The 288,358-nt window shown below is 40.9% G+C and overlaps 3 protein-coding genes across 12 annotated transcripts; 2 read left to right on the top strand and 1 right to left on the bottom strand.

The window, feature by feature from the left end:
• The first annotated feature begins 10,921 nt into the window (after positions 1 to 10,921).
• On the top strand, positions 10,922 to 44,176 carry lrig1 (leucine-rich repeats and immunoglobulin-like domains 1). Its single transcript, XM_041979670.1, has 18 exons — positions 10,922 to 12,038; positions 21,283 to 21,354; positions 22,058 to 22,132; positions 26,723 to 26,860; positions 26,977 to 27,120; positions 28,023 to 28,166; positions 28,605 to 28,748; positions 30,301 to 30,444; positions 32,396 to 32,476; positions 35,372 to 35,443; positions 35,917 to 35,988; positions 36,195 to 36,358; positions 36,452 to 36,805; positions 38,250 to 38,531; positions 39,832 to 40,257; positions 40,370 to 40,504; positions 41,583 to 41,864; positions 42,341 to 44,176. The coding sequence occupies exons 1-18, from the start codon at positions 11,836 to 11,838 to the stop codon at positions 42,541 to 42,543; spliced, it is 3,135 nt and encodes a 1,044-aa protein (XP_041835604.1). The 5' UTR covers positions 10,922 to 11,835; the 3' UTR covers positions 42,544 to 44,176.
• Positions 44,177 to 45,813: 1,637 nt separating this feature from the next.
• Positions 45,814 to 109,011, bottom strand: slc25a26 (solute carrier family 25 member 26). Of its 3 annotated transcripts, XM_041979672.1 has the most exons (10): positions 108,877 to 109,011; positions 107,657 to 107,813; positions 105,677 to 105,795; positions 99,668 to 99,772; positions 96,530 to 96,577; positions 68,408 to 68,452; positions 61,750 to 61,819; positions 57,567 to 57,631; positions 54,418 to 54,491; positions 45,814 to 46,187 (listed from the first exon to the last, which is right to left on the bottom strand). In XM_041979672.1, the coding sequence occupies exons 1-10, from the start codon at positions 108,907 to 108,909 to the stop codon at positions 46,091 to 46,093; spliced, it is 813 nt and encodes a 270-aa protein (XP_041835606.1). In that variant the 5' UTR covers positions 108,910 to 109,011; the 3' UTR covers positions 45,814 to 46,090. The 3 variants fall into 3 exon arrangements, with proteins under 3 accessions (XP_041835606.1, XP_041835605.1, XP_041835607.1); XM_041979671.1 differs by lacking the exon at positions 61,750 to 61,819; XM_041979673.1 differs by lacking the exon at positions 61,750 to 61,819 and having other exon boundaries at positions 108,974 to 109,002.
• Positions 109,012 to 154,313: 45,302 nt separating this feature from the next.
• Positions 154,314 to 287,704, top strand: magi1b (membrane associated guanylate kinase, WW and PDZ domain containing 1b). 8 transcript variants are annotated; one of them, XM_041979704.1, is made up of 25 exons: positions 154,314 to 155,097; positions 214,621 to 214,737; positions 240,293 to 240,412; positions 243,081 to 243,323; positions 246,527 to 246,752; positions 248,202 to 248,284; positions 249,641 to 249,676; positions 252,569 to 252,626; positions 253,543 to 253,667; positions 254,679 to 254,795; positions 256,676 to 256,861; positions 256,941 to 257,597; positions 267,751 to 267,782; positions 268,255 to 268,299; positions 269,976 to 270,222; positions 273,715 to 273,806; positions 274,314 to 274,506; positions 275,434 to 275,817; positions 277,293 to 277,496; positions 279,821 to 279,914; positions 280,027 to 280,114; positions 280,798 to 280,941; positions 282,817 to 282,955; positions 284,603 to 284,682; positions 285,674 to 285,881. In XM_041979704.1, the coding sequence occupies exons 1-25, from the start codon at positions 154,800 to 154,802 to the stop codon at positions 285,737 to 285,739; spliced, it is 4,074 nt and encodes a 1,357-aa protein (XP_041835638.1). In that variant the 5' UTR covers positions 154,314 to 154,799; the 3' UTR covers positions 285,740 to 285,881. The 8 variants fall into 8 exon arrangements, with proteins under 8 accessions (XP_041835638.1, XP_041835633.1, XP_041835632.1 ...); XM_041979699.1 differs by lacking the exon at positions 284,603 to 284,682 and having other exon boundaries at positions 253,543 to 253,649; positions 285,674 to 287,704; XM_041979698.1 differs by lacking the exon at positions 284,603 to 284,682 and having other exon boundaries at positions 269,976 to 270,216; positions 285,674 to 287,704.
• The last annotated feature ends 654 nt before the right edge of the window (positions 287,705 to 288,358 follow it).

Here is a 288,358-nt window from a genome sequence, read left to right as displayed (position 1 = left end):
TTAACCCTCTGGTGCATGAATTATTACAAAACAGTACCACATTTTTGTAAATAAAATATTTTACTTCTACAGACATGCACATTGATGCTTTTCTGTATTTTAATCTTATTTTAACTTTTACTCAGTGTGTTGATTTTTCTATTTGATCTTTGAAAATATTGATAAAATAATACTTACTCTCAAATGTAAGTTGCTTTGGATAAAAGCGTCTGCTAAATGACTGTAGAATAGAATAGAATAATATCTTGTAATATTAATATAATATAAATTTTCTATAAAAACACCTGGATCATTTTCTTGTCCTGTTTATCACTGAGGCAAACTTGGTAATTACAATGTATGTATATATACTATATCAAATGTAGTTATTCTTTATACGTGGCAGAGTGTTGGTGACTCACTAATGTCCAATGAAGTTGCTGATGTACGATCCACACCCATGCACACATTTAAAAACAGCCTTTAAATATGTGTCTTCTGTAGTGGACACCATGCATTAAAGGGTAATTTCATTATATTTAACCTTATTTGTGTGTTAAAGTTTTATCTAAGTTTTATTTGACTTTATTCTATTTCATTATCTGTTTTATTTCTTTTTTCCATGTATTTATTTATTTCAGATAATTATAAATAAATGTAAGCATTAAGGTGTCACATAAATGACTCTGCACTGCTCAGCCTTACCAGAGCGGCTGTCAGCTGTTTGGCTTGTTGGTGAATAGAAACTTTGATACTTGGCTTGAAGCAGTCAGCTAATGGGTTTTATGAGGAGTCCTGAATAATAGAAAAAAAAGTGGGGAGGGGCCTCTTTGCTTTCTTACATCTTGACAAGTTTCTTTTGCAGCTGGCAGAAGCTTCACTAATCTTTTCAATCGAAGGTATTTCCTGTCAGATCTAAAAAAGAAAGGAAAGAGGAAGATGAAAAACAGGTGACTGAGAGAACTCTCGCCAGAAAACTGGTGGCATTTTTACAGTGGACTGTACATGTGTTCAAGCACGCACACTCATGCTCACACCTGTAAACGGGTCAGTAGACCGCAGACAAAATGTTCATCCGCATGCCTGCATGTACACATTCAGGCATGTTGACATATACACATACATAACAGGCAGAGCGTGTGGAGAAATACAATGTGACAAGCGTGCACGTCCATAGAAACCTGTGTGACAGAAACAAGCAAACATACTGAGTGGTGGCTTCGCAACAGAAATATGCTGACAAATAAAAGTCAGTTTTAATCAAGCAATTTGTACTAGTCTATATTATGTAGAGGAGGCCGTAATCTAAACAGGTTCAAGCTAAAATCTGGTATGAGCTCCTCAAGGGACTAAATATATTAATACACTAGTCTGACTCTTTTTAAAGGTTCATGAGCTGCTCTACTGTAAATTATTCTGTTAATTTAGTGTTTTTTTCTCCATGTATTGATATGCTGTTTTATTTGTTAACCATACCTAAGCCCGTAGGAATAGTCCAAGCCAAACAAAGACAGCGGGATATGAAGGAAGTAACATAAAGGAAAGGTAAAAGTCTGGTCGGTGTTAGACGGCTTGTCACGCTTCTGCTCTCAAACAGTTTGAGGTACCCATCCTAAATAAGCACATCAAATTCAGCACAGGAGGATGTAAACGCAGGTGTGTGTGTGTGTGTGTGTGTGTGTGTGTGTGTGTGTGTGTGTGTGTGTGTGTGTGTGTGTGTGTGTGTGTGTGTGTGTGTGTGTGTGTGTGAACAGAAATGGGGAACATCCGGCAAATTTGACATGTATAATTCACCCATAAACCGAATCCTTTCTTCATGTCTGGAGCACAAAGGGGTCAGATTGAGCAGCAGGAGTGAAGGTTGTGATGGAAATGATGAAAGAAAACACTAATGAGCAAATGAGTAATAAATGCAACGTGTCTCATGCCCACAGCGGCAGGATAAAATGTTAAAAACATAGGTCACAGATGTTCGTATCTCATTATTAAACTGTATTTGATGCCTCTGCTGAGTCTACATATTGATATTCCATTATGAATAACCCCCCAAAAAATGTACAGACCATTTAAAACCACCAGAAAAGTTTCATCTTTTTAAACGTGCCAAATGCTACCAGATCATGGAGATGATGTAAAGAGCTTGTGTGCCAGGTGCTATCTGCTTAATAAGTTTCAGGATTCACACCTGATGAATCTCACATGACCTGCAAAGTGCAGACAATTTGCAGCAATTTGGTGTGTGTGTGTGTGTGTGTGTGTGTGTGTGTGTGTGTGTGTGTGTGTGTGTGTGTGTGTGTGTGTGTGTGTGGGTGTGTGTGTGTGTGTGTGTGTCTGTCTATGCATTTTGGGTTAAGATAGTGTGCTCATTCGCTCACATGAGTTCTGTACGCCACAGTTGATTCCTGAACTGCAGCGTTCTTCCAGTGTCTTGGCACAGAGGAAAAACAAGAGAACTTGAAGATGTATTTAGTGATATTGTTTGTCCCATAACAACTTTTGCATAAAGATGTAAACCTGAGTCTCCTCTAACTCTGTTAAAGTACTGAATGGACATCAGAGGCAGCAAACATCTGTTAGGCAGGTTAAACAGCACCTTCAAGATCTGTCTTAAATCTATGAAAGCTAAATAAAAAAAGTCTTTTGTTGCTGTTTGGACAGTTAACAGATGCAGATAAATGGTACATTTTGTCAATGCCTTATCAATCATTTTCTGTCCTCGCTTTATCAGCTAGAACCAATAAGAATCCATTTTCAACATTTTGGGTAAAATTGAAATAAAAATTTCCTGCAATCTCTCCAGAGTCATTTTTACATACTTCTAAACACATGCTGCATTCCCCACTGCCTGGCAGTGCGCACGCACACACACACACACACACACATTTTTACACAATGCACACAGCCTTCAGCGCTGCTCTGTGGGTTTTAAGTGTGCATAACATGGCAACCATTATCCTATTAGCAGCAGCAGCGGCCTGGGGGCAGGCAGGGGTGGGGTGAAGCAAAGAAACTGGAGGTACAGCTAACGAAAGCAGCAGCCTATAGGTAACAGGAAGAAGCAGATGCTGATGAGAGAGTGAAAGTGTGTAGGTGAGTTTAGCAACATCATTAGAGATATGGATACCTGATTAACTAACATGAATTCATAGAGAGAGGGGGGAAGGGGGCTCTGTTATGAAAAAATAAATACCCTCAAAAATCTGAGAATAAGAGCTTGGATTTCAGCATGGGGAAGCCTGCTGGGAGAAGAACATCCCTGTACCATGCATGCATTTGAAAGCCCCCTTAAAGTACTTAAATTCTTTCAGAGCTTTGGGAGGCCTTGCCATGCTTGATTTGGCATCTGCATATCCTAGCTCCTTGCCCAATCTTCCCTTTGAACTTCCCAAATAACGGACTTCTCCAACCGCTTCATCATGATTGATTAATCTGAGGTGTTCTTCCTTTCTGTCACAGACCAACCCCAGGAGCTCCTCGCACAGTGGGGGCATGATGATGGGCTTACACAATCTCTGTGCTCTCTCTGCTCCCAATTACTCCCCCACCCCCCACTTACCTTCTTCTTTTTTCTTCCTTCCTTCCCTCCCTAACTTCCATTCCTCACTTTCTCTCACAGCTATGCCGTTCCAAGCTCCTTTCATAAAGTCTTCTATTGAAGTCAGGGAAAAAGGCTCAGCAGCAGCAGCTGGTCACTCTTTTCTCCAGGGCAGGTATAGAGGGGCTGGGAGCTCTCTGCATGAGTGAGCCCCACTCCTCCAGCTCCATTCAGCTCTGCCTTTGCCTCTGCTATTCACCAAGGCTCTACTTTGTCAGGAGCAAGGGAGTGCAGGAAAAAAAGGGAGGGATCAGGCTTTTCTCTTTGTTCTTCACATGGCTATACAGGCATTCCTAAAGCCTCGGCTAATGAGTTGGCCACAGCGTTGAGAGTGGAGAGAGAAGCAGGTTAGTAAAAGGAAAAAAGGTTTGATTTATATGGCTTCATTCTCTTTGCTGATGGAATGCCAGTCTTGTGTTCATTAACCAACTGGGTGGTTCTGCTTTGTAAGGGTATTTGCATTGTGTGTACCTGCTTCAGAATATTTAATGGAAGAGCACAGCAATTAAAGTTGTGGTTTTACTCACCAGTGTATTTGGTTTAGAGAGGAAAAACAATGTTCTTCTCAACATTTCCTTCTTTCCCAGTGGCTAGTAAACACACATTTTTTGTGGCATCAGTTAAAGCGCTGCCTAATTGCCATTTCTCCACAGCTAATCATACACTTAAGCTAATGTAATGACGCTGAATGAATTGCTCGTAAACATATACAACACACACCAAGGGGGAGGCCATATGGTTCACCAGTAAATGGGTATCCAGTTACCACAAATAAATTCAATTTTCCACCTCTGGCCCGTAGTTCCATTTGAAGCCCTAATTGAATTTAGACTGGCGGACCATTCTGATTTAGCCACTCAGTGGACGTCCCAGCTCTGAGCCCATGTGTAACCAACCATGAAATGTGACAGGTCAAACAAAGGCCTACTGACTTTACATTTCATGGGGTTAAATAAAGTCATTTTGAGAGTTTTGAGGTAGAAAGCATTTTTGATTTGGAACAAGGTGCATGCTGGGTTCGCTGAGTTCAATATGCTTCTAAAAGTGATGAATTTATTCTGTACAAAGACGAAAGCTGGGTTTGAACCACTTCAGCGAATCAATTTGAAACCAAGACAAAAGAAAGAATGAGATTGGGGTTTTTTTTTAACTGCAAATGGGGCCATGCTTAAAAATAAAAAAAGACTGGAAAAAAAAGTGAAGGCAGACAAAAAGCTGTTTGGCCGCTTCAGCCTTGCAACACAGAAATCACCTTTCACAGTTAAACAAGCACATTCCTCTTCTTGGACATGACAAAAACTGTTCCAGGCCATCGCTTCTATTATGAGATATTCTATTGACAAGGTCTATTTAAAACAACCACAGCCGAATACACAACAGAGTCACCTTTCCCCAACTCGCCTGTCAAAGAAGCAGTAAAGCAACAAGCCACGACTTCAACTTTGTCTCAGCAGGGTGAGGATGTCAGCAGCGTAGACACAAGTAAACACCCGTTGAAAAGATGTGGAAACTAACTGCCATTTTGGTCCTGCATTCAACAATGCATACCTTCACAGCAGCTGACACTGGGGCTTGAAGGATAAGCACAACAGACAGGGCGAGCTTCTGTAACCCCACCTACGTCGTGATGGAACAGGTTAGGGAAGCACCGAGGGTTATCTCTCAGTGCTCTGCCGTTGGGTTGACAAGCCGCATGTCTTACTTGCCTACTGACAGGAATTTGGCAAGGTGAAGCCTGACTCACTCCACTTGACAAACATTGATGAGAACTGTAAATGTTAGCACTCTTTCAATATAGACAGAAATAAAAACAGAAGAATAGACGGAGCAGCGGTGTTTGGACACCTGCAGCTCATGTGATTACATTGAACACAAACAGCTGCAATACAGTTGAGCCTTTTACTTTACCTCCATCATGTCAGTATCATTCATGATTGAATTTAAGGAACTTTTTAGAATTAATGAATGATCGATGCATCTAAAAAGAATGCTACCGAATCCATGTGTAACAGGTACCATATTTCCTTATTAGTGCCTGCGTAAAATTATTCAGTTCAATTCAGTTAATTTAACTAAAGAAAACCTTATTTGTCCCCGAGGGGCAATTGGTAGTCATCAAGAAAAAACAAGGATCAGGACAGAAGAAACTAGTAGCTGTGCAAAAATGACATAGTAGAATAAATAAATAAAGCAGTAATAAAACGAATAAGTATAATACACTAAACACAATAGTATAACAAAATAATATAATATAATATAATATAATATATGTGCAATATGCCATAAGGCATAAGTTATAGCATCACAGCAGGACTCCATTTATGTTTCATGGGCAAATATGTTGCACTAAAAAAGAATAGCGTACGTTCCAGAAGCAAGCATGTGTCATGTCTGACAGACAGACAGTCTAACTGGTTTATTGTGAATAACTGGCATCAACTAAAGTCATTCTGTTGAAAAAAACCTTCTAAAGGTTCAACACAAGTCCCAAAAAGCACGGTTATAACACCTTTACTAGTTCAGGACTTATTTCTTCCATTTTTACTTCTGCTAGAACAGTTTTATACCAACAGAAAGGTATAAAGTCACCACATATGATGGACCTGAGAGATCAGCGGCAACTTAGAGACTTTCAAAAGTCTTTGTTGTATAAAAAAGACAAATATAAAAATTGTGTTTCTTATACGTTAGAATACTTGTCAGTGAAACAAGCTATTTTTTCTCTTTTAGAGTCTCATCTTTTGCTTCAAATGTTTCCATCTGAATTTCACTTTTCACTGCTTGAAGCATTTTGGGTTATATTTGTGTTTCAAAAGCCAAGTTTTCCAAATGAGTCCAGGTCAGTACGGGATAGTTTGGTGAAGCCGGATCTCGTTCGTACCTTTGCCCGGTAGGCGGCATATCAAGAGTCGTTTCCATGCAGAAACATTAATTATTAATAACTTATATTAGTACAATCTGCTGAACCATGAATGAAGTTCAGGTTCAGATGCATTGCCGCCTGTTTCAGTCTCAGACGTTGGTGTTTGCTTGGTGTTTGGTGTAAGTTCCTACACCTGTCATGAATTTAAAAACTACCCAAGCAGATTCTACAAACTTCCGGCTGCAACTACAACATCATACTCATCATTTATAAGTTAATTAAACTTTTATTGCTCTAATATTTTGATTCTGAAATCAAATAAATTATCTGTTCATCTGTGTGGATTTATTAATATGTATATTCTGGCTGTCATAAAAGGAAAAGACATGTCTAAATATGCTAGATTAATAAATTTAAAACATGTTTAAGCAAAAAAAAAGCAGTAAAACTATGAGGAAGTATATTTATTTATTACAAGTACAATAAAATATACAAAGAACTTTACTGTTTGGCCCAAATTTGGCCTTGAGTTGCAGCGTGAGTGTGGCTGTCAAAACGCAGCCACATCACTACCACATGTGGCCCAAAGGAAATTGCCATAAGGAAGGATTTCTGAATTAGGGCCACTTCTGGCCCACAAAATACTTACAGTAATCAATGTTCAGGCCAAAATCTGACATCTGGACCACATGTGGCCCACAGGAGACATGCTATAACAAAAGCCAGGCTGGTAACTGACATCTGGTCCACTTCTGGCCCATACAACACTCGCCATAACTGAGCCACAAGTGCCAAAAGTAACCTGGATCGGCCTAAACATGTCTGCTATCTGGGGTCTTGGCTATGTTTGACATTGCCATGTAAACAAAGGAATTAATGGTCAAATTGTGACACAAAGCACACCAATGGTATTACACTAATTGATGCAGGAAGCCAAAATTGTGGTTATCATAAACAGCACAGTCAAATGTCTTAACCTTGGAAGCTGTTTTCCCTAAAAGTTTATTTTCAGGACCCCACAAAACTAATTTTGCATGTAAATAAGGGTGCAAAAGCATGGAAAAATCTGTATTTGTCAAAACATCTGTGTACATATAGACAGGGACTGAATCTGGATAAAATGAATATTACCACCTGTTTGTGTATTTGCAGCCACTGTCTCCAATTTACAATATCAAATGAGCAGAGTTTATTATGAAATAAACTTGTAGTAAACAATAATACTAACATGTGGTTCAGGTTTTTCAGGGCTGGGAATAGGAGAAAATTGATGTAATATTAGCATTTAGCAACCCATTATTAGCTGTATGATGAAGCAGCTAAAAGCAGGGCTAACTGGCATATTTAAACATTCCAGTAAACTGAATCAGATCATACCATTTTAAGCATGAGTGTACTGGGAAAGTGAGGAGGGGTGTAATATAGCTCTTTATTTAAAATAAAGACAATCATGCTGCATGATTTGGTCTTGCTTCACTTCCCATCATCACTCATGTCCTCCACCTCGTACACCACGTTTCACGCATCGTAGCAGGCAGCCTGGTATCGATGGAAATGCCCAAACCGTTTCTGCTTCTCATTAGCAAGGCATTTCCAAAGTCCTGCAACACCCGTTAGCCATTCAGTCCCTGTATGATGAGCTGGCCGGGCTTCACGCCTCTCCATTTTATAGTTGATGAATAGCTGCAACAGATGGTTTGTTATCTTTGAAGATTCCGGTAAGAAGAGCGTGATGAATCGCTCCAGGCGTTAAACACCCCCCCTCCCCCCGAACAACCATGATATTACCCTTTCAGACATGAAAAAAAGGTAAATTTGAACAATATGTAGTTGGCTTATCATGGACGCCTAAAAGAAGCTACTGCTTCCACTTTTCCTGAGGCAGGTCTGGAATCCTTAAACAGTCCTGCACCGACACATAAACACCAACATAGATGGTGTTAAAAACATGCAGAAAGAAAGAAACACATGAGCTCGGGGTCATCTGGTGAAACCATTATCCTCTTTACTCTCATGACAGACTCACATCCACTCTTCTCATAAGTCACATCTTTAACTCTGCAGCATGTGAAGGAAAATTCAGATTGTAGTATGAGATGTTAACACTTTCATTAAAATGTTCTTTCTTTTCATGGTGTAAAAATGAGGAAAGTGGTACACTGGTAAAAAAAAATGTATAGATGGAGTTAGCTCATTGCATTATTCTGGTGAGAGGTGATGCTTTCAGCAATGTTTCTCTGAGTATTTGTCTTCTCCTTCCTCCACCAGACTGTGCAAAAACTTCCAGTGTGAATTTCCTCCAGCTTGGTGAAAACTTGGACCATAGCTAAGCGACACATTGTGATGCTGCTCTAGATTGTTTTCTTTAATAATTCTAACCTTGGGTATTGGCCTTGGAAGAGAACTGTCCTCTCCAAGTGCCCTTCTAGTTAAAGTTATTTGTATGTCAAGTCATCCAGAGCAGGTCATCCATCAAATAAATCACATTAAAAGACATGTCAACAATCCTCTCAAAATAGACCCCCAAAGTACCTATGTCCACATTCCCAGTCTTTTAAAGGAAGACCAAAATGTAGGGTTGAGCATAGTTTGGATAGCTGTGAGATAGACCTCCTCCTGTATAGAACACAGATGGCCTAAAATAACAAATCAGAAATGATGAAGTAAAAATGAAATGGAAAGTCAGTCTGGAGAACTAAACATAATCTAAAACTAATTTATTAGTGATTTCAGAACATGTTCTTTTCAAATATGAGGTTCAGAATAACAGAAATATCCTCCATTCCTGAGTTTTCTGTCATCATGTTTTAACAAGGTCTCATTTCTCAGATATTTTCCTTGCCTCCATGAGCTGGAGGCATCACCTGTAGGCTTCTTACTCACACATGATGCAATGTGAAACCTTTGCCTATTTACTGGAAGGGGAACGTGGAACGGGGCCACTAAACTGCCTGCAGAGCTACAGGTGTGAATATCTGTGTCCTCGCTCTGATAGTGATTAATGGCAATGAAATCTGGGCGTTCGCCCAACACGAAGCGATCACAATAGGTCTGACAAAAATCAATCAAAACAATCTGTCAGTGCCAAGAAAAAAAAGTGATGAGAAAAAGTGTTCATGGGGCCAGGAGGCTGACAGCACCCCTGATTTATCACAGATGTGCATTTCTGAGACGGCAGGCAAACATCATTTCAGCATTTGGTAAGAATTTTGTGCTATCATGTGGCCATTACAGGATGCTGACATGGTGGCGAGACCAGCCTGGATGGATGCAACACACACACACATACATGCATGTGCTCAGGTACACTCACACTGAATATTTCCAGGCTTTCTAAAATGCATAGTCAGTGACGAAAGAGCTACTTTAATTCAATAAAAAGTGATGGTAAGGATATTAAAACCCTCAATTACTATTTAAATTTACAGCATTATGTAACAAAGTTTTAAAGTGGTTGTTTTCTTGCAGCTCATTATGGGATACAGTTTGCTTTTGTTGAGGTATGCAATGATATATGCAGTAAGTAAATTTACAACCATTGTGTTTAAGTACAATTTTGCTGAATTTTTAAAGTTTATGCAGTTTTACACTAAGCAGCAAAAGTAGATATAAATGTGTTTAACTGAAAAACTCTAGTTGCTGGGTCCAGATTTAATTCTAAAACATACTCACTTGACATAATAAGGTTGTATGAATGTGCAATACATTTGTACACATTTAAGATAATAAGTTATGGTTCATTTGTGGTTGATTAAACTGATTCCAGCTGCAGCATTAGTTATTACCGTATATGTATTTGCATGTCAAAATGTATAATCTAGTTCTTATCATATATCTGCGTTATCAGAATAACTTTTACATAAATCAGAGTGATTCTATCTACAGTGAAAGGTACTTTTGATACGTTTTAATACTATTTCTTTTATGTATTTGCTTTAGTGGAGGACTTACTATGACAAGAAATTTACACCACAGATTTTTTAAACCGTTTAAACTTAAGTAAAAAATGCAGAACTTGGTAAGTTAAATTAATTCCATAGGTATACATTCATCAAATGATTTAGCACAGGTTTATGTGTTTGTAGAGTTTTTTAAGTGATGATAATAATGAGTGGTGGACCTGTTAAGTCTTTCGGAAACATCCTGATTGAAGAGTTGAGCAAGAGCTTAATGTTTATTATTTCCTCTCCGGCTCTTTTTTTTTTTTTTTACATGTAAATCTTGATGACAGAACGGAATTGTTAGGGCATTCAAACCAATTATGTTATTATGGATTATTATAATACGATTACAGAGCTTGATCTGGGTGATTGTCCCTTTAAGAAGTAGTGAGAGTGAGGGGAGGTGGTGCGGTTTCACACCCCGGGGTGGGAAACATGGGCGGGACCAGCGACCGCTGAGTGACAGCCACTCACAGGCTCTTCAACTACGCGGTGCGGGGACAGCCCATAACAACCAATCACGTCATGCCCTCAAATCCCTTCAGCCAATCAGAATGAGTTACGGGAGGACCCTTGAATAGCTGTTGTGTTTCCAACGTGGGACTACGGAGCGATCACCCAGGAAAAAAAAAGGAAAAGTAACTCGGGAAAGGAGAAAACTCATGGTGGTAATTCACGGTCGGAAGGAGGAGGGGGACCCTACTTTGCTATTAATCGGATGGTCGAGATTTTGTGAGCACAGACTGCACCTGATAAGCTGTTTGTTGGGTTTGTTTGGATGGGACGGAGTGCGCGTTTCAAAGTTGGATGTATGCTTGTAAAGTGCTCCGCAGATTGGGACGATATGCATCGCTCGCCTTGAGAGATCAACGCTGGAGATTTCATCACTCTACCTGCGGCTCCTAACTTATTTGCTGCAGATTTCACTTTATGGTGGACAACTTTCGGCACGGTCAGAAGTTCCTGTGTCCTTCTTTTCTCTGAGTTTAAAACACTTGTGCTGCTGTTGAGCACATCAGTTCCTAACACTGGGAGCCACTCGGGCGCAGCGTCCTTTAACGTTTATTTTGGGGATTGTTGTGTGTGCGGTTTTTGTTGTTTTTTTTAACGTGTAGCCCCAAAAGCAGCGGCCTTGTTGACAGAGGAGTTTTTCGCCCTTTTATGGACACGCTCTTGAAACTTAACTTTAAGTCCAGGGCGACGCACTAGGCGAGTTATGCTGTGAATTACCTTTGATTTTTAAGCCCGCGTCGGACTCCCGAGGAGAAAGTTGGAGCTCAGAAATGAATGCTGGGGTGGATTTGTGTTAACAAAGTTGTTTATGTTAACCTCTGTAGTACAAGAAGACATTTAATGTGGTACAGAAAGCTTCCACCTTTCCAGAAGCTTCATTAATATTCCACTCTTGTGGGGCACAAGGAGAGCTCGGCGGCCGCGCTATTAAAGCTGGATACAAAATGGCGGCGTCCCTGGGACGATTTGGATATGTGTCTCGTTGCTTTTTTTATTTAATGTTGTCGCTCGGACTGTTGAGCAGCTATGGATTGGGCTGGGACACGCCATGTGCCCTGAACTGTACCTGCAGCGGAGATTCAGTGGACTGCAGCAACCAGGAGCTGACGGCGACGCCTCTGGACCTTCCAGTCCGGACCGTTTCCTTGTAAGTAAAACGCTTTAGGTGCCCCTGACTATTTATTGACCAGCCCATAACGGGTAACACTGTCAATAGAGAAAGAAAAGTCAGAAACAACATGGAGTTTAAAACTTTATTTTTTAAGTAAAGTTGAGCGGTTTGTTTCCTGGGATCCAGTCTTGAGGATTTTTGTGACCCTGCATTTAGTTGTTTATTTATGTCCGCTATCTAAAAAAAGAAAAAAGGAGTGAAGGCAGCTTTCAGAACAGCAAAAGCAGCTTATTTGAATAAGTTAATTTTACAAGAACTCCCTGTTAACCTATGAATGTGTATATATAAGCCCCCTGGAGGTCCCTTCACCCACTCTGGAGACTAATTTAATCAGTAACAACCATCATTTCTTTCCCAAGTATTCCTCAGACTTCATGTTGAAGTTTGATTAGGATTGTTCATGGATTAAATTTAGCAGTGATTCACCACATGGAAATGAAAACACTTTTGAGTTGAATTCTTGGCCCAGTGCAGTATTAAAAGGTGTTTGTTTATTTTTTTTATTATTATTTGTTCTCGCATATTTAGTTAGGCTCAAGATCTGAGTTTGAAATCTATCCACATTTAGGTTTTAATCATCAGTAATAAATAGATCTGTTTCTGTTCATGTCATTTCTTGCAGGATACCTTGTGAATTACTGTCCGGCAAAACCCATTTACTTTCAGAAGGTTGTGGGTTGTCATCGCCCCCCTTCAAGTCAATTTTTAGATCCTTTACAGCTTCTGATTTATGTATAGCAGCGTTTGAATGCAGCTTACAGAAGATGTTTTCATGTTTCTAGAGATAGAAAGAGCAAACTGTTTCCTTGGAGTGAGTAAACAAACATGCCATAACAAATAAACCTCTGCATTATTCAGTCAGACTAATGACAGGTATTATCCACATTCTCCTTTCTGTGTTGTAAGCCATAGTTCACAAATTTAATTTCTCCTAATGAATCGGTTTCCCAGCCTGACAACAGTTGGTTGCCTGTCTGCCAGCAGGTTTAGGAAATGAGACAATTTGAGACATTTTTTATTTAACCTCCTCCGGTGTTTAGGGAACTTCAGCACTTGTCAAGCTGAATGACAAACTCCGCTAACAGACAACACCGCTTTCTATCCTCCCAATCAGCGTTGTGGCTCTCGCTGCAGCATAATGCATCTGTTATGTCCAGTGGCAATCCTCAATGAACAAATAGTCACCTTGTAACAGATTTTTCACCATCTGTGTGTGTGTGTTGCTGGGAACCTGTGAGGTTAAAAGACCAAAGGCCCAAATACAGCTCTGGCTCCCAGGTTCCTGTGAGAAGCAGTTTATCTTTCTCTGTGAAGTCAGGAATGCAACTTTTAAGAAGGCTTCTAGAAACATGAATAACGGCACTTGTGGCCGGGTTGCCTCGTTCCCCCTGAAGCGCCACTTAGCCAAGATCAAGTGCACATGCAGTTTATCATGCATGCACACAGACTGGCGGGCTGCGCCTCCCGTCCTCCCGGGCAGTGAGCGCCAATCGTGGGACAAATGTCCTGTTTGAAGCAGCTGCTCTAAAACCTTTTTGGTTTGTGTGAAGATAGCCCAAACCTGCCTCTGTTATCTCGTCCAAACCTTATCGGTCAAGATTTAAGCGCCCGCAATCTTGTTGTTTTCAAAGGGAATGGCTTTATGGCTTTGAGTTATCTTTTAAAACACCTAAGGTTGCATATTTCCACACAACTTGAGATAGCCACATAAAGTTGGCAGGTAACTCAAAGGGAAGCAGAGGTTTTCCTCTGGGGTCTGTAAATAAGCCAGATTGCTTCGGGATTACTCTAAATCCAAACGTACAAGACCAGTGGGGGTCCCATTATAAAGTTCTTTGGGCTCAGTTTGTCCTCGTTTTATTGTTTTTCTGTGCTTTAACTTTTCGTTGGTGTCAGTGTTTGGACTTGTTTTGCTCTTCGGTTTGCAGGTTGCAATATTTTTGCAAGTTCTAAGTTTCTTGAACAGTCTGTTATGGTGACAGTTTAAGGCTGTCAGTAGTGTGGGCTGTGTGTGTTACTGTAGCTCCCAGTTTTAAACAAACCGTGTTTGTCCATCTCCACCTTCAGGCATCTGAGCCAAGTAAAATCAGTGTGGAATCAATTGTCTCTGTTATGTTTACCCCAGGGAGGGAGCAGCAGCACAGTAGTTGCTTTAGGAAGGACAGTATTGTTGGAGACATGTAGTCCAGCTTTCCTCTCTGGATGTTTGGCTTGAGGGGATAATCTTACAAACACCTGTTAGATCTGCATGTTAAATAAGTGACTGCAGCATGAGTTAATAAGCCAGAAAGTCCTGAATTGATCATACACTTTCCACGGTCTACTTCCATGTCTGTATAGCTGAGATTGTCCAAGTAGAGAGCATAAATCCAGCAGTAAATAGATGGAGATTTCCCACCCTTATGTGTGGGTGAAGAGTGATTGCACTGTCATGTACAGTAGATGTTGCAATTATCTCTGCGCAGGCTCTTAAATTGGGATTACAGTAATGAACCTCAGGACTTGCAATTATACAGCCGCCTCACCACAACGTAGGAGGGTTGCAGAGCTTCTGCATTTTTTCTTTCTTAAGCAGGTGGAAATATAAAATGTCAGACTTTATTTATTTATATACCCTCAAGCTGTTTGTTGCAGTGCTGTAAATGGGGTTGTTCCCCTGAAAATAAGGTCTGGGATTATTTTTAAGCTTCTACAACTGTGGTACAACTGTGAAGCTATTTATTTATTTTTTTATACCACGTTTTAATCAATTAGATGTTAGAAAATAGTCTTGTGTCATTTGGTCATTTCTGCTTTCACAGCTTGCACTGGAACTTGCTTGCATACTTTCAGATATACTGTTGCTGTTGTTGCCTAATGAGGGGCTGCAGTTCACCTGACCATTTAAAGCAGAAGAACATTTGTCACAAATTTAAAAAAGGGGCTTCTTGTGACTTATTTATCCAGGGAAGATAGGTGGCCAAAGGGCAGGTTTTGGCCTGCGGATCATCCATCAGTGGCAGTCCGAAGCACAAACAAGACCACAGCTCTTGGCGGAGAAAAAAAAAGTCTAATGCTTTCCAGTTGTCAAAATAATCGTCCTTCAGGACCCTGATTTTAATAGTCCTCTGTGAGACAGAGGCCGTGATGAGGAAACAAAGATGTTAACACATCCACTGCAAGCGACAAAGATGTTGAGCTTACCTTTAAAAAAAGGAAAATACTGTTTCGTTTTGTGTGTTTGCTGCTGTTTTAAGCTAACATATTTGTCCCACCTCTTTTTTCAACCACAGGGATCAATTAAGATCATGGACCCTCCTGTTTCTCCATCAGTGCTGCTAACAGTTAACAAGGCATTAGTCTCGTGTTTGCTTCTTCTTTATGATTGATGAATAGCCTAACAACATGTAGAGCAAGTTTGCTCTCACACTGTCATATATTCCATCTTAGGAGTGGTGTTTTATCTTATTTGCAGCCGCAGTAATGTGTATAAAAAGCATTTCTAGCCACAGTGCCACTGGCGTAATGGGATTTTGCAAGTAAATAAAAGCAGGAGCATTACTAATTTTGTCTGATTACTGTGTTGGACAGAGATGAAGCAGATACTGGCTGTCTGTTAGCTGGTGTGTCTCTGTCTTTTCGTATATGAAATTGTAATGTAATATCTTTTTTTTGCTCAGTAGAAGACTACAAATTGTAATGGGTTTTGTATTTTCACCTGCTTTTTGCTAAATATATAATATTCAGTGATTAATCCAGCTTTGTAATCCAGCCTTTCCAGTGAGGGTTGCCAAAGTTTTTTATACGTTCCAGCCATGCTGCTCGGTGCTCGGCTACGACTTGACCTCGAGCCATACTCTGAAACCACACAGTTAAAGCCTTATTGGTAAACACCACCCCTAGGAGTTGATTTTGGCTTCTGCCCTCAGGAAATGGGTTTGTGTTGGTGGTTTCCCAGCAGGCACAGGGAGCTCAGCCGGTTCGTTGTGGACAAGCAGGAAGTGTGGCTTCACGTCACCTGGCCAGGAGGAGGATATGGAAGTGTTTTGTTAATGTTACGGTCTGCTGCTGCCTTCACGATCGAGCCAGTAGTTTGTAAAAGTTCTGTCAGTGGTCAGAAACCTCAACCACTGTCACACATGTTGTAACACACAAGGAGCCCAGAGGAAATGAAACGTTACAGGCCAGTCTGGTGTCATGCTGGCAGATGCAGCTCCTTTCATTTTGAGGTTGTGTTTTACTTAATTTAAACCTATTAACAGGTATGCAAATAAATTTAAAAGTATTGGAACCTTGTGTTCCTGCTAGTGGTGAACATGACAGATGGACTCATTCATGTTTGCATGCTAAGCTGCAGAAATGTGTGATCTCTTGAAACACAGAGATGCAGCAGCACCACTTGGCAAGGCTGAGCCCCTTGTGGTTTGTAGGGCATTTCTCTCTCCACAGCCTTGTAATTTTGTGGTTTAGGGAGTGATTATACCAAGTTTGTTTATTGTCATAGTTTCGCTAGCCTCATGACTCGCATGCCCTCTGGCAGATATTTTAAAGTCCCGAGTTGAGGGTTTGGACGGGTTTATAATCACCGGGACTGATTATCGGCCACGCTTCTCTTTTTCTTTCCTTATCTGGCTAGGGTTAGCTAAAAGCTACGATTGGCTAAAACCACCTGGACTTGAAAGTCAAACTTTTATTAGTATTAGAAATGATCTTTTAATAAGAAGAGATCATTCATGAAGACAAACAAATGAGGTAGAAAGAACCCAAGCGGAGCCTCTTCTCTAATAACAGCAGATAAGTCTGACAAGATGAAGATATGGAATGAGCTCTGGCTTTAGCGACAAACAGCTGCTGCTGCAAGTCATTCTACAGGAATTCTGTCAGCAGAATAGATGGCACTTTTGTGAAGACATTTGAGGGCGCCAAGTACCCCCCTCCCTCCCTCTTTCTCGCCTGAAGTCAGTGTCTACAGAGTGAGTTTGATCAATGAATCATCTATGAACTCTACATCTGGTAAGTGTTTGGAAATCTGGGGAAGATTTAAAAAAAGCATGACTTGGACAGAGCGAGAGCTGCTGCACAAGTGAAGCAGCTTCTGCCCAGAAAACACAAAGACCTTAGAGGCATAAGGGGAGACTTGGATCAAACACCACTCCATCGCCTCCCCCGAGCTTCTGCACCTTTCTGATAGTCTATGGAGGAGCATTAGAGCTTCAGCGTCTAGACCAGTTCACATTAAATTAATATCATGGGTAATTAATGCTCTGTAAGTAAAATAAACATCAGTACAGTAAACATTCACTTTGAAGTGCAGAGCATAAGGTCAGCTGTGTCATGGTCGTATAGCAATAGTCCCACTAAAGAGGCATGCCTTGTGTATGTTATCAGATTAATTGGGGACACTTGTTTCCCTCTGCTCATAATGTCTAGTTCAAACTGGAACAAATTACATTGTCATCACAGCAGAAAACAGTGTTTAAGCCAGGAGCATGATCGCATGTGCATATGGGCCAAGTTTGCATAAACATGCATGCAGTGTGGACAGCACAAGTGTGGTTGTGGTCCTCCGGTGTCCAGGCTGATGTTGTTGAGGCCTGGCCATCGGGTTCTTGCAGCGCCTCAGGCATAGTGTGCACTTTTCCCAGCGCTGAACCAGTTTGTTTGGAAAGTCTTGCTCCTTCTCCAAATCAGAAGCGTCGAGAACGACTCTGCACGTGGCCCCAAGATGTGGGGGCGCCTTCAGAAACTTCTCTAGCTTCACTGATTTCAAAGGCTGGAGCTCTTCTTTGTTGAATATGTGGGGGGTTGGAGAAAATCTGTTCCACAAATGGTAAAATATGCCGACCCCATCAGCAGTGCACCTCTCTTATCTTGGTTCTCCTCGCGCCTCCAGGTTCTTACACACACTTTTTTTCTACTCAGAATTTAGCGAATCAGATTTATCATAATTATAGCGAATCTGGTTGGCTGGCTTATGCTTTTAACCTTGTCAGAGCTGACAAGATATCAGCCAGTTTTCTCCTTCCCTGTATGACTTGTGTGTAAATTGGTGGCCTGGAGCTAGTGTCAGCTTTGTGTACACTCTCACTGCAGTTGCTGGGCTATAAACTGGCCTTTAATGACAGGAAGAGCAGTGTGTGTGTGTGTGTGTGTGTGTGTCTGGCTCTCAGACGTGCGGGTTATTCTTTGACAAGGTTTATGATGCTCTGAAATGGACCACATTAAAGAGCTTTTGTCTTGCAGCTGGACTGTAGAAGGCTCATCGCTGACACCACTTCACACTTTGAACGAGCAAAGTTCACACTCCCTTTATCTGGTGTAGAAATGGGAAAGATAATGATGATGTATCTCTGAATGTGCAAGTCTCTGCTCCCCACTTTCCCCCCACTCCCACACAGACTATGCACTGACTTACAAGCATAGTGTCATATGCTATGACATCACTCGGGTACTCCCAGCTTTCTTGTACTCCCACAGCACCCGTAATGCAGCTATTTTTTAAAGCCTTTTAATGAGTTTTATATGTCACATCAGCTACGTGGACCCAGCTGTGATGGTCTGTTGAAGGCTGAGCCTTACATTTTATTTTAAGTAATCAATTCATTTTCTGTAATAACTTAACTGAACATTCTCATCTTTGACAGAATCAATTAATTTGTGTTATAGAGAAGACATTTCCTCCTAATATGTCCCAGTTTATGTGCTTTTGTGATTGAGCTAAAGCAGCTGAGGTTGGAAGAAGATTGTAAAACTGCCTCCATATCCCAGATAACCCCTTTACTCCAGCTGCCCTCTTGTTTCATGTCTGTGGAGTTCTGCTGACAGAAAGCAGGTTACGCTGACCTTCGTACTCACTGATGGACATGTTTTGTTTCTTTTATTTAATTGCAGACTATACAAAATGATGTGCACCAGTCGGAGCAGCTTGAAGTTTGCAACTTGAACATTTTAACTATCCCAGATGTTTTTTTTTTTAAGTGGTTGGGATTGCTTTTGATTTTGATCCCTGCTAACTGTCAAACAATCCTGCTTATTATAAACATTTTGTACAACACGCGGTAGAATGTGGCATTAGAAAAAAGACTTGAGAGTGTAATTGCTGCAATGTGTTTGCCACATCATCTCAGCCATGCATATTACCCAACTTCTGCAGCCAGTTGAATTATATCACCTAACTTATGGAAGCTGATTGAAATCTTAAACTCGCTTCAGCATCTAACAGGATATTTTGGTCGGTGTTTTTCTTCCAAAGTGTGTTTGTTTCTGTTGGCGTTAACGCCTCCATCCCTCCACCTGCAAAGCTGGCGAAGGGCTCCTCTGATTCCATCACAGCAAATTCTTCCAGACCTTACACTTTCCAGAAAGTGTAAGATCACTTTCAGGAAAGCATTATCTGCATGCCCCCCTCCTTCCTCTACGAGGAAAGTGGGGGAGGGAGTTAAAGCTGGAGGAAAAGCAGCCTTATCACCATCTCTTCCAACAGTAAGTGTTAAAACACTGTGAAACTTATCTGATCTGATATGCAAGAGAATAAATCTGTCTGAATGAAGTGGAGAGAAAAAGACTTAGTTGTGTAAACAACATATGAGGTTGAGGCGTGCGCACGCTTGTGTACACACACAGAAGGCAGTTTTGTTTGTTGCTGTGGTCTTTCGCACTTGTTTAATGTGACTTTCTTTCTTACTCTTGATTTTCTTCAAGTTGTGCCCTCTTCATTTAAGGTTTAAGCTTCGTACACATGCATATGTGTGTAGTTGGTTTCCTCCAGTGTTTTTGATGGGACGTTCCTGGATGAAGATTTATTTTCTTGTAATACTACACTGACTAATAAATTTTTTTGCATCGATTTTGTGCCAGAAGCAGGTTAATAAAAGCTGCTGATTGCTGTTCCAGATGACTAGCTCACTTTCCCAACTTTATCCCAGCTTTGCTGTTTGTGTGTTGGCTGTTTGCGCGTGCCTCCAGGCTGAGGCGGCCAGTGCGAACGCTGCCTTGTGCACTTCGCCATTACCTGGTAATTGCCTCCTGTTGCAGGGGACAATAATTTAGCAATCCAGATCACAATAGGAGGTGCCCCAGTACACGATCAACATGACATAGATGTTTATGCACACCTCCTTGTCAGGCCTGTGCCTGGAGGGCTGACACATGCTCTGCTATTATCTCGTCACACACACACGTTTGAGGAAGGAGACTGTCATTATCTGCAATTGAGCACAGAGAAGACAAGAAAGGGAAATCTGTCAAGTCAGACAGCAATTGATATGGATTGTTTTTTTTTTTTTGTTGTTTTTTAAAGCACTGTGTGTGTTATTTGTAACAGAAATACTCTCCTCAAATGTAACTTTATTTAAAATATAAATGTCACCATTTCCTCTGCATTCGGCCGTCTTTTAAAGGCCACAGTGTGACACAAGAGAAAGAGGAATGTGTTGCACCAGGTAAAAGTGTCTCCCCCCCCAAGTCTCTGGGAACAAGCAGCCATCCCTCTGCAGGCCTGTGAAACATTCTTCTGCCGTCTCTCACGTCTGGACCGAGGGACAGAGGGAAGGAGGGAGGCAGCTCAGAGCTGTGGGCTCTCTTTGTCTCGCCCAGCCGAAACCCCACCACACAAACACAAACACTGCTCTCTGTGCAGCCTCCTCTCTGCCAACATGCAGGCTGCATGCCAGCTAGGCAGGAGGCGGGTGTGTGTGTGTGTGTGAGAGATAGAGGTGGCACTTGTTTATGTGTGAAAGAAATGGGAATCTCAAACTGAAATGCAGATGTATGTCAAGTGCGCCCACCAGGCCTCCACCTTTTCTGACAGTGGTGTTAGTAAATCACCGGACGAATCGCTTTCTTAGAAGCTGCTGTACAAGTCAAGTGTCGGCTATTAACTACAGTTAGCCTAAAGTGCAAATTGACTGCTGCAGATGAACGGCCTGTGGGTTTTGTTTGGAGAGAGAAGCACTCTGCATCGATAGTATTGATCTGAACCCTCCATGAAGGCTGACTGGATTTATGTACTGCAGTGATTTCAGACTCATTCATACCTGGATGAATGACTCTGTTTGTTACTGGGGAAATGTTGTGTAATTGGTGCTATTGATCAGGGTCCTTGTTTAAATTGCTGTTGAAAAGCAAAAGACGAATAGAAAATTAATTATCAAGATGATTACACAGCTGGTATTTGTTATTGTTTTTCCCAGTTGGTGGATTTAATATGCTTTTATTTATGCTTTTTGTTTTATTTTTCCAGAAATCTGGGCCACAACAAGCTGACATCCATCAACGTTGAAGCATTTGCCAACCTTCCCAACTTGAGAGAACTGTAAGTAGCTGCTAAAATGTTGAATCCAGTTGCATCTGTAGTGAAACATTGAATCAGCAACGTTTGCCGCTCCACTTTCTAGCAGCATCCTCAGATGTTGTGCCTTGAACTAAGGCCAATTGAGAATTAAGTGGTGGTTTTCTATATTAAGGCTTCCTCCTCCACCACCCGATACTGTGGCCAGCACCGGCCTTGTAAATTTTTTATATGGTGAGGAGAGGGCTTGGCTTTGTGTCACTCACCGCCAACGCACAAGCCACGTACACACACATGCACGAGCTAACCGTAAAAACGCACACTGGTGACATCTCTGGCAGGCCGGCCCACCAGTCATACGCTGCTGGACATCTGTTTTACTGCCATGTTATTTTTGGGTTTTTTTAAAGGATGGCTTGCCACTTGCTCTACAGCCAACGTGACAACTTGTATTAGACATCTCCTGATTTATGCAGGGATTGAATTTATCTTTGTTTGGTTAAGAAAAGTGAACTATCTGACATGTAGAAGAGGCTTTGAAAGTGCCCTTTAAATCAAGATATTCACTAAGGCTTTTTTTAACTTGTATTATTTTCTTTATTTTTAAACTTTTGTACTTAATTTTTTTTTTCAACCGTAAAACTTGAGGAAGGAGTAAAATACACCAAAAAGCATCCTTGTATTTTTCTCTACTCTTTCCTTTTAACTTGCATTTTGTCTCTTTCAGGCGTTTGGATCATAACGAGCTCACCTCCATACCAGATTTAGGACAGGCTGCTTCCAGGATTGCATCCCTGTACCTGTGAGTACCGCATCATATGCTGCTTAACATGCTGGCGCCTCTTTTACTGCATTCTTCACATGCTCTATTAAAAGCTGTTGCAGATGCTTCTGCATCTTTGGAGAAATATTGATTCAAAGTGAAGTTCGAGATGAATTTGACTCAGCAGCAGGAGAGTAGATTAAAAAACATCTTCTCTGCTTTTGAGCTCTGTTGACATCATTATGGAGTTCTGTCTTAAGTGAATAGTAACTGTTGAGTAACCAACTAGCCTTATAAGCTGGCTATGTGGTCCTGTCTACAGTGAGTGGTACAGGCTGTTTGTATGTAGTTCCAACTCTGCTGCTCCCCGTTGTGAAACGGGGCCTGTGGGGACGGCTCGCACCGGCATCTCGCTGGAGATTTACTGCCGTATTTAGGAAGGGCGTGTGTGCACTAGTGTATGTCACAAATGTAAGCTCAGCAGCCTGTAGTCCTAATGGGAGTGGAGGCTGGAGGGAGGGTCAGATTTTTACAAAGCCACACAGCTGAAGCAAAGGCCTGCTGAAGCACTTGCAGCTGCAGCTGTCAGTCACATGGCTTACAGTAAAATGGGTAACATTGAGCATGGGAGGAAGGATGGGAAAATAGGGAGGGAGTGGGAGAAAAGGGCTGTGAGTAGTGTCATATCGAGGTGATGTCACCATTTGTTGAAAGAGGCATGATTAAGAAGAAGTGGAGGAGGCAGGACGAGGGGTACAGGGAGAAAGAAGGAGGAAGTGAAAAGAGACTCTTAGTTATTCCTGAAAGTAAATCCAGTTTGCTCTGTTGTCTCTGCCAGCCACTGAGGTGTGTGGAGTCAGTATTTCAGTGTGCAGCGGTGCGTCCGTGCCATTGGTTGGAGATTGTCTGGAATGTTGTCTGACAGCAAGTTTGTGTGAGACAGCGGCTAACACGCAGACAAGCAAACGGGCAGAGAATCTGTCTTCAGGCACTCATCAAACAGCGAACTCTCCAAAAGTCTGTTTTTATGCGGGTGCTAACGTCTGACGGCCTCGAAGTCTTGTGTATCAGTCAGTGCATTTCTACAAGTACTTACTGATTCTCTGCCAAATGCACAGCGAAGCCGAGCTGCAGCTGCAACACAACTAGGCCACATAATTGGACTGTCTCAAAAATGTCTGACTCTGCTACTGTAGGTGGTGATATGCCTCCTTTCAGTTTAGAGCTGGGGGATTTCTGGTTTGGCCGATTTTGTCACAGACCACAAGAACTGGCTAATTGATTCCCTACTGTGTTACTTATTAAATTTAATTGGGCTAACATGTTTAAAATTGGTTTTAAAAGTCTGGTTTTAGGTCCTTTTTCATTGTCAGAATTTCATTAGATGTTTGTTACGTGTGGGGGGTGCGATAGGAGGTTGGAGTTGTGTGTATGTTGGCAGAAATAATCAGCAGACGGTAAATTAAATGACATGTAGCTTTCCAGTAGGGCTGGGCGACTTGGCCAACATTAAAATCTCTTTTTCGAACCAAATCCAATTTCCGATTTTAAAACATTTTTTTCCTTTTCTTTTCTAAAAACATATTAAACTTAAAGCTTTTGCATGCCAAATGTTTTATTTTTTTATTTATTAATCGATCAGCCCTACTTTCCTGTCGGCTTACATTTTTATGCCTTCATTGTCCTGAAGAACAAAATAGTTGCAGAACAAATACCCCCCCCCCCCCCCCCCCCCTCCTAAAAAAAAACCTGTAATGGTCGTAAAGTAGCATCAATTCATTAGTTGTTTATTTTTATTTATTTATTATATTTTATTTTATACAGCTTACAAGATAATTTTAAATTAATCATAAGATAAAGAAGCATAAACACATTCAATGCTTTTTAATTCAGGATCTTTGAGAGCAAATTCCTGCAGGTTTTATATCCGAAGCTTTATTTATGTAAACTAAACAAGTAATGGTGGGTGTTGATTTCTAGAAGATCTTGTTGTTCATTAAAGCACCTTGTAGTTTCAATAAGGCAAAGATTGACAGTTTTTTTTGTTTTTTTTTCTTGCTGCAGGGTAGAATTTTGTCCATTTAAATTTCACCAGTTAAAAGGGCATCTCAGGAAGGAAATCATTTCACAGCCGCAGAAATCTTCTGAGAAACTTATGATGGCACATTCAAAGCCCATATGCCAGGCTCCCACAGTCCCACAATGCATTTGGCAAGCCCACCGAGGTCCTGTAGACACCAGAATGCCACAGCAGGATGGCACAGAAAAAAGGAAAGAAAAAAGCGAAGCAACGAAAAGTTTTAAAAACAAAGTGTCAAAGTGACAGCAGAGCAGCACAAACTTTCCCATTGTACTCCTCGGTTGCCCAGTCGACATCAAAGGGGCTTTTTAAAACAGCTTGGGGATAAAAATCATATGGCCCACTGGATGATCTGATTTTGAAATAATTCTCCTTTTGTCCCGACCGCTGGCTTCAAACGGAAAGGGAACAGGCCAAACAACCGACCTCAAAGGATGACACTGGAAACAGGAGAATGGGCTCGCTAGTGTAAACCCCCCGATGCACTTTTCCATACATCAAAAGACGTGTCAAAATGAGCTGGGCTCATGATAATCAGACGGTCAATGGGGCAGGGTAATGAGATTTGGAATTAAGTGGAATCAAGGCGAATAAGACCCCCGGACATCAAAGAGAACAAGAGGGAACCAAGCTCCTCTTTATCAGAAATGTCGCTGGTCCTATGACAATCAGTTTTTATAAACGCTGCTATTGTATGTGTGGACTTCAAACACTGAGCGTGAAGCTTCATCTGCCTCTAACATGCAGCTGGGATCTGGCTATGGGAGGTGGGGGTGGAGGGGCGGAGTGTGGTTAATGCGGAGGAAGACTTGGAGAGGGCAACCTCTCCCACCAGTTTGAGACTGAGCTGTTTTTCCCAGCAAAAGGTCACCAGCTGTTGACCCCACCTCACCCCTTCACCCCCTTTTCCTCCTCCTCCTTCTCCGCCTCTCTTTTTTGCTCACTGTAGCCACTGTCTGTTGCTCTGTCCCATATGCGCTTTGTTATTTATATTGTGTGTGTGTGTGTGTGTGTGTGTGTGTGTGTGTGTGTGTGTGTGTGTGTGTGTGTGTGTGTGTGTGTGTGTGTGTTTGCGCATGTGTGCTCATCCTTAACCATTTCTGCAGTGTTTATTCAGGTGGGCCACTGTGGTGTGACCCCCCTCCTCCCCTCAGACACCAGTAAATATGTGTGTGTGTTTCATCTGCTGGCTTGAAGCTAGAAAGGAAGTAGGGGCTGACCTTGTTTTCACGAGTCCGACTGGTTGAACACCTGCTCTTTCTATCAAACACACACACAGTCCTGAAAAGTTGATAAGTCTTGGCTTACGATAACCTTTTTAAACTTTTTATGATTAGTTGAAATGTACGTCTGCTATCTGGGTTCGTCCATCTGTCCACAACGCAGGACGAGAACTGATTTCTTTACCTCAGAGAAGACAGTGACCTCATTTTGGTGAATTGACTTTGCGTGATCATTTTGCTGATGGTTTTAAGTGGGTCAAAATACTTTATTTGTGAAGTTTCTTACATATTTCAAGCCTTACTTTTAGAAGATGGCCGCAGGATGACTCATTGGATATATCTTAAGTTTCTAAGAGTAAATTTCTAAGAGCAAATAATTCCTTTAGTGCTTTCAAAAAATGGTTAAGCACTAAAATAAATGTACTTCTTCAGCTCTGTCGTTATTTTTGTTTTCTAATTTATTTTTGGACCTCGTCTTGCAGATGAAAGCGATACTAAATGAAATTCCCACCTCTAGTTAGCACCAAGTCATGTGTCAGATGTGTCACCCAGCAAAAGCTTTCATGTATACTCGGGTAACACATGCTCTCTGCCTCCTAACACACTCAGATACGTGCACTAACAGGCCGCTGGGGTAGTGAGAGAGATGGCTGTCAAGCACAGTTACCCACAATCCCCTTCATGTCCTCATATTGGATGGTAATGACTGCGACAGTATTCCTCTACTATATTAGTACAGTTCTATTTTTTTTCTCATTCGGTGAATAACCAGCCAGTGATGTTGAGGATAAGGTGGGGTTGGATATGACTCCCCTTTCTTCCCAAGACCCTTGAGTAGGGTTAAAATTCTCTCAATCTTCTTGGCCAGCACAGCCTGACAAATTATAGCCGAGACAGAATTTTTCCTTGTGTGGAAACTCCCTGAAGGTGAATGGTTGTGTTTTTCAGCTCAGCTTGGAAAACTTCTGCTAGCTTCTCTGTGCTCAGGCACATCAGGGCATTTTTTCTTGGTAGCTGCATCTTTTCTGTAGCATTTTGCCACCAGTCCATTCCATGACACATTGAAGCACTTGAAACTTGTGACGGTCTCTTTGCCCTTGGAATAGTTTATAGAAGGCGAGCTCCAGTTTGGAGGCTCTTGAAGGACATGTTTTGTTGTGGATGGAGGCCACCTTGTTCTGTGTACTCTGCTCTCTGTGCCTGAGTGGTCTCAGAGGACCGAGGGGGGTGTGAGTGTCCTCCTGCTCTGGATGATTGGTACACACTTTTTTAGCGAGGTCATTGGCTGGCCATGTCTAATGTCTTTTATGTTTGCTCTTTATTCAGACATCATAATAAGATCCGCAGTATCGATGGCCGGTGGATCAGAGAGCTGGTGTCTGCAGAAACCCTGGACCTCAGCAATAATGACATCACTGAGCTACGAGGGCCCTGCTTCCCTGCCGGCCTTCAAATCCGATACCTGTATGTACCAAAAGAAGACCGACTTCAGCCCAGAAGGGGACGCAAAATCAAGAGAATTTGTAAACATGCTTCAGGTTTTGTGTTAAATCCTTTATGTTGCAACTAAATTTGTTCAGGTACCTGGGTAACAACAAGATCAATGTGTTGGAACCCGGAGCGCTGGACCGCCTGGGCTCAACCCTGCAGGTTCTAAGACTGAGCCGAAACCGCATCAGCCAGATCCCAGTTCGAGCCTTCCAGCTTCCAAGGCTCACCCAGCTGTGAGTATCGCTCTGTTACGATCAGTCGGAATAGTTTACCTCCAAATAAAACTTATCTTTGACGTTTGTGTTTAAATTGAAAATGAATGAGTTTCCTGGTTGAAATAGTTGCATCGAGGAGAATTCAGAGTTTGGATAAGGAGGACTTCCCAGCGTCTGCTGATCAAGCTCTGTGTGTTTAACATTTAGAACGCCGTTAGTGTGAGCTATACCTCTTGGGGAGGATATGGTCTGACAAGGTAAACACCAGGGCCGCATTATTGGTGATTTATTGCCTTCCTCCATATCCCCAAAGTGGTTAGTTCTATCCTCTGCTCCATTATCTTTGTCAAACTTCCCTCCAGCATATTGCTGAGGCCGACCCATTTGTAGCTCAACACCTCCGTTTCGGAGAGCAAAGGTACTCATGTAATGGGAGTCCTCCCCCCATTGTGGCTCCAGCAGGTTCCCCAGGTGCCTTTTGTTGAACAGGTGGCCCGGTGACACTGTATCTACAGCTAGCGGTGATGCACGTTGGACACAAAAGAACTTGTATGGATGTTTATCTTTGCCAGCCTGGGGGCTTTTACAGCCTTCACACACAGACTCAGCAGCTGTACAGAGTCATTGTTGCATGCAAACATAGACCAAGTGTAGTTTTTCAGAGTCTCCAACCACATTTTCTCTCATTTTCTGCTATTTTAAAAAGAGATAGCTTTATCCTTAAGCTTATGTCTGCATGAGTATACATCGTTGACCCCTTGTCAGTGCAGGAACACACACCACAGAGGAATGAGACAAGGTTCATGAGTTTAGACTTGTTTATAATTGGAGAACAAGAAGTTTCCTGTTGCTTTGTCTTAAAATGCTCCTGCATGTCCAGTACCTGACAAAATGTCGTATTTTTCCCATCTACCCTGCAGAGAACTGAACAGGAACCGCATCCGTCAGATTGAGGGTCTTACCTTCCAGGGTTTGTCCAGCCTGGAGGTGCTGAAACTTCAGAGGAACAGCATCAGCAAACTGACAGATGGAGCTTTCTGGGATCTGGCCAAAATGAAAGTCCTGTACGTTTTAAAAAGGAAATCTGATGCATTATCAGGACCTTTTATCCCACATAAATGTTCTTCTGTGCAGCATTATACCATAAAAACCATCGTTTATCATAGCAGAGGGCTTGGAGTAATAACTGCCTGATAGGTTGATCCTATTTGCACCTTGTAATCACCTTACTGGAATATACAACATTTTTTTTGTACCCTTACTGGAATTGCTCACAATTACATAAAAAAACCTTTAATTCGCTCCTAATGTGCAGTTATTACACAATTACTACATCATTTTCCATTTAATTTAACTAATAGTCACAAATTGTGTTGCAGTTTTTCAGACATGTTGTAGTTTTAATGCAACCTGGGTCCGATAATGCCGCTGACTTGCTGTTACCAGAAACTGTTGGACCAGTTCTCACTGCAGAACTCTTTTCTAAAACTTGTCTCACGCAGCCACCTGGACTACAACAACTTAACGGAGGTGAACAGTGGCTCCCTGTACGGCCTGACTTCCCTTACGCAACTATTTCTTAGCAACAACTCAATAGCCAGGATCAACCCTGATGGATGGAAGTTCTGCCAGAGGCTGAGGGAGCTGTAAGTACCAGCATTTAAATGAGCCTGAACACCCAGCCTTTTGTGCAAAAAAGTGGTTTAAGTTCCGAAAACCAGGGTGATAACTGCATTGAATGAAAGCTGACGTTTTTAATTTGATGCACGTAAATATTTTTTGTAGCAGTAATTTGTCTTAAAGCCTGAGAACCCAACTGTTTCCAACTACTACCCCTGTCATCCGTTTACCTTCCCCAGGGTTAAATGACATATTGCTTTAACACCCAATATGCTGTCCCATTCTCAGGATAAGCCTGTTTATCCCATAATTAGAGCTTGGCTCAACAGCACACAAGCCCTTCGACAAGAGTTTTTGTACTCTATTCTGAAGCGCAGGGTTTTGGCAAACTGGCGTGTAATCCTGTTGTTTGTGCAGTGGTAATTACACTCAAGGATCACCTTCACCTCCTTTGTCTACCAAGTTATTATCCGACAGTCTCTCCTGTACTGTTGACATGAGTGTCATAATGCTCCTTTAAAGTGCTTCGCTCATCTGAGGCGTTGCTAACTAGGAGGTAGCCCGGGCTATCTGTGGCGCCTGTGCTTGTTTATGCGTAACAGTCTAAAGGGATAAAGCAGTAGACTGTGATCATGTTAGTTTGCTCTGTGTATCTCAGCGTCCTTTTCCTGTGTGCACATCTTATGAATGACAGATTGCTCCCAGCGTTGTTCTCAAATCAGCCCCACGACACCGCAGCAGTCGCCAGTTATATGATTTTTATTATCCAGAGTTATGATGACCCAAACGGCCGATAGAAGTGAGTGAGTCGTCTTTATGAGGAGCCTGTTATTGCATTCCCAATGCGCCGGCTCAGCTACTCATCAGGGAGAATCTCTGCACACATGACTGGTCAAGCTAACCTGAGGCCTGGTTGCAGAGATGCACAGAGGGAGAGGGGCTCAGAGAGGGCAATCAAATGCACAATACTGCCTTTGAACACTGTTTAAAGATGAGTTTATAGGATTTATCTGAAATCAGGATTTATCAATAAGTATAAAATAGAAAAAGATAAGCAGTGGTAACAGGTTTTGAGCCTTGGTTTTCTCTGGTCAAGTACACGTTTGGACACACTTTCATATTAAATCTAATGGGAAAGTGTGTCCAAATGTTTGACTGATCCTGCATGTCAACTATCAGCAACTACAACTGGAAATATTCGTGTCTTATTTGATTATTCTCCAAAAAATACAGATTAATCTTAACATTTTTAGTGCTTCTGTACATGAGTGACTGTGTGTTCCTGTGGGTTTTACCACATGCTCAAGTAGATTTATAGACATGTTCAAGTTCCAACGTTGTCTTCCATGTCAGATGATTAGGATACGAGTGCTGCTTAGATGGCTGCTAAACTCATTCTCTGTCAGCACAATGGAAAAAGACATCACAGGGTCGCAGATGTAATGGCGTTGCAAGCTGATTCAGCATTCTGCCAACCTGTCATCTCCTTCCAGACCTCACACACAACACTTTACTGTCTTCCATTCTTTTTCTTCACTTTCTCTCCACCCCTGTGTCTTTTTTCTCCCCTCCCTCCAGGAATCTGTCGTACAACAACTTGACCCGTCTGGATGAAGGAAGTCTCGCTGTGCTGGGGGATCTCCACACCCTCCGGCTGGGCCACAACTACATTAGCCACATCAACGAGGGGGCCTTCAGGGGCCTCAAGGCCGTACGCATCCTGTAAGTACCAAGCCCCAAACGACCCCCCAACATCCCACTCATTAAGGCCTGCTGGCGATGAGGCGATGAGGCTCAGATGTGTCACTTGGGAGCAGTGAAAGCTGAGCTGTTTAATATTGGTTTGCCTCTGTGATATTTGATAATTAGGATTATGTAGCTCCTTTCAAGTGACTTTACAAAGCGAGGGTTGTTTACTTTTTAACGTCTTATTTTCATTCATGTATATTCATGCCTTCCACAAGGTGTCTGTTGTCATTGGTTACTTTTCCTACCTTTTCCCCCCACTTTGCTCCTTTTGTCTGCTTTTGTGTTCAGACAAACTTGGATCTGAAAGTGTTCCATGTCACTCGGCTCCATTGATATCCTTCTCCACTTTTAGAAGCCATGAATAAAGACCAAGCTTTCTTTTCCTTCTCATCCACATTTTGAACAAAAAGCCCCAAAGAAAGAGAAAGAGGGAAGCAAAGAAAGTATATCTGTGGACAGCAGAGAGACTTTGGGGTCTTGGTTCTTAACCAAGGTTCTCTTGGCTCTGCTACTTCCCAGTAATAAGAGTTTTGCCAGAGCTCGCTAGACGAGCTCTCTCTGAGTGGGGTGATGAGCCAAAGGGCACATAGGGTCCCTCTCTTTGTGCTGGCATGCTGTGTGTTAGTCACCTAGTTAGAGGATGGAACAGAGGATTCTTTCTGAATTGCTCATTTTGTTGAATTTAACTTGCAATGACATCTTCTTCATCTTCCTTCTAAACATATTGTATGTTTGTTTCTTATCCTAAAAGACTTTTGATCTACGTCTATGATTTTTTTTGCTAAATTTCTTGTGTCACCCTGCTCTCTGTCTTTGAGGCAGGCCTAATCTAATCAGTGGAGGGGAGGAGAGGCATAGGCAGGGCCCTGAAAAGGAGCTGGGGGAGCTTTAATTGGGCCTGCGCTGCTGGTTGTGCTGGCATGGGGCTGGAGCCTGCATCAGGGTGTGAAAGCTCCAAACAAGCCAGCCTGCCCCTCTAATTCGGCCACGGGGGTCGTTGGCTCATCAGGCTCCCCTCCCCTTCACCGTGCCCGGTCTCTCAGCTCCACAGCCCCCACCCATGGCCTTGCTTTAACAAGGCAATGGCCATTCACATCCAGCCAGCCAGAAAGAGTAGGAAATTGGCAGCCCCAGTCGAGTCCAACTAAAGACAGCAGCCAGCGGACACTGAAAAAAAGCACAGGGGGGATAAAAGATGCTTGGAAAGCAGAGGGAGGGGGGATTGGAGGCGATGGAGGGTGTAGCTGACCATCAACCTCAAAGGCCTTTCTCAAGTTTGGAAGAAAGTCTTTTAATGGTTCAGAGGAACTCTCCAATCCTTGTTTTTCTTTTTGATCCGCATGCAGAAGGGTGGAGTGGTGGCTTCTCTGTAGCTATAACTTCACCTAGGAGGTAGTTCTTTTCACCTCACAGGAGGATGCAGATGCATTCAGCAAGGGTTTAAAAACCCCCAATGTGCTGTAAAAGAAGCCCCTTTTTTCTTTTCTTTTTATTCATTGATTCTAGTCTCTCTTTGCCTGGCCATGGCTAAGCTTGGCCCCTAACCCCATTAAGACTATTGGATGTACTATACCTGCCACCATCACTCCAAACTGTCTGGCCTCTCACAAGGCATTGTGCACTCGCCGTCATGAATTATACATGTTTCCTTGTGCTGGGGTTTGCTTCTACACACATACTCGCCTGCAAAAGAAAAGAATGCGCTTGGTTGGCAGAGCAGAGCAGCAAAAGGGCTCTTAGGGCCAGGTGCAAAAGGTTGGGAGGGGTTCATGGTGGGAGGAAGCATGGGCGAAGAGCTACCCTGCAATTTCCAGATCGACCTCTGCCAGGGCCTTGAAGCGCTTTATGATGGCAACTCTGTCCCTGCTCGTCTCCTCCCACACTTCATCTTTCTTATCCCTCTCTTTTCTCTCCTTCTCTGCAGGGAACTGGACCATAACGACATCTCAGGCACAATAGAGGACACCAATGGGGCCTTCTCTGGATTGGACAAGCTCAACAAGCTGTGAGTGTCTCCCCTTTCTTTTATTCTGTTACTTCCACCTCCTTTTTCCCTCTATCAATCCCTCTTTTACATCCCTCTGTCATGGTCCACTACTGATTCTGGGAGTATCTCAGCTATTCAGAAACAGAAGCAGAAGTATGCATAGAAAAGTTTTGATGTCCAGATTTACATCTTGATACCAGCTTCAGAGGCTTAGATACCTGCCTCCTTAGGATCTGACCCCTCATTTAAACATTCTAAAGAAACATATCGTTTGGGAAGCCAGGCCCTTTTCTCTCCATTTGAGTCATTTTCATTGTTTCCTTTATGAACAAGATGGGTTCCCTTCATTGATAGTGGTTCAAAGAAAGACAGTGAGTCATGTTTGTCATGATAACTCATCAGTCAAGCAAGTTCCAGCGAGTTGAAAAATCGCAGCGAGTGTGACGTCTCTGGCAATGAGCGGCAATCATCAACCTGCAGGATGAAAAGATGATGTCCAGCCAAGATGGTTCCCAGTGTGAGCAGCCCTGAAAGAAAGAGGGAGAGAAAGGGCTTTTCTTCAAGCTGGCAGGGGTTCGCTCCCCAATAGGCTTATTTCTATTTCTCCTCCATACCTCTCACTCCTCTTGTCCCCCGCATTCCCACTCTCTGTTGTTTGGAGCTGAGAGAGGGTGAAATTGAGGGTCGTATTCAGTCATCAAACATCAAACGCCCCACATGCCCCACCCTCTGACCCTGCCCCTTTTGCCATGGTGTTGGCGGAAGCAGCCAGCTCCATCCCAGAGCCAGCCATGGGAAAGAAAGACATGCAGAAAAGAGAAAGAAGGGGGAATTCTAAGTGTCCACATCACATACAGGGTTCCCAAAAGCTCATCAGTGCAGCCATGTTGGATGGAAGTGCAAACTAGATTCTGTTAGCTTCTCTGAATCTCTTAAAAAAAAAAGCTGCCTGCTCATCATCCCTGTGTTAGGACAATTTGTTTGTGTGTACATGTGGATGGGTTTGAACACTGGGGTCCTCATTGTGAGGCATCCAGCCATATCTCCTCTTTCTGTGAAGTGAAGAATACAACAGGGGAGGCTGCAGTGAAGAGAGAGGGGTGGGGGCAGGGATTAGAACTTCAAGTTGGAGGCAAGAAACAACTCACTTCTTGATCTGACAGACAAAATTATGCCCCTCCCCATGACTATTTTTCCTATTTTGTTGCCTTACAAGCTGGCATTACATTTATAGTGAGCGTGTATCTTTACTCATACGTAACATTTTAACAACTTCGGAGATTCAAAATAAGTTTTATTGTGTTGAATAAAAGAGAAACCAACAGAAAACTAGAGCATGCAAAATTAATGCTGCAGTTGAAGCTGGAAGACTCAAAAATCCATCAAGAATTTCCCTGTTAGCATTATTCATTATCTCATTGCCCAGTCGCTGCTGATGGGAAAAACAACTCCACATCATGATGCTGCCACCACCATGCTTCCCTGTGATGGTTGATTAGAGGCGTTGGATTTGTGCCAGAAATAATGTTTTCTTTGACCAAAACTGTACTTAAAGTAATTTATTTATTGTCCCTGATGGGAAATTTGGTTTACAGCCATGTCTTCATGAACTTGAAACGATAAAATCTCCTCTTGTATACACCAAATATGACTTTCCAATAAAGTCACCAAATAAAAAACACAAAAATTAAATTAAAAACCACTAGAATTAAATAAAAAGTCCAGTACTCCAAATATTATCCTTCAATAAGGAATGCCCAAAATAAAAACAGAAAAATGAAATAATTGCACAGGAAAATAAGAGTTTTTTTAATCTGTCACTTTTCACTCATGGTTCTGTATCTCCGGCCTGAGCCATGTTGGATGGAGTCTTGGTGGTTCCGGTTTCCCAGCATGGCTCTGGCTTTCCTCGCTACATCACTCTGTGGACTGTACAGCTCAGTGCCGCTCACCGCCCCAGCATGCTCAGGATGAATCCAAGTCAGGGTTTGATGCAATCCGTTGGTTTTTCTGAGCTAGGCTCTTATATTTTATGAATTAGTTTGTATGGACGCTGTTTTAAATTGGACTAATGTGTATTTGATTTTAATTGGATCATAATGAATTGGCTTGACTTAATAATGTCTGTAAAGCAACTTGAGATGACTTTAATTGTGAGTTGGCTCTATGCAAATAAAGTTAAATTGAATTTAATTATGGACAGATGAATAAGTCTTTGCTGCAGAACTTTCCAGCTCCTTCAGGGCCACCTTTGTTGCCTCTCTGAGTGGTCTGACTTTGCTAGGCAGGTTTGTTGTGATGCTGGATTTGGAAAAGATATTTTGTCCCTGACTTGTTTGGGAAGCTCCTTAGTCCTCACGATGCCTCTTGATTAGTGGTGTTACGGGCTCTATTTAGCCGGTACTTTATTTCTTTTCCATGCTTTTCCGTAATATGATTTTTGGTTTTATTAGTTCAATCATTCCACTTATTACCTGTAATTGCAGTTACAGGTTCTAATGCTAATAATAAATAAATAAAACACAGAGATGGAAAAAGCTTTTGCGAGCCACGCAACACAGATGTCTTGCAATCTCTGCAGGAAAAACACACACATGTAAATATACACACACAGCCACGCCTGCTCATTGCTGGTAAATTCTAATACAGATAAAAGTGATCTTTGAAGAGCAGCACAGAACCCAGGTGCCCCCCGCCCCTGAGCCACCCACCGCAGCCCCCATTCAATTTCCCCCACCCTTCCTCCTGGCTAATCTCCACACAGTTCAGATTTCCAATACCCCAATCCCCTCACTCTTATCAGATTCAGCCTGGCTAATTGTGCTTCTCTCCCCGTCTTGCTCTCTCTTCTCACCCCCTCTTCCTCTCCCTTTCTCCTCATCAATCGACGCCCTTCATGTTCTGGAACGGCAGGACTCTGTTTGGAAACAAGATCAAATCCGTGGCCAAGAAAGCCTTCTCTGGCCTGGAGACCCTGGAACACCTGTGAGTATCCCACTAGAGAGAAATGTGGAGAGAGCCTGAGTCTAAAGTGGGGGAGGAAGAGAGGGAGGGAGAGGGTAAGATAGTCAAAAGGAGCTGGCAGAGTGTATGTTGCAAGCAATTTAATAGCATCTTTGTAAGAGGAGACGACAGGGGCTTTTGCAAACACCCCAGCTGCTTCTCTCTTGTTAGCCTAACACAATCTCAGCCTTGGACTGTTTTTTTTTTCTTCCTGCCTCAGTCAGGAACTAAGTTATTGAGCATATGGTGAGCTCACAAAAAAGAAATGGAATTCCTCTAAGATTTTTCACAGACTTTTCTATCAAGTGAGGGCAGGAAAAAGACAGTAAAGTTGGCACCTATCCGTGCACACACAGACCTGGATATTTCCATCATGGTCGATAGTCTAGAGAGATTCTTGATGGATTCTTTGTACAAGTTTGGTTGTAATGAAACAAAGTTTAAAATGCCAACAGGAACTTGGGGGAGAATGCTATTCGTTCCATCCAGCCCGACGCTTTCAGTAAGATGAGGAACCTCAAAAGTCTGTGAGTTATACTGATGCATTAGCACAAAACCAAACACAATTTATGTTTAAAAACCAGCAGCAGATACACACCCACACACATGCCTCAACTCGACCAACAGTAAAACACAGCCCTTCTTAGGTTTTGGCATCTGCACACACTCTCAGAAATGTGCTTTCAGTAACAGATGCAGCTGAAGTGATCCAGTATCCTCCTCTCTTCTGTAGTCTGATTCAGAGCAACAGCTTCCTGTGTGACTGCCAGCTCCAGTGGCTGCCCGGCTGGTTGGTTGCACACGGTTTGCAGGCCGGTGTCAATGCCAGCTGCGCCCACCCGGTGAGCCTGCAGGGCACCAGCATCTTCCAAGCTCCATCCAGTAGTTTTGTGTGCGGTGAGTCATGCGTGCATCTTCTATCACACATGTGATTTACCACCCCCTCTCTTATTCACACGTGACTTATTTTCCCCTTCTCCATTCCTTTAGATGGCCTCCCCAAACCCCAGATCACCGTTCAGCCAGAGACCACGGTGACGGTTCTCGGCAGTGACGTGCGCCTCACCTGCACGGCTGCAAGCAGCAGCTCCTCCCCCATGACCTTTGCCTGGTGGAAGGACCAGGAGCTGCTTCGCCACGCCGAGATGGAGAACTACGCACACGTGCGTGCTCACCACCAAGGTGCGACACCTGATGCGCCGGGTGCAGCAGGCGGTGTGATGGAGTACACCACCATCCTGCACCTGCGACGTGTCACTTTTGCTCACGAGGGACTCTACCAGTGCATCATCACCAACCACTTTGGCTCCACCTACTCCAGCAAGGCTCCCGTCATCGTCAACGGTATGTTGTTATTTGGGAGGAATGTTATTGATTTTTGTGGAAATATCAGTGGAGAATTTGGTCGTTATGGTTTCAGCTAGCATGACTATTAACACAGAGGGAAAACAGGACATTGAGGATCCAGCCAGAACTGAACAGCCGTTTTGAAATGTATTTCTGTGATGTTTCGGCTCTAATGAGGACATCTTTCTCATTGGCTGGTTTCCGATGGGAATTTGTACTCTCATCCTGCAGTTCCCACTTCTAAATACCAGCAGCAGCTGGGAAAATGTGTTTGGAAGAAGTGTGGGACCACTTGTAATCCTTAACCTCTTAATACCCAACATCCCTATTAAAAGCAGGTAAACAAAGTCTGCAAAAAGTTGTAAATGCAAATCCTGGCTGCACCTGTTCACCCCATGGCATGTGCACGGACAAACTATGCCTCCAATAATAGCACAAATCTTACAGAATGTGCAAACTAAGTTTAATCTTGTTCCATCCAAGATTCCCAAGCAAAACGAGGCTAAAATTAGAGTTCATATTTTGAAAAACATCATCAGAAATTCTGTCCTACTTTTGCTGTCTTTCCTCCGAAACTTCTGTCCAGTGCAATAAAATCACATTAACTTAAAAACTCCTTTTCCCAGTATCCTCTGGGAGAAGTTTCTGCTCCAAAATCATTATTTCCTGCCTCCTTGCATAGATTTGATTAGACAAAGACAAGTGTCAGTCATTCTGTGTCACAAATATTTACCTTCTTACTGTTAATTAGTGAGATGGATGTAAACAGTGTAATTCTTTTGGATCCCGTTATTAAAAGTGAGAGGTTAATTATGCAAATCGAAGAGTTACAAGGGGTACCAGAATTACAGAAAGTATATATTTATCCACCATTTGCAGTGTTTTTGGCCAATTTTTAGCCACTTTTAGATAAAATGGTATCAAAAGAAACACCACAGAAGAAATGCTGGAGATGATTTCAAAGACAGGAGGATAGCGTTGTGTGTCCCACATTTCAGATGACGAAGACCTCACTGAAAACCGCCTCGCTATCTCTTAACTAAAACCTCTGGAACTTTATTTCACTTCACCTCCATGAATCTTTCCACAGATAATGCTCACCTTGTGTTTTTGTTTACTTAGGGAATTTTCAAAGGGGTTATGTACCATAAAATGCAAAAATAGTCATTTTTCCAATGTTCCATCCTCATCTACTTTAATACTTGCATCTGTGATGATGCTACCTCCTCTCACAAGTGTTTACAGAGTTTGTATTTGCAGAGAAATATTGAATTCTTTTTGGGTTTGACATTTTTGAGCTGACAGACTTAATGATTGCTGTTAAGCTTCAACTAAATATCCATAAATGACGCATAAATGTGTTGGACTACTTTCGTTATCTAAATTTAATTGTTGCTTTGGTTGACTACATCTATGGACTTCATGTGCTCTTCGTCCACAGTGCTCCCATCCTTCGTGAAGACTCCCCGGGACAGCACCATCCCAATGGGTCGCACTGCCCGGCTGGAGTGTGCCGCTGAGGGTCACCCTGCACCTCAGATCGCCTGGCAAAAAGACGGCGGCACAGACTTCCCTGCTGCCCGCGAGCGCCGAATGCATGTCATGCCCGACGACGACGTCTTCTTCATCATGGAGGTGAAGCCGGAGGACATGGGCGTGTACAGCTGCACCGCCAGGAACACGGCGGGCACCGTCTCCGCCAACGCCACCCTCACCGTGCTGGGTAAGGGCTGTGAATTTCTGGTATTGCTCTGCACGGCGCGCCGTTGATCATATTCCCACATTTTTAAAAAAATGAGTGCTTGTAAATAGCTGCACTCAGTTGGGACTTGGTCAGCCCGGGGGCTGCAGAATGAGAAGCTTTATATTTTTCTTTTCTCGGCAGCTGCGGCCGTGCTGCAGGTCAGGGGCCAGGGGTCACACTTTGGGGTCAAAGAGAAGGGGGCGGGGTACTCACAGAGGGGTGTTTGTTAGACATTCCCACCCCTTTCTCTTCTCTCGGTGGGAGGGACAGTCATGGCTGCTTCACTGCAGGCCTCAGTGCTCCCAGTTTATTGGCTGTTTTACACTCTTAAACAAAACAGAGCTTCTCTCCTCTAACCAGCACATAGCTTATCTTTGTCTTTTGTCTTTCAACTGAGCAAAGAAACATCTTGTTGGACAGTTACAAAACAAAAAAAGCCTTAACACCTCTTAAAAAGCCCAGAAGCAACAGTTTCTATATTTAACTTGACCACACTGATGAATTTGGGTTAGTGACACATTTTCATGCTGTGTGACTTCTCTGCAGGTCAAACCGAGTGTTAATCCACTCAGCAATGTAAAATATTGGAGCAACCAACCTGCCTGTGTGCTGGATTTGTCATGTTTGGGTTTGAGAGACAGAAAGAGAGAGAGGGTGGGTTGGAGAGAGGATGAGGAGGGGGATGGCAGCAGTCAAGGGGCCCTTGTCTGGTAAAGAGAGGTAGGGGAGAAAAATGGGGAGCCAAAGAAGAACAGGAATGGTGGAGTGTGTGAGTGGTGTATGGGATTTAGAGAAAAGAAAAAGATGAAGGGGGAGGGATTGATAGAGAGGAAGAAAGTATTGATAGAGAAAAGAAGGGCAGCTGAAGTGGGTTAAGTGAGATCTCTTAATCTGTGTATGTCCCACTGAGAGGGGAAGTGCTCAGTCTGAGAGGCCGGCCTACGCACACACACACACACAGACTGGTTCAGTTCAATGTGCTCCTTTCTCCAGTATGTGAAGTTACTAAGAGAAACACTGAAAACATTGTTCCACGGTGGATTGTGCCCCAGAGAAATCTTGTATGTGTGTTGCGATAAAAAGTTAACCGATGTCAGAATTTATCAGCCTCAGATTTGACCTCAGATGTGTAGATATCACAGCTGAATGAGACCGTCATCAAGAGATAAGCTTTTAGTGGTGGTAAAACATCAGTTTTACATCAGTTACAGTTTTCAGTTTAGTTTTGGGGAAACCTGACAGCTGAAACTTAAATCTCTGATGTCATAACGTACCACAGAATCGCCTCACCTGGTCCAGGGTCTGGGGGACCGCAGCGTAACTATCGGGGACACCGTAGCGCTGCAGTGTAAAGCCCTCGGCAGCCCGCCTCCCCGCATCACCTGGCTACACAACGACCAGCCGCTGCTCCCCTCAGACAGGCACCACTTCACCTCCGGGAACCAGCTGCTGGTCATCAGCTCCGCCTTGCTGGAGGACGCCGGCCGCTACACCTGCCTCATGTCCAACACGCTGGGTACGGAGCGTGCCCACAGCCAGCTGGAAGTGACCGAACATGCCAGGAGGATGTGCATCTTCAGCACAGTCACCATAGGCATCATCATCATCGCTGTGGTCACGAGTATTGTTGTGACCTCGCTGGTGTGGGTGTGCATCATCTACCAGACCAGGAAGAAGAGTGAGGAGTGCAGCGTGACCAACACAGGTGAGTTTGTATCTGCTGTGCTGATGGTGTCAGTGGAAATCCATACCTGTACTGATTTACTCAGTTCCCTGTTTAAGCTCCGGTGTCAGTTGTATCTCTTTTGCATCCCTAGATGAGACGATTGTTCCTCCAGACGTACCCAGCTACCTCTCCTCCCAGGGCACTCTGTCCGAGCGACAGGACGCATGTATCCGTGTGGAGGCCGGTGGAGGACCTCAGCCCAACGGGCATGTTGTGGACCCCACAGGTACCTGAGAGTTTCACATATGCAGACCTGCTCTGTGCAGCTCAGTGTTTAAATGCAGATGTGCCTTTAATAATTTCTTCATTTTTCATCAACTTTATTTTGTTTTTAAACTTGGTGATCATTTGGCTGCTTTGTAGCAGGGCTGGAAGTTTTGCAATAACTAGACACTTTTTTCCTAAAGCCAGTTTCTTGTCTTTTATACTGTGTTGATTCATTTTTACCCACTGTCAAAAATACCAGTATTTCCTGCATCTGCCTACAGTCGGAAACCAGTTGAATCGGGTGAAATCCAGCAAAATGTTTAATATCACTTCTGTCCTTCCAAATGAAATGCTAGCATTAAAGAAGGAATAGCTTAAACTGTGATGACAGTGAGATAAAAATGTGTAGTTTTAGTGGAAGTCAGTGGGACATTTTTGGCCATTAAGGTCACCAAAGGAAGTATCTGATAAACATAAAAAAAAACTAATGACATCAAATCAATTTAGTTGCTAATCTTTGACTTAACTAATAATCTAATCACCACCAAAGCCCAATGCAAGTAATATTGATTTTATAGAAAATATTTAATGTTTTATATGTTTTTAAATAATTATATGCCATCTTTATTAATTAAAGAGTTAAAAGTCTTAAAATAATTAAATGTTTTATAGTTTTGAGCAGGTTTAAAGGTGTTCAAGTGTTTTATGAAACAATTTTATTTTATAGCAGTTTTTTGCGCATATACATTTTTGACACAGGAGTTTCTGATAATACATCAAAAATACAAATGGAATCGAATCAATTTTGTTTCTAATCTTTGACACGTGCAGGTATCTAATCACCAAAAAAGACCCATCTCTCTAATATTTATTATATGGAAAATAATTCAGTTTTTGTTTTTCTTTGTATAAGTAATAAGTAATGTATAAGTAATGTATAAGCCGGTAATTCAAATATTCAAACTACCATTTAAAGGGTTAAAATTCTAAAAATGTCTGATATGTGGTGGCGGTATTTTTGGCCACAAAGGTCACCAAGGGGTAGTAAATTTGAAGAGGGCACATAGGTTAAATGTTATTTCTTTTTAAATTCGTAGGTTTCGATGGAGCAGTACTCTGCACAGATTGCATGGAGACCGGCAACAGCTACTCCAAAGATCCCGACTACCTGGCTCATGGGTTCGGTCCTGCTCGCGGCGTGGAGTACCAGCAGCAGTTTGTCCCCCCTCCTTACTCCCACTGTCACCCAGCAGAGCAGCAAGACTTGCGGTCACATGCAGCTACTCCGCTCTGCAACGGGACTACCTACGGGCTCCGAAAAGACATTCAAGAACCCACGTTCCCACAAAACCACAATACGTTACAAGACGATAGAAAAGGTAAGACGATTTAGGTCCAGAAGAAATTCCAACAACCTTAACCCAAATATTCAGGACACTTCCTAAAGCTTTGCACTCTCCCTCAAGAGTATCAGTTGTACAGTATCAAGTGAAACCATGAGAAACGTGATTGCTGATTGATTGTCTTCTACCTGCATCTCATTGCTGCCTGCCCAGAGCAGACCAGTTCAGCAGAAACACACACACTGAACGCCAGCACAGAGCTCTTGCTGCTGCCAAACCCCTCCAAATGCACGCCCGGGCCTGCTCTGGGATTTAGCTCCTGTAGCAAGAAGCTATATCAGCAGAATCAGCCCCTAAATACATTTCTCACTTCCACACCTCAACACAGCTCTGTACACACGTTCCACTGCCTCATTCTCCTAAAGCTGGATGCATATTTGTCCATTTGCATGTCAATTCATCGACTTGGCCCGTTTAACTATCCAGCACCCTCTCTTCTTTTTGTTCATCAGTGAGCAGAGGGGGACAGATGCTGGCGAGCGCCCTGCTGCAGGACGACTCTTTCCACAAGCCGGTGAAGCTGGTCGGCGTGACAACCCACGGGTGCCTGGACACTGACTGTGAGCCAGAGTTCAGGCAGACTCTGCTGGCAAACGGACACACCCTCAGAGCCTCTCAGAGTGAGAGCGCCCCTCTGAGGAGAGCTAGCGACTAACAGACGCTGACTTCACCCCAAAATGTGGACTTGTTTCATTTTTGTTTTTCTCTCTTTGCACTGGGAAATAAACTGCTACCTCATATCGAGGGGGAACAGTCCCAAGCCTCCTGGATGCAGACTGTCAAAGGAGCGCTGGGAGTGGGGAAAAGGTAGGGGTGAGGGGAGGGGGGCATCCGGAGTTTGAAGGTGGAGCTTGTGTGGGTGGCGTCCCATCTGAGCGTATCAGCTGTACATAGTTTAAAAATCTTCCTTTGGGAGATGACTAATTAAAAAGAAAACAACTAAACAAACAAACAAAAAAAATTTTCAGCTCCAAAAATGTGACTTGCATTTGAAGCATGTAAACGTAGGGAATCTTGTACAGTGTAATTATGTGCAGCGGGGAGAAAAAGAGAACTTTAACTTGGGACTTTTGACTGTACATAAGAGTTTTCTTATATATTATATAACTTTTACAAAAGAGTGTTTGAATATATGTGCATGACAAAGAAAGGAGTGATATTTTTATTTTTGTTAGAGGGAAAAAAACAGCTTTTACCAACATTCAGCTGCAGTGCCTTATTGCTTGATCAAAGAAAACTACCTGTAAAAGCGTATATAGACATTTTTTTCTGAAATGCAGGTACACTTTTTTTATAGCAAACAAAACACTTGATTGCACTTGAATGTTTTTCTTTTTGTTTTCTTTGAGACAAACTGTGCCAGCTACGGCCCCATGGTAACATACATCACACATGCATTGTTGTTGAATGAAGGTTGAGCTTTGATGTCAATTATTTCGGTACGTCAGAGGGTGCGAAGTGGTCGGTTTAAGCACTTTTTATACTCTCTTCATGAACAAGCAGATTGTGCACATCATCTGCCAGCAGGGATGCAGGAACCTTCTCCTTCTCCATGCAAGGAGACATTCCACATATTTTGACACAGTCGACGTCACCAGCTCATGCTGTACTGCTGAAGGCTCTTCCACCTGTTTTCCAACACATCACTGCAAAGCTGCTCCGATCTACTTGGAATAAATGCTTCTCTTATATAACATTCTTGGTCACATTCACCATTAAAGCTACAAACGCGTGCTTTTGAGCACAAATATGTGGGTTTAATTGGATTTATGAACTGCTGTAAAATGCAACAACATCCATTGTTTGCATTCAGGAGCAACTGGCCAGTATCCCCCCTCAGTTACGTCATCACTACCGTTTTGTTTCATGTTTTAAGGGATTGCGAGCAGTCGGGAGGCTTGTAATGTATTCTAACCAAACTAGGATTAATGCAGTCAGGCTCTCCCCGGGCTGTCACACTGGGTCAGGTTCGGTTACAATGTTTAAGGCATGCATGTGTTTCCTCAATCTGAGCTGTACTCTGCAACCAGTCGCCTCAATGAGGTAAAGCGAAGGACACGCTCCTCTTGTTACACGCGATCGCACCTATCAGACGATTTTTACCTGCATGAAAACGGACCCCGGTGTAGCAGGTTAAAGTGACAAGAGGGAGTGAGGTGCAGTTCATGTTCTAAGACTAATTTATTGAAGCAAACTGTTTGAAGCCGTTGTACCAATGTCAAAGCTAAAACAGTGAAGTGTCTAACATGGCGTTGAAGTGTCTAATAAAAAGTCACATTTTGCTATTAGTACCAGTGTTGTGCTTGTTTTTTTTTAACCAGTGAAAACACAAAGAAGGGATGTTTTTGTTGCAGACACCAGCTGAGTTAGCATTTAGCGTTGCGATCTTTTCATGGTGGTTATGGAGAAGTCATCAATTCAAATGGAGCTCGCACTACGACATGAAATCCAGAGACCTTGATCTTCAAAGCAGTCAACTAGCTTGTGCCTGGACCACATACACACTCGGCAAATACACACAAAGCTAATCTTCCAACCAGGAATGTCTCCTGGCTCCTTGACGCTCCAAAGACAGCAGGCTTTTTTTCCTTACCCTTCTGCAGTCTGTTTAAAATATTTGCTATTGACTGGAGGCTGACTCGGGGCCAGAATGTGCATTCCAGATGGATGTCACCGGATGATTGACATGCCCCTGGCCATGGCCTCCACCAATCACACACCAGCCATTGTTGTTCAACAGGCTAGTGACACGCAGGATGACATACAGTCCCACCTGTGAGGCCATGTATCTTCAGCTTTACCTCTGTACTGACTCCTGAAGGACAACAGAGCCATGTCGCTGAATCCACGGGAGGGGGGGCAAAGATACTCTGACTGTTGTTCCACATGTTACCTACACTTTGTCACTAAGATGTATAAGAGCAGTTTGTTAGTCCTGAAGTCAGTTCAGTTTTCTAAATAAGTGAAACATGGCTGAGGAGTGGAAAACTTGTGTTTTCCAGGAGCCGTACGATAATCTAAAACATGTCAATGATTGAATGAAATCTTAAGAAATCCCCTCATTAAAGTTAATTCCAAACATTCTTTGCGTCTTGTCCTTATTGCCACATCACAAACATTCTGCGGATGGTGAGTCGGGAACACCAAACTGCTGTAAGACGAGACAAAGACGTGTTTGTCTCAACCTTCTGGGCCCCGAGCAGCTGATGTCTCACAATCAAAAACATCTGCTTGGCCAAACACAAGTGGTAGGAAAAGTTTTTCTTTTGTGATTTCTTATGTGCATATTTACCCTTTAATGACTATGCTCATGTTACACTATAAAATCTAATAATTAAAACTGAATGCAAGTGAGTTTGCTATTATACGGCTTATATATTTAAAAAAAAATTTTTTAAAGTTACAATTAAAAAAAATGACCTCAGTGCTTAAACTGTTTGTATCAAATCATCAGTTATTTACACAAAACAAAGAAGGCAGAGAGATAAAAACACCACAACCAGAAGTGCGTAACTGGATAACCTTGTTCAGTCATGTAAAAAAGAAAAGAAAGAAAGAACAAAACAAAGTCATGACAGGTATACCCTGAGCTGTAATGAAGAAGCTTGTGCAGAACACCTGAGCCTCTACATAAACCTACAGCCTCGTTAATTTAACAAAGTGCTCTATTGTTAGAGGAATCTTAAGTAAAGAAGAAGAAAAAAGAAGGCTCTTGCAGGTGGATGAGGTCAGTTTTGCTCTTGCAGGAATGTAACAATGGTGACATATTGCTGCGTCTCCCTGGTGGGTCTTATATGCAGGTGGCTTGGTTTAATAGAAAGGAGAAAAAAATGGACTATGCACTCCAAACTACACTAAACCAGGGAGGAGTGGAACCTTGAGGGTTCTACAGGAAGCCAGAGAAACCACCAAACTTTACTTAATGTATATAAAAACACAATTTTTAATTTCAGAACTTGCTCACATGCACATAAATAAAACAGTAAGCACATAGCAACCAGTGATGCTGCAGTAGAATCCAGTGCTAATGAGCAGGGATGCAGCACTATGGGGGATGCACTGGCTCCAAGGTGCTTCTCAGGGCCTGGCTGCACAAAAGGGCAGGGGCCCCCAGCAGGGGACGGGGTTGCTACTTCCAGAGATGGTGAAACTGGAGTCCCTCCACCATGTTAGGGCTCAGGACTGCCAGTGGGGACTTCCTGCTATAGTAAAGTACGGCGCACCTTCTCGTAGGCTCCCAGGAAGATGAAACCGCCCACGCTGATGAATGCCATCCTTGGAATGCTGCCCGCAAACAGGCTATGGAGAAAGAGGAAAATGAGTTGGAATTTAAACAAAGCAAGCCTTACAAGGACACGCCTTTTAGGATAAACTTTGTCATTTTGGACAACAAAGGTCAACAGCGTTTTAAAGAAACACTACCTTTAAAAGAAATTTCAAGTCAGTTTCACCTCTGGGACCTTAAACTGAATGTTTATCATTATTAAATATTTTACAAGCAATTTTACCAACATTTTTTTTTCATTTCCTTTTTTAGGTATTTTTTCCTTTACTTTTTTCCCCACTTTTATTTAAAAATAGGTGGGTATAAATACAACCCCAACTACAAAAAAAGTAAAATGTAAATCGAAAACAGAATACATTGATTTGTAAATCTCATCGACTCTGATAGCAGCAACACATCTATTAACTGTTGAATGAATGAATGAATGAAAATGAAAAATACTTTATTAATCCCAAAGGGAAATTCAAAATTCAAAATTCAAGAGGGGCAACAAAGAATAGAAACGTAATTGGCAAAAATTAAAAACTGAAATGGCATTTGACTGCTGATTAGGTTAACTGGCAACAGGTCAGGAACATGACTGGGTATAATAGGAGCATTTCAGAGAGGCAGAGCCTCTCAGATGTAACGATAGAGTCTCAGTAGTCTGAGACAATCTGCATCTAAAACTTGTGAAACAGATTGTTTAAAAATGTTGCTCAGTGTAAAATTGTGAAGACTTTGAAGACTATGTACAGTGTATAACATTATCAAAAGAGGCAGACTTAGGAGGAACCTCTGTGTGCATGGGTTAGTCCGGAGGTAGGCGAGTATGGGGTCCTTGGGCAGCACTGCATCAAAAACAGACACACTTCTCTACTGGAGACCACTGCATTGGCTCAGGAGGACTTCCAGAAATCACGGTCTGTGAACACAGTTCACCCTGAAATCCACCAAAACCAGGTTAAAACTCCACCATGCAAAGACACCATATGTGTTCACCATTAAGAAACCATCATCTTCTCTGGACCAAACCTCATTTAAAATGGTCTGAGGCAACGTGGAAAACTGGACAAAAATGTGACTTGTGTCTGGAAAGCATGGACAACGTGTCCTGCAGACTAAAGAGGAGAGGGAGCATCCAGCTTGTTATCAGTGGACAGGTGAAAAGCTGCATCTCTGATGGGATGGGGCTGCATCAGTGCCTATGGCGTGGGCAGCTTCCACATCTGTGAAGCTCCATCAATGCTGAAAAGTACATGGAGGTTTTAGAGCAACATCTGCTCCCATCCAGACAACGTCTCTTTCAGGGAAGGCCTTGCAGACAGGCCACATCCTGCATCCATCACAGCAGCATGGCTTCACAGGAGAAGAGTCTGGCTGCTGAACTGGCCTGCCTGCAGTCCAGACCTTTCACCAGTACACAACATTTAATTAAAACTTCAGTAATTAAGGATTCTTGAGCAGCTAGAATCCTGCATCAGACCAGAATAGGTCAACATTCCTCTCCTAAAACTCCAGCAACTGGTCTCCTCACTTTCCGGATGTTTACAGATAGTTGTTGAAAGTACAGGGGATGCTACACCATGCTGAACATCACCCTGGAACTACTTTTTACACCGTGCCGAACATCACCCTGGAACTACTTTTTACACCGTGCCGAACATCACCCTGGAACTACTTTTTACACCGTGCCGAACATCACCCTGGAACTACTTTTTACACCGTGCCGAACATCACCCTGGAACTACTTTTTGCACCGTGCCGAACATCACCCTGGAACTACTTTTTACACCATGCTGAACATCACCCTGGAACTACTTTTTACACCATGCTGAACATCACCCTGGAACTACTTTTTACACCATGCTGAACATCACCCTGGAACTACTTTTTACAGATGTGTTGCTGTCATCAGATTCAAACTCAGTGAATATTTTTTATCAAATGGTAAAATGTCTCAGTTTAACCATCTAATATGTTGTTTAAGTTCTACTGGAAATAAAATATGTTTAACTTCTTTGGGAATTGAGGCTACACATTAAAACACAAAGCTTCAGTGTGAACGACAATGACATCTAGTGGTGAAGTTGCAGATTGCAACCAGCTGGATATCTCCTGTGTTTGGTTTACCCAATGTAAATTACTAATAGATGCCTTGCATGTATGCAAGAATCCACTTGGTCCATATGACATTAATACTGTTATCCAAGGCTATATTCAAGCCTTTGGATGGATACACTCAATCTGATGTGACCTGATTAATAGCAGCAACAAACCAACAGGTGCTTAGGAATTCTTAGAGATAAATATATGTGTAATGACTTGAAAGTAAGTAGTAAACGGATGATGCAGGTCTTTAGATACTCAGAAATACAAGCTCCCTTCTCTGAAGGTTGTCTACTGTTGCAGCTTGTACTTCCATGGAGCACATCACATCATGGAGCAAATCACGTTTTCCTCCGCCGATCGACAGTCGGAGATTTACAGCATGGCCTTGTGTTCTAGACCCATGGGTCTGAGTTAAACTCAAGTCCTCATTTTAGTGGAACCCCAACACAAACAGGGGTTTCTTGAAGAAGAAGTTGACATTGCGGGGTCAGAGGATGTTACGGGCCATGAGACGGCCATTATCCCAAGAACTAAGCCACCCACCCTCCTGCTACATATAGCTGTTTTTGGGATTAGGCTGTAAACCCCCAGCCTTGGTCCTCTGTGAAGCTCTCACCCCACCTTTTTTCTCTCTCTGTGTTTGACTGATAGCCAGATGACATCCACACATGTCTGTCTGCAGTCCATCTATCTGACAGCCCCCCCACCCCAGCTGGCTCGCTTGTTTGGGGATTTCTTTTCCGTCTTCTTTTTCTTGCTGCGTCATCCATTTCTCAGACACATGCTTACTTTGTCCCATCTCTTCATCTGCTTGTTCATCTCTCTCTCCTTTTATTTCCTCCACTTCTTTCCATCTTTCCCTTGCAGTGTATTTGCCTGCCGACACCTTCAGCCTGCCAATACGCCCCCACACTCACATGGTCTGGTCCCATCCAGATGTGGATGAAGAATAAAGTGTGTGCGTCTTTTAGGAGAAAGCACAAAAAATTGTCTACGCATGCAGAATGTACGCATTCATCCTCTGCGTGGGTGTGTAGGTACTTCTGTTTCTGTCCAATTTAACTGACATAAAAAACTCCTGAAAGATTACAATAACGTGGTTTGTTTTCAGCAACTCTAAAAAACATTCAGAAGTTCTTAAGACCCGATAACTTGGAGGTCAGCTGGGACGGTCCGTTCTGTGCTCGGCATCTGTCTTTTTTTTTGTTTTACATTTTCACAAATATTTCAGTGTTAAACCAACCAGCGTGGTTTAACATAACAGAGTGATGTCATAGTAGCGTGACACCTTTAATTATAGGAAAGAACATGACAGAAACAAAGGAGAATGATGGACATCCAGCTGTTTTTGTTCTTTCTTCTTGGTTTTAAAGACATATTATGTAACTTTCTGACCTTTTACTCTGCGTCCCTGACTCGCTGGATGGCACAGTGACATCTATTATGCACATTTCTGTAACTGTTGGTGGAAACTTTAACATTTTGCACAGAGAAATACTCACGGTTCTGGTTTGTTTCATCCTTTTGTTTTTCTTTTACAACCCATCCACCCATCTCAAGACTCAAGAAAGAGCTCCAGTCCTCAAAAGTATAACAAAATCTATCAAAATGCTCTCAAATCAGTCTAATTTCTTCCTTAAAACTTTCAGAGTAGTTCAAACAAACATTATATGTCATAAATATAACAGAACTTTTATTTTATTTATTTTATTTATCATATACTTGTTTACTATACCTTTCACCAAAGAGCATCCACATTGGTCCATGTAAATGCATGTTGGGTGGCTGCACACGTAGCCTGCAGCTAACCAACTGTGACTCAAAATTTCACCTGTTTAGTCCCAAAATATCCAACATGATGTGGTGTAAATTAATGAAAAGCCTGGAAAGGCACAAATATGTGCAGTTTCTTTTTAACCTTGCAAAAAGAATGTCCAGCAGTGAGCTTTTCAAAAATCTCAAGTTCTGATGGACTCAGTTGACCAGCAGGACAGGTTGCTCTATGATCACCATCTAAAATTAATAAAGTACTTTCAAGGCTAATTTCACATTAATGTTCATCTTTAATAATAATATAAGCTATAAGAGAGGTTACAAGTTGCAGCCTGTCCGGGTTATAATTGTGGATAAGCAATTAACTTAAATGATAAACTGAGATTATGCAGATGTACAAAACTGGACTTCAGTGGGTGTGCACCTTGTCAGAAATGATGCAGGTCATGTTTTTTTATTTGGTTAAAGAGAAGGGGTGTTGCATAGATATCCTCTGCTGACTGGATTACCCAGGAAACACATATATGCCAGGTATAAGAATTTAAAAACTCCCAGAAGCCCAAGAAAAAAAAGTTCAGGAGAGAATATGATAAACAAACAAACCTGTATGCTTAATATACAAATCATGATCAGAAAGAGGCTTTCATACTCAGGAAAAATAATGAAATTTGTTTAAATGAGTTTGTCAAGGAGCCGAGCATGTCAGGGATCATCAAACCAATCACATAAACTCCAACGAGGTTGTTCTCAAGAGATGTGCTGGCTCTAGTTGACTTTGAGAGGCGTGTGAAAGATGAAAGCGGCTGTCTGCTGGTGTGATTAGCAAGGCATGAATTTTGTAAATGCTCTAAATAAACATAGAGACTCTAGTCAGAGGTTGTTGCCCTGCCCTTTGAAGAGCTCTTTCCATTTCATCACAGCTATCTATTACCATCTGCCGAGGCCACGGGACTGATGTGGGGAAGTACTGAACATTACACAATATCAAACACAGCCCGATGAGAGTCAAAGCCCAGTGACAGAGTAAAAAAAAACTAAAATTAATAATAAAAAAAAAATATATATAAATTAAAGAAAACAGCACAAGTCTCAACAGATTCCACTCAGTCTTCATGTGATAGCCTTCACGTGTGAGGAAAGAACTAATTTTAAACTCAAGACTGTTGTTGTGTCTCAGCTCCACACTGGCGTTACATTTCCTGTCTGGAATCAGGCCCACCTGTGGACTCTTGAGATGTAAGAGCAGAGCTAGAGCTAAAATATTCCCTTTTGCTTCCCCCGGGTGCCCTGACTCATTCTGACATCACAGCCTGGCCAGCCACTGAACCTGTCATCCCTCTGTTGTCGGCCAATCGCCTCTCCTGAGGAATCATGCTAAAGATAGTTTCAAGAATAGTACAGAAGAACAGTGGTGAGCTCAGAGAACATGCCTTGGCAGCAATTTTATATAAAGTCTTTTCACTACATAAAGAAACCTGCTTTACATTTTGTGGGTTCGTTTGTAATGCTATAAATTTTCACTGCCAGGGGTGGTTCTAATTACATTTACAGGAAAAAAGGGAGATAAAAAACTGTTAAAGCCCTTCAAGTACAAAATCAATATTTAGAGGCTGCCGTTTGGATCAGGGCACTACCCGTGTAGGCCAGCAATAAACTTTTATATGTGTTGATTTTACATTAAAACCTGGAACCAAAATAGAGTTTTGAAAGTTTCTAACATTTAATCAACACAACATGCTTGACACAACCTGAAGTCAATAAGTCCATATTTCTGTAGCCTCATCTTTTCGTAGAAATTACAGCTTCAGTTAAATGCAGGCCTGCCAGTAAGGAGATGCGGTAGTCAATGCGTGAAATGACCAGAGCCTGGACCAGGAGCTGTGCCGTGTGTTCAGTCAGGTAGGGTCTGATCCTCCTGATGTTGTAGAGCAGGGGTAGCCAACGTTGGTCCTCGAGGGTCCCAGCCCGGCAGGTTTTCCAGATTTCCGTGCTCCAACACACCTAACTTAAACTAACGAGTCATTGTGGAGATCCTTATAGGCTGTTGGATCCATTTAATTTGAGTCAGGTGTGCTGGAGCAGGGAAATCTGGAAAACGTGGGCTACCCCTGTTGTAGAGAGTAAATCGGCAAGACCGAGCAACCGAGGCACAATGCTCCTTAAAGGTCAGCTGGTTGTCTACCATGACACCAAGATTCCTGGTAGAAGATGTAGCGTGATAGCTGAGTTGCACGCTTATCTGTGGCGGTAAGGAAGGATTGGCTGGAAAGACAATAAACTCTGTCTGACAGATTTAGGTGAAGGTGGCGATCCTTCATCTGTGCGGCGATATCAGTAAGGCATGCTGATATTTGCATTGAGACGGTTGTGTCGTCAAATGGGAAGGAAAGGAAAAGCTGAGTGTCATCTGCATAGCAGTGGTAGGAGAAGCCATGAGAGCTAATGATTGCACTGAGTGAGGAGGTGTATAGTGAAAAGACAAGAGGGCCAAGCACCGATCCCGAAGGCACCTCTGTTGTCAGCCCATGTGATCTGGACACGCCCCCTCGCCAAGATACTCTGAAGGTTCTTCCATAAACCACAAGAGGATAGATCCTGAGATGCCAAGCTCTGAGAGTGTGGCAAGGAGGATCTGATGGTTAACTGTGTCTAAGGTAGCAGACAGGTCCAGGACATACATACTGGCAATATCAAGAGATGAGTGAAATAAGATACAGGCAAGCATTTAAGAGTATTTCAACAAATTAGCTGTTGACATTTACCTGCATATTTCACTGATGTGCACTTCCTATGATTTTCTAGGTTTGATACCAGAAGGTCTGCAAAAAGTCGGCTTCATCTGATCCAGAAACTTGTGTTCTCACACACGCCCTCCCTGGAAGCGTCTACAGAATTTGAGCCTGCATGTGTGTGTGCAGCTTAAAATGTGTAAATACCTCACCTAAAGGACAATCACAGTGCAATTAAGTCTCACCACATGCTTCCAGAAGCTTTCTTTGTTGTGTGGAGCGGGTTCAAATATATTTGCATTCCATATCGCCGTGCAATGGGCAGCAAATCAGAAAGCTTTGAGGATGTGCTGCCTGTTAACTCCTGGTGCAGTTTAGTTATTCTGCAGGTTACCGGGGGCTAGGGGGGGTGGTGTGAGCTGTGCTTTTCTCTACTAACCCAGGGTCTCTGGGGCATGGCACACATATGGAAGCACTTTAGAGCTTCACTACATTGCAATTGGGCCTATTACCATAATTACAGCTTTAAAGCCCCAGCAATTTGTATCAGGCATGCACCAGTGCAACAACCAGGCCTTTGGCCCCTACAGAACAACACCCCCCCCCCTTCCCCCCCTTTAGTTTTTCTTACTTTATACACACCCTGCTTTGTCTATACATTTATTCTGATGTGCCCTTCTCTGGTTACATGAATATCAGAGAGGAGGAGGCGTTTGCCTTGTCCTGGAGCTTATGATGGCGTACGTTCTGATGCAACAGGGAGCCTGGAGTGATGGTTGGATGAGATAAAAAAAAGGAGAGAAAAAGAGTAGAAGTGCATCAAATGTTTCCATGTGGTAGCATTACCACTCAGACTTACTGAGACTTAAAGTCTGAGGTTTTTCCAACTCGCGGCTCATTAGGACCGTTCTGTAGTTTCAATCACAGTCTTTATTAAAAGTGACTTCCAGGCCATTACTGATGCTTAAAGGGAGTTTTTGGCTCATATTAAACACAACGCTGAAATGTAATTTCTCTTTGATTAGATTCCAGGACTATCCGAACAAACAAAACAAAACCAAACAAAAATAAAAGGCAAGTATGTTTGTGTTTGCGAGACAAAGAGGGAGAGGGTGATGTTCTGCTGGTGTCTGGCTCGGTCCCAAACCAAATCTGCTATGAGCATTAAGCCCTTATGCATCCCAACTAAATGATGGTGGCTTGTACACAAGCAGGCCTATTACTCACCGCAACTGAGGGTTTGTTTTAGCGTTGGCAGCCCTCGGCGGCCCCATTAGACCTGGCCTTTTGTCCAGTGCGCATCATAAACACATCAAACCACTCAAATAAACCCTTCCACTTGGCCCTCATAACACCTTAATCAATAGGACGCTACAGCGAGTCGGCAGGAAAAGCTTTTATGCATCTCATTTTTCAGCTGCGGCTGTAAATTCTCGTTCCCCAGAGTGGCTGCTTTGTCATCAAACTTGATTACGTGAGGGATCAGGTCGAGTTAAATCAAATCATGTAGAAGAAGAGAGATTTTTTTTTTACTTTAAATGATCTGGGATAAAACGGTTTATGTAAAATAATAATAATAAAAAAATAAAAGGTGTTTTTTTTTTTTTTTTTAAACAATCTTAACGGCTTTTGAGCATTTGGAAACACTCACCCTGGAAGGCCTCTAGTCCTCCACACATCGTAGAGCACCAGTGGGATGTTGCCCCTCGCTGTGGCTGAGCCTGCCTGGAGAAACAGAGAGCAAATAGAGGTGTGATGATGGATAAATCGTCTCCCTCGCTTCCTGCTCCTCCGACAGACACCCTGTTTAGTCTTCCTCAGCTGAGCTTCATTCAGCTCTTTTTTAGCTCATGGACAGCTGTGTCAGCGCAGGTGTCACCTCCAGCACCCACCCAGGAACACACCCAATCATTTGCCCACCCAGGAACACACTTGACAACTTCTTCTTGACCCCCCTCCCTCCCCTCCACAGCCATCAGTCCAGCTCTTTTATTTACACAACACCAATCAGCTGGCCAGAAAGTTTTTGGAGTGGAAGAGGGATATGAGAGCTGCAGGATGGGGATACTAGGATGGTGGCAACCTAGAAACAGAGAAAGAAAGAGAGGTGGGGAGTTTGTGGAATCAAGAGGAGGATTCACATGTGAAGGAAAAAACTTAAACTCCCAGATAACGTCTGTTTCTGTTGGAGACAGGTGGCTGAGAAATGACTCTCTCCTCGGCTGACAAGTTTTCTTTTCCTTTACCGCTCAGGAATGGAGGACAGAGGGAAAGGAGGAACAGGGTTTCCAAAACATACACAAGACACACAGTCCCTGTCTAACTGCTGACATATAAAAATAACTTTGTAGCTCGGTCTAGGAGTTTTCACTGACATACGTTGGCTGCTTTGGGATCTGATTTTTAGATTTTAAAGTGTGTTCAATGTTGAGGCTTTTCTGTATTTCCTAGCATCTGAAATGTGGCGCACAATGAAGAAAAAAGAGAAGTCCAAGTGCGGGACTCGCTGTTGAACAGTAAGAGGCACGTTGCAGCACCGTGGTGTGCCAGACAGGCTGCCAGTGCTGCAGCAGGCCTGTCCTGGAGGAGCACCAGACTGCCTGCTGCACAACACCAGCCTTTCATTCAGCTCCCTGAGGGAAGGAAGCTGATGAGATGAGTTCCAACACCCATATTTCCTCCCCATTTATTAGATCCAAATGGTCCATACCCATCAACACCAGCACTGCCCTGTCTGTCCGTCCGTCCGTCTTTAACTTTGGACTGGACTAGGCATCCTTCACTCCTGTGGAAGTTTATGTAACTACAAAGAGATGTTACCTTTAACTTGTGTTAAACCCTTTAGGTAAGTTTTCCAGGCATATATATCTCGTCCAGGAGGTTTACAATCCAGCTACAAAATGTAGCGTTTACTCAGAAACTGTATGGTAAATCCACAATGATCCATGATAACAACAATTTCTACTTTATTAATCCTGATTGGAAAATTAAGGTCTGCTTTTTACTAGAGAGCAGTGGGCTGCCATGTTTCAGAACCCAGGGAGGTTGAGGGCTTTGCTCAGGAGCCCACAGGAGCTTCTGTTGGGACACCGGGGTCTTGTACCTGGGTCCTCTAGACCCAAGACCCATGATAACACCATTGCTCATCACATTTTCATAATAAAAGAAATCACTATCACTACTATGTTGCTAGGAGACTTCTATTTAAACCCACTTCCTGTCAGACTTTCAACCAATCAGAGAGCTTAACTTGACAGTAATGTTCAATCAGGAGCAGCCAAAGATCAACAAGTGAGTAGAAAGTTCTATGTGTGTCTGAAAAGAAGAAAAATAATGCTCCTCTACAGCAGGAATAAAACCAAGAAGATATTTTTGATGCACGGTGGCACCAAAAAGCAGCTGAGTTGGAGAAACTGTAAATATGGAAATAGTTTCTGTTGTGTGTTTATTTCAATGCCACTATTTTTTCTCCTGAAAGCCAATACTTGAGAGAATGTTGTGCAGATTAGAATACTTTTACCCATCTCTAGATTCACTGGAGAGCAGAGGGCTGCCATGTTCCGGTGCCCAGGGAGCAGTTTAGGGTTAAGGGCCTTAGCCCCTTACCCAAATAGAAAAAAAATGCTTGGCAAAAACATGTCCCAAATGTGGTCCACTCCTGGCCCACACAACACTTTCCAGTGCCGTAACTGAGCCATGAGTACCTAACGTAGCCCAGATTTGACCCAAACATGTCTGCTATCTAGGTCTCAATTCGCAGCCAGTCCATGATATAATAATAATAATAATAATAATAACAATAATAATAATAATAATAATAACAATAATAATAATAACAATAATAATAATAATAATAATAATAATAATAACTGCTTACTCAGTGGTGTGATGTTAGTTTCCCTCTTTCTGCATGAAATTAAACCTCCTGAGCTCACCTGTGTTGCCTGAGGTGAATCGAAACTTGGCCTTATAAAGTTATAACCAAAGCTCAGCACAGGCTGAACTCGCCGCTGGTGGTTAGATTACAGCAGCTGCCTTTCAGATAATGTTTACTGGAAGCTTTTGTACCGTGCAGTTCCACCTACAGCCAACAGCTTCTCGCTAGAGATCAAAACTGTCCGAGTGTTTTGTTAATTCCAGTATCTCATTAGTTTGGACAGGGGTGGAAACGGAACGCTGTGTCTTCTCCAAGGACGGTGTGTGTGTGTGTGTGTGTGTGTGTGTGTGTGTATGTGTGTGTATGTGTGTGTGTGTGCGTGTGTGTGTGGTGGCTGATTGGGATAACTCTGAACTCACTCCCCTTTGCACAGACACACACAAACACAGTGAAGGAAGCCAGACATACAGTCAGAGTGAGCCAGAAGAGGAGGAAAAAAAAGTGAAGAGGAGGAGGAAGAGAAGGAACACCATTAAAGAGAGGAGGAGGAGGAGGAGGTGGTGGGTGGACAGAGCAAGAGAGCTAACAGGAGGGACACTGGCCTTTTTCTTCATCTCACACTGACACAGTCTTGAGATGGAAACTCCTGAGAAGCAGCAACAAGTCCTCCATCTAACACTAACCATGCGCACAAACATGTCTTCCCAGCACAGTCCGTATCCCAGACCAGGTGATGGATGTCTCTCGCTCTCTTGCTGTCCTGGTGCTACCTTGGCCTGCTCTGTTCTGCAGGCTGACACTTGAAATTTGCTCAGGCTGCGGGCCCGTTCAGCTTTCTGCCTGCGAGGCATCACCTGACAGCGGTGTTTAAAAACGGCTGCCAGAGGAGGTGGTGTGCTGTGTGGTTGTTTTACTGCGAGTACCTTTGCGAGCATGATCCTGGTCTTTGCCACGTCAAGAGGAGTGGTAACAAACGCCGCCACTGCACCTACAAAAGACACACAATCAGTTACAGATACAGAAAACTTACTTAACTGCAGTTTTAATTCGTAAATAAGAGGTAAAACTGATAAAAATGATAATGCTCCTCATCCAAGGTTTGCTTTCTTGTTATAAAACCACCCCCACACACCTTCCCCAGGTACGGGCGTGCACTCACACCTGTTTATATGCACACAGATAAAAACTACACATCTGGATCCTATGAGCCTTTTTTACTTGTCTGCAAGTTAGAAGCTGGATGGGCAGTACAGTCCAGAAGTGTCCCCAGACCCCAGACTGGACAGTCCCCCAGTGTGAAGAGACGGTGTGTGTGTGTATGCCATTCTGCCATAAACATAGCAACATGTTCTCAGAAAACATGTCTATATGTGTCACAGAGGAGCAATGTGACTGTAAGTGAGCTGAGGATACAGGAAAACATCAAGATCTGCATGATCTGATGTATCATCATGTTTTTGAGTCTTTTTTTCTCAAGACTAGAAAGATAAAGCTCATTTAATCTAAAAAGTTATGTAACGCTAATGGAAAGCAGGAGAAAGAGGTGTTAACTGACTATTGTGCACATGCAGCGCTCAACGTAAGGATCTACATTTGGCTGGAGGATGAGAGTTGCTGATGTAATCTCAGTTTTCACAAGGTGATTGATAAGAGGTCAGGTCTGCCGTAAGTCAGAGCAGGGTACAAGCGGAGAGATCTGGGGTGATTAAACGCGCCTCTGTGAGCATTTCCAGTGTCAAGCAGATTATGGATGAGCCAAAGAGAGAGTGTGAAGTTAACATAACGGGAAGTGAGTGAAACTTGAGGATCCCTCTTGGACAGCAGCTTGGTCACGGAGGGATGTGAACATGAATCCTGTCCTGGACCCACTTGTCCCACTGTATCACCACCCCATCCACACCCCCACCAACCCTCCTCGCTTTGGGTGCCTTGAAAAGAGCTATATCAAATCCAATCCATTATTATTATTATTATTATTCATAGCTATGCTGCTGTCTTTAGCCAACATGAATTACATAATTACTCAGTTCAACTTTAACAATTTCTACAACTAGTAAATGAGTTTGACAGATCAAAAGCCTTCCCCGCTTATATTTCCTTTTCCCCCCTTTTGTTATCTCGGTTTCAGCTCCAACTTCTTTCCCCCAGGTCTTCCCGCTGCAGACCGAGCCCAGGCGGGGTGGCGCAGGGCCACGTCTCAGCTCCTCGGGGTGCTGTGTCCTCACCACTTTTTTCTCTCCCTCACCTTCATTTTCAACATCGCCTCCAGAGCAGCAAACCTTCATCTTCCAGTCCTGTCTGGCACGTCACAGCAGCGGAAGAGTTATGAACTGAAAGCTAGAAACGTCCGACAAGCGCTCGGACCACTGAAGCCGCTCCTTTTATGAAGCGTCCACCACAATAAAAAGTGAAGACCGCAGGGAATGACAGATGATGCAACACTTTTCTTTTTCACTTGGAGCTGGAACTGGAGGCGCTGGGATGTTACGTTGTGGATCAGTTCCAGGAATGATTGTGTTAAGTGCAAAGTAAACATTCATCAATGCACTGCACAAATGAAACCTGTTTGACACACATTAACATCAACCTGCAAACCCAACAGGTGATTTCACTCACTGAGCCGACTGGACCACAGGCTGAAACTGGAAGGAGAAACTGCTGGAGATGAAGAGAATCACTCACTGGTGAAGACTTGTGAATGTAGGGGGTAACTTCATGATCTGAAGGTGGAAGCAGCTTTTGGGGCAGAAAGCAAACCTTAACCCTATGATGGTAACCCGATTGGTTTAGATGTTGAACCAACTAAACGTGGCACCACCCACACAGTGGCAGGGGTTAACTAGAAGACAGAGACCTGCTCTGCCCACGCTTGTCTTACTGAGCAAGGAAATACTTAATCTTCAATAACATTGGTGTCTCCATCTGCACACACCTACTCAGCACAGAGAAGAAGTCTAATCGGGTGTATTAAGTGAAAACACCTCTGTTCATACAGGAATATAAAGGTAGCAATGGCTGTAATGTTGCTCCAAAGGCTTAAAAAACTCAGCACATAAGCAAATTTGTCTTTGGTTGATTATTTCTCAACTTTTATCACAGAAACTGTTATACATGGTTGGAAAACCTGATTTGTCACCTGTACAAAGAGGTATAACTTGTAAGGAATGTGCTTGGATGACTTGATGACTAAACTCTCCCACAGTAACAAAGAAAAAACTAAAGAAATTTTAAAACTTCATTAATTTTACACCTCAGTAGTTTGTGGAAGATCCACATGAAGCTACAGCAGCTTGGCACCCCCTCATGCTGGTCACATTTAGCTGTGGGATGGCATCCCATTCCTCAAGCAGGAGTTGTTGAAGGTCAACCAGTGTGGCTAGTCACTGTAGCACATACAGCATGCCCAAGCTGATCCCACAGGGTTGACGTCTGGCTTCCCGGCAGGTCATTTCATGCTCTCCACTGGCTCTGTCGGGGTAAGTGTTGTCATCCTGGAGGATGGAGATTCTAGAAATCTGCCTATCAAAGCTCAAAATAAGAGTGACTTGTCATGACCTCCTTGCTTCCTGTTTTATTTTAAAGAGTTGTTTCCCCTGGTGTATTCTGTCCGCTTTACTTGCTGTTCTCTACTTCCAGTCACTAATAGTCACACCTGCTTCTCGTCTTGTAATCAGCCCCTCTGTATATGCACCAGGTTTTCCTTTCTTCTTTGGCAGTTCATCGTGTTAGTCATCAGTTAGTCCAGTCATCTTTGTTCTTCCAGGCTTAGTGTTCCAGTTTTCATAGTTAACATATTAACTCGTTTCCTGATTCAATCCATGACATTAACAGCAACAGGAGAATGTTGTAGGAAATTTTTGGGGATGCTATCTACACTTTTAGCTGCGTTGCTCATTCCACAGAAGCATGATCCTTACTAGTTGTACCTCATTGTAAAGGTGAATAATCAGGCTTTCTAATGATTTATAGCACCACACCAACCGGTGTTATTAAAGGAGACATAACAGACCAAACCTCATAACAGACCATTTCCTCACTTTTTGTGGCTTAGTTCTGATATGGAAATCACTATATATATGACTGAATTTTAACAAACCCAAAGGTCTCTCACCTCTTTAGTAGCTCTTAAACTTCCCATAATCTTCCACATTATTTCTGAAAGATTCGGCCTTTCTGGTATTTTCTGAGATGTTTACTAGATGTTCTTTCTGTTATAGCCATTTGTATAAAAAAAAAACATTTACCTAAATTTTTGCCAATTTTCAGGTTTATATTTGCTTTTACATCATCACAACTTTTCTGAAATCAGGGACGTAAGCATTGCAGTGACTGGGGAGGGACCAGCTTTAACTTATTTTTTTCTATTAGAACAAAGACAGATGACTCCAGATTCAACAAAAACTTTATCAGGATGGAGCTTCTTATTTTTAAGTATAAAATCAACATGACTGAAAACTGACCATAGGCTTTATCTGCTGTATGTCTGTAGCACTTCCCTGCTTTGGTTTCTCTAGCTCTTCTTTCTTGTTTTTAGCCCTTCGCCTCTTTCACTGCCTTCCTGCACATTTTCTCCCTCCCTCCCTCAAACCACTTCAGGCTCCAGTGCTCAGGAGGTCGCACAGCTGCAGGGGCCGAATACCCAGAAACTGGCCCCCTCTCATTCCTCCTCTCTTTTCCCCTGGTTGTCTGCGTTTCCCCTGATACTCATCCAGGCGGAGACAGATCCATGAAGTCTGCTTCGGTGTGATGTTCACTGGCTGAAGTGCTTGAGAACCGCAATAATGAGGATTCGTTGTGAGAAAACAGTGGTGGATCTCTGTCACTTTAGCCTCTCTTTTTCTCATTTTAAACTACATAAAAGAAAAAGATGGAACCGGTCTTCTTGTCTTCAACAGATCTGATGCACAGGTCAGTGTGTGTGATTCCACTTTGGTGGAATCTTACAAGAATGTGGCTTAGAGGAAACTTGTTCTGCCCTTCAGGTCATTTATTTACCCATCCTCCATCTATCTATCCATCCAGCCATCTATTCCTCTTTCCTGCTTCCACCCTAACCCCCACCTCCCCTTTTGCTTCTTTCCCAAAGCAGCATATAATCCCTTGCACCTGCAAAAGCTCCGCAGACTGCTGACTGCCAAGAGTAGAGCGTGTGACCTTGCCTCCACGACCACAGAGTCTGGGAGAAAGACAGAAGAGTCGAGAGGGAAAGAGAGGGTTGTCGATAGTCAGCGTTGATCAAAGAGTGAGAAAAATGGAGAAAAAGAAGGAAAGAGAAAAGACTTTAGTTAGTGGACATATCAGACGCATTGGAAACACATTGTGAACCTTGGTCTGGTCTGAAGTCCCGAGTAAGCTGCTGGGAAATGGGCCATCCAGCTATTTTTGTGTTGCTTTTTCTCCCCAGTGATGCCACGCTACTCAGTTCTCAAGAAATGGGATGGGGAGGAGGAGGAGGAGGGGTTACTACTCAATCACTCTCAACCTTTACACGTTTTGTCAAGAAGTTGCATTAGAATAAACAAATTAAATTTAAAGTTATATTCATAAATACTTCACATCTGTGTCTGCACCTCAGGCATACTCCAGACCAGAAAACCAAACCAAATGTAGTGGAGCTTTGTTAAAAAATAATATGACAGAATTCAACACAATTTGAAAAAGTTTGCATTTAAATGAGCGTTTGTTTGAACTGTTTACACACAAATGTCACGTATACAGCCAGGCGCTGACGTTCGCTGCTGTTAATAGCTCAGCAGTTACAAGATGGCCTGATTTTCTGAAGGCCTAAAGTTTAAGTTGACCTATTCCTTGAGTGTTTTATGAACATACCATCCTGAATTGGCTTGTTTGGGGGATTTTCTCCTTTTTTCTCTTGCAAAAGGTCTCTAAATCTGCAGAACTTTGAATTCCTTCATGCACTGAAGTTTTGAGGTCTGTCCACAGATTTGTGATGATTAAGTTGGAAGATGCAGATGCATTTTTATCTGTTTTTATTTTATCCATGACTCCATAACTGGCAACATTTTTGCTTTATGATTCTCCAGAAAGTGAAAAACTGAGCCCAACCTACACCAATCTCTAATAAAAATATTCTTATATTGATCATTTTCCACACACACTTTATCTTGTTGAGGTCTTTAGGGAAACTGGAGCTTATCCCAGCCACCAGGTGAGGGACGCGGTACTCCTTGGATGGGTTGCCAGTCCATCACAGAAAAATCAAGGCAAACAAGCATGCATGCATCTCCAGCTGAGATTTAAACCAGGAAGCTTCTAGCTAATACTATATTAATATGTCATCAGATATCTTAAAGAAAAACAAGACAACAGATTTAACTAAACAGGTTATAGTCTGATTAATACGTTTCAGTGGCAACAAGTTATTTAAAGCAATGTAGCTTCTTTATGGAAAAGATGTGTCTCTGTTTTAGCAGGGTTAATCATTTATCTGCAGCAAGCAAACAAAATAATGTAAATGTAAAAAAAAAAAAAAGCAAACAAAATAACCACAGAGACTGCTGCAATAACAAAAACTGTGTCAAAAACTCCCCGATGCATGATTACGACCTGGAAGGATGGTGATGAGCAGTCATCTTTGAGGAAGAATTGTGATTGAAGGAAATTTTAAATATTCATGATGAAAGTAGCAACATTTCCACAAACACAATGTAAAAAGAAATCAAAGCATCAGGACTTAACAGCTCTTTAGTCTTTGATCTTGATCATGTACTTGTCTGTATTTAGACTAAAACAAAAGAAAAAATTATTAATAGTTATTATATTATTTCACTGGTCTGGCCCACTGGAGACCAGACTGTGCTGAATGTGGCTCCCAAACTAAAATGAATTTGACATCCCTGGTTTTGTGGGTACTGGACTGAAACATTCTTCTACAGGGGGGTCAATGTGGAAAAAAGTTGGAGAAACACTGCTTTAGACTGATGGTTTCATCAGGGTAAAGGCCCATTTATGCTGGATGCAGAAGACGGATACACAGACGGACAGTTTCGTCCATCTTCTGTGTCGGTTATGTCCGTTTTCAGTGAGCTTAGCTACCCGTCGCTTGAAGACGGAGCAATACCACCGGTAATCACCAGGCGAGTCAACAGCAGATGTGTTACCGGGAAAAGAAACAAACCAGAGAAGAAGAGGGCCATGAGGGAAACTAAAAATAAAAATGAAGACGAGCACAACAAATGTAGAAATTAAACAAGCCTTTGAAGAAAGACGATATGCGAGTTAAGGGCGTGTTGGGTGGTAGGAAACGACTTTATAGTGACACATTACCGCTGCTAAACGGTGTCTAAAACTTGGCTTGCAGGAGTGAACTCTGAACTCAGCACTGCCCACTAGTGGAGGACTTGACTTAACAACCATGGCAACGCAAAACATGCATGGAAGCATGAGGACGGCTATGCATGACAACATTTGACACGGACGTTGATATTTGCGTATGTAAGGGAGCATAAATGGGCCTTCAGAAGAGCAGTGAATGAAATGCTGCATCCATCATGCCTAACACCTCTGGTACAAACCTGTGGGGGCACCATTATCATGTCGGGTTGCTTCAGTTCAGGGGAGTCTAAAGTCGGTCCCCTGCAGGCTTTCAATGTGTCCCTGCTTTAACACACCTGAATCAAATTAATTGCATCCACCAACCTATGATTTCTGCACAATAATCCATTCATTAAAGTCAGGCATGTTGGAGCAGGAAAGCATTGAAAATCTGCTGGACTGAGGCCCTTGAGGACCAGAGTTGGACACCCCTGCTTAAATTGGTCACGTTGAGGTTCAACATTTTGAGTCCAAAAAATAAGATCAGATCTAAACTGAACACTCAGCGACCAGTTTTAATCTAACTCTGGATGGAAATGAATGTTATGAAATTACATAAGCCTAACAAAAACAATGCCAAGGTGGCTGCTTGCTGTAGTCAAAGCTAAAGGTGCTCCAAGAAAATATTATTGCATAAATTCATTCATCTATGTATAAGACAGGTAGTGTGGTGTGTTAGAATTGAACAATAAATGGTACAAAGGAGTATTTATGGGGTGAATGTTTATTAACCTCCGAGCGATGTCCTTTAGACTCCACACCACTGTCTGCTCAGTTAGGTGAACTCTGCTGCAGACGCTTCAGACAATACTGAGATCAGTGAAGTCACTCTGCTTTACTGGCAAATGTGTTGACACCATTCCTCATAAAAAGGAACCAGTCTGAGACCGAGACGCTGAGGACAGCAGGAGAAAATATTCACGACATTCTGCTGCTCATTGTACATGTAAATTTAGGTAAATTTTCTACAAGGATGTTGTGTTTAGGTTTCTTGAATTGTTGTCTTTTGACAGATGCTGATCTTTTTAGAGCAAAGCAGCAGAATGGGCAGATTTTTTACTGACATGTTAGCTGCCTGATGAAAGAAGGAGAAAATCAGTAAACGAAAACAGCTTTATTGAGAATTCAGCTGTATTAATAGAACAAATAAAAATAAATAACACAAAATGAATAAACTTTGGTGCGCGTGAGGAGTCTGGAGGCCCACCTCAGTTAAGTGGACAAATTCAGTCCCCCAACTGTGTTTGTCAAGCTTTGAAAACTCCAAATTTGTACAATTTTGATTAGACTAAAACATTTACAGGCTTTTAAAAGCCCATTGCTGGTCTGACCTGAATAATCATTTGTTTTTTTGTGGTTTCATATGAATGTGCCAAATGATTCCACATGAATAATTTCTGTTTACACAGTTTATGTGAGGATGTGTGAAAATGCTAACGTGCCTACAGTTTTCTTTGGTGTTTATTATACTTATTACAATTCTTTTTTTTTTTTTACAGGTTTTGGAGTCAAAATAAGATAAAATAAAATCAATTAAAAATTAAATTAAATAAAAATAAACATATTTAAGCCATATTTGCACACACACACACACACAAAGTATATTTACAGGCCCAAAGACTTATCAATAGTATTTAGACATTTTTCAAGTCAAGCTAAAACACAGCTATTAGCCCATCATTTTATTTATACATGGGAGTATATAGTTTATACTTTACAGCCAATCAGGACTAAAGTATTTTCAGAGTACTTGCTGTATGTAAAAAACTCCCACTTTGCAGGGCTCCCTCCCAACATTCAACTGGCTACTGAGTGAAACCACCTGATGTTTTTGTTTTGAGATTGAAGTCAGGATGAGAAGGAGGCTTTCTCTCCGACTCCCCCCACCAGTTTGAGCAGAGGGATGAGGAGAGCGACTGTGCGAGGTTATAGTCCGGATAAAATGCGTGTGGACAGCTGAGCTGCCCCGAGCTCTGCAAGGTATGATTACTTCTCAGGGAGAGCAAATGGGCAACAGCATGGAGCGATTACTAATATTTTCTTAACCCACCCCCCCTTCCCAACACAAACAAGCAAACACACAAAAAGAAAAAGATGGAGGAAGACGACGGCATGGTTGAGTTCAGGATGTGTCATGTGTAATCCATTAGACGCAGATTAAAAAGGAGATTTTGTTTTACACATCAAAAGGCTTCACGCTGGGGGGATTCCTCCGTTTCTCTCCCTTTCTGGGCCCCTCCCTCTTGTATCCTCTGCTTCGTGAATAGATAATAAGGGTAAATCTGGGAAAACAAACTTTTTGACCTGTGAACCCTCGGGTCAGGGTTGCACTTTGCACCTGGATGACTTCCCACCGGAGAGAGACGGCGGGTCCGTGTGCATGTCAATGCATGTGCATATAAAAAACAATGTGGCAAACTTGTGTTTATGCATAAAGAAGCTGCATCTGTTAATATGTTTCAACAGCTCAACTTGAGTTCCCATCATGCCTTTGACTTAAAACAAAAAAAATTCCCGGGATTTTTTGTGGCCCTCTGCTGCCGTTCAATCATAAACTAGAAGCGTTCCACCCGCCGGCTTTGCTGGTGTTGTTTTTGAGGTCAGAGCAGATGGAGTAAATGTGAGCTACAGTCACTATTGGGAAAACAACTAAAAGAAAACCACAATATTGTGAAATCAATGTGTGAACTAACTGAGAGAATTATTCACATGGAGTCTGGTGTGAAAAGGTTTTAAATCTCTGCAGTGATCGTCGTAAAAGTGGCTCATAATTTAAGTGACCAGCTAAATGAAAGTGCTCAGCATAAGGATTCAGCAGCTGACTATTCTGCAGCTATTAGCTGTTCTTTACCCTGCTGCCTCTGTCTGCTTCTCTCTGTGACAGCTGTGCTGGCTTGGTGTGAAATTAAAAGAAAAAAAGGCCACAGCAGCGTATTTCCCTGCCATAAAACAGATGGGAGATCATGCCACACACAAGCGCTCACACAGATTTCTACACTCAGACTGAAACTCATTATTTTCATCTGAGAAAGTCTCGGACCGTCTTCCAGCTCATTCTACAAGAAAAGCAGGAAAACAAAAAAACGTTTGCTTGCAAGCAAGTTTGGTCTCTCCTCGACGAGAATCCCATCTTATTGGAAAAGAGGCCTAAATGGCTGGAAAGGAAAGGAAAAGAGGGAAAGGAAAGGAAATGAAAGGACAGGAAAGGAAAGGAAAGGAAAGGAAAGGAAAGGAAAGGAAAGGAAAGGAAAGGATAGGAAGGAAAGGAAAAGAAAGGAAAGGAAAGGAAATGATAGGAAATGAAGGAAAGGAAAGGAAAGGAAAGGAAAGGAAAGGAAAGGATAGGAAGGAAAGGAAAGGAAAGGAAGGAAAGGACAGGAAAGGAAAGGATAGGAAGGAAAGGAAATGAAGGAAAGAAAGGAAAGGAAAGGAAGGAAGGAAAGGAAAGGACAGTAAAGGAAAGGAAAGCAAAGGAAATGAAAGGAAAGGAAAGGAAGGAAAGGATAGGAAGGAAAGGAAATGAAGGAAAGAAAGGAAAGGAAAGGAAGGAAGGAAAGGACAGGAAAGGAAAGGAAAGGAAAGGAAAGAAAGGAAAGGAAAGGAAAGGAAAGGAAAGGAAAGGAAAGGAAGGAAAGGACAGGAAAGGAAAGGAAATGAAGGAAAGGAAAGGAAAGGAAAGGAAAGAAAAGGAAAGGAAGGAAGGAAAGGACAGGATAGGAAAGGAAAGGAAAGGAAAGGAAAGGAAAGGAAAGGAAGGAAAGGAAAGGAAAGGAAAGGAAAGGAAAGGAAAGGAAAGGAAGGAAAGCAAATAAAGGAATGGAAAGGATTCCAGCAGTTCAGCTCTGCCAACGGACACATCCAGATGGCCCAGAGTGAGAGAGAGACGGCCTTTGAGTCGGGGACAAAGACATACTTGTGAACAACAAAATCTATCTCTTGCGAACACACATGCATACAGACACACACAGCTGCTCGGCGTATTGTTCATCTTCGCTCTTAACGTTGATGGAATGCCGGACTGTCCGCCTCTCGCAGCCCTGAGACATGATGTCACTCCGACAAAACGCCGTCTTTTCAAAGAGAAACGGCTTTTTATGTGCCCAGGGCCACGCTGTGGAACGAGGAGACGAGCGACATGGCCCAGAAAAAGACATTAAGATGGTGAGGAAGAAAAAATGTTGAGCGCTCATGATAAACTGAAGGCTGGTCTGATGGCAGTAGTGACAGGCCATTAAACCGGGGCGTAAAGTCCCATTTTCGCCTGCCATAATGATACAGGGGAATGCAGAGAGAGAGGGGGTTGCTGTAAATGTGTCAGTACGAGCACAGCACTATAACTTTACAATGAATTTATCCCTGAGATTAACAATAAAGACAGAACGAACAAAGGTTCATTTATCTATTTATCTATATGTAAAGCCATACATACCTTTAAATATTCCCAAAGTGGAAACTGCACCAGGGAGAAGGGAATCTGAAAAACACAATCAGAGTTTTAATCAATAGACGGGATGAAGGCTCATTTTAGCTTCTTGAGCTCCTCATGCTGCAACTTTTTTTCTCCATTTCCTCACTGGTTTGACTGAGAGGAGATGTGGTCTGAGGGATGGAAGGATGCTGCAAAGAGGGAGGCTATAACCTGACGGTAGAAGAGCAACACTGACTCAGGCAGGAAGTTATATCCATGGCGGTGCCAAGGCAAGAGCTGAATGACACACACATACACACATGTCCTGTCATCTGCAGGAAGAGCAGAGAAAGGCAGGAAGGAGGACAGAAAAAAAAAACGGAAACAAAGAGAAATAAATAAAGTGACACTGAGCTGTGTCATCTGCCTTTGATCAGAGCAACCAGAGGAATATTCCTCCATCTGCGCCGCCTGCACCTCCATGTTCCATCAGACTGAGTTAGCCTGCTGGTAAATACCGGAGGGATCCAACTATGAGTCAGCCGGAGCACAAAGACAATGCCTGAGCTGTGCTTATGCCACCTAATAAGCTAATTAAGCACTTAGTCCAACTGATCTCATATAAACACTCAATCCAAAGTACATTAACTGAAGGATATCTGCTCTTTTAGAGCTGAGTAATAACTTCCACTTTTTTAAGGCCACTTAAAAAAAAAGGGAAACATAAAGATGTCAAACGTCAGAGCAAGTTCTACAACTTCAGTTTGTAAGTCGGTTAGATCTGGCAAGTTACATTTATGTAATGAATGTAGGGTTAGTGTGCCGGCTCTCAGCTTTAATCCATGCCCATCCAAACTGGAGGAAGGAAAAAGGAATAACAGCTCTTCCGCCTTCTTTATCAGGATCACAGCTGGACTAAGTCACGTAGCAATGAAGTGCTTTTCCAGAGATATTTCAAGCAATTTCTGTCACATGGAATTTTTTTTCCAGGGTAAAAGAATTTATTTTTATCTGCATGGTTTGCATTTCCATCACAAAGTTCCAGAAAATGTATTCTGAGTCAGGCTGATATCATCTGTTGGTACGACGGTCAGACCCACTGCAGCTGTTGTGGTCCTTTAACTTTCGTTTCTTTAACTTTTCTCGGCTTCTCGGCTCTTCTTCCACAAACTCTGAATGTCGTCCTTGTAAATACACTGGACCTCGCTTCTCATAGCTCCATCTTTTTTAAAACACAAACTTAATTTTGTAGAAGTAAAATAAACACTTTTGAACTGCTTCTACGGAACAATGCTTCAGCATTCGGCCCTCAAAAATCCAAAAAAAAGGTGCTTTTGGCAGGAAAAGTTTGAGGGTAACGGGAAGGGTTTACGCTTGTAATGTCAGAGAAAATGTGCTGAGTTTTTTTTTTTAATCTGTAGTAAATGAAAACAGTTCCTGCAGTGGGAAAGAGGATTATTTTCTGAAATACTTTGAACACAATGACAAGCTAGTGTTGCCTGTCCTTTTGTCTTCAGGAGGTAAAATGAAGTGTGATCACTGCTTTTAGAATATGCAGCTTAGTTGTTCTCCAATTCAATTCAATTTTTCAATTCAAAAAAAAGATTTGGTGCATTTGGCAGAAGCTGAGCAAACTCAGAATTTAGTTTTTTTTGTCAAATAATCAATAAATAACAGCGACCCCTGCAAGCCATTGCCATTATACACCCCCCCCCCCCCCCCCCCCCCCCCCCCCCCCGCACACACACACACACACACACACACACACACACACTGGAGCACAAAGCTAATTTTACACCTAAGATTTGGCTGTTATTAGATTAAGCTACACGGCACATAAAAAGAGAGAGAGAGAGACAGAGAGAGAGAGAGAGGGAGGGAGGGAGAGAGAGAGAGAGAGATAGAGAAGTTCTTCCATCTTTTCTTTCCAGGCAGACAGAAGCAAATTCTCAGAGTCCTCTGAGATTATGTAAAAAGTTTATTTGACGTACTCTACGTCTGGTATCCAGCCCCCTGAAAGTGGAGCGTTATAAAAGTGCACCTGTGTTTTATTAGCACACTGATGAGTTCTGCTTTTCCAGGCCAGGAAAAGAAAAAGAGAAACAGAGGGAGGGAAAAAGAAGAAGGGGCTAGGAAGGCTATATGCAAGCAGAACAAATCAGTTTACAACTGTATCAAAGTCTTGTTGATTTAAATGGACTTGAGATGTTGCTGACACAGCAGATGAGGCTAAAAACAAGGTGAAGCACTTCAATTATGAAAATAAAAAAAAAAGAATCAGTCGATTCGTTGTTGAGAAAAACAGGCGAGAAGATCTGCAGTGAGAGCAAAGAAAGAGAAAGACAGATGTGTTGAGCGGAGGATCTGGAAAGAATGATCCGCAGGTGATTTATGACCTGGTTTGACACCCCTGGCACACCATGTGTGTGTGTGTGTGTGGGTGTGTGTGACGAACACTGTTTTTGTGAGCGGGTGCTGCCCAGCAGAGATGAAACTTCTGAAAACCACATGTTGATAAGCAACTCATAGTCCAGCTGAGGTCAAACACACACACATATACAGGAAACATGTTCGAACCCGACTCACTGAGACACGCAGCCGAATCCAGCTGTGTGTGTTTGTTTATATGAGTTATGAAAACCAAATACACAGGAAGGACAGAATGTGAACCTACCACTATTGTTTTTTTTTTTTTTTTGTCTTCCCTGCACTGAAATACTTCCTTCTCATCTTTCTTCAACAACCTACCAGTTCTTTACAGAAAAAATATAGTAAAAAAAATCTCCTTTACTATGAGAGGAAATATTTATGTGTCTCAGAAATGATTATATTTAGCAATTCTGTAAATAGGTTTGCAAACAGCCGATCTGGAAGGAAACTCACATCTCACAACTCCTTTAACTTTAATTTCAGACTACAGTTATCCAGCCTCCTCGGTTTGTCTCTTAGCTTTAACTTTAGATGATGCTGCGTTCAATGTACCTCCAGTGAAGAAAGTCAAAATACTATTGCCCTCGCTTTTTGCTTTGCTATAAACAACTACTTCTCCTCAGCAGCTCTATAGTTTCATTATCTTAAAATAAATATGAGATAGTAATGCAATACTATACCATAGTATTTAGTTAAATCCAGAGATTTTTTGCCAGCTGGAAGCTAAAAATTCAAAATTCCTATTTGTTATAAATGCTGCATCAAGAAGCTGCCAGTACATGACTGAGGATGTACAACATGAGTGTTGACGGAAGGTGTTTAACCAACCTGGGGCCAATTCAAAGCTCAATGATATGGTGTCTGGCCGAAGGATTAGAGTTAACTGTGTGTGATCCAACTACAAATAAGCAAACTGTAAATATTTCAGACTAAGGGCTCATTTATTCTTCCTTTTTGTATGTAAATAGGTATGTCCATGTCAAATGTTGCTGCCCATGTGCATTCATTATTTTATTTTATTTTATTATTATTATTTTTATTTTGCATTACTGTCATATATTTAATTTATTTGTAAATCACTTTGCACAGCATCTGCTGTTGGAAATGCACTATATAAATAAATTTGAACTTGGCGCCCATGTGTGCGTTGCATCGGCATGTTGGTTAGACAATACATCCACTAGAAGGCAGTGTAGAGTTCAGAATTCACTTCTGAGTCTGGGGCCAGTTTCGACAACAATATAGCAAACAGGGCAACAATGGAGGGGACATAAAAAGAGGTCGCGCAGTAGACAGAGGTGATCTGTGCTGCCATTAAACACGTTTCAGCTTCTATTTTTGATACTTTCTTCCTTTCGTCACATATGAGCTTTACTGCTCAACACAGCCTCTACAGTTTCCGGTAGTACTGCTTCATTTCCTACGTCTAGGTACGCATTGGTTAACTCTCTGAAAACGGACTGACATACACTTGAAATGAATGCAGAGGATGGACAGGAGGCTCCATCCTTCTGTCCATCCTCTATTTAACATAAACAAGCTCTTAAACTGCTCATTGAGCATTTTTAATTAGTTTGGTGTGTGCTAGTGTGAGTTCTCAGGGGCGGCCGGTTCGATCCCGGCCTGGAGAGCTCATGTCGAGGTGACCCTGAGCAAGACACCGAACCCCTACTTGCTCCTGATGGGTCGTGGTTAGCGCCTTGCATGGCAGCTTCCGCCATCAGTGTGTGAATGTGTGTGTGAATGTGACGTATGTAAAGCACTTTGGATAAAAGTGCAATACAAATACAGACCATTTACCATTAAGTGCTGTATGCTCTGCCATGCAAGGATTATGAAATATTATTTCTGGCCAAATGAACCTTTGAATGTTAGCTTCAAGCAGAAAAGGATCTTAAATCGGGCTCAGCCAGCAGAGGAGGGGGTGGAGTGGAGCTGATTGTGTAACTGCACACTCTAAAACCAGGTGCTAAGAAAAGAGCTGTAAAAAAAAAGGGCTGAAAATGGACCTGCTGTTTTTTGCCTGTACAGTCTGTGTAGAAAGAAGTATCTGTAGAGGCATGAAAGTCCTAAAAACTGAAGAGAAAAGATACAAGTGTATCCTCCTTCCCTTCATTACTACACAATATGAACATCCCAAAAGTAACAGGAAGTCTCCATGTCATCTTGATTATAAAATAGTTAGAAGCAGTTTTATTCCCAGTGTTTGATCTGCTGAAGTTATCAGTTTTTAGACAATCAAACACAAACTGGTACATTTTCACAAAATGTATTAAATCTTCAATAACTTAAAAGACAAGGAAGAAACAAACCCCGCACAACACACACCATTTCACAAGCTACACTAAACTTAGATAACACACAAATACAGTAAAAATCACAGGAAGATGTTCAGTGTTAAATAAAATATAAATATGCCACAAACTGACGGTGTGAAATACTACGTAAACGTCACTTTTTTATTACACTTCATTTACAGTAAAGTCAGATTAATCAATCATCAAAATATCAGATCGTTGAAGGCATAAATTAAGGGGATTATGGGCTCGTTTTGGACCACCTGAGCAGTAAATGGTTGCAGGTGTAGAACCTGAAGTCAAGAGGAGAAACTTCATGGAACTACTGGGCAGTTTGAAAGCTGCATGGTTTTAATATTCTTGGGTTACAAAAGGTTTTGCAGCATGTTTGGAGGGCACATTCAGACGTCAGCTAAGTCATGCTAAGCAAACACACACCGTCATACAGGGTCACTCTACGCTGGGCTAACAAACTCCTCACCTCTTCATGCTGCTCAGTACTTACTCTGCCTCATATAAAGCTCAGCCACCATGGCCTGTGCAGCTCCATTCAACCAAGCTGAACTCGTTATGCCTGTATGAGTCAGTTCAGGGTTGTTATGTTAACAATTATATGAAAACAGAAAGGAATTTAATTATTCTTCTCAATGATTAAAAAAAAGGTTGGTGTCATTATATCATCAATCTGTCCAGTTCAAAAGCCAAAAGAGAAGTGGCTTCATATTATTGATGTGTGGCTGTTATTTTCCTGATCATCTAGCAGGAGAAAACGCCTCTCTGAGCACAAAGCAGCAGCCATGTTTATGGGTTTTCTTCCGCCTGCCAAATCTTTGGAGACCTGCTTTTACTCCAGCTTGAGCCAATCAGAGCACATGTATGGCTCCATGAGCAACAAATGAATCACAACCATAAGCAGAGAGATGATCATGCCCAGAGCATTTAACACGCTGTTGAGGTCTGTTAACATGACCCATCACTTAACATAAGAATCTCGACACAGAACGCACTGATAAAACAGAAGAAAGGATTTCTAATGTGACTAAACAAGCAGGACTTCAGCAACAAAACTTAACACAGGATTCTTTTTTTTCTAGCCACAGGAATGGCGTTAAAGAAAGAGTCCTTGTTCCCCACAAGATAAATCCAACATGATATAAGTCGATCATCTGAAAGATCTCATATTTTATTTAATAGCTTTGCTCCAAGACTGCAAGCTTTATTGTTCCTTAAGCTTCCAAAGTAGAATGGGAGGCAGAGTCTTCAACTGTCAGATCACTCTTTTCTGAAACCAGCTCCCAGTTTGGCGTCAGCTGCTGGTCACACTCTTTACCTCCTAGATTAGATTTAAAGTGAAAATGAAAATATTTTAAACAATAGATTATTTTAATGACCAACATCAAATACAAAATAATAAAAATCTTAATCAAAATAAACAAAAATACATTGATATTGATTCTTCAGGTGATTTTTGACCCACTCATGGAAGAGTGTAGGATCCAGCCTCTCATGCATCTAACGGTTAAATAAACATTAAAAATTACGATTAGCCACATCTGCTGTTAGCTGTATATTTACCATCACACACACACTTCTGAACCTCGAGTCTCAGCAGCAGCATCTGCTCCACACATCTGTGTCATCCAGCCATCCTCAAGGGACACGATTCCACTGCTGGGAAACACACAGTGTGTTTATGTGTGCATATTTTAGCATGATTAATAAAGTTTTAGCCGATGTGTGTGCATGAGTGTGTGGAGAGTTGCCTTATACGTTTACAGGCTGATGTATTTTCTTGATGATCGAAGGTGACAGAGCCACTTGCTGTGACTGTCAGGTATGATATTATACCAATATGGAGATGGTGTCTGCTGTGTCATTCTGCTGACAGAGTTCCTCGTTTTTTGGCCTGTGTGTGTGTGTGTGTGTGTATGTGTATGTGTGCATCCTTGCCAACTGTAGCTGTGCTAACTTTATTAGTATTCAGACAGGTTCCAGGCTGTCACAGGTCCTTAGGCACTCAACAGAGGGCAGGAAAAACACATGTCAAAATATATTCACATTGAGCCTGATTGCAGGCAGGCCAGTTGGCTGCAATTTGACAAATGACTTTTAATAGGTCATACTGCAGCCTCTGCATACTGATGAGCATTTAGGAAAAGAGCAATAGTAATGGGGATGGATATTAAGAGACAAGCAGACAAATGCATTGATGTCCCAACCAACTGATGGGAGACATTATTTATCTGCGGCAGTATCCTTTCCAAGAAAGTACCTCATCTCTCACTACTTTTAAAACAATGTGCTGCACTGCTGTGAAGGGCGCAAGAAAACCAACTTTACTAGAAACCAGAATTCATCTGAAACTCTACTTATATTTTTTCCACCTATTATAGAGAGCATCAAGCCTTTTCTCGGATGGGAAATAACATATTTTTGTGCTGACATTTAATATACTAAGCTTATTAGGTGGTGATTATAGGTAAAGGGAAAAAAGTGTCAGAATTAAAATTGAAAGTAAATATGTTATATAACATTTTGAAAAAGTCAACTTTAGCATTCTGTAACATGTTTGGATGATGCTCTCCCTGAGATGTGAGAACCCGAGATTGCAAAGTTTTTACAATTAATACAAAATTTGTTGAGACGTTTCACTTAACGCGACAAAAAATGAGACAAAGACAGAGGGAAAAAACTTTCAGGTGGTTCTAAAAGTGGATGTATCATTTGGGCACAATGCTTATGTTACTGTTATATCAAATGACTGGCTCGTTACCAGGCCACTGCAGCGCTGAATAACATGCAGATGACTGTTGGTTCAGGTGTGTTTGAGAAGGGCTGCATCTAAAAGTTGCAGGATGGTAGATCTCGAGGACAGAACTTGGGCACCCCTGTGTTATATCATGCACTCTAAGAAAAATGTAGGAATGATACCACATCATAGAAAATATTTATTACGTTAAAAGATTTGCTTGAATTGGTAACAAATTATACCAATAATAACTTATCCAAGACCAATAATACCTGGTCTTGTATCATTTCTGCTCCCAGTGAAACATCTAGATCAGAGGTAGTGGTGGTGCTGCGTGTCACTTCCTTTACTGTCCACTACACTCATGGTGCCAACTTTAACATTCAAACAGAACTGAACATCCCAACAAAAACAAGCCCGTTTACATGAACATCAAAATCAGGTATCTGGTAATCAGATACTTGTTATAATCTGATCAGGTTGTAATAATCTGATCAGATTACATGCACGTCTATAACATTATATTCAAGAAATCTGTGTCTACATTTACCAGTCCAGGGAAAAATAGTCTTCTATTACATTTGCATCTCTGAAGACATTATTTTCTACAGAGATGCAGAAACTCCCAGCTTGCTTTTCTACAGTCATGGTTAAAAAAAAGGGCAGTATAGACCTGATGATATGATTACTGTCCCTGCAATGACAGCAAAGGATACCCCCCTCACAGATCACACTGTTCTAATTTTAAATCCCACACACAAATAGCCATTACTCAATATCTAACTCAGTCAAAACACTATGGGGCAATCCAGAGCCCCACAAAATTCTTCAGTATTCTTGCCACCAGATGTGGAGCAAATGAGCAAAACAGCGAGTGATTCATGAGCCAGAGACGTCTGCTGGATCCTACTTGATACTGTATGACCATCCAAATCCGTTCGGCAAAAGCTGCTAAACCTGCAGATTTGGAATTTACCAAATGTACTATTTCAAACCAGATTAGGTGTATTTTCTCTAAGTCAATTTCTCCTTTGTAATGTTTAAAAAGTCATTTTAAGAAACTGAGTTACTGAGGAGAGGAGAGGAGAGGAGAGGAGAGGAGAGGAGAGGAGAGGAGAGGAGAGCTTTTTTTTTTTTTTTTTTTTTAAACTCTTTATTTGTGTGTTTTTCAATTACAATTAAAGCAGGAACATACAAAAACAAAAAAAAAAAAAAAAAAAAAAAAAAAAAAAAAAAAAAAAAAAAAAAAAAAAAAAAAAAAAAAAAAATTTTAAATAAATAAATAAATATATAAATAAAGAAGTGTCAACTTGTGGGGTACTGCTGACAAATTAAATTCAAATCATCCTAAAGATTTTGAGTTGAGTGAGTGATGAAGTGTGTCCATTTCTTCCAACGTTGTTTGAATTTATCTGTTTCCAGTCTCAAGGTGTAAGTCATTTTTTCCATCACATAGATTTCTTCCATAATGTCCCTCCATTGATCCGGTTTCAAAGAGTCACTGCAAAGCCAGTTCCTTGTTATGACTTTTTTGCACGCCATTATCATTATCTTGAACAGATAGACATCCTCCACTCTAATCACATTTTTAGGTAACAAGCCTAGATATAGAATCTGGGAATGGTTGGGAATCTTATATTTAAAAATCTGTTCGAGTGTCTCAACAATAGCATCCCAAAAAGGGCGTACCTTTACACACTTCCAGAAAACATGAGAGTGATTGGCATTGATTTGACCGCAGAGTCTCCAGCATTGTTGTGGGGTTTTTAATTGCTTACTTTTAATGTGGGGGGTGATAAAGAATCTTGTCAAATTTTTCCAGCCAAATTCTCTCCAGCGTCTGGAGCTAGTGGAGGTATGCTGTAACAAACACATCGAATGCCATTCATCCTCTGACAACACAAGATGTAATTCTGATTCCCACCGTTGTTTGATATACAGTGAGTTATTGCCATTACACTTTTGTAAGTATTTGTACATTTTAGATACAATTTTTGAAGGTGATTTCTTATATGCATCAATCAACATTTCGATTAGCTCGTTCCCCTCCTGTGAGATGTCTTTTCTGATCTCTGTCTCATAAAAATGCCTTAATTGCAAGTATCTAAATAAATCAGAATTATCCAATTCAAATTCTTTTTTGAGCTTTTCAAAGGTTTTGAACACTCCCCCCTCAGTAAGTGTGCATACAGCTGTAATTCCTCTGTCTCTCCATTTTATAAATGTACTATCTAATTGTCCTGCTCTAAATTTTATAGACTGTGATGGCCATATTAACATTTTGCAATCTCCTTCGATTTTGTATTTGTGTATAATGTCCCACCAAATCTTAATTGTAGAATCCACTACGTTATTTTGTGAAGAATTGTGGGATTGAGTTTTATCACCTAGTCTTGTCTGTGGTTTACACATGCTATAATTGAGCTCTATATGTTTCCATTTTGCATAATATTCTGAAGAACACCAATAAACTATGTATCTCAGTTGGGCTGCTAGAAAATATCCTCTAAGATTTGGGAGGGCGAGCCCTCCTCTCTCCTTCTCTAGCTGAAGGGTTTTGAATTTTATTCTTGGTTTAGTCCCATTCCAAATGAATCTGGACATTTGTCTGTCCCACTTTACAAATTGAGTTTCTGGGATGCCAACTGGCAATGAGAGAAATAAATAGAGTAGTCTAGGTAGTAGGTTCATCTTTATTACTTCTATTCTTGAACTTAAGTCCATTATTAACGCTGACCATCTTGTTAAATCTTTCTGTATTGCATTATTAATCCTACTGTAATTAATTTCATACAAATTACTTGGTTCTCTTGTCAGAAAGACACCCAGATATTTCAGATTATCAGCACCCCATTTAAGTTTATATTTCTGTTTTATTGGTTCATTGGGTTCATAGTTCACACAGAGAATTTGGGTCTTTGTAATATTTAGTTTATATCCTGATTTATCTCCAAAATCTTGTAAAATTGTTAGGAGTTTGGGAAATGTTAAATTTGGGTTTTGAAGGTATACTATGATATCATCTGCAAAGAGGCCAATTCGCTGTTCTTCTTGCGCTACCGTTACTCCCTCCAATTCATCACTCTGCCTTATATACTGGGCCAAAGGCTCAATAAAAATTGCGAACAGGGAGGGGCTAAGGCAGCAGCCCTGACGCGTTCCGCGGAAAAGCTCAAAACCATCTGTTAAATCGCCATTTAACTTACTTCTGGCCACTGGTTTGTGATATAAAGCTTGTATACACCTAATGAATTGTTCGTTGAAACCCATCTTTTTAAGGACAGCAAAAAGGAAGGACCAACTGACTCGGTCAAAAGCCTTCTCTGCATCAAGGCTTACAAAGGCTGTAGGGATATTTTGTTTTTTAACTTCATTTATTATGTGTATTGTACGTCGTATATTATCTTGTGTTTGACGACCTTTTATAAATCCCGTCTGATCTTCGTCTATCAGATCGGGGAGAAAGTGTTCTAATCTCCTAGTAATTATAGATGTAAACAGTTTATAGTCGACATTTAAGATTGAGATTGGCCTGTATGATTCGCAATGCTCTTTGTTTTTACCTTCTTTCGGTAGAACCGAAATGACAGCTTCTTTCCATGAGGGAGGACTTTTAGCTTTCTTGAGTGTCGAGTTAAATGACTGTAATAACACAGGACCAAGTTCTTCTTTAAAGACTTTGTACCACTCGTTGGGGAAGCCATCACTCCCTGGACTTTTATTTGTTTTCAATCTACTTATAGCCTTGTCAAGTTCTTTTTTAGTAATTGGTAAGGTTAAATTCTCATTTTGACTAGTACCTAAAGAGGGAAGGTCTAATTTTGCTAAATATTGTTCAATGACCATTCCATCTACCAAATCGGGTTGGGAATATAGAGTTTTATAATATTCTAGAAAAATCTTTTGTATTTTCTCAGGTTTATGGTGAATATCCTTTTTATTTGGGTCTCTAATTTTGTGAATTGAGTTCCTCATTCTCTGTGACCTCAGACGCTTTGCTAAAATTTTAGTTGCTTTGGGGCCTGATTCATAAAAGGTTTGTTTTGTAAATCTTAATTTCCTTTCTATCTCTGCAGTGGCTAAATCGGATAACTGTTCTTTCACTTTTTTAATATTGTCTGCCAAATCATTGCCTTTATCTGTATGTTGCTTTTTCTCTAAATTTCTCAACTGTTGTTCCAAATTTGTCTGTGTTAGTTTTCTCTTTTTGTTAAGGTAAGCTGTCTTGGAAATTAAATTCCCACGCATCACTGCTTTAACTGTGTCCCATATGATTGTCGGTTCAATTTGGTCAGTCCTATTATTATCTATACAGTCACTTATTTCTTTCTTTATTTCTTTTACTACTGTTTCATTATTTAGTATTCCAATATTCATTTTCCACAGTGTCCTTCTGTTTCGATTATCTAAATTTATAGTTAAATTTATGGTATTATGGTCTGATATGTCTGCCGTTCCAATAGTGCAATCCTTTACCCTATATCGGTCTGTGTTATTCAATAAAAAAAAGTCTATCCTGGAATGTATTTTATGTGCTGCTGAATAATGAGTGTAATCTCTTTCAAATGGGTGGAAATCCCTCCATATATCGCACAAGGATGCTTCCTTAACCAGAATATTAAGATCCCTAGATTTGTTGTTTTTATATTTTTTAGTGCTTGTTGTGTCTGTTGCATGATTTAAAATAGTGTTCCAATCGCCCCCGCAGATCAATATTCCCTCACTCGAAGTGGTAATCTTTTCAAATAGTAATTTAAAGAATTTCTGGTTACATTCTGGTGGTGCATAGACATTGACTAACGTCACAAGATTACTGTCAATCCTCCCTTTAACTATTACAAATCTACCCTCTTTATCTCTATCCTCCTCAATCAGTTCAAAATTAACAAAGTTTGAGATTAAAGTGATCACACCTCTCCTCCTGCTATTTTTGTAAGAGCTGAAAAAAGAATTTAAGTATCCAAACTTTTTAAATTTTTCATGTTCACTTTTGGACATATGAGTTTCTTGCACAAATATAACCTGTGCTCTATCTCTTTTGAGTTTTGTCAAAACCCTGCTTCTTTTTACCGGGTTGCCAAGGCCATTGACATTTACTGAAATTATTTTTAAATTATTTGACCCACTCATTTCTTGTATATAAAAAATAAAAACAAGCAGACCCCGCTAATAAACATACTCTATGAACAGTAACAACACAAACTGCAAATCTAATACAACTAAAATAGCAAAAGTGCCAACAGCACTTGGAACCCCCACCTAATGGGAAAAATGTCACTCCCACCTGGACCCCGTTGGTAGGTCGAGGGTAATATCTCTCAAGATGAGAGGGCCCCATGTAGGTTTTGGTAAGCGCTAAAGCTGCCTCCATCCTAATTGTCCAACGTTACGTCTCCTTCTTCTGGTGACGCTCCCCTTTCCTGCGAATCGCTGTGGCCGTCGAGTTGCGTATGCCCAGCTTGAAACTCCCTCAGTTTTTCCTGTGCTCTCTGCGCGGTTGAAGATCTGCGTGCGCGCTGTGGTTGGGGATTCCGCTGCCATCCCAAAATCTCCTGTAGGCGAGTCTCCGCGGCGTCCTCTTCCCTCCTCGCAGTCGGCGTCTCCACGTTCAGCCCCCGTCTGCGTAGCTCGAGTCTGGCTTCATGTGCGGAGCTATAAGTGCGGACCCCGTCCTCCCAATGGATGCGCATATTCGTGTAGGGTGTTTGAAAACGTATACCACTGTCTTTTAAGCATTTTTTAACTGTTTGGTACTCCCTGCGCTTTTTGACGATCTCAGTTGCAAAGTCGTGGTCAAAATAAATGTTTTGGTTGTTTACCTGAATCTTCCCCCTCTTCCAAGCTTCTTTCAGTACCAGTTCTTTAGTTGCAAATTCCTGGAAGTTGACCACTATTGGTCTTGGTGGAGCGTCAGGTGGAGGTTTAGACGCAGGGGCTCGGTGGGCTCGCTGGATTTTCAGATCTAGTTCAGCTGGTAATGGTAGCTCCCGTTTGAGAAGGGCCGTGATGAATTGAGCCACTGATTTCCCCTCCTCTCCCTCGCCCACTCCAAAAAGTCGGATATTATTCCTTCTGGAACGGGATTCAAGATCAGTCAGTTTGTTTTGTATGGTCCTTTGTCGCTCGATACTCATGATTAGCGCTTCGGTTAAATTCACTGTCACGTCCTCGACATGTCCCACGCGTGACTCAGCTTCATCCATTCTCTCCGTCAAGCCTTGCATGTCTTTTGTAATATTGTCGAGTTTGTTGCCCATTTCCACACGTAGCGAGTTTATGTCTTTCCTTAGGGACTCATTATCTCCCTTTAGTTCAGTCTTGAGATCTCCAATGGCATTTAGCAGGTCGCTTGTAGTCACGCTAGCGCCTGGGCTAGCGCTAGCTTGTGCTGCTGCGTTGTTAGCTTTAGTCTGCGGGTTGTTCTTTTCTTGTGCTCTGGGCATTTTTGCGACGTTTTGGCCTCGACTATATTGCTTGACCCGCTCGGCCTGTTTGTAATATCAAATATCCTTGGTTATTGCGAATTTAAAGCAGGTCAATTGCAAAAGTATTGGGGAGCAGTCACCAGCACGTCTGTCTTACTTCGCCATCACACCGGAAGTCCGAGAGGAGAGCTTTTAAAGGGAAGCAGATGGGAGTCGGATGGTGAAGCAATCACCAGCAGACTGATTCAAAGTGAAGAATTATTCAGGGCCACATGAAGACCAAGAAACACATAGACAAAAACACACAGAAAAAAAAGGAAAAAGAAAACCCTAAACATGCAGACTAGGCAGCAGGAGACAAGCCCAGAGTCTAAGTCCACTTTTATTACCTGTTAATGCAACAGGGCTGCAAGCTGGATTCACTTTCCAGAGTCATACAAGCATCCACATTCACACACATACTTCTCACAAAAACGTCCAGACACACCCACATTCCATCTGCTCTGTGTCAGCAAAGTATGACGAGGAACTGACTGCGGTGACACGCCGATAACAAACAAGCAGAGATCAGATTTTAATATGTTGAAAGTTGATAAAGTCATTAATCATGGCAGAGAGGCAGGTGGCTTGGACACCTCCGAACGATGCCGTGCCAAAGCCAATGAGTGGGAAGAAGGCAGTCCTGTCGGACGACCTGGAATAAGATCTGAAGACTAACATCCGTGCAATACTCTGCACAAAAAAAAACAAACAAAAAAAAATAAAAAAATAAAACCATAAATGACACAAGTAAATACATGCCAGTGAGTCCAGGCTCATCGAAAACAGAAACACTCAGGCATTTTGCTTGTTGGTGCAGTTCTAATGAAGTATGACTGATATGTGATATGGATGCATGTTGCATGGCTCCGAGCCATGGGTAAACAGTCAATGGGGGGTAGCAATTACCTTCCTAAAATATCTCTGGCAGGACTGCTTTTGAAAACCAGCTGAAGCCAGACCATTAGATAAATATATATTTCATCCTTTCCATACTAGTGATATGTATCAGTCTTGGCAAGTGAGTGAAAAAATATACTATACTCAATAAATAAAACTAAACACTCTTGTACAAATTCTTCTTTTTTAAACATAAAATGAGAATTAAAGAATAAGTTACATTAATAACATTAAGTCATAATTAAATGCCACTCTGCAAAAACTGGCTACCTAACCAAGTTTGACCATCCTTTATATTCAGTAGGGGGGAGTTTTGAAGTGTGGTTTCTCTGCCTCGGGAGGGCAATGATGGCTCCAGGAATGAATGTCATCAAATGCCATCAAAATGAATCAGAAGCACGGAGCTTTAAGATTGGAAACTTATTTAATTTAATCTTTAAATCTGGGTCAAAAAGGACTGGAACATTTCTAAAGCCTGCCTCAAGTGGCCAGAAGAGGAACTGCAGTTTCTGATAATCACATTGACCTGTTTTTTTTCTTTCTTCAGCAAAGGAAGTTACTGTTATGATCAGTCATGTGAGCGCAATGTTTACCAAACCAGAACGTAGTACCAAAACTATTTCCACCAACAGTCTTGCTCGTGAAATGATTTTTTTTTCTTTATTTCTATTAACCTTTTCTAATGCAACTATTCAAAATACACAGAAAAAAAACAACTATTAATTGATTACAAGAAGCACTTCTGTTAAAACTCGAAAAAATCGATCACAGACTGGACGTGCAGGTCATGCTATTAACACAGGAACCAAATCTTATAAAAATCTGAATTAATATGATCTCTCACACACGGCAGTGATGCTGTGAAACCCTTAAACAAACAGGAATGTGTTTATAGTTCAGTATGAGACAGTTTGTGGGTGTCTGTGTGTGTGTGTGTGTGTGTGCACGAGGGGATGGGCTAAGTACACCTCAGGGACAGAGGATTTCAAGCCCTTTTAAATAAATAAACAAACACATAAAAAAGCCAATCGATAGAAGGAGCCTGATCCGGTGCTCTGGGCCGGTGTTTGGCCTCTCACTTCATCAGCAGGACCTGGGGCGGTGGGGAGGGGGAGGGAGGGAATCTGAACTGAGAGTGCCGGGGGAGGACAGAGAGAGAAGGTTGGATTACATCTCTCTTGGTGGTTATGCAGTGTTGGTTCGTGGAAGCTAAGATCTGCTTTCCCAATTACAGAAAACAGACCCCCATATGCTATCTGAGTTAAAACACACACACATATATATGCAAAATCGCACCTGTCTTTATACTGCCTGAAGGCAGACTTCTCACACATTATACGCCTATCCAACCTAAACCCACAACATGCATAAAGCACAACACTGCTTGTGTTCAGCTCAGTTCCACAAAACCTACATTTGTCACAGATTAGTGAGCATCGGAGGCCGTGCAGCTGCGTGCATCTTGCAGCAGTAGACGACGAATGTGAGTGTGACTGCACTTGCTGAAGAATTCCACCTGACAGTTTTCTATGCCAAGGGCAGTGTGGAGTATGTGTGTGTGTTTAAACAAACCAAACTAGGAGAGATTTGAGTGCCAGCACGTCTCCCCTTGAGCCAATCGCATCGCAGCTGGCTCCCAGTTCTCATGAGCCGCCACAGCTCGCCAAATCTCAGCGCAGGGCAGTAATATTCTTGACAAATTAAGACTTGTTCAAAGTTGGAGAAGTAAGGTGGAGGGGTACAGTGTGCTGGCAACGATTCAAGAGAGCAATTCCACTGACATGAGATATGCTTCCCAGAAACTCGGAATAATATTTATGCTGTGCAGAAGATTTCTTTCCTCCTCCCACCTGTACGCAACTTTTGTGCAGTTTTTTGCTTCAAATTAAAAGTGTGATGCAAAACAAGCAAAAAGACAAAGTGAAAACACACAAAAGATCTAATCAAAAGCCTGATGTTACTTTTTCTCTTTAACATTTAAGGACAGGATGTAATGTCTGTTGTGATGTTAATACAGCTCTGGAATAAAACAGGGATCATTCACATGCAATTTAAATGTAAAGACAGGATTTTTGGGAGCTACAATAATGGCCGGGCCACAGACGGGCAAACGTCTGAAATCAGATAAAGCACTCAGGAAATATACCTTTACCATTTTATAGGTGTTCATATTGTAAATCCACCTGTGATGGATTAACTAGGCAACCATGCAGTAATGAAATAACACTTTTTAAGCTCAAGTCAAGCAGGTAGTCTAGATTCTGGTCTAATTTAAGTAAGAACGTTGCCTAATCTTGATCAAACAGCTGGAAACTGTGAAGATTGAATGAAACCAAAAGAAAAGAAAAGATGTAAAAAGAAAAAACAAGGAAGTGAAGAAACAGTTTGTTTACTGTCACTGCCAAACCTGGGGCAAACATGGTTTTAATATAAAACTTTCTATTCATATTTAATAATAAGGACCAGCGGTGTGGATACAATAGCACCACACACACTCACCGGCCACTTTATTAGGCACACCTGTTTGATCTCTTATTACACAGATATCTAATCAGCCAATCACATGTCAGCATCTCAACACATCTACTCATGTAGACATGACGGTGAAGACGACTTGCTGAAGTTCAAACTGAGCATCAGAATGTGGAAGAAAGAGGATTTGAGACTTTGAACGTGGCATGGTTGTTGGTCTGAGTATTTTACTGGGATTTTCACACACAACATCTCTAGTGTTTACAGAGAATGGGCTGAAGAAGAGAAAATATCCAGCAAGCAGCAGTTGTCTGGACCAGGATGTCGTGTTGATGTGAGATTTCAGAGGAGAATGGGCAGACTGGTTGGAGATGATAGAAAGGCAACAGGAAGTCAAATAAGCACTGGTTCCAACCAAGGTCTGCAGAACAGCATCTCTGAACACACAACACGCCCAGCCTTGAAGCAGATGGGCTACAGCAGCAGAAGACCACACCGGGTGCCTCCTGTCAGCTAAGAACAGCAAACTGAGGCTACAATTCAAACACTGGACAATAGGAGATGGAGAAACGTTGCTGGCCTGATGAGTTTCTATTTCAGCTCCACTTTCAGATGCTAGGCTCAGAATTTGGCGCAAACAACCATTTCTCAACTTCTTGGACAACTTGGGTGTTTCAATTGGTCTCTTAGCCTTCGCAGACTTTCTGTGGGAGACACGAGTCCTGCAGCCGCAGGCGACGTCACACCGTCAGGCATCCGGCGACGCTTTGACTCGCGTCCTGCTTTTCTTCTTCATTTGGCTCAGACACCATGAAAAATTCTTAGTTTAGTAGGGAAAACAGAAAATTCAGCCTCATATGAGCAAATTCCACAATATTCCAAGTTTAACAACTGATTAAATTTTTGGGGAAATTCAGCAATTCCAAAGCTTTGATCAAGACAGTGGAAAACTTTTAAGTAATTTCTCTGCATATATCAGATGCAGTTTTGCTAGCATTGCTTACATTTCATCTCCTATAGTACATGCAAAGCAGATGGTGCATAATAAAATCCAAAGCAATGAAAGCTTCAGTTGTCAGACGTTAAAACAAACAAATAAAAAAAAAAGAGCAGCAGCCAATGAGAAAACTTGTGATGTACCTTCATCACTCACTTAGCAACATTTGTGTTTAAGGGGCCGCCGTGGCTACAGGCATGTAAACAAGCCTAATGAATGCTATGGCAGACAAATGGCACGTCATTGCCATCCTCGCTGCTGTAACATGAAGACAGGGAAAATATGTTCTGTAAAATACAGGAATGATCTGGTACACGTAGCTTCGTTTTCTAAACGGGTTAAAACAGGACAGTTTGATTGGTCTCAGTCATTGATAGATTATGTTAATGGCAGAGTGCATATTAGCTTGTGAATGGTGATGTGCTGTGATACAGGATGCCCTGAGGGTCAACCAATTAGCTGCTGACAGAAAGAGAGATGTATGGCTGCCTGATCTGTCTGAAGCTGGGAGTGAGACATGGGAGAATGGACAGAGAAAACATGCTGGTGCTAAGGGCTGGAGCACAATACAGAGAGGTGGATGAGGGTACTGAGAAGGACACTCTGTAATTTCTTACCAGAAAGAAGCTGCTCTGTTAGTTTAAACGTATTTACTTTATAATACTTTGAGCTATAGTTGAACATCCTCAAATATACTGGTTTTCTATTTAGCAACACCCCAGTCTAAGACAAGAAATAACGTTTTCTCTAATCAATACCTTGCTTTGATAGTGCTGGGCAAAAGTCTTGAGCTGACCCTCACAAGTTTTATTTGCTACCAGGAGGCTGCCTTTCATTCTGTTCTCCTTTAAGATGATCCCACGCTGCTTCAATAATGTTGAGATCAAAGCCCTGGGGAGGATTCATCAATCCTTCTGACCTGTTGCCACTCATTTTCAGTCCAGTTATTGTGTCCTTTAGCATATCTCAGCCATTTGTCCCCGTTTCCCAAATATCGCTATGACAGCCGCCCTTCCATGGAGACTCAACTGAAGGTTCAGATTCATCTCTAAGGTCTCGTGTCAGGTTTAATTCTCTTAAAATTCTCTGCAATTTTTCATATTTCTAATAGCCCTCCAGGAATCAGCTTGTTGCTACAAAAATACTTTGTTTTAGCTGTTAAACTGTGATGTTTTTTGGCATTTTCTATATATGCAATTAAAGAAATGGGAACAAATTGGTTTTCTTGGTCTTTCCTTAAACTGGTGTGGGAGAAAGATCTTAATGTGCATTTCACAGAATCAGAGTGGGCCAGAATTCTAAAAATTGTAAAAAAAATGGAACAAGACTTATCCAATTCAAAATTCTAAATAGACTGTATTGGACACCTTATAAATTATACAGGGTAAAACTTGCTCAGTCCGCTGCTTGCTGGAGATGTGGAAGGGATGAGGGCATGCTCACTCACATGCTTTGGACTTGCCCCAAAGTTCAGAACTTCTGGATGGAAATCCATCAGTATGTCCCACCGACATATGGGTGACCCATGCTCTCTTGACAATCTTCCTTCAAACGATGCCGAATGGGTCCAGACAGCTCTAAAGCTGGGTCGTAAACTTATTGTTTCTCAGTGGAAGTCCCAGTTAGCTCCCCCTGTGTCCTCATGGTACAATCATCTTGGTAAATTAGCTGCACTGGAACGCCTTTCATACAAGCTGTTAGATAAAATGGATGATTTCCATCTGAAGTGGGATGCATATCTCTCCAGCTTAAATGAGATTACTTAGTATTTTATGATTCTTTCCCTATACATTTCTTGTGGTGGTAAGACTGTATTAGTATTTTTTTTTAGTGTGCTTAATTCATGTTTTATTTTATTAATTGTTTTTCTGTTTGTTTGTTTTTTATTTTTTGTATTTCTTTGTGTTTTTCTCTTACCTTACATATATTATGCATCTTTGGCTGTGCTGCTTTGTATTACATAGAAAAAATCAATAAAATTCTAATCGTAAAAAAAATTGGTTTTCTTTGCAACTGGTTGTTAGTATCAAAGCAGCTTAAGATACAATTAAAATAGATCTTTACCAGATTGTAGCATGGTGAAGCACAGAAGAAACAATCCTCTCTCTGAAAATTGCCAGATACTGGACTGAATATGAGGGGAAAAACAACCAATGTTGAAAGAAAAAACTTTAAAAGACATTTGGAAAGCCTGGGCCAAGGCTTGTCACGACCACTCTTAAGTTTTAAACAATATAAATCTTCAAAATTGTGAACTTTTAGAAATCAGTTAATAGTAGAGTTACAGTAAAGACAAGCGAACACCTCATTCTGAAGAAAACATAGTAATATAACAGGCTAGAATCACTTCAGCTCACCAATCACAGCCTGCAGGCCCATTAAATTGTTTCTTTCCTTGCTTCTCACAACACACAAGCTAAAAACATATCTCATCAGATGGAAACCCATAAACACAGCAGTAGCACAGGCGGAAACAAGAAAATCTCCACAGTGAAAATAAAAGTTTATACTGGCAGCGATGAGACAGGTTTTAAAAGACACCCACAGAAATGGAGGACAGTCAAACAAAACCATGTATGTGCCTGATCAGTCTGTTAAATCTCTTAATGTGCATAATCCTGAGCTACTTTACCACTAGTTAAAAATAATTCTAACTTTTAAACCATTTGACACTGTTATTCATCTTCTTATTGAGAGTAATTCATTTTCATTGTAAAGTAAACATCAAGGTTTCATGTCTAACCTCCTTAAAACAACTAATAGAAGTGTGTATTACTAAGCTGACAAAAAAGTCAGATTAAAGGTTCAGTGTGCATGGTAAAGATGGGCGTAAAAATTATTCAAATGACAAGCATAGCTGCGATTGGATGGTGGTCATCAGTGGCCAAAATTCTTCCTGACATAAGCTTGTTTTCATCGGTGTGTGGATCCAGTGGCCTCAGGTGCAGCGATGGCTGCACTTCAGGTAACTACTTCAACACTGTGTACATGCGTACTGTCTTCTTCTGCGTTCAGATATGTAGAGTTGTTTGTCCATTCAGAGACACCGTAGTAGAAATGGTGGCACAAATTTGGCAGCTGCCATGTATGTGGACCCACGGCAAACAGATTTAAATGACTATTTAAAGGGTCCCTTTAGACCAGGGTTTCCTACATTTCCACTGAGGGCTAAATTACTGTGACAATTAAACAAAAGTGTGAAGGAAGTTGCAATAAATGACACATCATGGAAAGTCCATAGTTATGCTTGTGATACCATTTCACCCTATTTAACCTAAAGCACTAGTGTAAAGTTAGCCAAATGAAAATATATACACAGCCAGCTGGTATACTGGTTCATACAGAAAAGCAGTTTTAAAAAACACGGGTCTAAATAGCCTAAACAACATTCAGAACATAGCGTGGAAGGAAAATTTTTTACAGCTGCACTGCAAAACATACATGCAGCAGAGCATCCGTGTTAGATGTTGATATTGAACGATGAAAATCAGCGAAAGAGAAAGTTCCGGAAGTGAAGCTGTAGCAGATGATGAAGTTGAACATTTTTAAGTTAAGTAAAGTTATCGCCAGAAGCAGCAAGACAAGCAATTTGCAGCATCATCACTTCAATAAGCTTTGAAGTCCCAAAGATCGACACCTTCCACATTCTCAGGTAAAACTGAAAGCGCTGGAGGGAACGCAAATCAGATGTCACTTGTGGATGTGTTTGCTGGAGGTAGCACCTACAATAAAAACAAACAAACAAACAAACAAACAAAAAAAAACACAAGACATGATTCTGCTATATCTGTAGAGAATGGTTCATCCTGTGGAGAACGAGACAACTTCAAACTGCACAGCTGTCAGTCAGATTTTGTGCATCCATGTGGAAGCAGGTTTCATACTAGGATACATCTTCTGTAAAAGAAAAGGTTCCAGCTTTCACTCTTGACAAATGTAAACATGTAAAACCTTAAAAGTGCTGCCTGTGTATTCGTTACAGCCAGCATGGTTCATCCTCTGCAGATCAGTATTATTTTAAATCAAAGAAGAACCTGAAAGCGTGCGTGGGGGGTGGTGCTGTAAAAGAGTGTGAAGTTAACCTTTAATTATCGGGTGCTTCAATATGCAGTGATTTATCCTCCTTCAACTCCCTCTCCTTTCACTCCAGCATAAAGGAAAATAATATGTTTTTGTCATTTATTAGATTTGACTGATGTTTTAACTCATGTCAAGTTTTGTTCTCTAATACGGTGGCTTCATAGTACTGAATGAGATGGGTATTAAGCTAATTTGGCAATTATGTAGTGTGGTAATATGTCACTTTTATACCTGCTAAGCTCCAGTGGAACTGGCTCTGTGGAGAAAAATGCATCACTTTCGATCTTACAAAGTGACCAATACATACAGTGGCATACTTTTGACACTTTTTAAAACCCATGCTGTATCAAATATCTAGCTTGTCATTCTTCATCCATTTCAGACTCTCATCCTATCAACACACAAGCACATACACCCTGGGTCCGTTGCCTGGCTGGCGGGTTGTGTGTTATTAGAAACACATGTGGGGCACCACAGTTTTTCTGCTTGAATTGAGACAAACATGCATAAAGTTTTGGGAAGCAAACATAGCCCCAAGACTCAGACACACAGACTAATAAGGCTGCTGGAGTCCTGTCAGCAGTGTTTAAAAGAATAAAACCAGAATGCAGTGAAGAAAAGAGGCATAAAAGCAACTAATATTATCATAAAGAACTGTTTTTTTTTTCCTTGAAAATAAATAAATAAATATAAATCCCTGAATTACATCCACAGTGATGGATTTCTGAGTCCACTCAAGTGTTCAACAGGGACAAACATACTCAACTTAAGTGTGTGATCCATGGGTCTCAGTGGCATGGCTTCCAATGGATCAAACCAAACAGGAAAGCACAGAAAACTCTCAAGTGACCCCCTCGGCCAACTCCGCCAACAGCTAACTCCTCCAGCGCCTGCAACTGCAGAACGCATCAATACAACCACATGTTGGTCTAAGGAAGGTTACTAAGGTTTAGTCTGATTTGCAGCTGATGTCCAGTTGCCAGATAGAGAGGCTGGATGTTTGAGAGGGCAGCGATATTCCAGATCCATGCAAACATGGATGCAGGATTAAACTAAATGGATAACAAAGTGATTGCAGTAGCACTTCGCTCCACTGATGAGAATGACAGGCACAGATAGTCACTGCATGAAGAATCCCATTCACGCATCATCCTCCGAGGCAGAGGGAGTATAACTATTAATCCCCAGAGTGACGTCTTGGATAAAGTGATCCAGTGGTGAAGAGGTAGCTTAAGAGGGTCATCACTCTTCTAACAAGGGTCGACTCGACCTGCATACAACTCAAACGGTGGCAGCATTTGAAAGAGGATAACCTATAACTCAAGCAGGTAGTCTGCTAACGTTGATTCACACATCCATCCTTCTACTACTGTGTTTTGCAGCTTTAGATCTCCCATCACAGACACACGCTGTTGTTTCATTTAACTTTTGAGCATTGCAACCAAAATTATTCAAACTGATTCTTTTCTTTTTTATAATAAGAAAACAAGAGTGAAAACACAACTTGACAGGATCCTCTTGGGAAAACCACTAAGGCAGGGGTGGCCAACGTCGGTCCCAGAGAGCCACAATCCTGCAGGTTTTCCAAATTTCCCTGCTCCAGCACACCTGACTCAAATTAAATGGATCCAACAGCCTATAAGGATCTCCACAATGACTTGTTTGTTTAAGTCAGGTGTGTTGGAGCGGGGAAATTTGAAAAACCTCCAGGGTTGTGGCTCTCGAGGACCGACGTTGGCCACCCCTGCACTAAGGCTAATTTATGGTAGAGTTAAAACAACTATTTCCCATCTTTTCTAAGTTTTTAGTATTTTTTTTCTCTAACACGACACCTAACCTTTAGACACATATAAAGAAAGGTTGACTGACATTCAGAAAACACAAGTCTTTATCAGACAGCATTTAGCCTTCAGACACCAAGCACAAGACATGTTTCTACAAGATACGGAAAGGGCCCCAGTTAACACGTGATATTTACCTTTCAACTGAGACTGGACAGTAAATCAAGAGATATAAATCACTGAAGTCCTCATAAAGTCCCAGTTTTCTCCCAACAATGCCATTCACCAAAACAGTTTTCTATTAGTGTGCAGTGAATGTGTAAAACATTGTGATGATGGATAGAAGCAGCTGAAAAAAAAAACAGTAAAACTTTCTCCATGCTGAAGGTTGTTGAACCTGAATATATATATATATATATATATATATATATATATATATATATATATATATATATATATATATATATATATATATATATATATATATATACACACACCCTCTACAGGTCATGTCAAGGATCAAACGTATAAAGAGGTCAACAGCTTTCCTCTTAAGACTCCTGACTGATTGGGGAGTGAACTGATAAGGAAGCACCAGTAGCTAACATTCATTTCCCATCGGCTGTTGATCTACTGCACTTTTATCATAAGACTGAGTACAAATAAAGACCATGAAACAAGGCAAAGCATAAAAACAATAAATGTAGCAGGGTCATCTTCCTGCAGTGCATCATTTTTCATTTTCAACCAACAGCTCAACATTTTTTTGGGTTAATTTTTTCTTCTTTCCAGTGCAACCTTGTGACACTTTTCATGTCATCTAATCCAGTTACGTTGTGCCTTTTAATGTGTTACGTTGATTATTTAGAGGAGATAATAAACTGTTATTTATTCTGGCTGTCTTGGAGGTAACCAGCAGCTGCTCTGAAGGGGCTCAACACCAAAAAACACTAAACAGGAGGAAGTCTTGACTTCTTTACCCATGTCACACAAATCCTCCCTTTACATATGTGCAGGAAAATAAACAACCTTTGCTTCCCCCTGCCCCGTTACTTTTCCCTCGCTCTGCTGTCTGCGTCATATGAGGGCGTATAAACATGAGCCTCTGTGGATCAGTGCGCACAGAAACAGGATATTGGAGTGATTCCCCTCACCTCTCTCTTTTAAACCTGCACCGCAGACGGTGAAAAATGGATGCTTTCCCACAAAAGGAAGAAAAAAAGGAGGTCATGCAGAGGTCACCTCCGCTCTATTCTATGCCTGTTGAGGTGGTTTCAACCTCAGCATCCAAGCGGAGGAAGCAGAAACCCCTCATTGTGATCTATGGAATCATAACTCTGCACACCACAACAACTCAACTGTCAGCTCAGAGCTGTGGCTGTAGATAATAACAGACTCTTTCACCTTTTATAGCATGTGAACAACACAATGTGGTAAGTGGCTGCAGAAACTGACAGTCTAAACGTGGTGTAAGTCAACCAAAACCAATCAAAGGCCTAAACTGAGCTCTAAAACAAGGTTAGATGGATGATGCTTTTCGGTCAGTGCTCGGTGCTGTAATGCAGGGAGCAGAGAGGGGATTAACTAGGAACAAAGGTGTATGAACCAGATCCTGTACCTTTGGTTGCCAGGCCCACATTTTGTGGTGGAGAAGATCCACTTTAAAGGTAGAGCAAGCACAACCATCTTTTAGGAAAGCTTGCTTTTCTTTCATTGTTTGTGTGCTTCTCAACTAAAATATTTAGCTAAAAAAACATACACAAGCATACGAGTCAGAACAAGTATCAAAGATTCTGCGTATTTAATTTCGGCTGTATGATGCAGCCAGTTATGCGTCACTCCAGGTGCCCCCGCCGACCCTGTCAGCCGCACTTACACCCATCATTCCACAGCTCTCACACCACCACATTACTAAATGACTGCCTAATAACCCATCCCAGACTCATTACTCCAACTCAAATTGTAGCCGTTCAGATCAAATTTGAGATCATCTCGCAGTACTTGTTCAGAAAAAAAGGCTTTGCCAGTAAAAAGTGCACGAACTGCTGTGCATGAATGTCATAGAGCTGGATTGTTAGGTGTGATGATGATGGAGCACAGAGAGAGGAGGAAGAAAAGAGGGGCGTAAAGTCAGGAGAGGCGAGAGCTCATCAGCGCTAATCTTAGCATGCCATCTAGTGGTGGAAGGTGGTACCACTCAGAAGCAGAAGCCTGGGGAATCCTGACATAATGACAAACAACACACGAGGATGAATATAATTAGAGTCTTGATTAGACTTGGAATACTACTCTGTGTATTTAAACACAATGAAAACAGACTTACACCCAGATGACATGAGCATCTTATATGTGGGACCTGGAGAAAGTTCTTTCAGAAAGTCCTGAACAAAAGCCTTACTAATGTTAATTTATTAGGTCTTTGTTTTGTTTTTTTGTTTTTTTTTTTCCAGAGGAGAATAAAGTCATTTTCCACAGTACAAAATGTATTCACCCCAATCTAAATCTCATTGATTTCATGCTCTATTCAGCTGGAACAAAAAAAAAAAAAAAGATGCCGACTCAGCAGAGAACTTGACAGTTTCTTTTAAGAAAAGGCTGCACCACAATGAAGATTAATGTGGTTCAAAAGTAAAAGGAACTGAATGCCTATTAGTCAATAGCCTGGATATATGTTTTAAATAAAACTTAGGGCCTTGATGGGGTGTGCTGTGTATAATTAGCCACAGAGAGCCAGGTGCAATGATATGGATGTAGGACATTGCTGCAATGATACTTGGATCACAAAAGCACCTTTACTCTGCATTGCAAGCAGACCTAAGTGGATTCCTACACATCCTCTACTAACGTGACATCATGCCCATCAGAAATGCCTTCTGAAAGCTGCTTAATGACTATATAGCACAGAAAAGACCCCAATTAGAGGGCCAACAAGGAGGGGAGGCACCATGCCCGACCACATAAACAAACTTATCTTGACAGGGTCTCCTGGCCAAAAGGAGGTAGATGGGCGGATAGCGGAGGAGGCCAAGAGAAAATGAATTACCTTCCTGACACACGTCAAAGCCAATCACCACGAAGCATCCTTTGCTGTTCCCGCGCCCCCAAATCCCCGCCGCCACCGTTGCGTTTCATCTACCAGTGTTAGTATGCACACAGGCCCTGCACCAGCCTTCAAATGTATTCATTTATTCAGAGCCCCTCGGAGAAATCACAGTGTCTTGTTGTCCTTTTTTTCCTCGGCTGTCCAGATGGAATTTGCGTGAATAACATCAGTTTAGTGAGGCAGAAAATAAGTACAGGCTAGCACAGCAGAGGGGGACTAGATTACACCCTCATCCACCCCCCTCCTCATCTCCTTAAAAAAAAAGACAAGTGTCACCTTCATATACTTCTGTCTCCCTGTCTGTCTTCCTTTCTCATTTTCTACTAGTCCTATTGAAAGTTGGAGGCAGAAGGACAAAATCTCTGATACGTGGACAACAATCATTTTGTATTATCATGCGCTGCAGGTGCAATTAAACTAAGGATCGTGAATCAAAGAACCAGAGCCGCGTTTTCATTAAAAAAAGGTGAGCGACCATCAAGGGAGTGCAGCCCCGTGCTCATTTATCCTTGTTTTGTTTAGCATTTATAACACAACTAATTGCATAAATTTTTCAGATGCATCTCTAGAAGAAGCATCTTCAATGACTAACTCACTGAGATGATCTCCCTCAGTATGTCGGACTTCGATAAAGCCCCAGCAAAATGAAAATGACTTCAGTTATATGTGTGGAAAACCTCAACATCCATACAAACCAAAATATTTTAATACATTTTCAGAATTAAAAGGGCTGAGGAGTTTTCTTTAGTATGAAACTGATTTTAACAGGATATGTATGATGAACTTTGTATTTACCTGAAGCTAGATTTCAAACACAAACAGTGGTGTGTGATGTGGACAGAAAGAAAGATGCATCTGAATTAATCCTACCTCTCTGATCACTGTACTGCAGTAGCCTCGGTACAGGCCTCGAACACCCTGCACAGAGACAACAAACACACACTCAGTTTGATGTGATCTGAATACAAACAGTCAAAGAAGATAATCTAATTCTATGAAAACAATTCCCTCATATTTCTTTCAATCCATTGCATTAAAATCACTGAGCAAATATAGTGTAGGATCTCCTCATGCAGGAAAAGTGGCTCTGACCCGTCTCAGCATGGAAACATCCCCTCGGCAAAGCTTTTGGTGCCTCTGTGGCTCGGGCATGTTCTTCAGATGCGACATCAGATTGGACTCTGAAAGCTAAGACAACACCTTGCACTCTGCTGTGTTCTTGGAGCCAATTTTGAGGAGTTTTTGCAGCGTATTGGAACAAATCTGTGTGATATGGGACCGCAGCAACGTTTCATTGGGTGGTTTGGATGTAGGGATGTCACAATTAATGGCAGTATTAAACGCCCCAATTCATTTATCATGCAGATTCCTTTAAATATTCAGTTTCCCTAAAAGTGGAACTATCTGAACTTTAATGGCAAATTAGTGCATCTTCTGCATGGAGAATCCATCCATGTGTTGCCGCTGGTGTTGCTTTGCTGTCGTTTCGAGTGAGCAGCAAAAGAGGCGTGTTGGAGTGGGAAAGTACGGAAACGGAAAAACGGAAAAAAGTAAAGGTAAATGTTGAGTAAAGGGGTTAAATGATGTTCATGTTTACTGTTTGGATGAAATTAAACGTACGTGTCTGGGTTTACAGAACAACACGACGCTTTCAGCAGCATCACTGAACGTTATACAGATGAGAAAAAAAAAATTATCTTTTTTTGACGGATAGTTTCACTGTTCAGACACAACTGAGTGGTTGTGAGGTTGAAGCCTTTTAGTCGTCAGGGTGCAACGAGATGTAGAAGAAATCAGGTTTTAACATATCTGGTCTTGTTTCTTTATTTCCACTGTTCCAGCTTTACTTTTTATCATAGTCAGTTGCATTTTTTCTGCTAAGGGACAGCTGGAAGCCAAAGCTAGCCAGATGTTTTTCCTGTGTCCGTAATTCTCTGCTCAGGCTGAAAAGAAATGTTCATGTGTGGTAATCCCACTCATCGCTGCACTTTACACTCTACAGCGAAATGGCCGCTCCTCTATGTACGCAGGCTTTCACATTAGCTGATTTTCTTATATAAAACTATTCTTGGTCTAGTTTCTTTATATCGCTCTACCTACGCCACCAGTCAAAAGTCTGGACACACTTTCCCATAAGATTTAATGGATTAACTGTAGAAATCACAATCTGCATGGCCTTCGCTCTCATTCTGGTCTGAAGATGGTAATGGTGAGAACAGAACTTTGCTTTTATAATGCTGCTTCTTCCACTTGGAATAACTTAGAAACTGATTTGAAATGAGCTTAACTGGTCTCTCTAAGGGGGTTTAAGTTGATTCTAAGGGCTTGAGAAGACATTCCCTTGGTCAATGTGACTGTTTTAAACTTCTCTGCAGTATTTAACCCATGTTTTATTTCATTTACCTAATGTTGGCTGGTACCTTTGTTTTACTTGTGTTTTGATGGGTGATCTCTGTTTGTTATGTGGTAGATTAAAGTTCACTGGCAGACATCTCGGAGCAAGAGAGACAAAAGAAGCGCCAGCCCCATGTAAGACCAACACCAGCCATTCAGTTCGTTAGTGAGGGGAAAAAATCAGCATCCTCCAAGACAACCGGGAAAGGACTCCTGCAGACAGAACCATTGTGGGAAATGAGGCAGACCTGAGAGGAGACTCCACTTCCTGACCTGGTCTTGTGATTGAACTGACAACCCCATGGGAAGACACATGTGAGGAGGCCTCAGAGAGGAAAACCACATGAACCAGGGCTTGGTCCAACAATATAGGAACATAGGATGGCAGGCCTTGCTGTTCCCAGTAGAGGTCGGGTGCAGGGTCTGTGTGGAACACGCTCACAGAACTAGGAGCAAAAGGGAAAGAGAGGGAATCTGCAGACCATAGGCTGAGGGAGGCAGCACAGAGAGCCTCTTGTTGGCTTTGGAGTAGGAGGAAGGAGGCAAGCTGGGGGTCAAGAACAAATCGGCAGTGACTGGCCATCACCATCAACCCGCTAACTGGAGGACGTTGTGGTTCAGGGTGGAAATGCCACATGAAGGTTAGTCACCACCTGACATCTTTTCCTAGCTCACAGCCAGTAATACCCCAAAAGACTGAAGTATAGAGCACCCAGGTGTATCAATAGCTAGGCGAACTTGTGGTTGTGCTGCTTTGGTTAAATAAAGGAGAAATTAAATCTGTTTTCTCAAAGAGAAATCCAGAGTTTATATATAGTATTTATTTATTCTTTACAGATCAGAGGGGATTTAGCTGGAATCAGACTTCTTGGATATTTTCCTTTGTTCTAAATTATTTTTTATTTTGGCATCAAAAGATAAAAATAAATAAAACTTTTAGGCTTCTAAGTACACAAATATGATTTTACATATTTATACAGCGATAATAATCGTGATAATCGTAAAATCTGAATTATTCATTGACAATAATCGTACTAAGAAAATAATAATCGTCTTTAATTGAGTCAAATCAAAATTAAATCAAAATGAACAAGTTCTAATGAGAACACTGGTTTCACACACTTTACCTGTCAGTTGCTTTAATGTTGTGGTTGATCAGTGCATATTTCATCACTAACACTGATCAGATGCAAAGACAGTTTCTCATTTTCACTGTCCTCTCCATTAGCTACAGAACTGAATTTACCCAACTAAAGTAGTTGTCTACACCATTAAACCCTTTTAACTCTAAAAACCTTGGAAAATACAAACCAGTTTAATGTGGTGACTGATCAGACAGAGTGCAGAGCGTGAGTTGTCTCTTGTAAATGAGACTGCATGTCTCAGTGGGACTACCCATATAAATAAAGAGTATTTCTTGCACATTTTTTAACAATTATTTAAACCAAAGACATGTGCAAGTGCATGAACTAGTTATCATTTAAATCTGGGTTCAGAACAACTTTAACTAAAATATTTCTTGCTCCTCTTTCAGTTGAGGCAAGAAACAAAATCACATGGACAAAATAAAAAAAAGCAGCAAAGTTAATTAATTATGATCTCTTCATGAGATACCTCTTCTCTAAGCGTAGCCAGTAGCATGGTGTAGGTGCTGCATGAGGGAGAGGCTTGAGTTCTCTGTTTTACCACTTCTGTGGGCACCCGGATCAAACAGGCCACCTGTAAGATGAGAAATAAAATGAGAAAAAAAAAGGCACTTCCTAAACCTGTAGTTGTTGAATTTATTTCTAAAGAGCTTCTAATATCAATTTGTATTCAAAGGAAAGTCACGATGTGACTTTAAGCTTTTACATCGTGGCAGGTGGCCATGATGGTGAGGCATGAGCAGAGCAATTACATGGAGCTGGAAGGGGAACGACTACTTCACTTAGTGTGCAACTTGAACAATTAACAAATGTTTACACGCAGCCAAAATGATACCGCTGCAACAGTTGTCACGTCTGCAAAAAGGTCATGAGGCAGACTGTGTATCTGTGTCCAAAGAACATGCTTCTGTCAAACCCACTGATAGATTCAGACACACATGCACACCTCAGTAACCACACTCCCCGCTCAAGTTCCAACCAATCCACCATATGTCAACAAAAATATGGACTGCCAACAGCAAGTGAAGATAGACATGAATATTTATGCCTCTTAAAAGCAGACAGGCAGGCACAGCTGCCCACCTGGTGACTTGATTTCCCATTTATCCTGCATTGGAGTGGAAATGCCGGCTAACGGCAAGCAATCTTTCAGAGCGGTTGGTGAGCCGCCCTCCCCCCTGCGACTCCCCCAAGTCGCGCAGATGCCCGTCTGTCAGTGCCACCCTCGCCACGGCAACGTCAAGTGGGGAGGGACGGAAGGAGAGAAAGAGTGATGAGATGAAGTGCATCCATTTTTTTCCTCTGCTACTCCTCCTTTGGGCTATCCATACTGATTTAGCACCAGGGCCCCAGCATAAGGCTCTATGGCCATGAGGGAGAGAAGGATACCCCAACAGCTGCTGCAGGAATCATTTCAGATGGGCACTTGTCCTCTCTGTCATTTCCTCAGTCTGACACCAGGGAAAGCTTCTAGGCAAGGAGAGTGTGCAGGAAGAACATAGAGCACAAACGGAGAAAAGACCATCAGGAATGATGGAAGCAAATTCTCAGTTCACAAGTGGACGTGAGCTGAAGGAATTGAAAATGTGACAAGGCAAGTATTTTGGTTTGGATGTTTAAAAACCCCAGACTGCTGATTCAAATTTGTGTTGACCTTAACTGCATTATTATTTTTTCTGCAGGGCAGAGCACTTTCTTCCACCTTTCAATACAAAGTGAGCAGATAAACCTCCAGCTCTCCACATAAAAGCACCAACAAATGAACCAGATGGGCCTCTGTGAATGATGAGTATTACAGTAGTCCATGCGCAGCCTAAATGTGGTGCAACACTGCCATCAAGTGGCAAACCATGCATGTGGGCGGCTCTCCCAGACAGTGACAGGCTGCATCCGAGTCTGGGAACTCATTAACCATGTTCTTTGGTAAAGTCACCACTTGAATGTGATGTGCGTCATATTTACCCTAAATCACTTCTCCAAGAGATCACATCAAATCCAACAGAGATTATGTTTATTTTGGAGTATTGTCAGCAGCTAACAGTGGGCAGAATTATGCTGATGAAAAATCAAGTGTGCAGCTTTGCAGGTTATATCAGAAATGTGCTAACAGAAGAAAATAAGGGTCTGAAACAATGAGGTGAGGCTGAGGATCAAGAAAACCTTAAAAACAGTCAAAAAACTAGAAAGAATGAGAGACCAACACTGCTTCCTCTGCTTTTCCTCTAGCTTGGAAACTTATAAATCTATTAGCAATCTGTTCCTCCAACCATTCATCTTTATTTACAAGCTCTTGGACTCATTAAGCAGACTTCATTAAGAAGCTGCCTGCTTAAGACTGACGCCTTTCAGTTTCCTGTTGTTGTTAATCCAAATGACAGAGCGTGATTTCAGTTTCTAAACCCTTGTGCTTGGTAAGAGGCTGCCAGTCAGTGCCTGGAAAACTGCAGTCAAGAATGGGGAATTGGCAAAAAACTTACAGCACATTTTTGGCATAGCCAGTGCATTGATCTATGTACTGAATCATAAATCCCTCAATACTTCATTTGCTCCATCTCTTTAGTGCTTGTTGCAATCAATGCAATAAGTCAGGACCAAGACTGCCATATGGAACAAAAAAAGGTTAGAGAATCATACTGGCTGCATTAACATATTTATTTGTCAATAAAATGTACTGTAATCACCACCAAGACACAGGACTACACTGTTGCAGTCACATGTGTGAAAACTGCAGGACCAGTCACACAGGATTTACTTAGGACGATTTAAAAAGAAATAAATCCACTTTAGCTTAACCTTTTCCTGATGAACTGTGCTGAGCATCAGTTTAAACTTCCCATCTTTGAAACTCACTGCAGCAACAAGAAGACTAAAACGGCAAAAGGAAGGAGGCAGGGAGAGAGGCAGAAAAAAGGTCATGAAGAAAAAAAGGGATGGGATGAGGACACTGCGAATCTCCAACTCTGAAACAACAGCCAATAAATCACAGAGCGTGGAGCTGCTCAAAGGCGATCCATGGATTATTTCTCAATGCCAAGTTAAGTGCTTGCCAGTTTTCCCCCTCCCCAAAAGAAAACTCCTCCTTTGTGCCCCCCCCCCCCACCTCTCACTGTCCCCTATCTTGTCATGTCACACTGTATTTTGCCGAGCATCCTCCTGCAGACATGCAGTGGTGAAGGAGGAAGAGGAGGGGGGGGTATAGGTGCGAGAAAACCCTGCTGCCTGGCCTTGACAAATGAGCTTTCAGGGCAGACGTCGAGCGAATGGGAATGAAGATAAATCTGATCTAATGGCTAGATAACAGCCTGCTAGAGCCTGACAGACGCCATCAGCTTACACATTCTTTATAGGAGCGTCGCACAACATCTGCAGTCGCACAAGCACCAGGACACTTCTGGGCAGGGGATGGGGGGGGGTCTATCATTTTCTTGACCGTCTGTAGTTCTTTCTCTCTCGAACTTCTGACTGTCCTCTTTGCCGTGCTCTGTTTGTCCTGCTTTTTACACGGCTATTCTTGACATTGGTAAAGTTAAGGTCATTTTCAAGAAGAAGAAAGCTCTAGAAAGATGCTCTTTGACCACCTTTGATTAAGAATTACAAGTTCTTCATATTGAACTTCGAATGTGTTCCAGTGAGCAATTCCCATTACAAATATGGCAAGAACTGTGGTACGTCTGCCTTTATGAAGCCAAGATGGCTCTGACCTGTCAGGATATGGGTTAAGATACCTCCTACATCACTCTCCACTAAATTATCTCTGGCATCTTGAATTGACCCTTTTCTGAATTCGTGAAACCTTGGGGGTGTCCTGCAGACCAGCCCATATGTGCTCCAGTTTTGAGCTGAGCAACTGTATGCACTGTGGTGTATGTGCTGCACATAAAACTGCATTTTTCCAACTTTTGGGTTGTCTGTGCTAATTTCAGTTCAATTCAAACAGTTCAAAAATCTCCTGAGTTCTGAGTTTGGGCTTCATAGATTTGGATCAGAGAGTCTGTGCACCAGGTTCTTAATCACGTTCCTTCAGTTGTTACTGTGTTTCTGCAGCATGAAGGAGTTTGATTAACATGATGTATGACAGTCTTTAAGCAAAGCATGCTGGATGGAAATTTTGGTCAACATTTATTGGCGCTGCATAAAGTCATTAAGTCGCATGATACTAAAACCTTGTGGCTGCAGCCAAAAGCATCAGGTGCTGCAGTTGCTCTCGTCATGCTGTCCCAGCTGGGAACCATCTGTCTAATGACACAGCCTTGTCCCGACTGGCTTAAGGCTTCAATGGCCTGCTTTTTTTTTTTTTTTTATTCCAAGAACATAGAATCAGTATTTTTCCAAAAAGGAAATGTTATAAGCGCACTCAGAGTTTAAAATCTGTCACATCTGACTGTTATCTTTATATTCTATATAAAAAACATACTGAAAGTTCATGCTGAACATCAAGTCTACCACATGTAAAAACTAAAAGTTTACTTTCTGAGTTTTCATGTCAGATTTGCTGCAGAATAAACTCTGAGCTCCAACCTCCATTTGATATGAAGACGCTAGACTTTTATATAACTATACCAAGTAAGTTAAGCATATCATCACCAGAGGCAGGCTTTGTAATTCAATTATGAACAAACAAAATGCCATTAAGCCACTTTTGATGTCATGGAGAGGAAACTATAGCTAGACTACATGGGTTGATGAAGATGTAAAAGGAGCTTGATTACCCAGATCGGCAGGACAACATCTATTAAGGTCAATGATGATGGTTACAAACTTTTTCCATTATAAAATGATGAAGGCTGCAGAAATGTCCTTGTTTAGATCAATGCCTTGAGACATTCCTGTGTTGGAGATCTATGGACAAATCTCTTGACCCTCAGGCCATGTTTTATTCTGCATAAGCATAAACCTTATATAACCTTATAAAGACAGTTGTGTGTCTTGTTAACTATGTACAATTATGTGGACTAAAAAATAATAGAAAAGCACATTGCTAGAGGGAATGAATGAGAACAAAGATATGTTGTATTCATACACTTATATGTACAAAAACATCAGTAATACAAGCGACATACAGAAAATTTAAGCAGCAAAGTGCTGCATAATGAGCTGTAACCAGCAAACATTCGTCGGCATCTTCAACAACTAATGAGTTATTAAAAGAACCCAATTCATTTTCAGCAGACTTATAACTGTTAAAGCACTAGAAATAAGTCCTCTGTTGTACATGTAGCTGCCGCCTCCCCTGTTAGGCTTACAGACACATAACTTTCGTAATTAAAAATCATTAATAAGGACTGAGGAGAGGCCGAATCATAACTGGCAGCTATTGCATCATGCTGCAGGTGTTAGGGCCTTTTATAAAAGTCATGGCAATGACAGGGTAAGCCTTTCGTGCCTAAGCCTGAAGATTAGACTCTTTGAACAAGAACGAATTCAGTTGCTGGGATGCAGTGGGATACCGCCCCTGCTCTGCTCAGCCCGAATCCTCGGATTTATGCCTTTGATGTGCTCAAATCCAGCATGGGGTTAAAGGCAGCCGTGACCTTCGCCTCACCTTTCACATTCAGCTCACCTATGCTGCAGACAGAAGCTGAGAGAAGTCATCAGCTGTTAATTATTACATTCCTGCAATGATTGATCATCACAGCTATAACACCAATCACAAGTAAAATTAGTGCATGCTAATTTGAGAGCAACATGTGAACACAAATGAGCTCAAAGACGGAGATATGCTCAAACACAGCGAACATCCTCCCAGGAGGAATAATTCCATTTCATGAACATGCAAAAACCCACCAAAATTACATTCATCCAAAAGCCATGAATACTGAAGACCTAGCATTTTGCAGACGGCCTGGGTTACAGCCCGGATCTCCATAACCCCCTTCACGACTATGTGAATACCAGTGGCCCCCATATGGCTCAAACGCCGTGGTTCACTTCAAGTGACTGGGAGAGGATGGGCTGAGGAAATTGCACTGCTCCTCATCGGTTTCAAGCATGAATTCTCCCGGACTAAATTGGCAGAGTCTGGGGGTCTGCGCTGGGAAAGTAGATGAGTCAATAGGCAGTAATGAGATCTTATTTACCCAGCTGGTGGGGAAAATACTGGAAAAGTCCTGAGGAAGCTCCCTTAACTGACCCAGCTGGACCCCAGAGGCCTACAGTCAACCCTCTCCCTCCTCCACCCCGCCCCCCTGCTGCCCCCTTGAATAGCTGTCTGTGAAATTTAAAAAGCAATAGCATTAACACACATGCCAGTGATGTTCGTTTGAGATGTAGAGTGGTGGGAAAAAAACACCAAGGAGCAGGAAGACAGAGGAGCAAAAACAAGTGTGCACGACAGCTGGATGTCTAAAGATGGGAGTACTGGGAATAAGGAAGGCCTACACAAACAAGAACAAGTTAAAAGTACACAAGCAGAATATAACAGGGTTATAAGTCCACAGGACAGGGGACAAAAGTTGGAGAGTGTTGGATAAGAACTTACTACTTCTCCCAGGGAGGCGGCCAGCATGTGAGTGACAGGTGCCACTTGCGGTGCTGCGAGCACTCCACCAGCGCCGAGAAGGGACTTTGTGCACTCATAGGTGACAAAGAAAGCAGCAGCTGAAACCAAGCAGAACCACAGCCATTCAGGCCCATTAGTCAACCAGCATAGAGCAATTAATATCACTCACTACCACTGACAGGGGAGAAACTCAGGTGAGCGTGCGTATACACGTGCTTCTGCTTGTACAATAGATTTAGAATCTCAGAAAATTAAGTGTGAAAAGACTCTAATTCTTCCTTTTAGCTGAATAAATCCATCCTCACATCTAAGCAATAAAGCTGCCTGGATACAAGGTGAATGAATGAATGAATGAATGAATGAATGAATGTTCTCTATGCCAGAAAAGTAAAAAAAATCACAAGCCAATGTATAAAAATGCAATATAAAAAGTCAATTTAAACGAAACTTTAAAGCAAAATCCAATTTTGTTTAAGTGGCTGCTCTTAAATTCATTTAACCTTTTCATTTTTTATTCTCTTAAAATGAAGGCAATTGCTGTAAAATTTGGGCTGTTCACAAGTTATTGTCACATTAACACAATAATTAATGCCAACAACTGCTTCATTGAAAGTTAACCGAATTTTTTTCCAAGTCCGTTGCTCACTGAGTGAATACACACACAAATCACAGCTCACAGCAGGGAGGTGGGCGGAGCTTGGGAGGACCGTCATCATGCATTAGCATGTCCGTGGTCATTTCTGCCTTGAGCTCCACCAAATTGCAGTTAAGTGCATCAACATGTCTGCGCTCATTTCACAGAGTTTTTATGGATAGTGTAAAGCTAAAAACTCTCATCTTTCAGAAAAAGTAATTAAATAACAGTTTTTCCCTCAAAATCTAGAAGTGCTGAGATTGTCATCCTGCTTTTTGTTGGTTCCAACAGGGAAACACACCTGATGTCTGGAAGTTCTCCATTAAATATCATTCCCTCTGTTTAGGAGGACAGAAGACTCATGCAGCTGACATGTTACCATTTCACAAATAAACCCTAAAATTTTCATCCTTCTGTGTCATCTATGCTTGATTTTATGACATTTTAATTTAATTTGAGATTTACAGGAGATATTTTAACTGCAGCCATGTTAAGTATATACTGCTGTTAAAAAGTAGTTTATTTGTTTAAAGTGTTTGAAAACCAAAGACTTACCACACTTTTATTCATATAGCAGTAAATTACTTTATTTAAATTTCATTTGACAAGGATAACACATTAAAACAATGTTACAAAAGTAGTTTCTATGTATGTAGAACTTGTAGCAATGGCTGATCAGTCCTTGTCCCTGGTTAGGTTTACACACATATACAGGAAAGGACAAGAACACATACAGTGTAGGGCAAATGGAAATGGAAAAAAATATTTAAAAAGGGAAATACAAACACAATGTATTTAATATAAAAGTGGATAGTACACTACTTTTGAAATCATTGAATTTTGTGTGCAACAACATGGTTAATCACAATTAACTGCAGAAACGTATGCAAATAATCGCATTTAAAAGTTTTAAACCATTGCCCAGCACCATGCATACCTGGGAAAAAACTGTTATGAAGATGAAGACAGGCTCTTTTTATTGCTATTTTGGTGTGATGAAAAGTCTCAACCCCCACAAGATATTATCTTCAAACATTCTGATATGATGGACTGTTTTCTCAGCTAAGCAAATCATAATACTCCCCCCACTGTGCTTCACAGTTGGTTTGACTTGTGCTTTTCCCCCCTAAGGAAGTTTTGGTTAGCAACAATGTGTCTACTGACATGTCAGCTCAATTAAATTGTTTAGTTTTCTTTTTATTTCTGATATGTCTTTCTGAATGCCGAAGCATGCTTTCTGTGACCAACAGCAAGTATTACCTGCAAATCATCATAAACAACATACAAAAGTGAACTCAGAGTAGCGATCACTCTGACTGTCTTACCGTTGGGGAAGGAGCCGACAGCAGCTGATGGGACCCCAGCGTAGATCCCCCTGAAGCCCCCAGCCTTGTAGAAGCCCTGCTGGCTCTGCAGTCTGGTCTTAATGGTGTCCAGGGGGAACAGGGTCAGATCCACACACATCCCTGCACAGCCTCCTGCCTGCAGAGAGAGTCACATCGTGAGACATGGCGTCAAAAATGAAACACCCCAAAACGCCTGTTATGAGTGAAGCAGAGCTGAGAAAATTAATGATGTTCTTTGTAGACTGAAAAAAACAAAAAAAAAACAAACAAACTAGTAAGTCATTTAGAAAGTATGTGAGAATGGCTATGGTGCAGCCTTGACAGGTGACCAGTCCTATATGCACATGCAGTGCTTCGTGCTGACAGCAGAATTTTGTTTCATTTACACTTCAACTATGTAAATTTAAAACCTTAAAAATATGTGTTTCTGACTCATTTTGATGGTACACTGACATTTATTATATACATCCCAGAGTCACTGGTGCTCAGCAGCATCCCGGGCTGAGAACACTTCACAACTATATAAAAGATATTTTTAAAAATCCCCACAGTTTGTTGACACGGCTGTTTTGGTTTTTTGTTTGTTTTCCTCTTAGACTTTACCCCTCTTCAATTGAAGAGTTTTTGGGATGCTGTTTGGCAATTGATTATTTTTAACTCTGTGTATATATATATATATACACAGAGTTAAAAATAATATATATATATATATATATATATATATATATATATATATATATATATATATATGTGTGTGTGTGTGTGTGTGTGTGTGTGTGTGTAATTTGAACAATTTTCGAATTGACCAGGTCTTAAAATGGATAATATCAGTTTGTTGAGCAGTGGATTTTTAATGAGTGCTGAATAATTAGATTTTATTTTATCTCTCTCTGTCTTTAACCTAACCTAACGTCATATATGTAATTACAAGGTATTTCTTTACTAATAGTCTTAACAAAATGTTTAACACAATTAGGGCTAATCCTTCACATATCAAGTTTGTTTACAAGAAGTCAAAGTTAAGGACTCATATTTACCGTTGCCTGAAGTGTAAATATTCGTCGTCTAATTTATTTTGCATGAAAATGTGCTATTTAAACATTTGAACAGTGAAAAGTTGAGTTTTGATGCATGTACACTGAATGCTGGTTATATTTTTTATTTCGGGTATAACTCGCCGTACAAAAAGAAAATCCTACCACCAGCGACGCGACTAACTCTCGTCTTTCCATGTGCCCCTCACAAGATATCCTTGTCAGTCGTGTAGCCCGAGAATTTGCACTTGGGCATATTTACCAGCTTAGTCAAACCAAAACATGCCTGTCAAGGACGCAGCCATCTTGGCTGAATTACTTCCGCGTAACGTCATGACGTCATAATGTCGTGCCGTACGGCGTTATTTTGTGGCGCTTTCAAAACGAAATGGGCAGCAGGACTTGGCAAACAACAGAAGGCACAGAAGCATATAACTGTCACCCAAATAAAAAAGGGACATTGTCACGGTATGACATAATAATTTATTGTAAAAACCTGAAACGTAACACGTTAAAACTTGATTAGGTTCCTTTTTTTAATTGAGTGAGCTTTACACTTCTATTGCAGTGATTAAAAGAAGAACAGATCAGTAGAATACGTGTCATTATGTTTACAAAATGTAACAATACTCAATACTCAAATTTATCATATAACAGTTTACATGCAGTAGCCTGGGTTTGCTGTTGCATTTTTATCCCTGAAGTACATGAAGAATATGGCTGTACTTAGAACCATTTCCCCACTGAAATATTAAAGTTGTTGAAATGAACAACTAATCCTTCATGAAAGTTTTAAAGAAAAAAACAAAAACATGGGATGGATGTTGGTAGATCAGGGAGACATTTTTATTATTTATCAGTATGTTGTAACCTTGTGGTGGATGTGTGGGATGAAAGGGAGGCTGGAACTGATGACAAGTTGGGGTTATGACCTGTCTCGGAAGAGGACACACACCACAGAGTAGATAGGCACACACCTAGATACCTAGATCATTTGCATCACTTTAATTGAATCTGTCCAGCATTTAATAGTGAAATGTAGCAGAGAAGGAGATATGGATGGAAACTGATAGCAGCTTTTAAAGATTTGAACCTAATATAATGTTAGAGAATGTCTCTGGAAAACAAATTAATGAGACAAATTAATGACATCTTTAAAAACCTTTTGAAAAATCAAAAAGAAAAAATAATTGCCCTCTAAAACCAAAAAGAGAAGGAAGAACTTCACATGCAACTGTATTCTTGCATGTGCAAAAATCAAAAAGAACAAACTGAATACTAACTGGTGTGCAGTAGATTGGGGAACAGTTTATGTGCCTTTTAGTTTGGTACCTGCAGTCATACACCTGTTGACCACAAACTGTGGCAGGTCCATCTTATTTGGTTCACGTGTTTGAGAGGCGCTTTCAAACAGCTAAATAGTGAGTAGGTTATAATATCACTTTTCACGCTGCTGTCTGTATAGTTCACTTCCTTTCCAGTGTTTTGCCTGCCACTGGGCCACAGAGGGAGAGACAATTTCTGTCTGCGTAGTTCATATTCAAGATGCATCTGCTAAAAAAAGTCTGTCAATTTCAACTTATTTAAAAAGTACATAAAAGAGTAAATAATATAACATATTCTTGTGACCTACCTTCACTCACTTGTCTATGCATAACTTAAAGGCCTTGCATTCTCACATTTTACCTCTCCCCATGATGCCTTTGAGTGACTGAGCTCAGGTGAGAGCGTTCTTTTCCAGCAACAAGCCAACGGGGTTATTTATGGGCTGCTGTCAGCTAGGCAGCGCCTTCTATTAGGGAAGAGCAGGCGAGGGGACGCCACCTCTTTATTCAGCCCGGTACCAATGATGTCTGGGCTGAGTGCGCCCAGTTAGAAGTTTGGTGCCTACTATCCATCTTGTTGAAGCAGGTCTCGAAGGGATCTTGTTGGATGCGAGCCCCAGCTGGTTCTTGAGCGTCTGTGCTGTCTGATCTGTGTTGGGCTTGAGGATGGTGATAGCATCACTTTAACTGTGCCTCTTGTGTTCTTGTGTAGTTTTGTTTAGAGAATAAATGTTGGAGGATTTATTTGCTGCTTCTCTTTCATTCACGTTTGGCCCTTTGTTTTTTTTTTCCTACTATACTGGGAATATGCACTGCTTATTTATTCAGTTTGAGATATTTATTATACCTCGGATCAGATCAGTCAATACAGCACATTAATTCTATGTCATTAAAATGATTTTTTTTACCCCTTTGCATCTTTACTGAGAAGTTTGCTCCATTATGTCAAGCCACTTGTCACAGTATGTCCTTGGTTATTGGGATTTTTGTCATTTTATAAGAATTTGTGACACCAAAATCTAAAGGTGGAAGTAAGTATAGTGCAAATGCAACCAAATTGTAGTTTGTGTTATCTCTATGAGATAACAATGAAACGTATATACTTACAACTCCAGTAAGCCTACTGTATTCATTATTACTGTAGGTGATGATGAAATTTCCTCTTTTAACCTCCACAAACTGCTTGTTTCACCCAAGGTGCAGCTGAATGACTTCAACCAGATACAGGTCTGCAGGGCAGCTTACAGTTTGAGACCAAGAAGAACTTTTTAATAGATCAGAAAATTGTCTGCAGCGTGGCTCTTTGAAGAGAGCTCTCCGTGTAGCATCTGAATTTATCCATAGAAGTGAATGCAAAAGCCGGCTGGATGAGAGTAAGACTTACCCCTGCGTAGAGGTCAATGAGAAGCACCCAAAGTCTGGGCAGATTTGCAGGGAGCACCATTGATCTTGACCCATTCAGAGCATGATCTCAGAGATAAAAGGGAGGAGACGAGAGGAGAACTTATTCACTGTCAGCCACAAGTCAGCAAAGAGCAATTCTAGCCCGCAGGCTGCCTTTGAAAAACTGAAGGGCAAAAGCACAGAGGATTAAGCCACGAGGTTGGGAGGGAGACAAACGTAAGCAGCTATGAGGTTTGTTGTAATAATGCAGAGCCAACATCTACTGGCTTCCCCCCCTTTTTTGTGTATTTGACAGCCAGAATGAACTCTGAGTCAAAAGGTTATGCGAGTTGTGCAGGTGAGAGGGTGCGTAGAGTTCCAGCTGAAGTTTTTATGCACTTTTTCTACCTGTTTTTGTGCATACACTGTATTTCAGACAGGGCAGATTGTTTATGTTTTAGTTAAAGTATAGTTTGATTTTAAAGGCCTGGTTGTTCCTTTACAACACCATTATGGATCAACAACTGTCTGTTTTTTTCCTTGCGTGTTTTATAAGAAGCCATCTGTAAACTGGTCATACATTTGTGAGCAGAGAGGAGCACACATCTTGACTCTGACACAGGATTTTTATTCATGAGACAGGTTGGTCGAGCAGGGTGGTAAACTTCATCTGAAACATAGCTCCTGCTCATTAGCCAGAATAACATTTGCATCATTAGGACACCGCAACAGCAGGGGGAGAGGGGAAAGCGACTAAGCACCTTTCATATAGCTCTTTGTTTTTTACTCCCAGGATGAAAGACTACACGAGTCAGTGACAGGACGTGGTGGGTGAGGGGTGGCGATGGCCTAAACCCAGTGAGGAGGGAAGCGACAAGAGGAGGGGATGGTAAAGGGAGGAAAGGAGAGGAGAAAGGTTAGAGAGAAAGTGAAGAATAAAAGAACATTCATTATAAATTCACTGAATCGACAAGCTGTCAGGCTGCACCGCCGTCCGTGTTGCATCTGGGCCTCTGTTGCACTACTGAGTCCTACGTCACACACATAACTTTGCTCTCCTTTTCTCACCTTTGGTTTCAACCTGATTCTGCTCCACGCTACCTCTTCCCTAGACTGACCTCCTGAGAGCCTTGCAAAACCATGTCATCATACCATCTTTCCTTTCCGTTTTCTCCTTCATCCCTGCTGGGCCATGAGTGAAATATGAGCCGCCCGTGGCATATTGATCCCACGCCAAGCTCCCACCTAAAGATAGATATATCACAGACAAGGCAAAGCACTCCTCATGCTTTCTGTTCCGCTGCAGCAGCGCTGCCAATGGCTTCACTGGATGAGATTGATCGCTGTGATCAATTTCGCCACGATGTACACTCATAGATTCTGTGCTGCTGTTGTCACTATGTCAGTAAGTGCAGGTGAGCTGAGTTGAGAGCTGTCACACAGACTGAATTGTGACGGCCTTCGACTGGTCAAGAGGTGTGTAATGACTACTGTGTTACACTGTAGTGACTGCAGTAAAGGCCTCACCTGTCAGGACATCTTCCACAGAAGTTAACATAGAAGTTAAATGCTCATTTGTGATAGATTATTTGTGAATTTAGAAGTGTTATGATTCCCTCATCCAAATCTACACTCGAGGAAAAATGTCCCAGATTACGGATTGAATGATTTTCTCCCATTGGTAAAGAGTCATTGAATTAAATCAGTCTGAGATTAGTTATTAAGTTTATATCCAGCATCATTTTTTCTTCCAGTGCAACATGCAGCATAAAGGCAATGCTGCAAGGTCCACTACATGGTGCCAGCTTTGACATTCAAACAGAAGTGGACATCCCAACATTGTCTAAACTAAAACACAACACTGGAAGTTAAACACCTAAACTAATCTCACGTGGCTCCAGAACACAGGACTTTGTTTAGTTTTAAAAAGAGTTCTTGCTCCCAAGATGCAATTTACAAAATAAATAAATAAATAAATAATAATAAAAAATAAATAAATAAAATAAGTGATCGATAGATAGATAGATAGATAGATAGATAGATAGATAGATAGATAGATAGATAGATAGATAGTATTTAATGATTATTTTATTTATAAAATAAATATTAGTATATTAAAAATAAATCAAAGTGAATTAAATAAATAAAAAGTTAAATATGATTAGGAAATTTTAAAAAGCATCTCTGTATATTTCTGTGGAGGTAAAATATTGTATGTAAACGATATCTGGCACCATTTCTTAATAAATCACACATGAAAGGGTTAAAAGCAAATACAGGGTAAAAGTTTTAAAAAATGTTTCAATAATATCAGCAAATGTCATTTTATTTGTCAGTTACCTTAGTCATTTTAAAACATTTGGAAGGATCAAATCTGAATTTTTTTTTTTTTTTAATTTGCTGCTTTGACTCCTGCTCACAGACGGCACGTCCATTTATCACAACCTAAACTCCAGGTAGGAGAAGACTGGAGCTTCCAAGCTGCAAAACTTCCCAAAAAGCTGCAAAAGGAATCACTGCAGCTTTGTTTGTTGCATCATCTGCCTTTTTGATAAATCACTACAGCTATTCTTACTTCTGCATAATTCACCCGTTTTTGGCCTTGTTGCATTTCTACACTTTTCCCCTTCACACAGTGGTTTACACATTCAGCGAGCAATGCCAGCAGAAGGATTCTTATTAGAGGACAAATTTTTTCTCTATTTTGTGCGGTAGATTCTTGGCCTTACCTGCTAGAGAACATTGTGTGATGAGACTTCACCAATGCTGTGACATATTTCCTTGCGGCTGAACCCTTAAAACTTTGTGCAAAAGTGCACTGGTTTGTTTTGCAAGTAAAATTAAAACGGGTGGGGGCGGGGTAGTTTGCAAACACTTTAATATTACTTGAGTCATGTCTTCTTCAGTCTAGCGTATGAAGTCACAGTGGTTCATTAAACTAGTAAACAGGTAGGAAAAATAGAAAATGCAACTCTAGTGGCCAGTAATAATTTTCTTCTGACCACACTTGGCTAAATTATGCAACAAAGGGGCATATAAGCAGATGATGTGTGGCTCTGCTGCAATCTTCTGAAGCACAAGGGACCAAATGTGAGCAAGTAGATTTCATCATCATTGGCAGTCATGCCCTTCAGGCAGCTGCAGATGGATCAATAACATCGGTCCCCTATCTCAGCCAGAATGAGAAGCCTTGGAGTGGCTGTTATGTCAAAAGCGTGTACAGAACTATTTGCCTCGCATGGATCGATTCAGGACACATCAAAAAGCAAGATAGTGAATGTGTGTGAGCTCACAGGCCCCCTTACTCCCTGTACTCTGCGGCGGTGTCGGTTTCACCTTCTTGTTGGGTCAATGAAGATGAAGGAGCGGCATTAATGAATACAGAATTATGCAAAAACATGCGTGTCAGTTCAGCCCTGCCTGCCTGCGCTCTGCTGAGCCAAACAGCTGCTACAGTCATACCTGTTTGGTACTTTCAGAAACATAAGAACCTTTAGAGAACTGTTAGGAAAATGTGAAAACATTTTATTTTCATGCTGCAGCAGGAGAGGTGACATTTAAACATTTTCAGGGTCCTTCACTCTACATTCACCCTCTTATAGAGTATGAACCAACTGTGATAGTGATCAGCTCCTCCTCCTGTTGTAGATAATAATTATGACTCAGCTCCATAAATGTTACATCAGATTTTCCTCCACTTGCAAATGATAACCTTTAAACAGCAAAGACAAAAGATGGAGCGCTAAGGGAGAGGCTAACCTTTACATTTGAATAACATCTGGACAGCTTGGGCTGATTTATTGTGGTATCAGAGTGCCACCTGGTGGTCGAAGGGTGAACTAAGGCTCTGGCTTGAATGGATCCTGAATATTTGTCTTTTCAGCCTAGAGTGTAGTAATCTGCACTTAGAAACAATTAGAAAATTATAAAGTACACATTATATCCTATAATTTGGGAAATAATCACATAATGGCATTATAAAACGAAACGCAACACAAAACATACAATATCATATGAACATAGATTCAATTTTATTACCAAGAGTTTATGAATAAAATAAAATTATCTTGCAGCATACACAATTCCTTTTACTGTAATTCATCTTCTGTCAAGCACTGTGTACAGTTCCATTTCCATCTGCAGCATGTGGGAGAGCTCCCATCAAGCCTAGGAAACGTCTTCAGGGACCAGTGTGTTTGATTGTGTGATAATAACCAATTACCATGCTAATATCACCATGCATCTGTGCAGTAATTACCCACATTAGTATAACTGAGACCGTTGAGATTTCATTTGTAGAGCACAGTCTTAGATTTTTATGATTAATACAAGGTAATAAAGGATAGAAGGTGTCAACATGTAAGAAAGAATCTGGGGTTTCTTCTTCTTTATGCATGTATACAATCTCTGGCAAACCACATGAAATTACCACTCTTGGAAGATGTTCAATCTGCTTTTTTACAGATATGACACAAAACTAAATATTCAGTCTTTGCAAAGCATAAATCAAAAGGACTATTGTTGAAATTAATGGCAGAAACAGAAACATGGAATCACATTTCAAGTCACATTTCTAGATCAAATACTTACACAAATTTAGATATCGTCACCTTCCTAACATAACGGCCTAAGTCCCTTTTTTACAAAATTAATTTCTTTGCCTAAATCATCTTTTTGTGACGCTAGCCACTGTCACGGTTATGGACTTTATGTTTATGTTTTTGGTTTCTGGTCATGTTTAGTTAGTTTTTCCCTTGTGTGCTGTGGTTTTCTGTTCCTGCCTCGTTAGTTCACCTGGTCTGATTAGTCATCCACGTCACCTGTGTCTTGTTACTCCCTCAGTGTATAAGTACCCCTGGTTTTCTGTTGTTCCTTGTTGGATCCTCATCATTCATCATCATTTCACCCCTGCCTGTTACCTCTGGTTTTTGTTATGTTTTACCTGTTCTGGATCCTGGGAAATAAACCTTTTTACTTGCACCGAATCTGCCTCCTGCCTGACTGCCTGCAATTGGGTCCTCACCTCCTCCGACGCCCACCATTCGTGACAAGCCACCTCTGATAACGTCACCAATATCCTCAGATGAACAGTTCATAATCTGATCTATTCATCTGAGAATGTTGGTGACATTATCGGAGGTGGCCAGCATCACAAAAAGATCATTTAGGCAAAAAAAAATTATTTAGGGCGTTATTTTAGGAAGGTGACGATATGCAAAATCACTCTGCCATTAAAGAGTGTTGATGAAAAAAAGAGCTTAACCAGCTGTTGCACCTGGCTGATTGACAGGAAACACACCTCAAACAAGAGAGCTGTCAGTGGAAACAATGAGAAGGATTATAAAATTCCCTCAGAATGTGCTGTGTGTTTCCAGTTAGATTTGTCTAAACTTTGAAGCAGGTTCAGAGAAAACTGAACGGTTGTAAAGGGGAAACATACCGACAGACCAGGGAAGGTGTCAAAGTGTCAGGGCAGCAAACTCAAACCAATATTTCACCAAATTCCTATAAAAATAGAACATGGAGACAGGAAATGAGAAGCAGAAACAAGCTCTTTCTTGGGCAATATTTGAGAACTAACCAGGAAATGAAGCATAATGAAGTTAATTTAAAACAAGAAAAGCCAAATGTAAACCATCATCAAGACCTAAACAGAAGAAGATTAAAAAGAAATAGTCATATAAATAATTGAATAAAGAGGTATTCAGTGATGAATCATAATCAGTTTGCTGGGATATAAGGATGACTGCCAGAAGATAATAAACTTTAGCTGTTATTAATTCTGTGGAGCTGCAGTAAAGGACCATTGATTCTTTTACATTAATCCCTTATAAGAGTAATTATTCATGTAAAACCTGCTAGTAGTTGTTTTCTGTTGTTTAATATGAAAAACACCAAAGCCGCTCATTGAGAATGACCCCGATAGCAGTGTGACCATCCCCTCCCTCTATTCCCATAAAGACAGCATGAATCAGCTAATAAGAATCTTTGATCATGTCTTTATTTCTACAAGTTTTGACCACCAGATCATTAAGGTGTGCTTAACTACACCCTGGTTTACTTCTGCTGAATTCTATTCCTTCTCCATCAGCATTCATGCAGCTCATGGACAGATCAGGCCTCATTAGATAACAACCTTTCTGCCTCCTTTCCAAGTCAGCCACAATCACAAATCTCCCACTTCATCTGCATTAAACTTTAACTTCAATTTCAAAGAACAACTAATATCAAAGCTAGCTTCATGCTTGGTCTGCTTCAGGGGATTTAAATGATGCAACTTCTCCTTTTCTAATGCAATCAGCGTTAACATCATTTGGAGGTCTTTGCACTGTGTGACACAAAATAATTAACTATATTTGATGTATGAAAGTACCAGCAGGTATCTGCATGAAGAGCAAGCTGCTGGTTATGTTCTAATTTTCTAAGATTAACTCAATATTGTCAATGAAAACTGACACCATCAAAGTTCAGCAACAATATTGATCAAAATTCAATGTTCATGGTGGACTGATTAAAGTTGCAGTGTCTGCCAACTTTTTGATTATTTGCAATGAAAACCTGAGCACACATGATTGAAAAAAACTGCAGCAGCTGCAACAGTTTTGGCTCAGCTATCCGCTTGCTGCATCATTTCTTAATATGTTTAGGTTCACTTCGTAGTTTATGCTTACTTTTTAAAGAACCACACTAAATGAGATGTCTCAACACGAGTATAAAAAAGCTATCATCTATAATACAATATGTAAAAACATAAATGACAAAATTCTATTTATTGGTTCCTCTTAACCCCAAATACCTAGAAGAAATCTCTAACCAAAGTCAAACTAAAGCTCAGGTCTCAGGAGGTTAAACTGAGAAGATTCTGACTATAACCCACTTGGAATAATCTACCGGTGCAGTAAGATAAATACAGATGGTTAGATTTCCTGAAATAAGAAAAAATATTCAAACTTTGGAAAATAAGACAACCTTAAAACATGTTGTGAAACACCCATTTCCAGTCCATTTTAAAGTAATAAAACTCTTAAAATCTTTAGTGTTGTTTCCTTCTCACTTTGAGATAAAAGATCTTAAAACAAGAGAATCTAAATGAGATTCTTCTTCTTGATTCAAGAAAAACTATTATTAGTTAAAAGAAAAAAAAAAAAAACTAACAAATTCCCTGATGAAGGGACAGCACCATTTAATCTCTGCCAGTAACTTCTCCAGTCACCACCACACAGTATTAGTATTAATTTTCTTTTGCCAAAGGCCAGAATGACCAGGTTAAAGAGGGAATTGAACCACCAACCTTCTACTTGCCATAGCCAGCTCTACCTCCTGAACCACTGCAACAACACACCACATGCACTGCCTCGCCATCACTTCTTGAATTTTTCTTTAGTTTTTCTTGTTTTCTGATCTTTCCTCTCACAGTGACAAAGACACACTGAAAAGAAGTGTTAACAGGCTGGTTTTCATGCTTTTACTTAATAAAGGATTTGGAATGAGTGTTTTACCACTTGTTTTAAAATGTTTCTCACGTGTCTAAAGTTTGTTTTTTTCCCTAAAATATTTAGATAGATGGTTCTTGCAGTGGTACAGGGATGTCTTAAAACAGGTTTTTACAGCTAAAATTGGGCATGAAAGATACAGTTTGATATCAGACAACATCTCAGTGATGATTTAACTTGATATGTATGTAAAATAAGCAATTTTAAGATTTAGTAACTAAGTAAGAAAAAAACGACATCATAAATAGTCTGACATAATCTGCTCTTCCTGAGTTTATTACTCTCAAAACAAGTTTAAAAGTACTTTTTGGCTGAATATAAGATTGTACAGTAAAACTTGGTTAGATAGACTGTTTTTGCACCTTTACAGCATTTAATTCTGTCTTTAAAGTGTCTCTATTTACAAGTGTAACACACAGAGGCTGTGCTGGGTTGAAAGATCCTTAGCGTGGAGAGTGAAGGGGAAGGTCCAGGGAACAGCTCCATGAAGGACTTCAGAGCTCGACAGGAGCTTATTTGATGTAAAATCTTGGATTGTAACGAACTATAATGTGGTCTCAAAGGAACTTGTCGGTTCAGCAGGAATAACATAAAGACATGACTTCAGGTCATTATCCATAAATGCTGAACCTTGTGTGTAATTGTAAAACAATAATATGATTAACTGTACAGAACAAGGCCCCATTACCTTAAAGAGTCTGTATGCAGGCATCACAAATTAATATCAATGCTTTAAATTGAAAACATATTTAATTACACCCCAGCAGTACATTTCCCACAATGCCTTTCTTACTCAAGCTAATTGGTCCCATCATCCTTCATCTTGTCAAAATGGTGCCGCTTAATTTTCCCACTGTTAATGCTCCAGGATGCCTGCAGCCCCACCAGAAATGACTTAAGCAACATCTTCGATGGCATCTGAATCTGTTATGCACGTTGTAATGCAGTGCCTAGGCAGCAATCATCACAAGGGGCTACATGTATATTAAAATGACACCATAATTGTTTGTGGTAATTAATTGTAGTGTAGTCATTTGCAGAACTAATCAGGGAGGCTTTTCCCTTTCTAACTATACCGTGAAACAGTCACCAGCTGTGGTGATCTGATGCGTTTTCAGGTCGGCTGCAGACACTGATGACAAAATGTGTTCAGTAGTAAAACTATACAATAAAGACATAGTTTACTTCTCATTAATGAGGGATTCCCTTTGAAAACGTCAGTAATTTAGCATGTGACCACTCATAAAACACAAAATTTAGCTTTTCAAGACATTTTTTTAACGTAACATTTTACTATAACATTTCATCTTCCTCTCACTGATATTTGAAGGGCTCCACACTTGTGAGGTGTAACATTTAAGTATACCAGCAGAGGGGGCTTTCATCTTTCTGTTCAGCTTCTAGCTCTTGAAGGCTGAGTAGCAGATTATTTATTACATACCTGTTTTTTTCATGTTATTAATCCACTTGAAAGTCATGCATGATGCATAACTCTACAAACAGCTCCATAAGGTCTCATACAGTCTTTATGCGAATCACATACGACACAACACAGTTTCAAGCTAGTTGATTGAGGCTTTTGCATTAGAGCAGACATGAATCTCCATATCAGTCATTCCCAAGTCCCTTAAGGGGTGAGAAAGGGTTTTAAGTAGAGTTTGGATGAAAAACAAATCACAACTAAGGTTTTACAGCTCTCTGCTAGAACCAAAGCTTCATGTAAGGAAAGCAGATAATTCTAAAGTTGACCTTAGCAAGAAGGAATTATGAAGTCTAACTAAGTCAACAAAGACAGGAAGGAACGTTTCACAAGAATAGGTTTTGAAGTGAAAAACAGAGGTGAATAAAGATTTTTTTAAAATGCCAGAAAAAGCAATAAAAGGTGACCAAGATCAAATTCCTTAACAGCTGCTGGAGGAGCAAGAAGATTAGGCAAGTTGACTTAAAGTTGTCAAGGATGGGGAGTGATTTTTCATCTCATCCCTGTGGCTAATGGAGTCAGCTAATGGCTGGTCCCAGCTTTCATCCTTGCTGCAGGTTGTTTAATTAGATCAGAAGCTGATAAATGAGTCTTGACTTTCAAATGAGGTTCTGAAAGGGTTGGAGGTGTTGAGATCTCTATCCACACTGATAATAAAGTTGGTCCAGGTCTGCAGTTCTGCAGGGAATCTGTACAAGACTTGAATAAAACTGTTCACAAACACAAACACATGTGCTCACAACCTCCACCTGAAGCAAAAAAAGACCTAAGACTGCCCTGCTCAAGCCATTTTTCTATCGTATAAGATAGCTGTCAAAAAGACGTATGCATGATTCTAAGATTTGTAGTCGTATTTTTGTGTTAATAAAAGTTTTGTGCACAAATCAAGGCTGTCATATATGTGCGTCTGGTCAATTTTGTGGATTAGGAGTTGTTTTATGTGAGTATGAATCTTAAAGCTGTGAGTGCAAAATCTTGTGAATACAACTCCAATTTCTACGAAGACAAAGTCTCCTATTCTGTGTGGACACGAATTCACGTTTTTGGGTACGAGTAGAAAAGTATTCAGATGACGTCACAAGGGAGGAGTAATCGATCTGCCGATTGTACAAAACACAACAAGCTCCAATTTCAAAGATGGCTGAAGAAATTGCAGCGGGAGGAGCTACCGGCTCAAGTGAAGCATCACAGGTAAGATGTTCAAGCGGTCTTTATTTATATATTAAAGAAAAACATACTATTTTCAATAATATTCTTTGATTTAAAGACGTACTGCTATAGTTTGCCATGTCGGGTAGTGCTAGCATTAGAAGCTGGCTTGTGCTATTAGCATTGATGTAGCGTGGAAACTATAAAATGTTTATTCTTAGACAATGTCGATTGAAATGCGACTTTTATGGATTTATTAATTACGCTATTTAGTCGATCAGTCTGTCCTCGCCAATCCTCTTTTCCATTTACCCCACTCCCTTCGTCCACCTTTTTTTTTTATTCCACTCCTGCGTTGTTCAGAAGCTGAGGATAAATCAATCCATGTACCGGTGAATAACCGTATTTATTATATATGTCATGATATGCATATTTATGTAATCTTCTCTGCCATAAACACGATATTGCGGGGGTTGCGGGGGCGTTTGAGTGACGTGACCTGGGACGCCGATGGAGTGAAGAGACTTAATTCCTCCCAGTAGAAAGTTGCAATGGATTGTCATTTTTGTAAACAGTATAACACGACTTGCGGAGCACCGTTGCTAGGGACGCCAATGCCCCTAGCAACGGTGCTCCGCTGGTTGATCAGATGACAAAGATGATGCTCAGGGAGGAAATATGCCAGATATTTGCCCTATGAGGTTTTACGCGGTACTTAACCAACTTCAGAGTAATAGTGATGGTTAAAGAAATCCATTGCAACTTTCTACTGGGAGGAATTAAGTCTCTTCACTCCATCGGCGTCCCAGGTCACGTCACTCAAACGCCCCCGCAACCCCCGCAATATCGTGTTTATGGCAGAGAAGATTACATAAATATGCATATCATGACATATATAATAAATACGGTTATTCACCGGTACATGGATTGATTTATCCTCAGCTTCTGAACAACGCAGGAGTGGAATAAAAAAAAAGGCGGGCGAAGGGAGTGGGGTAAATGGAAAAGAGGATTGGCGAGGACAGACTGATCGACTAAATAGCGTAATTAATAAATCCATAAAAGTCGCATTTCAATCGACATTGTCTAAGAATAAACATTTTATAGTTTCCACGCTACATCAATGCTAATAGCACAAGCCAGCTTCTAATGCTAGCACTACCCGACATGGCAAACTATAGCAGTACGTCTTTAAATCAAAGAATATTATTGAAAATAGTATGTTTTTCTTTAATATATAAATAAAGACCGCTTGAACATCTTACCTGTGATGCTTCACTTGAGCCGGTAGCTCCTCCCGCTGCAATTTCTTCAGCCATCTTTGAAATTGGAGCTTGTTGTGTTTTGTACAATCGGCAGATCGATTACTCCTCCCTTGTGACGTCATCTGAATACTTTTCTACTCGTACCCAAAAACGTGAATTCGTGTCCACACAGAATAGGAGACTTTGTCTTCGTAGAAATTGGAGTTGTATTCACAAGATTTTGCACTCACAGCTTTAAGATTCATACTCACATAAAACAACTCCTAATCCACAAAATTGACCAGACGCACATATATGACAGCCTTGATTTGTGCACAAAACTTTTATTAACACAAAAATACGACTACAAATCTTAGAATCATGCATACGTCTTTTTGACAGCTATCTTATACGATATTTTTCCAGGTGCAATAAGCTCATCTGTATAGAAAATATTTCTATTCAACAAAAAATCTCTTCATCTCTACACATTAGTTTCCTCGAGGACACTTTTTCTTGGGGCCCTGAGTATTACCTCATAATACCAAATGTGTTTAATCCATCTCTCTTTCTCTACTCACCTCCCATCTCTGCTTGCCTCTGTTGTGGGTCTAATCCTCTGTGACTAATAGGCTGGAAATTAGTTTTTTTTTAACCTGCAAAAGGCAAAGTAAAAGAGAGATGGGGCAGAGATGAAAGGATGTATAAAAGCTGATCTCTCAGTGCTGTGACAGAATCGTTACCATTCTGTTCTTGAGTGTGACAGTCAGTTTCAGTGCTCAAATGCTCATATAAAGTCTGAAAGTCATGATTAAAAAAAAGCCTCCACCATTAAATTCCTCATGCTTATACAAGGACAGAGTTGAAAGGATCAAATCAAGCTAAGAGGACATTTTAATCTCTTTTAGGCTTTCCTAACCTTAAATACTTATGGAAGATTTTTTTTTCCCACATTTTAGTTCATGTGATGTTACTTCAGGCACGATATGCAAGAAACAGCATCACCTGAAGCATCACATGGCGTCTACAGAGAATGTGAAGGTATGTCACTGTGTGACATGCTGGGACAAAAGCGCCATCGTATGAAAGATTTTACCTGTGCTTGCTTCAGCTGCTGCCTGGTTAGCTTTTATTCATGTTTAACTAAAAGGTCAAATCTGGGGGAGGGGGGAGAAAGTAAATGAAGAAAAGAGATGGTGCAGGATCTGTTCATTAACAAGCTTGTATTGGGACAAAATCTGATCCCCTTCACATTGCAAACCCCATATTTTGCCCCTTTTATTATAAAGAATTAACTTCATTGCTTCTAAATATACCCAGAGGTGTGTGTAACATATACAGTAGAAACTACTCTGTCTGTGAAGGCAAACATGGAAGATGCCTGATCTTCATCAGAAGCAGCTCATTAGGAAGCTCCAGATTGCTTTTTCCTCAGTGTACCCAACATGGTAGCCTTCCTTTTTACCTCTTCTTCACCCAGGGTGTACAATTTAAAAGAAAAAAATTATTGCATATAATGTTATGACCACTCAGTCATGCCACATACCACCCCTCATGGCCTGATGTTTTCAGGAACTACCCCAGGTATCTTCACAAGAACCACATTTTCTTGTGGGAAATATCAAAGCTCTCCCCCCACCACCGTGTTGTGTTAACTGTCTCGCTCTACTACAGGTATACGGCCTGAAAGCTTTTTGAAGATTATGCATTTTATGTTAAAGTCACTTCTGTATTATCCCCCCAAAATAATGAAACAAACATGTAAAATTTGGATGTTTTTATTATGATTTACAACTAAAACAAACTGGGGCCAAAGTGACCCCAAAGAACACCAATCCATGGAATATGTACACTGAAAACAGACCAACATGTTAATTTTTACATTAACTCACATATCCCTGTTACATAAGGAAAAGTCATTAAGTATGAAGAAAATAAAAAAAAATCTCAATTTTGTTTTTCGAGATATTAAACATAAACATAAATGGGTCAAATTAACCACAAAAGTAATAAGAGGTTAATTAAAAACTCTGTTTCTACTAACTTAAGAGGCCCTTCTATTAACATGTAAGAGACCATTACTTCTTTACAGTCTTTAATCATATGTAATTGACTGCATGGTGTGCCCATCAAAATAAAGTCCTGCCCCTTCTAAAGATTCGGCTCTCTTCAAGTTCAGTAAAAAGAATCAGATCTTAGAGTCGACTCGTTCATGACACATCACTAGTTAACGCTTCTAGCTTCAAAAGTTGGTGGAATGTCAGAACAGCCTGCATAGTGATTCTTCTCACTACTGAATTGTTTTGTGTCTTATTCAGATGTCATCAATGTCATGTTGTTATGTAGAGCGCAGTTAGTGTAAATCGTTCATTATTTAGCTACATTGGTAGTTTGGCAGGTCAGTGGGAGCTGCTGTCCTACTCCAGTGGTTTAGTAGCTGAACAATCAACACGTTTGGCTGATGGTCGTCATTTACCATGAAAACAATAAGCTCAGTTTTTAGCAAAAACATGGTGGTAAACATCTCAACCCTGTAGCCCTTTCTATATATGGCTAGCAGTGTCCTGGCTAAACCCTCGCTGGTCCTCTTTGGTAAAGACCTGCACACGCTCTGCAGGACCAGAGACATTTCTTGTGTCTCCCAGAGTTGTGATAAAAAGGAATGAAGTCCTTTTTTCTCTCGTTTGGAAGTTCTTCCAGCTTGTTCTTGTTCTTGTCCTTGCAGCTTGTTCTGCTTGTTTTTTTTCTTCTCATTTGTCTCACAACTATTATGTAATTGGACAGAAACTTGGGCTTAATTGATGTGGAAGCAGAAAGTTGTCATTTCCACTTTTCCTCTGATGCATAATGTTCAACAAGGTTGAAAAAAAAGTTTGAAGGAACAGTTGGCTGAGGTGGTGAGGAAGCACAAAAATCTATACAACACACCATATAACAACTATGCAAAGCCCCAGCCACTAATGTGTCATGGACGACATATGGCATGTCCTGGCCAGAGCAATATTTGGTCTTGTCCTTGCCACCTCAGGAAATTTCTCTGGTCTTGTAATGTACAGGTCTTAATTAACATGTAACAAAAAGACACAGCTCCACACACACACAACAAACCATTGTGGTATCAGCTGAGAAAAGCTGTATAACCTAAGCTGCAATTAATTTAGAGTTTTGCAAGTTTGCAAGCACCTAAATGCAAACTAAAGCCAAATGCAAGCATGCTAATGCACCCTCAATGACAAAAATACAGGTTACGCACTTCCAGTTAACCACCTTTGATTAGCATGCTAACATTGACTAATTAGCAGAAAACACAGAGCAGCTGTTTCAGATCTGAATGATCGCTTGTTAGTTTTGCAGACTAACATGTATTAGAGTATTGGACAAAAAGAAAGCAATTTGATGATGTGATGTGATTACAATATAAAACACAATATTTTTGATAACTCTGTAATCTTAGCTCACTCCAAAGCATTGCAAAAATGTTTTGAGACAGTTTTTCTTCACCAAGCTTCATACATTTCATAGTTATCTGTCAGATGGAGGAATTCTGGACAGAAGACATCAGGTCATCCATGTTCGCATTCTCCAGCAACCAATTTGAATATTCAAAGGTAAAAAAGTGTGTCAGTAAAAACTTTCTCATGCTCTCTTGCCATATGGTTCACTCATTTGATTGCAAGAGCTTTGGCTTGTTAAGTCTGCATCAGCGGATAATTAGGCTGTGCAAAGAATGAGCCAGTGCTGCTTTATGTCTGTGACCAATAGGATACAATAACGCTAATCTTATTAAACAACTTCTATGGTAAATATATGCTGTGATCCCCCCAACTAGTTTCTATTGTAATCCCATCAAAAGGCTGTAGATAAAGACAAGATTGTGATCCTCTTTCACCAGTGTCAAGCTGCATTGTGCCTGTCAGATTCTGTAATATATTTCCACTTGAAAGTCCGCTGTTGGGTTTGGGGGATAACATCTTCATGGCATTGAACAGAAGTGTTAATCAGCTAAAAAATGCCGGCATCGTTGCCTTGATAAATCAGATGGTAACACTTCACAAACTTTTTCTGAATGAGAGTACGTTTGGTTAGATTTAACTAGCAAGATCGTGTTGCAGCTGTTATTCATAAAACCATTTCTATGCTAACATGTTACATCCATCTTTAACATATGTTATAACTTGCTCCAGTAGAGTGTGTGTGGGGGTTCTGTTATCAGGGAGAGTGTATGTAGCTTTCTAAATGACCATGCTGCTCGCAATTTGTTATGACCATGTGGAACTGTGCACTGACCTTCCTGTAGATGTTGCTCAGTTTACTGGAACACAGTCCACCAAGCAGAAAAGAAAATAGGTGTAAGTGCATTTCTCAAAGGGAGCCAAAGTGATCCATGTATGTGTCCACAAACAAGGGTAACAGCCTGTTAAATGTTCTCTGAGCTACAAGCTAGTCTTTTAGGCAGGACACGCATACAGGTATTAACGGTCTTGCTTCTCATTCACCCAGATAATAAGTTCCTGACCTCTATGGTAGATCCATTGCTTCAGTTTAATTATATTGTGGTCAACAACTGAAAATAATTTGACTTTCCAAGTGGCAGCAATTGTCAGTCTGTCAAATTCTATTACAAATTATATTGGCCAAATTACACTGCAAGACCTTTGGGTTTGTACTGCCAGAACAAAGAACTCTGTTTACAGAGTATTTTTTTTTAGCTGCTATCTCTGTTTGCGTCAACAAGTATAGTGTGTATTTCCAGAGTTTTCCGCTAGGGGGAACATTAGAGAGCTCAGGCCAGGTAATGGTGTAATGATGGCAATAAAGGAGGTTAGCAGAAAAAAATCATTTAATTCTCACTTTTATGGTCAACAGTGTGTGAATGCAAAGAAGCAGCGTTGCTTATTGTATGTTGCTTGCATATACAAAATTAGAAGCGTTGCATGAATCTTTGTGTGAATGGGTGAAGAAGAAACACTCATGAATCACTTTGCGGAGCCTCGACATATTTAAAAAGGCAATGCCAAGGGAGCTGATACAATGATGTGTGGTGACTGTATGACTGTATATATCATCCTCTTTGGCTCATACATTTTTTTTTAAAGGCAATGCCTAATGTAACATTGAGGAGAACTAGCACACAGGGGCTTCAGTGAAGACGCCACAACAGTCAGTGTGGTTCATACACTTGCCTTTTATATTATAAGAGCACAGACAAGAAAGGACAGGTCAGACAGTCGGACTCTGGACTGGGGTTATACTAAGAAGTCAAAAGAAATAAAAATCAACTAACTTCAAATAAAAACACCCCACTAATAACTACGTACAACCGCAAACCATGTCACCATCTAAAATGAACTCCCAGTATCCTAACTGCACCGGTGAGCGGAGGACCATACCAGCTGCAGCACTAGAAACAGAATGTTAAAACTCTAAAACTAAAATATCCCAAATCCTATCCTACAATAAAATTAAATATGTAATACTTAACTAAAATAAATGGGAGTGCTACCCCTAAAAACAAAAGTGGTAAAGTTTTCAGTCTTTACAAAGAAATGATGGCAGACCCACAGTTAAGATCATTAAAATACAAATACCGCAGGGTGCATGCACCCCTACAAAACCCTAACAATTAAAATGCTAATATGATTATGAAACAATGCTAAACTCCCCCCAAAGTCCATCTTGCCAGAGGCACAGGGAATCAAAACTCTTCAGTGGAGTGTACTCAAAGGATTTGAGCCACACCTGCTATCAGTCAGACCCTCCTCCAGTTCTTGTCTCCCCTGATTGGTCTCCAGCCTTTGCAGAGTCCTGGTGACCTACTGCTACACTAGGAAAAAAGTAGGTTTTACCGGTTGCCATTTACAACCAATAAAAGGGAAATAAGACATGAAGAAATTCTCAAATGTTTTTATGAAGCCACAGAATCCTCGTAAGGAGGTACAGCATGTTGGGGAACTGAATATTGTGGTAATCTGCCGAGCTATAAATCATTCATTTGTTTATGAGGTGAGTTCAAGAACAGCACATGACAACATGTATAGGAGCCAAATGTTTGACTGCAGTTCACTTAGTTGCTTTTAGAGGGCGCTGTATTCTTACCTGGGGAGGTAACATGAAAAGGGAAGACATCACTGGGGTCAGCAGATGTTCGGTCCAGAAGTGCAGCAGCGACAAGGCGTGTTAAACTAATCCTGGGCCAAGCACCCTCAGCAGCTCCGTCACAGACTTAGCTCCTAACTCTTTAATAAATCTAAGTCTTCTATAGTAGACTTAATAACTTAGTAAACTCTAAGTTTACTATAGAGTTATGTTTAGTTAGTAATAGTAGTTAATAGGTATACATATGTCACCTCCTTGTTTGGTTTATATGACATAATAACTTGACTAGTTAAGATCACCAATAAGGCTAAAATACATTATTTTTACCATACAACTGTCATTTGCTGGCATTGTGTAGCTGGTTGTCATAGTCACATGTAAACACAAGGCATTGTAGTAAGTGTGTGATTTTTTTAAACTTTGCTTTAGTGGTATGGGTTTTAATCTTTAGGACTAAAATACATACATCACTTAGAGTTGCTCTTGAACACTGGAGGTCTCATATTCTGCAGTCACAATTGTAGGTAATTTCAGTATCCATAAACGAACTCCTGATGGGGACACAGTGTATGTGGGTTGAGGACAGTTTTGTTTGGTATTACAGCACCTACCAATACCTCTCTTTCCCCATTTTGCTTACTGCAGACAAAAGCTTTCTTACAGTTGTGGTGGCACCTCTGACTTGATTCTGTTATATGGGATAATCAGTCTTTGCTGCAGCTGTCTCCTATTTTGCATCAAGTCAGATCACTTTAGTATTAAATTTCAAGCTAGTCAGTATGCTGGCCTCTGTGTGTAATGTGTATGTAAAGGCAGATTAGCCTTCTTAAACGAATCAATTAGATGGCTGTGTCTTATGATGTAACATAATTTCCTGGTTCTATGAATCTAGATCAGAGATAATGGACTAAATGCAAATTATGGAAATTATGAAAAATGCAAATTAAAAAGAAAAAACTCAGCAATTCTTAGGATTCATTTGTCTATTTCATGACAGATATGAAGACTCCATATTATCTTGTAGTATCTCAAGTTAACACCACATCCCAGAAATATTTGGGACCATAAAACTGTTGTTACTTTGTAAAGTCACAGTGGTTTTTGTCACAGCACATAAAAGACTTTCAAGCATCAAGGATGAAGTGTTTCAGTTTTTATTTTGCACCATTTCTTCTGCAAGCGCTTCTTTAGGTTGCTGTTGTTTTAAAACTCTTTGCACATTCTGATTGGTGACTGCAGACAGTCCAGAGTCCAGAACCTGTGCTCACATTCCTCTATAATTTCTGCAGAATAGAATGGGGGATTGTGTTGTCATGTTGAAAAATGCATAATTATTACTGGAAAAGATGTAATCTGGATAGCAGCATTCAGTTGGCTGCTCCAAATTTTAATTTACATCTCTGTAATAATGCCTTTAAACAAGTGCTACATGAGCCGTTGATGAATGAGGGGCTTGCTAAGGCACGTGCTTTTTCTCTTGCACCCTCTTTAGTTCTCTTTATTTTCTTACTCACTTGTTTACAAAGGACCTAGCCTGTCATGGATGCTGCTTTATTTAATTAAAATATCATTACATGATTACAATCTTTACATAATTACATGTTTGAATTATTCATCTTTTTATTTAACCTCTGTATTAACCCTAATCTTCAGCTTGTTTTTCTTAAACTTGATTAGACAGGACTAAATGTTACTGTTTGATGACTCTACTTCTGATTGTTTTATTATTCACAGTCTTCTCATCATACGGGCATCTTATGCTGGACCATCAGCCATGCAGAATTTCTGTCACTCCCCTGCCTCATTCCTCATGATTTAGATCTGGATCATCTTTCTCCAGAAGGGTCATTATTTGTGTAACAATAATCATACCAAGAAAATATCTATAATTGAGACATCCCTAATCTGGATTATTCTCCAAATGTTGCTCTCATCTATCAGCTTGTCATTCTAGACATCCAAGCGGCCGTTTAAAATTAAAAAGGCCCACAGAGACTGCGGGTGGAAATCTTTCAACACATCACGATTAGATTTGATTCTGATTCAGTTGGTTGCAATGCGATTATGAAATGATTATTGATACATCTTTTTGTCCCCAATAACGACTTGATTACTATTACTTCCAAAGTGGAAATGTGTAACATCATTTCTCATATTTGTTGTGAGAAACAACAAAGAAGAAAACTGGCTCATCTGTTGATTAATTCAGAACAACTTCTGTTTCCACCACATCAGATCCTTGCGGTCTTGGGTCGATCATACTCCAAACAAAACCACTCAGAAGCTGAAGTGCTACCACATGCTAGCTTTTAATGCTGGGGTTTCATGCTCAGCCACCGTGTCTGTTATGTGCACAGCACAAACGCTTCTCATGCTGCACTTCTGCTATTTCATGTTCTGCCTTTTGTTTTCCACAACATTGTGTCATTAACTGAACCTTTTTTTTAAATTGGGTTTTTCTCATTTGAACATCAATTCCAAATCATCCATTTCTGCATACATAAAAAAAGACTACTTTTCTTCCAATAGACACGAAAAACTTTTACTCTGTTGGCCTCAGAGTGTTAGATGATAATAATGGTGATGATGATGATGATGATGATGATGATGATGGTAATGATGATGATGATGATATTGATGATGGTGATGGTAATGATGATGATGATGATGATGATGATTATGATGATGATAATGGTGATTATAAAAATGATGATGATGATGATGATGATGGTAATAATGATGATGATGGTGATGATGATGATGATGATGATGGTGATGATGGTGATGATGATGATGGTGGTGTTAATGATGTTGGTGATGGTGGTGGTGATGATGATGATGATGATGATGATGACGATGGTGATGATGATAATGGTGATTATAAAAATGATGTGATGATGATGCTGATGGGGATGATGGTGATGGTGATAATGGTGATTATAAAAATGATGATGATGATGATGATGGTGATGATGATGATGATGATGGTAATGATGATGATGGTAATGATGATGATGATGATGATGATGATGATGGTGATGGTGACAGTGATGATGGTGATGGTGATGATGATATTGATGATGGTGATAGTGATGGTGATAATGGTGATTATAAAAATGATGATGATGATGATGATGATGATGATGGTGATGATGGTGATGATACCACCACACAGTTTGTTTCTGATTTACTGGATTTGAATATATGAAAAATATACTTAATTTTCCACAAGTAATCTAAAAAATAGAGAAATTAATCAATATGATTTTTTTTTGTTTTGTTTTATATTTTTCTTTTATTGAAAACACACAAGAAATAAAACACAGAAACACTAAGTAAAAGGGGGGAGCCTACCATTTCTATCATGTGTTCACATAGAGCAGTGGAAAAGTTTCAAGAACCAAAATTCTTTTAAGTGAAATCGGAACTAACAGGTTTCACATATTCCGTCCATTTTGACCTTGTTCTATAAAATCTGTATAATTTCAGTTTTAGTGAGAAGGAAATTCTCTTCATGACAAAGATACTGTGGAGGATCCAGTCTTCGCTGTTGGTGCTTCAGTTGTATGCCATCTTCTGGTGACAGCCTACTTACTCACTGCTCGAAGAATAAAGAACAGCTTCCTCTCCCGACTGTCCCAGGTCTCCAACACTATATTCCCCAGGTACAATGTTTGAAATTTAAAGGAATTATAATGACAAATACAATCTGAATATGTTCATGTATATTACTCCAATAATGATAGAGAACCTTGTTTTTACACTTGCATTATTTTTTTTTTTCTTTTCTCAAAGTATCTGATCTTTGTGGTGCAACTTGTTTTAACCATGAATTTGTGAACAGCTGGTGCAACTGGCTCTTGAGATATGAATGAACCTGCTACAACAGAGTCCAGAGAAAGTAAAGGGCCCAGCAGTCATTTACAGCTTCACGTGTATGACCCCTTGTAATTTAATTTTTTTCCAGGTCACAAAGAAATTTCTCTACACTGCGATCCTTCACAAAGGTGGCATCAAATAACAAATTCACTCCTCTGGGATCTCATTTATTCTGCTACTCTACACTTGGAAATATCAGTTTCCAATTTATTCTTGCCTGCCAGTCACGTTCCTTCACATTCTTTATATATGTATAGCTACTCAAAATGCAAGCAGTCACTTAACATCATTCCGGTTACTTGTTCCACCTGTCTGGTCACATCTGGGTGCAAACTCACACACAGGACAAAAGCTGAATGTTAACACATAAAAAACAGGGTGTACTCATTTACAAGAGGATGTAATGAGAACTTGTGACCAGTGAGGCAGTAAATACACACAAGCTCATGCATTTTCACCGAGTAGCACCACTGTGACAGAAAAATAGTGTTCACACATCCTGGCCTTTCACACACATCCATTACATGGCTGTTGTTTGTCCTCTGCTGCTGCCACCCTCTCTTGTTCACCAAAGGGTGGAGTGCCTGAGATTGCCCACATGTTGAGCAGCTGCTTTAATGGTGAATGGTGGAAGGTTGGGGCTAAAAGAGGACATTACAGAGGTAGTAAATTAAAGTGGTGGAGATCTGAGAAAGCCCAAACATCTACTGAGATAGAGAGATGAAAGGAAGATGCTGCCAAGTGTTTATTAGATAAGCCAAATAAGTCCCAGCAGCACATGTAAGTGGAGATCATTATATACAAGTTATAGTGACAGTGAGCTGAACTGCCAGTAGCGGAATGACTGTCAAGTGGCGGCTCCAACAGCCTTACGGTAATGTTGCTGAAAACTGCAGTCAATACCTAGCTAATTATGACATTTGGGGGTGTGCTAGTGATCATTGTCCTGTTGCCAAACAGATGAATTCAAGGTCGATTCAGTGACTGCAAGGCCTTAGGTTCTTGGCTGCAAAACAAAATCTAAATCATTATCCCTCCACCACCATGTTTGACAGTTTGTACCTTGTACCTGTGAGTAAAAGCATGTGTTTGTGGTCTGAACTCATTTTGAGATACGGGCAGTCAATGTCTCTTTTTACATGTGGACACTGAAGATGCCCTCAAAACATCATAAACATGTAAAAATTATGTTATTTTCAACTTCTTTATTGAAGTTTATTGTTCCATTACTAGAAAATCAAGAAACATCATTACTGTACTGTGACGTTCTGTTATCAAAAATGGTTAAGCAGCCCTCTCTTGGTGAGATTTCTTGCAGTAAAGCCGTGTGTTTTGTCCCTCCAGTTTTTCCGTAGTTAGTTCAAACAGAATACGGAGAGGTTTATCATGTTCTCCTTAATGGCCAGAAAACATTTGCCTTTCAGCAGTGATATATATATATATATATATATATATACTTCGTGTACACCAGTGTATTCGGTATACAAGGACCTCGTGCAATGATAAACGTTCAGTGTTGTTTGGAATTCAAATTGCCATTAAATGTGTTTTTTTAAACGTTAAAGTGTAACTACACCCCCACTTTTTGCGTAACTCCACCCACTGCCGAATTGAAAAAATGCCTAAAGCTGCAAGTGTTGGGGTGGGAGGTGTGGGGTGACCAGGGAGTGGAGAGTGGGCGGGTGGATACACAGGCAGAATGATTGACAGACAGCAGCTCAGCTCACTAGCAAGATGCAAAGCGAGATTCACAAAGCACCTACGCCACAGAGTAATCTTTGAGGTGGAAGACTTTTCCCCTCCAGAATCCCCTCAGCTACACATGAACAAGGAGGCCCTGCACCACATCAGTCTGAGCAGTTAGCGCTGTTGCGCTGACCTGTCGACAGCTCCAGCAGCTCTGGAAACTGTGGAGACTTGCAGCAGGTTGTGGCAGCTGCAAAAAGTGCTGCTGTAAGTTGCCACTGTAAGTTGCTGCTGCTACGGTCTGTCGCCAGATGAGGATCAGCAGGTAAAGAATAAAGTCCAGTGTTACTTTTACATCCCTCATAAGTAAGAATCCATCCCATTGAAGGAACATTTCATCAGAAACTCTGTGAAAGAATATAAGTCTAAAACTAGCAAATCAACACCGTATAAGCTCATATCCCTTCATATGTGTTGGCGGGCATGGTTTTCTGTCTGCTAGGTGAGGACCATAGACTGTATATAAAAGGTGGACGGAGCGTCACCCGTAGGCTTCTGAAGAGCTGAATTGAAGCTCATTGGGCAGTTCCCACTGTCGCCATCTTGGTAGCATCATGTATGTCTTAATTCCCGGAAAATACAAAAATGGACAACGAGGTGGAGCTGAGAGGGGGACTATGAAGGTGGGGGTGGATGATTGACACCCATCAAATTCTGAGCTACCTGTAGCTAAGAGCTAACCGAGCTAACCCGGAACTAACAGTAGCTAACCAGCTAACGGAGGTAGGTGGGCTAAAGCTAAGCTGTCAGCCAACTAAAATGTGTGGTTATGCTACATTCTCCCTTCTTTCCACGGATATTGGATACTGGTCAATCAAAGGGACATGTCCCTAATTATGCCTAATTTCAAGATTAAATAACATCCAAATGGATGAGTCAGAAAAAAATCCACCCCCCTCACAGTTGTCATGAAGGTAAACTTGACCTATTAATCCTAAAATGGATTTTTGTAATTAATGACAAGAAAAATAGATCTAAACATATATTACTGGCACTTTCAGTGTCATTATGTTAAATACAATTCTATAAAAAAGAAAACATCTAAAACCTGCATTTGAAGATCTATATTTATAAGCATTACCTTTTTCTTTATCTTTTTTTTTTTTTAAATCATTTTAATCATTGTTATTAAGAGCCATTGTCGAAGGTCCAGAGAATCACTTGCAGCTCCGGATCTGCAGTTGCAGACCTCTGCTCTCTACAAATGTACAAACACATCCACAAATCCCCACATGCACACGTCAGTGCAGCAGCAGTGCCACTTTAGATCACACTGAAAAGCTTTTGAAGATCTGCGGTTTCAGTGCTTGTGGCACAGAATCAGCCTCCAAGCGAGGCAGCTTCCTGCTGAGGACAGTGAACGCAACCCAGCAAAACGCCACCAAGCAGATGATCCCACTCAAAATGACCAAAAACAGTCCTCCCAACCCAGAGAGCAGCTCACACTGTACTGATTGCTCGCTGAACTGAATCACTTTGTTTCCACAGTGATACAAAAGCGTGACAAGAAGGCTGAGCGTATGTAGAATGCATTGAATTTCCTGATGTACACATGCATACTCACATTCACTGGTTTCATTGTGGACACAAATGGCTTCAGGGTCAGATAGAAAATAGAGTTTAAAATTTTCTCTCACTTTAACTCCAAAATATTCAAACCCTTTTATGAGAGAGGGTCCAAACTAAAATCTTTCACCTGCTGTAGATGTGAGCTTTATTAATTATGGCACACAGCAGCTGCAAACAGGCTGATATTGGAGCACAGAAAAAGTAATTACCAGACATTTGCACAGCATATTCCAGGGTTTTCCCAAGGAATGATACCAAGCCCTGTTTTCCATCTCAAACCCTGTGCATGATCTTTTTATTCTTTTTCTATGTGGATATGTATTTTCGAAAGAAACACAATGAATGTGTGGACAGATAATATGGTTTAAAGTCAATACATCTGAAGGCCCTCTTTTGTTGGAGCTCTGTTATGAATTATTGTTCATTTCCTGACTGTGCACTTCCCTGCAGCTGAATGTTCTACCAGGCTATAGTCCCCTGCCTCCACATGTGAAACCTTATACAGCTTAGACTTACAGAACGTTAGCATAGTAACAACCAGGCTCTCCCGGGTCCTCTGGCCTTCACCCCTGCAGCCTACAACTGTGCTGTATGTGGGACAACTGGTTCACTCTGGCCCCTGAATCCTCTGGAATTCAGCCAAGCTGTCATTCAACTGCATTAGAAGCAAACTTTAACTGTGGCTAAGGGCTCAGATAAGAGTATTTTTGCTGGTGGAGCTAAATTTTAATTATGAATGCATGGAATGCATTTAAAGCTAATGCTTTTTTTTTTTTCAAAAAGCTTCCATCACCATCTGCACCAATGAATACAAAGCAAAAGCTTTCTCAACATCATGTGTCTTCTCAGATGTGCAAAATACTTATCAAACCAGTTTAGATTTTTTTTTTAATCTGTTGAAGTTTAAATAAACAAAACAAACAAAAAAGTAATGCAACTACCTAAGTCCCTGTTTTCACCAATAGCACCAATCGGTCCAGGACAGTATGCTTTATTTTTCCACAGACAAAAACAGGGAAAGGTGCCAGAATATCCAGTCGGACTTGTCCTATTTTTTTGGGGATCCTTCTGTTGGTGTCCCAATCTTTCCAATCGACCCTAAAGAGTGGAGTTTGATACACTGCAGTCTGATGAATGGTCAGAAGAATCTTACTTATCTTACTGAAATCTTTAAACGTTTGCTGGATTTTTTGTTGTTTAAAGCCACATGCCAGGAAAAAAAGAATACAAACTGCTGGATGCCTGCCATTCTCCTCCTTTGCTTCTGTGTCATATTCTTCTTTGTTATAATTCAAGGAAGGCGTTGGGCCGGGTTATAATGTAGCTGATGCATCTATTGCTATCTGGCTTATATCCCACATCTCAAGTAAAGCTACAGTTAGCTGTAGAAACACAACATAGGTCCTGAACCAAACCAAGCTGAACATTCCCACCCGATCCAGAGCTCTTGGTGGAAACAGGGTTAATATTGAGGATTTCTCCTTTTTCCACCAAAACAGCCCTGACCCATCAAAGCATGGACTTCATGGACTTCCTAATTATGCGGTGGTGTCTGGAACCTAGCCATCTGTACCTAAAAATTAAGTCCAACAAGGTGTGATGCAGGGCTCCATGAATAGACTTCTTCCTTTAACTTCTTGTTGTATTTCTTGAACCATTTTTTAATTTTCCTGCTAAAAGAGGCCATTGCCATGAAGGGGTGTACTCTATCTGCATAAATGTTAAGGTAAGTTGTACAAAACAATCCACATAAATAGCCGGATCCAAAGTTTCCCAGCAGTACATTGCTCAAAGTAGCCCACTGCACCTGCCAGCTTACCTTTTCCCCTCACAGTGCTTCTTGGTGCTACATTTCTGCCAAGTGAGAGATGCACTTTAACCTCACTATCCAGAAGATGCAGAAGAAAACTTGTGTCATTAGACCCACACAGCAAAGAATATTTGTCCCAAACGTGGAGAGTAACAGGGATATAAGTACCAAAAGTGGTCTGGATTAGGTCCAGGTGTGTCTGCTGAGGACCAGACCACTTCCATTGTTCTTCCATTGCTCTGTGGTCCAGGTGTAATGCTTACATCTCCATTATAAGCACTTTCAGTGACAGACATGGTTCAGCCTGGGCTCCCTGACAGGTCTGTGGCCACACAACCTCACACACAACTAGCAGGGAGGCATTGTGCTGTCTGACAGATTTCTTTCTAACCAGCACTGACTTTTTCTGTAATGTGAGCATGAGAAGCAACTTCATTAGATCAGACAACACAGGCCAGCTTTCTCTCCTCACATCCACCAAAGAGTCTTGGCTGCCCAAGACACTATAGACAGTTTTTTCTTCCTTGGACCACATTTGGTAGGCTCTGCTGGTGTTCTTGTTGCAGCCATCTGTTGGGGCAGCAGCTTCACATCCAGCGATTGAAAGAAATTGAACAAACTGATCAAGAAAGCTGGCTTTGTGTTGGGGACTGATCTGGTGCTGCTGGAGCACATTGTTCAGAGAAGAATGCAGCACAAGCTAATGGATCATTTTTATACTCTCTACGAGGCTAACAAAAGGTGAAAGAGGTTTTTTTTTCTCAGGTCTGCCCAGTTTTTCTGCTTCTAATACATCAGCCTCTTGGTCAAAATGTTAACCTTCTGAATAATGCATACTGTGTACAGCCAGGTGCCAAAATACAAGATAATCAACATATTTCACTTCATCAAACATGACAGACTGGTGTATTTCACAAGCCTCTTATCTATAACTACATTATTCTGTCAGGTGTCCTTCTCTGATATGTTGTAAATGACAGAATGTATTTCACACACTACACTGTCAACATACTATTATGTTGAAGTATGCTGTAAAAAAAAAAAAAAAAGCCCTTTTATTCAGACATACCGAGTTCTATTCATCATCACCACAGAGCCCCAGACAGTGACCCCCTCCGTGACGACTTTTTCTGCAATAAGCACTAGATTCAGACACAAAGCTGTGCTCTGTGTTGCTCTGCAGACTGGGCATGGTTGGAGCATCACACACGGCTGCAGGCAGGTCAGCTGCCTGTGAATGGAAACCCGGGGTCATGTTGTTTTCTGATCATCTATTTGCTCATCCGCCTCTGTTTATGTTTTCTGTCTGATCCATTATTAAGCAAGATCTCTTTTTGCTTGTTTGTAAATCAGCTGGTATAACCTTTTATTTTTCTTTTGAATTCTACACATCACAATGTTGAATGCTTAACATTTACATTTCTGTCAAAGAATTAAATTAGAGTATCAGTTACATTTTGTAAGCAAATACTAAAATCTTGGATGAACATTGTAGCATTGGAGATAAAAGCAGCAGAGCAGAACTTCAACGTTAACAACAAATGATTGTGTGTATCAATAGAAACTGATTTGAAGACGTGAGTCATCCTTGTCCTGCAACTCTGAGGCCGATTTCCCACGAAGTCCAAACTGAACAACAGTGTGGAATTGCGTCACGCCTGATGTGGTGAGGAATTCACCAAGGCTACCAGTAGCTCGCCTTTGGTGTACGGTCACGCTAAGCAAACCAGCCGGGTCATGCAAACAAAAGAGCACCTGGACACAATAGCAGCCCTGTTTCTCCCTGTGAGACAGCATGACAGGTATTTCAAGGTCGATGCTGACAAAGCCAGCAGAGGGTAACTTTTATGTAATGGGAACTGTTTCCATTACTCTTTTTCTTTTTTTTTCTGTTAACAAGTGGCAATTTGTCAATACAAAAGAGACTTTTGTAGAACAGACACTCTGTTACGTCTAAACAACCTTGGTAGAGATTTTTCTTTTCCAGCATGCATCAATTCATCCCCACGCTAGCAGAGGTGCTCTGAAATCCTGCTTTCTCCAAACTTTCTGTAACTCTGCTTTTTACCAAATAACTTGAATAATAGAAGTGTTTTCCAAAAAGCATCCAACTTGTTTCAATGTCAATATGCAAACTTTTGATGTAGTTTGTGGTGAGAAAACAGGACTTGTTTTCTTCTCATGATTCTCTTACAATAGAACATTTGCTATTGATTTCCTTTCAAGTAAGCCCACAAGCAGCAGAAAGTGTTCCTGGTTATCCAAATCACCTCTCCTCATAACTTCTTCTTCATAGCAGAAAAAAAACTGATTAAGGTTTGAGATTGTATTAAAATGGTCTGATAGCTCAGATTTTTGGGTTTTTTAAATGTTTGCATCTTCCTTTAATACAGCACAAAACTAAAAGTATACACTTGCTGAACCTGTTCAAGAGAAGGCTGCATCATTAGCTTTATGCCTCACAGACGCGTCTCATCATGTTGATATGAAATCTGACAAAGGCTAAGCTGTTGCTTCCTTGTGCTGCCAGAGCATTGGCAGTGAGTTTTAGGCAAACCACACAATCCTGATAAGCAGTTTTACTGGGCTTCAGATGGTGTTAGCATAAACCAAAAAGTATTGAGCTAACTAAATCTAGCCAAAAGAAAAAAATGCTAATCTGGCTCTAAAATCTCATATATCTGACCTCAATGACTGCAGGCCATTTGCTCTTACTTCACCTCATCCTGAAAGTGTTTGCTCCTACAATTAAATGAAGACAAAACTGAGGTTATTCTGTTTGGTAGGAAAGAGAAGAGGGTCAGCATTGGCAAACACCTGGAGACTCGGGCTCTTAAAATCACCAACCAAGTTCGTAACCTGGGAGTGTTGATAGACTCAGACCCGACTTTCAGCAGCCACATCAAAGCTTCACTAAGAAGCTTTTTACCAGCTCAGAAACATCAACAGAATTAAAAGTTTAGTCTCCCAGAAAGACCAAGAAAAACTCATCCATGCATTCATCTCCAGTAGGCTGGATTACTGTAATGGTCTTTAACAGGACTTCCTAAAAAGAGCATTAAACATCTGCAGCTCATCCAGAACGCTGCTGCTAGAGTTTTAACCAGGACTAAGAGATCTAAACACATCACACCAGTTTTGAAATCTTTACACTGGCTTCCAGTCAGTCACAGAATAGATGTTAAAACCCTTCTGCTTGTTTACAAATCCCAAAATGGTTTAGGCCCAGAATACATCTGTGATATGTTAAGAGAATATAAACCTACCAGAGCTCTTAGATCCAAAGACTCTGGTCAACTAGTCCAAACCAGAGTCCAGACCAGAGTCCAGACTAAACATGGAGAAGCAGCATTTAGCTGTTATGCTGCAAACAAATGGAACAAACTGCCAGTGGAGATTAAACTTTCCCCAAATGTAGACATTTTTAAATCCAGGTTAAAAACATTTCTTTTCTCATGCGCCTATGCATGAAATCTGCACAGTAACTTTTTAACTTATCTTGCTTTTAATCATTTTAATGTAATTTATTATTTTATTGTGATTATGTGTTGATGCCTTTTACTATTCTAAATATCTGTAATGTCTTTGTTTTATGTAAAGCACTTTGAATTGTCCTGTACATGAAATGTGCTATACAAATAAACTGCCTTGCCTTACAGCCTTTATTTCCACCAAACTAAGCACAGATGCACCTCCCAGCACCCACTGAAGTTTATTCATTACTCTGGGTTTGGAATTGAAGATGGCATCATCATGTGGAAAACACACTGTAAAAATTGTCAAAAAGGTTGAGTGAACAAAAAAGAAAGTAAGGCAACCAGCTGCAAAGATTTTAGAGTAAATTCAAGGGGTTTTGGTATTGTGTGTATCTAAATTAGGAGGGTACCTGAAAAAATTATTCTTAAATTTAACAAAGTTTGGATAGATATTAAGGTCTTTTTGTGTCTTTGAGTTGAAACAACTCACATTAAGCTGAAAATGGACCCCTTCCCTGAGCCGCCAACTCACTGCGGTGGAGGGGTTTGCATGTTCAAGTGATCCTAGGAGCTATGTTGTTGGGGGCTTCATGGTAGGTTCACCCAAGATAAAAGGGTCTCTTGGTGAGGGACCAGACAAAGTGCAGCTCAAAAGACCTGAAGATGAATAACAAATGGACCCAGGGCTCACTGGGGCCCACCACCTGGAGCAAGGCAGGGAGGTGCCGCTTGGAGGCAACACCTATGACCATGGGGCCCGAAAGGGCTCTGCCCAAAAGAGTGGCATGGGCCTGCCTTCCTGTGGACTCACCACCTGTAGGAAGGGCTGTAGGGGTTGAGTGCAGTGTGAGCTATAGGCGGTGGCTGTGACCCCGGTGGTTAATCCTTGGCTGGAGAAGCTAGCTCTAGGGATGTGGCAAATCACCTCTTTGGTGGTAGAGGAGCCTGAGATGGTGTGCAAGGTCAAATGGATCCAACTTAATATTTTTGGACTCACCACAAAGCACAGCTTGGGTTCTGGAACTGCTCTCTTCGAGAAGGGTCCAGGGTGTACCCTGCTTCTCACCTAGCAGCTACTGGGACAGGATCCAATTCCACCACACTGCTGTATTGGAACCATTGACTATATATACTTCACTTGTAGGTTTCTGAAGAGCAAAAGTGAACCTCGTTGGGCGGTTCCTACCATCGCCATCTTGGCAGCGTCACGCCTGCCGTTGCTCCTAGAAAATACAAAAATGGGCAAAGTGGCAGAGCTGAGAGGGGGGCTGTGACCGTGGGGGTGGATGATTGATGTCTATCAAACTCTGAGCTGCTGGTAGCTAAAAGCTACCTGAGCCAACTCGGATCTAATGTGAACTAACCGGCTAATGAAGGTAGGTGGGCTAAAACTAAGGTGCTAAAAGCTGCGGTTGTGCTACACTCTCCCTTCCTACTGCAGATATTGGACACATGTCAATGAAAAGGACTATTTAGGCCGAATTTCAAGATTAAATAACATCCAAACAGATGAGTTAGAAAAAAATTCACCACTCTCACAGTTGTCACGAAGGTAAACTTGACCTATTAATCCTAAAATGGAATTTTTGTACCAGGCTTTAAACATGTCTATTTCTGCTGTGAAGTTGGTCTTTTTAACATGGGAGTCTATGGTAATTTGTTCTGTTTTGGAGCCAGCCCCTAGCGGATGAACTGCAATTTTTTGCACTTCTGCATAGGCTTCGCATTTTACCGCCAGAGGTTGCTGCTTGGCGAGAACCCATCTGTTTGCATCTGGAGGGAGGGGCTATGGGGTTATTAAAATTTTTTTTATAGAGTATAGAAAATGAATGGATGGAGTACAGCAACCAGCTGCAAAGCAAGAAAAAAAAAATCATGTTGTGTCAACCTACATTAAGAATACAAATAAAAAATATATCTTATAAAATATATTTAGCTAACTAGAGACTAATATTCAGATTGACTGATGCAATTAAGTTGAAGCAACTTGCAAACATAAGTTGCCGCAACTTTTTCAGACATATTTTCAGAGATGTTCAGTTCAAAAGTATAAGTAGACTTGAACAGCTATCCTAATTTTGTTGAATTTAAGATTAGTCTTTGAGTTACCCTCTTAAATTAAGTTCACAGAAAAAAATAGCTCTACACAACACCAGAACCCCTTAGTTGAGTTTACCCAAAAGAGCTGTTCACCTAAGTCTTACTTTCTTAAGATCACTCAACTTTTTTTGTACATTGCAGTCATAACTGTGACTTTTGAAAGAGAATGGTTTATTTTTTATTATTCCAACAAAGCATTGTTTTTTATCACATCAGTCCTTAGAAAATATTCCTTCATAAAGCAAGACATCAGTTGTTTCCAGATTCCACTGTGCATCCCTGTTCAGCTGTAATAATTACAGTAGAGGTATGTTGCTGCACAAGGACGATATAACATGCAGAGAGAAGGAGGAAGGAGAAGAGTAAATGCCATCTCATTCGGCTGGGCCTTCATGCAATCACATCTGAAATTGGGAGGAAATACAAAGCATTTACTTAATTCAAAAGGGAGAGCACAGAGGGTAAGAAGAGAGGTCCCAACATGTACCATCCATCTGAGTACAGCGAACTGCACCATTCAAACTCCCTTTGTTTAGATTTTTTGATGATTAATTCATGTTTCTTGTTGCAAAAAGTAAAGATCTCTTTTAAACAGTTAGCAAATGGTACCTTAGAGATTGCTCTTCACACATTCTCCATCAGAACACAGGGGAACATGTACAACCTCAAATAGAGTGCATGGATGGTACAGCTGGGCTCTAACCCTAAAACGTCCGCTTGACTTACTTTTATTGTCTTCCAGGCAGTGTTGATGTTGAACTCAGCACAGAGAAAACCCTGCTCTGTCCAGAAATGTTGCTTTGCATTTAATCATGGACAGATTATTTAATAGGACTGTAAGGGCACAGAGGCCAAAGAAGTCAGGGGGCTCATGTTTTATCCCCAAGATGTATGTCCAAGGAAGATTTGCAAAACTGCCAAAAGAATTATTGAAAAATCAGGCGCTAACAGACCAAAAGAAGGTTGTGCAACAAACAAAATAAGTCCTAAAACATAAACACTTCATCATAAAAAAATGCTAAATGAATATAGTGACAGATGATGAACAGACACGAGTAGCCAAATATAAAATAAGGGCACAAACCTACTACAGAAATATGTTCAGTAGAGAGTGTGGGGGACCTTAACCCTTTATCACATTAGTTAAAGGGTTTATAAAGGGTTGATAAAGGGATACAGTTTCTTAGACCTATTTCAGGTCTATTTCAGGGTGTACCAACTGATTCTGATGAATGAACACAAAAATACAATGCACATACCCACCAGACATCCCATGGGCAGGACATGACTTTAAATATGTATTTTACCCATTCTCCTTTCCAAGTACCTGCACATTTGTAGACTAGTTATTTGTAGATTAATTCTAAGATTCTTTGGATCTGAATGATGTATACCATTCCAGGCCACAATCATAAGAAGTTAGTAAACATTTATTTCTGACAGTCATAATTGGAATTTACCTTTGAAGCCCTACTGTTCTCCAGTAGCAGCTGATACTGCAGCTCCTGTTACATCACCAAGGCTCCAGTAAAAGAGTTGGTCCACAATGAGGCTTCTATCCATAAAAACAAGCTTTAGGCTAAAGTTGGAAGATTTTAAGGGATTAATATTTGGAGTGCAGTTAAGGCTTCATCTAACATACAGTGATCTGAGATTTCTGCTTTCTTGTGATTTCTGTCTCTCTATGTTAAGGTTATCTTATATTTCTGTATAGATGTGCATAGCGGTGCTTTGCTTCTCCAAACCACCATGTGGCTGACATATTAGCAAAATCGTGTGAGTCAGCAGAACATATTGTAGACAAAATATTAGCTTATTTCTCTGAGCAATAGCTTGCATTTGGAGTGGTTGCCACCATCACAACATGCTACAAGTCTCCATATTTAGTCTCCTTGTAGCTCTGAGGCAAAAGATCTAGATCTGTAGCTGAAAATGCAACACCATGACAACTTTTGCCATAGAAATCATGTTATTTTATATGGAGAGCCATTTTATTAATGATTAAGTAAATAAACAAACAAACAAATAAATAAATACATTTTAAAAATTCTAAAAAATAAAAACAAAATTAATTAATAAAATGTATTTTTTCAATTATTATTTTATGACACTTCTTAATTTATTTAATTTAATTTATTCAGTATATTTTATTTATTCTTTTTTGTATTATATTTGTGTATTTATCTTTGTTTATTTATCTATTAATACTTATTTATTTATTTGTGAATAAAATGGATCTCCATAATTTTATTCTAAATGCAACTGCATACATTGTAAATAAGTTTTGGAGAAAAATCAAAACTTCTGTATTTGTTATAAAAATGAACAAATATCCACCAGTCTTCATCGTAGTACAGTCAGTTCTTTCTCTGAGGGCTGGAAAATGCAGACTGAAATAAGTAAATAAATAAATAAATAAGATAATTAACTGCTCAGCTGCCAGTCCAAAAAAGGAGATGATCCTCTCTGGGATCCTGCTGAGTGGAAGAGCTTTGGAGGGCAATACAGAACACTCCTGACACCATGACCCATATGTCATTTGTCTGCCGGCATCATCAAAGCCGGCTGTGGTGTTGGGAAATGTCTTGGGAGCTACAGGGTGACGGCGAGGGAGGGTTCTCTAAGAATTTCATTTGTTGACATTTTTCAAGGGAGTAGACCTTAGTGATCAAGGAGGCGTGCATTTGTTATAGCAACAAAACAAACACAGCTTCCTACTAAATTATCCAAAAGAAAACACAGCCCAACATGGGCTTATATCTAACTGCCCCCAGGTAAAAATAAAGATGACATACATGATCTATTTTTAATTGAAAGCAAGCCAGGAGAGAGAGGCGAGCCAGGCTGAGCAGCCTGATCTCTGCTTTTATCGAAGTTATGCCTGAGCCAAACGTTTGCAGCACCCAGATCCAGCTGATGTTTTACTGCTCAGGATCACAGCCAACTTTGAGAATGTGCTGACGTGAATTTAGGCACTTAAATATGCTGAATAAAGTGTCGCATTCAAGTCCTGCCTGGCCCTTTGATAAAAACACTTGTGTAGAAAACCAAACAAAACCTCATTTACAAGATGTTTTTATGCAGTGCAGCTTACAGTAAAACAGAGTCCTAACTATACCAAGAACCTCATTAATCCCTGTTATGACCCCAACCCTCCTCTTACTGTCATTTGCTTTGATATGACAGCTCTCTACAGCCCAGCCACATAATCTGATGGCCTTTTTGTGCCGTGCTATTCATCCTTAATCTTTCAGGGCAACAGCTTTGCAGCGCTGCTTTAGTTAAAAGAAGGATTTCACTCTTTTTCTCTCTAACTCTGTCTGCCAACCCCCCACCAACTGCCCCTCTCTCTTTCCCTCCAACGTTTTGTGGATATTACAATGAATGTGGCATTATCAGGACACAGACTTAAACACATTAAAGTGACATCTAAAGCAGAAACATGATCCTCCTCAGTTGCAGAGGCTGTGTTAAATGATGAGCACAGATAAGTCACAGGTCAGCTGACAATACTCATTTGTTATACAATACATGAAGCCACTTGGGGAATTATGCTGTGATGCACCAACGGGCCTCAGATAAGGTTTGTGTATTTATTTAAATTTTTTATAGTGACGTATGAGTGATGCAGATGCTGCCTCTGAGATGTGCAAATTGGTGCATCGACACCATGTCACGCCACAGATAATGTGAGGCCATATGTGGCCTGCAGGTATGCTCATGCATGTGTGCAGCATTGCAGGGTTTTCAGACTTAAAAACGCATTTTGTGCCTAATGAAGTGGAGGATGGTGCAACAATCACTGATCTCATTCATCACAGCATGAGTAAGAATATAAATACCCTAAAAAAAATTCACTGACATGGTTTTGTGACACTATATATATGTGACCTGAGAATTGCGAATAAATATGCAGTTTAGTTAAATATTTTTTTAAATCTGATACGAGTAACGTCTGCAAAGAAAGCCAGAGCATTAAAGGTACAGTGTATAAGAATAACTGACATCTAGTGGTAAAGATGGGAATAGAAATAAATTCAAAAAGCCAAGCACAGTGGGTGTCAGTAGTCAAAATTCTTCTAGACATAAATATGTTTTCATCTGTGAGGGGATCCAGTAGGCTCAGTGGTCCAGCAATGACTGCACCACAGGGAACTACTTTTGGTGCCTTTCAAGACATTACTCATCCCACGTAGTGCTCTAAAGCTGGATGGATGGATACTTGTGTGGCGTCTGCATATTGTACCACTTCCAGACCTGACATGCACCCCTGCTATGCAGCATTGTGCTCTCTTGTGATTGGTCAGTTTGTGATTACATGTTTTCTTGCTGAATTTGTGTGGTAAAAACAATGCACGATGGACCAAGTTGATAAGAGACTGATCGAGGAGGTTAGGAAATGTGCATGTAATACTGCACCATGTTGGTCGCCATTGTTGTTCTGAAACAGAAAATGCCTGCTGGAGCTGAAGTGAACCATCAAAAGAACTCCATCCTGTGGAGTTTAGTTGCCGATACAAGCCCTACTGTCACCTTCAGATTCAGAAGATAAACTGCGACAGCACATCAGCTGCGTCGGCTCTACCATCCGCAGACAGCAGGCGAGTATAAATCCAGCCTAACATCTATCAGACAAAGCCAGTACTGCAGTTTAGAGGCTTTTCACTTCACACCAAGTTGTTTGTCCATTCAGAGACACCATATTAAAAATGGTGGCACAAATATGGCAGCTACCATGTGGACCCACAGCAAGTAGAGATTGCTGTAGATGTATTTATTTATTTTTGTTATTTCCAACTTGTATATGTGTTTTTTTTATTGTTTTTTATTTTATTTATTTATTTATATATTTTGTTGCCGTAATAGCACAGGAAAAAAAGTCTTATTTAAAATCGGTCTAAATAATCCCATAAGGGATGGGCTGTGTTGGACAAACCAATAGTTTTTAATGATACATTATATTTTACTTACTTTGAGTTTGTTATACGCTGCAGAAGTCAGAGGGAAAGATGTTGGATGTTACCAAACAAAAGGAAGTTATGAGATATGAGATGTCGGAGAGGAGAGAGGCTGCTTCTGCAATCGATGTGACAAAATTATGTTATTATATAGTCCTCCCTGTTTCCACTTCTACTAATGCTACCTTTAATTTAACATATCTTCCATTTTGGCTAAGATTTTTAATTGATTTCAAACTTTTCTATTCTCTCAATTTCCCCTCTTGATGTTGGCAATAATAACTTTCTTTTCTCTTTGAGTCTCCTTTTGATCTCATTGTTTGTTTTAAAAAATCTTCCCAAATCTTCCTTGCTAATGACAAACAGCTTATTCTGCTACTGACTTGTTTTGGGATCTGGTACCCCAGGTACTGACGATCAGGTGCCTGACTGGTGCGTGAACACGCCCCATTTAACTGATCTGAATAGGGCCAGTGGGGCAACTTTGAGCTGGTGGTCTGCAAAACAAAGTGGGAAATTGATTTTGAGTAAGCATCTCCAAACTGAAGGCCAGGTACCGTATAATGGGCGATGTCAGAGTCAGGTCATGTAGTGAGCATCTCAAGAAGATAACACTACAAGAAGATTGTTTCCGCTCCGTCTCAGCACTCATGAACCATATGCAGTCTTCTACAGTCTGGAACAGTTGGATCGTAGGCTCCATGTCTGGAGAAGATGCATGGAATACTCTGCTGATTGCTGCACCTTTTGGTGGAGGCAGTGTGATGGTGTGGGGTGGCATTTCCCCCACCTGAAAAACAAGGCTTGTCATCATTGGAGACCACAGTCTGGGACTGAGCGCTATTCTCCAAGATGACAACTCTCGCTCCCACAGAGCGGGATTTATCAGATTGCTTCCAGAATTTGGGAGTGGAGAGGGTCGGAATGGTCTACTTGCAGTCCTGACTTCAACCCTTGTGGGATCAGCTTGGGCAGGCTATTTGTGCCAGAGTGACCAACACAACCACACTGGCTGACTTGTGACAGATGCCATCCAACAGCAGTGACCAAGCTAGTGTCCAGTATGAAAAGGAGGAGGTACCAGGCTGTTGTGGCTGTGTATGGTCCTCCCACATGCTACTGAGGCTCCTGTTTGTTCAATGAATAAATTGTTAAACTGTCAAAATGTCTTGTTTCTTTAGACTTTAATAATCCAAACTGATAAACAACACCAAAAAAAGGAGTCAACAGCAGAAAAAGCTGTTTGGCAGAGAAGATTTGGCAACCCTTCTTTCTGCTCTGCTGCTCATCCCACAAACACATTTTTCTTACAAATGTTGCAGCATTTTAGAGGGAAATAAACAGACTTTCCAAAAATATGGGATTTTTTGCCAAGAAAGTTCATATAAAGAGATTCATAATACTTTTAGTTTGGCAATTCTTTCCTCTGTAAACTTTATCTAAGTTCTTCTTTCATGCAAAGTTAATCACAGGCTTGAATTTATTTGTGTCCAATACCCCTAGATATGTAGCAGGAAAAATCACATGGTTTACATGATTAAAGTGAGGTTAATTGTTATATTTTAAATATGATAAATACCAGGGCTACTCAGTTTGGTCCTACCAGGGCCGTAATCAGTAGGTTTTCAACATGTTCCTGCTCCAACACACCTGAATCAAATGAAATGGATCTATCAGCCTCAAGTTCTGCACAATAACTAATTAATTTGAGTCAGGTGTGTTGGAGCGGGGATACATGGACAACCTGCTCCATTACAGCTCTTGTAGGACAGAATTGAGTAGTTCTGATATACACTGATAAATCTGAAATAAAATGGATCATAAATCCATTTTATTAATGAGACCCCAGGTTTCCTATTATGCATGAATTGGCTTGTTGACGGTAAAAATGAGCCAACTTGTCAGGAAGTTTTTTTTATTTTGTTTTGTCTTTTTCTTTTGCTCCCTTTGTCGCTCGGACTTCCTGCTGGGTGTGGTGGTGGTGCTAAAGGAATATTCAACTCACCTGCTGCTGTTCAACTCAGCCTGCCTACAGTACCTAACATCCAGTCTGCAGTCCACTGAGCGCCAGACCGTTGTCTTTCCTAGTGGAACAACACCGGCCATTCACAGATTGTCATGCTGAAGTATCACTCTGGATGTTAATGTTCCTGTATTTTTGTGTGAATATTCCTTTTTCAGAAGAATTCCATTTCCCTCCCATGTCCTGTGTTTGCCCCACTACCACCTCTGCCTCAGCTATTTTTTGTGAACCCAATAATCTTGGTTATTTAAATAAACACTATTTCTTTATTGATCTGCTGTCTGCTCCTTCCAGGGTCCGACCTCTCTGCCCCCTAGTCCTAACACATCTAAACTGGCAATTATTCTAATATGAATGAAATTTCTCTTTTTTATTTGCACACGATTTAATATGGCCCCAAACATTTTAAATTATGTTTTGTCAAGCATTACACTCAACCCAGAGTTTGTAATGAATGTCAGAGCTGATCTTCAGAAACAAGTCCTAAACAATTTTTTGGGGTTATTTAATCTAATTTCAGTAAAAAAAACAAACAAAAAATGTATCTGAGCCTGGGAAAAAGAGTGATCCGTTTGTACTTTAACACCTTATTAAGCAAAAGGTCTATAAAAGCCACAAGCAATCTAACAGAGGCTTCTGCTAATTTCCCCCAAAATATATTACAAGTTGGCATGAGACCAGTTGTAATTACTGCAGGTAATAAAATCTGGAGTGCTAGATGCTTCAGCCACTGTGTACATCATTAAAGCTACTAATGGTGAAGGTCTGCCAGTGTTTACTCACAAAATCATGAGTCCAGCTGTCAGATTTGAAGGCCACATAATTACTGTTGACCCTTAAGTTCAATCTGTCATTACTCGTCGGCTGAACCCCCCCAATGCATCTTGAAGTGAATGCAAATGGCGGCTAATAATAGTTTATCATAAGCAAGCCATTTTCAGCAAACTGTGCTTCATTACTTCATAACACAGAAGCACAATGGCAGAAAGTGACAACACTTCAAAGCCCCTGAAGACAATCTCTGACATTCATTATAAACTCTGGGATGAGTGCAATATGTGCTGTAGTATTATATGTGCACCACTAGATATGTTACATAACAGACACTGCCCGTACAAAAAGACCGATTTGATTTTCATCATGTGTTATTATGGATATTATTGCGATTGTGAGGCATGACTATGATAATAATTTGCCTTAGCAAGATGATTCTCAACAATCTGAAACCCAAACCCAAAGATTTGCATGTGTTAGTGTGCAGCGGAGGTTAACACGGACAGAACATGACAGTGAGATTTAGAGAGGCAGCAAATACTTGTGAGTAGACACTGACATATACAGACTGAAGGATGAGTGGAAAGGGAATAGGGAATTTTTGGCCCCATGGCAGCATGTCTGACTGTGTTGATCTGATTTCCGTGACATCGTGTGACAAGAAGCTGGCAGAGGAGATGGCCTCCCCAACTGGGGGCCACTACAGGAATAACTGGCACGTAAACACATGCAGACATGGACATTCCTCTAATCCTTACTTAAGCTTATATTGCTGTCTTTTTATCGGTCTCCAAACTGCCACCAGTGGGACTGAAAGTGGCGTAATATTGATGTTACAAGGACAACAGCTTTAAGTGGCGAAAGTGGGCTGAGGCAGGTGAATTATTCCTCCAGTGAATCTGGAGGAGAGCATACATTTACAATCCGCCATCCCAGTGCCCCGAACCGCCTGTTGGCTTCTGTGTACAAAGACAGGATAAGATAAAAACTTTCCATTTTTTTTTGGACAGAATAAATAAAAATCTGAATGGAAAATAAAGCTTGTTTTGGGTGTAATCTAAAATAAATAAATAAATAGAATTAAATGTAAATGATAAAATAAATAAATAAATAAAAATAATAATAATAATAATAATAATAATAAAAGAAAGAAAACCTACAGTAGATCTACAGTATAAGCAAACATTTATGACTTACTGTCTCCTCAGATTATAAGATGCATGTGGCAGGTATGATCATCTTCCATTCCTTTGTTCCAAAGTTTGATCAGCACCATTAAAGAAGAAGTCCCACACTCCCTCAGGGTATATTTGACTTTTTGTTCCATCTTTAAACTAACAGCTTGCCTCTAGTTAATGCATTTTTCATGGTGAAGACAGGAAGGCAGTGTTAGGGCAGTTTAGTTTAACAGTGCACAATAAATGAATGATGTTCATAATTCATGACACATGTGTCTTGCATTACATTTTAAGATCTTATCTATATTAATGTTCATTGTTCAGAGCGTGCTTGTGGAATAACGAGTTTCCCTGGGAGGAAACTACATTCAACAGAACATATTAATGCTGCACTTCTTGTGCAAGCAGCTTATAATGAAAGAAGAGGCCTGGAAATTCTTCGTTTGGGCTTAAAAAGTGCTGCTATTTCCCATTCCATCCAGGCCAATGGTTTTTCTTCCCAAGAGTGCTTAACTGATATTTTTAGACTGGGAAAAGCTCATCTGCCGCTCCCTGGTTGAGAGGAGTTTTTTCATCCCTTTGTCTTAGCCAGTTGTCTGTCTAACTGACTCTGACTCTTGGATTAGGAACCCGATTTGCCTTTATTCTTGCAGTCATTTTCTGCCTCCACAAAAATATCTTGAAGATAATTGAAAAGATAATTATAATGTCTGTGTTGACTGACTGTAAATATGTAAAATAGGATGAGTAAATAAATAGTTAAAGCCAAATGCCTTTAGCAGCTTCACTGATTCATAAAATCTGTGTATGATGTAAGGAACATAACAAAGGAGTGAGGCAGAAGAATAGAGAGGTTACAGACAAGCGTGAAGACATGTTGTCCTTCCGGTCTAACCTGAAAGGCTGGAATCCTGACAGGCAGGACCACAGGATTTACTAGTGACTAGCTGATCAAATTAACAAATCACAATGATTATAATAATTTATTTTTTTTAAAGGTGACAGAAATTTGTAAGTATCTCAATAACAACACAATTATCTTTTAAACATCTAGTAAATAAATAACAGAGCATTTTAAAGTGAATTAGTTAGTTTAAAAGAATCCACAAATAAGTTTAGTCTGAATCGACTGAAACATACAAACTGATGCCAATCTTTAATTAAGGGAAACCAATTTCGCTCTTTGGGAACTTCCAAAGTAACGCTTTCTGCGTTCAGGGCAGCACGCATGCGCCCACTGTGGCTCTGCTGCCTTCAAGTACTCCTCCCAGAGTTCGAATATCTGATGTTCACATCTATCTATCTATCTATCTATCTATCTATCTATCTATCTATCTATCTATCTATCTATCTATCTATCTATCTATCTATCTATCTATCTATCTATCTATCTATCTGTCTATCTATCTATCTATCTATCTATCTATCTATCTATCTATCTATCTATCTCACTTAACACTGTTAACCACTGGTACTACAAACCATCCAAACAAATCCATAAAACTCATTATGCATTAGACATTTCTTGGTAAATACATAAACAAAGGTCCACTTACTTATTCAAAATGCCTGACGAGAAGTTCTTTAAAGTCATGACCTGACTGCCCAAGGTTCATGCAGCCAATTAATTTCACATTTGTGGCGATAATCTGGACTTTACACGTGTCTAATTACTAAACTGTGTGTAACTACATACAAATTAGCCTATAAACGGACTTTAGATATCCAGTATTTACCAAGGTTGAATCAAACCTTATATATAAACAGAATTCACTTTACGTGTAGTTTCATATGGTGCACAATGAACTCATCGGTGGTGGGGAAATCGTGTAAAACCTAAATTTCCTACAGCCATTGAATGAAGCACAACCAGCAACACTTTCCCAGCACGTCGGCCGAGTTGAGAGAGAGAGAGATTCAGCTCGACGTACGAGACCCACGTACAGGAGTCGAGGACGCTTCCTATCATCGACTAAAGTCAACGCCGGTCTTATACGAACGGAAAAGAATATTATCGCTGAAAGAAAAGAAACGTAATTCAACAGAGTTTTTTCTTCAAAGGATTTAATTAGTGGACGCGAAGTCGTGAGTGGCACCGTATATCAGATAAAAAATGACACAGATAAAAGAGGATTAAACTGTAGGAATGTTTGGACAATGATGAGAACAATATCTACACAGTAAGGAGAGACTTCAGAGCCGACAGGTATGGCTTGATTTCCCACCCCGGGGAAGCGGTGGGACAATACTGTCGGAGGCGCTCATGTTTCTGTGGAAAAGAAGGAAAGTTTGTTGCGCTGCGCTCGGATACTAGACTACTTTGTGAGTGGCGAAGGCTGCTGTGACTGATCCTCATCTCTGTGGCTGAGCCTGCCTGGTTCGGTGTCGGCTCAGAAGTGTGAACAATGTCCAAACCCGTGGTAAAGAAAACCCACTGGACCTCCAAAGTGAACGAATGCACCGTCTGTAAAGATGCCCGCGGTGACTTGAACGTGTCACTGCGCGGCGGTGCGGAGAACGGAGAGTTCGCATATATTGGGCAAATTAAGGAGGATGTGGTGGTTTACAAAAGTGGAAAATTAAATGAAGGAGAACTATTGTTAGAGGTGGAGAACCTCTCGATTTCGGGATTACCATTGTACGACATACAGACGGTAATAAAGAACTGCAAAGGTCCCGTGAGATTGAAAACGGTCAGACAAGGTGAGTGCTGGACGCTGAAGTTGGTTCAAACTTCTTCCTTTCTGGTGTTGCTTTTCATAACATATGTTACAGCGAGTGAAAGTTGTGCGCCAATGATTTATTTCAAAACAGCCTTTAATTCTGCTGACATTAAACTTTAAAGCTTTTGCGAAGGTTTATCTCAGAGGGAAGTTTTGCGAGACTACAATAAGTTCTGACAGGTGTCTACAGATTCAACAAACTAAGAGAGGCTTCAAAATCTCCCAAGTTGCACCTCTTGAAGCGCAAAGCCACATTAAATTGTTCATCTGATTGGCATTTGAGGTTGAGATGTCTCATTTCTTCTCAGTCGAAAAGGCCACCTGTCGGATCTAACGAGAAGCAAAATAAGGAAAACTCAGCTTATCCAGCTTTTCTTTTGTCATGTTCTTCGTAACGCTTTGAAATGGCGGAGATTGTTTTTTTTTTTAAACTTTTTTCTTCCAGTTTAATTTATTTGAAGCCACTTTTCTACAGTCAATAGATACCCAGCACATATTTAGCTGATGGTCCTAATTAGATGAAATTCAATGGAAGAGGCCTGTGTGTCATTGAAGCACATATAAAAGGATGGGCATTAGTTTTGGAGACTTAACTGAAAGTCTTTTGTTATGACCGCCTCTGATGAATTCTCAGACAAGCTTGAGAGACAACATTTATTTTGCATCAAACATGAATGGGAGCATAAGGCTTCTAACAGAAAGGTGAACATCAGGCCAGTGAAGCTGGTCTGGCAAGTTCATGGCCAGCTTGATTCAGCAGGGCGGGAGAGTTTGACACTGAGTCAGTCTGACAGGCTCCCAGCATGGCAACACAGCCTGCTGCAAAGATGCTCAGAGCCAGCCTGGGCTACACTAACTTCCTATAAAGATGGGGACTCTTCAAGGACAACTTCACATATTTCTAACCTGTGAACGCTGGCAGCAGTATTTGTTAGGCCTAATCAGACGTGTTTGTAACATTTATGTATGAATGTATGTATGTATGATCATAGTCTGGAATATTTTTCTTTCCAAAGAATTGGTAATATTTTTATCAGGAAAAAAATTCCAAGCTGGAGAGCAGCACCAGTAATGTAAAAAATCCAGGTCAAGCCAAACCAGTGGCTTGTGACACTTGTGTAAATCAGTATTGGGGAACCCTGGTCCTACAGAGCTACAGTCCTACAGGTTGTACATGTTTCTCTGCTCCAACACACCTGAATCATATTACAGAGTCACTGAACAGAACACTGATATGCTGTTGGATCCATTTGATTTGAATTAGATGTGTTGGAGCAGGGAAACATCTAAAACCTGCAGGACTGTGGCTCCCGAAGACCATGGTTCCCAATTTCTGGTCTAGGTCTTACAAAGATGCCCTAAAGAGGTCATACTAAACTAGAGGTGTCTTGAGTCCAGTCCTTCAGAGCGACTATCCTGCAACTTTTAGATGCGTCCCTTCTCCAACACACCTGAATCAAATAAATGGCTCGTTCCCAGACCTCAGCAGAGCTGGATGACATGACGATGAGGGACTTCAGCCATTTGATTCAGGTGTGTTGGAGAACCTACAGGACTGCGTCCCTCGGGGGCCACAGTTCCCTATTCCTGGTCTAAGTCTTACAATGGTGCTCCAGGGTGGTCATATTAAACCAAGACTGCACTTTCTGAGTAATTTCCATATAACCAGTGAAATTATTTGCAGAAAAGTTTATGCAAGAATATTGAATTTCAGTTTAAAATACACCATGTGACACAGTTTAATATTTCAGAACATCTGTAGAACAAACTAAAACTAAAGAACAAGATTTAATGTCCTTCACACAGATGTTTTCCCTGTTTTTACGCATGCTCGTAACTGCTTCTACTGGTCAGAAGGCTAAGTAGTCATGGAAATGTGCTGTGGGTCTGCCTTTACTGAGGAAATTAGAGCGATTCCGGACTGTTGTTGGGTATTTGACTGTTCGGATCTTTAAGGCAAGAAGGCACGCTGACAGGGAATGAGTTTTTACTGGTTTCCTGTGAAGAAACTGCGGCGAGTATCCTGGATTTGTACGATTGGGTGGGCAAATTCTGTGTTTTTCCGTGTGATGTCACTAAAGATGTGGATGGAAATGTCAAGAGAAAGCACGAGTCTGTCTCTGTGAAAGCATACTAAGTAGACTAAGTAGACTAAACTGGTTCCTGGGCAATTTCGACTGGCCGATAAAAATCACAATAAAGATAAATTTAGCTGAATTTACTTAAGTCCTACGGGTGTCTTTTTAAGCTGATAATGTTGATTTCAGTATTTACAGTGTTTTAGGGGAGATTTTAAAACATGGGGATGTATTGGGATAAAGCCAAAAAATATCCGGATATCAGTTTTAGGCCACGTCGCCCAGCCCCCACTGTCCGGAATCGCTCTAATTTCCTTAGATTAGATGTAATGGGTAAATTAGATTTAATGGGAAAATGTGTCCAGACCTTTGACTGGTATATATATGAAGTAGCAACCCTGATATTAATTTTATTGTATGCACTTGTGCCTCTCCCTTTTTCTTTGCCATGTCAGAATGACTACTTGGGGGGAGAAGACATACATATGGTTATGTTTAGAAAAAAAAAGGACATGCATCATTCCGCCTGGCTGAGTAACGTCACATCTGTCCATCACGCTTGGTCGGTACATGCGCACACAGTCCACAGCGGTGGTCAAATCAGGTGAAATATGTGATTATAAACAGAAATGAAAGCTAGAGGCTTTAACTTAGCTTGACGTTGCAATGGTTGATGATCAGTTTAACAGGGAATATACTACTTCTCACTACAGGAAGGAATTACAGTCTGAAACCAGAATGGGAAATTCAAAATAAAAAAGTTGCTTCAGTCAAAGCAGGGAAGGAATGCTGGGAAATGATCAACTCATGAATATCGCTGCCCCATCATTCAGCCACAGTGGATTTGACTATTACAGTTTTTAGTAACTATTTCATTCACATTCATATGTTTTTTAGTGGCATGTGAGACCATTTTTACCCTAATCTTTAATCTACAACCCACTGACCCCTTGGTCAAGGAGACCGTTTTTCAATATCTTTGCAGTATTCATTTACTTAATGTCGGCGGCTTCCTTCTTTTTACTAGTTGTTTTGTTAGTTAATCTCTATTATGTGGTTGACTGTAAACTTGTGGCTGTGCTGCCTTCTTGCTAGGTCACTTTTGGAAAAACAGATTTCCAATCTGAGGTTTTTAACTGGTTAAATAAAGGAGAAGTGAAATAAAAACATTTTAACTTGTAAAAAGGCTTCTGTGTAAATGGCTCCATTAAATTTACAGGATCAAGTGTTTTTGGTCCAGTGACTCTTTTCAACATTTTATGAGATTAAACTAGACTACAAAGACAAACATTAAGACTGTGCAGATTGTGTTGCACCAGTTTGTTTTATTTATTATTGTCTTTATCCTCATCCATATTTTTTCCAGGAGCTTTGATATGTCAGTATGCTGCTCGTTTCCATGTATTAATCTCTTAACTCAAACTTTCCAGAACAAAATTGCCATGGCCGTAAACCTCTTGGTGGGGAGGGGCAAGCAGCTGAAAAAGTTTGTTCCATCAGTTCGTTCCTTCCTTTCAGGAGAGCCACTAGTGTGACAAGTCACCCAAAGTTGAGTGTCCACCCCCTCTCTTTGGATTTACAACAATAGAAGGAAACTCTTGTCCCAGTTTAGGTCGACTGGACGCCTAATGGTTCCCAGCTTCCCCCATTTCTTTCTTTTTTTTTCTCCCCACCAGAAGGACCCATCTGGGAATGTCGGGTGTCAGAGCTGTGTTCAGCGTCACATGATAAGATTCCATTTTAAGTTTTTAATAATTCACGCTGTCTGGGAATTTCCCTCCCTAATCAGCCTTAATTGGGAAAATATGCTCAGCAACAAGGGCCATCTGTAAAATCTAAGTGACCTAATTTTACTTGGAGCTTGTGCCATTTTCTCACTTTAATCAAGTGAGATGTGAAGAGAGGTGCTGCTGCAGTGTCCTGGCTCACTGATCATCACAAACCCTCTGTGGCTGCTGCATAAGGAGATGCGACTCATTATACAGGAGCCACTTATAGTGTTAGTGTATGTCAGGGCCTTCTGAACTCTGCAGACCTGTGAACAGCACACACACACACAGAGATGTATATTTTTATTCTGAGTTTGTAAGATTGCTGCAGAGATTGTAATGTTTGCATGGGGTGTCATATAGAACAGGGGTTCCTACCTGTTTTCCTCGGGGACCCCCTTCATGCAAATACTAAAAAGCCACGGACCCCCTACCCCACCCTGTGCTGAAACCATGCTGGTTTTATGCTTTCAAAAGTGAGATTCTCCCCATAAAACTGTATTCTGGCTGAGTCCTGTCCTTCCATAAAGCCAAAGTTAAAAAAAAATAACCAATAGCTTTAAATAGGGACAATGTATGGACATTAATCACAATAGCTCTGAATGTTCAAAGCCTTGGGGACCCTCTGTGCTCTTCAGGGGACCCTCTTGGGGGGTTCCTGACCCCAGGTTGGGAACCACTGATGTAGAACATTAGTTGCATTATGTAATTAAAAAAACAGTCTTACAAACTTCCCATATACTTTTTTATTATTATTTAAAATCAGCAGTCCAGTGTGTAATTCTCACTTATTCCCACACAGCTAATCCCCCAGCAGTTTAAAACACTTTTTACACTCAAAAATTCTTATTATGACACACTGATGTGTCATTGAAACTGTCAATCTGATAAATCCACGAACTCCTTTGCAGATAATCCTCTTCATACTCTCCAGCAGACCATAGGTGCTACACAGCGGTGTGCAAACAATATCACAACACAGAGGTATCAGATTGAGACCAGATTAGTATCATGCTCTAGAGTCGGTGCACAAGCTGATTGTGTTAATCGCATGATGGTGTGTATGCATATGTGTGGTTACAGTTGCTGTAGGTGCGCCTTGGTAAACAGGAAACTTATGATAGGGAATTAAGACCCAAACATCTGTGTGTGAATGTTCGTGTTTTCCTGTCATAAAAAATGGCACAGTGGCTCAGAGTTCATGGGTTTCCCCAGGCGGGAGGTATGCTGTGTGTGTCTGTGTGTTGTGCTTTATTCAAAAGGATTTGCTGCATGTGACCACGCTCTCACATATTAGAAATGTGAATCCTCTTCATGTAAAACTGGCCATCTCTCTCCCTGACCATTAAGGAATGCACTGCAGCTTCGATGGGAAGCGTTTCTCTGTGTTAGATTATATTATAGAGCTAGTGTGATGAATGAGGCCTTCTAGCTATAAATTTCTGGAAGCAGAAAGCATCCACACCTACATATTGAGGCGTGAGCTGCTAACTAGGTGTCTGCATGCTCAAATTTACAACACTGAGTTAGCTGCATTAACTGTAGGTGTTGTGTGTATGTGCAAGTGTTCCTGGCAGAAACTGGATATGGAAGTGTTTACTTCCTCCCTCTCAGCAGGAAGTTGGACACCCCTCCACTCCCAGCCGTCCCTCCACCCTTGTATTCTCTTCCAGTGGTGGAGCAGCTTGACTTCCTCCCTTACAACCGGGTTTGCAAAAGATCTCTGGCTTTAATTTTAGGGTGTGTGTTTACATTTATACAAATGTGTGTGCAGGAAAGAGAAGGGAAGTGTAGTCTACTGTATGCTGTAAGCATCCTGCCTGCTTTGAGCTGAAGCTCTGCGTTTCAGTGCACTGGAAGGACACTCGGTTATCAACTAAATAGACCATGAAATGCTTCCTCACTAATGCAGCAGGAGGTACACATTCACGTGTGCCGTCTCCTCTCTTGTTTACCAAAGGATTGTCTTTCTTCTCCTAATTAGCAGGAGTGGAGGCTGTTATATTGAGTGTGAATGGGAATTGGTCACACTTGGTGCTTGTAGTTACCCACTCTGTCAGAGGTAGAGAAAAGCCAACTAATTTACAATAGTGACTTTAACAGGGTGGGGGAGGCAGCGAGGCATTTCCCTTTTAGCTGGCATACTTCTGTCAGCATTCCTCAAATATGTACAGTAGAGGAATGTTTTCTGAAAAATTTTCGCTAGAAATTAAGATGAGACTGGATGCATACTACACACAGATATCCTTTCAGTTTGGTTTGGTTTGCCATTACTGCTCTGTATGTCAATGTTCCCAAGAAATAGGGCTAATATTTCACTCTGAGGTTAAATGTTAATTTTCTATGAAGAGTTTAATCCTTTGTTTTTGTTGTTTCCATCAGCTGCGCAGGCTGATGATTTAGTGAACATGATTTTCAGATTTTCTAAAAGGGTGCAGTTGAAGAGCTCTTTCAAAATGTCCTCCTGAGATCATTTAAGCCCAGTTCCGAACATTTTGCAGGAATCACTGGTCATGTTTTGAGTATTTTTAACACAGTCCTATAACTTTGCTTAGCTTTTTCCATCCGTCAGACCATGAAAGGATGAGCATAAGTAAAACAGAGGCCTAAAGCTTAATATCAGTCTGCTTTGGTTCTGTAAATGAAGTGTTTACCCAGCTGAGGGGCAGGATGAGTTGACAAATCTATTTAAAAATCCTTTATGTGTTCCCACACTGCCAATCCCACTATTTGGTTACCATAATCCCCCATCTTGGAGGTACAGCTATGCTCAGTCCTTTGTGAAATTAGCCCCCAACCTCTGAGCAGGTGATTGTCTGAATGAAAGGATGTGTGGAGCGAGATTCTTTAAATATTTATTCTTGAAGGTTGTCGGCTGACTTTTGGAAAAATTGTATGTTTTAAATGAAAAGTTTTCTGGTTTGAAGCTGAGACGAACATTAAGTCAGATTGCGCTTATACACAGATTCCAGCCTGCAGTTACACCAGCTCTAGTCTTTTGTCTTGCATTCAGTTAAAGATATTATATGCATGGCTGCACATAGCAATGTTGTGTGCAAGAATTTGTACCCATGTGTTTGCGTGCTGAACAGGCTGACGTGTCCAAGTGTTTCTGTCAGCTCTGCTGCTGTTAAACTCAGATGAGACGCAGTTATGCCTCCAGTGGGGATGACAAGAAAACAAAGTGATGGGATTGTTAGTGGCTGTGGCCATTATTAATATGGTTGAGGCAAGTGCACTGCAAAAAATGCTACTTGTCTCCTGAAAAGTTCAGAAGTTCTGTCTCAGTCAGCAGATCCTGTACTTCAGCACAAAACCGTGATAGAAAATTGTAAAAAGACACTTAGCTGATATGTTATTAATTTGTCATTTGAGTTAAAAGTCAGCTTGTTATTGTGCTAGCTGTGGTTACGTACAGCAAGTTTATCTCTCTGAAGTATAAAGGTCCTTTGTCCTAGGCTGCTTCCTCTGTTTCTTTAGCTTTAATTGCATTCTGCTTGAGGCTGAAGGGTCTGTTTACACAAATCCCATTAATGTGATGTCTTTGGGAAGCTTATTCACACACATCCGCACTCACATGCAGACAAAACAAGAGTGTATGTGTGGGTTTAGTCAACGGTCTAGCCCTAATTAAGAGGATTTTGACACGGATCTGTCTGTTTGTCCACAGCACTGAGTATTTAGGAGCTAAAATCCTGAAGTAGCAATTTTGCTGCACGCAACGTCTCACTGAGCTCCTCCGCCTTCTCCTTCCTGCTTTTCCTCATCCTTCCCAGCTCCAGTCCTCTCATGTCTTCCCTTCATTGCTTCCCTCTTAAGTCTTCATTGTTTTCTCTGCTGTTTTTTGTTGCAGCTCTTATTGATGAGCATTGCATTCTAACAGGCCCCTAATACCCCCCCACACGTCTCGTTTCCTGCTTAAATCTGCTAATGGAATGAATGGTTTAACTGGTTTCACAGCAGTTCTAGATATCAGTGTGTGGCAAAACACACACACTGTGGTTATGGACCAAGACTCTGCTGTTGTTAGTTCATTTCCTTTTTAATGAATACAGTGTGTCTTAGATTACAGTTACATACAGGCCCTTCCTAAGGCTACCTGCTAAGAAATGTTAACAAAACTTAATTTGTGTTTGTGCGTGCACTCTCACTACATGTTTTTTGGTTTGTGTGCACACAGTTAACAGGATGCTTGCAGCTCTTTATCTTGAAGTGTGCTGGCGGTGATGTTGGAATGGCCTTGATTGAGAGAACATGTGTGCCATGAGATAAACTCCTTCAGGACACCAAATTGCTTTGGTAATCTCATGATGCCTGTGTGGTTGTGTCATCAGCTTTGCAGGAGGAGCCCCACATCTAATATGTGTTCAGGATGTTGTTCAGTTTAGTCACCTTTTTGTCTTGGAGATATCACAACCGCGGTGTATATACCGACTCTTTATTGGTTCTTGTGACGCTGCATCATCCTTTCAAGCTGAGCATTTGCTGCATGACTCAGTCATCACATCTTTGTCATATTACTTCTATTAAATGATATTGTTTCTTGTAGTCTCACACCTATTCAGTGGTACTCTTCATGTAATCACATTTTAAAGGACCACACTCGTGGTTTATTGTTTGAGTGTCCGTAAAAGCTTAAATGCAAACGTCAATTGTCTGGCTGTGCTGAAGCGGAATAACTTTTTTATTGTCTTATGCTAAAAAAGAACAGTATCAGGGCTCCAGACTAACTTTTTTTACGAGGAGCACAGCAGCCTCTAACCTAAACTTTTAGGAGCGCAAGCAGAAAATTTAGGGGCGCACACTGAAATCGCTTTGCATAGCAAATATTCACATTTCCTTTCATTTTCATTGTATTAGTGATAAATACTTGAACAAATTCAGAAATTTCAATGTTTACAATTAATTTTTTTGCAGTTGACACAACATAAAAAAAAAAAACATCTTACTGGTCGCACTAATACAAAGCAAGTAGACGTAGAACTTGTCAAATCAAATCAAATCAAATCAGATTTGCTAAGTTGGCAACACTGAGGAATAATAAATTTCACCAAGATCCGCCTCTTTCCAAACATAAGCCAATCACAGTATTCGTTCGTCCCCGCTCACACACACATTGGCTGCCGTCTTCTTCGTTGGTGTTTGTCTCCTTTTCTCATATTGACGTTAGTTTGAGTCGGCATTACTGGGCTGAAGAGGGGAGCAGAAGTTTGCTAGCGACAAAATAAATTAAATTATAACTACGACAAGAAAAAGACCTGCAAATGTTTTGGTCGCCATTGCGCGAGTAAATGAAAAATTCCCTCGCACTGTCTCACATTTTAGTGGTCGCCGCTTGGAGCCCTGAGTATTCAAGAGGTGTGGCTGAGGTAGTTTGGTGCATTGCTTTATTTATATTCATGTTACATATTAAGAAATTCTAAGTAAATATTGTTTTACCAGACCTGAATCTGTTCTATGGAGACAATGGTTCTTCTGCGCTATTTTTAAAATAAGGGGAAATAAAATACCAAAAGTTTTTACACTGGTTGATATATAGAAACTAACAATATAACAAAGTTAAAGGTTCAGTGACTTTTAAACATGCGTCGCCCCGATTGCATCCAGTTCCAGCAAAAACAAAGAAGAATCTTACACAAATGATGAACACTTAATTATTCTATGGCGCAATTAACGTTCATCAGAAATTACCTTAATTTAGCCATAAAATTTGACACAAGGCTCAGAGCACTAATAATGTCCTCAGTGATCATATAAACGGCCTCTAACTGCTTCCAGTCTGCATGGTTTTACACACCCTAGAAAGAGAAGTCCAGCTCTGAGGCAGCTTGTCTGTTTTGATTGTTTTGGTATCGCTCGACAACACGACCCACTGTGTCTGCGTTTGTGTGTCCGATCAACATAAAGGTCAGTAAGTATATGAGCTCTTAAAGGTCAGCACACCCACTGTATGTAAAGCCCAAAAGAAACACTCGTCCTCATTTTGCGGCCCTAAAACTGCACATTGCAGTGAATAAAAACGCTCCGGATTGATAATTGTATTTTAATTAGACCAGCAGAAGCTAATTAGCAACAACTGGGAAAGCACTGAGTTTTAATAAAGATGCCACTAGGATCCATCTTCTCACCCTCCTCTTGATGGTCTGTTAGTTTAGAAGAACTTCGTCACCCACTTACATCATAGTAATCAGCCGAGCAACCTGGTGCTGACGGGTTTTGAAATATAAATATGGATGAAGGAATTAGAAAGGTTGATTCTAATATTGTGGCATTTAATGTAGAAATGATAAGGGCTGCACCATAACATGACTACATCATGACATAATGATTAATTTCTTTTAATAATCAGCTGATTGCGCTGGGCTACATTTGTTGACAACAGCCTAAACCTACCTTGCTGCATTCCTCTGTGTTTATTACCTGGTACCTAGAATTATTTTGTCTGCTAAACTTTTACATTTAGGAGTAAATGAGTAAATATGAAAACTTTTTCAACCTATAATCAGGTACATAGAGAGGGATATGTTGTAATTCCTTTAATTTTAGATTTTGAAAAAAATACCTTGATCTGAGAACATGGAGCCCTTCATTCTTTTTTTTGTGTGTGTAAGATGTCTGGATGCAGCAAAATCAGATGTTTTCTATCCAGCAGTGCTCAGTACCTTTTCCCATCATCTCATCCTCGCATTGTGGATTGATGGAACCCACCTTCTTCTAAAGATGCTGATCTTGAGTTAATAGTAGCATCAATTGAAACAACAAGCTTTAATTTTTTTAAAAAAAGTCTCCTTTTCCAACCATGCATTACTTAAAAAGATTAATCTTAACATCTTTTGCTTTTACCACAATTTTAGCGTTTTTTTTAATTAAAATATCAGAGATGCTGTTATCATTACGGGGTCATTGTACATTTTTCTAGTGTCCAATTTTTCCACTTAAATCTGTCTGAAACAGCCAGAAAAACAATGTTAAACTGAAGTGCTCTTACTTTTTATAGAAAATGGAAAATGACAGAGGAGACGGTGCAGACGGTGTAAGGGTGTGGATGTCTGTGTCACTGCCAACACATTCATGGTCTAATCAGATACCAACATGTAAACAGTGCCATGCGTCAAGTGCATGACTTTGCACAGGCCCTGTAGGTTTGTCATCATGCCTCTATTTTCACTCTATCTGCCGGCTGGTCAGCAGCACACTGATTCTGTGGATTTGATGGAAGCTTAGTGAGGTTGAGTTTTATCACGCATAACCAACCCTTAATGCTGTTTGCAAGGCTTTTATGTGGGTATCATGTGATTTTTAGCTGTGTTGGATCAAATGGGCAGGGTTGTGTGCTCTGTGTTGTAAATCCATTTGTCACATGGCTTTGTCCCATTACTAGCAGTGCAGGTTTAGATTACTTACCCTTCTGTTTAAAGGATCCATGCCCTGGAGATAAACATGCAGGCTCAATGTTTTGAGTCTGCATGTTTTGTTTCTCCAAGTTTGCATGCAGGGCTTTTTTTTTTTAACCTCTCCTTCATGCACTCACATATTGCTGTTTCCCTTCACTCTGCTGTGTGTAGGAATGCAGTGTTTACATAGCTGGGCCTGGTCAAGATTAGGATTTTAGTATCTCAGGTGTCTGCTGAGTGTCACTGGCAGTTTTATTAATGGCCACGGTATTCTGTAGAATGCAGGTAATGCCGTTGCACCATGACCAAATGTCACCCATCTGCTGGATTTATGGGTGTACACACTGACTTTAACAGTAGTGTAATTTTTGCATAAAAAGCCATTAGCGCTTTAATCAATGCATGTCCTTAGCACATATAGTTTGTAAAGTTTGTTTTGACTATCTGTATTATTGACCAGAATGGAATTTCTCTTGGCAGTGGATCTGCCTCACCAACTACATCATTATAAAAGCAAAAAGCACCATCAGCATGCAGCATTTATACTTTATCTGTCAGTACCCCTCTCCACAAGCTTACCTTTTATGTTCCCACCCAGTGGACCGTGCTGTAAAATGACAGCTTCCATATTTGTGATGCATTGCATCAGTCTGTTTAACACACAGGGAATCACCTATTTTCTTAAAACTCACTGGTGAAAATGAGCAGCAGATTGCTGGTGAACACAGACGTCCCTCCATATCGTCATGCTCTACTAGGCACCAGAGCTCATAAATTAGACAAGAAATCTAATTTCCCTGTGGGGTTCTTAGGCTCTGAGTGCACACAGACACACTGTTTCTTTTCAGGGGCAGTTGATTTCTATTCTTCTTGATGTAAATGGGCTGATAAAGGGACAGCTGGAACTGGATTGTGGCCTACTTGCTTGCTGAGTCACTGTGGACAAGTAGTACTCTCTGTCACACTGGGGGTTTTGACTAGCACATGATAGATTTTGTTTTGGAGTCAACTGCTCACAAAATGTGTATTTGTGAGAGGGAGTGTCTTACAAGCATTGAATTGTGTTGGTCCCAGGACTCTTAAGGGTCAAAGAAAGAACCACACAAGTTGGAACAATGTTATCACAGAAAGCAGCTGGGAAACCAGACTGAGGGTGACTGTGATAAGCAGAGTAATAGCCATGTTAGCCGTATATGGCACTGTTGTTTTTGCTTGTTTTTTATCTTCTTTTTAAAGTGTTTTCTTGTTTTATTTCTGTTAATTTTCACTATCTCCATCTTTACTGACTCCTTGTGGCTCAGATTCCTGTAGTCACGTCCTTGCTCGCTTGTGTTGCTGGTCTCCACCTGGATCAGTGTTCTAGCTGAGATCCTGATGTTTACAGCTGTGTGTTGTAGAGAAGTTTAGTACAAGTTCAGGACATTGTTTAACATTTGAGAACATGCTGAAGAATAAGATAATATAATGAGACATTTGGTTGTGACTTGTTTCAAGCTTGCTCTTGAAATTCATACATGCTACTGAGATCTGTGCATGTGCTGTATTTACCCTACCAGCTGGGCAGACATGATCAGATGGTCTTCATCTTGAACTTGAACCAGTTTGTAATGTTCGAAGATAACAGAATCATGAGAGGAATTTCTTTACTCTCTTGTATAAATGTACTGCAGCTTCTTGACACAATAACAGAATATCTACCAGCCAGAGAATCAGCTTGGGTGTTTTAAATTATAAGTTTATAGAATCCCTACAAACAAAAATATGATTTTTTTACTTCCTGAAAGGGCTGCATTGCAGTGTTAGACCTGTAAACTGTAATCAGTCCTGCTTGTTAGGGACAACCTTCTTTAGTAGTCATCATTTTAAACAGATTTTCCATTTAAATTTCCAAAGGACATACCGTTATAGAAACGGTAAGTTTGACATGATATTTAATTGCTTCACACAGATTCCATAGGTTCATTGTCCTTCAGGTAGGAGTGGTTGGATTCCTCCAGCCAGTCAGGGCTGTTTTTGCTGTTCTTCTTCACAATGTCTCCGGTTTTCTGTCAGGCAGCAGCTTAGGAACATGCCTGTGTCTCAGTCATTGTTTGGAAAAAATATTGAAATAAGATTTTATGATTTGACCTAAAAGGAAAAAAGCTGGAATTTCTCAGTTCCTTGTGTGTATTAAAACAAAAAGGTTTATTCCTTGTAAGGTTTTCAATTTGTGAGGAATTTCCGTGGTGATGAGTGCTTGATGAATAAACTCTGTGTTCAGTGTGGTGTGTTGACGTTGCTGTTGCAGAGCCAGTCAGACAGGTTGGGGTGAAACTGCAGCATACCTGCGCTGCACCTGTCAGGCGCTGTGGGTGGCGCTCGGTGGCATCATGAGGGCGTGCCACCATTAGAGATCGGTAGGTGCTGTCTTTGTTTCCTGGAAATGTGACCACACCTGCATATGTCCCTGTTGCCACAGCACCAGTGTTTCCTCATTGGTGAAACAGGATATTTCAAACTTTCTTTGACATAATATTCTATTTACAGCCGAGTTAAAAATGTCAGGATCAGATATTTTCTCCACAGAAGCAGTTTCTCCTTTAGTTTAGGCTTCAACTCTGGTAAAAATCCCAGACTTTCCCCTCTGTTCCTCTGGACAGTGTAAACATGACGTCTGAGGTGATTGGTGTCAGGTGACCTTTTGGTTGCCACAGCAACCGGGTCCTGAATCCCAAGGCGGCGGTCATCTCCAGGGGCATGGCTGATTTACTAAATAAAATCTTCCTGGACAAACACACAGACCTGGAAAAGTGTAGATAAACATCGGCTGGGAGAGGAGCATGGCCTTTTAGTCTCATGATGCTGCAGGCAGATAACTTTGTTTAGCTGTTTGAGTTTGGACGGGTCACATTCCAGTCGTCTCTCCACACAGATGGGTTGTACACATCTGGCTAAAGCTGGATGTTTTCCTCTGTTTGGTGTTTCAGTTTTGCCACAATAGCTCAATTACTCAGTCAGCTGATTGACCGAAAATTCATGTGCAATTTTTGTCAATACAGGAATGTCTGGATGTTTTTCTTTGTCATTTACCTTTGCTTTGGACTTTTGGTTAAATGAAAGAAGACAGATGAATACAAGCCTGTTCATTGTGGGTAATTATACAATAATATTTTATTTTTTAATGAATGTGTAATGGAGACATTAATAAACAGACCCTCTGATGATGCAAGGTTCAGTAAGTTTCTCACTTTCAGTTCAGCTCTTGGATGTAACAAGAGCCACCTTCTGTTCCTCTTCTTAATAAAATTAAGTAGTTTTGCCAATGATTCATGTGCATTTGTTAATGCTCTCCTACTCATTTTGTTCCACACAAGCTTGGGGGGGTTCCACTTTCCTCAACTCCTGCTTCTGCTAATCTGTGGAATGCAGAAAAGAGAAGGGCCAAATAGTTTGCATGACAAATTGGGTAAGGAAGAGATTTCTTTTTTGGCTAAAGCACATGAGAATAAGAATAATTTTTCAGTTTTTAGCAGAGAGGTGAGATCATTATTGAAGGTGCTATTACTGTTACTGAGGTGTAACAAATACTAATGGAATAATGGATAGTACGGCATGTGCATGAAGCCAACCTTTCACTCTGTAGCCTCTTGTATTATGTTCATTTGGCTTTGTTTTGATATTTTAAAGCAAAATGTCATAAACTTTATAAACCACAAGAGGCCTTTTAATGCTGCTAAGGGTGTAAGAAGGTTATTTTAAAATAAATTTTGAAAATATAGCTAAATTTGTTAAAATGCTGATTTTTTACTTCCTAATACACTATTTTGAATGGATGGAAATAAAATTGGTCAAATCTTATTCTGGCCTGGTGATAAGGATACAAAGTGTGTCTTTTATCTGCTTAATATTTGAATATTTGAGGAGTTTTTTTTCAAATAGAAGTGTTAGAAATGTGACCCCTGGAGCTTTAGGGGTTAGAGTGTAAAGGCAGCAGAGAAAAATGGGTAAGAAGCACTAAAGTTTCCACAGGAAAACTGCTGGTGTGATTGTAGTTATATTTAAAAGTCATTAAAAACAACTGATGTCATAGCTTCACTCCCCATTGTTAAAAAAAAAAAGAAAATGTGTTGCTTTGTTCTCCAAGCAGCCAGTCTTTTGACCACAGGCTCTTTGTATGCGGGTGTGTACTTGCATCTGAGCTGACATACATGCTTGTGTGTGGTCTAAATACAGCTTTTAAATGTTGCCTAAATCACTGCGTGCACCAAAATGCACAAACAAGGTCATAATAGTGACTTTGTTTTGCTCTTTCAACATAGACCAGCTCTAGATTTTCTTTCCATTCTCTACAGGCAATTGTGTCTTTCCTTTGTGTGAGTCAGTAATGGGTCTATTTTAAGCTACTGTTTACTCATGAAATATCAACCCTTGGCTAAATGTGTGTCATTAACACACACTAACACACAGTCTTGGCTTAAAGTGAAATAGTTGTCAGAGAAAAATTAGCATGTCTGTTGTAGCACGTTAGCTCTATATTTGATTTCTCTCCGTACTGCTGAGTAACCTCTGGAGGTACCTCTGGATGCTAGCAGTTTAACCTGAGTTTAGGTGCCATGCAAACTGGATCTAATGCAGTAAACATGGGAAAACCTCTCATCCAAACTATGATTCTGGCTTCCACACATCCGACCATCACAGGTTTCCCATCTGGCTGACACTCGGATGAATTAGAGCAGACACAGGAAGAGAGAAAGTTCTTTCTTTCTTTTCCTTTAGTGCATGCTTTTGTGTGTACCTGCTCATCTGGCCCATTTCTCTGCTTGTTTCTGCCCTGCTAAGCGCCAGCTGCACAGAGAGGTATTTCAGTCTACCTGACGGTTGGCAGCTCAGCCTAGGTTAAACACTGAGCTCGTCTCTCTATTTATAGTAGAGTGAATGATGGGCAGAGGACAGTGTAGGTCGGGATTAGATGATGTTCTTTAGAGACGATACAGAAACTTGGGTAGCAGAAGTTAAATGAAAAATATGAGACCCTTGACATTGGAAATTTGGCTGTGTATCAGATGTAGTGACATGAGTGCATAGCATTGATGATTTCATTTGTTCTTCTTCTGCATCTGGTACCCTCATTATGACTTGAAGATTGTGTTTTCATGAACATTGAAATAGTTTCTGAGTTATGGTCTCCACTTTTATGTTTGGCTGTAATTACACACATTAACTCATCTCTGCTGATGCCACAATGTGCTCATCGGCATGGCATGTTGCAGTTGCTCCTCCTGTGGATGAACTCATTTTATGTTTAAATAATTTTTTCTCTCCATGAAAATAAATAAGTAAATGAAATAACCAGCTGAAATCAGGCAGCTTTGAGCCCGAGTCATGAGAACCAGAGATTACCTCATTCTGCTCTCATTAGCATTTTAGCTCACACCCATTTTAACTTGATTTGCTTTTGTCCCTCTGGAGATCTGTTTTCCTCCTGGACTGATTGGAGTGCATGTGGCTCGTAAAATCTGGATGTGTGTAGTTTCTCAAGGCAGCCGTGGTTGGCTTGACACAACCTTATGGAGCCAGTGGACCACCATCACCCCCCAAGCTTCTAAAATAAATCCTCCTCCCTGTAGCTTTGTGCCCCTCCTCCTCTCGTATCCCTCATTTTCTCCCCTGTCCTTCCCCAAGCTCATATTACCCAGAATCCAATTACATCACATGACAGAAGTAACCCGGAGTAATGCTGGTGCTCCGGCCTTTTTCTCCTCAGAAGAAAAAGAGGATTTCCACCATCCTCGTTCGTTGTCCGTTTGGCTCCAGGTGTGTCACTCCTCGTGGCCCCTCCTCCTTGGCCCCCAGGTGTCAGGCTTTCTTTGTGTTCCTTCACCAAATAGTTGGTTCTTGTGGTGCTGTCACATTTTTCCAACAGGTGACCTCTGAATGAAAACTAAGCTTTCTGTTCTTTTTGTCTTTAAACAGGAAAACGTATTAAAACATGGCAGTTGTCCTGACTTAAATTGTCGCTGGCCAAAGGAAGAAAAATATTTATATAATTATTAGAATTTTATGGAACAAAATCTTAAGTGATTTTAATAAGTGTTTGTAAAATGAATCCACACAGGGTTTTCTAGAATCCAATTAATGACTGTTTGAAGGATGGATGTGGTGCTTTTATACTTCTTGTTTATTTCGTTGTCAGATATGGCTGATGGAATAATTAAGCTGTCAGGATCCTCCAGCAGCTGGCGACAGATATTACCTCCATATTTCATGTCAGGTGGAACGGCTGCACCCCGTCAGTCGACCCTGTTTAATCAGCCCAACTGTTTCAGTATTCATCCGCCACAAATCACACATTTCTCATTTTGGAGGGAGGTTTTGTGTGTGTGTTGTTGACCTGCAGCCTTTTTCTCACAAATTCCACCCAACCATCTTGATGGTCTTTTTTTTTTTTTTTTTTTTTTTTTTTTTGTGGCAATATACTAATCATGGATAGGATTCGCAGTAAAGTCATAGATTTTTACTTCATGCCTTAATAACCGTTACCTAAACTTAAAAGTACCTAAACAGCTCTTCTGTCTTATGATTGTATTATTTTTATATTTGTGATTAGAAGAAAGTTAAGTTTGGGAAAAGTTGGATTGTCCTGTGGCAATGTGTAAGATTATAACAAATGTAGATCGGGGAAGTTTTAGGATGTTAATCCTCCCCTAGTCTCTGTACGATTGGGGACTCATTTCAGTTGGAGGTTGCAACATTCAGCACGCCCTAGTTTGCTTTCACACTGCACTTTCTCAAACTAACTGGACCTTTTAAAAAATGTTTTCCCCTCCTCGCCAGCGCTGCATTAAGTGTTACAGCAGGAGAGGACAAGACAAGCGATGAGGATAAACACTTTTTCATCTTTTGGTTAATGTGGGCAGCTTCTGTTTCCACCACATCAGAGCGAAACATGAAGCTGCATCAGCTGAAGCTGGGTTGATCATATTTCTGTCAGAACTTTTACTGCAGTCTTCTACATCTGAGCACGAGTCATTTTTGATGGCCAGATACTGCCTTTCGTTCTACACAAGTGTCTGCTTTGGTTGTGCTTACCCACAATGCCCTGCGTTGAACCCACAATGCCCGTTACTTTGTAGTCCACTTCCTGTAGGTCTGCTTTCTTGATCTGAATCAGAGTTTGTGCCTTCATTCCCTTTCCAAATGTACTGGACTTTCTGAGCAAACAGAAAGCATTTCGTTTCACTACAATTTACTGAAGCGGACCAAACTGACATCATGCAGTTACATTAAATGTTCACTAGGGGCAATATCGCCCAAAACGACCACTGACCAAGAAGAGGAAGGAGGAAAATTCAGGTCATCAGTTGGTTGGGACTGAAAAGGACTCATTTACTGAACGTAAACAATGAAGCAACAACAAATTTAGACAATCGGCCATCCAGCATGTTGCTCTGTGACGTGCCCCATGTCATTGCTTCTCTTTGGTTGACTGGATGGTCCTTTTGCATTCACACTGCAATTGAACCACACCAGGTTTCACTTGCAAAAGAGCCAATGCCCCCGGTTTTCAAGTGGATCAGAGGTCGCTTCTTTGGTCCACATCAGTGCAAATGCACGTTTGTACTACTCCAATCAACATGTACTATCTGTGGAAGCGGACAAGTGTTCCTTAAAAGTTGACCAAACTGCACCAGTAAGTATGCACCCTTACAGAGATGTGATTACTATTCACTAAAGACATGGTGTTAATTTAGGCTGCACTTTGGGAAGCACAGAAAGTACAGTTTTAATTTTTAACTTTTTGTTTAAAAGCACAACTTGGTGCTTTTGAACTAAAAGTATCTTGGGGCCTGCTGAGGGTACACTATTTGCTGAGGGAAATGGTTCCAACACCCATAATGGAACTAGTTCTTAATGTACCCTTTTACATGGTAGTAAGCCATAGAATGAGGCAAATGAACATTTACTTGAAGTTTATGTAAAAACTATTGAATTTATGTAGATATAAAAAAGAAAAGAAAAAATGAATTGTTTTACTTTTTATTAGAACATAATTTTGCAAATATACCATGTTTCCAAAGTGTAGTCATTAATTGAAAACTTTGGAATTCATAGAAAAAGTTTTAGTGTCTAAATTTTACCAACTTATTCATCTCCATCTATCTGTTAATCCATCCGTCTGTCCCTGGGATTGAGACCTTCAGCATTGCTTTCCATAAATAGTTTAGTGCTGAAGGGATGGAAGTGTCTCCAAAGATTACAAACTGCCATCACTGTACAAGTATTTAAGGATAAGCTATCATTTTAGCTTGAATTTGGTTCCAGTCTTATTCCACACATCAGAAGTGATCCATTGTAGGACAATTTTTCCAACATCCATCTTATAGTGCGAATGCAGCTATGAGGCAGACTCCACCCATTAGTCATGTGATATTTATGTTCATTTTCAAACTTTTCTTTTTCTGCTCCAGACAACATTCATCCAAGTAATGTCATTTGAACCACTTTATATAACTACATGCAGCTGTTTCTAGAGTTTTGGAGGGCTTAGATAACCGTATGTATGTATATGTAGAGTTTGCCTTTATATTTCTGTTAATGTCTTCATTACAGTTCTCTTGTTCAAGTATTACTTGGTTCACCCTCCTAAACGTAACTAGCTCATGCAGCTTTTCTTCCAAGCTGAAGTATAAGATGTAGCGGGCTGCAGGAATATTAGTAAGGCACTAAGGTAAAACACAACTACATATAACTAGTTTTTGCACTTATCTCTTCATTTAAAAGAATTTGTGTAAATGATGCCTGTGCTGCATAATCGGCTGTGTCAGATCTTTGTGCTTCTCTGTCATAATCACTCCCTCCTATTGCTCAAACAGGAGTGTAAACGTACTCAAACAAACCTTCTTGCCTCTTGTTGAACCCTCTTTGTTGAGCTAGTGGTCATGTGTAGAAACCAGCCGTTGTAAAATTCATTAATGTGAACAAACAGCTGTTGCATAAAGTTTTTTTTAACCTGATAATTTCTTGTACCCTGTCTTTAAGTTCCCCTGTCAATTCTCCTGTTACACTAATTTATCATAACTAAAAACAAACTGTTGCAGTCCAGATACATAGCAAAAGAATAACATTTTTAATACAGTCGACAGGCAGAAAAATACACTAACCGTCTCTTTTTCATTCTCAGTTTGGCCTCTGAGAACTGGGAGCATAGCAGACTAAGCAATGCGACTGCACAGCTCCTCATAAAGCTCTACAGCCCCAAAGGCAGCATGTTTAATGTAAACGCTGTGCTCCACCACCCTTTTTTTTAATCACAACCATATGCCTTGCCTTCCTCCCCCTCCCAGTACCTGTACCCTCTGCTTGTCTGCAGTCAACCACTACTGTTACTGAGTTTGTTGATATGCTTGCCTGAAATACCTCATGAGCAAGACAACCTTCTGAATATTATGTTTCACTATATTTCAGAGTTCATATCACACCTGAAGAACCAGGAGCCTAGCAGCTAAAATCAGAACTGTAAAGCTGCAGAGTTTGGCTCAGAGTGCTGTGCATTGGGAGAAATGCTCATTAAGAACTAAAACGCAGGTTTAGAGTTAATTACAATTTAAATGATCATCTCATCTTCTACCTGGGAATAGACCAAAAGCCTGTTTAGTCTCAGTTTTGATCACTAAGAAATGTGTTTACTATGAACCTTGACTTGTTCTTACCATGATGATGATGGTTGGAAGGCAGCGATCCACACATCTCAGTAGGTCATATTCTACAACAGGGGTAGCTAACGTCGGTCCTCGAGGGCACCAATTCGGCAGGTTTTCCAGATTTCCTTGCTCCAGCACACCTGACTCAAATTAAATGGATCCAACAGCCTATAAGGATCTTCACAATGACTTGTTAGTTTAAGTCAGGTGTGTTGGAGCACGGAAATCTGGACGACCTGCCGGATTGGTGCCCTCAAGGACCAACGTTGGCTACCCCTGTTCTACAACAAAGAGTTCTCTGAGCTCCCAAATCAAATCAGCTGCTATGGCCATGAGGTCCAAACAGAGTGTTGGATAAACGGTGTGAAGCAGGGAACTTTCTGCACACCTTTTGGTAACATTTTCGGCCCCACTGGGCACTTTCTTATATGAATAATACAAAATGAACAGAGACCTTCACTAATTCAGGGGGAAAAAAAAGATTAGTCATATTTGAGGGGTTTTTTCATTTTCAAAGAGGACGTGGTGCACTTTAAGTGTCATGGAAACAGTTTAGTGCATGTTTGACCTGGCAGAGATTAAAGGAATATGACTAACCCGCCTTATTTCACTTTGGGATTGGGATCATGGGACTGACATCTTCCCAGATATAATATAATATCTTAGATATTGCCAGGGATAAAAGTAGTTTCTAAGTTTCCTTTAGTGGCTGTCCATGTAAGTAATAGTAGTTTTTTTTCTTCTTTGGTCTGTCAACTGTCTAGTGATGGCTAACTTAAAAGAAGAAATAGTTCATATGATTAGTCGTGCTAAAAGTTTTGCTGTACCAGAACATATAGAGCATCTCAACTTTGCCTTAAGTTTAACAACCACCTTTATAGTTTTCCAAATTATGTTTCCATTTACTTTTTCCAAACTTAAAATTCAAGTTCACTAATGAGTAATTTCCCAATAGACCTTTTATGCAATCAAATGTATTTTGCAATGTGTAGATGCTAAAGAATACTTGTAGGCGTTTTAATGTTGGCTTCACTTGTCAGACGTGGAGGCAACTTTTCCCTGCTGTCTATAGAAACACCAGTCATGAACATGTCGTATTGCAGAGCCACTGAAAGGTTTAAGCAAGAAACAATTAAGATAATTAGTGTTTAGTAATATGTATTTGCATATTTGGGGGGGGGGGGGGGGTGTTGCCCTAAATCCTAGGAGGTTATCTATGTCTTGGGAAGCATTGCTGAGAAATAGTGAATGTGCTTTTTCTTTATGTATTTGGAGTAGTAAACTCTCCACATCCTAAGCCCTTTATGTCCCTCTTTAGTGAAACTCTGTGATGTTGAGGGTGGTGCTCAGTGTTGTTTTCATTTGAGGCTGATGAGATGATAAATTGGGGCTCCATACGGCCTTATCTCGGTGCTCATTCAGAGACGGGTAATCTGTGAAGTTGGTGCAATCCACACTGCAGCAGGCAGATGGTGACTTGGCGTGTGTTTGTCTCATTAGACACTAACTGTGTCTAATACACGATTACTCTCTAAGCTTCCTTCTCTGGTCTGGTCTTATTTTATTTTCCCAAGTGTCCCAGTTGGTCTTCTGCTGTCGTCCAGTTGCTTGTAATCAATCAAGTGTATCTGATGTTTAGCACTATTTCTTGTCTTTGCCCTCTGAGGCTGTGATGGATTGTCTTTACAAGGCCAACAGCCTTCCATTCATCACGCCTGCATACTGACTCACAACAAATATAATTTCCATTCTCTGTCCCTATCATTAAACTAGGTTTTGTTTTGTTCTGGACCTCCAAGCAAACTAAATAACAGTTGGGGTTGTATATGTATCAACTCTTGAAAACTGAATTAGAAATAGATTTATTGGTTTTAAAGCCATGTGAGAGCAGTTAGGTTCAGATTTGTGAAGCACAACTGGATGGAAAACGAAATAAAAACAAAGGAAGAAGAAGAAGAAAAAAAACTTGTAAAGAATGTGGCTGGACTTGCTCAGTTGGAATGTGGGTGGTCAGATGTCATCATCTAAACATGTCGCCAGTTTCTGCCTTCAAACTGAACAACCCAGTTTTAGTTTCAGTCTACATGCATACTTTTTATTTCTCTGTCTGCTTGTTCTTTGATCTTCCATCACATTGACTGCTTTCAAAAGTCCCCCTTTTTTTTTTGCTTCTTTGGAATCAGGAAAAAAAATAGCTGTCCAAACAACAGATGTGGGTCTGATCCCAGGCCACCACTTCCACTTTCAAAGAATGCTGTGTCTCCAGCCCTGAGCATAACTTACTAACGGCAATATGATGAAAGAACATTACAGAACTTTAGTGGAAGCTCTGAAATCTCTCCCGTCTTTCCAATGTTAAGTCTGACTGTGGATTTAAATTTATTTCTGATTTTGGTGCTTTGACTGTAGTCAGGGTGGCAGTGATGGGATCGTGCCCACAGCACTCCCCACTGGGACTTCATGACAAGTGAGAATGCAGGTTTATCTGTTCACGCTTCACATGTGTCACATACAGGTTCAGCCACACTAGACGTGCTGAGAAGACAGAAACATTGCCCAATCTCTGCCTATGTTCCCACACTTTGCAAGAACAACCTTTTTTTCATTTTGATGGGAACAAACTCAGAAGGCAGACTTGTGTCTCTGGCTTGTATCCCAGGAAAATACCTTTTTATTAAGTTTCTGATTTCATCCTACAACAATCAGTTCATCAGCTGGCTAAAGGTAGGTTGTTTTCCTTCTGCGGTGTTTAGTCTTTTGGTATTGTGCAGGGACGAGAACAACTCAATTAACAAGTTTTGTGGTTAAAGCACAGTTCAGGACAAAGTGAAAATATTTGAGAATCAAGGCCTCACAGGAATATACATTTTACTTTATGAGAGCTTTATTGTTGTACATAATGCTGAAGTTGAAGCAACTGCTGTCAATGCTTTGAAAGTGCTGAATGGGAAGGAAACGGCCTGCTGCTTTATCTGTATGATTTGAATTCATTATTGTTTCCCTCTAAACAATCTGTTTGCTTGTGCTTAGCAAACCTGTTGCTTTCTCTTCTATTACTGTAAGGTAATACAAGAAGGTGATATTCAGCCACTGAAAAGGAGTTTTAAGCCTTTCCCTTTACCTCTCATATATGTATTTTCTTTTCTTTTTCTTTAATCTCTCAGTTTTCAGTATGTTTTCAATCATCGGTGCCGGCTTGTGTTTTTAAGGCAGTGTAAATGTAAGACTTGTACAAAAATAGTCATTTAGTCACAATATGAGCTTCACCCTCCCTTAGTTCCAAGTTGGTATAGAAAGGGTGAGATTGCTGTAGGAGCACAGAGGGATGGATGGACGGACGGATGGACGGACGGATGGATGGATGGATACTTTATTGATCTTAAAGGAAATTTAAGGACTTGGCAGCATAAAAAAAAAATTACTGTTACCAGTACAACTGGTGTTTTGTAACATGTTGAAAGCCTTTTGGAGTGGCTGCTCCAAAACTAGCAAAATGGTGCTGTTGTTTCTGGAGTCACTGGACCAATGGAATAGAGAAGGAGGGGAAATAAATGTGTCTGGTTTAGAAAGAGTCAGCAGAAGGATTATGTTTCTGATAGCTTCACTTCTCCATTTGAATAAAATCTCAGTCCCATTGTCTAAATTACGTCGGTGAAGTCTCACCACATTGTAAACTCTGCTGTACTCAGTTTTGCTTCCTTTCATTCTCTCTGATGACTGTGCCCTGGGCAGTTCATGCCATATTTCACCTTTGCTCTAGCTGCAGTGCTGGTGGTACATTTAGTCATTGCTGAGGACGGACGACGGCTGTCCCCGCCGTGGATGAAGCTCACAGCTGGTGTGGTGTGTCCCACTGTAGGGTGACACACTCGTTAATCTTAATACACCGATCTGACTCATGTTTACTTTATTGAGACATGATCACTAACCCCTTGTGAAGAGTGTGAAGTGGTGCAAAAAGATGTGTGGTCGTTATGAAGGTTGGAGGCAGCATTAGTTGATGTGAATGCTTTAAACTGAAGCTTGAGGTCCACTTGACTCATACACTCTCTCATCAGTGCTTGTAATGAACTGATGAATCATCTACCTTTACACTCGCAGTAGTGCCATGGGGCCAGAGATCTGCCCCATGACTCTGACCCTGTTATGGTTCATTTATTGTAGCTCATACAGTATGTATTCATCTGGAAACGACACCGTGAAGGATTTTGAGTTCAGTAATGCAGATAAGCTTATTGCTGTCATTTAAAATGCTTAATAAGCTGTATTAAAAAGGGAGGTTTTAAGCCTAATCTTGAAGGTTTTTTGCTTCCTGGATCCAAACTGGGTGCTGGTTCTAGAAGAGCACGTGTATCTAATATATAGAATTTTTCACTGGATTTCATGTGTCTGCTCAGTAACATTATCATGTTTAAATGTGATATTTATACTAAAGCTACACTTAAACTGCAGTAGGAGGAGACTTTTGCTCCTTTTCCCTCCAAAATGTTATTAGAAAAGTCGAGATCAAAAATGTCAGTCTGTTGGGAGCGACTAAGACGGACGAAAGAATGCCCGGCCTGCCCCCATGTTTAACCATTAATTGAAGAGTCTCATTAGGGGGGCAGGGCAGATTGTCTGCAGGGCAGAGCGTCCAGCTTCAGTCATCTGTCCCATAGCGGGCTGAGCTGCACTCATTTGTGGAATGCAAGAGATTTGCTTAGAGACCAGTGAGCATGTCAGCAGCTGGCACGAAGAACTCTGTGGTCAGCAGCAGGTTAATTTATACAAAAACACAAAGGAGCAGAATTTAGTGGGTTTTTGTCTGTTGACAGGTTTCTATCAACTAACACTCATTTCTGAACAGTAAAAACCACATATAATCTCTATTTTGCATGGATTTTCTAGAAGGATGACCATCAGCCAAATCTGTCATCTCTCACCTCGATGTGGATTCTTGTGATTGTGATTGTGCTTCAAACCTCCTGCAGTTTGATGTGGGAAGCTGTTTTTCACGGGTATGCATGGACCATGTGAAGTATTTAACTAGTTTGGCTGGCTGTCCTGCAGCGCTTCCCTTAGTGTCAGATCTCATTCGTGAAACTAGACAGGGAAGCAGCTTCTCACATCATTAAAAGATGTTTGGTGTAATGGTTGTTTAGGCCAGAGGTCCCCAACCCTTGTCCTCAAGACCCACTATCCTGCAGGTCTTAGATGTCTCCCTGCTGCAACACACCTGATTCAAATTAATGGCTCGTTAGCAGACTTGTGCAGAACTTCTCAGAGATTCGTTTAATTTGACTCAGATGTGTTGCTGCAGGGAGACATCTAAGACCCGCAGGACAGTGGGCCTTGAGGACCAGGGTTGGGGACCTCTGGTTTAGGCAATTCTTTTGTATAGCACATTTCATGTAAAGGACAAGTCAAGGTGCTTCACATAAAAACAAAAGCACTGCAGCAGGGTGCAGGAAGCATTAAAAAGTACATTAAAAACAAACTTTAAAAAGAAATTAAAGAAGTTAAAAACTGATAAAGCTAAAATAAAATAGATAAAAAATAAGAAATAAATTAAAAGTTAAAAACAAAAGAGAAAGGAAAAAGAAAGATTAGATAACAGTATTAAAAGTTTAAAAATTCAAGCTTAAAAGAAACAGATGCAGATTTGGACTTTTTAAATAACTATTGAAATGCAGCAGAGAACAGGTGGGTCTTCAGCCTGGTGAAAGTGTTTCAGCTGATCTGAGGCTTTCTGGGAGTTTGGTCCAGACCTGTGGAGCATAGAAGCTAAATGCAGCTTCTCCTTCTACATGGCACAGTGAACACACAATAAATAACCACTGCCTGCTCAGGATACTTCAACATCGGCAACAGTTGCAAAAAAAAGTAAATGCATATTCTGAATGAGTGCATTCAGGAGTTTGCAGGAGTAAAACTTTGGTATCAAATGTGAAGTTTTACATGTGATCTCACAGCAATGATGTAGGCAGACATTAAAATCACTGTTTGTATTACTGCAGCCACGTGATTGGTCAGCTGCCGGCTGTCTTCACAGATTTAAGTGTTTTCATTTGCATGTTTCGTCCTGCCCTTTCTCCCCCTTTATTATGTATTTGCATTTTTATTTATTTTTTACCCACATCTTTAGTTGTGGGCTTAAATATTTACATATTTTAAGCAGGGCCTGAAATTCACTGTGGGATTGTGGGAATTGCACAAAATTTAATTAATTCCTGTAAAGCTAGCTTTTATAATGCAGGAAATTCCTGCATACAGTTACAGCATGTGTTATTATGTGCAATGGTAGTTTGTATTGGAGCCATAAAACTTAAAGGAAGAAGACCTCCGCTACATGTTCAGTCCTCACATGCTCAGGCTGCACATTCATGAAGAGATGATGCTGTACACATGATTAGCAACAATACTCAAGTAGGCTGTGGTGGTTAAACCAGGCCACGTTGATATTAAGGTGTCCAAAGTGGACCAAGAAAATATCCCCCACACCATTACACCATCAGCAGCCTGGAGTGTTGATCCAAGACAGGATGGATCCATGTTTTCATGATGTTTCCACCAGATTCTGAGCCTAGTATCTGAATGTGGAGCTGAATCAGAGACTCATCAGACCAGCAATGTTTCTCCATCTTCTATTGTCCCATGTTGGTGAGTGTGTGTGAATTGTAGCCTCAGTTTCCTGTTCGTAGCTGACAGGAGGCACCCGGTGTGGTCTTCTGCTGCTGTAGCCCATCTGCTTCAAGGCTGGTTGGTTATGTGTTCAGAGATGCTGTTCTGCAGACCTTGGTTGGAAAGTGCAACATCAGCAAGACATTCTGGTCCAGACAACTGCTGCTCACTGGATATTTTCTCTTTTTCAGGCCATTCTCTGTAAACCCTAGAGATGGTTGTGTATGAAAATCAGTTTCTGAAATGCTCAGACCAACAGCCATGCTACGTTCAGTGTCACTTAAATCCCTTTTCCTCCTCATTCTTATGCTCAGTTTGAAATTCAGAAAGTCGTCTTCATCATGTCTACACGACTTAATGTGTTGAGATGCTGACAAGTGTTTGGCTGATTATTTTAACAAGCATTTGACAGAAAGAGGCTGTTGTGTGTGTGTGTGTGCATCTGAGACTGTTCGTAGTTCAAATTCTTGACACTGTGAGCAGAGATCAAAGCTAACTTTATTCATTGCCCAGCTCTCCAGCTTTGGCGTTTCTTTATGTCCTCACAGCCTTTTCCCTGCCTCAGCCTTCAGTCAGTGTGTGAATATGGCTGCAGTGTTCCAGACACCCTGAGATGTGTTTTATGGCAGCTCAAGCACCTAGAAGCTGGAAATTACTGTTTGTTTTATAACCTCATACTGCTCCCGAGGCAACGCTACCTTTTACTGTTGAGTGGACTCAAAAACCAACCACATGGTCATCCAAGTGAGATGAAGTCTAGATGAAGACGCATAAAAGGCCAGAGGAAAGGATTGAAGTGTGTTTTGCAGTGGGTGTAAGAATATTAGGAGAATAAAAAACAAAGAAAGCATTGATTGAAATGCATCTCTCGTAAAGTTTCTCTTAGATAGCATTCACCAACAACCGGTGTTGTTGCAGTTGAGGTCTGCAGACATAATGAAGCACAAGCTCAGTTGCTTTGGGGTGACTTTGTAGTTAATTTAATAGTCTGCTCTCTACTGCTGAGGTGCACAATGAGATTGGAGCACAGGCTTTTTGGTCCTTTTGATTAAAGTGTCCAATCAAAAGAGGCAATCAGAGACCTGATTCCTAAAGCACTGACTGTAATAGAGCATTATCACAGTCTTTTGTCATTGTTTCCTTAATTACAAATGATACCATTGTTCCCTTTGGGAGACTTCTCTTAGCGATAACAGGGTGTGATAACAGACAGAACAAGTTAAAAAATACTAATTTAATAACCCGAGGCCCCTAGATTTTACTTTAGTAATAAAGAAACTTTACAGTGAGTTGAAAAGTAGCTTTGTTTTATATCACAAAGAATTGTATTGAACTTAATGTCATCTCATATTTAGCCATTTTCCTTCCAGAAGCAACATCGGCGCCAGCCAGTTGGAGCAGGACAGTTGTGTTCATATGTGCCAAACCAGCCTCAACAAAACGCTCTCAGGCCATCAGCAGCTTTTCATTGGTTGGAGCTTCATAAGCCAGCAGACTATGTTTTGTGTGTGAACCAAATATTCTTAGCAGTTTATTTCATCTCAAGTAGACAAAACCAGTATTTTCTTTTTGTGAATCTAGAAGTTTGATTCTCACTCTGTAATCGAGCTCTCTGAAGCAGTACCACCCATGATGACTTGTTAATGCAGGAAATTTAAAATATTCTAATAATGGGATTATGTAATTCATGTCCAAGATGTCCCTTCTTTTTTCGCTCAAGGATGTGGGATCTTCTTTCCTGTCGCCACACCTTGATAATGTATTGCTTTGGCCTTTTCTAGTACAACTCCACCACACCACCCTCTTTCATCTCAGTTTCCTATTGATTTTATTTTTTTGTTTTCACTTCAGTGTAATTCATGTTTTCTGCTGCCTTCTTACCTCAGTGTGGCTTCAGCCTTTACGTTGTTAGCATAGATCTGCGAGCTGAGTTTGAGGCTGATGGGCTAATGTTGTTGATGCTGAGTGATTCTGTTTTTCTTTCTTTTTTTGTTTGTAGAGTGAAGCATCAACGGCAATCCCAGGTTTTACTGGCTGCCCCAGTATTTTGCTTAGGTTCAGTTGTTAATTAAATTAACAGAAATCACTGAGCTGCAAGTGTGCAAACGGCATTGATTTGATCCTTCAAAGTTGAGCATCCATCACATTACACGTTTGTGCATTGTTTGCATGATTTTCCATCATCTTTGTGCATATCAGATATTTGTGCATATTGGATTTGCCTTTCCCTGCACCTATGGGGTCCGGTTTATGTCCCTTTTTTTTATCCAACAACTTCTTTGTCAACGACTGTTGTTTTTTACAAAGTATTGTTGGATCCTGGTTGTTTTCTGGCGAACATTTCGTTCCACTCTCCGCCATTTCACTTCAAAACTACGCTGCCATTGCTTGCTGGCTGCAGTCTTTCATCGGGAGGGAGGAGGCGGAGATTCACATGGACACGCAGCCGGATCGGGCAACACAGTGTGACGTCACAGTAAAATTACACCTCTAGTTCTTCACATGGACATTTTTAAATTCCTTCTATCTAGAAATGTTACATTTCAGCTTATTGCTCCTTTAAGAATTAAATTCTTACATCAAAGATTTCTTAAATTGAAATAATGTGAATAATTTCTTGTTTTGTACTTATACAGCAGACATGTAAATTATGAGCACATGCTGTTGTTTACTTGAAATGATTTAGCTTTTACTCAGTTTTTCATTGAAAACATTTGTGTGAGCAGATAATGATGCCATCACCACGTTATTGTTTGATATTCCCCATTATTTGATCTCATATGTTAATAAAGTGTATGAACAAGTTGTTTTTAATGAGGAAAGAAAAAAGAAAATGTTAAGCACTCATTCAAAGGAAAAAACATGCCTGTACTGAAATTCTTTAGCTCCCAGTGACTTTAATACATTCAGCGATTCCTTTTTGGCTGCAGCATGTGGGTCATTTTATAGTTGACTTTTATGTAAAACCATTATGGAACATTACAGCCATTTAGCACCGTAAGTACGCCAGCACTTTCTCTGCAGGATAAAAGACTGCACAGTATCAGTGACTCTTCTTTTCCCCCAAAATCAATTCAAGTCTGCGTGCACATGTTCTGAATTAAGATGTCAGCCTATAACATACCCCCAAAATGTAAATATGTATAAATTACATCACTTAGAAGCTGCACTCATACAACAGCTGTGACTACTTAGTGTATAACAATGGAAGGGCCTGTGGTGGCTCTGTGTAGACTTAAATAAAATGAATCTGATTCTATTGTCTGTACCTAATGGTGGGGCATCATGCATATTAATTATGACACCAAATGTTTTATCTTTTGCAAATTTTGCAGTCACATTTTGCCTGAGATTTGTGAACCGGCTGTTTTAATCAGCTGAAAGGCTGATTTTTCATGCAGAACACGTGAGTCTGAAAGCCAACTTAAGTTGGATTTATGCTTCAGATTGATGCAGAACCTACAGTGTGGCCATTTACTGGGCATACACCCAAATATTCTACTATTTAGAGTATTTATTAATGGAATAGATCATCTTTCTACTTTTTGGACAAGTAGCACAGGTTTGCAAAGGCAGTGTTTTTTTCCCCAGATTAAACACGTCTTTCAGCCTGAGCTGTGTTAAAGTGGCAGACAGCAGTGAGCCAGTGAGGCGGCTGTTTGTTCAGGTTACCTTGACACAAACCTGAAGTATTCATTTTAAAAGATTTAAAAAATTAAATGTGAATCAGCTAAGTTTCCATTCGCTGGTTTGAAGTGGAAATTGAGTAGAAGTGATCGGGAAACAAACCTCAAGGAGGAATACAACAAAAATGGTGGACATCCACAAGAGGATGATATTGAGAGCCCCACTTCAGGAAAAACTTTAGGAATATCTGGGATCAAACTTACTGTATGTTGACTGTAGACTGGAAACCTTTTTTTAATTTAATGTCTGTCTGCATATTCTGTGTTTACCCGAGCTCAGGGAGGAATGACAAAAAGCCAATTAAAGGCAGAGAAGCGGTGGATCTCCTCTGATTAGCACTGATCCACCGCTGCACACCAGCTTACATTAGACATGCAGTACGATGAAGAATGAAACGGACTGAATCACAGAATTTGAGTGGAATCAGTTGTAAAACCAGGGATATCATGAAATTTGCTCATATGAGGGTGTGATCTGCTTCCCTCACTAATCTTTTCACAATGTCTGAGCCAAATGAACAAAAAAAGCAAGACGACAGTTGAACATATTTTGGCCGCTACAGGCTCCTGTCTGTGTGACGTCACCTGAGCTGGCAGGGCTGAAGTTTCCTCTAGAAGTTCAGCAGTGGTTAGAGGCCGGAGGAAACACCTAACTTGTCCAAGAAATTAATAATTGCTACCCAAGTGGATCTAGAAAAGGTGAAGCATTAATCTGAGACTATACTGGCTAATGAAGAGCATCCCCAGAAAACCAGAGCAGTCTCCATCAAACTCACCCTGAGTGTTTGAGCTGCACCAGGAGGCAGAAGATGATCTGTGGAGGGGGGAATAATCAATGAAAAACTATTGATAAGAGAGGCTGCCACAAAAAGGAAAGATGAGGAAAAAACGGATGTTTATGGCTGGTTGAGCAGCCGTAAATGTGGCTAGAAGAGCCGGAGAGGAGCTTCCTTTTACGACTTTTAGGTCCAAGTAGATAATTCTCATGAAAAAGAATTAATTAAATGTAAATCTGGGGGAGGAAAATTAGCACAGTCTCATGAGCCATTCCAGAGATTGAATTGTTTAGTTTCAATCAGTTTAGTGCATAGACTGTATATAAAAGATGGACGGATCCTCCGTGATGTCACCCATAGGCTTCTGAAGAGTTGCCTGTAGTTAAGAGCTAACTGCGCGGACCTTGAGCTAACGGTAGCTAACCAGCTAATGGAGGTAGGCGGGCTAAAGCTAAGGCACACTGTTAGCCTGCTAAAAACCGCGGTTGTGCTGCACTCTTCTTTCCGTAGATATTGGATACCTGTCAATTAAAAGGACACGCCCCTAATTATGCCAAATTTCACGATTAAATTACATCTAAACGGATGATCTAGAAAAAAATTCACCCCCCTCACAGTTGTCATGAAGGTAAACTTGACCTATTGACCCTAAAATAGATTTTTGTACCAGGCTTTAAACATGTTTATTTCTGCTGTGACGTTGGTCTTTTTAACATGGGAGTCTATTGGAATTTGCTCTGTTTTGGAGCCAGCCCCTAGTGGAGGAGGGGGGAACTGCAATTTTTTGCACTTCCGCATAGGCTTCACATTTTACAGGCGGAGGTTGCAGCTTGGTTTAGTGAAGGTAGCACTTTAAGTTTGTTTTTGAAATAGAGCTTTTTTCCTATTTTACATTCATGATTCAAATGAGAATAAAACATGTTCCTTTTTAACTTATTCTCAATAATTTAAATAATGGTCCATGTATAATAACAAAAAGGCAACCTTTAAAATGTATTAAAATGTGGTGTAGAGCGATGCCTGGAAAATTTGGGTACACTTTTTTTTTTCTTTTGCTGGTGCACTCAAAATGTTTTCTGAGCCTTTAATATAAGTTTTGAGTTTTCTAAAAACATAATGACTGATTTGGCTGCTGTTCTGTTGATATGAAGGTAATATGGGTAAATGCTTTTCCCTCTGCTACCTCTAATACGCTCTTAAAGCACTTGATCAGTTTTTGTAAACCCATTGGCCTCTGCTTCTCCTTACATTATCAAATATGCCCTCTCGTCCTCCTCCTCCTCCTCCCACCAACACACCCATCCGACCACTCTGTCCATCCGCTTCAAAGGCACAGCTGCATCTTCAGTAGTTCCAGCTCTGTGGTTTTCTCAGGAATCTGGAGGCTCAGGAGTTGAGGAGGGGGTGCAGAGGCAACCGCAGTGATGACTTGCTAATGCTGCCTGAGCAGTTCATCACTAAAAGTACCACAAAGGGTAAAAACAGTGTGCATCAAAGATGGGGAATTATAGCTCTGAGCAGCTGACTTGATTTTATTTTGACTGCAGAAGGATCAACAGATTGAGTTCAGTTCTTAAAATCGAAGCAGTTCCCCTGCTTATCAGTGTTTTTAAGGGGATAAAGTAAAACAAAGAAAAAATCTGATTTCTCCTTGATGTTGTGGTTTTAGCTCTCCCTTACATGATGTTCCAGGCGACACTCCCTTATACTCCTCTGAAAGCCTTTGGTTTTACATTTCTCTTGGGAAATGGAACATAGAAATTCCTGTAAAGGGCTGGACAGATTTATTGTTTTTATTTTTTTTCCAGTCACCATGTTGCTTTTTTCACTTTCATCTTTTCACATAATTTCCAGCCTTTTTAATTTAACTTTTTTTTTCTTCCTTATAAGATGAAGCCACGAGTTGTTGTTGTACTGTGCCAGAGTGGTGTGTTGGTTGATGACTGGTCAATCTGGACATTACGTCAGTCAGTTGATTGGAGAGCTGTTTCTAGTTCAGCAGCAGTGTGTACAGACTCTGCTGCAGGGGGAGTCAGAGCAGTGAAGGGGGGTTATTAGAGAGCTGGACTCGGGGAGGGGGAGTAGTTGTCTATTTTTCATAATGCTGTCTTAGCGCACACAACTTTCTCTCTCTACCATCTTCATTATTTAGCTTCTCTCCTCCCTCATCTGGAATATGCCTGCATGCATAAATGGGTAACAAAGGACGGATCCACACAAACACATGTGTAAATGTGCACTTTAAGAACTGAACCCAAATATTAAATTTATCCACTTAATGTGATTGTCTGTTGTTCTAAAATTCATGTCATGAAACTCCATTTCCTCTCTTGAGTTCTGCTGTCTCTCACAGTTGAGAGCTTTTGACTTTAGCTAAAAGGTGCTGCATGCTGGGAAGATTTGCTAACTTACATGGTTTGTGGTCTAAAAAACACAACCAAAATAAAAAACAAAACAGGTGTAGTGAGAACTTTATGGCTACGGTTGAACTCTCTTTCTCACTTGGTTAAAAAGAAATGAATGAAACAATGTGAATAACATTGATGACACTTCTCTTACGCTATACTTATTATCTCCCTGAGGCTGTGCTTTACCTCAGAGTCTTAATAGCTTTCTGTTTGCTTGCTGTAAACAAGCGGGCCGGTGCGGCACCTGGACTGATGTGGATTCTACTTCGGCCTGTCGTGGGGAAGAAGGAGCTGAGCCAAAAGGCAAAGCTCTTGATTTACTTGTTTGATCTACATTCTTACCCTCACCTATCATCACCAGCTGTGGGTAGTGACTGAACGAGATTGCAAATACAAGCAGCTGAAGTGAATTTCCTCCACAGGGTGGCCGTGCTCGTCTTTAGGGTGAGAAGCTTGGTCGTCTGGGAGGGGCTCAGAGTAAAGTCGCTCTTCCTCCACACTGAGAGGAGCCAAATGAAGTGGCTCGGGCATCTGGTCTGGATGCCTCCCTGGTGGGGTATTCCAGGCATGTCCCACTGAAAGGGGACCCTGGGGAAGACCTGGGACACTCGAGAGGGATTACATCTCTCATGTGGCCTGGGAATGCTTCAGGATTCCCCCAGATGAGCTGGCAAATGTGGCCGAGGAGAGGCAGGTCTGGGCTTTTCTGCTTAGGCGGTTGCCCTTGTGACCAGACCCTGGATAAGCAGCGAGTAGATGCTTATCCAGGATGCTGTAAACTCATTTATTTACTTTTATTTATTTACTTACTTACTTACATGCAATCATAAGAAACGGCATGTTTGTAGTTACCAGGTCTAAACTGTTCTCTATTAATCAAAACTATGTTGATGACATTGTTTAAGACTGTGGTTCTCAAACTGTGGGGCCCATAGTTGTGACGGGGGGCAGCTAGGCTAAATAAAACTGGTTTTGCACTGCTAGGAAAACATGGACCAATTTGTGGAAGTAGACCAACTCAATTCTTCTTTCAGCATCATACCAGACTAATGAGAATAATTTTAGGAAACCCTGATTTTTATATGGAATCAGGAATTTGAATAATAGACTTTCAGTGTGACATATATGCTGTTCTCAAGAACTTTTTTAAGTTTTAACTACAAAACACGCAAAAGACTCTAATTTGAGAAAGAATGAAAAACATTTGGAAATACACCCCAACATCATTTGTGATATATAGTGCCTCACAGGAGTGAATACACCTCTCGCATTTTTGCAAATTTTATTAGAAACTAAACTTTTATAGTTTTATTTCTAAAGTATTGACCCATGAAAAGATATTGCATAGTTGAAATGAAATCTAATGATGCGTAGATTCATCATATGGTTATTTATTTGAATCTGTGCCCACATGCATCCACATACATGTAACTGCAGCTTCTCCACTGTACCTTATGGTTTTGCTCTCCAGTTGTTCTGGCTCATCAAAAGGAAGCCTCATGGAACAAATTGGTCCATGGCTGTGCTCTCTGCTTCACTTCTCATCACTTAAAAGAGAAGTAAAAAAACAAGCTCTACAGTGGATTCAGGGGTTAGCCACACCTCACTGCATTCACCCTTTTCAGTGAGCTGTTACTGATTGAAGCGTATTTGCATAAAAATGAACTAATTTTCTCATCCTTGTGCTTGGTTGAAAGATTTAAACACAGAGGGAAGGTCTTTTCAGTACATACATTTCAAAACGTATCCCAGAAAGATTCTATTTCCTGTTATTGTATCTACATATGATGGTGCACATAAGGCGATTGTACAGTTCCACAGTAAGAAATGTAATGTAGAAACCATGTAATGGAGAAATAATGGTTATAAATTGTAATATGACTTTTTTGCCCCAGTTTTCTTTGCCTTGACCTATGTTCATGTCACAGTGCATTCACACCAACCTTTTTTTTATCCAAATTCTCGTCCGTTTGCTCAGAAAGTCACTTTATTTGGGGAATTGTGAATGTGCAAACTGATTCAGATCAAAGAAGTGGACTCGGTCCACCTACAGACACAAATCTCTGTCCACTTCAAGCGGATAGAGATGTAACGTTCATGAAGGAAGCAATTCTTTTGAACGGCTCTTTTAAATGAATGATGGGAAGCGAGTCACAGCTGTGAGCCGTTTTATTTGTGAGCCATTTTTTTTATATTCAAATTTTCCACACTGCCTTCATCTGATTTATGACATCATAGAAGTCTGATATCCAACAAGCCCCATTCATGTGAAGCATCTATGGACAGAGAGTTGTTCGGAAACAAATAGTGTGAGTTCTATCCAAAACATTTACAAGAATTTGGACTGACTGCTCAGGCTTGTCCTTTTTTATCTATATTTTATTATATTTTTAATCTTGTATAGTAGATTTTATATAGGTACATATTTTGATTGTTTGTCATTCTTGTATTTTGTGAAATTTTGTAAGATATTGTAAGAGCGAGCTAGTCTTTTGAATGGCTCTTCGAAAGGAACCGCTCCTCAAGATCCGGCTCCCTTCAACGAGCCATGAATCCCATCTCTACAAGCGGACCAACAACAGGAAGCGGACTACAAAGCAAAGTGCATTGTGGGTTCAACACATGGCATTGTGGGTAAACACAACCAAAGCAGAAGCGCGTCTGAAACGGGAGAAATGGTTCACGGTAACCATTATTTTTTAGTCTTCTCTCTAATCAGTCCCTTTAAAGCAGTGTGTAGGGGGAAGACAAACATGACTTAGGCCTGTAGATGGACATGTCCTCTTCATCCCCTACCCCACGCCTTTCCTCTTCCTGACTTCTTCACTTCCCTCTCCTTTCTGGCTCATTTCCTCTCAACATTCCTTCTTCTCTTGCCTTCTCTTGATTCTTACCCATCATCCTCTGGATCTTTTTCTTTGTTTTTCCTAATCTCAGGTTTTTTTCTTTTGTTTTGCTTCTTGTAAACAGTTTTGGGATTTCTTTTCCCCACATATTACAGTATAAGTAATTTAATATTATAAAGCAGAATGTTGCCCTAATGAGCGGGTTTTATGGAGGAGATATTTCAGACATTCAGTTTCCCTGAAAAGGAAAAGGTGGTTTATTTCTGAGACTAGTTAGAACTCATTGGGAGGAGCATGCATTGCTAACAGAGCTGCAGACAGAGCCCAGATATTGTGAACAATGAACCTGAAGCTGCGCTGGTTCACTGTTTCAGTCTAACTTTAGTCTAAGATACATTTCTACACATTAATCTTTTATCTATAACATTGTCAGAGAAACAATAAGTTTGCTCTCTGTCACATAATGGACCTGATGAATATCTTATCAGTAATCTCTATGATGAATGCTTCCATCCAATCACTGTGTGAATTAGAAATGTTTGACATCTAAGCAGAGTCCTTGGACCTGTGATGAAAAAGACTTTACTGGTGTTGCTTTTATTTGGTTCAAGTCTGCCAGATTAAATTCTGTTGTAAGCACTAATGAATATTCATTTAAAACTGATCAAAATGAATCGTGGAGTTCTACAGTGTGATCTTTGGGCCCCTCACTGTTCAATCTTTACATACTGACATGTGGGAATATCACGAAGAGGCACAACATCAACATACATAATTATACTGATGACACACAGCTTTACATGACTATAGGCTGATGAGACAGGGCCAGTGAAACATTTCTGGAAGTTTTTGCACAGCAAGGAATTACTGCAGGGTGGGACTGTACAGCTCTTTAGCAAGCGCTGTGAGGAATGGATGAAATAAGAATGTAGTAAAAGCCATGAGACGTCTCCAGCTGGAGGACAGCAGTGTGAAAGGAGATTTCATGTGTCCCTGTATGGATGTTTTGACCTCATGCTAAGGGATCTAACAGTACTTGACAAATTAGTTCCTTTGTCACTTCTGCAACCTCTCAGAAACATGGAGCTAAGGCCGTTACTAACGCTGTATAAACAGAGAACTTTCCTCTTGTTCTCAAGGCGGCAAAAAAAAAAAAAAAAGATGTTCTCGTAAACTATTTTAAGTGTTTTAGATAGAGGAGGAGGTGATCTGAGGACACTGAACTTCTTTTTCACCACGCATACAATCCACATTCACCCAGTCACCGACACAGAAAACCTATGATGTACTCACATTCATCATATTCAGCATTTATGTAAACTAATTAAAACTAAATGTCTTAAATGGAATCATAGACGTTCCATTGACTGTAGAAGTGGTGGAGAAGGGTGGAGTCTTCTCTCTGATTGTGTCTGACAAGATAAATGAAACTGACCTCTTCGTGTTTCTGGTTGTCTCTTTTCTGTCCTTCATCCGTCTCTCTGTCTACTTGATTAATCTTGTAGATAAGCTTGTCAGTCTCAGCCCTCCCTTCTCTCCCTGAATCTACTCCCCTTTCACGCTGTTCAGTCTCTCATCCTCCCATTTTTTTTTTATTTTTTGTTTAACATCACAATCCAGTGTCATTATTTGGGCTTACATGCCCACAGTGGCTGAGACACTTTGTTTTCCTCCCGAAGTGGATTAATTCCCTCTGAAATAATGATTAATTATGTCCGTTTTCTGATGGAGAGCACGCTCAGTCTCAAAGAATATTGACTGCATAAACAAGCTTTCACTTATTACCTCTTTTCTTATGGAAGTGGCTTTTATTATTCCTCACCAGATGTCTTTTTCGCCTCCTCTTATTAATTATTTATTTAAATTCTTGTTAATTGGACGTGGTATGTGACTGGTGTCAGCTGGTTGGTTGTGTGATGGAAAGTTTGGACCCATCACTTAAAAAATACAATGCAGGTAGAGATGTGTAGTTTTGAGCTGATTACTTCAACCTTTCTAACAGCTGTCATTTTGTACAGTCAGCAGATGCTTGTTTTTCTGTTATCAGCTGAGCTTTAATTTTGTCCACAGACCATTTTATAAGACTGTAAATAACCCTGCTTAGTCATTTCTCTTAAACATTGTGTGGTTTATCTGTCACGGTGTCTTTTTATCTAAAAATAAAGGTTGGTAAACAATGGGATGGACTTGCTGGTATTCTGTCATGGTGGATAGACCACAGCGTTCCTATGATAGTAGAAATAACTTCTCAATTAAATTTCAACACACCTCGCTGTGTGTGCTTGTTAGAGCAATGATTATCTTGAGTTTACTTCTTGGAAGCTGTTTTCTTATTGGATACAATATTAGCAGCATTTCTATGTGTGGTGCAGCCTTTTTTATCCTCATGTAGGTGTTCATTGGTGCGTGTGTCTATGATTTATTGGGACTGTTGATACTTGGTGCCTTTCTTTAGCTTGTATGAGAAGAGAGCCTTGCTGCACATTCGCCCAGCCTGCCTCCAAGGTAAACACGTCTGTAAGCCCGAGCAGCCTTGGCTCTCTGTAATGTTAGCTTTGGGTATGGCTCCTTCACATTGCTCATGTTGAAGCTAATGCTTCTGACTTTGCCACAGACTTAGCATGAGCGCTAACATCAACACCATGAGCACTCACCACCTAAATAAAACAAAGTCAATTTCCACTTTGACCCAAATTTCCATCTGTGACTCCTCAGGCTTGCCAGGACTTGTTGAGATGGCACTTTGCAATGGTGCAACAGTGCAGTGAAAACCTCTCATGCCCATGTGTGACGCCTTAGTTTGTTTTTGGAGCTTATGGAGATGTGAGCACTATGTGTATCCATGTGAAAAATGATTGGATGTCAGAATCAGCCTCTTAGACAGTGGAGGTATGTCTGGACAAAATGACCGTTAAATGTTTAGATAAACAAGACTAACATCACTTTTCTTCATAATGAAATCCAAAATCCCAAATACCTGCTTCAGAATGCTCAAATAAACCATCAAGCATGTCCTGATTTGATGCATCTACACTGCTGCTATCCCTTTTCTGTTCATTGTTATCCTGGTCTGTCTGCCCAACTCTTATCTATTTAAAGTGCATCATGATAAAATTATCGTTCTGGTTTTGATGATCCTGTTATATTTAAGCTGCTGAACGTGGTAGATATACCTGCTAAACAGCAAAGTTAAGTTGTGATATATTTTTAGTTTTTTTTTACTAAGTTTTTTTCTTTTTCCATTTTTGTCTGTGTCTCTCCATCATTGTCTGGCTTTCCCTGAAAATTTCTCTTCTTGAATGACTCCATCAGGTAAGAAAAGTACTTCCTGACTTAGACATTTGTTACACATGTACAATGATGAATGGGCTGTTTTTACAACAGAGCACACTTCCCTTCATCCACCTGCCATAGCTGGAATAAAAATTTCCATCATTCCATAAATTGTAGGCAGGAGAGCGGAAGGAAGTCATAAAGAATGAAGATGATGCACTGAGCTGCTCTCCGTTCAGGTTTACAATAATATTTAGACGGTGACTGATTGTCTGTTTCGCGGACTGGTCGTACTGGTAGCGGCGGAACAGGAAGGTGCTCAGGTTGCTGAGTAGGTGGGGGTGAAAACTAGCGATATTTGAAAATGAAGCTGAAATGGGATGCTTGCTCTACCATTAAAAATATACAATAGTTAAATTTCTGTTCCATGCCTTTTCCAGCCGTTCATGCCTAAGTCAAGTTCTGGATATCACATGGTTGTGTAACAGCTTCATGGCTTCATCACACTGGAAGTGTTTCAGGAGCAGAGTGGGATTTCTGCTAGGGCTGGGCGATTAATCGATACAGTTGATTAATCAAATTTTTAGTTTCTGACGATTTATTTTTTGAAAATCTGGATTTTTCTCTCTTTAATACGCAAATGTCCTCCTTGGGCTTCCGTAGTTAGCAGCGGGCTCGGCCCCCCTCCGCTCCAGAGCAGCGTTTGACTGAACAGATTTACAGTAACGTGAGCCGTCACTCACGACTGGAAAAAGTTGAGCATATAACCGCAGTGAGAAATGTTGCTCTCTACGAGATGCAGAAGACAAACTCAGCCCACAAACTCTCTTTAAGAGACGACCAGCATCAGGGGAATTATTTCCCCTCTGGATCCAGTATGATTAGGATCCAGATGGAAAGAGATCACGGATGCAGATGTGTTGCATCTCTATGCAAGATATGAAGCCGTTTATACGGTGGAAATGTTGTGTTTTTAAATCAACAAACATATTTGGTATGCAAAAGCTTTAAGTTTAAAATAGTTTATAATAAGTTTAATATGTTTTTAAGAAAGAACACAAAAAAGTGGATTAAAAATCCTAAATCAGATTTGGTTTAGAAAAAACCTGAGATTTTTTTCTTAAGCCATTTCGCTTGGCCCTAACGTCTGCCTTTCTGTATATGGATGTCTTTGGTGTTCAGGCTCTTCTTACACTCCCAAAGCTCCTGAAAGGAATGTCCACACCCGTCTGCTGTCTGCAGTGTCATATTGAGTAATTACTGAACTTCTTGTCATTTATGGTTTAAATCCTCCAACTGGTTGATTTCTGGCCGGCTGCTAATGGTTATATGGATGTGGTGATGTGATATATGATCATCTGTTCAGGGCAGCTTGATGCAGCTTCCTTCAAAATGGGCTTCAGTGCATTTTTGACTTTGAGTCATATAAATTATCAGTATATATACAGTATATATGTATGACTTATGACTTGTATATGTTTGTGTGTCTTTTTTAATTTAATTTAAACATAACACAACATTAATGAACACAGTGACAGCCAGAACTGCTCCGGTGTTTTTTTTTTCTTCTTTTTTTATTGAAATGTAATTAACAGCCGTCTGGTGTGTGAGTGAATCTTTCGCCACAGATGACGTCATAGTTCCTGATTGAGAAACGTGAAATTTTGGTGCCCATTTGGAACTGAGTTTTCTGTTTTCAAACCAACTTTTTTCAGTCTCAACACGCCGCCCGGTTCCGGCTTTGGTTCGATAACCGGCCCAGTGAAAAGGCCTTTACAAGCCTGGTATTGATACTTCCACTGGAATTGTGTGGATGCACACCTTTCTGGAACACCATCTGTACAAAAAAAAACCTTTTAAAAACTAAATAATTTCATCTCAGTCTGGATGTGGATATTTCTTATTTTTAAATTGTTCTCCCACAAGTTTTCCCTTCTTCGTTGGACTTGAATTGAACTGAATTTTCTGTTATTTGAACATGTTTGTCCTCGTTTAGAAGATGAATGACCTGGCTTGGCAGCTCATTCTCAGCTCTGTCTTGGTGTGTAATTCCATTAAGTGCAGGTCTTTAATGTTACATCTGCACAGGTTTTATTCCTTTTTCCGTATGGTTATATCAGGCAGACAATAATCGGAGTAACCGCTGGAAATGAAGATCCTTTCAAGGTTTGCTTTTGTTAAACCATAAAACAAAAACAAACTTTAAACATAATTAGTTTGAATTAATTTGTGGCATGACTTGCAATGTAAGTGTTGCACTTACACTGATTACATGTCTGTCTTTATTGCTTTTGCATGGCTTTGCTCAACCACATGCGCAATGGGAGTCACTGAGAAGGATTACTGGCTGCTGACCAGTCTACCAGTTCCCTTTCTGATTCTAACGTAAGGTTCCCTCATGCATCTTTCACCGAGCTTCTCCTTTGGTAGATTGGCATGCTGTTCTGTGTTTCCATAAACCAGGTTATGTTTAGCTGAAGGTTTGAAATCCACTATTTTTGCTGCTAACATTAAAATCTTATTGCTTCCTAATACTATTCTTTCTTTAAAACATTTTAAGAAGATGAAAACTTCTTCCTTCATGTGTGGCGTATAGATAACTGTCTCTGTGGAGCAGAACGGTAGTTTTGGTTAAGAAACTGTACAGCCTTTAAATGTCCCTCTGAAAATTGCAGCTTCACTCTTTACAGGAAAATGAAAATTCTTCTTTCATGTTTGAATGTTAATGAAGTCACTGAAGGGTTTGGATCCTATTAATGTTTGAAGAAGTAGCTTAGAGGAAGCCGTGATAGAGCAGGGAGGGAGGGCTGTCAGCAGCACGGTCAGGAAGTGGACCTCGGTAGTGGATTAAGCCCGTGAACTGCCAGATGAGTCTCCAGATCTGGGCTCAACCCATCCTGAGTTTCTGTTGCAGAAAGTCCAGAACTTTTTCAGATTCTCTTCCCTCTTCCCTTTACGGGTTTTTATTTAATTTACACACATTTATGTCCTTTTATTTCTCTCTCTTCACACAAAAACAAGTAATTACAGTTCACTGAGCTTCGTCTTGCTTATCATGCAACCATGTTAAGACACAGCAGGTAACTACAGGTAGGGGATAAACGCACACACAGGGAACATGGCGCGGTGCACACATTTGAGCTAACGTGAGTGCATGCACTTACAGGGTATGAATGAAAAGACAGCAGTATGCTGTGTATTAAGTGATGCATGAGATCTTGTATTGTAGACGCTCGTGTCTTATTCGTCATATGGTCGTGTTAAGGGGTTTGCTTGAAATTTGCCCCATGCATTAGGGTGTGTGCAACTTGATCATGGGTCAAAAGACACCTTATTCTGATTATGTGGTGCGAGGAGTTTATTTGGGATGATACTGACTGAGAAGAACTGTGAACCGTGATATTTTGCTTTCACAGTTATTTACTTTTTTCTCTACAGTTCATGTCTTGCTAATTTCTAATGCACAATTCACACCGTCTGCCTCTGCTGGTTTAATGTTGTAAGTATGTGTGTGTGTGTGTGTGTGTGTGTGTGTGTGTGTGTGTGTGTGTGTGTGTGTGTGTGTGTGTGTGTGTGTGTGTGTGTGTGTGTGTGTATTTTTCTGCATGCCTGGCCTGAAGTCAGCTGGGAAGGGATGCAGGGCTGGATGAGCTGTTCCTGATGCTGACCCAGAAACGATTGTGGATGTAACCAGCAATGACTGCTGCCCTATTAGCCCACAACCCTTAAATTCTGTCAAGTATGCATGTGTTTGTGTGTGTGTGTGTGTGCGCGTGTGCATTTTAATTAGATTTTTATTACTGAAATTAATGTGTCAAAGTAAAATGATGCGTCATTCTGATAAAACTACAAAGAAAATGACACAAAAATCATGATAAAAGTGGACAAAACATTTTTTTTCATTTTGTGAAAATGTTTTTTCTCCCCAATATCTCTTTTTATGTCATGCGTGTGTGTGTGTATTTTTTATTTTTTATTTTTTTGTCTATTTATATAAGTGTGCTCTCATCCTCTACCTAAATTTAGATCAGTGAGCAGATGTGGTGTGTTACAACATCCCTTTTATATGCATGTGTTGCCACATGTATTCATTTGCATGTGCAAGGCTGGGAGTCCGTGTTTGTGCATTCACACATCTTGATCACTTCTTGACTCAGCAGTGTGGGGGGGTGACAGCTGCAGGAAAGTGGGTCATGCCCTCGGATGGATGGACGGATGGAGTGAACAAAATGACTAAAAGTAAATGATTGTGGATCAAAATGAACAATAGGGTAATGAGTTTTTAATAAGAAATGGGGATTAAATCCCAAATAGAACTGACAAAGACTAGAGGGAGAAAATAAATCTTTGTTTGCAGACTTCAGAGCGTAAAGGTTATGGCAGTAAAAAGGTAACTATATATAAACTGGCGAGGAAAGCCACCCTCATCACTGAGGACCCCTCCCATCCCCTGCACCACACTTGCATGTTACTGCCATCAGGCAGACGCTACAGAACCTCACTGGCCCGGAAGAACATATACTAGAAATCATTCATCCCCAAAACAGAAATAGTACAAAATGTTTTAAATGTGCTGGAGCGGAGTCACAGACGAATTTCTGTTTCTGCTGTAGAACAGGCAATAAAGTTTATACCAATCTCTTTATTAATGAACTACCAATTTGTACAAAAAGCAGGAGTAAATAGCACAAAAAGAGGAAAAAACTTGAATTTGGGCCACATTTTGAACTTTATATGACTATAATTCTTTGTAAATAGTTGTCCCACTTGATCTCCAGTCTGAGATTATAGTCCAGATCCAGGTGCCAAATACTGTCCCAGTGAGTTTAAGGGCTGAGATAGACTTGCTGTTAGCGACACATCCGTATCATGGCGGCCACGTGTTCCTAGCATTTGTCTGGCACGTAGGCCGCTCGCGCTGACGCGAGGTAACGTGTCATGTGTGCAAGTTGCAATACTGACTTGACAGGCCACAGTTAACACAACGGTGGATTGTTCTGAAGACCTGAAGAACAATCCACTGAAGAAGGACTTGGTCTGCAGCTACCGGCATCTGTATAATTTTTCCTCCCTGTTGCACAGTAACAACACACGTTCCTTAACAGTTGGCAACAAATTGAAGGCGTTGTGGGGATTGATGCCCCGGAAATACAAACTGACTTCTAGACTGACCTTATCATAGTTCAGTCCAAGTGCTGTGTACTGCCCCCAGTGGTGAAACGTAGCAGAAGGTTGACGTGTACGCTTGCGTACACAGCAAGAATATTCCAGCGCTTAGATGGGGGCAGTCCCGGCAGGACACAGCAACACGTCAGGCCATTGATCGCTGTGGAGTTTGAATTTATAAGAGGACAAATTCCAGTTCAATAATTCCATATTTAACCCGTGTCAAAGCAGATTAGGTATGAAATACAATAAAAAAAAGAAGTATTTTCCTCTGCTATTGAAATGAAAAAAAAAAAAAAAAAAACTAACAAAAAAAACTTTTGCGACACTTAAAATCGGATCCAGCTGATATCAGCTGTAATTCAACAGATTAAACAAGAAATAGAACATTTCATTTATGAATAACAAACTGAATCTAGGAATTGCATCCAGTAATACACTTTATAATTAAATGGCAGAGGCCGAGATCAGTTAATCGAAAAACCTAAACAGAGATATGAGTGATACGTTCAGATCCATGGATCAAATTTTACACAAAACACAAAAGCTCAGCAGAAAGCAGATGGTCTCATCATGATCTTAACGAGCTTCTCCAGTCAGAGGAAACAAACTCAGTTTCTCACCTGCATAAGGTCATTTTAGAGAAAGTCAGCCAGACTGATCCTGGTTCAACTTTGTAGAACTTTGTAGACTTACTGCGCTTAGTAAGGACGAGTCGGACCGAGTTTTATCCAGCTGCAGGTGAAGCTCCAGAGGCAGAGGAGAAGGTGGGACTCTCACCTGAGGTTGCTGCCGCCGTTTATCTTGCTAGGTCTCGTCATGTTGCTGGAATCATCCAATCTGCTGCGAGTGGTTGATACTGAATTAAGATATACTGGTGAATTAATCAGAACAAGTTCAGAAAAAGATTATTTGACATGTAATTAATGCATACTGTGAAAAAAAAGTTGTCTATTAATTGAAAGGGCACTCAGAACATTTGTCTGTGAAAATCTTGTGCTTCATGCCATGATAATAAATAAGAAACACAGTGGGGTGGGAGTGTGTTAAAATTAAACCAAACCAAACTCAATTTAAGGCAGAGCCCAAGAATTTCAGACCAGTTTAAAATAAACACAAAAAATTGAGCTTATCTTACGAGACTAAAGAGTGTAAACGGCACCACCACAGCTCATACGTCAACATTACACACCATGGCTGCACTGCCTACAGCCTGTTAGCAGTGTGCTTATAACATTTCAGTCAAACAGGAGGCATAGTGGCAAGCTGCTCACACCAAATGCAGACGTGCATGGTTTAAACAATGTCCAGTCACCAAGGATAGCCTGATTGGTCCAAGCAGGGTGCAGCAGCCATGTACTAAGTTTCTTTAACAGATGAGTTGTGAAGGCAGTTTTGATCAATTTATAAAGACTTCTCTCATCATGGTTGCTAATCATTCTCAAAACTATTTCTAAAGAAGCTGCACATCAGTCAGAGCATCAGCAAATTGAGCTTACAATCTGTACAAGCAGAAATTGTGTACATTCTTAGGCAGGACATATACAGGACATGCTGTCCCTCACACTTAATGATGCTGAGTTACATGTGCCCCCTGGCGGCAGAGCTAATGAGCTTGCCCTGGGCCCTGAGGTGAGGCGAACTGTGGCAGACTCTGTATAATCACAGCGAGTAAGTGACTCCTCCCCATGTGGCCAATTAGAGGCCAGGAAATGAAGACACGAGTCCCAACAGCTGGTTGAAGTTGTAGAAATGCAGGAGGGACGAACACCGATCCGTCTGTCTTGAATATAATTAGACACCTATGTCTGATTTGCCTTCTAGCTTACGTTTTCCATTCCCTCTTTATGACTTACAATTAGTTTGAAATCTTTATTTGCACTCCTTTTGTTTATATCATGGCTTTAAGTTTTCCATCCCCCCGTTGTCTGTGTTTTACTCTTTTCCAGCCTGCTTTGAGCAACGGCTGGTCTGTCAGGGCAGTGTTCAGCCTCTGTGGTGCTGCCTCTGATTACACCCCAGCAGTTGCCTATTTGTCTTGCTGTGAGATGAAACAAGTGTGGAGAAGGTTCGAATCATATTACGGTGATTCATGTCACCACTAGAAGAACCTAATAAACTGGAGGAAATTTTCTGCTTAGTCAAATGTTTGTAAAGTCGTTCAACTTTCATAATCTGCTAATGGTCTGTGCTTGATTTTAATTCAAAACTGGCATATTTGCTTGTATCGATACATTTATTGAGGTTTTACTTAATTATTCTAAGTCAGCCTTCTATGATCCACGTTCTGATGGTAAATTCTAGTCACAGAGAAACTTTTCTAATATGGATTTGTTGTTTAGGTGGATGCTTTTACACTAACACAGATCTTTTTAAGTTAAGATTAGCTTAATTTTTACAGGAGTACGACTCGTGTTATAACATTTAAAATGTGAAGATGCACTTTTTCTTGAATTCTGGTATTTCTCTTTAAGAACTGTAATCAGCAACATGAGCAAGGTTCTGCACAGCCATGGCATGCCAGGTGGAGCCTTATTTATCTCACTTCTATACAGTAATTCTAAATAGTTTGAGTTAGAGATTTAATTGTCTTTATATTGAAGTTTTGAGTATAAATAACTTACATTTTTGTCTAGAACTGCTGGAGGTTTCTTTGTTACTAGAAATGTTGGACAAAAAGGGAAAAAAAGTTCTCCAGGTTGCTCTTAAGAGATATTTGCACAAATACATTATACCTAAGCTGTAATTAGAATATATCCTCTTTTTTTTACACCAGAGTATAGCTCCTTTTTTCTTTTTTTCCTGCACATCCTAAATACTGAACCAGATATTAAGCAAACTTTGTTTTCTCTACATTCTCTTGCAGCAACGTTTTCTCCGGTCTTATGTTTGAAGGGGAAGAAAAAAAAACAACTATTGTTTATTTATTTATTTATTTTTTGGGCTGCACGGTGGTTAGCGCCGCAGCCTCACAGCAAGAACGTCGCTGGTTTGAATCTCTGCTGGGGGGAGGTTCAAACCTTGAGGGCGGTGGCCTTTCTGTGTGGAGGTTGCATGTTCTCCCCGTGTATGCGTGGGTTCTCTCCGGGTTCTCCGGCTTCCTCCCACCATCCAAAGACATGCATGTTAGGTTAACTGACTACTCTAAATTCTCCCTAGGAGTGTGTGTGTGTGTGTGTGAATGGTTGTTTGTCACCTATGTGTTGGCCCTGTGATGGACTGGTGACCTGTCCAGGGTGTACCCTGCCTCTCACCTGTTAATGCTGGGATAGGCTCCAGCTTACCCGCGACCCTTAATGGACTAAGCGGTACACTGAATGAATGAATGAATGAATGAATGAATGAATGAAAATGTTTAAATTTTTTAGTCAGACTTTTAAAAAAAGTAGTCGGGCATCATCAACAATAAAATGAAACATCAAACCATGTTCGACATCATGCTCAGGTTGAGTGTGGACTTTGTGTTGTGTAGAAGGTTCTGCTCTAAGAAGTACAAAGTAAATGAAGATAATTCATTCATCTCCATCTATCGGGGGTCACTCTCAGCTCTCTCGGAGGAATTTTGGTTTTTACAGCTCACTTGCTCTCATATCCGTTTCCCAACATTTCCCATCTAACGACGGCTCCTGTCTGCAGTTGCTGCATTTCTTCTTGTGTTTTGTTGTTGCTCAGCTAAAGGCGACTCAACTGATCACACACTGATGCACGGGACTGGTGGCTACCTTATTCCAGGTGTTTTTAAGCAGAAATAAGTGGCTGTAACTGTACACAGTGGAAACTGCAACTTGTTATTAGTAGTAATTGTTAAACTATGGAGTCATTTTAGGTCTCAGAAAGGGAACAGCTGGTCCTAAATGAGTTGTTGAGGTGGCAGCTGGCATCAGTGGAAAACTGCAGCGTTTCTGGTCACCAGCTGAGCAGCCACAGTGTCTCTAGTAAAATGTCTTCTGTGGATCCAGTGGACCTTTTAGGAGGCTATGAAGAACAGTTTTTCTAAGATCATCCAATACATTGAAAGGCACTGGAAGGTAGGTGTAAAAGAAGGCCAGCTATCAGGTCATCATCATCAGGTCATTTTTCATGTTTTAGACATATTCAGAATATTATACCATTAAAAATTTCTTAATGGCCTGAAATTACAGTGCTTGGCTTAAATCCTCAAATCAAAGGCAGAATTTATTAATTAAATGGTTTAATTGGACGTGAATGTGAACATTTGCTTTCTGTAAACCTGTGTTGAATGATAGTATAAGCATGTGAGAAGCTGTTTTTTCCTGTTAATCAGCGTCTGGATGTTACTTCTGAAGACATACTGAATCCTGTGTGGTGTCATTATTTTCTTTTGAACCCTTCTGTTTTGTATCTGGAAACAATCAGCTGACCTGTTAGAGAATAAAACACTAATGTTGGTCTCTTAATGAAAAGAAGACAAGAATTTTATTACCTACAACACTGCCTTTTACATCACTCGGTAATCTCATTAGTTAAGTCAGTTGTGGTCTTGGGTGGGTGGAGTCTCCTGTCCACAAGCCTCTGTGCAGAGCTCTCAAACTGTAGAGTCACATAGTGTATGGACATTTCTAGCATAACACTTATGACATTTTTCAGCACCCACATAAATCATAATGCAGCCGCTGTACTGTTGTTTATAGAGTTCGAGTCCTTGGCTGGTGGATGCTGATTTTTGTTCGATCAGACGGATGCTTGTATTATGTGAATAACGGTTATTACCACCAACTCTACATTACTCACACACATGTATGGCCAGCTCCATGAAAAGTCACATGTTTTCATTGTCTGCTATCAGATTGCAGAAGGGAAAGTGGCACCTTTTATTGCAGCTTTTTGCTGCCCTGCATGCAGAAATAAATCTTCCGTTTCCCTGTATGAGAGACTACGATCAATGAAAGCCATCTAGGACATGGTAAACAGGGAAGCAGCTTCAAGAGACACAGCTGATCAGACAGGATTGAAAATATATCAGAGAGTTAATCCTGACAAATAGATGTAGGCCCAGAAGATCATGGCACATATATATTTTAAACTTTTGTGATCACATGATTAGTTTTCTGTACGTATGCAGCGCCTGTCCTGTCACCTCCACGCTAAAGACCCCACTCGCAGCTCTCCACCTCATGTCTTATTTAATCTTTGTTTTAAAAGTTCTTACTGGAAGCAGTGATTTATACTCTGTCTTTTTGGCCCTTCTCGGGATATTAGTTGGCTTGCTTTGTTTTGCTTTGCATGCCATAAATATTACAGCTCCAACATGTAAAGAACATTTAAATGAGGAGCACCCAGGCTGCTTTTGCTTCGTCATGTCAGCTAAACAAGTTAAGACATCATTGTTCATTTCAAGACATAATCAGCAGAATTCTTGAAAGTAAATCATAATCCAAGTTGTTTCATTGTCATAATCCAGGATTTATGATCAGATCACATGCCCACAATCTCAACTCAGCAAGCTGCACATGTCAAAACATAACCCAGCTTTGGTTGCGCCCCAGCTGCTGTTTCCAAGACTGTTTTGCATTTTTTGACTGCAGATTGAATGACGGAGATGTCCTCGAGACTCACATCAGCAACTCTGAGAACTTTAGAGTAAGAGATCATCAAGTAACTGAAAATCCTTCTTTCGTGGGGAGGTAGATGACTTGTAAAACAGGTTCTGTAACAACTTCTGTCTGACTGGGCCCAGTTTATGATATGATGAGAAAGTCATGACAGGCTCAGGTTTTACTTGCTGTGCTGGTGGAAATAACATTGTGATTTTCTTCTCAGAAATCATCTCTTCTCGTCAGTGAAAGTCATATCCAGATCCATTATTTCATTTTACATTATTTCAGTGTCTGAGTGCATGCACTTTACAGTTTGAAGCCTTTCAATCTTGTAAAAGCATTGATTGTAAAACAACTTGCCTCTGACTCCAAAGGCTAATGGAAAATGATTATATTGCAGTTTTCTAACAAATAGAAAGTACCGTCTGTGAAGCCAGTAAATGTTGTCCTTCACTTGCAGCAATCTAAAGAAATGATCAGATAAATCTGCATGTTGGACTTGAACTCAGGTCTCAGAAAAAGTGATAACATCATGGTGGCCCTGATGCCGACAAAAGAGGGTGTCCTGCGGTGTCTGTTAGCAGCAGATCATGGGTGCAAGCTGTGGGGGTAGGTTGAGGTAGGTGTTAAAGGTTTCCCAGTACAGCATTGATTTCACTTATGTCACTGAATACACTTTTTTTTCTAATTTTGACAGGATGTTTCTTTAACAAAAAGAAGGAAAGGACCAAAAGATGTTTTGTTAGTGCAAACAGGACAGATTAGGTTTAAGGTTGGGTTTTCTATATCATTCGTGTGGTTGTAAAGGATTTTAGGCTCATTATCATTTGTCATGCAATCATTTGGCAACATTAAAATGGTTAACATGACTTCTCTCCACATTTAACATGCTCTATAGGGAAATATGTTTCACATGCATTCAATTTTTATTGAAATAACAAAATAACTATAATATTTTGTAAAAAATCCAGAATGACCCACAATGGTTTTAAGATTTTCTTTGTTTTTGCAACACGTTGATGGTCCACAGGGAGGCAGCAGAGTCTGCCTGGCTGTGACACATCACCACCTTCAGTCAGTACTCATCTGGCAGCTGTTGCTATGGATACAGAGCCTGGCCATTGCTGGGATGCAAGCCACATCCAACACAGGCGCATAGGGGGTAGTGTTGAGCTCAGAGACATGATTGTTTTTATACACACACATACACACCTGTCCTCTCTTTGAATACGAAAACTCTGCCATGTGTTAAGGGACTTAAACTGCTTATTCAAAGAGCTTTTCACTATATTAAAGAGATCAAAGACAAAATATTCCTGCCATCTTCTTCTTTTTTTTTTTTTTTTTTTTTTACAGAGCTCTATATTCCCTGCTTTTCTCTCTATAACTGACTGTGGTGCATTGGCTGTCATCTGGACCTGGATCAAGCAGAACTGGCTGGTCATGGGTCAGAATCACCCCTCCCTGACCCCTCTTCCTGTGACATATGCTTAAGTTCTGATCGGGGGTGATGAAAATGTTAACTGTAGATTGCTGCTGCTGCTGGTTCAATCAATTAAATGCTGATTAGCCCTGATAATCTGATTAACTAGAGCCACGGATGAACTGCTCGCTTAAGAGATGATTTCTTAATTTAACTTATTACAGGTCAGGGTGTAACGGCATGAGTCCGTGTGACTTAAAAGATCAGTCACTTCCATTTTCTCTGTTTCATTTTGGAGCAGGTAAATTTAGTCATAACGAAGACACAGATAGAAGGATTTAGTTGTAATCATAGCCTCAGCCTGGCACCGTGCTCCATGATGTTCAAATGACAATCTGAGAGAGGAGGGGGAAAAAAGTTGGTTGTTACCTTGTATGCCAGACTGTTTGTGTATTCTACATCGATACAACACTCAGTGCCCAGCCAAACATGGTGGTGCTGCCAAATCTGACTTGGCTAAGAGCAAGACAGGCTGGCATCCGGGCATATGACTTTGTTCTCTGCTTTGTCACTTAGACTGTTGCTTTTTGTTAAGAGGATGATCGTGTTTTCCGTTGCCCAGTGTTCTGATTGAAGTTAAAGACATTTACAAACGGTGCGTGCCATGCTTGGTCTTTATTACCTGCATTTAGGACGGGGTTAGGGTGGAACAAGGCTGCATGCTCAGTTCATAAGATCTCAACTACAATCAGATTAAGCTGCAGCTGATGGAATTATTGAGTGTATTTATTTAGTATTTACATTTTCTGATTTAAACGAAATGACAGCAGCAAAAAAAAACAAAAAAAAAAAAACAACAACAACAACAAAAAAAAGCGATGATCAGCCATCAAAGTTTTTGCAGTTTGTAATGTGTGTGCAGTTTTTCCAGCAATCCAGCATTGCAAAGCCTTTTGTAAACAACCTGAGTCAATCACCACCTAACAGGTGATCATCAAATTGATAGCTTGACATTCTATATAATTATCCCAAATAATTTGCCATTACATTTACTGTATGCTGAGGTGTAATTTGGGTAATTTACTGCAAAAGTGAAAACTTCTTTTAGTGGCACTACAGATCCATTAAGTCAACACGATCCATCCTGACCCTACATGTGACAGATGATCAATTCATTAAACATTTCAGAGAGAGCTGTGGTGTTTGTCCTGTGGCCACGTCTAAGGTAATTATAAGTGATAACTGTATTTTTTAATTAAAAGAAGAGGAAAAAAATGTACAGAAATCTATTTGAGATGGGGGATTACCACATGAGATGACATTAAAATATAAGCTGCTCTATATTCTAACAAGGATGCAAAGTTGAGAAATGAACGGCTTCACTCAACAACTGCAAGATGCAACTGATGAACACTGAAGCCTGAAGGTGACATGTCCTCTAGAACAGGTTTATACTTTGTCCCTGTCGTAAAACCTAAACAGTCTGGTGTTGTTTCTTATTTACACCCAAGCACCTCATTTCTCTCTACATGATTTCTGTATTAAACACAACAGAGTTCCACCCTGATGCAGACAGAAAACCTGCGTCGGACAAAACAAACCATTTGAAAAGCAGACAAAACCTGCGTTTTTAAACCCTCACAGGGAGGTGAAGATGCGGAGAACTTCATGTCCATTGGAGAGACACAGCTGAACCAGCTGAATACCATCATTCCAGTCGTTTCTGAGTCGTATTTCAACTTTGGGAATGTAAACACATCTGAGATCTGAACTCTAAGAATATTTAGAGTGACTCCACTCAGTAAAACCGTTTTCATGCACTGTTTTCTGTCCTTTATCACAGCATTTCAGTCGTTTATCGCTCCCCTCTAGGAATTCTCCATGCTGCAATCGCAACTATTAACGCAAATTCAGCCAATCCTCGCAAATCTGTGCTTCATTGCAATTTTGTCCAATTGCTGCAGCATTAATGCAGCTTTGACAAATCTCAGTGCTCCTCTACGTTAACTGATACACAGAGATCATAAACTGATATATTTCTGACCATTAACATGCAGACGTGCAGGAGAAATGTGTCGCATCTGCCGTCTGAATCCGTTTATGACATTTTTCCAGTGTTTACGGTGGAGTTTTGTTAAAGCCTCACATACAGAAACCACAGCTCCTCGAAGCAGCCAGAGCAGCATCGAACCCAAGCTGAAGTGTTGTTGCTGCATATTACTCCAAATTTCTCTGTCCAGCTTTTCCTAATAAAAATACTTCCCTATTGAGCTCCATGAAAGTGACTGTAAGCTGTTTTGTGCAACATTGTGGTGGAAGACAAACAAAAGTCGTCAACTTACAAACATTTTTCTACCACAGAAAACCTCCAGAGAAGGTCTGAAATGCAGGAACAGATGAGGAAGATCACCATGATGAGTCTATATCATCCAGATCTGCTGGAAATGCAGACTTTTTTGTACTGCTGACTGATGAAATACTCTGCCGGTGTGCTTATTTCAATAAAGAACTTTGATAACTAATATTTGACATAAATTTGAGGATCTTTTGCAAGGAAAAAAACACTACAAACCACTGCAACTTTAGCTTCGACTTTTCACAAAAGCTGCTGAAAATCTGGCATTTTAAGTTGCAACAATCACAAAATATTGCTGCAAAAGGGAGCAATTTATGGGATGTTGGGCTATGAGGTTTGAAAAGTCAATGTGACTTTACAGCTGACTGTAGCTGTCACATGTTTAAATTACAAGAAAGACTAGAGGAATTATAACGGAAGACACTGGATTTGTAAAACCATGGATGCAGCAACGTGAAAATGCATCGTGCTCCTTAGCAATTTGCTAATTGCACGGTTTTAAATTTTGATTTTAAAAGGAATCATTGATCAGGCCTAGTTGCAGCAATTTTACATGCAAAACTAATGAGTGGTTGCTCTTGGAAATGGGAATCTAATTATACCAACAGCTAAGTTTAATGTCAGGGTCAGCAGCGATCTCATATGAAGACGGGTCAGTTGCAAAGGCAGTTTTACTTTGAAGAATCAAGAATGTTTCATGTGGAGAGTTGAGAGCCCCAGTCCTTGATTCTTGTTATTTCCAAATCAGCAAAAGTGAGTCAATTCTTTCTTTTCTCCTGCAGCCGCTCTGTGTTGCAGTAGGATTGAATTTCAGTGAAGTTTGATTCTTTCCATGCTGTGAAATACAGATGTCAGCTGCCAGCGTAGGGTCTAGCTGGTGCCATGTCTGGTTATGCATGTCTGAACAAGGACTTGGCTGGCTGATCAGAGCTGAGGGTGCAAGGGTGGGCTCAGTGTGAGATGCCTGGAAGTAGTGGGGCTTTCCACATTTCAGCGAGGTCTAAAACTCTTTTGATGTTTTGTCTGGCTTTCTCTGATGTTCTTGTTCTGTGTGACAGACTCTGCTCTCTCTTACTCATATATAAACCTCCCCTCCCTTACCTCCCTTCTGTCTTGGATTGCATGTCTTCCTTGCCAAATCATGCTTGTTTTAGAGGAGGGGAGGGCTTATGGAAAATCTATAACAGGTGGGTTGTGTTTGAAGGATATGTCTCTTCTAATTATCTGTTTTCTGGGCGATTTGGGTGGGTGGTTACAGGGCCAAATGTTCTCCTGACCTCACCCTTCTTCCTGCCTTGAATTTGTTCCATGTGAGGTTAATTTAACTCACATTTGACTGCAAACCTGGTCTGACACTTGAAAAAATTAACTTTTATATTTAAATTGCATCAGTGTCAAATAAGAAGCAACATAGATGATAATTAAACATGAAAAGTCAGGATAATCCATCTGGGATTTATAAGGACGCCAGCTACAGATATGGTCTCATAAAGATTTTATTGAGGCAGAACAGTTCTCAGCTTGGGAAGAGGATGCGCTTTAACTTCTCAGGTTTGGTCAAATCGACAATCATGCAAGTTTTTAAATCAAAGTCCTGTTTTTTAGGCAAAACAGCCAGTATGCTTTATCCTGAGATTGACAGTAGCCAATCAGAGGACAGCAGCATAGTTGTGATTAATTGGCTTATGGTGTTAACACATTCTTGGCATTGGTTTGAGGAAGCTGACAAGCTGCCTTAAAGGCTTATGAATGGAGTGAGCTATGATCGTATTCTAGCATACAAGATAGCTGTAGATAGCTGGGAGAGCACCCAGCATATTGATATTTAAGAAACAACTCATTTATTGACTCATTTACTGATTTAAAACCCTGCTCCAGGAGTTATTAATCTACTAAAAACTCAAAAATGTGTGTTTGTAAGTTTTGCAGTGATAAAATGTCTCATGGCGCAGAACTGACTGAACGAATCAGTGCTGCTGTGCAGAAATTCCCAACCATACGGCAAATTTTACTCTCGTCTTGTAACACATAGAAACAACTTACAGACATGCTGACAAGGTTTAAAGCTGTTTATCATACTGAGAATTAAAAAAAACTTGTAGCACTTTCTGTAGCTACAGTAAATGCTATTTGACCTTTTCCTGGAAACATGTTAAGCTTGAAGACTTGGTTGTAAAAAGTCAAGTGTCCTGTTAATCTTTGTGTTTGTATTTTCGTAACTAACATGCATATAAAGAAGGTGAGAGAAGGAAAACTGAATCTGACAGCTAGAACAGAAGTGAGTTGTTATGAATGACACAAAGTCAAAATTGTTAAATTAATCCACATATGGCTACATTTACCAAGGGCGAGAATCTTTACTTGTAACTGGTTTGTGTAGGTACCGTTATGTTGTTTTATAAAGATAAGGGTTCACAAAGATGTAGTGAGAGCAGGACCACATCTCCTGGAATAATACTGATGCAATTCTTCCTTGAGGTTCAGTTACTTCCAGTCCAACAAGCCGCATAAACAAACCTAATTTAAGAATGGATGAGTATAAGACCACCCCGTCGACATTTCAAGTAATAATAACACAAGAGAATCAGACGTTGTGGGAATGATGTTAAATTACATTTTTTGTATTTTAAATGGAAACATAAATCTTTCTCTTTCTTTTAGTTCCAAATGTCACAACCACTTAGAGATTTGTGGACAAGAAACGCTCGGTGCTTTCTAATACTTGTGTACAGGAACACATCGGGGAGTGTACTAGGCTCTCTGTCGGCCTGAGTGTTGGCTTGTGACCTGTTGTGAGGATTACAACCAAGTGATATGTCTGGATGGGATGGTGCCAAGCGCTGCCTTTTCTCCCAATGAGAGCTTAGACTGTGAGGCCAAGACTCAACCTCTCTCCACAGAACATTTACTAAGCAGACATGTCACATATTAATAATCCTGTTTATAATAACTACTGACTCATAAGTTAAGTTCTACTCAAGGCAGCTGTTTAACTGTTTAAGGCACGATCTTAGATTAAAGATCACTTACAGCTTGGCAACATGAATTTTCTTCCGTTTGTTATTTTATTGGTGTTGCTGGAATCCAGCTGACTTGCAATAGAGATTCAGGAACCCTGAAGTAGAGTTTTGAGAAATCTTTTTTTCACGAATTAAAACCATAAAGTATATCTTATATGACAGAGGTTATGATCTAATGTAATTATTAAGAGATTGACTTAGAAAAAACATGTCATTCATTTTTCCCTTTAAAGACTGAACCTAAGAATTTGGCTGCTAATCATAAGGTCAGAGTTTTCAGATGCTCCTGTTTGCTTATTGTAATAGTTAATTTTTGCCTCAGATTTGGGCTTAGATTCAGTCTTCTATATGGACATTCTTGAAGCTTTTACTGCTTTTGAACTAGACTTTGATAAGAAGCAGCGTGACCATAATTAAAAATTTTCTGTCCTCTTTTCCAAGTATTATGAATATTTGATAAAATCTTGAGCCATGTTCAAATTAAAACTAGTCGTATGTGGGATGCGCCATGTTGGGTTTTAATTGTATTTTTGTTAGATGAATCTACAATCATTCTACCAGCCAGTGCATAATGCTCTTCTGTACTGTGCTAACAATCTAAATCATCTTATTATACACACACACACACACACACACAGGCACACTTACACACATACATATACACAGTTTCCATGGAAACTGGATCCTGGGCCTTTTATGACTGGTTGTTTGCCCAAGACAACCAAAAATGTTCTCAGCAGCCATGCAAAGATGGGAGATAAATCATTTGTATACTGAATAATTGCACACACACACACACTAATGTACAGTAGAATGTGATAAGTTGCTTTTTGCTGCTGGAAACGGTGTTGTTATGAATTCAGATTAAGACATTGTCATATTCATTAGGTCAGTAATCTCCTTTATTCTATTTGTGTGACTGTATCCACCCTCATTTTGTCTGGTGTGTTCTCACATTGTTTGTGCTGTGTTTGCACATGCTTACCGCTGCCAGCAATGTGGACGCTCATCGTAATAGCTGCACTTGCACACACTGGACACTCTCCAGCCACGCTGCCCTTCAGTAGCCTAATGTGTGTCTGAGGTCCAGATGGCGTAGCTGTGGGAGGGCTGCTTCGTGCTGTTAGCCACACTGCTAGCAATCTCAGTTTTGGGTTGCCCGGGCCGATAGAGGAGAAAGCCTGGTGCCACCTACCCCTCCGAGAAACGATGGCAAGTGCACAGTTCACAGCTCTGCACTTAGCAGCTAGTTTCACTCTTAACTCAGCGTGAGCTTGTTTTCTTTGGAGCTAAGCCATGTGGTTGTTTGACACATAACTGTGGATCAAGTGATGTTTGCATTTCTGCTTGCTTTGTTTTTACATTAGTTGTTTAGATGCACTTACATCTTTTTTTTGTTGTTCATGGCAGGAACCAAGCTGACTAAGGACCTGAAGCATTACCTGAGCCTGCGCTTCCAGAAGTCGTCGCCTGACCACGAACTGCAGCAGACCATACGTGACAACCTGTACCGCCACGCAGTGCCTTGTGAGTCTGTTACTTTTGTACAAGCTGCTTCCATCATCTTCACCTTATCATGCATCTCCACCTTCTCTCTCCATATCCTGGCATTTATGAGCTTTAAATCCTGTTGATGTGGTGGTATTTGCGCTTTACTTTTATACACTGCTGTAGCTCTGAAGACTATCATTAATTCTGTATGCACCTAAATCAAAGCCAAAAAACTTTTGCTTGGGTCAGTGTGAGTCAGTTGTGGGCATGATTAGTTTAGGATCTGTGTAATGATTAAGTGTACTTGCCTCACAGACACTTGACGCTGCATCTAATTAAGGCTGATTGTTTCAGTTTAATCTGAGAATAGCTTGTCCATGCGGTTACCAAGGCAGATTAATGCACATTCTCTCTGTGACAAAGCTCATCTCCGGGCTTTATCTTTTTTCATCACATGGCACATCCTTCTTCTCAAAAGCAAACTTTTACACTTGTCTTCTAAACCCAGAAGCAGTGAGTTGATTTAGAGTCAACCATGCTGCACCCTCCACCCATTTAGTCAGCACACTGCTTGCTATGCTAATATTGTTTAATCAGTTGGAGTAGAAGTCTTGTGACTCTTAAGTGAGAGAGATCAGCTCGTGTCCACTGGATTTAGCTCCCTATCCTCTTCCTCTAACCAGCAACTCCCCTGCCAGAGCTGGGTGAGTAATCCAGGAATAGAGGGTGATGTTTCTTTTTCTTTTTTTCTGCCACACTAACGATATCACAAAGATGTAAAGGCACGTCTGTTTTCTGATACTGCATATCTCTCTCGTACCGGCTGCTTCTCTCAAGCTGAAATGGTTGTTTGAAGTTTTATTCTTCTCCTGCTCTGAAATACAAGCCGTCAAGACAGCATTAGTGCTCAGGATGTGGGAATGTTGCTTTCACACAGGAAGAGTTGTTCAGTGATAAACCTGGACTCCCTCTGACAGGACAGACAAAATACCTTAAAGACAGATTGATGAACAGTTATGCACGATGCCTGTTTTGTCACAAGTGTGATTTACATGCAACACTAAAATCTTATACTTGGACTGGCAGAAATCTTATTTGTCATCATCATGGTACTGGAATTGGAATTCCCCACTGGCTCCAGCCATAGCATGCCCTGGCTGAGAAGAAGGACAGGGAAAGAAACACTAGATAGAAAAAAAAAAACAGGATTCCAGGATGAATGTGCTGAATGTTCGATGGTCGTCGCTGCTTTTAATCATCATGTTGATATTTTCAGAGATGCATTGCACTCACGGCATTCACCAATAACTGTACATTCCACATTTATACTCCACATACAAAAAAAATAACACATTATTTATGCATCTGAACTAAACTTTTTATTTTCTTTGTTTAGATGCTGATATCAACCCAAAAAGGAACTGCTTATTTTCCCACAAACTAAATTAGTTTATTTCTGGCCCTCTCACATAAATTACTATCTGTATTCAGGAGGCCTGTTTAAGGGACTTTATCTGCATTACGTCCACTGCCATATGTCAACCAGACACTGGTGGGGGTCTGTCCATAATGCCCATTTTAATTACTAAGTGGTCTCTGGCACAGCAGTAAAAATCCTGCTGTTGCTTGAAGTAAACAAAGCATGACGGTGTTCTCTGGGCCACTTGTTTTATTGGGTTGTAAAGTTCTTGTTGTCATGCACTTATGGTGGAAGTGAATCTCTGAGCAAGACAATCCTTTGTTGCAGCTTTATTTAGTCTTTGTGTGCATGATGGCATCTGAAAAGCATAAGGGTGTTTTTTCATGTTGACAAGCTTTCAGCTGGAGCCGTATGTCCAAAGATGGTTCAAGGCACTTTCTGTGTGCATGTTCAGGTTTTATTAAAGCAGGTGGAGAAACAGATGGAGAAGTGAGTTGTGCTTAAATATGGCAAAGTTGGGAACTGAACATAACCAACCTTTTGGGACTTTTCTTGTTGTGCATTGATGTCAGTCTGTCTATCAGTGGTAGGGACGTCACGATTACAGATTTCCTTGGTACCATTATTGTCAAAGAAATAATTACAATTTTAAAATGATCATGATGATTATTATGTATTAATTTCCCAGAACTATAAATGTGTAAAAATCACATGTAGATCTTTAGGTTTTAATTAGGACTGTCAAAGTTAACGCATTAATGCAAAGAGATTAATCTGTGGAATTCATTGTTTTTCTTTTTTTTTAACACACTGATTCATAAACAACAAATGGTTGACACCTCTATCGACTGATCAGAGTCAGGAGAAACGAGGGCCAGCACCCAAACTCACCTTAGAAACATCAATGAGGCTAGAAAGGAAGTGAACCCAAAGGTAGTATATTATAGAAGGAGGCTACACTCAAGCCTAAATACTTTCCTCGTTAATGTAAATAATCTACAACTTCCTGAGTGTTTTTACTGACACAGAGAGAAAGGAGTAAGTTTAGCACCTGGAATAAATGTTTTGACCACACAACAGCAAAGGTAAGACAGACTTTATGAATTTTTAAACCTTTAAAATCTAAACTGTTCTTTGTTCAGTAAATGGACCATACTTATATGGTTCTTTTCCAGTTGCATGTTGACCTCTCAAAGGGCTTTTACACATTCACAAAGCACTTATATTGTTAATGCTATGTGCTTTCTCCTATCACACATTCATACCCCGATAGACACATCGGGAAGCAACAACGCTGCTGTTTCTTCACTTAAATTTGTGGTATTTTGGCTCTAACAGCCGGTAGGAAACTCAATAGAAGAAATACGGACGTCACCTCCTTTATTTTCCATTGTCAATAGACAGTTGTTTTCACTGGAAAGTCGAACCATAAGCTGCACAGCGTGGATAGAGCACAGTTTAGTAAGCTGATCCTTGTCTTCTGCTGCTCATGCATGTCATCTTGGCATCAGCCCAGCATCTCATAACCAGAAAATGAAACTTAGTTTGACCGGCCTGTCACGCCACAGACGGTGTAAACTCTGTACAAACAACTAGTTGATAGGAGCATTTTGTGAAAACTACACACTCCCTTTGCATGTTGGTTTTCCATTTACAACTCTGTAGCAGCCTGAAGCATACATCGCTGTCAAGACTTTCTTACCCTCTAAACGCCACTGTAATTTGCATAAATGGACAGATGGACATTGGGCCATGTGGATGTAAATATAACAACTTTTTTTTTTTTAAGGGGCTTGAAATAACTGAGATGAGTACAGAAAACACAAATTTTAAACTTTTTAAAATTGAAAAACAAAAAACTATTTATTATTTTAATTAATTTAAATCCAATATTTGCAGGTCCAATAAATTTTCCATACGTTCCCAAATCAGAAACAGCTAGATTTTTTTTTTTAAATAAACAGAACCAGTAAATGGAAACTGTTCAGTAAACGTCTCGTTCTTCTTCTGAACTGTGGAGTGGAGCCAGTCTGATAAGTTAATATTATTTTTGTTAAAAGTAGTAACAAGCTAACGTTTACACCACTGTGGTTCTAAGCTTGTTGCTAATGTAGATGCTAACATTAGCTTCATATTACGGTGACTAACCTCTCCAGGTGTGTTTTAATGTGGATGAAGGTGGATGTGGTGGATTCGCCATGAAATAAAATGCAGGTTTAAGGTATTTAAAATGTCAGTCCTCAGGCTATGTCTGCCTTTGTTAGCATAAGGGTTGTGCCATGCTTGGATCAAAGCAGACTGCACGGACCAACCGTTGGAAACGTTGGACTGTTAGTAATTAAAAGCATTTGAACCCACTGGACTACATGAGACTACAGCAAAGGATATATATCAGGAGGATACAGTTTAGGTTTTTTGGTAATGAGCGGGCACTATTTCAGCGGCTTAGCAGTCACGGCATAAAGTGAGCCAAATTTTAAATTTAAAAAGCCGGACAGATAACAGATAACAAATTGCAGAAAAGCTTCAAATGATCGAATTGGAAAAAAAAAGTGATGACTTACTACACTTTCCTGAATTAAAGAGGAAGCATGAAAGATTGATTACTTCCAAATCAATGTGAAATAAGTTAATGACATTTTTATTTTTCATGAAACTGTTTGTATAAAATTAAAAAATACTTGCTCTGCTGTTTGTCCATTGACAATCAAAACACTGATACATAATTACTGAGATTTATCACAGCTTCTGGTATCAGCTTTCTCACATGTAGCTTAATATGGATGCTGATATGAGAGTTGATTGATCTCTATCAATCACCATATGTTTCTTTAAATTATTTTAATAAATTCAATTCACATCAGATTATGTAGCCTAGTGGAGCTAGTCTGACAACAGGTGCCTTACAACATTTGACTAAACATACTACACTGCTCAAAAAAGATAAAGGGAACACTTAAACAACACACTGTAACTCCAAGTCAATCACACTTCTGTGAAATCAAACTTTCCACTTAGGAAGCAACACTGATTGACAATCAATTTCACATGCTGTTGTGTAAATGGAACAGACAACAGGTGGAAATTATAGGCTATTAGACACCCCAATAAAGGAGGGGTTCTGCAGGTGGTGACCACAGACCACTTCTCAGTTCCTGCTTTCTGGCTGATGTTTTGGTCACTTTTGAATGCTGGTGGTGCTTTCACTCTAGTGGTAGCATGAGACGGAGTCTACAACCCACACAAGTGGCTCAGGTAGTTCAGCTCATCCAGGATGACACATCAATGCGAGCTGTGGCAAGAAGGTTTGCTGTGTCTGTCAGCGTAGTGTCCAGAGCATGGAGGCGCTACCAGGAGACAGGCCAGTAAATCAGGAGACATGGAGGAGGCCGTAGGAGGGCAACAACCCAGCAGCAGGACCGCTACCTCCGCCTTTGTGCAAGGAGGAACAGGAGGAGCACTGCCAGAGCCCTGCAACATGACCTCCAGCAGGCCACAAATGTGCATGTGTCTGCTCAAACGGTCAGAAACAGACTCCATGAGGGTGGTATGAGGGCCCGACGTCCACAGGTGAGGGGTTGGTCTTACAGCCCAACACCATTTGCCAGAGAAAACTAAGATTGGCTAACTGGCCACTGGCACCCTGTGCTCTTCACAGATGAAAGCAGGATCACACTGAGCACATGTGACAGACATAACAGAGTCTGGAGACGCCGTGGAGAACGTTCTGCTGCCTGCAACATCCTCCAGCATGACCGGTTTGGCAGTGGGTCAGTAATGGTGTGGGGTGGCATTTCTCTGGGGGGCCGTACAGCCCTCCATGTACTCACCAGAGGTAGCTTGACTGCCATTAGGTACCAAGATGAGATCCTCAGACCCCTTGTGAAACCATATACTGGTGCAGTTGACCCTGGGTTCCTCCTAATGCAAGACAATGCTAGACCTCATGGGGCTGGAGTGTGTCATCAGTTCCTGCAAGATGAAGGCATTGATGCTACGTTCCCCAGAACTGAATCCAATTGAGCATATCTGGGACATCATGTCTTTCTCCATCCACCAACACACCATTAGCGAATGCTTTAGTCCAGGTCTGGGAGGAGATCCCTCAGGAGACCATCTGCCACCTCATCAGGAGCATGCCCAGGAGTTGTAGGAAGGTCATACAGGCACGTGGAGGCCACACACACTACTGAGCCTCATTCTGACTTGTTTTAAGGACATTACATCAAAGCTGGATTAGCCTGTAGTGTTTTTTCACTTTAATTTTGAGTGTGACTACAAATCCAGACCTCCATGGGTTAATAAATTTGATTTCCATTGATAATTTTTGTGTGATTTTGTTGTCAGCACATTCAACTTTGTAAAGAACAGTGTTTTATAAGAATATTTCATTCATTCAGATCTAGGATGTGTTATTTTAGTGTTCCCTTTATTTTTTGAGCAGTGTATTTTAGCCTACTTTGCAGGTATAAAGATTTGTATCTCCCGTACACATCCGTCTGTAAACTGGTCATGCAAGTCAAGAGATTTGTGGACTGGCTCTGCACTTGGCTTGATAGAAACTAATACTATGTACAGTATAGGAAAACACAAGGTGTGTTTAGCAGAGTAGCAGGAACACTCTTTGCTGGGAGCTCCATATAAATCCAAACTAACAACCATCTTTCCCAGTTTATGGCTTGACAACTTGTCTCAAGTTTTTCTTCATTGGACTGGCACGTCTTTCTCCTTTTATATTTTATTTGTTTACTACTGGAGTGCTTTCTTTGTAGATAAGAAGATGGTGATCACTTCCTAAAATTTAGAGATCCAACAATAATGACTGACACAGAGTAAACCAACAGTCAACATTCAGTCAAGTGCAGTAGAGCTGACCATCCTCAGGTGGTTTTCTCTTTTTTTTTTTTCTTTTTTTTTTTACAAGATCAATGAAAAGCCTAAGTTGTTTCCCCCCTTCCCATTCCCAGAAAGTCAGCTGTTCTTTAACTCTGATCAAATTTGAAATTCAACTCTCCCACCCTCCCCCACATACCGAGGCATTTGTGTGCTTTCCTTGTGGTCACCCCATCCGCACATTCAGCATTCCCATTCTTTCATTATCCCCACCACCCCTCCACTCCCTCTATCCTCCTCTCCTTCCTGACCCCCCCAAATTCATGATACCGCTGCCTCTGCTGCTCCCTCTCTCCCTTAGTTTCAGTCTTTGTCTTCCTCTCTCATTTTTCCTGCCAGTTGTCAGCGATCGGAGCAGTAGCAGGAAGAAGTGGGAAGGATTTCTCTGTCTGGTTTGTGCCTGGTTTAAAAGCTCATCGTTCAGTGTCACCAAGCCTTGAAAAGGGGGCTCTGGGCTCTCCTGCATCGAGGCAAGTAGCAGTATTGTATACTAATGGCTCGGTGATCACGTCGTGTATGAGCAAGGTTTTTCAGAAGCCTGTATTCATGTGCGTGTGTCATGAATTGCGGGGCTAGCAGCGCAGATGATTGGATGACCCGTATATAGGCTAAGAGGACGGCTTGGAGGGAGGTGGGGGCTGAAGCCGCGGGGATCGTGATGGGGGTGGGGTGGAGTTTGGATGTGGGATATTGGGGGTGTGGGGGGGAAATACGGGGGAAGGGTAGAGCGAAAAAAGAGTAAGTGAGGGAATTGAAAAAATGCAAAAAAAAAAAGGGGGGTCAAAAATCAATACTGAATTTAGCTTGTCATTTAAGCTAATATCTACATATATACATGCATAAGTTGTGGACTCCCAGACTCTGCTGCAATGTTTAATGAACATGTTTCTGTCTATCTAGAGTGTAAACAGAGCTACCATTCTAGTGCCAGTTCATTAGGTTACAGATTGCACCCACAGATGCAATCACAATGTACCTGAACCAAACAAACGCCGTCACATCAGAATGGCTGTGCTTAGCAAGAGAAGATGGTCAGCTGACAGATGAAAAATACTGAAAAGATTTAGAAGTGAACCAGGGTATTTTGACCTTGTTGATTCAGAACTGGATGTGTCTCATAAGGGTTGTTGTTTTTTGTCGAGGCTCTGTAAGTCAGATTATTCTTGTTCAACCACTTCTGAGTGGATTCACAATATTGCCGAGCACAGTTTATGTACCTGGAGTTTAACGTCACCTGATGTGGTCCAACTTTTTTGTGTTAGACTTAGGAGTTTTTAAAACTATCTCTACTGGAAAATTAGCAAGAAACTGTGTATTGCAGCTTTATTATTAATTTTTGCATGTCAAATTTTATGTTTGAATTCATCTCAGTTAAAAGACCACTATCATCTTGGCTGATAATACTTTTACTTCATTATTTGCAATATTATTACAAAAAGCTGTAAAATGCAAGCAGTTAGCTGGGCTCTGCCCAAATCTAACGATCTTTCACCTTCTGTGATGCTTTTTTTGTTTTTATTTTGTTTATTACAAATGTCTTCCACAGGAACAAAAAAGATCCTTTTAAGCTGCTGCTGTTCCCTTTTTAGTTCTTTTTAGTAATGTTTTTGATATTCAGCTCATCATTACTCATTGAGATTTTATTTGATTAAAATTATCCTAAATTACAATTAAATTTTTAAAGTTAACTTCTCTGCTAGAATAAAATTAATTAAAAATTATTGGCCTGCTTGAATGCTGGCAAGAAGATGTTAGGACATGCCCTGAACTGGACTGTATGTTTAAACTGTACACAGATCTTTGGATTTATAACTTTTCCTTTACTGTATCAGTTCTCCTAAAAAAACTTTTTATAACATTAACTACTAAAATTACTTTTTATTACATTAAACTTTAATGAATTTGTTTTTTATCGATCACTTTGAAGAGCCTGAATTGCACCATGAAAGTAAATTAGCTTTCCCTTCTTTACATCGTGGCTTGAAAAATGAGAAATTAAATCAAATTTCTTCCACTTCATTCTTGTGTGTTTGCGTACTGACATTGTTTCACCATTTCCATCAAGTAGGCTGAACTTTTTTGAGCTGCAACTTTCTGCTTTGTTATATTATGCAAAGTAAACTAAAACATTAAGAAAACACATGCAAACACACACAATGGGGCTAATGTTGTATGCACACTATGATCTTTGATTATCTCACACGGCCTTTGACCCTGTTACATCTTCACTCTGCATTTCCCACCCCCTCCTCTGACCATACAGCATAACTAATGAGCTGCATCTTTCTCTTTGTTGTCCATATTTTAGATGGATGGATTCTTATCTGGCAGATCTTATTCTTTTGGGATGACTGCAGAGTTGACCTGATCACTTTGCATCGTTGACTCTTAATCTGCAGGAGTTGTGACACCTGTAAAAATTGGTGACAGGAATTTTGCTTAACTTTCGAGCTCATTTTGTTATTTGACATGTAAATTTATGCAGCTCTTTACTCGCCCTCCAGCCTGGTCTTCCAAACCCAGCTCCCCATCTTTTCTCAAAGCCTTAGTGAGGAAGTAAAGTTTCCTCCTCTGATGCCTGTCCTCTTCACATGTTGGTCAAGGATGACTTGTTTAGCAGCCTGAACATGTGTATGAGTTTGTGTGTGCAAGAGCATCAATGTTCATGGAAGAGAATTGAAACAGAGGTGCTGTTAGGATCTGAGAATAAGAGAGAATAGGGGTGAACGACTAAGAGAAGGGGGAGAGCTGGGAGAAGGGTTAGGGGGAGGTGGGCGGGTGCATGTGGGTGCCTGCGAGACGGGAAACAGCGGGGCTCAGTCAGTGAGAGAGACAGAAGCCTAGCATTGGTGTGTGTGGGTATGAGACGGAGCACATTATAAAGTCAATGTGTGGATGCTGCTTAGCTTAGCTTCAGTTAGCTTAGCATCATCAAGCCAAAGCTGGACAGAGGACAGACACACAGGAGGAGGAAAGGGGAAGGCGGACAAAAAGGATCTATAAATCTGCACCTTTTTTTTTCTTCCTCTCCTCTACACCTGACTGGATTTTTTTTTCTCCCTGTCGACGTGGTGGTGTTCTGTGGACAGGAGGGGAGGGAGCAAAAACCCCTCACATGCTATCTGATTGAGGTATTTTGTTTTGTGTTTGATTTGCAGAGGGGCACTGAGGGTTGCTGTGATTTAATGGCTGAGGGTTGGGATGGAGGGGGATGGAGAGGCAGGCAGCGGGATGGCTGTGCATCAGGCGGAAGGTATCAGGAGCAGAACGAGGGAGACGGAGGCACATCGCTGGCAGTAATGGAGGCTGATGTGTTGTGGTCAAATGGAAGCTGTGCACGTCTGTGTCTGTCTGTCTCAGGTTCGATTGTGAATGTGTGTTTGTCTGTATCCCCGTTAGATGTCTGTGTGTGACTTCCTGTGCATGTACGCACAATCTGCGTGTTTCTTGTAGAAGCACCAAATGTCTGATGGCTGCATCTAGACTGTGTGATCTGTTGACATGTGTGAACAGATACATATTGGAAGCCATTACCTCCAGCAGCAAACTGCTGCCTGTCTGTCTGTCTGGAGCTTCTGGGATGCTAATGTTAGCTTGTGCTTCTCCTTCACCCCCCCTTCTTTCTCACCCTTTTCTCTCTCTTTTTGTTTATCCTTTTTTCAGTCTTTCTCATGTCTGGATGACCCCCCCCCCCCCCTCTCTCTTTCTCTCTCTTCCAACCCCTCCCAGTCTATCCTTCCATCCCCACTCCCTTCCCGCCCCTCTAAATGGATCATTTTAGCTTTTCTTTTCCATTTCCATGTAGCTGTAGGTAGCAGTTAGCCGATGGTGCTTTTTCCTTTTGAGTGGAATAAACAGACAAAGGCTGGCTATGAGTGTGTGCAGGGGGGCATTTTCAGGCAGGTTTCTGGCTGATTTAGCCTTACACTGCACTCTTGGCCCTTAAGGTTTTTTGTGTGTTGTTGTTACTGTTTGTTTTTATTCCAATTGCTCTCCCATTACCCTGTTCCTCAGAGCTTCTGTCTGAGCTACATCTTTCAGTAAGAGACTGATTTAGAGGTGAAGAATTTCTTACACAAGAAAAAACATAGATCCTGTCACAGGTCCGAAAAAAGGCCTGTTTTGATCTCATTGTGATGTGGTTTGTAGATGTATGTGCATGTTGTTCTCTCCGTGAAAAGCCTCTTTCAGCCAGCCAGAGCAGTTAAAACAACCTCCCTCTGAAACAAAACACCCAAAGAAAGGCGTCCATACCAATCAATGAACAGCCATGACAACAACTGCCCCCTTTAGCTTTGGATTTTAAGTCACCACAACAAGAGGAGATTTGGGTTTTGCAGGATCAGGTGAGATGGAAGAGCTGCTCAGAGTTGTTACCATTTTTATTCTCAAAAACTGTAAGAAAAATAAAAACAAAAATAAATAAAAGTTTGTAGAATATAACCAGAAATTTGAGCACGGGAAAAATGATGGAATCTGTGACCTGTACTTTTGGATGGATTAACCCTTTACTGGGACAGATGGCTCCATCCCCCTGCCGAGCTGACAAACCCCAGTCAGCTCATCACCCCTCCTGCATTTTTTTCTGTGTGTGTGCATGTCTTTCACCAAAAAAGGACTGGCAGGCTTGCTCTGGCCAAGATGGTGGATGGATCTGTTTTGGTTTTTGGAATATGATGGCAGTCTGTTATCCTTTCCCTTGTTTCTGTATGCAAATGCAGTTTTGTGTGTCTTGAAAATCATCCACGAGGACATGCCTCAGTATCTCCATGGAAAATGTGGACTACTTGGCGAGCTTGACTTGAGAGCATGTTTATTGTGGAGATTTAGAGAAAGGTTTCTGTTAAAGCTTCTGCTTAGTATTTGGGTCCAAGACTGGCCAGATTTTCAAGGCAGACGCATAATCCATGTTGCTTCCTGGTGATCATCCCCAAACTAGATACCCTGTTCTTAAAGTGGCCAATTATTTGAGCTAGGCAGACGCTCCAGTAAAAAAAAAGATACTACAGCTAAACATAAAAGTATGATTGTATCCTTCACTGGCTTGTCTGCTCTGACTGCCCAACATGGAGCCATGAATACTTAAGAAAAAAATGCTTTGTGTATAATGTGAAAATAAATCTACTTTAAAAGAGTCATAGTTGCTCTTTCAGTCTATTGTGACGATTCTGCCGTTATCATCACAGTTTTCACATTTAATCTCAAATCAATGTGATCAGTGCTCTGTGTTATCTTTTAGTTAATGTGGGCAACACAAATGAAAACATGTGTCCAGAATAATGTTTACTTTAATCTGCATCAGGTTCTTTTATTCCTCCCTAAAAAATGTTTTAAGGCTTATTCATGAAGGTGGAGCCAAATTTAACACACAGCACGTACTTGTTTTAGGAATCAACCGTCTCCCTTTTCATTCACTTTAAATTTAGGGGTGTCTTGTGCTGCTGAATTAATTTTATTTCTGTATCTTGCAAAGAAAAGTTGAAAACAGCTGAACTTTTTCAAGCGCCAGCTGGGCCTCCAGCCAATCCAACTCATGATGAAATGACAGGTTGTTGATGCAGTTAAAGGCCTGTTTATGCCCCCTTTATGTACGTAAATATGTACGTCTGTTTCAGACGTCACTGCTGTCATACTTTCATGCATCACGTACGTTGGCATGGCTGTTAGCCAATATATCCACCAGAGCTCACCTCCGAGTTCCAACATCAGTTTCATGCAACAGCAAACGCGGCACCAATGGAGGAGATCATTAATAATAATTCAAATATTCAGAAAGAAACATAAAAAGATGGCAGCACAGCTGACTTCGTCTTGAAATACATCACAATTTCTTCTTTGTTTCTGTTGTGGGCCGCACATCTGTTGCACTGCTCAATGCTGCCCCCATGGTTACTGGGGCTAATACGCTGTTTGCTCCTTCAGGCTATATATCCCTAAAAAAACAAAAAACAAATTCCGCATGTAAATGATCCACAAGACGAATGAAACCTCCATGTCCGTCTTGTGCGTAGAGCATAAATGGCCTGATCACTTTGAAGTGTTAAAGCATCTGTATAAGTAAAGCAATCACGACTTAGATGTCCCTTTTCTACTAAAGTGGTTTCTGTGCTGGTTCAGGCCTGATCCTAGAACTAGTTTTAATGTCGTTCTTACTCATTAATGGTTTGATTTTTGACAGCTACTACAGCTACAACCACTTCATTCATCAGTTAACACATCCCTTCCAATTACTGACTGACCCTGCTCCCGCTGTATTACTCATTTCTGGCCACCGTGTAGGAACAGACCAGGTTCTAGACCAGACTAGACTGGGTCTAGTTTATACACTAGACCCAGTCTAGGATGTTAACATTAGACTGGTAGGGCTGTTTTAAACACCACTCAATACTTGTGAATGCTCTTTGGTTCAGCAGGTGCTGTTTGAAAATGCTCACTGGAATTAGCAACAATCCAGACGTAGATGCTGTTTTGAACAGGATAAAAAAATGCCTGCTGACCTTGTTAAAACACACGGAAATATTAAGAAATTCAGTTGTAAATAATCGTTGTAAGCGTCACTCTTACAGCGTTCACTGATGCGACTGGTGAGATAAAACGTTTCGTTCCTGTTCTTCCACTGCTGCTTCAACTTCATCACTTTGCAGCTCAGGTTTTTTTATTCCTCGGCCTTGAATTAAGCAGATTAACCCCTACAGTGTTTCTGGATTTTTAAACATGGCAGTCACAGCATTTTAGTTGGTCTGGTTGATCTCCATTATCCCACCCATTTTACCCAGCGGGAGAAGTTCTATGGGCTCTGGACTAGCAAAGACTTGGTGCTGCGTTTTATATATGTATATTTTTTTGTGTTGGAGCCAAAGATGTGGAGGTCAAAATGGAAAATGCTGGTTTGCTTTCCCCGGCTTTTGTTGGAAAGAAAATGCAGAATTTTAAGTGCCCCAAATGATTATAGACAAGGAAGTTTTGTTTAGTGTGGAGTCTACAAAAACAATCCTGGGATGTGGAGTTATAGGTGAACTTAGCTGATACCTGCAGCTTGCTCCTCATCTTGAGTCGCTCCATTATACAAGTTGAATGTAATGCCTTGATGGATTTATTAATACAACTTACCATATGATACTAATATCAGTATCTTATATACAGTATTATCATATTTTTTGGTCATCTTTAGTTGTTATGTGAAATATTTATGGAAAATCTTGATTTTGGTATCTGGTCATTTAAATAGATTCAGCAGCCCAGAGCGTTGGTGCAGAAGTGGTGTACATGTGGTTTACATGACATCATCAGCATCAGGGTGGCGAAACATTGTCGGGCTTTTTGTGGCGGCTGGAGGAAACCCACAGTTGTTTTCCAGTCTAATCTGACAACCGTTGTCTGTCCTCACAGGCAGTTTTCAAATCTAAAACCTATCAGAGAAAATGAAAACGCAAATGAGCTGATCAGACTGAGGGGAGACTTTGTGGTATTAACTTTCTTGATATTCTTTGCTTGAAAGAGAAGATGAAAAAGGGCTTAAAGAGCTTTTCCACATTGTATATCTGAAGGACAGGAACAAACAGCACACTAAATAAAGACAATGATCAACTGAAGGAGCGCTGGAAGCAGATAGCAGTGATGGAGGGAGGGCCTGTACTATCCACTGGGTCATGCTCATGAAAGTTTTAATCAAGCTATGCGGAAAACAGCTTCTTCTCTAACCTTGCAAATACAGCAGAGCTCTGCATTCCCAGTTTTGTGTCTTTATTTATATGTAGAAGCACAGAAATGAGCCAAAGACGCCGTCAGAGGTTTGGGTGTGTTGCTGTTGTCTCCATGTCAACTGCAAGCCGCTAAATATGCACTCTTCCATATACCCCCTGTCCTGGATGACCTGGATGCCTGAACAGAAGCTGTATATGAATAGCTGGCTCTATTAATAGAACAATTATGATAATGAATCATTGCCAAACACATTTATGATGCCCCACTTTTCACTCATGGTACTTAATCATTATAATGAAAATGTAACAAATAATGTTTTTAGCTGTTTTTTTTCTCTAAGACTTTAAATTCTGCATTCTTGATTATTTATTCAGTGAACGCTTAAAACTCTGGATTACAGTGTTTTCCTCTTTACTGTTCATGTTTTTTCTCTCAAGTTTCTGACTTTGAAAATCATTTGTATCTAGGTCATAGTGATTTCTTTATGCATCTGTGTAGATCGGGCATGCTGTGAAGGCCTCCCTCAAGCTGAAGCATTAATTGTGGCAGAATATTTTCTATATTTTCCATTGAGGCTGAATTATTTCTAAATGACCAAAATCTTAAATAAAACTTTCCAATTGGACTTTTTTTAAATGTAGGTTAAGGAAATAAACAATGTTGCCTTCAGTTACATCCTCCAAGGCATTTTGTGTTTCGTTTAGAGCCTGACTAACTAGTTTGGTCAGCTCAGCTTCCATCCATGAGGAGATTTTCAGATCTAGTGCTTGTGTGGCACAGCAAACAGGATCTGTTGTTAATCACTGTAGTGATTAGAACTGCTGAGTTATCAGTTTTGTTCTGTTTGCAATAACATTCTGATAAAAAAATAAAGAGAGAATTCTTAAAGGTGCTCGAAAATTTATGTTTAAGTTTCAGAATTTCTCCATTTCTGAATAACAATGATCTAAAGCAGGCTTTCCGAACCCGACCCCCATGGTGGTCCCATTTCAGGTGGTTGCCGGATCGTATGTATAGGTAAGCTGGGCGGCTGTTCATCTCAAGCTCGGGTCCTCTACCAGAGTCCTGGGAGCTTCCTAGAACTGCACTCTGGATAAAGATGTCTGATGTTTCTCCAGGTATCTGTTGGAGCCACTTCTCCAATACAATATATTACTCATGCCTCATTAAAAATCCAAATTCAGCATTATATTTTTTTGGTTTTGGGCATGTAGGTGCATTGTCACTGCTGTGAAATAATAATCCACCAAAAACCATTTTATCCTCCTTATTTATAGTTTCAGATATTTTTCAAGCCTTACATTTAGAAGATAGCCACAAGATGACCCATATCAAAAAACGCTTGAGAACCACTGATCTAAAGAACCCAACCCTGTTGAATATATTAGTTAGAATAATCCATCCATCCAGTTAGAATAATACTTTTTAAAATTTATTCATCTCATAAAATCACGTAATTTTACTTATTGAAGCAGGAAGCATATGTGAGACTCGAGTTATCAGTTCATTTGAAACTCAACTTGGAGAGTTTAAATAGATGTCTTGTTCTGTAAAGAAAATGGATCTACCAAAGTTTGATCCTCATGACACCAGTTTGTGGAGATCAACAAGTCATGTGTGAAAGTCTTATGAGAAAAATCAGAGAAAGAATTGGAGGAGCTCATCATGGTTGGAAAAAAAAAAACAACTCTAAATAGTTTGGGCTCCACCAGTTCAAACATAAACAAGTTTCTTAACAGATGAAGGCAATTCAAAAGTTATCAGCACAAGAGCAGGAGTTTGTCTCAGTCTGCAAATCATCAAGGATCCCACTGGGTCACATGGCAGCTTCAGCTCTCCCATTGGCTAATGCAAATGCTCATGAATCCACCATCTTGGCAACTCAGAATAACGATGTTACACATAGCTGGTCTGCAAGAACAAGGCCTCTTCTCAAAAAGAAATAAATAAATTAAAGTTAAAAAAAAGGGCTTTTGTAGTTTTAAGATCACGTGCACACGCTAAAAGATTACTGAAAAATATTTTATCATCAGATTAAATCTAAGTAGAGCATTTAAATTTAAGTGTGAAATGTTGACGTTAATGGCTACAGAACAGTGATGCGCCCACTACTGACGGCTAGTTCAGCATCCATCTTGCATCCTACCTGTACTGAGATCTCTCTAGCCAGTAAAAGACTCTTATCTTGACTTTTCTCTTGCTCTGTCCCTTTCTCTGTGTCTTTGTGTTTTCATTGTTTCTGTGTGTTTACATCTGCTTGCTAGCATATGATAAAGCGTAAAGCCAAACTCGGCTGCAACGTCACCTGTCAGTATCTCCGCCTTTGGACGCTGCTGGGCAGCAACGGCTCCAGAAATGCACATAATAGACGTCACTGTGCCAACAAACGAGTTGGGAACGCAGAGTACAATCCACCATTAGAGCCTTATTCCATCAGTGAAACATGGTGGGGGCAGTATAATCATTATGGTGGTTTGGCTTCTTTTTTTTGCTGTAATTGAGTGTGGGGAAGCATGCATGTCGGACTATAGGTGACTCATTTTAAATGAAAGAAAAAGGTCAGAATGTGAAGTGAGTTTTAAGAAAAGTTTTAAGATGGTGGCCCTAAACACAAGGGATTTGTATTAAAAATAATTAAAGATAAATGAAATTGTTCTGGGGAAACTTTAATTTAGAGAAAAGGCTCACATTCATTTAACCTTTCCAGATTATTTAATAAATAACATTGTGATAGTATCTTGGCCAAGTACCTCGGCTTCTTCCTACAGTCCACGTCCATGCTTGATAGGGTAACTAAATTCTCCCCAGAAGTGAGCGTGAGAGTGGTTGTATGTCTCTGTGTTGGCCTTGCGCTCGTCTGGCAACCTGTCCAAGATATAGGTGGGCAGAAAAGTAGTTTTTTAGATGCATCGCAATGTGGACGTGAACAGTTCTAAAGCTATGTACAAATGTAATTTTTTTATTTACTGTTATTTAATAACACATCTTGAGGAACACAAAAGGCAGGACTCAAAATTCTGGAAGCGCCTGGACTGTCTGATGGGCACGTAACAGACATGATGGCTGAGCGTGAAATCCGACCGACACCCTCTGCATTCAAAGCTAGCATGTGGTAGTTTTTCTGCTTCTATGGGTTTGTTTTTGCTTCGGAAAGTCTTGTACATTTTGGGAGGTTTAAATGCACAATAAAACTCTGACGCGGATCAAAGAAGCAAACAAATGTAGGTTTCGGTTCTCTTCAAGTGAACCCAAAACAAGAAGCAGACTACAACACAAAAGATATTGTGGGTTCAGTGCAGGGAATTATGGGTAAACACAATACAATAGTATTTTTTATAGGCATGTTTGTAAATCTGATTATAATCTGGGTCACAATTGTGCAGACGTATAGAAGACCATAAAGGGTCCACAGACTGAAGGATCCCTCTAACATGTCATTAACATTGTAATTCAGGAATGAACCCATTCAATTCTTTTGTAAGATAACTGACTTGCACAGTATTGCTAAATATATCCCTACAGTGAGATTGTAAGGCCATTAACCCAATTGGAATTTTATTTCTATGTTATGTCATCAGCAGTGACACAGTGATTTAGAAAACTCTCCTGTGTGATTACCGCTGAGTCTTCAGTTTCAGTTTTATATACATGCAACGGTTTCCTTTGGCCTGAATCTCCAGAATTACTGTAATTGTATATTTCACTGAGTTCTCAGAACTTTTCTTGTGCATGTTATTTGAGCCTTTCCTTACAGTTTATTTGTGAACTCCAGTCAAACCAGCTCATTTTTCTGTCTGCCACTTCTTTTAGTTTGAGCTTTTGACAAATTTTGGCTGCTACAACTTGTTTTTCTGGACCGAATTTGTTTAAACACTTCATTTGGTAGGGAAAGCACATCTTCATCTTTCATTTTCTGAGGTTTTTCAGGTTGTTTGAGTCCGCAAAAAGAAGAGGGGGAAAAAATCCTGCTAAATGTAGTTTATTGCCTCCTTTGAAATGAAGAAATCTAAGAGGCTCAAGCAGAAAACACAGTCATGAAAAATGTCAAACGGCACCATCAAACACCATCTAATGGCCAAGGAGGGCGACTCATCTGCTTCAAGCCATGAAGCCAAAGTCATCCAAGAAGTCAAGCTCAACATTGTCCTTGTGGAGAGAATTAAATGTAGGTCAAAGCTAAAATGCGAGGCCAGGCCTGGGGATATGTGCACCCAGGGTGTTCTGCCGCTCTGGGGGGACTGCAAGTGTAGGAAATAAACAGATTTTTCACACATGGGTATTTATAGAAGTTGGATTGTGGCTGACTGCATGCCTGCACCCGTGCCTCCTTTTATAGTCTTCATGTGTTTTGATGCCGTTGTTATCAGATCCAAAACGGCACAAATTCTGATTTCATCTTCATCCCTCGTCTCTGGTCTGTCACGTTTCCTTGTAATTTAAGACGGCTGGATCCAACTTAATCGTACCACTCAGTCGTGTTCGCTTGTGATATTATCATTGCACACTCAAATTGAAATCTTGTCATCATCTGCCTTCACAAATGTCAGCAGTCTTGGTCTGAGTCTGTCATGCCACTAGAGGCCCAGACACTCCCTTAAAATAGGCTGCCTCCAATTAAATATAGACAAGCTGCTTGGATTTGTCTGCCAGTTAGTGTTAGTTGTGCTTGAAGTGGAGCGAGGAGGAAGATCTTCCATGTAGCAAGCACATTAGAGCAGTCCACTTAGTTTAACTGTTAAAATCATGAGGTGTGTTTCTAGTTTTGCATGAGTGGGCTGTTCAATGTGAACATTGAACTCTTATCTCTAATATATTCCCTTAAAAGTAGAGGCTCACAGCCATTTCAGAGATTTGACCGTGAATACAGTATAAACTATGCAAAAAGGAGTGGACGATTTTGGCTAATCCTATATGGAGAGCGTAATAGATTTGTTATCAACGGGGATATTCTGAGGCAAAAAACTGGAATAACTTGGAAAATACCAACATGTTACTGAGATGATGGGAAAATGACACGAAGGAGACCACAGGTCCCTGAAAGCTGAGTGACGGCGTAAGGAAAGCTGGAGGGCCAAGGTCACAGCAAGACTTGTTACCAATGACTGTCATGTATTGATTGTGGTTTGAAAGATATCGTGGTGTAACCGAATGCTCTTTGTAGCTAATCAGAGATCCTGTGGAGACAGAAAAAAATCGTGATTGCGGCTCAGGTCACAGTGACACCAAACTGATTGCAAATAACTTGAGGAAATGCCAAAAAGAAGCCATTTTATTTTTTTGAGAATATGAAACTTAAAGTTTAATTTATCTGGCGTCTTGCAGTTTGTACTTTGATGCAGAAATGTGCTTATAATTCAGATCCATGATCCAAGCAGAATGTTTAAAGCTGAATTAAGCACATCAGAAAAGCTAGAAAACCAACATTAAGAATCAAAGCTCTAAAAAATAATCTTCTTACCAGGGATGCACTTATGGCTTAAGTGTTAGCAGTTACTGTCTTGACAGAGCAAAGTGAGGATCTCAATGTGATATTTTTTCTGGATAACCTGTTAGCATCACTCTGTTTGCTCATCTTTTAGCTCTGGTTTAGTTTCCCTGCAGTTGTATAAATATGTTTTTTTTTTGTTTGTTTGGTTGGTTTTTTTAGGTATCTGGATTTGTCATTTTCTTCCCTAATGACTGAGATGCTGCTTTTTTAATGCAATAATTTCATTTGAACAACAGTGAACACAGTATGTACTCTAATATGGCCTTGTTGGTTACCAGTGTATAAAACCTGAGTGTGTATTTAACACAACCTAACAGCAGCAGCAGCTGTGAGGTGCATGACAACAGGTATAATTAGATTATTCAAAACTGGACAAATTTGTCCCAATTTCCAGGACATAAGCTGTTAAAATGTTCCAGAGAAGTGAGAATGAAGGTCTACCTACCTACCACACCTATGATGAGGCAAAAAAAATCCTTTTCCCCCAGAATTTGCATGTAGATACAGGCTTTCTAAACTTGAAGTTTTGTTGTAAAATTGAGCTTTTTGTGTTTTTGTTGTTGAAATACTTAGTTTTCAAAGATCCGCTGCAGAACTTTGGCACATTTACGCACTTTGGAACCCCCTTACAAAGGCAAATTCAGCATCCATGTTGCATCCTGTCTCTTCTCTGAGCTCTATCCAGCAAGTAAAAGCCAGTCTCATTCAGTCATGGAAAGCATTAAAAATGGCTGATGTGTTGATATCCATTTGCTTTGATGTGACTTTGTGCCGTAAAGTAAAACACGGCTGTTGCGTGATGCCCAGCGCGGGAAAAAACAAAAAAGTTGTGAAGTGTGGTTTCTCAGCCTCGGAATGATGCAGAGCAACAATAGCACCACCTACATCCACCGTGGGATTACATTTCATAATTCTTCTCTCCTTCCTAACTTTTTACATTCCTTCAGTTTAACCCCGTCAGTGGAATGTAAACGTGTTGATTCATCGGGGAAAATAAATGTCTGATGTTGCTTTCTTTTTCTAGTATCTATTGAATTTAATCATGCAACTTGCCCCTAATGTGGTGGTGAAGGTGTGATCAGCCGCATGTGAGCTGTGCTTTACAAACATCTTACTGTGAATAAAGATTTCTTTTTGGGTGAAACGGTGCTAAATGACCATCTGGACAGAGATTGAGTTTAGAAACGGTCTTAAAATGAAAACACATTAAGCTGGATGTATGTAGGATATGAGTTCACTCTGAGGTCAGTGCGCTCATGAGCTTAGCTGCCCGGGGATACCTGCTGTTGCTCTGCGTGGCATCTTTTGCTTGAGGTGGGTTCATGATACCTCTTCGTTTTATTGCAGAGCAATGAAGAGAAAACAGGAAAGCTGGCATTGCAGTTAGCCTCCGTTTATGCATCACCTCCTGGCTAAAGAGTAAAAGAATCTGATTTTATTTGTGCTATGGTTTTTAAGACGGATTCCAGATGTTGTGGCTATAAATATGGTTTTATTGATACCAGTGCAGAATGGAGACGAGATTAGGATTTGAAAATATCTCAGTCACTGCGAGCACTTGAACTCTTGAACTTTCTTAGTCAGGGAAAATGGTGTAATATGTGTTGGAACTTCACAGGGCTGTGATCAAAGTAGTTGTTGTTGCTAATTTTAAAAAAACGATTTGAAGTTTTATTCCTGTCTATCAGCTGTTCCAGCACCACAGTGAATGTCAGCCAAAACATAACACAATGTGGACTGTTTTTTACTCCTTAATCCACCTCCCGTTGTATAAATGAGACTGAGAGAAAGCTTTTGAGATGCTGAACTCCATCCTGGCATCCTGGTTTTCTTTTTCTGGAAATAAGAAAAAATAAATCACTAGTAGTGGACCACAGACTGGATTTCATTTTGTCTACAACTTCTTACATTTGGTATTTTATTATGGGTACAGCAAGTGACATAAATCATAATTATTGTCCTATCAGACTGCAATGTGTCAAACTGTTAACACATAAAACTGCTGTTTGCTCTATTGCCCCCCCTTACACACACACACACACACACACGTTAGTACATGCATCGCCTTTTATCCCAGTCTGACTCCCTCTTTTTTTCTAATTTAGTTAAATATTAAAAGTTCATTATTGCCCTTAAATGTATGTCAAATCCTGATTGCAGTGTTTAGTTGGGAAAGCTGGGCAGCATCCATCCCGTCCCCAGTCTTTATTTGCAGAGGTGCTGAACATAGAAGAATAGAATAGAATGCCTTTTATTGTCATTATACACATGTACAACGAGATTAAGCCATCCCCAGTGTCAGTGCAGAGAGAGCAGTATAGAAATAAATAATAAATAAAAGATCTAAGGTATAAAATATTTACAGAAATAAAACAGATGTGCACACTCTAGTTATTTGCAGATATAAGTATGATGTCTATGTCTGAAAAAATAAAATATATTGCACGTTCAAAGTATTATTGCACGGATCATGATATGTTGTACATGTCATGTGACAGAATGTATTGCACATATGTTGTTAGTGTCCAGCGTATTTCAGATTCGGTTGCTCTTCTCTCAGTAAAGTCAGATCTGGTCACCTTTAGTGCCACAGAACCAAGCTGACCATCTTATTATTACATGTAAAGGTAATAATGCTTCATTTTAGACGTGATGGGTGCAAAACACTGTTGAGTGATTATCTTCCACCTCAAAAGCCCTTATTTAGCACCATGCCATTTGTTGGCACCTCTCTCTCTCTGTGTGTGTGTGTGTATGTGTGTGTGTGTGTGTGTGTGTGTGTGTGTGTGTGTGTTTGCTGCAGAGACAGCTGTTGATCAGGACAGGAAGTTTTTCCTTCTCTACCTTGTTTGGATCATTACATGCCAATAAGTGTGCAAGTGTTTGTTTGGCATTCATACAGGTGCCACACAAGATTTTAGTATCTCTGTTAACCTTCGGCTGAATCTCCAGATGTGACTCTTTGCCTCATCTGTCTCTTCGTACGGAGGATGTTAAACAGAGAGAGAGGCAGGACTGAGGAAAGGTTATCCAGAGTTAAATGTTTCTTTTCCCAGATTTCTCTCTGTCTATATTTTACATTAAAACATTTATTTATTCATCATTTTATTTATTTATGTATGTATTTGTAATAGTGAAAGATGAAACTATATTGGAGCAATGGGGCATTAGTATTATGTGTCAGTGTATTTTCTCAGTTTGTGATTTAAAAATTCATCTAAATTATTAAGTAATTTCAGCTACACTTGTACACCTAGTTTCCCTATGGGAAGAGAAAACACACTGTAACAGAAATCTGGTCACTCTGATAAATTTCATGTGGTATTTTTCAGGGTGTCCAAAAATGGATCAGTACACAGTATAAAAAAAGTTGTAGATCTACTTTTTAGCTTTAAAAACCCATTTTGCTGCAAGTTCTTAAAATATCTGTGCACTTTTAATACCACTGCAGCTTAGCGATATTATCCTGTAAGTGAAGGCTCCGAGATGAAAATGTTAACTTTTTAATGTTCGGCTGAACCATCAATTGCCTGCAAACCTGGCTGGAGACTTTTTAAAGAAGTGCGTAACTATTATCCACATCATTTTATCATAATACCCTGTATATTTCTGTTACAAATATAAAGGAGAATTCATCATTTTAACCACTTTTGGATTTCCTAAATTTGTTAATTAAAGTTAAGATTTTTTATCTTTGTGTGTGTGTGTGTGTGTGTTCATAATCTGCTCAAAACATGTTTCTGTGTCTTTACATGTTTGTGGTGTTTGTGACGGATTAAAACAAGCACACTGTTAGCTTTACCTTCCAGGAGTTGAGGGTTTCTTTAGTGAGGGGAAAAAAGGTTGCTGACTTGACAGAATATTTGAAAGCTCAGTGTTTGACAGAACTTGTGCAGAGTTTAGATATGATACAGCTGTGACTAAATGAAGGAAGAATGAGGATTGACACTGGGTGCACAGAGGAAACTTTGTATGTCAGTTTGGAAAGCAGCTTGGGTTTCATACAGGAATGAAAGACTATTTGGTTTCTTAGATTCTCTGTTATAAACACAGTGCTTGATGAGCATTTATGTTCGATGTTCAGCCCTGTAAGGAACCTATAAATGGTCAACAGAAAAAGTTCTGCAGTCCCTGCAACTGCTTTCATTATATTCCTACTTTATTTTTTTTCCACCAGTTTTCTTACATCCCTCCAGTTCTCACTTTTTTGTGCATGCCTCATTTACAGTATGTCATCTGATATTTAGCATTTTTGCAGTATAATTAAAAAAGAAAGAAGAGTTCTTGCAGAGTGTGTGTTGTCACTGGAGTAGCGCTCACACAAGCAACCTTCCAACAGCCTCCTTGGCTTTGTCAAGCTTGCTTTTTGCTGGGTTAATGCTAACTCTTAGCTTCCAGAGGTTACCTTCAACTTAGAAGTCAGTAACTCGAATCTAAGAAGGAGTGTCTGTGCAGAACTCTCAACCTGTCTTTCCTTCTCACTTCATTTCACAGCTTGGTCAAAGGAGCTCTTGTGGTGTGCAGGGTATTGAATTAATTTGGCCTACAGTGATAAGTGTGTCTTACCCATGGGTCTAAGCCAAGGCTCTTCTTTCTTCCCTTTTTTAAAAACTGGTCACAATTCCACTTCCTATCGGCTTTTCTTTTTTTTTAACAGAGAAGTGCCAAAATGGAGTCGAATCAATGGCAACTATTGTATGGGAAGTAAACTGACAGCCGGGTGGACACTCAGGCTCAGCTGAAGACTCTCCAAGGTTCACATTCAGAGAAAGATGTGGTGCCTGGAAATAAGCGAACTGAGATGGCTGTATTGTTAGGCTCTAAATGACTTTAATTGAAGTGATGCACAAGTGTTCAAACATTTGTGAGCACTGATTGTGAACTGTAGTGATGCACCTGAAGATTTCCCCTCAGCTGGGCTCAGTACAATAGTCTGTAATGAAGAAGGCATAAAAAGTGTGGTGTTTTTCTGACACTGTGAAAGGAAGCCATGGTGTTCGTTTGTGGACACATGCATTCCTTTTCATATTGCACGCCTGCGTGAGTGCATGCTTGTTTGAGTGAGGGTGTACACATCTGTGATTTATCACCAGTGTCACTGAGCGTGGCTGCAGAGTGAGCCTGTTCTCATATCCCCACACATCTATTTTTACCTGCTTATTGCTTACCAGCCCACTGGAGACAAAGTGATTGGGAGATAAGACAGATGAGGAGATGGAAGAGGAAGAGGGCCAGTGAGAAAAGAAAAAGGGAAAGACTTCTGTTGTCACTAAAAAGATGACACTGTCTGCTTTTATTTCATAAGCTACAAATAGAAATTTGAAAAGTTTGAACACTTGAAGCAAACAAAGAAAGTCAAATCAAACAACAGTGTTGCATTAATTGTGAGTTTAGCCCATGTGAGGATCTCGCCATTGTTTCTGTTGTAGCACTTCTCGCCATTGATGCCATGCTGGCAGACGGTGAGCAGCCATTTAAGGCAAACGTGTGAATCTCACAGGCTTCATGCCAAATCACACACACATTCACACACAGACAATTTCCCCAAACATATGGCAGGATCTCACTAGGTGCTACCACAATACCTCACACTCTACCCCAGTGTGAAGGGACATCAACAATGGATACTCCCTTTCTTTGTCTCTGGGCGGTGAGAAATTCTTCTGTCGTCTGCTGCTCTTCTTGTTATGATTTTTTGCCAGTATCGTTATTACAGTTTCCGGATTCGGATTTTCAAACATGGCTTGTGTTATTTATAGCATGACTATCTGAATTTCTGTCATACTTTTGATGTTTGTGAATGTATGGGGTATCGAGAAAAGTCAGGAAACCCGAAGACTCCTGGCTACAGCTAACACACACAGGAAGCACAGCATCTCAGAGCGCCGTAGCCCTCAGACAACAGAATTTGATAATAAAGTGTCTTTAAGTTTAGTAAAAATGAAAGCTGCTCTCCAGGTTTTAGGGCTGTTTGTATAAAATTGACTAAATACTTTATAAAATACCAGAAGTATCAGATTGATGGTATATATGATGCAATGCTTCCTGTGCCTCCAAAACTAACTTGTGTCTGTTTGGGTGTGTAGGTACTACCCGCGCCCCACGTGAAGGAGAAGTTCCTGGTGTGGACTACAACTTCCTCTCAGTAGAGGACTTCCTGGAGTTGGAAAAAACTGGGACTCTGCTGGAAATAGGAACATATGACGGTAAGCTTGACAATTACCCCTCTGACTTGTTAGATGTAAAGTTGTCCACGACGCTGGACCGCAAAAGTATTTCAGCAAACCACCCTTTCATCCCCACGAAGCCAGGGATTAGCTTCCATGGAACCGACCACGTCTGAAGCCAGGTACCAAAGTGGATCAGTTTGAGTCCTTACCTTCTGCGGTACTGTGCGGACAGCGTAACCGCACCACTAGAGGATATGACGTCAGTGTGACGAACACGTGCTGATTCCCAGTCCACCCTTCATGAAGTTTTTCATGCTTTGTAGTCCAGTGTTTTTTGAAGAAGAAATGTTTCTTTTTTGGCCTCGCAGTGAATCCTCAGCCATCTTCTCTTCTTCCAATGTGAACTTCCTGCAACACGCAGTGAGCCTTTATCTACGCATGTGTTGTTTTGCTCTAGCTTTGGAGTGTTCTTTAGTGCCCCCCACAGCCTTGTAGTATGTACTACAGTGGTGTCGTGGGGATGTTGAAGCCTTTCTCTAGTTTCGCCACCGTTTTCACACCTGAACCGGCTTCAGTGTCATGTGGACATAGCTTTGTACTGCTGGAAAAAGTCCTACAGATGTGTCGGATTCGCCCCATCGGCCCTCTCTGGGCAGGGTACAGCCCCCTCTAAAGATGTAAGTAATTAGATAAACAAACTCTATTTTGGCCACGTAGCCAACATTGCATTACATGGCTCATTTGTAGCTTCATGAATAACTGGCCCAGCACAAAGGATGTGGTTTTTGTTAAGATATTGGCAATGTTGAAGGGACAATATTTAGAGCTTCAGCAGAAAACTGCTTGCTGGCATAGAGACACAACATTCTTGTGCACCTAATAACAAGATGTTCCAGAACAGTTAAAAGCAGCATACATTCGATTAAAGGATATCTAACCTGATTCACAACTGATGTGTCAGCTTGTTTGGCAGAACCACTGCCTTAACTTGTTTGGGTAAAATTAGGAAGGACATTTTTGGTTGTTCTTAAGATCTCGGTTAAATCTGCTGCTCGCTCTTTGAAGGCTCAACCCAAATGCTTCAAAACAGCAGTTTTCAAACAATGACGTCCTGTTGGCATCATCTTCCATAAAAACCTTGCAGTGCCCAATTTACCACTAGTGATCAAGACATTCCCTCCCACTGGTACATGAACTTTTAAACTGAACATAATTCATAGTGTTATGACTTGCTGAATAAATGTAAGGCAGATGTGTTACCCTCCTTAAGGATTGATGGATTTACTTTTTTTTAGACAAAATTAAAACTTTTTACTTGTTGACAAGAAAGACTTAAAATGTTTGGGGGGTTAAGAGTTCAAAATGTATTTCTGCTTATCTTGATCCAGTTTATGTTCTGTTTTAGTAACGTAACTAATGTCAATTCATAAAAACATATTAGAAGCTCACAAACGCACACGCACACACACATATATATATATGTGTGTGTGTGTGTGTGTATTAGGGCTGTCAAAAATAGCGCTTTAACGACTGCAACTATGTGATTAATTGCGTTAATATTTTTAACACGTGTGGCATGACAAGCCTCATACATCCGTCATTTCTCTGTTATGATGGCGGGATGTGGAGAAATTAGATGGACCCGCTTTTTTCCCACATTATTTTTTAAACTTGCAACAGCCCAGCTGCATTTTGCACCAACGTGTCTGCTCTAGTGGATCTCTGGTCGTCTCTGTGCAGCAACGGCTGTCGGTGATCAGCTGATCGGCTTTTCTTTCTTGTTGTGTTTGTTTATCGTTCAGCTGAGAAGGAGGAAACTGACGGTTCATGGCTCACACTGTTACATATTTACTCCAAAGTATTGTTTTGGCAAGACTCTTTTCTAACAAAGTAGCTGACAGGTGGTAGAAAGGATTTATATTTCAGCTATGCAGGGGCGGGTCTAGAAAAGATCTGATGGGGGGCCAGGCAGGAGCACTAACCAGGAAAAGGGGGGCACAAATGAGACCTTTCTTTAGGTCTAGATTTTATGAAATATTGAACTGATTATTACAAATAAAGTAATCATCTAATGTAAAAAAGTGAAGAAAAATGTGTAAAAAAGAATATGTATATCCTGGGATTCAGATGGAGTCTCTGTAGGTCTGCCTAGTTTCTCTTGGGATGAGCATCACTGGCTCTCTGCATGTTTTGTTCTGCCCCCTATGAAAGTGTTGGTTAAGCCGATTTTGCTAGCACTGAAGAATACTGCCGACTACATGACCAAAAACAGGACAAATGAAATCATCCAAGTTTTAGACATTTCTTAGGGTATAAAAGTAGGAAAACGGGGGAGAAAACGGCCACTTTCTGCTTTATCTGAAAGTGTATCATTTCATGGCTGTGTTGAAACAACTTTGACTCGCCACATATCTACAACAAGCCATATTAGTGAAAAATGATGTCAGAGCTACCAATAGAGTAAAGGATTAATTAGTATTGATAAAAAATAAACATTTCTGAAACTTTATTCAAGAAAAACAAAATGCAGTTTTGCTTCAGGGAGCTAACATTCTCCCACAGATAATTTGCATACAAAGGCTGTGACTTAACGCCCCATCCAGAACACACAAACCCCCTTTGACCCCTCTTTTTATGCCCTCCTACTCACATCTTTATCTCTCACCTCCCTTCTTCTTCTCTCCCTCCTCCTTTTGTTGCCTAGGTAACTATTATGGGACACCCAAGCCACCAGAGCAGCCCCCAAGTGGGAAAGTGATCAGCAGTAGCCGTAGTGGCGGTGATGCCCCACTGCCAGACGGGCTCAGCCGTAGCCTGCCGGGCTCACAGCACTCCACTCCCCAACGAGCCAAGTCCTACAATGACATGCAAAATGCTGGACTAGTGTTTGGAGAGCAGCAGCAGGAGGACGACGAGGACCTCCCTGACATGAACAGCAGCTTAACAGGTACGTTAAGCTGCTACGGGGGGGTGAACAGATGTGTGTGTGTGTGTGTGTGTGTGTGTGTGGATCGTAGCAGGGCTGCAAAAGCCTAAAAGACTTGAGTGAGTTTTAACAAAAGCCTGAGAAATAAAAGTCTAGTTTTTAACCCAAAGTTAGAAATGTGAAACTGCTGGATGAGCATTTAAAAGTACATTAAAAACAAACTTTAAAAAGAAATAAATTAGATAAAGACAATAAAGCTCAAGTAAAAAATAAAAGTATGTAAAAAAGTCTAACTTTGTCTCTTATTGATACATTATGCTTTATTTCCATATAACTTATCTTAAGTTTAACTCCTGACCTTTAAGTGTTTCTGACTCAATAAACTACTCGTGCATTTAACTGAGCTGATTTTTGACATCTGGAGATATTTTACATCCGCAGACACAGTTCAGAATAAATACTGTTAAATAACTGCTCATTTAGATTAGTCTAGTAACATTAGATTCTGGATTTTAAGGCCTAAAAAAGAACGAGCCTCAAGGGATGTTATCAAAGCAGTAATGTTGATTATCCACCAAATGAAAGCCAGTTGTGATAATTAATACAAAAGCTGTGTCATTTATTTAACAAAACATCCAAGTTTTTGATGTTTACATCTCCCCAAGCCTGGATTCCCCCATTTCGATGTTTGTGTATTTTATAGTACTCTGCAGCCTCACATCATAGTCGAGGAGAACCGCTGTAGATGTGTAAATGTCATCTGTTTCTCTGGAAGGAACTTTGTCAAACTGAAGAGAAAAACATTCCTTTTTTTAATTAAAAGTTGCTGTGCTGGACCTCAGATTGTAAGCTAAGCCTACATTTCAAACTGAATAAAAAAAACTAATGTCCGCATGTACTAACGCACATTCTGAGACCCTTGAAGTGTTTGTAATGTTTTGTGCCTGTATAGTTTTCTTTTAAGTAATTTAACTCCACTGCCATCAGCTACAATGTCTGAAATGATGCTTATTAATTCATGAAATAAAAGAAGTATCATATAATCTGCAGAAATATAACAGTAAATACTCAGACTTTTTGTAACCTAATAGGTTTATGGCATTACTTATTGTTTGTGTTTCCTCTGTGTGAATTAATGAGAATTAATGAGATAGAATCTAATCAAACTGAAAATTTAAATATCTGAATATGAAGACTGTCTTTTCATTTTGTATATATTTTAACATAGAATTTATTAAACTTTAGCTAGCAATCATTTCCTAGCTGCTCCATAAGACGGCATGAGTAGCAGTATGACAAGAGACAAGCTAGACTAATGAAACAATATAAAGATGTAGGAATGTAAAGCGTAGCGTGCACAGTTTGGATGAACAAACTCTGTACATTTAAACACTCTTGCACACAGATGTGTTTTTAGTTAAGCGACTTCACAGTAGGGTTGTTACAGGTGGTGAATAAACAGACATTTGAATCCAGGGCTCTGCTTGAATAGTCCTTTTTTTAATAAAATGACTGAAGTACCAACGCACCAGCTGTGATACGAGCTGTTTGTATTCTCTAAATTATAAGAAAAGGAGCTTCAGTTATTTTTTTATTATCCCTTAGAGTAGGATACAGCAAATCACCCTTTATGAAAGAAAGATTCAATTTATGGGGGCCACAACTTTCACAGCAAAGCTTGATTATGTGGTTTGTGTGTGTCAATATGAACAGTGGGGTGAGTGTGGGAAGCCTGTGACAATAGCATGTTTCATTATGTGCCTCCCCCGGCTTTCTTAATCATAAACCTTAATAACAAATTTTATATCTTACTGATGTAAAGTCTCTGTAAGATTGTGATGAGATACGGTTGCATTAGATGAAGTATCTAAAGCACTTTTTGTAGAATATTTTTGACCATCTGTAGTTTGAGTGCAGCTGGTCTTCATTACAGTTTAGTGTGGTGGAACCTTTCTGAATTTCTCCCAGTACCTTTCCTAAACCCTGTGACCAGTTAGGTCAAGGAAAAGAGTTTTTAACTGTTCAGCCAGACTCCAGGTTTTTCCAGCATAGAGCCTCAGGTTTTTCCCTGATTTCTTTGCACTGGTGATATTACAATTGATTTAGATTTAATAAACGCTTTTATTTTTAAATAAAGATTTTATGTTTAAAAAAAATCTTATTTTTCCATGAAGCAATGAGTCGCTGTAGTTTTGTTTCGCGAGCCGGTGATGGACACCTTAAACATGCAGCTGCTTCCACAGCCGTCTGTGACCTCTTTATGTGGATTTCAGTCACACTTTTTAGCTACTCGTTGCCTGTGGGAGGGAAGAAGTGGAGAATTTAAGCACTTATAGATGAAATGGGGGATAAAGTTGTGAGAAAGTAGCAGGAAATGAAGAACGTGGGAGTGTCTTAAAGGGGGCTAGTCTGAAAAGGAATAGATGAAGAGAAAGAGGCAAGTAAGGGAGACTGCTCTTTTGTGAAGAAGAACATTAAGGTGAAGTAAGAAGAGACAAATGCAAAGGAAGCACTGCTGCACAAGACAAGGACTTCTTTGACTGGCGAGTAAGTGGTCCCTGAGTTTTGAGTGCGTTTGCTTTTACATCTGCATCCAGAAATGTAAAATAGTGCCACCTGGCTGCAAGCAGCAGAGGCTGGATGGATGTGTGACATCCATATTTGAAAAATAGGAATTATGTAATTGGGTAGGTCATCTGTGTTTGTGAGTTGTGTGTTAGTAGGTCAGTGGACTCCATCCTACAGCTATTTCTGCCTTGTACTTTAAAGCGGTGAGACCAAAAGTTGTTCATTTGCCGTCTGTGACTGTGTGAGCTGTAACGCTGCCTGTCGAGTGTGAAATGAGACAACAGGAAACTAAGAGATAACGCTTCACTCATCAGGATTCTGGGTGTGAACTGCCCCCCCTCAGCTGTCTGACGTTAATGTGTTTGCAGCTTCAGGAAGTAGCTTAGGATAAATGATTACAGTCAAACGTGTGTTACTGGGGTTGTGTTGAAACGTGGATGGTAACGTTTTGAAGGCTTCTGGATTGAGACCTTTTTAATGGAATATTTGGAGTTGTAAACCTTCTGAGCTGCTGATTTTCGGCCGCGTGGTTTGATTCATTCATTTCTGGTAAAAGCTACTTCAGCTGATCTTCATCTGTTTTCACAGCTAGTTTTGCTGGCATCAAGCAACTGAAATACTCCTGACACCAGGCTGTTTGTTTTCGACTCTTCCAGGAGATTCTAGTGAATTAGACGAAATTCATCACTCAGTGCGCCCCTTTGCCCCCCGCCAGAGTGACCTGTCCTACCCAGGGACAACCCCCTCACCATCGGCCACCACGGAGAGCACACAGCAGACACACTCTCACCTGAGCCATCCTCCCCCGGAGGACCCGCTGGGACCTCTGCCTGACAACTGGGAGATGGCCTACACCGAGAACGGAGAGGTCTACTTCATAGAGTAAGTTCCTGAAGATTTTTACACAGAATTACTTTTTATTCTTCTCTCAACACTGTTTTTTCTCTTTTTTTGGGTTCTTTCTGCTAATGCGGTATGAGCTTGATGTGTGAGTTCCAGTTAATTAAAATTAATCCAAAGGAAGTGGTGTATATACATTTTGTTTTTCATTTATGTTTATGAATTTCAGATTGGAAAAGAGCATAAGACTTGCTGTTGTTCAGATTGGGATATTGTAATTTGTTGTAATTTTTCTGCCTCCTGTCTGAAATCAAAAATGAAAGAAGTAAATCTTCACAATTACAAGGGCTGTATTTATAACCTTGGTCTCTACAGAAAGGTGAGTCATGTTAGATTAATACAGAAGTCTCCAAATCAAGATATGCAGTACTGTGTTAGAGTAAATTAATCTCAAACACAGTAGAAAATGTAAAGATTTTCCTGCCCTAAAAGAAAACCACCTTACCTTCAGTGAAAACCAGAGAGCAGCCCAGTTCATCTCGGATTAGTGAAGTAATGTCTAATTAGTAAAAAGAAGCTAAAAAAGTGAACCCGTTTTACTGGTGTTTTAATAGAGGTGTTAGCAGGAAGCCATCGACCGATGTTGGTAATCGACACCTCTGTTAGAGTCAGGAGAATCCAGGGATAGCCCCTACATTCACGTTAGAAACACCACGGGGATCCAGAAGGACGTGAAGCCCAAGATGGTCTATGATAGGAAGAGTGAATACTTCACTATAAAACCGCCTTCATCTTCATTGAATCTTTTAGAGCTGGAATAAAACTTATGACCACCAAATAGCAAAAATAAGACACGGTTTATGACTGATTGTTTTTTGTTTGCTACCTGTTGGCAGCTAGCTTGCAGAGCTTCTGTCTTACAGTGATGAGACAGGCATGTGTGTAATGAGCAGAGTCTCTGCTTGTTTGTGTGGTTTGCTTGAAGTGGAGAAATTAGCAGAAGCTCTAAAGAGGACAGAGCTGGTCTCATGTTTCTGGGTGGCTTGGTAGAGTCTTGTAGTTGAGTTTCTTCCCGTCATTTTGGTGAGCTACATGTTAGAATTACAGCTTCCTAGTGTGTGCAAACATCTTCTGCCTGTCATGCTGCTTCCTCTACAGGAGGCTCTGTTCAATAAAAGGTTAAAGTACCAGTGTTAAGCCAGTATACCTTTTCTGCTTTTCAGTCACATATTTCATGTTAACTTGTGGAAATGAAGCTTGATTATTGTTCTGCTCTTCTGTGCAACACACAGCTACAATTTGCACCAATGTACTTAGTTAAGTTGGATTTTTATTAACTTTACCTTACACTGTAAATTTAAACAATCTCAAACTTCAACATCTCCTATCAATAAGTTAATTGACTAAATTCAGGAGCCCCTCTGTTAATGATAAGCCTTCATCCAAGTACCTGCATGTAACCTGTAATCTGTTCTTGTATATTCTTCTCAGCCACAATACAAAGACCACCTCCTGGATAGACCCTCGGTGCCTGGACAAACCTCAGAAACCCCTGGAAGAATGTGAAGATGATGGTATGTTCTTTTCTAAACATGGCTCCCCCAACACATCATGTGTGTTGATGTAAAATTTTCTTTGCTTCTGCCTTTTATTCATTTATTGCTTTGCATGTCTTTTGCAAGAGAACAGAGCAAAATATCCCAGGTTTGCACTTCAAAAAACAAGATTGGAAAAAGTACCAGCTTTGAATGTTTGTTGCACCACATTCCCAGCACCCTGCTACGTTCACACACACACACACACACACACACACACACGAAAAACTCACGACAGACTTCACATGGTTGCATTTTCATCCCTGAGAAGAGATTTTCCACAGTAACCCTTAGATGTCAGTGTTGGGTCACAGAAAACGGCGAGCTGTCATTGGCTGGCTCTGCTGATGTGACCTCACATCTTCAAAGATCATTTTTATCATCCATCTTCGATTTGTTTGTATTTGGTGCTTTGAAGAATGACGGCGAAGATTTGTTTTGACGCATAAAAAATATCCTGAAGTACAGATGTACAAAACATACTTGTGTTATCATCCCACCCGCTCCAGCTAACTCTGTTATGAACTGCTATTTGCTGTGTCCTCACACCTTGTAATTGGAGCCAGCATGTTTTATGTTTTTTAATCAGTTTCAGCTGCAGACTCTGTGTATGTTTAAGTCGATGAATTTTCTTTTCAAAACCAGTAATTTAAAATGAACATGAGAAGTACTTTTGATTTTCATTAATAATTCATTAATATAGTATCTTTTCTGTTGAAGCTGACAGCATGGGCTTGCTTTAGCTCCTCACTGGCATCAGTGAGCCTCCACTTCCCATGACTCTGTCGTCACTTTCCCTTCCTTGGACCACTTTTTGAACCTGGAACATTCTACAAGAGCAGCAGCTCTTGGTTATAACCCAGCTGTTTCATCATTTATTGGCCCTTGTCAAAATCATTAAACTCCAAACACTTTACAGTTTATTCTGGTTCCACGACAACTTATCCAATTGCAGCCTAATATATCCTACCTAAAAGCAGGTGCCATCATAAGGAGATAATGTTTTTCACTTTACCTGCCAGTGATTACTATGCCATAAATAATCACTACATTTTCCTTTATTGAAATATACAGATCATTAAAATGCTAAAGATGTTGTCATTACTAAATAATGTTTCCCTCATACATTCTACATAACCATCTTCACCAGTCATGGGTTTAAACAGCTTTTTATATAAGGTTGATGCTTTAGTTCTGAATAACTCTTGCCACCTAGTGGCCAGATGTGGTTATTACATCCAACTAACCCACAAATGTCTCTCTTTTTCCTTCCCGGCCCACGTTGTCCCCTCAACAACAATCCTATGGTGCCTTGCCGTCCATCCTGATGAGTAGAAGGGGTACACACAGAGGAGCTGGATAATGATCTAGGTAAGAACTTTTCTCATCATCTAACAGATACACAACTATTTAACTTTAGTTTCAGCATCTCACCGCTAGTGTTACCTTGGTTTTGCACACATTCCTTGTCACAACTGGTGAGAATTTGAACAGGCATCGAGTCAGTACGACCAGAAGCTCGTACAATCACTTAGCACTTTTTTAACAAACACACTCTGTATGAGGCCTTTAACACAACTGTCAACTTACCCACACACAGGCATCACACCACATAGCGCTCCCACCTAATCATGCCATCATTATATACATGAGACATAAGCTGATCCAGGGGAGATGGTTATAATGATGATTTTTAAATTGGTTTCTGTCTGAGCCAGAAAGCAACAGGCCCTCTTTTTTTCCACTGCAGTCTATCAGCACAATAACCACATTATCAGACACAGCAGCGAGGCCACTTGTACAGGATAAAGGGTGTCTGGAGACGATGGCTTGCACTGTAATTCTCTGGTAATGAATGATGCAGTTTCCCTTGAGGAAATATAAGATTAATGATCGTAGCAGACCTTTATGACCAGCATGCTTTGATAGGAGCAGTAAGTACAGTGATTTTCTGTGGTAAAAGGATTAGATTTACACATTTTGTTTTGAAAAACTGGAGCTTCAAGTGAAAAAATGCACGTTATATTAAAATCCTACACTCTAGTTTCAGTCTCTGTCTTGCTGTATTTTTAAGCACCAGTTCACTTTTCCCCCAAAAAACCAGCTAAATAATTAAGAGAAAAAAGCTAGTTTCTACATTTTTACCAACTCCTGTTTATAAGCATACTAAACAGCTGCCATGTAAAAGTAGTTGGACCAGACAAGTACCCTGTCTGTCTGACAGCCCTCAGCTGGATGAGCACATTCAATAATTATCGATCTGCACAATCCAATACAGGCTGGCAAAGAAATGTGACAAGCTTCTGAAAGAAGAAGAAAACGGAAGCAATTTCTGATGCCAGCGTACAAATGTGCAAAAGCTCACATGCACCCACGTTACACACAAAGCGTGTCTCTGCTGCACCAGCTTACTGGAGAGGGTTCAGTCACCAGACTGAATCAAGAGGATGAGATGCAGAACAGGTGGAGATCTAAGCCGATGCACTCAGCTTTCCCTTGTTTGGGAAAATAGGATGTGGGGAAACTGACGCGGAGCGAGAGGAACACACTGCTCCATAAGTGACACATTTTTCTCTTTTTTTTCTCATTTGTGTTTCCACACAGTGTAACGTATACTGTACTTTCCAGACATTTGCACACCAAACCTGCTCTCTCTGCTCTCCCTGAACAACACACACACACACACACAGGTGCTCCTCGCAGAGCGAAACGAGTGTGGTGTGAAATCAAGTGGGTGATTAGAATTTTGCGGGAGATGAGGCAGGACCTCATTCCATTTAACGTTCCACTTGAAAACATCTGAATACTAATTCACCGTACCTGCTTTACCCTTGCCACACTTAGACATCTTTCATTCCTCCTTTTATTCTTATGCTCTTTGTACTTGCTGCATGAAAAATCAAGGACAATATGAGCACAAGTTGTTTATGAGCATTAACTTAGCTCTGATTTTGTTGGTTTTTTAAACTTCTCATGAAATAGTTGGTCGGAGTGTATGACATGCAGAAACATTTCCATGCAGATTTTATTGCATCTGTTGCTAACTTCTCCTCAACCAGGGGTCTCTTCTCATTAAAGAACAGACCAAGTTAAATGAGTATAACTACTATCTACGTTGGTGTTTGCAGAGCGTAATGATAAGCAAAACTTATATACAGTACAAGAGACGATTATTCTGCATTTGGAGCCAATTAAAACCCTGAGATTATCTATGCAGTGGCTTGCCAATAATGAGTACATCTGTAATCTGGCTGGAGAACAGCATCAAAATGCTCTGCTGGGGAAAGATGTGTCTCTGTCTTCAAAGGGAGAGAATCATAGAAACAACAAAAAAGCACCACTGGGCAATCGCATGCCGCTGAAGTGGGCCTGGCCATATTCAGAACTTTTCCTAAATAGCATGAATGTCACCGGTACTTTTAAAAATTCTCTTTATGTCTCAGCACATGTGCTTGACAGACATTTTTAATATGATCTTCAGGCACTAAAGTAGGTTTTCAATCAAAACCTACAGAACAGGACGTCACTGCAGTGAAGCCAGATCTGCCATATTTTAACACAAACATGTAATGATCAGTGTAAATTTTTTTTAAACATCTGTTAGCAGAGACCTTGAACAGAGTTCCTTTTGAGTTAAACCAAGGACATCATTTCACTAACGGAGCTGCTGAATGGGAGTTTTGAATCTTTGTAATTTTCCTTGGAATGTTTTTCATTGATATGAAAAAAGAAAAAGGACAAAAAAATAATTAAAATCCACACCGTCATTTTCCTCCACATAATGTCGGACTCATTTCTTTCAACTCCAGCATAAATTCATGTTTTTTGGTTTTATTTTTTGACAGCGTTTCTAAAGCCTGGATTATTCCACCCTCTCTCCTTCCCTCAGTTTCATGTCCTTTATATCTTCTCCTGCCTCTTCATCCTTTCTTTTATTCCCTTTCTACCCTCTGCCCCCCTTGCCTTCCCTCTATCCCACCCTACTCCTCTCCCCGTCCACCTTTCATCTCCCTTCCCTCTCTATTCACCCATCCATCTCTCCAGTGGGGTGCTGCTGTTCTCTTTATCTGATGTGTGGAAATGTCAGCAGTGTGAGGGGACAGAGGTGGGGACAGACAGACTGGAGTCCTGGAGACTGACCGACAGGCACAAGGACTCTGCAGGCCTTGCTTCTAATCATTCAGTGCAAGGCTTCCTGCAAGTTTATTTTTTTCCCCCATTTCCTGCGTCTCATTGCACCACTTTTCCTTTTTTGTCTTACAGAACTTCCACCTGGATGGGAGAAAATAGATGATCCAGTGTATGGGGTCTACTATGTTGAGTAAGTGGTGCACAGCATAAAACACAAGTATTCTGATGCATGCAGGATAGAAAAAGGAAAAGAATTGGCTCTTGTGAACTTGTCTTCATGCACATAATTAAAGGCTGATGCACAGTTTCACTCTGACAAGTCTTGAGCGCACTGTAAATGTGAGTTTACAGTTTTGTTCTGGCAGTCTCTGCCAGATTGTGCTATTTTGGTATTTAGCATACTAGAAAATGTAGGTCATTTTGTTTGTGTCTACCATTTTGGAAAATATGCAGCAAGTTTATTTATTTGTGTGTATTGCATGGACTCACAGTGCATGGTGCCGCTGGGCCACCACATTAACACAAATATGTTTCATGTGTTTTTGATGTTCAGAGCAGAACCTCGGGGCTCAAGGATGTGGCACTTTTTAGTTCTTTGTCTCTGTAATGATTTTTCTGATAGGCATTATTCACCATCCCCTTCATTTGCCCTGTAATGTGGTGCTTTCAGGTTTTGTTTTTCAGTGCTGGTTAAGTTAGTTAGAGCCCTCCCAGGCACGGTGAGTGATGTGAAGATGCTGTGAATTAAGCCATCATCAGAAATTGGTTTACTTGCAGTGATTTGTGGGCGTGATCGTGTCATGGGTGGGGGATCTGTGTAAGTGTGGTTGCATGTGTATTGTGCCATAGTTTATTAATCAAAGCTTATCGCCATGTCTCCTCCTCTCCCCTTTCTTGACCCTATCTCTCCCCTTCCCTCCCTCCGATTCTTGTATCCTTTCCTCCGTGTCTTGTCTTCCCTCCCCCACTGCGCTCAACTCTCCTGCTGACTTTTTGCCTTACATCCTGTTTTCTATTCTTACGGTCTCTTGTAATTCATCCCTTTTGTCCTGCACTCCTTACTCCTCAACCTCCACACACTGATGTCTTCCTTCACCTTTCCAAAGTCATATCAACAGGAAGACCCAGTATGAAAATCCCGTGCTGGAGGCTAAGAGGCGCAGGCAGCTGGAACAGCAGCAGCCTCAGCCCCAAAGCCAGCAGCCACCTGAAGGTGAGCGCTACATCCGAGGTTCGTTCACAAGCCCCCACGGGCGTCATTTCCTTTCTTTCTATTCATGTGCATGCCTGCTTGGTGTCTGTATGTGTGACTTTTTACCAGTTAATTCTACAGTAAAGCTTGATGTTGCCTGCAACTGCCTTATGATTTGCTAAGTTCCCTCCCATAAAGGCATAACTATAATTTACGGCTGTATAACACAGCTTTTTATGTTGATTTCTCTTTTCTGTGCTACCTGTTTATTCTTGTTTAACCTGAATAACCTGAAAGCTTTTCTCCTTAGGTGAAGACATGTAAGTTTGACTCTCTAAAGGGAGTTTCCTTTAGTGTCACTAAGTGCTAACAGAAAAAAAATATATATATTGTAACCCTTATAAAGAAGACTTCATCAGGCCCAGCTGCTAAAACGCAACCAACAGGTAACCCAAGGCTGCTCCTGCTCGCCCTGGTAAAGCTTCTGCAGTGTTAGGACGCCCCACAGAGAAATTAATTGTAAATGCAGGTCAGCCCACAAGGGAATTCTCCTATCGCTCTCCACTTTCTGCTCATTCAGCAACATTAGATTCATCTCGATTACCTGCAGACCCCCCCCCCCCCCCCCCCCATCTGAGAGCCAAGTCTCTCTTGAAAAAAATCTCCCTTCATGCTGAGTTTTTACTCATTTTTTTCACGTCTGCATTGATTCCATCTCACTGCTTAGAAAATTTATTAAGGCAGGAGTCTGATCTGTGCTATGCTGCTATAACAAGGTGATTAATCATAGATGTTGGCCAATATAAGACTGGCCTCCATTCCCCACCACACACTCCTCCATTAAAGGGAAAAAAATTCAATATACAGATATGAAACGCTATCAAAGCTCAAACGAGGCACCTTTATCGCTCAGAACTGACACATGAAACCTGTTGCTCAGCTCATATTCAGCCAGAACCAAATCTGGAACCTCTTAGCCAAGATGTCTCCAGGACTGCCATGCTCATATCTAGACTCCATCTAGAGAACATGTGCCTTTTGCTGTTGCAGAGTGGATCGAGGACTCGGCATTGGCAGGGGCCCCGTTGGCCAGCTATGCGGCCAGTCACGAGACCTACAGGGACCCTCAGACAGGTCCCCCTGTGCCCAATGCCATGGGACAAAAACGTAAGTTCTCATATGTAGAATTAGTCTCTGAATCCTCATGGTTTAAAAAAATGTTTATCACTACTTTTCAGCTTCCAGGCCGTGCTACCCAGAGCGACTCATTATGAGCTGAACAAGGTTCAGCTCATACTGTGTCATTTGTTTTCCTGTGCTGCTGCCTAAGGCAATGTTTTGTTTTTTTTACCATCAAGGATCAGTTATAAATTGACAATATAAAGTCAGATCATGAATTCTTAATAAGCCAAGTAAAATTCTGATTACCTCTATTGTACAGTAAATTATATTTTGTACAAGAGTGTTTTTGAAATGGTTATGATTTTTTTTTAAGTAGCATGTGCTCCTGTGGTGAATCTCTGGTCTGTTGTCCCATTACGTCTGATTACACCATTCATTTAGCTCTACACACACCTACAGTTGCTGTGGATTTCCTTTTATACCAGCCTCCCACTAGCAGCTTGTCTAATTAGCCCAGTCATGGGAGAGAATTAACGGCCTCACCCTCTTACTCTATCTTGCCCTCCGTCGGCTGCCTTTTCCTTCATCGATCTCTTTGTTTTACAGCTCGCTGTCTCGCTGGCTTTCACCTTGTCTGCTGCCACTCTGCTTTGGTTAAGATGTTGGTTGTGTCCATCTTTCCCATCTCTCTCCCACCTCCTACTGACTGACTTTCCTCCGCAGAAAGACATCAAGTGAAATCTCTTAAACTGCCTCCTTTCACGTTTCTCCCATCTCCTGATCTGTTTTTACGTCTCTGCTGAATAAAAGCAGTGATATCAGCTCACGGTTTTGTTCAATCTCGCCTGTTCTAACAAAATGCTATTCAAGGTCATTAAACACAAACACACTTTCCACAAGTCAACACAAACACAAGGACAGGAAGTGACTCCAAGGGTAATGCATTTTTCATTGTATGCCTAAACTGTAGCTCTACCCTGACATAATGTGCTGCTGATCACTAAGCACACTTTTCTCTAATGTACACTCTCTCCATCCTCCTTTCATTCACCTTTGCCGACACTCAGTTGTCTGAAGGATGTGAAGTTATGTGCTGGAAGTAATCTTCATCACATGTTGCTAATTGTTAGTCTTTTATCAGGTAATTAGAGCTCAGCTTGTTTGTTCAACTGTTGCTATTTGTTCTTTGCTTTCATGGCAGGATGACCTGTGAATAGTAGCTCGCTACAATCTTTATCTCCGCCTTAGTGCCAGATAATGTGGTGGAGAAAGCAAGAACAAAGGAATTATGGGAATTGTGTTTTCCACAGATTTGTGAAACAAAACTCAGCTGAATAAGCTTGAAATGGTTTTGTATAATTTGGAAATACTTCTTTTATTGTCCGAACTGCTTTGGATGTCTTCATTCAATGCTGTATAATGTTCAGGTACCTGATGATAGTGTCATTGATTTGTACATTTTTATGGTAACATTGCTTTAGTCAGTCAATATTTATTTTATTTGATTAATTAGTTAATTTTTTGGGACAGTACATACTAATCATCATCTACAAGCACCATATGTAAGCATGCTGGATTATAGCTAACAAGCTAATTTGTATTGGTAGTCACTGGGCAGTAAAGAAAAAATATACAATATAATAAAACAATGAAATGCGCAATAAAAGAATAATATAAAAAATATGACACAAAGATTTAAAAAATGATAAAATAATCACAAAACTGGTTTGTTTTTAGCCACCACTTGAGTTTTATTTTAAAAGCTGGAAATGTGGGACATTCTTTTACTGAGGGTGGCAGAGTTTTCCAGAATTTAACCACCCTTCTTGCAGCTCCAGGAGTACGCACACTTAACCCAGCGCTGTGTAGCTCAGTTTGTGCTTTCACATTGATGTAATGAATTATCTGCATCTGTCTGTGTTCAGGAGGGAAGCCTTTCTTTACTAGGAACCGGTCCGAACTGAAGGGGACCTTCATCAACACCAAACTGAAGAAGAGTCGGCGGGGCTTTGGTTTTACCGTCGTTGGAGGGGACGAGCCAGACGAGTTCCTCCAGATAAAGAGTTTGGTTCTCGATGGACCTGCCGCCCTCGATGGCAAGATGGAGACAGGTTGGTGTGCTAAATGTGGTTTAGGAAGGGGGAGTACTGTTCAAGTGTTAACTAATTTCATTTTTTTCCCACCTTTAAGGGGACGTGATCGTGAGCGTCAACGACACCTGTGTGCTTGGCTACACTCACGCTCAAGTTGTGAAGATCTTTCAGTCAATCCCTATTGGTTCCATGGTCAACTTGGAGCTGTGCCGTGGCTACCCACTGCCTTTTGACCCTGACGACCCAAACACCAGCTTGGTTACCTCAGTGGCTATTCTTGACAAAGAGCCCATCATTGTCAATGGCCAGGAAGTGTCAAACAGCTACAATTCGCCATCCAGCCACGGCAGTCAGAGCACCAGCAACGGCCCATCTAACGGCGGGGTGCCCCTCAACGGCCTTCCCCGACCCCTGAGCCCCTCCACAGAGGTGGCTTCTGATACCTCTTCCCAGCTCGGTTACTCAAGCGACGTGGTAACCCTGGCCTCTGCCATCGCAACGCAACCAGAACTCATCACTGTACACATGGAGAAAGGAGACAAGGGCTTTGGCTTCACCATCGCGGACAGTCCCGGTGGTGGAGGGCAGAGGGTGAAGCAGATCGTGGACTACCCACGGTGCCGAGGCCTCAGGGAGGGTGACATCATCGTGGAGGTGAACAAGAGAAATGTGCAGAGCATGTCTCACAACCAGGTGGTGGATCTGCTCAGCAAGTGTCCTAAAGGCAGTGAGGTCACCATGCTGGTGCAGAGAGGTGAGTGAGGGCCGGTCTCTTCTTAAGTACACTCGTCATGTCAGTAAACTTGCTCTGTTTGTAACTCGTCAGCAGAGATGGAGATGAGCATGGTGAGGCGGAGGGTTAGGAGTGAAGTTCTGTTGCAGTCTCTGATTTATGTGGCCATATTTTGAAGTGCTGCAAAACAAAATAAACGTTTGCCATGAATCTGCTTGATGCTATTGACAAAAAAATAATAGGGCCCTGCCTTCCAGACTGTTTCCGCTCACAGAGTTTTTATTGACACGCATATTTATTTATTCATGCAAATAGAGGAAGCAAAAAAGAGATTGAGTTGCAAAGTAGGCAAGATAGGGGGATCATTAGTATTGCAAAGAAAGAAAGAAGACAGAAGGATTTGAAATTACATTTGAGGACATGGTTTATGGTGTAGTGCGAAGTGAGAATGAGGTCTTTCGACAGGAAGAGCATGACAATCCTGAAATGGAAAGAAGGCCAAAGAAAGAAATTAAAAGGTAGCAACAAATTAATAAAAAAGATCAACACAATGAGGTTTCAGAAGAGTCTGAATAAACCTTCTCCGGTCGGTCTGTATCACCCCCACATTTCTGTCTGCGCTGTTTCTGTCTGCTTGTTGGTTTTTTTTACATCATGTCTAGTTTACAGTATTTTAGGTTATTATTGTGCTTCCATGTGACTTCAAAGATGCAGCCAGTTGTGCTTGTTTGCCTTTTATCCACCCACCTGGCTGTCTAGCTTTGCTTTGAGCTGAAGTCGGTGACATTTTGCTCTTAACATGAATTGTAAATTTCCAGGTCAGTGTCCGCTCTTTGGGAACAGTGCAGAGGCATGTGGATGATTCTATGTTCAGCTTTTGTCATGGCTTCTGATTGACAATCGCTGTCGTGCAGAAGAGCTAAATGGGGACAAAGCTGCTGTGAATAAAAGAGGATAAAAGTGAAATGATTGAATCTCAGTATTTTCCCCTCCAGTCCCCATCAGACTCACAAAACTCTAGAGCCTTAAACGCCTTTTGTTATACAAGTAATTGGACTATTTTCTCTGTCAGACTATCCCCAACTTGCTTTGGGGCTTTTTAATTCAGGAAACAAAAAGGTGGGGGTTCTTTCTGTGTCTATGTACATGTGTGGTTTATCATCTCTGCAGGGTTAAGTGCTTAAAACTGTCAGGGGAAATTGGCCTGATGAATGGCAGTCAAGTCACAATATAGTCTGGCATTAAGTCTTTGTCTTGCTTTCTCTCTCTTTTTACCATGTGCCGCTTTATCTAAACTTTTACCTCAATGACATCTTGAATTTTCTTCTTTAGGAGAAAAACAAAAAAACAGCTTCTTTCTCCCATGCTTGAATTTGGTAACGACTAGCGTTTCTTCGTCTTAATAGTGCACACAAAACCATAAAATGATGCAAACTCATCTTGTTTTGGAGCTTAATGGGGCTGACGGTAAAACAGAAGGCAGTTTAACTGGGATTCTGTGAATGCTGTGACTGGTTTGATGGCTGTACGCTGACAGATATGACTGTGACTGGAGGAAAGCCCAAGTTAAAAAATGTGATTGTGAAAGTGACAGTAATGGTTGTGACACATTATGTTTAGTGTAAAAACATTATGAAAGCGGTTTTGATATTGTTAGAATTAATAAGAATTTGAAAGATGGCTGGAATAGATGGGATTAAGGCTGTTTGTTGGGTGAGCATGCCCGTTGGGGGTGGGTGGGGTGGCTATCCACAAATAAGCCTATTTGTTGGAAAAAAAAAAAAAAAAAAAAATTTAAGTACATAAAAGCTTTTTTTTTTTCTTCCTTATTGTACTGTCTAACTGTACTTAAAATAGTAGTCAAGAACGACCCCCACCCCAACACAAAAATTATTTCTAATATTATCTCGTCCTGGGCTCAGGCAAGACTGTCATCTGGCCTGTTGGTGAGTAAATGTTACAGCCTGACGATTGATCAGCCGGCCGTTAAATCAGATGATTATAGCTCTTTTTAAATCAATCATAAACGGCTGGAGTTTTGCAGATTAAATGCCGATAAATTCTTAATTTCTCATAAAACAATAAATGCTGTTAACTGTCAGTTGCGTGGAATGATGTCATTGCGCTGTTTGTCCACTAGATGGAGCTCTGACTCATTCAATCCTCTGTCCTGACCACTGTCGGTAACTGCAGCAGTAGCTACAACCAGGCAACATTACTGGGGTTGGCAGAGCGGTGCTTGACGACAGGTACTGGGGCGGCATGGCTCAGCAAGGTAGAGCGGTCGTCTTGCCGGTTCGATCCTCGGCCAAGTCGAGTTCATGTTGAGGTCCGTCATCAGTGTGTGAAAGGCTGAATGTGATGTAAAATGTAAAGCGCTTTGGGTATCATTCCATGTACATTAAAGTGCTATATAAATACAGACCATTTACCATTTAACAACATATCTCCAGTTTCAGTTTAACTATGTTTGCCATGTGTCGTGATAGTGAGTCGTGCTTAGTTGCGTCGGTCATGCTTTTCATTTACGTTGCATTGCTAAAGTTGTGCTAACCTAGCTTGTCTGTTTATGTAAGTCATAACATCGCTGTGGTTGTCCTAACCTGGCATAGCGTTAGCTAACAACTTAAAACCCAGCAAGTAATGGCAGAATATTTGAGAGTACAGAGGAGGGGAGAAGTTTAAAATAATGAACATTACTCTCTGTCATGATGTCATTTCACTCCTAGTTTTACTTTGGCAGAAAATACTAGAACGTGACTCAGGCTGTAACAGCAATGTACTGTGTGTGTTGTTGTAGTCCCAGACTATTTGTTGCCATTATGCAACTCTGTCAACGATGACATGTTTTGACATCTATCTGTCTATACACCTATCTGTATCTATACATACATACATCTATCTATCCATCTAAACACACTGGATTTATTGGGATTGACTGGTAGTGTAGATGACATTACTTTTAATTATTTTTTGGCAGACCAGCAGTTTTAATAAATTCACTTTTTCATCAAAGAGAAAACATAAAACTGAATGATGATCTGGCCAATAAAGCCCTCTATGACATGAGGTTCATGGCATTGAAGGTTTCATTAATCTGTTAAGACCGAGGCATTTTGTCCCCAGACCTGGAGCGGATATGCACTGATGTGCCCCACAGTTTCTTTCAGACAGACCTAGAACAGCAGCTCTGGGTGAGAGCCACAGTACACTCATAGTGTATAGTCACTGGTACCAGACAGGACAGCACATTAGCTATAAGTTCTTGTAAAGTCGGATATATTCCAGCAACATGCCATTCTGTCATAAAAACTCATATAAACCTTAAGCGTTGTGGTTATATATAACACCATTGTTTTTTTTTTTTTGTTTTTTTGTTTTTTTTTTTCTTTCCTACAGTTATGAGTGAGACTGTCCACTATTATTATTTCCCTTCACCTGTTTGCCATCTCCACAGCTGCCTCTTGGCTGACTGCTGTGTGTTTGTCCTGCATCATACAGAGAGAAGAAACTGTAACCCTGGATTTTGAATCCAAGTGTGGTCGAACATTCAGGGTTTTCTTTTTGTTTGATTTCGGTTTATTTTGTTCAAACTGTGCAAAATCCTACATAGATGCTGCATCATTGTAAAAAGAAACATTGATAAGGAAAGATTGAACAGTTATGGTATTTGTTTAGTCAGATTTCTTTAAAAGCCGGATCCCTGTTAGATATTTAATGTTAAATATGTGTATGCATATTTGACGTTGAGCATAACTGCGTCCTCGAGCTAAAGCTGCAAGGTTGCTACATGCACTTCACACATGTGGATACGACACAGGTGTGATTGCCCTTTGGATTTGTCAGACACATAAACTTGACATGTTCAGTTACTTTAAGATAAATAGAAACAGGCGTATATTTAAAAACATGGGGTCCCTCATTAACATCAGTGATGACAACCAATTAATTCAGCGAGTATTTGTTTCGGCACTAGTTTTTATCAGCAGTAGAGAGCCGTGTAGATGGCTAACCCCTCCTTTATATGTGCTATTAAATTTAAAATGAGCTAGTTTTATGTTTTTATATGTAAATAAAGTAAAACCAGAGAACAGATAGCAGTACATTTACCTTTTTCTGGTATTGACATAACGGCATGTGTATCGATGAGTGTTTCTCCCACCCACTGGATTCCCACACATTTCCCAGCCTTCTGAATCCTCAAGCTAATAGTAAATCTGTTAAAGTCATACATTTTACATCACACACTCACACTTCACTTCACATAATGTCATTTGCATTAATAACATGCAGACAGTCACACTCATGAGAACACCAACCGAAGTTGTAGTCTCGATTCTTTAATTACTCTCCGGCTTACACCGTCTTTGCTGCTGTCTCACTCCGGATCACTCCTCCAGCAGCAGCAGAGCACACTGGCCACTAATTGGGGTCCTGATGTCAGCTTTACTTATAAATACCCACACATCTTGTTCTCCCTCGTACTCTTTTGCTTTCCTTCTTCGCCCGTCCATCAAGAATCTTTTCCTCAGTGAGCAAACACTGCTTATGCATGTATGAACACTTGAGATATAGACCTGTCTGCCTCAGACACGAACAGTCATGCATCCAATTATAGATTATAGTGAGAACGACCCTAGTTCATTCTTAATTGGTGGAGGTCCAGCCACTCTTTCCACCTCCCCATCCCCTCTTTTCTGTTCCCTTCCCTCGAGTCGCAGTGTGTATTCACACCTGCTCACCCACATGAAGACTGAAGCCAATCCCCGAGGACCAGCGCGTGAAGAAACATACTCGTTAAGGAAGGCGGCTGTGGGCTACAGTATGCCCCCCCACTTCCGTCTCCTGCTGTTATTCTCTGTGTGTGAGCATATGCACGAGTCAGCTTGTGTTAAAATGTGAAGCATTTTCATTCTACACCAGCAGCAGAGTGAAAAGTGAATTCAATTTTTAATATTTTAGTCTTAAGTTTTATGGCCCATTTTGGCTTAATTACATACATTGGTGTAGTGTTTGGTTATGAGACTTTTTGCCTAAATTTTAGAGGCTAAACATACAGGACACTGTGGGAATAGACACCAAGTACTCCAAGATGTACTTTTCATAACCACGGGAAAATGATTTATTGCCCCAGTTGGGTCTGTGTTTCATGATACATCATTCTTTCATTTGTCTAATTACACTGCTCTAATGACTTAATTTTCTCATGCCCCCACTGATGCACTGCACACGCACATGATTCATTTTGGCCCCTGATGTCTTGCCGTTGCAAAGATGCTGATTTCTTCTCCTTTGTTTCTTTCAAATAGGTGTAAATGTGACAGAGTCCTTAGACACACACACACACTGAATAGCCCACTCTCACTGAAAACTTATTAGGTTGTAGAATTTCTGAAACACAGCCCCTCAATAGCCTAGCAGCTCAAGTCATTAGTCTTCTGTAGAAAAATAGTCTCTTTGTCCCAGCATGGATGCAGTATTTTTCACCTGTTTGTAAGGCCAGGCAGGTGTTTCAGTGAATGCAGTGTGATTTGCAGCTGGCAACAGTGAATGTTTGAAGTGATGAACAAGAAATGGAAGGATGTGTGGCTGCAGTGGACGATGGAAAAGAGCTAGAAGGGTTGGATGGAGAGATATCACTGATGATGAAGAGCAGCACAGAAACCCCCACGATGCACTCCTCCTGCTCTTCTTCCCTCTCTCATGCCCCACTTCATGACTCATCAATCAGCAGTGACACATTAGTCCCTACTGGGTGATCTGGCGTCACACTCCAATTTCCTCACAATAAGAGACGGACCTTTTCTCTCCTTCTACAGTGGATGAACTGATGACAAGAGGTCAGAACTTTGCCACAAATTTCAAAGATTTTTGTTTTTCACTCGCAATGAATCTGTAACTAAGACCAATCTGTGGTGTAAAACTAATTACATTTAGTTGCAAAAATATGTAAAATCTTAAGCAAAATAATTTTTTAAATTTCTTTGTTTTTCTCCTTACTGGCTTCTAAGTGCAATGTGAAGGAGATTTATTTGAGCTTAGAGGACAGGTGGGGGTTGAAATGTTTTCTTTTTTATTCATGGACATGTACTGTAGTTTAAAGAGGGTAACACAGCAAATGGATCATTCACACATTAGTTAACTCTTATTGGCATCATGGTAGGCAAGTTTACCAACAGCTTCTCAGGACCTCCTGTCAAAAAACACTCTATAGATCAGTGTACTTATAGGGCACAAACACAGCTGTGTGAACTTGCATAACCCAAACTGACAGTTACCGGCATGCACATTCACAAGGCCCTTTAAAACGTGGACAGTCTCGTGCACATCCATTAGAAAGAGATAAATGCTGTTGATGGGTTCCTGCACAGACCAGAGCAGGAAATCAATTCACTGTATGGGCAGGAAGCGTCGTATTTTTGCTCACTTGGCATTAAAAATAATGCTGACTGAATGTTCCAATGGCACCATAACTAACGGCATTGCAGTCCGGAAAAGCTATGATGGGGGAGCAGCCTGTCAACAATGTCCCCCACCATTCACCATTGCTCATTTTTGGTTTGCTGGAGGCTTGAACCTGTGAATCACCTGCTTGTTGCACGGGGATAAGGTGAGCTGCCTTCTCCCTCAACACCAACCAATCTCCTATGTCTCCAGACCTCCATAGCCATTGGGTGTGAAGTAAATCACTACTGCACCATCCTTTGTTTCCATGACAATGCTCTGCAGGCAGTGTGCTCTGGGGTCTCCTTTGGGTGGAAGGTGGGGAATTAGCCCCTACCATCAAAGGAAAACACTCCCTGCCTTACATAATTTGACAGGAATAAAGGAGCACGTGCAAACCATAACCTCGCTTGTAGAGAATAATATATATGTTCAGCTGCTCTCCTGTTTGATCACATTAACATGTTCCTCTAACATATTTATTCTAGTGTTTATAAATATATATATACACACACACACACACACACACACACACATACACCACATATATATATACACCAAATAAAGCTGTACTTAGAATGTCTGTCACACAGGCTCTGATGTATGCTGCTGATATGAGCTTTTTACTTATTCACTGTATAGCAGCGAGCAGTTCACCACAACAACCGTTGCTTGGAGACCGTTTGTCAGGCCCCACAGTCACCAGGCACTGTCGCCACGGTGACAGATGGACCTGCCCGTTGGAGGCCATCACTCCCAGGCGCATACACACACATACACTATGGACAGAAAGCGTAATCTCATTAGTAACGTCTTCCGTTTAGTGACTGCTGTGTTGCCAGGTTGGTGCAACAGTTCCTGTCTGTTGAGGGGAACCATGCAGTCTGTTCAGCAGAAGGGGCAATGCCTCTTGTCAGCCTGCACCCAGTTCAGCAGAACACAATTAATCCAAACCAGGGTCCTCAGACAGCACATTCTGCTGAATTCTTTTTTTTTTTGCTTGTACATACATTGTCAACCTGCATGAACACTGCTTGCACCACGCGCATCACTAATCGTTCCAGAGGAGTTCAAGGTGGATTGTACTCATTCATGCAGAATGTTATTACAAAGAATAACAAGCTATTTTTGCTAAAATGTATTTATTTTTTCCACCTCAGGCAGTAATCAAAGTTAAAAAGTTTACTGAACTCCTCAAACACACAAGTTAATTATTTGAACTTTTGTGGAAAATACACTTTTTTTCTTGTTAATCATAAAGATAACAAAAAAAAAATTGACTCCCTGTTGCTGTGATAGGCTCTCACCTAGTAACTGCTGGAATGAGCTCCAGCTCCTCCACAACCCTGATTTGGAATAAGCAGTATAGAAAATGGATAGATGGATAGATGGATGGATGGATGACTTCCTGTTGGTCAATTAATTACAGTTTAATAGTTTTCTTTTCTCTTTTGAACATTTTGTTAGCTAAAGAAAATGAGCAGAGGGTCCTCATGCCGATCCTGATCTATTAGTTGAGAGCTTGAATCATTGAGAATTTAGTGTTGGCTCAAAAGGTGCAGGCCAGATCAGCTTCCCACCCAAAGCCACTCTTCTCTTCCTCTTGAATGGAATTAATACTGGAGGTTGGCCCAAACATCCAGCATGCTGTTTGCGCTAAGAGCATTCTGGTGCTGCTCCTACAGAAACACAAAACCCAAAGGAACACCTTCTGACTGTAAATGTAAAGTTAACTTTGTACTATCAATTTATATGTTGTTAATAGATTCATTATTTAATCTATAGGAATCCATCTTTATGTAGTTGTGTGTCTTGGAAACAGTCAAAGAATCACTTAAGTAGCTAGTAATGTAGTCTTTTAGAGAGAATCATATCTATTTCATACTCATTCAAACACCGATTTTACAGCAGAGTCCTGAATTGTGACCTGTCTCTGAATCCCCTTACTACTCAGTGGGTATGTCCATCATTGTGTCTGATTGGAATGCTGGGAGAGTGTGTGGCGAGAGGCAGCAGATAACTCCAGTTGAAAGATGAAGGATAATCAAGTGCTAACCTGACAGCTTGACTGACAATATCTTCAGTCCAAAGAGAATACCTTCGGATTGACAGTATGATTATCTTATTTAAGCGATTGCTGCCGCTCCCAAATGAATGATTCCTATCGATTGAAGACGAGAGGAAGAACCGGGGGGTGCTGCTGTGTAGTATCAAGAAAAAAACTGCAGATGTAACATAGCTGTCAGTTGTGAATGAACCCAGATGTCTGTGAGATAAAGACAAGCACTTGTGTGTGTGTGTGTGTGTGTGTAAAAGATCTTATCCTCTAAACTTCCCTAAAGGATTGACACACAATAGTGTCCCATTTTCCTGGAAGAAAGAGTCTAGCCTTGCATACGCTTTTACATGCGTTACACACACATCTGTTGTATGTCAGAGGCATGTGTGTAAATTTTGCTCCACTTATTGAATTTTAAATGCTGTAGAGGCAAATAAAACCAAAACTCTTACATTTCTTCTTTGTCTCAGGAATTCCTGTATCTGTTCTTGTTTCCATTATACTGCTTTTAATTTCATGTGGAGCAAGGGAAGGGAAGGGGGAGGGATCGATCAAGGGAGGGGTCAGTCAGATGCTTGCAGAGCAAATTTCCATGTTTAAATCATTTGTAAGTCTTATTGAATGTGTGTCTGCCGGACTACGATAATAATGTTTCTGCAATGAATTTAGTTTCTGTTTAAGTCTGTTTACTGCTCAGTTGTGCAGAAACGTGTCTGTCATACCTGAAGCACACTTTGATTTGTGTTGGGACTGCTGGATGAAGCTATCTGATGCTCGTCTCTGTATGTGTGTGTGCTCACAGCTGAATAGATGTTTTCCAGCATGTGAGGGTGGGAGAGAGACTGAAAGAGGAAGAGGTAGGGAGGGAGGGTGGGTGATGGTGCTGAGGGAAGAAACGGGAGGGAGGACAGTGTGCAGTGAGGTGAGAGAGAGGGAGAAGGGGGGGGAAAAGAAAAGGCAGCAGGAAAGGGAGAGACCTGGAGGACGCGGTAACTGCCTATAGATGCTGGAGCCTTCGACAGAGGAGCGCGGCGCTCAGCGGACACAGGAAGATGGTCTCAGTAAGAGGAGAACTGACGGTTGCCTATAATTTAATGTTCAGTATCTTGGACTCCTTCTCCATGGGTAATGCTACGGCCAGGAACTCCAGAGCAAAGCTCGATTATTTTTTTTTCCTCTTTACTCCTCTCTCTTTATTCTCTGGCTTAATTGCTTTCCAGGATTCTGTCATTCCCTTTTAAATCATACTTTCCTCCCTCAAACACGCGCTCGCTGCCATGCATGCGCCGCCACCGTCGGGGTAGCCACTGTGTAGCGAGCGCTGGGTTAGCCCTTGGGGCTGGCCCCGCTCTTTTGCTGCACCAGTCAAGCCAAACGCTGGCCGCGACAGTGATGCAGATAGATCGCGCTGCCTTCCCCCTCTTCTTCTCCTCCTCCTTTTCAAACGCCAGCCGTGGATGGGCAAGCAAAGGAACCAAGCAGGGAAAGAAAAGGGAAGGAAGGAGTTGAGGGCTAGATGAGCACTGTTTTGACATTGTTTGGGAGTCTGCATTATGCATTTTTTCCACTAAGATTTTCTTATCTTTTTTCCACATTTAACCTCTATCTAAACATGATATACAAACTCCACTGGTAACCCTCTTTGTCTTTTTCTCTTCTTTGGCTTCGCAGGAGTGGCACCTGCAAAGAAGAGCCCAAAACTGGTAAGTGCTTGTTTTCATGTCATTTTCTCCTTCCCCATCTATCCACACCTCCTCTATCTTCCAGCTACACGTGTGCATCTTAATAAAAGAATATTCAGCTCAGTTTTAGCCGCTTCTTGTCTCCTCCTTTATCTCAACCCCACACCCTCACCCTCCTTCTATGTGGCGTAACTTGTGCTGGTGTTGTTGGCCTGTTTGTAGACATGGGATGCTGTGCTGTGCGGGGGTGGATCCCTGTAGCTTTACATGCGCCCCCTCCGCCCCCCTCTGGCGGGGGATGGGACGAGGGGCTTTGATGCACCGCGTGAGCTGGGTTACTAACACGCTGATGATGGCATCATGCTGGGTGCTAAGTTTGCAGTATGAATGTATGATGGCAGCACAGAGACGGCCTCGTCCTGCAGCGTCCATATTGAGGGATCTTTTCCACTGCGTCTGATTCAATGTATGTTTGTTATATTTTGTTTTTCAGGATTACTATGATCTGGCTCCACCATACAGAGATTACACTAGGAGGGTATGTGATGTTATTTAGATAAGAGGGAAAGTTTTGGGGAATGAGCTGTGTTGTTGGTGCTGGGTATATAATGGTGGTGGTGCTTTAATAGAAGATATTAGAAATGAACTGATGTGCATGTTTTATCATAAAGTTGTATACGTTGGCAATGTGAGATAAACTAACAATGACTAATAATGCGGTGATGTATAAAAAGAATGAATGGGAATGTGGCCAGTTGATGGCAAAGCTGGGCCAAGCTGAGTCTGAGGAAGCAGCAAGGATTTGTTTTCATTGCCTCTCTCCTCCCCTTCTTCCCATCTTCTGTCTACTTAATAAGTTATTGGAGCAGTAGAAGCCAATGTATTAGACCAGTCGCGGAGCACAGGAGGGAACACCCTGTGACTGAGAAGGTCAAATCTAATAGATCCATCAAGAACAAAGGGATTTGTTTTCATTTGAAAAGGGAGTAGGATTTGGACTCTCCATGCATCTCCGAGGTCTGAGTGTAGCACCTCAAGAGTTTCATTTCTGCTTATTATATGACTCAATTGATTTTCAGTTAGACAACCCATTGAGCCATGCAACATAAGCAGTGTAAGTCAGCTCATGCTTAATTTTTTCCAACAGAGTCAAGCTTCTTTTATGTCCAACTAGCATGATGAATATATACATGAATTGCAGAGGTGTAGGAGGCCGATTTACTGAGTAATGAGTCTGAATTTATTGAAGAAAGAGCTGCACTTTGAAGGCCAAACACTTTGATATTTGAGCACAGATGAGCCACTTGCCTCCTCCCCTTCCTGGTGTATTTCTGTCCACCACATCCAAAGTAATGTGCTGTCACGTGATGTGAGGAGTCTTAACTGCTGTCATTTTCTCCTACAGTCTTAAAATATCTGCCTCTTTTTCTCAGAGTCTGTCTGTAACCCTGTACTGTGCTGCTAAATCATGATGATGGTGAAAATTCTGCAGACTAACAGCGAAGATGTTACTGTAAAATGACGAGAATTGTACGTGCCTTACTTTGCTCAAACACCTTAAATCCTTGGTCAGGTGCTTAAGTGCCCGTGGTATTAAAGGGGCCGGTGGCAATTTACGAGGATTTTTACATCTTTTGCCTGCTTCAGTAAAATCTTCCCTCCATTTCAAACCTCTCAAGTGCTTTATTCATTGTGAATTTCTTTTCATATGCAGCAGGGAATGCAGCTCTTTGTTAAAACATTCTACACTGTTAAACAAAAGGAATAGGCAATGTACGCTTGTAAATTGAACCATACTGTTTTTCTCCCATAACCGAATGACTTAATCATGAGAAACCACTGAGGTCTTTTTTCCCCCTCTCTTCCTTCAAAAAGCTGAAAGAATCCTCAGAATAAAACAGCTTGGTTTTCTTTTTTTTTTGTTGATTAAGGTAGCAACAAAGCCATCGTTGGTATATTCTTAAAATCTTCCTTTTTTTTTACCCCATGGAGAAGTAATCATTAGTCAGTTTTGAAGACTAATCCAAAACTCTTTTGTATTCGTATCTCCTTCATCCCTGTTTCTCATCTCACCAGCCACAACTCCAATTCCTCCCGTCTTCTTTAACACTGGGGATGCAACAAAGTTTTTATGGTTTTGTCTGTCGTCTGTTTCTCATCTTCCATCGGCGGTTATTTAAATGTCTTTATGATATTGATCTACTTGTTCAACAGCAGTTGTCAAGGAAGGACAGTCAGAACAGCTCCCAGCATAGCGTCTCCAGCCACCGGAGTACCCACACAGACTCACCTGTGCACTCGTCCCTGGCACCTCCTCTCAGCGAGAGCAACGCTCCCCCGCCCCCCTCGCAGCCTTTGCCAGGCCTCCCGAGCCAGGACTCCCAAGCAGAAGGGACCATCCAGAGAAAACCGGATCCCTTTAAGATCTGGGCCCAGTCCAGGAGCATGTATGAAAGTAGGCGTAAGTATAATAATTTTTGGTGGCGGTTGGATGGGGTCTGCATGGGGTGTTGGCTCAGTGGAAACCGGCTCAGTGTGGTTTTAACGGGACTAAATACAAAGCAGCTTTTGGGAAACTGAGGTTGCATGTAAGTAACTGGTTTGTCTTCTCTACCTCATGTTACTTCTGTGGTAAGGGGTGGGGCAGGGGTGCCCAAGTCCAGTCCTCCAGAGTGACTATCCTGCAACTTTTAGATGCATCTCTTCTCCAACACACCTGATTCAGATGAATGGCTCATTGCCAGGCCTCTGCAGAGCTGAATGACATGTGGATGAGGGAATTCAGCCTTTTGATTCAGGCATGTTGAAGGGATGCATTTAAATGTCACAGGATAGTTGCTCTCAAGGACTGGACTTGGGCATCCCTGGGGTAGTGTCGCTGATGGGGGCTCAGGTGATGTGTAGACAATTCAGTCAACCCTCTTTATTTTAACTTCAGCAAGCACAGGTGGAATGTACTGCAGGAGGGTTGTATTGAAAATTTAGCTTGGTGTACCTAAAACCTTGCAAATGCTTTCAGAATACCTAAACATGTGGCGTATATGTACACCACATATTTAGGTATGCTCTTTCTATGTCATGATAACAACTTCAGAGCTATGACCTAGCACTGTAAGCCTTGCTAAATAACAAACATGGAGGCACAGTTAGTTTGGCTTTTTTCAAAGTATTTACATTTGTTTTACTTAATTCAGTGTCAATTACAAAAAGCATTAAAAGATTTGCCAGGCTAAGCTAATTGGAAGTTTGGAACAGATCTCTAATGTCAATCTTTGTATTTGCTTCTAAATATGTTTTCCAAAGGAGCTGATGCATTAAGGCAGTTCTTCAAAACTGCATAGTGTCCTTAAATTTTATTTCTGACCGCTTTAATAGATTATCAGGAGAAAGCATATTAAAAAGCTTCCCACTGAACATACTCACTTTGTACTCTACATTTTACTGCCTTCAGCAAGATGGGCTTGGCAAGGCTGGGTGGCAGATTTTTAGGGTCTGCATGGATATTTGTCACAACACACCATTCAACGTAAGCAATGATAGCTGATCACTAAACAGAGAGAGAAATCCTCAGAATATGGTGTAAGTCAAAGAAAGAAATGGTTTTCAGAGTGCATTGTGTTGGAAAGAATCCACCCTGTCCTTTAAAATCTAATGATGCTGCTTCTGCCCAGTTTTCAGCGCTAACACCACTGACACACTTTAGCTCGGACTTCCCTTCAGAGGCACGTTGTGTATAATTAGCAGCAGTAGTGGAGTGAGTGTCAGTGGATAGCACTCCCCCTTCCTCCTCTTCTGCTCGCAAGTGGATAGCTGCAATTAGAGAGAATAACCCTCATATCTTCTGTCAAGTTTAAATAAAAGGGAAAATAGACTTATACAAGAAGCAGCACTCTGCAAGTGCTGATAAATTTCAGCACTTTATCAGCATCTTCATCTGTCCTAATCTCATTTATTCTCAACAGTGGTTTTTGAATTGCCTGAGCAAGTTACCCGTGTAGAAATGGAACTGACAGAAATATACACTAAGATGTAAAAGGATTGAGAGATTAGGGAATTCTCTAGAATTGACAGGTCAGAAGGAACAGCTGACCTGTGTACATCTTCCACCTCCTCACACTGCAGAGAGCTGTCCTAAAATCCTTAAGTGTGCACCCCAAAAGGGCTCAGGCCTCGACTAAGAGATTTTTCTATGTTCAAATAACTGTTATGAACTGTGTGCCGAGGTCCTTCTGCACACGAATTGGTGAATGATTTTCATGTGCAGAAATAATCACAAAAACTTTCACAATATTAACCTGTTTTGAAAAAGCAAGGCCAGAAATGATAAGAAACTTGCTTGTGCTTTATTGGACTTTATTGGATTTCATATTGGTTATCACCAATTTTAAGACATTCACAGTTTAAATCCCCTAAGAGTTTGGAACCTCTCCGCTCTTTATTTAGTCATCATTCATAGCTCTGCATGTCTTTTTAAAATATCAGTCCACTCATGCCCCACTGTCTCGCTGTATGGGCCCTTTATGGATCTGTTCATTGGCAGAGGCATTGTGTGCAGGTGACCCTTCCAAGTACAGGAACAGGTTGTGGCAGTTAGCCTATGAATCTTCATTTCCCAGTTTCCACTATGGAAACATAGTGATAGATTGGAAGAGATAGCTGTGCTCCACAGGGATTTTAACTGTTGACTGAAGGAGCAGATTGGAAACAGGCTTCTTATGCCGTCTGCCACGCTGAAGCCTCGTGGCTTTAGTGGTCTTGGCACTGCTGCCTGTAGTGAAGCAAAAGGAAATCCACCCAATAGTTTGTAGGCACATATAACAGCTGTGGCCACATAAATCCGTGTGTATATACTGATTCTTTATTTGTATTGTGGGACACCACCAGGATATCTGTACCAACTCCAATACAACAAGAAGAAAACCAATCTATATTTATGTGTATATATACCCTTTATGCGTTTCCTCCTTTACGAAAAGGGTCCCGTCAGCTCTGCTCAGCATTAGAAAAATCAGTTAGAAATCAAACTTTAACTACTCTGCCTACATTTTAAAGCAAGCATCCAACTTTGTAGTATTATAAATAAAAATTAGGAAAAACACAAAAGGCGTCCTTAGATGGCAAAGAATTATTGTCAAAGTACTTGTGTATGCTCAAATACGCATCCCCTCTTTCTCTCCCAGTGATACCAGTAACATCCAGAGGGCTTGCAGTGCAATGCCTCTTTTATAGCCTAGCACCAGTGTGGTAGCTAGCATAAACTCACACTCGGTTCTGTCTTTTCAGGGTCTGGATGATCTGTGTATCACCCGTACTCTACTCAATAATATATACCCCATTCAGCCATGTATTAGCACCTCTCTCAAGTGGAGTGGAAATGGATGCATTGCGTGTAACACATCATGAAATAAGTGTGGTCCATCTGAACTTGTCCACGAAGTATGAATCTTACTGTAAATTTTTTAAAAAGCTAAAATTAGTAAAAAAGTAAAAGGTGTTCACTATTTCAGGCATCAGAGGAGAGCTTTGACCAGATTATATCTAATCGTGGCACCAGTGAATGACTGGGTTCAGTTTTTTTTAAACATTTATGACTTCATTTTTTTTGTTTTTTAGCTTTGTACTTCTCACCCAAAATAGATTCTTTGTTATTTTTTTGATGGATTGCTGTTTGTTCTTCCTTTGTTTGTGCCGGGTGACGCTGTACTTTGAAGTTCTGAACAGTAAACTAAAGAATAACTTAGATTTTGACATAAGAAAGAAGATGACAGTGAAAACAGGAGATGTATCTGCTTTGGCCACATTACATGTCTGAAGAAAAATTTGAGAGAATGAAACAAAATGTCTGCCTGCATGCGAGCGGCGAATCGTTCCCGTACTGAGGCAGGCACAGGGAATTCCCTCAGGATAGCTGTTGTTATGCAGAGCTGTTGATGGTGCTTTGTTGATTTCACAGTTCCCGACTTCCAGGAGCAGGACATCTTCCTGTGGAGGAAGGACACTGGGTTCGGCTTCAGGATCCTCGGAGGCAACGAGCCAGGAGAACCTGTGAGTGTCTCAGATTTTTAACATCTCTCAGAACTGAAACTTCTCTAGTTTGCTTTTAATTTTACCTAAACTTTGGCAATATATTTGACTCAAATCTTTCAACTATAACCGTCAAGATTTATGATCTTGATGGCTCTGTTTCCATCACTGCAGAGCATCTGTACCGTTATCTTTGTGTTGGACAATTTCTTCGTTTCTCTTTGATCTGACCAAAACCATCTCATACAAACACACCATTATTTTCTCCGTTCTTTAAAGAGCCAGAGTTAGTTTGTTCTTGTTCACTGCCCTGCACCGTTTCTTTTCTTGTTGTTAAAGATAATTAGTTACTTCAGAACGAGACTTGGATGACAACTGTTGCACAATGAAGATGTACCTCCAGAGTTTAAATTGCAGCAAACATGTTATGCATTCATGTTCCTTGCTGCAGGAAAAGTCGGATCCTCTCAGGTCCAATTTTGACATTTACTTTAGAAAGTGTCACTAATCTGCTTCCATGCTTTTCAGATCTACATCGGCCACATAGTGAAGTACGGTGCTGCAGATGAGGATGGGCGCCTGCGATCTGGTGATGAGCTGATATGTGTGGACGGCACAGCGGTGGTGGGCAAGTCGCACCAACTGGTGGTGCAACTGATGCAGCAGGCTGCCAAGCAAGGCCACGTGAACCTCACTGTGCGGCGCAAAACCGGCTACGCAGGTGAGAAGCAAGCTGGTAAAGAAGCGAAAGCAGCTCAGTGGGATGTTCTGTCTGATGCAATTCTTGAGTCTTTTTTTCTTTCAGCTCAGATTTTTTTTTTGTTGTATTTGATCATGCTGCATCAGTCGAGCCTTTGATGCTACAGTACAACAGTATTCAGTTGCTGAAATATGCCCATGACTTCATCACCAAGGCACACATTTATAGCCATATTATTTTAATCACAGAGCCATCAGGATCCCAGGGGCCTGCATGCTACATGCAAGAGGTACCCCTCCTTCCTCTGTATTAGTCTGGATGTGGAAGCAGTCAACCGTTACCAAAAGCAAACACCTATGCCCCATCACTTCCTTCCCACCTCTCATCTCAGCTCCGCTCCACTCTGATCCTCAGCAGGCAATATAGAAAGGCGCATAAACATGATGGAGAGGGTGGTCAGCCTTCTGCCCAGTGACGGCAGCCAGACATTAGTGCATGGCTGTTCTCTGTCTGCCTCCGAGGGGAGAGGGCATGAGGCGCCTTCGTTGAGCAGCTGTACAGGAAATGAAATGTGGAATGTAATGTCCAGATAAAGCAGGCAGGCTGAGTCTCCTCTTCATCTTTTGTTCAAGACAGATTGGTGTGGAGATAGTCAAAGAGGCCTGTCTTCCCAGCTGTGTACCATTTTATCACAACGAGATAAACTAGCTGTTCGGGATAAAATGTCTTTGTTGTTTTAATTTTTCATGCAACAGTGGCTTGCCCTATTTTGTCTTAATGTCCCTCTTAATCTTTTGTTGTCTCCATTTGTTTTCCTTTACCTTCCTGTTTGCAAATTTGTCCTCTTTGTTTCTCATATAAATCTTTTTCCTCTAAAATGACTATTTTGACTTTAACCCTCCAAATTATTGGCTACTTTCTCACCTTTTCCTCCTCTGTTATCTCTAGTTAAAGCTGAGGGAGATGTACCTCCATCACCAGCCTCTTCGCACCACAGCAGCAACCAGGCGCCCAGTTTGACAGAGGATATAGGAAAGCGCACCTTACAGGGCAGCCAGAATTCCCTGAACACTGTCAGCTCCGGCAGCGGCTCCACCTCCGGCATCGGCAGCGGCGGAGGAGGCGGACCCATTGTGGGAGGCAGTGGGAACATTGTGGTCGCTGCTGCAGCTGCCACCACCTCTTCTCAGCCCCCCCCTAACACCACCTCCACTGTTTCCTCCTCCTCCGCTCTGCAGCCCTACGATGTGGAGATCCGCCGCGGGGAGAATGAAGGATTTGGATTTGTCATCGTCTCATCAGTGTCCCGGCCCGAAGCGGGCACCACTTTCGGTAAGAGATGCTTCACATTTTCTCATCTTCAGGTACATTAATGTTGACGGTACCGTTTTTGACTAAGCAAAATCTGAAACACACACAATATCTTCTTCTCATCTCTGGGTTCTTTTATCTTTTTTTTCCCTTCATTTTGGGATTCCTTTGTATCATCTATAAAAACCACTGAGCGCTAAATAGCCTGACATCTAGCACAGATTCTGGCTATTTACAGTCCCACCAGATCAATATCAACAGCCTTCAAAGAAGTGCTGCTTCTTTCTCATTTTCACTCCAGCTTGTCAGACCAAGACACTGAAACCCTTTCTTCCCCTGCAGCTGCTGCTATACTCACACAAGGCTTTCATAATTGATCACAAGCAAAGTGGGTCTTCTTACGTAAGGCACTTCTATTATTCAGCTCAACTTAAATGGCTTCAGCTGAGTAGGTTAGCACTAAAAGCCTAATGACAACTTAATGAGAATGCAGTGCTACAAGCAGGGTAAATAGGGGCATAATTGTTATTTAATTTACAACGCAGTGTCAGAAACAGTCGCTCACTCAAAATCACTATTTTCAGTTAATTTTGCATCACTTAGCTGCTAGTAAATATCATCTCTGTTGTGTCAGTCATACAGTTGGTGCTCCCTTTGTAAATACACTAACTCGGTACAAATTAACGCTAGTTTGCTTTTACAGACCAGTGGCGTCTTCTCTGTGCAGTACACCATTTGTCCCTCTGCTCTGCCTTTTTTACTCTCACAGCCCACACATAGTAGAAAGCATGGGCTGGCAGATGAGCTTTGTTTGCTTTGGTTCAACACACAAAATCCACATGAAACATTCTTCTTCTTTCACTTTGTACTGAGTGTTTTGCAGCCTGAAAATGGTTGCAGGATTCAGTAAAACAGACGCAATAAGTTAATCATGGAGTAAAAGTAAGGATGGTGCATGCGTTAAATGAATAATAATTTAGAGTATGGGGATTGCAGACAGAGGGGAAAAGAAACTCAGACCTCAATGTAGCTTGAAAGACTGTGTGGCTGTCTGTATGTAGGATTGAAATATAGGAACTATACTCTTAAGATTAGTAGCAAAAGAGCAGTTTTAAGCAAAAGAAGAGATGCAAGAATATGGAATAATATCAGATTTTAAAGTCATAAATCTAAAAATGACTTACAGGAAAACAAGTGAGAACTTCAGGCTGTCAAATTCTGATTTCTTTGCAGAGCACATTTACATTTGCTTTTCTTTGCCAATGCTTGCACATTATCCTGCCGTATCGTAATCCTCTCTTCTTCTCTCAGTGACTTTGGCTTGGCTGGCTGTTGGCTGCTGGTGAATTAACCCTGTTGATCCTCTCTTTCTGCTCCTTTTTTCCCTTTCCTGTCTTTTTTTCCTCCCCTCTTTCTCCAAATAATTCCTCACAACCCAAAACACGTACTCGCACACACTGAATCACACACCTCGACTTGTCAATGGTGACCAAAAGCTGGAAATGCATGTGTGGCCATGCCTCACAAAATAGGGCGCATTATTGAGGGGAGCCCAGCGGACCGCTGCGGAAAGTTGAAGGTTGGCGACCGCATCCTGGCTGTCAATGGATGCTCCATCACCAACAAGTCCCACTCGGACATCGTCAACCTCATCAAGGAGGCTGGGAATACCGTCACACTACGCATCATTCCTGGAGATGGTGAGTAGAGAACGGCAGCTCAGCTGTCCAAGATAATTGTCTCATTACAAATGGCTGGAATTGTAGAAAGCTGTCCAATCAGTGCAGCTAATGTGATTTATGACACATTAGTGGAGGTCAAATAGAACAGTTTCAAGTTGCTGTTTGCACTCTAACAGATTATATTAGAGAAGCAGGTCTGGTTCTCACTTATCTAAGTAGTTATAATGTATTCCTGTAGTGTTGTACAAAGCTTGCAGTTTCTTCACTTGATTTCAAAGCCAGTTGACGACCCCTGCGGTGTTGTCAGAACTGTTTCTTTGGGAATATGTGGGAATTTTCCCAGACCTCGCATTTCTGCCTCTGGCAAGCCTGCGCTGAAGCACATGCAAGAGCAATTTAGATGTCAGTGTGTGTGTGAAATAGAGAGAGGGATGCAGGACTTCCTCTGTGCACGAGGGTGTGTCTTATCTGTCAGAGGTTTTAAGGAAAGCTGTGCACATTGCATGTTGTCGTTCTCAACTAAAAGCGCTCGCTTCTTTGTGCTGACAGACCACCCTGACATGCTTCACAGATTGTGTGTATGCGTGAGCGTTTGTTAAAGGAAGGCAATGCTCCCCATCAACATGAGCACTAGAAGAAATTGGAGCTATTTGTCCACCACTGGTTGCTTTCCAGTTTGCTTCTTATGGAGGTTGTTTTTTTCTCTCCTTCTTCTTTTGTTTTTCTCCAGAGTGGTTGATGAGAACAGAAAGTCAAAACTGCTCTGGCAACAAGACTCACAGAGGATATGCTTTATAGGGGCGTTGTGCTTTGTCTTTATGTGCATGTGTCAAACAGAGAGACATTGTCTGACACATAAACAGCCAGAGCGTTGGGGAAAGATTCTGGCTTGTCTTTAAGTGTGCTTCTGAATGACTTTTCTGTCTGCCTCTGTTTACAAGTAGTTGCCTACTTCTCTATAGATCAGTCCTGTCTAAAGTTTTTGTTGTGAACAGATGCCACAGCAAGCTGAGACCAACTCACCTATACTCAGAGTTTTGTAGTGAGTGGTGCTTATTACATCTGCAGAGTCAATGAAAACAGACACAGGAGTCTTTCTGCTCTTGCACAGGAAATCATGCAAAAGTCGCTAATGCCTTCATCAAAGCTTCTGTCTCTGCAGCATATATCCAAAGCACAGATCAAACCTTCTTGCCCCCCATCGTGATAGACATGAGATGATATGAATATATGTTATAAGCTGTTATTACATTAGATATTCCTCAGTGCAAACCTGTCTGTTAGATCTCATCCTTCCTGCTTTCCTCTTCTTCCTTTTCTTGAAATTCTCATGTTTTTTTTTTTTTCCTTGGGTCTGAAAGACCAATTGCCAGGATCAGAGACAAATTACAGAGATAACTCAGTTATTCTCTGTGCATTTTATTTAAAGCCAGTAAAAGAGAGCAAATAGGAAGTGGATTGAAACAGACTGAGAAGACTGACAGTTAGAGGAGAGATAAATGAGAGAGGCAGCAGGAAGGAGTTCTTTATGCAAATAGGCAGATGGAGCAGCAAATAGGATTTATAGGAACAATTGAGAGCCTGATGAAGACCAAGCTGAGACATATAGCTCACATGCATTCAGAATGAACCAGTAGACTGGTTGGCCTTCAGCTGGTGACTGAAAGGTTAAGTCCAAAGGCTGGAAGGGGAGTCTATCCACAAGTAGCTGACTTGTGGATAGATGAGTTGTTTCAATACGGAGGCACGATAGATTAGAAAAGGTGATGTTAAGGGGAAGAAAAGTTCCTCAATGCAGCAGAGGAGGGTAATGGTCTGTCATCAAATTCATTTTACCATAAACACAAAACGATAGCATCAGAGCAAAGATGAGATGGGATTAGCACTATAAGCAACATTTGCTATGATTTTATTTTACTGTTACTGGATTTTGATTGAATGTCTGAAGAAGCCCAGAGGCTGGTGGCGGAGCTGGCGTGGTCCCCGAAGGTCAGCTAACGTTTGGAGCCGGCAGCAGCTGAATGAGCATCAGCGTACAAGCTGAAACAAAAAAGGTTCCCTGTGTGAGAAATGGATTTAATTCCAACACACAGTCTTCCAGAGAGACATTTATTATGCAAACAATCATTTAATGAGTTATACTCCATGTGGAAAAAGTACATTTAAAAAGGAGAGGTTAATGGATGGTCTGAAAGATGTCTCACACTGGCTGATGGGGAAATCTGTGGTTAGATAGTCTAGAAATTTTCCTTTTTTTAAATTCTTAATCAGCTAGTTTGGTCTAACAACATTGTTTTCATTCATACGCCTTTTTTACTTTGTTTTTCTCCTACTTTCTTCAGAGTCATCAAATGCATCTTTGTTGACAAATGCAGAGAAGATCGCCACTATAACCACCACTCACACACCTCAGCAACAGGCTGCACCTGAGGCCAGGTGAGCGGCACTCTGGGAAACTAAAAACGAAACACAAAGTCTTGAGAATATAAAGGTTTTAACATTATATTTATTGGTTATTAAATTTTTTTTTTTTTTTTTTTTGTTTCAGGAACACCAAACCAAAACAGGAATCTTTTGAATTCATACCCCCTCAAGGACCCCCTCCCCAGCCACCAACCCAGCAAGCTTCACCTCAGGTGATAAACAATCATCCACCTATCTGTCTGTCCATTTCATGTCCCCACCAAACCCTCCAGCATCCAACAAATGACCTTCCATCCATTCCCCCCACTGTCCCTCCATGCATCAACCAGTACCCTCACCCAAGGACAAACCATGTATATTTTTTATTTATTTATCTCTTTACAACCACCTGCTGGTGTTATCTGAGTCTGTGCGTTAAGGAAAGCCTGTTTACTTTCAGAGTAGCCTCTCTGTCCACTGTGTTCACCACTGAATTAATCTGGTGTTGCGGAGATGGCTCTCCCTGATAGCATTGATGTCTTAGCAGAGGAGATTAGGCGGGCATGAAGACAGGAGCTACAGAGACTGTCTGCCTGTCCTTGTGGTGCCCAGTCTGTCTCTCTATTGCCTAGAGATCAGGGCATCAATAATTCAGCATCCTCACACCTGAGCAGATGCATGTGCACACTCACACACACAAAGAAAGAAAGAGCCTGACACAGCTGTTAACAGGGTGTGACTTTCCTGGAGGTGGCATTTGTCCCAAAGTCCTGAAACAGGAGACCATTTCAGAGGGACACACACACATGCACACACAAACACACAGGAAAACTGAATCACAAAAGTGACCTTGATGCTAATATGTCTTTCTCCATCCCTCTCCCTCTTCATGCCCATGTGTGTCTGCCTCCACCAGGATGCTGAGTTCTACTCGGCGGACCTGGAGCGAGACAGCAAAGGCTTTGGCTTCAGCCTGCGAGGAGGCAGAGAATACAACATGGACCTGTATGTTCTGAGGCTCGCCGAGGACGGAGCAGCTGTGCGCAATGGAAAGATGAGGGTACGGACGCAAAATAACAAAAGCATCAGCGCAGCTCATTAAGCACCCAGACACACTGAAGCTGTCCCAGAATATGTTGTCTGGGAGAAGAGCGTGCAAAAGAAGCTTTGTTAAATTTCTTAATCATTCTCATTGATGTTGGTGCTTTTACGAGGCAACCCAATACATCTAATGACAAAAAGTCTGTTAGAGAAACATGTTATGATGAGTTGTGTTATGGAAAACATATGAAGTGAATGAAATGAGGATATTTCCGCATCAGCTACACTGAGTCTCTTGCATTTCCCACAGCTACATAGAAGGGTTGCAGTGAAGGGATTCCTTTGTTATTGTAACAAAGTACTTGATGTGTTTCTCCTCTTACATATTTTGCAATCAGATTTTAGTCTTAACAAGATGTACAGCTGTGCAACACTGATGATACTTGTATACCATTAAAAACCATAACTTAAGAATGATATGTTAATCCACAGTTATTGGAAACACCCAACAGATTCCCTGGGATCAAAATATAAGCATGGCTTAATTGGGAGATCATAACTGTTAATCACTAAAAAATTTCTGTATACTCCCTAAGAGTTAGAGCTTTGTAAGATCTGCTAAAATTCTCTTTATTTAATAACAAAATTAAGATGATTTTCTGAGCCTTTAAAAATGTTTAATCCTCCAGTTTATCTGTCAAATGACACTAATTAGAGGGAATTTCTCTGACTATTGTACACGTGTACAGAATAATTCAACAAATGACTGATTTTAGATCTTGTTGCATGTCAGTATTTTTTTTCCTTTCAGGTGCCGTCTTTAGCATCCGACTATTCTGATTAGTTCATTACTCATTAACTCTATCGAAATAACATTATCTATCATTAGAACTGCCCATACATAATGTAGCACCAATTACTACAAGCTATGCTTCACTGAATATTAAAATAATCTCCTACTGGCTCAGTCACACAGTGATTCACTGTGTGAGCGCAGTGTCAAAGCACAAACACTGCAGAGCCATCCAACGTAACCGCTGAAGAATATGCACATTTTAATGAGCTAATTGAATACATCTGATTAATCAATGTTTCACTAAGAGCTTGTAGACTAGTATGCATATGTGCTACAGAAGCCGCCATTAAACTGAAATATTTAACCTTTTAATGTGATTAACTGAGGAAAGTCAGTAGCACTTCCCCTGGGCTCTGCTACAGTGCTCTGGAATTGAATATAAACAGTATACAGGGTTTATTTAAACCACCCAAGTGTTTGCATGTGAATCTGAATAAATCTGGGTTTCATGGTATTTTTTCTGAGTACATGAACTTGGCTGTGCATGTATTACTACATTTGTGCATGCATATATGAATGCAGCAGTTTGTACCTGTGCAGCTTATTAGCAGAGTTATTAATAGCAGCAGCTCTGGGAGATATGTCAGTGAGATTCAAAGAATCAAAGTGTTTCTTCTAGTACCTCTTTCCCCCACTCTTTCTCTCTCTTGCTCTCTGTGTCACAGTTGCTGCTTTTTGACTTTCTCTATCTATAAACTGTTCATATAGAAAACCGTATTTTGTGCTGTTTATCATCGACTAGATTTAATGTGGAACTTTTTGTCTACCTGTCCAACCTCTTCTCCTGCGCTGTCATTGTGTCCCTTTAACTCTCCATTCTTCTTGTCTTTCCTCTGCTGCACATTCTTACTCACTCTCATTTGTTTTGCTCTGCTGTCTCCTCTCCTTTTTCTGACTCTTACAAATTCTCCCTTTCCTCTCCGATTTCCACCTTCTCCCCTCCATCTTCACCTGTCATTCTGTCTCTTTTCTTTCTGTCCTCCACTATTTGATCCCTTCCTCTCTTCTTTCCCATTCTGACCTTCTGCCTCTCTCCAGGTCGGCGATGAAATCTTGGAGATCAACGGCGAGAGCACCAAGGGGATGAAGCACGCACGAGCCATCGAGCTCATCAAGAACGGAGGCCGACGCGTCCATCTGGTGCTCAAGAGGGGTGACGGCTCTGTGCCTGAATATGGTGGGTCAATCTACGAAAACATTCCCTTCTCACCCATCTTCACACCCTGAGCCAGGGCGCGCCCAGTGGACGGTGGTGGGTTGAAGGGAGAAAGAACTAAACCACATTCCCAGGACCTCTAACCCATCCCTGGCATGAGCACACCAGGGAGGGGGACAGGTTGTTGCTTGGCATTGAGGTGTCTTTATGGTGGAGGTACTCCTTTTGGATTTTGGTGGGGAGCAGGGGTGGATGTTACTCCAGTTAGTGCTGTATCCCCCTTCTGCTGTTACCTGCTCTGTTTCCATGTCATCCTCTGTCACTTCTCACCTTCTGGCCACTCTGCTGGGACTTAACAGAAAGGTGGTGGGTCTGATTTCAGTGCTACATTAAAGAAGAAACTGTTTACATAGTTCCTGAGCAGGAAAAAGATCAGTGTGTCTTGTTATGTTGATGGCTCCAGTTCCTCATTAAACACTAATTTACCATAAAGAGGAAGCAAAAACTTGATCTATTGCATCCCCATCATAAAAAGGGGCCTCTCACAGCTTTTGGCTAAGATGTGACACAAACATATTTATGATATTTATTGAAGGTGAATGTAAGCTACTGAACTTTTAAAGGTTTTAAGTGAAAACTGTTTTGGGAAGAAAAGGCTTTTTTCCCCATTTTCAAGAGAAACTTTCACTCTGCTTTGCTTGACATTACTCACTCATCCATGGATTTTTTTAGCCCACTTTTAATTGTCATTGAAAAGCTGTGAAAATAGGAACGCCACACATCCCCCATTCAAAACTAAAATGTCGTTCCGGTTCTGTGAACGTTTTGTACAGTGATGAAATGAATAGAGGCATTTTTACAAGTATTTTTGTTCAGTGTACAGAGCCGTGAATCAAAGCCACATATTAATGGATAAGAGTTTATTGCTGCATGAACTTGTCAACAGTGTAAATTGGAAGGTTTTTTTTTGTTTGTTTTTTTTGCGTTTCATTGTCTATTTTCCATAATATTTATGGAACTTTTTTTTATCGTAATGACAAGTTTTGATTGATAGTCACAACTCATAATGCTTTTCTCTTTTTGTTGCTTCTTTCTTTTCTTTGAGTGGAGATACATTTGCCTGTCCTGAGAATCCGTGTATGTTTATTTGCCAAGAATGAGCTGTCTGAACCTGCACCGATATGACATCATGTGAACTTGTATATTTTGGATTCACTTTTTAGTTGGCACAACCTTGATTTTTTTGTTTTTTATTTTATTATTTTTATTGACAGTCTTTTTGTTATTGCTGTCAGCGATGTAAAACTGTGGGCGTGCTGGTCTCACTGTCTTTTATATTTTGGGTTTTCTGCTGCTTCTGTGTCCACATGTCCAGGTGTGTGAGTGTGTGCACGCTTGTTTTCCATGACTTTTCTCTGTAACTGATGGTTTTCACTGAAGGGTTTGGGCAACTTCCTGGACTGTCTGTTTATTCTGAATGATTCCATGATCAAATAAACACTTTTTTTCATTTAATAATCAACACAGACGATAATTCTCCTTTTTCTTCCTTCAAGTTGGTTCCTGTCAATCTAAATTACTGTGCTTTTCTCTTTTTTTTTTTTCTTTTTCTGTTTGTGTGTATCCTCCCTTCTCTCTGTATTGCGCTGGGCTCTTGTCTTCCTTCAGGGATGGCCGCTCCCCATCTCACTGCATGCATGAGAAATGACAAGATGGGGGAGGCGTCTGTCCTCCAAAATCAGACCACGGTTTGTAGCTGTCTTCTGTCGTCTGGTTGTCTATCTTCTCTGTCTTATCTTATCTGTCTCTCTGTCTTTCTTCATCCTGATGTGTGTGTGACGTGGCCTGACCTCACTCATGCTTTTGCTGTATTCCATACGAACGAATTCACTCAGATGCTTTGCAAGTGTCGCCGCTGCCATAGCTGTTCTCGATGTTTGGAATTCCTGCATTGGCAACAAGTTCAAAGATAAAATACAATGTTGGTTTGTTTTAATTACTCGCTTTAGAAATGCTTATTGCATTATGCCACATTATGTCTCTGCTATTGGCCCGTATGAAATATAGACACATTCTCGGGTAAAAACTACCAGTTTAGTTTTAATCTAGTTATAGAGCATTGTGGTGGCTTTTTATGTAGATGGAGTAGTGAGAGCAGAATGCCACAGTTCCTCAAGGTAAGCATTTAATCTGTGCAAAGTCAGAGGGAATTTATGCTACCTGATCCACACCCGCTGTCAGTTAAATAAATTTACACCAGTTTCTATGTTTTGGTTCTGATCTTGAGAATCTGATTTGCTTTAAACATTAACAGATTCTAAGGCATCATGACAGTGCATGAAAGAGCATGGCTAATCAGTAGAATCAAGCACCATTATTAATATGCAGCACATTGACAGTGAGTGTAACCGGCCTGCAATCAAACCCCCGGACGAGCTCATTCTGCTTCAGACAGACGACCCCAGGTACGCTACGGAAACAGGTTTTGTGGTGGGTAACAAGTCTCTTCAATGCAATGGCTGCTCCACAACTGTGTCACTGCCTTTTACTCTGTGAGCTATAATGTTTCCATTGGCTGCTGCTGTGCCATCTAACATTTAACCGGCTTCCATTGGAAATGTTCTCAGCTTCATGTCAGAGTGAGTCAGCATGATTAATGTCAAAGCCGTTAGAAGCTTTCTGAGTCTCGATGCATGTTTGATCCTTCTACCCTGGTCTGTATGTCACACTGTGTTACAGACGGCACCCCCAACGACAGCAGCGCTGCCGAGCCAGCCGCAGGGTTACAAAACGCTGCGGAAGTGAGGACCCTGCCCCCAACCAACGCACCATCAGAGTCAAGCTATCCACCAGAACCCCAGCAACCATCCCGGAGCAAGACGGAGCCGAGCCGCCGTGCTAAGGGCACTGGCAAGCACCACCGTTCCAACCACCGCCACCACTCCCCCAACAAATCCGGCACAGGAAAACACAAGGGAAGGAAGTCCGCGGGGAAGGATCTGCCCAAGCTATCCAAGAAGGATGATAAGAAAAGTGACGGCCACCGCCACCATTCTAGTGGACACCATCGTAGCCGCCACCGCTCAGCTAATAAGAGGCACAGGTCGCACAGTGCGGAAAATACCCTGGATAGCCGACATGGGGGACACCATCACCGGGGCCGCTCTCCGGATCGGCACCGCCGTCACCGTTCCCCTCACCGTTCCCCTCACCGCTCTCCTCGCCGATCTCCCCATCGCTCTCCTCACCGCTCACCTCACCGTCACAGGTCCCCACACCGCTCTCGGCATCACTCCCCCACAAGACGTCGCCACCACTCCACAGACCCCTACCGTCGCCACCACTCCACAGACCCCTACCAGTTTGCCGCCCCAGAGATGCAGAACCGCACCAATGAGAAGCCAACTGGAAATGAGGCCGTATTGAAGGAGCCAGTCAAGTCTTCTGAACCCAGCCTCCCTTTCGAGGACAGCATCCTTCGTGAGTCCTCATCACTGGACCGCCTGAACAGAGAAGCCACGCTTCCGCTGCTGCGAAGAGAGGATCGCCTGCTGATGAGAGCCTCCTCCATGGAGAGGGCCTACAGAGGGAACAGACTGCTGAGTGACATGGCATCCCGGGACCAGACGGATTTCTACAGAGGAGACAGACTGCTAAAGGACATGGCACCCCGGGACCAGAAAGATTTCTACAGAAACGCTCCCCTGCCTAGAGTCCACACCCCTGATTCAGATTCAGATTACCAGAGATATAGCTCGCTGCTGAGGGGGCGTTCACCAGCATTGATGGAGAGGGATGGGCGTTACGGCAGCCGAGATAGCACTCCTGAACCTCGGTATCGAGCCCACAGCCTGGGACGAGACATCTCCCCAATCAGGAGCTTCAGCAGGGACGACTCGGAGGACGAAGAGGACGATGACCATTTTGTAGCGGCTAAAGTGAGAGAGTACTACAGCACGCTCAAGACCAACACCAGTCGCTCGTCCAAGCCCGCACTCCCTGAACCTAAGAAGATGTACAAGGAGAATCCCAAAGACCTGAGCATCTGATTGGAAAGCTGTCAGCCAATCACAGAAACAACCCACGCAACACCTCAAGAACTCACCTCCATTATCACTTGGTTCTACAGGAATGCACCTACTTGTGTACATGTACTTACACACTACACCTCAACACACACACATCCAACACAGGTTCACTCACATAAACACAAAGTTGTGTTACTAACAAGACAGTGATTCCAAAATAACTTTTAAAACCTTTTTTTTCTTGTTTTTCTTTAGACATTCTACATTTACAGACTTTTACAGAAAATATAAAACCAGAAAAAACAATGATGTGCCTAACAGTTCCATTAACAAGCAGCATTTTTGACTTGATATGTTGAGGGCGTTTTGTACCCCACTGTCAGACGATGAAATGTATGTACTTATCCACGAAGGTCCTATGGAAGTACTGCGCACCTGGACCACCACTGCCGGTGCTCCCAACGATGCTGTGCATGTCTTTACCGGTTTCAGTGTCTCTTTCTCTATATTGTCCCTTCTGCCTTCGTTCACACACACTCTCTCTTATCTCCCTCCTCCCAGTGCCACTGTTTTTTAGACATTTGACCAGACTATAGCACAAGCCTGCATTTGTTTGTATATTTTTGACAGTTTGCAGTATGTGTACATTCAGAGGTGATCATTTTCAATGAAGGGAAAATTAAAAGTTGAACTATGATGATGACGTTAAAATAAAATAATATATTCAACAAATGAAAATGTGTGAGGTTGTTTTTGGCATTGGGTGCTGTTGTCTGGTTTAATGGAAGTTTGTGAAGTACCTAAAGGGTTTTAGGAAACAAAGATGTGGGAAAATCCCTGTAAGGCAATTATGGCTTGGCCAAGTCTTTAGAGTTTTCATTATTTTAACAAACAAAAGACAGAATATGTGTGGAGGCAACATTGTTTTTGAAGCCCCCCTGAAAGTGCATGAAAACGCTCTTTGTAGAAAGAGCAAAAACGGAAAAAAAGTCCATGATTTTACAAACATCAAAGCCTGTTTGGGACAGTCTTCAGTTTTTGATTTACTCCTCCTCTGTTTGCTTTCATATCTGCCTTTTCTATACCGTTTTTCCTCCCGTCTTTTTTAACCCCTCCAGCAGTAGGTTGATGATGATGCTTGAGGGGACTGTCTTTGTGACTTGACCCCCTTCTCAATGAATAATGATGGACAGATGAAAGAAACTGCAGAGGACAAAGTAGTCACTTAATGCCAGTGTAAGAACCATGATATACTAAGGTTTCATGAGTCCCTCACACGTTCATCTAAAGGTTTGTACGCATGCGAAATGGCATGTTTGTAACAAAAAATCAGCATATGCATGTTCAATATGAATATGCTGATTTTTCAAGTGGTTTTATAAGTGTGTTCCTGCCG

The sequence above is a fragment of the Melanotaenia boesemani genome, chromosome 3 (genome assembly GCF_017639745.1).
Source record: "Melanotaenia boesemani isolate fMelBoe1 chromosome 3, fMelBoe1.pri, whole genome shotgun sequence".
Taxonomy (NCBI): Eukaryota; Metazoa; Chordata; class Actinopteri; order Atheriniformes; family Melanotaeniidae; genus Melanotaenia; species Melanotaenia boesemani.
This window is presented reverse-complemented; position numbering and strand designations above follow the sequence as displayed.

What these genes read in the sequence shown, in the direction of transcription:
- lrig1 (XM_041979670.1), top strand. Translation starts at nt 11,836, where the DNA reads ATGGCGGCGTCCCTGGGACGATTTGGATATGTGTCTCGTTGCTTTTTT. An exon ending in CCAGTCCGGACCGTTTCCTT is followed by an intron (nt 12,039 to 21,282) that starts GTAAGTAAAACG and finishes TTATTTTTCCAG; the next exon opens with AAATCTGGGCCACAACAAGC. An exon ending in ATGAGGAACCTCAAAAGTCT is followed by an intron (nt 35,989 to 36,194) that starts GTGAGTTATACT and finishes TCTCTTCTGTAG; the next exon opens with TCTGATTCAGAGCAACAGCT.
- slc25a26 (XM_041979671.1), bottom strand. Translation starts at nt 108,909, where the DNA reads ATGGAAAGACGAGAGTTAGTCGCGTCGCTGGTG. An exon ending in TGGCTACGCTTAGAGAAGAG is followed by an intron (nt 96,578 to 99,667) that starts GTATCTCATGAA and finishes GTCTCTGTGCAG; the next exon opens with GGTGTTCGAGGCCTGTACCG. An exon ending in AGGACTAGAGGCCTTCCAGG is followed by an intron (nt 46,188 to 54,417) that starts GTGAGTGTTTCC and finishes CTTTCTCCATAG; the next exon opens with CCTGTTTGCGGGCAGCATTC.
- magi1b (XM_041979697.1), top strand. Translation starts at nt 154,800, where the DNA reads ATGTCCAAACCCGTGGTAAAGAAAACCCACTGGACCTCCAAAGTGAAC. An exon ending in GTACCGCCACGCAGTGCCTT is followed by an intron (nt 214,738 to 240,292) that starts GTGAGTCTGTTA and finishes TTGGGTGTGTAG; the next exon opens with GTACTACCCGCGCCCCACGT. An exon ending in CATGAACAGCAGCTTAACAG is followed by an intron (nt 243,324 to 246,526) that starts GTACGTTAAGCT and finishes CGACTCTTCCAG; the next exon opens with GAGATTCTAGTGAATTAGAC.